The sequence below is a fragment of the Schistocerca nitens genome, chromosome 7, assembly GCF_023898315.1.
Source record: "Schistocerca nitens isolate TAMUIC-IGC-003100 chromosome 7, iqSchNite1.1, whole genome shotgun sequence".
Taxonomy (NCBI): Eukaryota; Metazoa; Arthropoda; class Insecta; order Orthoptera; family Acrididae; genus Schistocerca; species Schistocerca nitens.
The window spans coordinates 7,977,519-8,265,876 of NC_064620.1; positions in this window are offsets into that span (position 1 = coordinate 7,977,519).

Consider the following 288,358-nt stretch of genomic DNA (forward strand, 5'->3'; position numbering starts at 1 on the left):
AACTCGGTCAGGCTGAACGCCTGAGGCACACTGTCCAGCGAGTGCAGCAAGGTGAAGCTTCCCTGCTATTTTGGGGTAGCATTATGTGGGGCCGACGTACGCCGCTGGTGGTCATGGAAGGCATCGTAACGGCTGTAGGATACGTGAATGCCATCCTCCGACTGATAGTGCAATCATATCGGCAGCATACTGGCGAGGCATTCGTCTGCATAAACGACAGTTCGCTCTCCCATCGTGCACCCCTAGTGAATGTCTCTCTTCAGGATAATGACATCGCTCGGCTAGAGTGGCCAACATGTTCTCCAGACATGAAACCTATGGGACATGCCTGGGACGGACTGAAAAGGTCTGTTCATGGACGACGTGACCCACCAACAACTCTGAGGGATCTACGCCGAATCGCCGCTGAGGAGTGGGACAATTTGGACCAACAGTACCTTGATGAACTTGTGGATAGTCAACCACGACGAATACAGGCAAGCATCAATGCCAGAGGACGTGCTACTGGATTTTAGAGGTACCGGTATGTACAGCAATCTGGACCACGAGCTCTGATGGTCTCTCTGTATTGTGGTACAACATGCAATGTGTGGTTTCATGAACACTAACAAGGGCGGAAATGATGTTTATGTTGATCTCTATTGCAATTTTCTGTAGAGGTTCCGGAACTCTCGGAACCGAGGTCATGCAAAACTTTTTTTGGAATTACAAAAAAATGTTGTAGTGGAGCATGTTGTAAATAAACAAACAAGCAAAAAGGACTAGAGAAGCTGCTGACTTCATAACAATGTTCGATTCAAAAATGTGTGCAAACGTTATTTCTTCTCTTACATAATCGACAAAGTCCCACCAACCTTCGGGCTTAACATATTAATATCTAATAACTCGATTTGTTTGACTGTATCATCGAACCATAGTTTAAGAATTATAGACTAGAAACGGGTACAATTTTACGAACATCACAACGTAGTTGTAAATGCTAGTATTTAACGCTTTTGTAGTTCTGCTTGCCGTATTAGCACTATATAATTCCTTTATTTAATTCTGTAATAAGGGTAATTGCTTTGACATGAAAAGAGAAGCTGAAAATAGACAGACGTGATAACAGACTGCTTATAAAAGTGTGCTGCAATATTCGTCTCTTAGAAGTAGCTGCACTATGTTGCAAACACGTCATCCTTACAAGGGAATCTCCCCATTGCACCCCCTTAGATTTAGTTATAAGCTGGCACAGTGGATAGGCCTTGAAAAACTGAACACAGATCAATCGACAAAACAGGAAGAAGTTGTGTGGAAATATGAAAAAAGTAAGCAAAATATACAAACTGAGTAGACCATGCGAAACATATGCAACATCAAAGAGAGTATCATCTCAGGAGCACCGTGGTCCCGTGGTTAGCGCGAGGAACTGCGGGACGAGAGGTCCTTGGTTCAAGTTTTCCCTCGAGTGAAAAGTTTACTTTCTTTATTTTCGCAAAGTTATGATCAGTCCGTTCGTTTATTGACGTCTCTGTTGATTGTAATAAGTTTAGTGTCTGTATTTTGCGACCGCACCGCAAAACCGTGCGATTAGTAGACGAAAGCACGTGCCTCTCCAATGGGAACCGAAAACATTTGATCGTAAGGTCATAGGTCAACCGATTCCTCCACAGGAAATCACGTCTGATATATTCTATAAGGCACTGGAGACGCCATGTGCGTCACGTGACAGGAATATGTTGTCGACCCACCTAACTTGTACACTTGGCGAATGGGTAAAGAGATTCTTCTACCTTGCGATTTAGGTTTTCTTGTGGATACATTCTACGGCGCAGTTACCTGGCATCGGACGGACGGACGGACAGATAACAATTGTCTGAAAATAAAAAATTAAACTTTTCACTCGAGGGAAGACTTGAACCAAGGGCATTTCGTTCCGCGACTGTTCACGCTAACCACGGGACCACGGCCATCCTGAGCTCACACTGTCTTTTATGTTGCCTATCTCCCGCATGGACTACTCAGTTTGTATATTTTGCTTATTTTTTTCATAGTTCCACACTACTTCTCCCTGTTTTCTCGATTGATCTGTGTTCAGTATTTCAAGGCCTATCCACTGTGCCAGCTTATAACTAAATCTGAGGGGGGTGCGATGGGGAGGTTCCCTTGTTAGTATCCCGTGTGTGTAGTCGTCAACATATAACCGTCTCACACACACACCTGCTCGGAATGGCGCTGTGGCGGGGGAAGCCTGAGCGCTGAGCGATCTCAGCTGCGCTCGCAGAGAGCGGGCGCGCTCCAGGAGCGCCAATGTCGGCCGGGCCCGGTGCAGATGAGCTGGCAGCGGACTCTGAGCGTGCGCGGCTGTGCATTAGCCATCCGCCGTGGCCCACGCGCCGGCTTTGTGACGGCCCTACACGGTGGACACTGTGTAGCCGCAGCCGCCGCAGCCGGCGGCGCCGCCTGCAACATTGAAGCGACTGGCCGCCTGCTGGTCGGCCGGCCATCGACAAGTGCGTCGCAACTGCGATGCGGCAGCTGCACCGGCGCCGCCGAAAGGCCGCCGGGATGCAGCAGTAGGGGGAACTTCAGTGCGTGACACAGCGATACATCTCCAGGGAAAAGAATTCCTGTATTTTTCTGCACTGATACCGCTTAGTGTGAGACCAGAAAAAGGAGGTTATATACCGATTTACAGTCTCACTGGTCGCCGTAAGCGGCATCTAAACTACGAGAGCCACCTAAATTTGTTACCAATTTTATGTCCTGACGATGGAAACTCCACATTGAAACCACCTCATATTTAGTGGTAAGTTGGCCCAGATGATATCCCGTCAAAAACTGAACACAAACAAATCGTGCAAACCGGAAGAAGGTGTGCTGAAGGGCAAAAACAAAAAAGCAAAATACACTCCTGGAAATGGAAAAAAGAACACATTGACACCGGTGTGTCAGACCCACCATACTTGCTCCGGACACTGCGAGAGGGCTGTACAAGCAATGATCACACGCACGGCACAGCCGACACACCAGGAACCGCGGTGTTGGCCGTCGAATGGCGCTAGCTGCGCAGCATTTGTGCACCGCCGCCGTCAGTGTCAGCCAGTTTGCCGTGGCATACGGAGCTCCATCGCCGTCTTTAACACTGTTAGCATGACGCGACAGCGTGGACGTGAACCGTATGTGCAGTTGACGGACTTTGAGCGAGGGCGTATAGTGGGCATGCGGGAGGCCGGGTGGACGTACCGCCGAATTGCTCAACACGTGGGGCGTGAGGTCGCCACAGTACATCGATGTTGTCGCCAGTGGTCAGCGGAAGGTGCACGTGCCCGTCGACCTGGGACCGAACCGCAGCGACGCACGGATGCACGCCAAGACCGTAGGATCCTACACAGTGCCGTAGGGGACCGCACCGCCACTTCCCAGCAAATTAGGGACACTGTTGCTCCTGGGGTATCGGCGAGGACCATTCGCAACCGTCTCCATGAAGCTGGGCTACGGTCCCGCACACCGTTAGGCCGTCTTCCGCTCACGCCCCAACATCGTGCAGCCCGCCTCCAGTGGTGTCGCGACAGGCGTGAATGGAGGGACGAATGGAGACGTGTCGTCTTCAGCGATGAGAGTCGCTTCTGCCTTGGTGCCAATGATGGTCGTATGCGTGTTTGGCGCCGTGCAGGTGAGCGCCACAATCAGGACTGCATACGACCGAGGCACACAGGGCCAACACCCGGCATCATGGTGTGGGGAGCGATCTCCTACACTGGCCGTACACCACTGGTGATCGTCGAGGGGACACTGAATAGTGCACGGTACATCCAAACCGTCATCGAACCCATCGTTCTACCATTCCTAGACCGGCAAGGGAACTTGCTGTTCCAACAGGACAATGCACGTCCGCATGTATCCCGTGCCACCCAACGTGCTCTAGAAGGTGTAAGTCAACTACCCTGGCCAGCAAGATCTCCGGATGTGTCCCCCATTGAGCATGTTTGGGACTGGATGAAGCGTCGTCTCACGCGGTCTGCACGTCCAGCACGAACGCTGGTCCAACTGAGGCGCCAGGTGGAAATGGCATGGCAAGCCGTTCCACAGGACTACATCCAGCATCTCTACGATCGTCTCCATGGGAGAATAGCAGCCTGCATTGCTGCGAAAGGTGGATATACACTGTACTTGTGCATGCTGTGTTGCCTGTGTCTATGTGCCTGTGGTTCTGTCAGTGTGATCATGTGATGTATCTGACCCCAGGAATGTGTCAATAAAGTTTCCCCTTCCTGGGACAATGAATTCACGATGTTCTTATTTCAATTTCCAGGAGTGTAGAAACAGGGAACGCTTTACACTAACAAATGCGACATCGAACGCAGTGAAAGAGGTACGGCGTCGTTGTTACGTGATTGTGGTGGTGGACTACAAAGCAGACGACCTGTGTTTAAATATCCATTGTGCAATTTATTTTAATTTTATTTTTCGTTTTCACAAAATTATGTACTGTCAGTCTGTTCATCGAAATGTTTGCTCTTTCTGTTGTAAGACGTGTATATTTCTATTGTCTATTGTCAACCCACAATTTATGAAAGATGTTTATATTTGGTTAATAGGATTAAGTAGGAATAATTGATAGTCATGAAACATCCTGGCAGATTAAAACTGTGTGCTAGGCCGAGACTCGAACTCGGGACCTTTGCCTTTCGCGGGAAAGTGCTCTACCAACTGAGCTACCCAAGCACGACTCACCCCACGTCCCCACAGCTTCACTTCTGCCAGTACCTCAGCAACTTGTATTTTCGTAGTCCTGAGTTTCCCGGAACATTTTTGTAATTCCTCTTTTCAACGATCAGCTGAAGTATTTCTTCTGTTACCCATCGTTTCTAAGCAGGTAACTTCTTTGTAACTACGTTTTCCTTTCCAATTTCTGTGATGGCCTTTTTTAGAGATGTCATTCCTCTTCAACTGTACTGCCTACTGAGTTCTTCCTTATTGCTGTATCTATACCCTTAGAGAACTTCACGTCTATCTCGCATTCCTCAGTACTTCCGTATCCCACATCTTTGCACCTTGGTTATTCCTGACTAGTGTCATGAACTTCAGCCTTCTCTTCATCACTACTATACTATGATCTGAGTCTATATCTGCTCCTGGCTACACCTTACAATCCAGTATCTGATTTCGGAATCTCTGTCTGACCAGGATGTAATCTAAATGAAATCTTTCCGTATCAGCCGCGCGCATCTCGTGGTCGTGCGGTAGCGTTCTCGCTTCCCACGCCCGGGTTCGCGGGTTCGATTCCCGGCGGGGTCAGGGATTTTCTCTGCCTCGTGATGGCTGGGTGTTGTGTGCTGTCCTTAGGTTAGTTAGGTTTAAGTAATTCTAAGTTCTAGGGGACTGATGACCATAGATGTTAGGTCCCATAGTGCTCAGAGCCATTTGAACAATTTTTTCCGTATCAGCCGGCCTTTTCGAACTATACCTCATTCTCTTGTGATTGTTGAGCAGAGTATTCGCTATTACTAGCTGGAATTTGTTACAGAACTCAAATAGTCTTACTTCTCTCTCATTCCTTGTCCCAAGCCCTTATTCTCGTGTAATCTTTTCTTCTACTTCTTCTCCTACAACTGCATTCCAGTCCCCCATGACTTTTAGAATTTCGTCTCCCTTTACGTACCGTATTACCCTTTCAGTATCCTCATATACTTTCTCTGTGACTTCATCTTCAGCTTGTATTGTCGGTATCCATACCTGAACTATCATTGGCGGTGTCGGTTTGCTGTCTATTCTAATAAGAACAGCCCTATCACTGAACTGTTCACAGTAATAGTTTCTCTGCTCTACCTTCTTATTCATAACGAATCCTGCTCCCGTTATACCATTTTCTGCTGCTGTTGATACTACACTATACTCATCTGGCCAGAATTCCTTGTCTTCTTTCTATTTCACTTCACTGACACTCACTATATCTCGACTGAGCTTTTGCATTCCCCTTTTCACATTTTCTAGCTTCTTTACCACATTCAAACTTCTGATATTCCAAGCATCAACTCGTAGAACGTTATCCTTTCGTTGATTATTCAATCTTTTTCTCGTTGTCACCTCCCCCTTGGCAGTACAATCCCAAGGGATCTTTTGCCAACAGAGAGATCATCATGACATTTTTTCAGTTACAGGCCACATGTACTGTGGATACACAATATATGTCTTTAATGCAGTAGTTTCTTCTGCCGTTGATCATTGCTGATGCTTCCGCCTTTAGGGCAGTTTCTGTTCCCAAGGGGAAGAGAGTACACTGAACTTTTGTCTGCCCCTCCGCCCTCTTTGACATGGTCGTTGGCAGAATGAGAGTCACTTCCTACGTCGGAAGGCTTTTGTAGCCGATACTGATGGCTGTTAATCAAATTTTAAGCTGTGGTGGGGGATCTAACCGACATCAAGGATGTTTTGATTATTAATCAAGGAAGCTATCTCTAGACCACGGGTGAATCGGCCAATATTATTTCTAATAAATACTCTTCATGCCGTTGCTAATATATGGAACGTTAATTGCCCTACTGGGCTGTCGACCGTTATTATTTACTATCTTAAATCATTTCACTTGAGTTGTTGTGGCCTAGTCTATTCTTGTGTTAACCCTTTCTTTTGGTACTTCACGTGTGCGACTGCACTAATTATCAGCTAAAAAAACATAAAGTAATATACATACAAGCATAATAGCAAGAGAGGAATCAGTGATTTTTTTTTCGGAATACCTTGTTGTAGATAACTTCCCTCTAATTGGTGTCATATTCCTTCGGAAACAATATCTATGTTCGAAGTTTTATCATTTCTTATGGGCGCACAAGGTCAAATTTCCACAGTTAGCGGTTAGTGAGGGTGGTTGGAGTGTTACCAGTTGTGGGTGGCAAGAGTTGAATGATAGTCGAAAGAAACAGACCTGTTGCAGGGTAAATACAGTAACAAACAGGATAGCCCACAAGTGTGGAACCACCCTTCTAAAACAAAGAGAAGTTGTGGCTTAAAAATCACTTACATTGAAAGGAGGCTGAGTGTTATCACTGTAGCCACCATTTTAGATGCCACCATTTTTAAAGTAGCTCGTAAATTTTAGGCGGAAAGGGAGTTGTGTAACATGGTTCAAATGACTCTGAGCACTATGGGACTTAACTTCGGAGGTCATCAGTCCCCTAGACTCAGAACTATTCAAACCTAACTACCCTAAGGACGTCACACACATCCATGCCCGAGGCAGGACTCGAACCTGCGACCGTAGTGGTCGCGCTGTTCCAGACTGAAGCGCCTAGAACCGCTCGGCCACATCGGTCGGTTGTGTGACATGTCAGACACATAGAGAATTACAAAAACAATGACACCTCGCACTTTAACACGGCTTTATAAATAATGTAGTACGTAACTCTGGAAGTTCCATAAGGCATGCCGCGGATGACGCTGTTGTACTCGTATGCAGAGATATAGCAATGATAGAAAATTGTAGCAAAATGCAAGAAGATCTGACGCTTGGTGCAAGAGACTGTCAGTTTGTTCTCAGTATAAAAAAATGTAACTTATTGACGATAAATTGGTAGAAAGACATTTTACTCTATTATTATGTAATCGCAGGACTATCACTGGAAGCATTCGCATCCATAAACTGTCGAGGAGCAAAGCGTACTGAGCGAGTTAGTGTGAAGCGGCCACAGGAAAGTAACCGCAGCCAAGGAAAATGTCAGAATGAGAACACTTGTAAATATAGTCCATCCACAAAGAAGGTAGGTTACAAAACCATCGTGTGTCCAGTAATTGTATGCTGTTCGTCAGTGTAGCATCCGTGTCGTATAGCACTGATACAGGATATAGAGAAGATCCCGGCAAGAGGAGCGCCTTTCGTTACAGGTTCATTTAGTAAGCGCGAAAGCGTCTCGGAGATGTTCAGTTAACTCCAGTGCGAGACGCGGCACAAGAGGTGTTCCGCTTCAACATATGACTTACTGTTAAAGATCCGACATTGTACGTACCTAGAAGAATCAAAGAATATATTGCATCTTACGAAAAGACCATGAGGGTAACATTGGAGGCGTCTGAGCTCACACGATCGCAGGCAGTCGTTCTTCCCGTGAAACATTCGCTGCTGAAACAAGAACAAGGGGGAAGTGGCTGTGGTACACATCGGGGAATGACTTACGGAGTACGGATGGAGATGAAGATTCATTCTCGAGTTGTGACTAACATTTCTTCCATACGTGTGACGTGAGATGAGCCTGCATTAAAACAATTCGAACGTATTCAGTTCGTTCTGCTAACAGGAGAGAGGAGTGAAAGTGCAATTGCAGCGGATTTCAGCCAATGCGAAGCAGTCAGACAATGTATAACCGACAGTGGTGAAATTTCTCGCAGATTTCCGTAAAAATAACTCAGTCAGAGACAAATCGGAAGTCGAGCAGTCGAATAGCAAAACGCATTTTGTACAGAGCAGACCAAGGTACAAACAGTACAAGAACTCAATATTCTACACCAAACCAGTACTTTAGATGCGCCACCTATGTTCGATGGATCCATCTAGAGCGGGTTGACTTCTGGCCAGCGCCTGTGATTGTGTTCACACAAAAATTATCCTCATTCATGAACAGTACGTAACAGAGGAAACGCCTATTTTCACCCAGCTCGCATGTCACCATTTTACAAACTCAGGCCGATGATATGAGTAGTCATCGGTGCGATGTAACGCATACATCCTGTACATGGCCATTTTTGTGTGGCCAAGACTGTTATTATTTATGAGCGTCTGATCGTTGTTTAGTAATGGATGGTGAGGAGCAGCAGTTGATGTTTCATCCGCAATCGTTTTAGATCAAGTTTCCTTTTGTCTGCGACAGAGCCCGTTTTACAGAAATTCACGAGATGCTGCACCAATGCACAGTGGGTGGTGGCTAGTCATTCTCGATGGCGTTGGATGAAACACTGTGCTGTAACACGGTGCTCCTCTCTGCTGGTACCAAGATGATCTCAGTGCGTTCCGTTTGTGTTGACGGCAACAGTTTTCGCATCACCATTAACGAAGAGATATTAGTCGTAACTCTAGAAAGATTAAAGTCTGCTCTCATTAAAGGCATCACTGCTTTTTTCGTGTAATTCTCGTCTTGTTTGGTATGTCGCATGACCCTGATTCCATGGGAAAATTACAAGTTGTACGCAACATGGCGGCTTTCAAAAGTGGCGACATATTGGTAACACAGACTAAAAGGTTTTTTCTCCTCTCCTCGTCCATACTCTATGAGTTTGAATTTCTTTTTTCCCACCGTTTTTGTTCTAGAAGGGCGTTTAGACACCTATGGAGCGTCATGTACAGAGAGGTAAAGGTAGATTCTGACACAGACACAACATGTCGTCAGTAATCAGCTCTGATGCATAGTCAAAGCACAAGATAGCCAGAAGTAAATGATCTAAACTACCTGACCTGTAGCGAAACTAAAATACCCTGAGTGGCCTATCTCCTGCGCCTCCTCACTGACTACTGAAGGCTATGCTCTGAGCTGCGTTTGGACTTTGAGTCTACCAGTTAAGCACTCATGTAACGAAATGAGTACCGGCATCTGACGTTAGATTCTCTTCGCGAGAAACTAGTATACAACAAAAAAGTTATAAAGTTGTAGGGGTATACACATCGAAGAAGCAATTACGGAAATAAGAGAAAAGTTCAAGAGTGGAATTAAAATTCAAGGTGAAACGATGTCAATGATTCGTTGATGAATTGCTATCATCAGTTAAAGTGAAGTAGAATCGCAGGATGTGGTGAACAGACTAATGAGTACAGAATAAGGATTGAGAGTAAATCGAAGAAAGACGCAAGTAATGAGAAGTAGCAGGATTGAGAGTAGCGTGAAGCGTAATGTCATGTTTGGTGTCCATGAAGTATTTGAAGCAAAGGAAGTCTGCTAACTTGGCAGCAAAATAACCCATGGCCGTCGGAGCAAGGAGGACTTCAAAAACAAACCAGCACTGGCAAAAATGGTGTTCCTTAACAAAAGAAGACAACTAGTTCCGAACATAGACAATTTGAGTAAGGAATTTCTGTGAATGTACGTTTGGAGCACAGCACTGTATGGTAGTGAAACATGGACTCTGGGAAAACCAGGGAGTCGAAGCACATGAGATGTGGTGTTACAGAAGAATAATTAAAATTACTTGAACCCATAAGGTAAGGAATGAGGAGGTTCTCCGGAGAATTGTCGAGGAAAGGAATTTACGAAAATCGCTGACAAGAAGACGGGACAGGATGATAGAACATCTGTTACGACTTGGCGAAATAGCTTCTACGGTACTAGGCGGAGTTGTAGAGCGTAAAAACTGTAGGGGAAAACTGAGATCGGAAAACACCAACAAAAAATTGAGGACGTAGGGTGCAAGTGCTATTCTGAGGTGAAGAAGTCTGCAGGTTGCCGCAGGACAGGAATTTGTGGCAGGCCGCATCAAAAAAAAAGAGGGGGAGGGGGAGAGGAGATATGGCGTGGCTGACGCCTGCGGTTGTACAGTTCCCCATACACCAAGTCTAATTGTGCGAATTTGTGCAACTTAAGCAATTACGTACAGCAGAAACGTCTGGCTTAACTGACGGTACCGAGCCGGTGCATTTTACAAGTAACTGTAAATCACGCAATTCCACTAGCTTTCTTCTCCGAACGGTCTCCATACTATAGCATATTTCACGTGAGGAAGTCCACCGCTGCCACACTCGGTAGTAAAAACAATTACTAAATTCAGTATTTGTAGACAACAGTGTACTAGGCGTATATGTCCTGAAAAGCACATGGCCCTTCTAGTTTCAAAGCAGGTTAGGTTCAAAATGGTTCAAATGGCTCTGAGCACTATGGGACTTAACATCTGTGGTCATCAGTCCCCTAGAACTTAGAACTACTTAAACCTAATTAACGTAAGGACATCACAAACATCCATGCCCGAGGCAGGATTCGAACCTGCGACCGTAGCAGTCGCGCGGTTCCAGACTGAGCGCCGAGAACCGCTAGACCACCGCGGCCGGCAGGTTAGGTGAATGCTGCTTCCAAATCACACCTTCATAATTTCAGAACCTGGTAAACCTTATGTACAAGTATATATGGAATGTGTAAACTCCATGTGTGCGTCTTGTGTTTATTCTGATTGTTTTGTGATCACCACAAAAGCGTAAAGCATTAATTTCTAGATATACGAATACGTTTGATTCTGTTAAATATGGACAAAGTGCAGGAAGCGTTTCCTGAGCGGGAAAGGAGCAAAAAAGGTATTCGGAAATATAGCGGGAAACGCGTTCCAAGGAAGATAACGCAACTGAAGGTAGAGATAAAGGATCTTTGACAGCGTAGAACACATGAGAACACAGCAGACCACTGTTCATGTTCTGCCTGTACTTCTCTTTCAGCTCCACACTGAATAGGTCGGTAATGTTATTCGCCAGCAGGAGGAGTGGGGGGCGGGGGCGGGGGGGGGGGGGGCGCTTCCACACATCGATATCGATGCGAGCAGCATCCGCTTCTCTACTGCTGCCTCTTTTGTGGACGCGAGCCGTGTAGTGCAGCGCTAAGTGACAATGGCTCGTTACAACATCATACACTTTACATGCCGACAGTCAAATGGCACTGGACAGGCAGCAGCAAGGCTGTTCCAGGAAAAGTATCCCCGAGGGCAGTAATTCCACCATTAGCTGTGTGTTGCAGTGTTCTGTCGGTTGCGTGACACAGACTCGGTAATGTAAATGAGTAACCATGACAGACGAATGCACTTGTGGCGTACATAGGCCTCGGAGGAACTTGTTTTGAAGACTGCAGAACTGGGTCGGTCAGGCGTGCGAAACCGCATGCGAGACTGATGTGTCCGGTGAACCTCGACATTTCACTTCGTGTCGCGGGTTATCATTTTTCGGTCGGCACAGCTCTCTTTAGTTCGGCATAATCGCGCTTTTCCCCTTCCTAATTTCTTCGTTGTACGAAGGACTTACAGAGGTCCGGTGGTTGTTTACTCAATAAAAGGAATGCTCAATAAGGAACGGGACACAATACGATTGAAACTTCTCAGTATTTATAAGTCAATCGCACAATTGAGGTTTACTACAAAATTTTCCATGAAACAACTTTACAATACCATGCAGAAACAAATTTAAATATTTAACTGACAAAGAAAGAGCAAAATATTACGACGATCGATAGACGAGATCCATTTTTTTAACTTTAAATGCGAACATTTTAGGTTAGGCTTTACCGTGACTGTTATTGACATTAAATGAAACAAGAAGTTTACTGTTACCAGTCACCGATTTATTTATTTCCTCCATCATCGAGTGGATTTACATTATTTAGTATGACATTTGTGTGTGGGTAGCGTCACGATTTTTGGAGGAACTTGTGGCACTGCCTCCAGTGGTCACAGGTTCCTATTCGCTGTCGTAACACATCACACGTATACTGTCACATTTGTAAACAAATATTCATTGTTCTGTATTCAAGATGAGATTTGTGATAAACTTACATTCCCTCGAGCACATAAGGAAATTGGTGGTATGAATAGCAGGCTTTCTGAAGTCACATCCATCATTCTACTGTCATTTGTAACAGTTTGTAGTGGAGCTGAACTAAGAGTATAGAGACTTTATATATTCCTGCAGAGAACACTGCTTAACTCAAGGAGCATGCGTGGAACATTTTTCGATTTAAATCCCGTTACTGTTGAACGTAGAATGAATTTTTCACATTGCATTTCAAGTGGAACTGGCTGCGCACTGCACACAGAAAGACATTGCAAGGTGAGAAGCAACTTGTTCCTGATTTAATGGCGACGCATTTAAGAAGAAAAGCGCGTTGTAGAAGGGACAAATTTTGACAAACACAGTTACATTCCCTGAGATCACCGGCGTTAAGGAAAAATCGAGGTCTGAATAATTCGTTCTGGCCTTGAAAGAATTAAAAGCACATTTTCCTTGGGGCTTTTAGGACACTGACAATCTTACATCTGTTTTCGAGCTCGTTTGCCATTTCATTGGAATGCTGTAACTGATTCAGCTGCAATGTAATTCCCGTTGTAAAGACAAATCCTTTTACATTAAAAATGTGCCGTACGTCTACAATGTTTTCCTTGGCTAGAGTGGTTGCTCTACGCCAGGCAAAAGGCGGTGCCACACAATATCTAAAGGCATCCCACGACTGTTCTCACCTCAGCGTAAATCACGATTACGTGACAATCTGAATGCGAAAAATCTGTAAAATTGTCTGTTTCTGTTCATATGCCGACAGTTTACAGTAAACATAAAGTACATTACATCTCAACACATCAAAAACAGTTAAACACTAATGAAAAATTCTTTTGCTTCTGATCTACGTTCTTGAGAAATATGAAATATGAAACGAGGTCATATGCTGTGAGACTGCATTGTCATCTGAATACGACGCACACACAGCTTCCCCCTCTTTCTCCTCCTACTCCTGATCAGACGGCGTGGAAGTGTGCAGCAGTCTGAGCAGTGAGCCAGGGTGTGGCCCACTAGGCGAATTGTTGGCTGACCCTGCCGTAGGAAACGACCCCCTAGTCAGCATCGGGCTTGTGGCCTGCTAGCGCGGGATAAGCCAGACGACTGTGCGGAATACTCTCCCCATCTGCCTCTGTCTCTATATTACAACGTGTTCAGGCCTTACTGCCTATGGATTGCCTCTACGGCGATGGTTTGGTCACTGGTTAGTCGCACAGGCCATGACGGTGCTGGTGTGTCTGCCATCTGTCATATTCACAGATAATTGTAACTCTACAAGGGCCAATATCGTAAGCGTTCACAACACCCACCTGTGGGCTACACAGAACTCCCATGTTATGGTGGCAGTGAATAATCAGCGTTTTTTCAGCCTCACTAACTCTCATTATGTAGTTGGGAATTATTGGCGGTCACCTGGCAGGGTCAGTGATCCTTCTGTAAGACACACACGTGAGATACCTGCACTTCCTGTGTGTTAGCCTACCTCCCTCTCTGCGAGGCATGTGTTTGTTGATGACTACTATATGAAGAGTAGTATGATGAAGCTGCATCTCAGTTTCACACTTTCCTGTGGAGGTATCTTGACAGCATGTATTTTGGATTGGATAAGATGGTTCAGTCACATGGCCTGTCCAGCCATCACACTCAATCTTTGAGATTCCTACCTGTGGGGTCAGTAGAAGGAATTTTGTATGCGGAGCCCACCATTGACACACAGATACTGTATAATGTCGCCTGTGACGCCATTCGGTTGCAAGATGACAAATCTGAATGTGCACTTCAGTCACTGCTGCTTTGTGTTTGCACATGCTTAGAGTCCTATGAGGGCTCCCTCGTTCACATTGTCTGACAGTGTTCCCATCACAGTGTGTTGTGCACTGCATTGTACTGTACAAGTATAAGGGATTAATAAATACCCTTTGGCAAAGGCACTGTGGTTTAGTAACGAAATTCGGAGGATTCTGAGGAAGCAGATGGTGTCGCACTCTCGGTTCAAAATGGAACGCACAACTGACGACAAGCGAAGGTTAGCAGAGTTTCGTGCGCCTGTGAAAAGATCTACGTTCGAAGCGTACAACTACTACCATCGTCACATCTTAGTACAAGATCTGGCAGAGAACCCGAGGAAATTCTGGTTTTATGTAAAATCGCTAAGCGGGTCTAAGGCTTCCATTCAGTCCCTGGTTCACCAGTCTGGTGTGGTAGTTGAAGATAGCAAAATGAAAGCCGAAGTTTTAAATTTCACGTTCAAGAAATGGTTCACTGCCGGCCGGAGTGACCGAGCGGTTCTAGGTGCTACAGTCTGGAACCGCGCGAACGCAACTATCGCAGGTTCGAATCCTGCCTCGGGCATGGATGTGTGTGATGTCCTTACGTTAGTTATGTTTAAATAGTTCTAAGTTCTAGGGGACTGATGACCTCAGAAGTTAACTCCCATAGTGCTCAGAGCCATTTGAATCGTTCACAAAAGAGAATCGTGCAAACACACTGTCAGTTGACCATCGAAGTGACTCCCGTATAGACGACATAGTATTAAGGATCCCTGGTGTAGACAAATAACTGAAAGATCTGGAAGCAAATAAATCACCAGGTCCGGATGGAATCCCGGTTCGATTTTACAAAGAGTACTCTACGGCGCTGTCCCCTTACTAGGTTGCATTTATCGAGAACCTCTCGCCCAGCACGAAGTCCCAAAGGGAAAAGGTTCCGATGACTTCAGTATATAAGAAGGGTGAAAGAACAGACCTGCAAAATTACAGACCAATATCCCTAACTACTGTTTGAATCCTTGAACATGTTCTCAGTTCGAATATAATAAACTTTCTTCAGACCTAGAATCTTATCTAAACGTATCAGCACGGTCTTAGAAGATATCGATCGTGCGAAATTCAGCTTGCACTTTTCTCACGTGGTTTACTGAGAACTCTGGATGAAGGGCAACAGACTGATTCTATATTTCTAGATTTTCGGAAAGCATTGGACACGGTGCCCCATTGCAGGCTGTTAACGAAGGTATGAGCATATGGAATAAATTCACAGATGTATGAGTGGCTGGAAGACGTCTCATGTAATACAACCAGTAGGTTGTCGTCGACAGCAGGTGTTCATCTTGAGTACAGCTCGGGTATTTGGGATCCGTGCCGCGTCGGATTGAAAGAAGACATCGAAGTAATTCAGAGGTGAATTGCTAGAGTTGTTAGCGGTAGGTTTGAACAAGAGGTGTTGCGGAGGTGCTTCGAGAACACGAATGAGAATCCCTGGAGGGAAGGCGACGTTCTTTTCATCAACATCTACATGAATACTCTGCAAATCACATTGAAGTGCCTGGCAGAGGGTTCATCGAACCACCTTCACAATTCTCTATTATTCCAAACTCGTATAGCGCGCGGAAAGAGTGAACCACTATATCTTTCCGTACGAGCTCTGATTTCCCTTATTTTATCGTGGTGATCGTTCCGCCCTTTGTAGGTCGGCGTCAGCAAAATATTTTCGCATTCGGAGGAGAAAGTTGGTGATTGGAATTTCGTGAGAAGATTCCGTCGCAACGAAAAACGCCTTTCTTTTAATGATTTCCAGCCCAAATCCTGTATCATTTCTGTGACACTGTCTCCCATATTTCGCGATAATAGAAAACGTGCTGCCTTTCTTTGACGTTTTTCGATGCACTCCGTCAGTCCTAGCTGGTAAGGATCCCACACCGCGCAGCAGTATTCTAAAAGAGGACGGACAAGCGTAGTGTAGGCAGTCTCCTTAGTAGGTCTGTTACATTTTCTAAGTGCCTTCCAATAAAACGCAGCCTTTGGTTAGCCTTCCCCACAGCATTTTCTGTGTGTTCTTTCCAATTTAAGTTGTTCGAGAAACACTATTGAGAAAATCTGAGGAGCCGGCATTTGAAGCTGACTGCCGAAAGATTCTACTGCCGCCATCATACATTGCGCATAAGGAATACCAAGACAAGATACGAGAAATTAGGGCTCATACGGGGGCGTTACAGCCAGTCGTTTCTCTCGCTCTATTTGCAAGTGTAACACTAAACAAAATGACTAGTAGTGATACGGGCTACCCTCCTCCAGGCAACGTACAGTGACTTGCGAAGTTTGTATGTAGATATGTCGACGCTTCTGGCCATACGTCCGGTTTTTTTCCCCCCTCTCAGGTATCATTTTCGGCAGTTTGTCACGAGTCATCGAAATCACTCTGCACATTTTCACTAAAGAGCTTATGAGGATTTTTGGTTCAAATGGTTCAAATGGCTCTGAGCACTGTGGGACTTAAAATCTGAGGCCATCAGTCCCCTAGAACTTAGAACTACTTAAACCTAACTAACCTAAGGACATCACACACATCCCTGCCCGAGGCAGGATTCGTACCTGCGACCCATAGCGGTCGCGCAGTTCCAGACTGTAGCACCAAGAACCGCTCGACCACCCCGGCCGGCTGATTTTTGGTAATCATAATAGAGAGGTCACCCCAATTTATTCAAAGTCTCCCGATAGGTAAAAGTTCCTGATGAAATGTCCGGCTTCCATCCGGATGCCGGCGTCGAAATTGCGCTGTGTTTCGACGAATCTCACTCTCACCATCTTCTGGCAAAAACCTCGCTAGCAGATGATGACATTCACCGAAACGTCGGGGAATTTCCAGACAGCCACCCGGATAGAAGCTGAGAATATTTCATCAGCAGTACACACCTAGCATTTGTAGACTTAGAGAAAGCTTTTGACAACGTTAACTGGAATACTCCCTTTCAAATTCTGAAGGTGGCAGGGGTAAAATACAGGGAGCGAAAGGCTATTTACAATTTGTACAGAAACCAGATGGCGGTTATAAGAGTCGAGGGACATGAAAGGGAAGCAGTGGTTGGGAAAGGAGTGAGACAGGGTTGTAGCCTCTCCCCGATGTTATTCAATCTGTATATTGAGCAAGCAGTGAAGGAAACAAAAGAAAAATTCGGAGTAGGTATTAAAATTCATGGAGAAGAAGTAAAAACTTTGAGGTTCGCCGATGACATTGTAATTCTGTCAGAGACAGCAAAGGACTTGGAAGAGCAGTTGAACGGAATGGACAGTGTCTTGAAAGGAGGATATAACATGAACATCAACAAAAGCAAAACGAGGATAATGGAATGTAGTCAAATTAAATCGGGTGATGCTGAGGGAATTAGATTAGGAAATGAGAAACTTAAAGTAGTAAAGGAGCTTTGCTATTTATGGAGTAAAATAACTGATGATGGTCGAAGTAGAGAGGATATAAAATGTAGACTGGCAATGGCAAGGAAATCGTTTCTGAAGAAGAGAAATTTGTTAACATCAAATATAGATTTAAGTGTCAGGAAGTCGTTTCTGAAAGTATTTGTATGGAGTGTAGCCATGTATGGAAGTGAAACGTGGACGATAACCAGTTTGGACAAGAAGAGAATAGAAGCTTTCGAAATGTGGTGCTACAGAAGAATGCTGAAGATAAGGTGGGTAGATCACGTAACTAATGAGGAGGTGTTGAATAGGATTGGGGAGAAGAGAAGTTTGTGGCACAACTTGACTAGAAGAAGGGATCGGTTGGTAGGACATGTTTTGAGACATCAAGGGATCACAAATTTAGCATTGGAGGGCAACGTGGAGGGTAAAAATCGTAGAGGGAGACCAAGAGATCAATACACTAAGCAGATTCAGAAGGATGTAGGTTGCAGTAGGTACTGGGAGATGAAGAAGCTTGCACAGGATAGAGTAGCATGGAGAGCTGCATCAAACCAGTCTCAGGACTGAAGACCACAACAACAACAACAACAACACACCTACAACAAATTCCTTTTAATGAACCACCTTCTGTAATGAATCCACTCTGACTCTAATGATGGCTGGTGGAGGAAAAGTTGAAATCTATTACAAGGTGTGTGGCCACATTTTCATACTAATGATCCCCAAGCATTCAAAACGAAAGTAGGAGCGTTTGTTTCAGATCCACGCTGGGTGACTATCCGTTCTATGTATTGTGGCGTTTCTGAAGTTAGCAGTCGTGGTCAGTGCACTACGAAGTGCCAGCAGACACAGCCAGTCAGCAGTGCAGCCCTGCCCTGCCGGAGACTCGCGGCCACCCCGCGCGGCCGGTGGTGGAGGTGTTTGATTCAGTGATGGTGGGCGCCGCTCGACAATGGCGCGGCCGCGCACAATGGCCGCCGCGGCGCGGCGCGTCCTGGGAACGTGGCGCCGCGATGCCTGCCTGCTGCCGTGCCCCCCCCCCCCCCCCCATGCCGACCTGCATTCCCCAGGCTGGCGGCGCTTCCTGTCTGGCCAGGAGCAGGAGACCAGCAGGGCGTCCGGCGCTCGATTGTCGGCATTCCCAGAATAGACAGACAATGCGGGCAGGCGACTACTGTACCTCCACTACAGTACGGCCTCAGCGAACTCTGTATTGACGTTCATACCTCATCTCTATTGAAGTGTCTGTCAAGGAAGTTGCCACGTTAAGCCACGGATGAAATCCTTTCTTGACATAAAATAAAAATTGATATAAACGAACAGGAGTTTAGGTTTGGTGTGGAACGGTAGCGTGCGTTTCACGTTAAAAATTATTTGAGCATTTTACTGAAGTGATAAATTACGACCTCTGAAGTATTACGTCGATTGGTAGGATAAGAGCACCTAATGATCTGGTTTATTCGCGGAAGGTGATGATAATTATGTATGAAATCTGTGAACGAACATTCTCAGTTGGTAGCCTCCGTTGGCGTAACATACTCCGCTCTTCAAAACTTAATGTCGGGATAAACAAAGTAACATATTGTATTGTATGTTAACCGGGGACCTAGAAACGACGGAGAGGCTCCGTCCCCGCCGCAGCCGCAGTGGTCCACAACCCCACGGCGACTACCGCAGTCCACTTCACCCCTCCGTCGCCCCACATCGAACCCAGGGTTATTGTGCGGTTCGGCCCCCGGTGGACCCCCCAGGGAACGTCTCACAGCAGCCGAATGTAACCCCTATGTTTGCGTGGTAGAGTAATGGTGGTGTACGCATACGTGGAGAACTTGTTTGCGCAGCAATCGCCGACATAGTGTAACTGCGGCGGAATTAGGGGGACCAGCCCGCATTCGCGGAGGCAGATGGAAAACCGCCTAAAAACCATCCACAGACTGGCCGGTTCACCGGACTTCGACACAAACCCGCCGGGCGGATTCGTGCCGGGGACCAGGCGCTCCTTCCCGCCCGTAAAGCCGTGCGTTAGACCGCACGGCCAAACGGGCGGGCTAAAGTAACATCAGGTATTAACTATTCGGCAGAAATGAATGAAAGTGTGGCAGCATGTTGCCAGAGGTTTCTCACTCGTGAGAGCTGGACGTCATATGGCGTGATGTAAGCACGACAGTAGCGCCAACTAGAGCTTTCCGCGCTTCACTGGGAAGTTGCGTGAACGTGAAAAGCCAGTGAGTGTCAATCTCTGCACAGTTAAATTACAGTGTGGTGGTATTCATCATTACAGCAAATGGTTCAAATGGCTCTAAGCACTATAGGACTTAACATCAGAGGTCATAAATCCCCTAGACTTAGAAACTACTTAAACCTAACAAACCTAAGGAAATCACACACATCCATGCCCGAGGCAGGATTCGAACGTGCGACCGTAGCAGCAGCGCGGTTCCGCTTAGAATCGCACGGCCACAGCGGCCGACCCATCATTACAGCGTGGCCTGGGGACAATAAGTGAATGATTTTACCCGGAGGAACGTCATCGGGAAACTTGAAGAAGGACGAAGTGTGACAAGTGAAGTCCAGAAGTTAGGTTTTGTTCCCAGCATTGTTTAACGTGCATGCGCCGCGTCCCGGATCACAGGCATAGCTGTCCGAAGCGGAGGACGTATCACGGTGAACTGCAGCAGGATATGACCGCTACATTGTGCAAGAGTCAAGAAGGGACCCACGTCGAAAAGTGGGTGCAATTACAATCACTTATAAGAGACATGTAATTTCATCCTCCACGGTGACATGACGACTCTCTGGCTCTGGCCAGTTTTCCCAGTGGCCACAGTACCCACACTGTGATCCGTTGACACCAGCACATCGGCAAAACTGCGATTGCGATGTTGCCATAGTAGTGAGAGCACATTCAAGCTCAGTAATTCTGGACATACCCTTACATTCCGAGGGGTGGTAACACATAATGCACCCAGGATCATTGTAAAACACGATCATTTTGGTGGTCCAGGCGTTGTGGCGTCGGGAGACATAAAGTTGCATGGAAGTACTGACCTCCAAATCGTTCGACATGGTACACTGATCTGCCAACGTTACTGTGACAATGTACTCGTTCCCCATGTGAGTATCTTCAGAGGTCCAGTCAACTCTGACGTCATTAGCTGTGGATGACAATGCAGTACCGCTTCTACATCTACATCTACATCCATACTCCGCAAGCCACCCGACGGTGTGTGGCGGAGGGTACCTTGAGTACCTGTATCGGTTCTCCCTTCTATTCCAGTCTCGTATTGTTCGTGGAAAGAAGGATTGTCGGTATGCTTCTGTGTGGGCTCTTCGAAGTGTGCAAGTGGAAGGGCTCTTGGAACGAGAGGATATACGGCAAATGGATTGACCTGACCATTCACCCAACTTAAATTTCATCGATCACTTGTGCGATGCGTAGTGGAGGCTTACACAGTGTGTCAACATGCACCAACGACCACTTCTCAGTTAATAACAGTTGGTGGAGGAATGGATAGCCTTGCTACAGGAACATCTTACCAAACTTGTGCCCAGCACGGGGGCGCGTTGCTCGGAGTGCTTTGCCGACCGTGGCGGCCACCTTTCGTAATGTGCATGGGACCATCATGAAACGCGGTGATTTCACTTCAGCCATTATCTGTAGGTTCGTCTCGTTGCGTATTACTTTCAGTTACTCTATATTCAGTACTGTATTGTACCGTAATGGACTATAGGAGTTCTCGCTACGTATGATCCAAGTTTCATCGAGCAATATTGCCTGGCAGCGACTCATGATAAGGAAGCTACTTTCGCTGGTAATATTTTGCATCAAGTGTATTATTATTGAACAGTTATCAAAAGGATACAGCGACACTTCTAGCACGAAAGATAAATTTGAAAAAGCACACGGCAATGATAAACTTCAGCGTGAAAGTGGAATTTATGTAACTTATAATAGTAGGGTAGTAACTGTAGCTGAAATCAGAGATTGGAATAGAACGAGCTAGTAATTGAGGAAAGGTTGCAAATGCTGCTCTGAGATAATGAGGTTGGCAAAGGGGATGAATTTGTGGCGGACCGCAGCAAACTAGTCAGAAGCGTGATGGCCAAAAAGAAAGAGCGTATTAGGGACTAGATATTGTTTGCAAACGCGTTGCTTGCAAAAAATCAATAAACGAAGTAAAATGCTATTGTCCCCTCACAGCAACATCTTTCCACATAAATTATGAGTAATTTTAATATGCATAAAGGACCACATTTTAGTGTCAGGTAATAAGACCATTTTTATTTTACAACGATGTTTGTCCTCTCTGTTAACCGTCCTCCAGCCATAACCGTTCGACAGAAATTAACAAGGCGAGGTAAGAAATTATTAATTATCACTCAAGCTCCGTACTATACATTTCTCAGAGGAACGGCAATTCACAGAATCTCACCCTTGAATTTGCCTTAACAGTTCACAGAATCCACGGAAAACCAAAATGAAGATGGCCGAACAGCGATGTGAACCGCCGTTCTCCCCAATGCGCATCCATTGTCGTACTGTTGCATCCCGTCGCTCGTTTGCAAAATACTGCACTAGGAGCACCAAGCTGTGTGGCTAGCAGAGTGGAGCCTGAGACAAGACAAAAGGAAGTACAGGGTTTTTCAAGTACGACGCATTCGTTGGCTTCGACATAGCGCGCGCACACACACACACACACACACACACAAAGGGTCACCAGCAGTCAGAGCCTGCCTGCCCGATATTGGTTCTCAAGCATCGCCAACACACCTCTTGCGTCGTACATGAAACACCCTGTATATTTAAAATTCTGATACTTTCTGGCGAAGAAAAGTGTAGCAAGTAAAAGTGTCTGGCAATATCTCCGGTAACGATGTCTTCAGGGCAGCTCAGAGAAAAAAGACGTTGATTGTGATTCACAGGAGAATACAACAATCAAGAGAATAGCATATTTAAGCTCATACTGAGAATTCAGCCGAGGGCTACATGACCCTCCTGTAGGGAACTGAAAGTAATAGTAATTCAAGTAGTAGATTAATTAGTAGAACTAAGACTATAATGTACACTGAAACGTGATAGATAACGTAGGAAGAATTAGAGAGTAACATCCACATCCATGTTCTGTGTGTGTCATGCTGCTTTGCAGAACATTTAATCGTAATAATAATAATTGTTATTCATATTATTATTATTAAATTAGACCAACTTCCGTCAACAGCCAGGTCAAATAATAAGGGTTACCACAGAGAGCAGAACTCCTAAAACACGTTAAACCACATGATGTACAACGATCACATTGCTCTACGTGCCTCATTAGAAACATACATGATCCAATTCCTACGAGCAGTAGAAATGATTTCTGAAAAACATAAGCATGTCGTTTGGCCAGGAAAAATATTGGAGAATGACTATAAGGAAGAATAAGATCGCTGCTACCCAGTTAAAAAGTAAATATTAGAAACGTAATTGACTAATAAGTCCTTACGCTTTTTCCGAGGAACACATAAAATAACGCATCACCTCTGCAGCATTTCACAAACTGGAAATCTAAACAGTATGGAAAATGCATATCAGCGGCAACGGTACGTGTGCTAGCACACTTACGGTCTCATTAACTGAAAAAAAAAAAAAAAAAAAAAACAGATCTGAAGGAAATCGAGTACAAACCACAGAGAACTATCGCAAAGTACGCCATCCGACATCCTAAACCAGAAAGATGTAGCTGATACTAGAATTACAAAAAACTGCAGCTGAAACGTGTGAATGAGCTCAACCAGGGTCCTGCAAGTTGGTAAGTGGTGGACAACGCATTGAGGAGTGCAGGCTTCCGTACGCAGACTGATTTTTTACAACGTTACAAGACCAGGTTATTACGCCGAGGAACTACCAGAAGTATATCCTGAAGAAGCACAAAATAGGTAATAGTTTACCGAAATGTGTGTATTAGAATGAAACGCATTACATCTGGATTTAAATTCCTGATACCCACAGAGTATTCGAGTAGGTGTCGACATTCACCAGAAGTCCAGAGAGCAATATCAGATAATGAGAAACTTTTCTCCGTACGATCCTCTTAGTACCATGTAAAATGACAGATCCAAGATTTGTTACGTTCACAGCACAATAACGCATAAAACAACCTGATGCAATTCAGCTGATACAACAATCAGCTGTAAAACCGAGCAAGTAACCTTCCGCACAATGTACCAATCATGAGTTTGTGAAGATGCTCAAATCCTAGGTTCTGGCAGATAAAAACCATGTGCTAACAGAAGCTAGTGCATCTCGTTGCATTGGTAATGCCAGGCAGTAGCGTCATTCCAAAAACATTACAAAGAGCCTGCATGATCTAAAACTGCGCCTTTACGTAATAAAATGTACAGCCGACGACGAGAAAAAAATATAATGCGCTATCAACGTGAGTTGTTGAAGGAATCCTGGAACTATGGCGTACAGCCAACGTTCTGTGACAAAAGTGTTATAAAAGGTACTCTGGTGGAAAGTGAGAACAAAGAACTTATTCCAGGCCTCTTGAGTCACGAGAGAGGTCTTGCCGTCGTCTTAATTTAAAGCAACAGTGAGCGAATAACCTGGTTTCATACGCGTCAGTGGGAGTACTAACGAATATGGAACAGCACACCCGCGTACTGTCTGCTCCGTCGAAAGCTTCGAGTATCTATGGAAATTCAGCGAAACGCAGGGACTAGGACTAATTAATAGAAATGCGTGGCGAGCACTGAAAGAGTGCTCTGTCCCGCGCGTATGTAAACGGCTCCGTTAAATGCTGAATGAGGAATTTCTAAACGCGTTCTTAATGCCCTCGTAGACGAGAAGTGGAATGTTGTTATGAAGTTTTTAGGTCGTGGAGAGGACAGACGTATAATCACGGGAATCACTTCCACCCCCTACTATTCCGAGTACGTTACAAATGCACGATTTCTTCAGATTTCCAATTGTAATTTGGGATCTTCCGTTAAGAATAAATTTGCATGAATGAATTCTGAACATTTTGCAGTGCTCTCGCTGTTCCTTCCTTGCCGGCCCGCTACAGCACGAAAATACGAAGCTACTATCTTTTTTGTTTATTTCCAGCTTTTTATTCGTGGCCTGCCATCTACAGGCTTAGTCAAGTTGTTTTTATCACTCTTGCAATTTGCCGTTTGAATAATTTAAAAGATATTAGTAATTTACTGTTAACATAAAACAGACTAAACAACATTTCCAGTTACAAAGTAAGTTATTAATCCACATTTAAATTAATAATGTCGAAAGAGTTAGTAGTTGAGAAAGGGATTACAGTTAAAAGCGTAACATTATTTAATTTTAACTATTAAATAAGTAGTTTTTATTATATAATAATGAAGAATGGATTTCCTGGAGAGCCTAGAGACACCAGAGTTTATCGAGGAGTCGATATTGGATCAGGTCACTTCCTACTGGTATCAATAACTCACGTTTACGCAAAATGGAGAAAACCGAAGAAATCAGTTAAGGATAGAAAGAAAGAACGTTCGTAAAGTTTACCTATTAGAAGATAACAGCAAAAGAGAACTCTTACCAAAAGTGGATGACCAAATCCATTAGCAAATTTAGAAACGGTAGAAGACTTGGAAGAAGATTACAGAAAAACAACCGTATCGAACATAGCCAATGAACTCCTGGTGAAGAAAAGCAAAACAGGAAACGTAGAAGGGTAAGAATTTTGACGCCAGATATGGAAATAGAAATCAAAGAAACCAAGAAGCTTTCAAGACCTTTATAAATAATCCCCTAATGAAAAGTATAATGAATATAAAGAGAAGAGAAACAATGCGAAATACGTAACTCTGAAACAGTACGCTTATTAGCAGCATAGAGCATGATTTACATGGCAAACAAACTATCGCTTCTAAAGTAATGAAATTGCTCAGCACACAAGAAAGTGATCGTATACGTGTTAATAATATACTTTAATTCAGACGTTACCTAAACTGAATGACACAAAGTCGTGGACGGTACTGATATGGAAATGTGACGGAAGCTGTAAGAGTTAGAGAATACAGGAAAGCCACCGCTTTAGATGACATTAATACGGAGCTGCGAAAATATGGAGGGTTATTCCTACATTTAACGCTTCTTCACATATTTAATCAACGTTCGAGAAACAACAAGGTACCAAAAGTCTGGCTGATAGCTAAAGTAATATCTATCTTTAAAAAGGGCGATAAAAATAAATGTAGTAACTTTCGAGGAATAATCCTCCTGGATTCTGCCTATAAATTATATAGCAAAACCCTGAATGTAAGACTTAAAAATATCATGTAAAATCTAATACATATAGAACAATCCTTGGGTAACACAAGAAATATTGAATTTAATTGATGAAAGGAGAAAATATAAAAATGCAGTCAATGAAGCAGGCAAAAGGGAATACAAACGTCTCAAAAATGAGATCGACAGGAAGTGCAAAATGGCGAAGCAGGCATGGCTAGAGGACAAATGTAAGGATGTAGAGGCTTTTCTCACTAGGGGTAAGATAGATACTGCCTACAGGAAAATTAAAGAGACCTTTGGAGATAAGAGAACCACTTGTATGAACATCAAGAGCTCAGATGGAAACCCAGTTCTAAGCAAAGAAGGGAAAGCAGAAAGGTGGAAAGAGTATATAGAGGCTGTATACAAGGGCGATGTACTTGAGGACCATATTATGGAAATGGAAGAGGATGTAGATGATGATCAAATGGGAGATACGATACTGCGTGAAGAGTTTGACAGAGCACTGAAAGACCTGAGTCGAAACAAGGCCCCCGGTGTAGACAACATTCCATTGGAACTATTGATGGCCTTGGGAGAGCCAGTCATGACAAAACTCTACCATCTGGTGAGCAGATGTATGAGACAGGTGAAATACCCTCAGACTTCAAGAAGAATATAATAATTCCAATCCCAAAGAAAGCAGGTGTTGACAGATGTGAAAATTACCGAACTATCAGTTTAATAAGCCACAGCTGCAAAATACTAACACGAATTCTTTACAGACGAATGGAAAAACTAGTAGAAGCCGGCCTCGGGGAAGATCAGATTGGATTCCGTAGAAATACTGGAACACGTGAGGCAATAGTGACCTTTCGACTTACCTTAGAAGAAAGATTAAGGAAAGGCAAACCTACGTTTCTAGCATTTGTAGACTTAGAGAAAGTTTTGACAATGTTGACTGGAATACTCTCTTTCAAATTCTGAAGGTGGCAGGAGTAAAATACAGGGAGCGAAAGGCTATTTACAATTTGTACAGAAACCAGAGGGCATTTATAAGAGTCGAGGGACATGAAAGGGAAGCAGTGGTTGGGAAGGGAGTGAGACAGGGTTGTAGCCTATCCCCGATGTTATTCAATCTGTATATTGAGCAAGCAGTAAAGGAAACAAAAGAAAAATTCGGAGTAGGTATTAAAATCCATGTAGAAGAAATAAAAACTTTGAGGTTCGCCGATGACATTGTAATTCTGTCAGAGACAGCAAAGGACTTGGAAGAGCAGTTGAACGGAATGGATGGTGTCTTGAAGGGAGGATATAAGATGAACATCAACAAAAGCAAAACGAGGATAATGGAATGTAGTCGAATTAAGTCGGGTGATGTTGAGGGTATTAGATTAGGAAATGAGACACTTAAAGTAGTAAAGGAGTTTTGCTATTTGGGGAGCAAAATAACCGATGAAGGTCGAAGTAGAGAGGATATAAAATGCAGACTGGCAATGACAAGGAAATCGTTTCTGAAGAAGAGAAATTTGTTAACATCGAGTATAGATTTAAGTGTCAGGAAGTCATTTCTGAAAGTATTTGTATGGAGTGTAGCCATGTATGGAAGTGAAACATGGACGGTAAATAGTTTGGACAAGAAGAGAATAGAAGCTTTCGAAATGTGGTGCTACAGAAGAATGCTGAAGATTAGATGGGTAGATCACATAACTGATGAGGAGGTACTGAATAGGATTGGGGAGGAGTTTGTGGCACAACTTGACCAGAAGAAGGGATCGGTTGGTGGGACATGTTCTGAGGCATCAAGGGATCACCAATTTAGTATTGGAGGGCATCGTGGAGGGTAAAAATCGTAGGGGGAGACCAAGAGATGAATACACTAAGCAGATTCAGAAGGATGTAGGTTGCAGTAGGTACTGGGAGATGAAGAAGCTTGCACAGTATAGAGTAGCATGGAGAGCTGCATCAAACCAGTCTCAGGACTGAAGACCACAACAACAACATAGAACAATCAGGTTTTAGAATGGAACGAGCTACTGTTGGCCATGTTTTTACCATGTAACAAGTTATATAAAAGAGACGAGAGTACAATAAGGATACCCATCTTGTTTTTGTGGATTTTGAGAAAGCCTTCGATAATGTGGATAGAGAAATGTTATGGAATATTATGGCTTAACGATGTTATCCATTTAATCTCATAAATGCTAGTAAGAGCCTATGGACAAACACCGAAATTGTAATAGATATGAGAAACATAACTACAAAGCCGATAAACACAAACAAAGGGCAACGATAAGGATGTTGTAATTATCCAGCACTCTTCAATATATACATATAGACGAAGTTAGCAGAAAATTTAAATTTTGAACGTAAATGGAGTTATTTTAAATAGCGACATTAGATTAAATGTAATTTTATATGCACATGACCTAACTTTGATCATAGAGAATGAAGATAACTTTCAGATACAGGTCTATAAGTTGCAGTAGATAGTCATAGATTACAACACAGCATTGTCGGAAGATAAAACAAAAGTGATGCCATTTCAGGGCAGACTAACATCATATCTAAAACAGTGGAGCAAGTAAAAGTGTTTAAATATCTAAGATGCGACATTACTTTCGAATATAACCATGACGTAGACCAAAACTTAAATAAATTTACTTCCATTTTTGGAATCATAGTAAAAAGATTGTCATATAAAGAAAGAAAAGAACCCAACGGAAGTTTTATAAAGCAACAGCAGTGCCAACCTTTACTTAAGGAAGTGAAGCAAGAGTAACAACAACACATCAAGAAAATACAATACAGGCTCAAGAAACGACATGTCTAAGATCGATAGAAGGATGTACAAGGGAATATGGAAAAAGAAATGAAGATATAAGGAATGATTTAGGAATATGTACTCCAAACGAAAAAAATTGAAGGAAAATCGGAGAAAATGAAAGGAACATGTAAGATTCGCAGTAAAGGTTTTCTATTACACACTGAATCGCCAAAGAAACTGGTAGAGGCATGATAATTCAAATATAGAGATATGTAAACAGCCAGAATAGGCAGCTGCCGTCGGCGAAGCCTGTATAAGACAACAAGTCTCTGACGCAGTTGTTAGATCGGTTACTGCTGCTACAATGGCAGGTTATCGAAATTCAACTTAGTTTGAACTTGGTGTTACAGTAGGCGCACGAGTGATAGGACACAGCATCTCCGAGGTAGCGACGAAGCAGAGATTTTCCCGTACGACCATTTCATGAGTACCGTGAATATCAAGCATCCAGTGAAACATCGAAACTCCGACATTGCTGCGACAGGAAAAAGGATTCTGCAGCAATGGGACCAACGATGACTGAAGAGAATTGTTCAGCGTAACGCCTAGGCAATATCTGTGGCAGAAGTGGGGTTCATAAAATACTGGCTGTGCCTTTTATATTTTCTGATATTCAACGGGTAAAACGAAAATGACTACAGCGATGAGTAAATTCTTAACAGAAACATCTCTACACTGTAATTCGACCAACAATCAAAGATATGAAAACCATTCTGCAAATTGCTGCAGATTTCAATGCGGAGCCGTCAGCTACTGTCAGCATGCGAACCATTCAATGGAACATCATCGATATGGGCTTTCGGAGCGAAAGGTCCACTCGTGTTCCCTTAATGACAGCACGAGACAGAGCTTTACACCTCGCCCAGGCCCGTCCACACCGACACCGCACTGTTGGTGACTGGAAACGTGTCGCCAGGTCGAAAGAGTCTCGTTTCAAATTGTATCGGAGGATGAACGTGTACGGGTACGGAGATAACCTCATGAATCCATGGACCCTGCTTATCAACAGGGGACTGTTTAAGCTGACAGACACCACACACGTCCGTAATTGCTACAGAGTGACTCCAGGAACACTCTCCTGAGTTTAAACACTTCCGCTGGCCACCAAATTCCCTAGGCGTGAACATTATTGAGCATATCTGGGATGCCTTGAAACGTGCTGCTCAGAAGAGATCTCCACCCCCTCATTCTCTTACTGGTTTATGGACAGCCCCGCAGGATTCATGGTGTCAGTTCCCTCCAGCCCTACTTAACACATTAGTCGAGTCCATTCCACGTCGTGCTGCGGCACTTCTGCGTGCTCGCGAGGGCCCTGCACGATATTAGCCAGGTGTACCGGTTTCTTTGGTTCTTCCGTATAAATGTCCTAGAAGAATGGAGGACCGCACAAGAGATGGAGTACCGTAACAGGCAATTTGTCTAATACGTGAGGAGGAAGAATAAGAAGAAATAAGTAGTTCTAATTCTTATAAAAATTATATTCATAGTGTCACTATATCCTTTTTCCTTTTGTATTTTGAGATTTTCTTTACCATCAACACACAAAGAATAAAAAATACTTTTGTGCTTGTTTAGTATACAATTATAACGAGGTTAGACTAGAGTGAAGTGGAAACAATAAAAAATAAAACATTAACATGTAAAGTCTTGTGACAAACTAACTAGTGCTATGGTTCTTAAATATATTTGTTGGTATGATAACGATAGGAAAAAAAGTTTCCACACAAAAGCAGTTTTATCGCATCTAGTAGGCTCCCAGCAATGCAGCGGTTAGGGGTCCCATCTCGTGTCTCGTTCTGCCGACGGCTACTAGGCTGTTTTCGCACATTGTAATGTCTCTCTTTATTTCGATACATTTAAACGTTCTTCATATCTTTGATTGTTGGTCGAGTTATAGTGCAGAGATGTTTCTGCGAACAATTTACTCATCGCTGTAGTCATTTTCGCTCTACCCGTTGACAATAGTCAATAAAAGGGGCATCCGCCATTTCATGAACACCAATTCTGCCATAGATATTGCCTAGGTGTTACCTGAATGTCAGAGCTTACTGAACTGATAGATTGAGAATTATTTCAAGACAAAAACTTAATTTATCTCGGCGATGAAGCTATGCAGAACGAATTCTACGCTGACTCAAGTTTTACTGTGAATAAATCATAGACATCATTGTTATCAAATATTCGTGTCAATTATTTACTTATCTCCCTCACTGAAATATTTGGGAAAAGAAAGAGATAATGTGGAAAAGAGATATAAATGTAAATTCCATGCGCTATTTTTCGATCCTATCTCGAAGACAGAATTTCGAAGTCATTACTCAGACTAAATTTTACTTTGATGATACAGAAAACTGCTATTAAAGTCTACAATAATGAGTATCCTTTCCCGTTCCAACTGCCGCCAAATAAGAGTAGTGTTGTTGCCCTTCTGAACACTAGCACTTGTAAACAAAGCACAGGTTTCGCTACTGCGGTGGAAGGTGAAACCTTATAATAGTGCCTGGTAAGCGCTATTACAAAATGTCGGCCGAGTTCTTGAATAGCTCCATTTATGTGCTGCTTCGCTGAAATTTCTCAGCAATGGTACATTATATTTCATATCCACTGCCTCCTCAGGCCGGCCAGTAAAACTGCACGACCAGGGAAGACAGAAAAAACGGAATTTTACTCATATGAGTGTTGTTGTTGTTGTGGTCTTCAGTCCTGAGACTGGTTTGATGCAGCTCTCCATGCTACTCTATCCTGTGCAAGCTTCTTCATCTCCCAGTACCTACTGCTACCTACATCCTTCTGAATCTGCTTAGTGTATTGATCTCTTGGTCTCCCTCTACGATTTTTACCCTCCACACTGCCCTCCAATGCAAAATTTGTGATCCCTTGATGCCTCAAAACATGTCCTACCAACCGATCCCTTCTTCTAGTCAAGTTGTGCCACAAAATCCTCTTCTCCCAAATTCTATTCAATACCTCCTTATTAGTTACGTGATCTACCCATCTAATCTTCAGCATTCTTCTGTAGCACCACATTTCGAAAGCTTCTATTCTCTTCTTGTCCAAACTATTTATCGTCCATGTTTCACTTCCATACATGGCTACACTCCATACAGATACTTTCAGAAACGACTTCCTGACACTTAAATCTATACTCGATGTTGACAAATTTGTCTTCTTCAGAAACGATTTCCTTGCCATTGCCAGTCTACATTTTATATCCTCTCTACTTCGACCATCATCAGTTATTTTGCTCCCCAAATAGCAAAACTCTACTACTTTAAGTGTCTCATTTCCTAATCTAATACCCTCAGCATCACCCGATTATCCTCGTTTTGCTTTTGTTGATGTTCATCTTATATCCTCCTTTCAAGACACTGTCCATTCCGTTCAACTGCTCTTCCAAGTATTTTGCTGTCTCTGACAGAATTACAATGTCATCGGCGAACCTCAAAGTTCTTATTTCTTCTCCATGATTTTTAATACCTACTCCGAATTTTTCTTTTGTTTCCTTTACTGCTTGCTCAATATACAGATTGAATAACATCGGGGAAAGGCTACAACCCTGTCTCACTCCCTTCCCAACCACTGCTTCCCTTTCATGCCCCTCGACTCTTATAACTGCCATCTGGTTTCTGTACAAATTGTAAATAGCCTTTCGCTCCCTGTATTTTACCCCTGCCACCTTCAGAATTTGAAAGAGAGTATTCCAGTTAACGTTGTCAAAAGCTTTCTCTAAGCCTACAAATGCTAGAAACGTAGGTTTGCCTTTTCTTAATCTTTCTTCTAAGATTAGTCGTAAGGTTAGTATTGCCTCACGTGTTCCAACATTTCTACGGAATCCAAACTGATCTTCCCCGAGGTCCGCTTCTACCAGTTTTTCCATTCGTCTGTAAAGAATTCGCGTTAGTATTTTGCAGCTGTGACTTATTAAACTGATAGTTCGGTAATTTTCACATCTGTCAACACCTGCTTTCTTTGGGATTGGAATTATTATATTCTTCTTGAAGTCTGTGGGTATTTCGCCTGTCTCATACGTCTTGCTCACCAGATGGTAGAGTTTTGTCATGACTGGCTCTCCCAAGGCCATCAGTAGTTCTAATGGAATGTTGTCTACTCCCGGGGCCTTGTTTCGACTCAGGTCTTTCAGTGCTCTGTCAAACTCTTCACGCAGTATCATATCTCCCATTTCATCTTCATTTACATCCTCTTCCATTTCCATAATATTGTCCTCAAGTACATCGCCCTTGTATAAACCCTCTATATACTCCTTCCACCTTTCTGCCTTCCCGTCTTTGCTTAGAACTGGGTTGCCATCTGAGCTCTTGATATTCATACAAGTGGTTCTCTTCTCTCCGAAGGTCTCTTTAATTTTCCTGTAGGCAGTATCTATCTTACCCCTAGTGAGACAAGCGCCTACATCCTTACATTTGTCCTCTAGCCATGCCTTTCGCCATTTTGCACTTCCTGTCGATCTCATTTTTGAGACGTTTGTATTCCTTTCTACCTGCTTCATTTACTGCATTTTTATATTTTCTCCTTTCATCAATTAAATTCAATATTTCTTCTGTTACCCAAGGATTTCTATTAGCCCTCGTCTTTTTACCTACTTGATCCTCTGCTGCCTTCACTACGTCATCCCTCAGAGCTACCCATTCTTCTTCTACTGTATTTCTTTCCCCCATTCCTGTCAATTGTTCCCTTATGTTCTCCCTGAAACTCTCTACAATCTCTGGTTCTTTCAGTTTATCCAGGTCCCATCTCCTTAAATTCCCACCTTTTTGCAGTTTCTTCAGTTTCAATCTGCAGTTCATAACCAATAGATTGTGGTTAGAATCCACATCTGCCCCTGGGAATGTCTTACAATTTAAAACCTGGTTTCTAAATCTCTGTCTTACCATTATATAATCTATCTGATACCTTTTAGTATCTCCAGGATTCTTCCAGGTATACAACCTTCTTTTATGATTCTTGAACCAAGTGTTAGCTATGATTAAGTTATGCTCTGTGCAAAATTCTACAAGGCGGCTTCCTCTTTCATTTCTTCCCCCCAATCCATATTCACCTACTATGTTTCCTTCTCTCCCTTTTCCTATGAGTGTACAGAATAGATTATGAAATACGTGTATCATTTGTGGGTGCACAGGGTGCGAAATGCAGCACACACCGCTGCCACCTCGGGCAATAAGGATGGTTCTAAAAGAGCTGGACGTCGAGTAATAATGGTGACAGATACGGGAGCGTCATTCTACGCTGCATCAGCCCTATACTATAGTTGATCCATCGAAGTGGCAGACGAGTGGCGGAGCTCCACGCTCTGGTCAACCCGTTTTCAGTGTGAAATCTTGAGGAACTTTTGGCCGGGGCAGCAATCGCAAATCTTCTGTATCCAGTTAGATAAGGGTCGTATTGTTGAAAGATAACATCGTACAGACCTCTAACATGGGGCACAGCCGAAACCTAATGCCTCAGATATGTAAAGGTCGCAGTCCATAATACGAAATCTATACGAAATCTACAGTGTACGGAATGGTATCCTTTACCATCACGACAGATGATTTGAAAACTGGCAGTTTTCCTAGGAGCCTCCATACAGGGATACGTCTATCGTGACGCTGTTAATATTCTGGCGTAACGACAAGCTCCGGAAGGAAGATGAAGAGCGCAAGAGAAGAGAAGGCGGTAAAAGGAAGCCGGCGAGTGCAGCGCTCATGAGGACCGCACAAGAGGAGAATATAAGCGCCGTTGCAGCCACTCACTATCAGCTCAGTATTGGGACAGTATTCGCAGAGTATTAGTGCAGAGAGTGCTACGATAGCAGTTAGTAGTGATCCACAAACTGTGTGTCAAACTCGCACGAACATTGTATATAGTAAAGGACTCGCATTTATGTTATACGTCGCCCATCGCTTGCGACACCACTGTTATTTCAAAGTTAAGTATTGTCAATCTGCTTTATTCAAATAAAACTGCTGATGTTATCTGCTTGAATTGTTGTATAGCATTCCGAGAACGCAGCATCCCTTAGGCTCCCTATACGAGACGAATGGGCAGGACCCCACAGTTTATACCTGCATGGCCTTGAGAATGGTCTTCCTTAATCCTGCAGTTCTACATATGCGTGGCAGTCGAGTGATTCAGAAACAAACAAGAAGCAAAATTCCGGAACAGTTTATCGTGCTCTCGACAAGACTCGATCCTTTGGCTGTCGAATCACAACATGTGCTGTTAGGCACGATCTAATCACAAACAACCAATATTTAGATGCGATTTTCTCAATGAGAAACCTTACGTTCCTGCGTAATCTTTCCTTATACAACGTGTAAGTGATAATTGCTTACGTCGTACCACAGTGGCGCAGCGGAAGCCGAGATGAAAAACTGTATACAAGGCAGTTGTTGTGTATGAAGCCGGGAAACAACCTCTAATTAGCCTGCAAAAGCCATGTAAGCTACTTTGCATGCGCGCCGCTCTAGATTTTGAATATCCTGTCGCCGCCTTACGCCACCCGCTTACTCGAATAGATTGTTTAAATTTTTTATTTCGTCATCATTAGTAGTTTTAACTTCCCATTGAGGGCAATGGAAGGAAACAGACTTTTGTAAGTGTTTTGTTAAAACCAATTACGTTCACAATTCGATCAATACGTAACCGTTACGAGCACAACAGCCTCGAAATAAAAACGCCATAGAAACACACTAATTTAACCGTAAACTAACGTCGTTGAAATTTACTGAATTTTGAGGTAAATTTTATTCACGAGTTAATTTTACAATTTATACGTGCAAGAACCATACGAGTTTAATGTTCAAGACGATTTTAGCAAGAGAACGAAATGCCCGTGAAACAGTTGAGTTTTTCAGTGTGTTTCAGGAATCGACCGTTTACTGAACGGCGTTTGTAGAAATGCGAGAAATTATAATACAAGCACTTTGGGAGGATCTTTCTCTTATCCATGCCCAAACTGCAGGACAACATGCTCCTGGAAATAAAAAGCTTTTGAGTCTGTCGTGACCACTTGACGTATTACAGTAAATATGTTCGTCATTGCGAAGAGGGGCCACCTCCAACTGTGGAATGGAATCACGACATTGAAAATTTCGGCCAGACAGGGATTCGGATCTGGATTTCCCGCTTTTCGTGGGCGGTCACCTTAACAGCTGGGCTCTCCCTGCACGCTTCACGACCATACCCAGACTACCATATGTCGTGATCCATGTGCTCAATCTGTACTCGTACACTTACTGTCGTTCCAGTACAAGGGAGAGATTTTATCGGAAGTCACCAGCCTGGTATCGGCGGATAAATACGATACGTCCCACAAACACAGGTACTTCAGTATCGTTTTCACGTATTGTCTCGGGATATTCGGTCGACTAATTTTTATCTTGACCCTAAAAAAAAGTCGTTCGAAGCTCCTGGCGATATCGTTTTTTTTTTCTTTTTTTTAAAAAAAAAACTTTATTGATACAGCAACATTATTATAAACAATCGAAAAGAAGGTATTGTGATACAAATTGTTCATAAACAACAAACATTGTATTTTACACATTAACCCACCACCTTATCTAATTAGTGGGTCCAGTTATTATACTTGAAAACAAGCAGCTTATACTACTTAATTAATGACACTTACTATGGACAGGGTTAATCCAACTACTTAACTAATCTGGTTATTCTAAATCTAGCTACTCTGCAGCGTTACAGGTGTGCCAGACGAAATACAAACCTACTAAAATGGCCTGGTCACTGAGCTAATCCCAGTGAGCGTGCCCCTGGCACTGGGCTGGCCTACTACTTTTGAAATCGCTACAGTCCCTACCTATGTTAGTGATGGCGATATCGTTTATTATACATAAAACATGCTTTTCAGTTACGTCGTTTTTTGCATAAAGACATAGAGAAAGTTCAACGAAGAGTGCCGCCTTTCGTCGTGGGATAGTTTAGTCGGCACGAGAGCGTTAGGGAATGCTTAACACTTCGGTGACCATGCACTTGGAGGAATATTGGGCCTGGGAAACCAGCTGTTTCTGCTGTTGCTTAAAGCATTTCTGGCACACATGTAATTGATGGATCTTAAAGAGTAATACATACTAAAAAGAGCCAACCTTCAAGATTTTTTTTTGTATTTACTTTAGTTCTTCGATAGATCACAATGACAGAAGGTATAATTATTTTTCTAAGTCGAAGACGAAAATGCCAGGCGAGTTACTGAGCAAATTTCTTCCTCTTGAGTTTCCAAAACTACTTGCTCACTCAACAAACGTGATGTATTTGTAGCAGAATCACAGAGAACTGCGGAACCTGACGAGTACGAGTAAAAAAATACGTCAGTGATCATATTGCCTCAGACATTAACGACAGAAGCTATTGCGTTCACTGTTTCTTTCGAAATAAATTTAGAAATAGGCAAAACAATGGAGCACCACTCAAGAGGCGTGTTGCGAGACTTCCGTACATGGTTGTTATATGAAATAAGTAAGGTTTTAAAGCGAGCGGTGGCTCGCGCACCAATAAAATCGCGGCCCTACTTCGGCGCGGTCTTTGTGCCTTTGTTTGGGCTTGGTCTTCAAAGTGTTAACAAACAGCAGTGGCAAACGCTACAACAGACGTGTTGTGTATCACGGAGCAGTTTACTGCGAAATTCCGAAGGAGTACTTTCCGGTAAGAGTCGGGCAACATTTTACTTCTTTCTACCTGGCTAAAATGACAAAGTACTAGTAGCTAGAGTTAATACGGACGTATACCGACAATCGTTTTTCCCATGCCCAATTGACGAATGGAAAACAGAAGGCGGGAACAGATGGTGGTACACGTTGGCTCTGAGCACTATGGGACTCAACGTCTAAGGTCATCAGTCCCTTAGAACTTAGAACTTAGAACTACTTAAACCTAACTAACCTAACGACATCACACACATCCATGCCCGAGGCAGGATTCGAACCTGCGACCGTAGCGGTCGAGCGGTTCCAGCCTGTAGCGCCTAGAGCCCCTCGGCCACTCCAGCCGGTGGTGGTACAGGAAGTACTCTCTGCCGTATACCGTAAGCTGGCTTGCGAAACATCGATGTAGACATAAACTGGCATATGTAACATCTTCTACTGAACTTCTCTTTCTGATGCTGAACTTAATTCCGTTACTTTTCGGCATTTTTTCAACCATGAATTCAACACTCTATGATCTCAAATTAGAGAGGAGTATGACAGAGATACAGAAATGAAATGAACAAAATATACAGATGCCTCAAAAGCAGAACTTGGCAAGAAACACGACTGAAATTTTTCGGTTCTTGGTTGTTCCTTTTTTATTGGATCGAAGTGAGAAATGAACAAGAGACTAAAATTCAGGCTGCAGAAAAATGTGATGCAGGCAACAGAAATGTGATATAGTAGAAATAAGAATGATTACTTTGGAAGTGAAATGAACTGCTATAAATTAGGAAATGAAATCCATGAAAGCCGAACAAAATGGAATGAACAAATTGACGCGATGAGTAGCAAATATTACTTCGATAAGTCGTAAGATCCACACCCAAGAGTGAAAGAAGTCAAGAAAGACCGATGATGATAAATATGGGTATCGTAAAAGACAAATGCCTAAAACTTGTAAGCAGAACAAGAAGAAGAGGAAAAGATTTCACTTCGTCGACGGGTATAAGGCCAGCACCGCTCTGCGTAATACCACGTGATGCTCTCGATGGTGTGCTTCAACTGTCCGCTTGCGTAATATATCTCCCCAAGACAGTTCAAAACGTCACGAGACCGGAATAATACAAAAATAGGAAAAAGTTAAGACGGTGCTGTTTAATGCATCAGGTGTTCTACAACGCACTGAAAGTTTTTTCAGCCATGAAAAACTGTCAGGAAGGTCCACGTGACATCGGGTTGAATTTCGGTTAAAATGTCAAAGTGTTGACCGTTCATACGAATTTTTTAACTTTATCGTTTCGTGGTCATATTGATAATACCAAGTCTCACCATTCGTGACGATTTTCTCCAGAAACTGATGGTACGTATTTTGCGTTTCAGTTAAGTTGCGGCGGACATCCGTGTGTCGATGTTTTTGTTCGGGAGTCAAGCGTGCGGGACAAACTCTGCACACACTATCCTCTTATTCAAGACATTCTGGAGAACGTCTTGACCACTTGAGTTACGAGGCATTACTCCACTTTAGTTTATAACACAACAACATTGATGCACTCCTGTCGCAGATTCACTACTTAATATTGCGCTGATGTCGCTTATACGCCAGGAGTAAAATCAGTCTCGGCACTTTTTGGCCGGGCAGCGTGTTACCCTGCCGATTTGTCCCTTGACTATATTACGGTTGGTGGATAGTTTTCCAAACTGTTATATTATTTACGGAATTAGCTCATGAATTTTACAGGCCTAGACATAGCCGCGAATAAAAACAGTGAACAAAGTAGTGCGGAATCTTCTATGATTCCAAAAAACCCGTCAGGCTATCGATTTTGGACCAGACTGACCATCTTCAGATCTGTTTAAATAGAGTGTAATATAATAAAGGCAAAGTTACATCGTCGAGAGAAACAGGCAAAATTAGTTATGTTTCATCAAACAGAACTAATAATACAGTACGAACTGCTGTAAACAATACCACCGTTCACATTACGAGTCTGCCGGCACTATGGACTAGTTTGCCCTATACTAATACTTCTGTTCGACAATGTCTAGCTAATTTCGTTTGAATCTGTTACGATAAAACTTTCAATTTATTACATTAGAATATGCTTTAAACAGAACTGAAGATTACTACTATGGGCCGAAATCGACAGTCTGACGCCAGTTTCTACGAACTCACACTGGAATTAAAGAAACAAATTCTTCAGGTTGAAACCTCAATAAACTCGTAACTACCACATTGGCAAAATATAATTTTATAACAAATCTCACAAATCACTTTTTTGCACACGTGTCCAGCCACTGGGGAGAGACACGAGTACAGGTAGAGTTATTCATAAAATCGATTTTTAAATATTTACTAGTCTTTCACTTTATTTGCTATCTCCTTTCGGTATATTTCGAAGTCTTTGTTAGCTCTGTAACTGGATGTATGATATTTCTTCCTACAGAAGAACTTTCATCTTTTAGTTTAAAATATGTATGTGAAATAGCTTATTGCAGACACTTTATCTTTAGCACGGAGCGTTTATTTTTCACCTTTTTGAAACAGCATAATTTCTACTTTCAAATATTTCCGAACCTTAGGTACCACATGACACACACACGGAACAAACACTTGCTGCCAACTTCCCAGCTTCTAACAAAGAGCAACAAAAGTAATAAGTCTTTCACACAACAAATGATTTTTATCCAACAAATGAGTTGCTTATTGATAATGTTTTCTGAATTGAGTTTCAAAGTCTATGATTGACAATTTTAGTGTAATAATTGAAAAGTTATAAAATTAATGTTATTTTTACTCGATTCTTGTCTGAATATGTGTTCTGTGCATACTCGTAAGTGTAGAAAACTATTTTATGAATGTCACAAAACGATGCGAAATCGCAGATTACAATTTTCGAGTTATTGTATCGTATAGTAAATTCACGCAGTATATCAGCTTGTTCAGTATGTAGCAAAAGAGGTGCACTGACGACAAGGTCATGAACAGCATCCTTGAAGTTTAAGTCTCCAACCTCTGTTTCCCTCTTATATCAAAAGGTAGATTTGGCATTTGCACCACGTCCTTACCTGGATACCTGCCAAACAAAGCCATCTGCGAATTGTTTCTAGTAGCCACGCTATGTGCAAGCGCTAGTCGAACCTGCACAGTGGTAACAGACGGCTCTGGCTCTGCTCCTGCGGTAACTTCGCAGCCGCTGCTCCTTTCCTCCCGCCGTGTTCTCTCCCTCGCTGGCCGCCGCCCTGCATATTCCCAAAGCTTCCATTCCTCACGTCCTCCGACGCCTTCTTATTCATCTCTTTCCGACGCACTCCCCACGCCCTTCACTTTGAGCCTACCCTCTGCTCCACGTAATCCGTGCCTCCTCCGACACTCGCCGTCTGCAGCCAACGTCTGCGAAAGGCGAGGCAGGGCAGGGCAAGGCAAGGCGCGCGGCAGGCAAGTTTAAAAGCGGGCGCTGGAGGCAGCGGCGGAAAAATTATGGCAACTTCTAGACGTCGCAGATTCTGTTTCGAGAGGGCGGCGGGGGAACTGGATGCAATAATTCTCGCCAGCCGGCTGTGGCCAGAGCATGGAAGCGTCGGTGGGGAGCCTGTAGTAGCTGAAGACACTTCCCCACCTGCCGCGCCGAGAGGAAGGTGGCTATACGTGTGTGTGTGGTAGTGCGTGGACATAAATCACAGCCTCTTTTCCCGTAAAGGGTGGCGAGCCAGTAATGCCGTTCGGCTACGACTAATGGGAGCTCTCCTTCGTTCCCACAAAAAAGGGACATGATTCAACCTGTTGTTCTGACAGCATCGGAACAAATTCAGGTGCTTCAGAAAAGATGCACGGGGTACATTGCCTGTCAATCGTCATATAGTAACATTTTATGATCTTTCCGACTTCGAGTCATGCACACTGAAACGCCAAAGACAATGGCATAGAAAGCACTCAAATACAGATATATGTAAACAGGCAGAACACGGCACTGCGGTTGGCAACGCCTATTTACGACAACAAGTGTCTGGCCCAGCTGTTAGATCGGTTACTGCTGCTACAATGGCAGGTTGTTCTTGCAGCGGTGTACCGTAGGTCTCTAGAAGAGCGTAGCGTTCCAAAGGATTGGAAAAGGGCACACGTCATCGCCGTTTTCAAGAGGGGACGTCGAACAGATGTGCAGAACTATAGACTTATATCTCTAACGTCGATCAGTTGTAGAATTTTGGAACACGTATTATGTTCGAGTATAATGACTTTTCTGGAGACTAGAAATCTACTCTGTAGGAATCAGCATGGGTTTCGAAAAAGGCGATCGTGCGAAAAAACCCAGCTCGCGCAATTCGTCCACGAGACTCAGAGGGCCATAGACACAGGTTCCCAGGTAGATGCCGTGCTTCTTGACTTCCGCAAGGCATTCGATACAGTTCCCCACAGACGTTTAATGAAAAAAGTAAGAGCATATGGACTATCAGACCAATTGTGTGATTGGATTGAAGAGTTCCTAGATAACAGAACGCAGCATGTCATTCTTAATGGAGAGAAGTCTTCCGAAGTACGTGTGATTTCAGGTGTGCCGCAGGGGAGTGTCGTAGAACCGTTGCTATTCACAATATAGATAAATGACCTAGTGGATAACATCGGAAGTTCACTGAAGATTTTTGCGGATGATGCTGTGGTGTATCGAGAGGTTGTGACAATGGAAAATTGTACTGAAATGCAGGAGGGTCTGCAACGAATTGACGCATGATGCAGGGAATGGCAATTGAATCTCAATGTAGACAAGTGTAATGTGCTGCGAATACATAGAAAGAAAGACCCCTTATCATTTAGCTACAATATAGCAGGTCAGCAACTGGAAGCAGTTAATTTCATAAATTATCTGGGAGTAGGCATTAGAAGCGATTTAAAATGGAATGATCACATAAAGTTGATCGTCGGTAAAGCAGGTGCCAGACTGAGATTCACTGGAAGAATCCAAAGGAAATGGAATCCGAAAATAAAGGAAGTAGGTTACAGTACACTTGTTCGCCCACTGCTTGAATATTGCTCAGCGGTTTGGGATCCGTACCAGATAGGATTGATAGAAGAGATATAGAAGATCCAACGGAGAGCAGCGCGCTTTGTTACAGGATCATTTAGTAATCGCGAAAGCGTTACTGAGATGATATATAAACTCCAGTGGAAGACTTTGCAAGAGAGTCGCTCAGTAGGTCGGAACGGGCTTTTGTTGAAGTTTCGAGAACATACCTTCACCGAGGAGTCAAGCAGTATATTGCTCCCTCCTACGTATATCTCGCGAAGAGACCGCGAGAATAAAATCAGTGAGATTACAGCCCACACAGAGGCATACCGACAATCTTTCTTTCCACGAACAATACGAGACTGGAATAGAAGGGAGAACCGATAGAGGTACTCAAAGTGCCCTCCGCCACAGACCGTCGGGTGGCTTACGGAGTATGGATGTAGGTGTAGATATAAGTGAGTTTGAACGAGGTGTTATAGTCGGCACACGAGCGATGGGGCACAGCATCTCCGAGATAGCGATGAAGTGGGGATTTTCCCGTACGAATATTTCACGTGTGTGGCGTGACTATTAGGAATCCGGTAAAACGTCATATCTCCGACAAAGCTGCGGCCGTAGAAATATACTGCGAGAACAGGACCAACGACCACTGAAGAGAATCGTTCAGCGTGATGGAAATGCAACCCTTCCGCAAATCGCTGCAGATCTCAATGCTTGGCCATTAACAAGTATCAGCATGAGAATCATTCAACGACACATCATCGATTTGGGCTTTCGGAGCCGAAGGCCAGTTCGTGTACCCTTGATGACTGCGTGAGACAAAGCTTTATGCCTCACATGTGTCCGTCAACGCCGACGTTGGACTGTTGATGACTGGAAACATGTTGCCTCGTCGGTCGTGTCTCGTTTCAAATTGTATCGAGCGGATGGACGTGTACCGGTATGGAGAAAACCTGATGAGACCTGTACGTCAGCAGGGGATTGTTTAAGCTGGTAGAGGCTTTGGAATGGTGTGTACAGTTGAAGTGATACGGGGCTCCTGATACGTGTGACTGACAGGTGAAACGTATGTAAGCATCCTCTCGTGTCCATTGTGCATTCCGACGGAGTTGGGCAATTCCAGCAGGACAGTGCGACACCACACACGTCCAAAATTGCTACAGAGTGCCTCCAGGAACACTCTTCTGAGTTTAAACACTTTCGCTGGCCACCAAATTCCCTAGGCGTGAACATTCTTGAGCATATGTGGGATGCCTTGAAACGAGCAGTTCAGAAGAGATCTCCACCCCCCGCCACCAATACTCTCACGGATTTATGGAGAGCCTTGCAGGATTCATGGCGTCAGCTCCCTCCAGCACTACTTCAGACATCAGTCGAGTCCACACCTCGTCGTGTTGCGGCAGTTCTGCGTGCTCGCGGGATCCCTACACGATATTAGGCAGGTGTACCAGTTTCTTTGGCTCTTTATTGTAAGAACGATAGTGCTCCATGCAGTATATTAAATTAGAATTGAAACTATATGGTCAAGTTTGAAACAGGTATGAGGGTAGTGTTCTACATATTGCACCTCTCTTGGGTGAGAATAATTTGTTGGTGATCAACCAGAGGTGTGAAAAATATTTAATATTCACTTCCTGTCAATCGTTAGCTAATTAGTTAAAATGTTTGTTGGCACAGATAAATGTGTAGGACCCCAAAAGTTGGTGATGCGACATAACTTAATCGGATGTACCTACAGGAAAGGAGGAAAGATGAAATTTAATCAGGTATTACATCAGTACAGAGTAAAGTCTTTTGAAGTAGTGTAATGAACATACTTGTACCCTACTTTAGCTTCGTAGTCAGTCAGTTCAGTCACTCCTGCTATTTGTCTTTCAAGTAAGCGCAGTTTACAGACAGTCAGAAAAACTCGTTAGTGAAACCACCTCCATTCCCGAGGCAGGATTCGAACCTGCGACCGTAGCGGTCACGCGGTTCCAGACTGAAGCGCCTAGAACCGATCGTCCACACCGGCCGGCTTAGGTCAGTGGTCACACTCATCAGAACCAGATCTCGTTCTTGTATGTTTTTGCAATTTTTGATGTACTTAACACATCTTCTAACAGTGCCTCAATTTCTGCCCACTCCGTTCTGTCTGAACAAGATGGAAGAGACTCTGCCAGCCACTTATTAGTAAAGGTCTTTTTCGGTCCGGTTTTCACAGAAATGTTTTCTGTACAGAAAGCTGCAGTTGACAACCGAAAGATCTACGAAATACAGTAAGCGCTGACTAAATACTACTCTGATTAGAATCCAGTGAAAGAGAATGAATCCGATCTTTATTTAGGCCTTGTAATGGTACTTGAATTACGTAACCATTACGACACCTCACCTCAACCTCTCGATACCAGCAAAATTGTACTGTGTTTCTGTAAAATAGTTACCATATTTCTGTGACAACATTCAGATTTGATTTCATTAATGTAGAGGTACTTTGATACATCGATATGTTTATATTGGAATGATATTATTCTTATGTGTATTCTTTCTTTTGTCACTATGATCTTTGACGTACTTGTAACTCTGATTTTTGGGCGCGTAAGCGGTTATTAGAGAGTCAAGTCTTGGTCGTCGTGTTAAAAAGACGCAAATTGTTGTCAGTTTATGAAATGTGAACTTTAACAGTGAGGAAGACATTTTCATGTATGTTTTATATTGTGAAGTGATGTTGCAACAAAAGTAATAAAAAAGAAGTGTAACTTAAATTCGGAGTGCTGATTACTTTTTTACATCACCATTGTCCTAACTTGCAAAAGTTCAATCTTCAAGAATGGTTTATGAAACACATCTATAAAACTTTTGAATATCGCAGAATAACACCTAGGCATCTTTGCATCGGAGCTTGCAATCATCACCACCTAGATTTTCGACGATTGAGCCATGAGTTCACAACGAGACCATCGTGGGAAACACGAAAAGATGAGTGCCTAGTTTATCCATTATTTCAAGAAATGACTTTATTAACTGTGCTCTAATGACACCTGCCACATTATATAGCTTTGTTGTTGCCCAAAAATGCAATATTTAGCAGCGTGAGCAACACTACAATCATAATAAATTTTTGACCTTTGTTGTGGTAGGGTTGTTAGAGCCTGCACATAACAATGCTAACGTACATTAAAATGTACAAGAAGGAGTTATACAGCAAGTATCAAGTCGTGTCCGTTGGACACTAAAGTTGTGCAGTAAACACTTAACACACACAACCATCTTAGTACGAATTTTACTTAAAAGACATCATACTTAAGCACCTGATTACCAGTAATTGACGATAATACAACATTATATTCTCCTTTCCAAACAATCATTCCCAGCAGGTCGCCGCAGCAGCTTAATTTAACTTACTGCTTTGGCAACGAATTTCCTTTACATGTGCCGCGACCTCTCGACGGTGGCGAGTGGCAGCATAAACAAGAGGAATACGTAGACCGTGCACAGTATTTCGAGGTAGGTCGGAAGCCAGGCAAGGCTCAGTCCGCTGGAAATAAGTTCGAAATGAACCCTCACGAACGCGTGGGAGAGGGTGAGAAGTACAGTGCAGTCACCAAAGATCCCTGGATTCACTCTCGCGGATTCTTACATGAAGACAGTGGTGAATGAAATCCCAGAAGGAATTGGAGATGAACTGGCTGGTAGACACGCAGTCGTGTGTTTCATTGTATGTAGTGATATTTGAGAGAATACTGCAAAACTTCACTCGCCATTGAATCCATCCCTCGAAAGTGTAAGTCGTCGCTTTTAAATAGTTGCTACGAGGTTAACGTTTTGGTGTAAAGTGTAAGAGATATCAGTAAAAAACTAAATATCCCATATCTCAGTTTAGGTACAATTTTATTCTTAGAACTTGTAGACATTCTGTTGGTGGTTAATATTAATTTCCCTACGTCACGTTCTTCGCAGCTCTCCCAGTACTACTCTTCGAACGGTGTATCACTATGCAACCAGCTAACATCAACAGCAGCAAAACTTTTTTCACCGATAGTATCGAAGCAATGACACTCGCAAACAGAAAACTAGGTAATCTGTCATATATAACTGGGAAATGAAATATAGAACATATGATAACGTCTCGGTCACATTATTAGAGGAGTATTACTGTGACATACTAAACTGCTGGGACATCAGCATAGCCTCATCATAAAAGTAGTTCCTTGAGTTGCCTGTTCTTAAATGGGTACGTTGAAGCCAATACTACATCTGAAATGAGATGTGATACACTACTGTCTACGACCGATTTCAGGTCATGCAGTGAAAACGTATATATTTTTCACGTCATAGGAGATAGTAATTCATTCATGACATTTTTCTGTAATGTATACAAAAAATAAACAGAGAAAGTGTGTGTATGCACAGTAACTGGCTGGGTGTACACGGAAAGATTATGCACAACATACAATAGTACTAACATTGTCTTGAACGACTGACGTTCATTCTGTTTCACATGTAATGAAACCTCAGCAAAGCTACAATGTGTAAAATGTGTCAAATAACACAGAAGTGAAAATGGTGATAAATTTATATCAATTTCTGGAATATATTCTCATTTACAATCAAGAAACAACGTTGTATTTAATTTTGTCTACTTGGGATACCAAAGTCGTATATTTGTTAAAATCTGAATTCGCCAAAACCAGCCGAGAAGGCAAACTTCTAAACGTCTATTTGTGTCGTATGTATTACCAGTATCACTGCAGTTTAATATTCGGCAAAAAATTGAATTATAAAAAACAGATACACGTTACATTGAATGAAGTTTTAAAACCACAGCACACTGGAAATATGTTAATAATTATCGACAAATAATTGTGTTTACGAAATTACTATTGTCACGACAAAAATAAACACAGAAAGAAAATGGACTAGCAGCCATGACTAGAGAATGACGCTAAATAGTACAAGAAAAACAGACATCTCATTGATATGAAGAGAAGGCATAATGAAATATTGGCGCAGATAAAGTAATATATCTGTACAACTGTGTTTGAGAACAGAAGTGAGAGGGGAGAGACAAATTATTAATTTCACTGGAGGTATACGCGAGAGTAAAAAATGGTAAAAAAGTTGTGAAATAATCAGAAAATTGTTGCAATTGGGTGAGATGATTATTATGCTGAGAAGCAGTGAAAGAATCCATTGATAAGGAGACTACATTTTAGCAGGAATGTTATTGTTCTAAACCCAGTTACAGAGAAGAGCGTAATAAGATTGTAAGCTTTCTTTTTCATTCGGTTGCATCTGTGTCACCTTTAATTCCACGAGCTCTAGGGCACCTGGTGGTGAAATAATCGTTCCTATAACCAGCAGCGAAATATGTTTCTTAACATCTCAGACACTCTAATTATACCTCCCGACAGACTAATCTGTGAAATATCGCGGCTAAAAGCGCGTCACTGTGGACTCTGAATGCTTTGTTCCCCTCTGAAAGTACGTTTCAGAAAGAAATGAGGAAATTCTGGATATTCTCTTGAGAAATTTGGCTCTAATGGGAAGTGACGGCGCCTCTAACGTCTTAACGGTTGAGTCGCCCACGCCTTGGCGCTATAATTCTTGCGGAAATGTTTTCCCACTTTTCATCTCCTCGCCACCTGCGCCGGCCCCCGCACTGTTTCGAAACTTTCTTCCTGTTCAACAAAAGCCGATTATCTTAAACAGCTTGTCGGGCGCTAGCGATTTTGGCGACGGCTTGGTAAATACCAGGTGCACACAGTAAACTGAAAATAGAATAATGCGGTCGTTCCATTCCGTCTTCAGAGAACTCTACTTTGCAAACAATAGAAATACTCTGACTGGCACGAAAAACGCAACACTCAATAAATGATGTGTAAACATTGTGTAATTATCCATTTAATCAAAGTGAAGCACTTCAACCAGTTCTTTGAGACGGGGTATGTTGTTGGCATTGCTTAGTGAGCACAAACAATGAGGTGTTGATTTTTTATTGCATTAGGCACAATTGTTTTTTCCAGCACAATCTGGAAAACACATCACTGAATGTGAGCGAATAATGTTTTACCGCTATTTTAGTGCTTACTGTCGTACCGTGAATTATTCCCCTTTGTAGGATCTTTCTGTGATAGCCGTAACCAGCTTTCTGGAGTAAACATGCCGTGAAGACCTGAACAAGCTGTGGAACCTGTTGCTTTGATGTAAGATGGACACAGCATGCATTACGTTACGGAACTGTTGAGGACTGCACCTTCAACGGTTTTCAGAACCATACGAAGGTTAGATGGGTAGATCACATAACTAATGAGGAGGTTTTGAATAGAGTTGGGGAGAAGAGGAGCTTGTGGCACAACTTGACAAGAAGAAGGGACCGGTTGGTAGGACATGTTCTGAGGCATCAAGGGATCACAAATTTAGCACTGGAGGGCAGCGTGGAGGGTAAAAATTATAGAGGGAGACCAAGAGATCAGTACACTAAGCAGATTCAGAAGGATGTAGGTTGCAGTAAGTACTGGGAGATGAAGAAGCTTGCACAGGATAGAGTAGCATGGAGAGCTGCATCAAACCAGTCTCAGGACTGAAGACAACAACAACAACAACAACAACGAAGGTACAGGGAAACTGGAGGCTTTGCAAAAAGAGCAGGAACACGCCCGAGAAGAGTAACCGTCGCACTCTACTGAACCATGAAATAGACCCCACCAGGTTCGAGGGTTCAGCGTTAATTAGAGACCCGTTTGAAGAAGACTCGAAGAAGTCAATCTCTAGTCCAGAAGACCTGCTACACATCCAACTACGTTTCGCAAGGGAACATCATAGCTGGACAGTGCAACAATGGGATCAACTGTTGTTCACCGATGAGTCGTGATTTGGCCTATGGTCACCAGACGAAAGAGAGAGGGTATGGAGAAGGCCAGGGAAAGGTATTCCCCTTGCACATTCTCATCCAGGACGCCTTTTCAGGGTGGTTCTGTGACGTTGTGGGGAGGAATCAATACAGCTGAATGAACGGATTTGGTCTGCGTGGAGCATGGGAGCCTTACCGCACATCGGTATGTGGAGGAAATCCTTCTGGAGCATGTTGTGCCTTTCATTCCATTTATTGATGATGATTTTATACTAATGCACGACAATGTATCCAACATGTTGCGAGAATTGTGCAATGAAACAGGGAGAATTGTGGAATGAAAGAGGGATTGATGCTATGCGTTGGCCTGCTTGTGCTGATTTGAATCCTATTGAGCCCGTTTGGGAGCGGCTGGGGAGAAGCGCACATCAGCACTACCTAGAGACCCTACAGCACCTACAGAACGCCATCCTGGAAGAATGATTCATCAACATGACATTACTGCATTAACCAGGAGCATGCTTGGAAGGTTGAATGGTGTCATTGGTGCAAGAGGTGGCAATACACGCTTTTGAAGTGTGTAGTGTGTCTCATCAAAATAGATGTGCCTTACCTTTATGACAACGGCTCCTGTCACAGATCATTCAAGAGTACTAGTCTTGAATGAACCATGACAGGAGCCCGAGCAACAGGGTTGGAGGTACTAGGCCGGCTAGTATTAGCCGAAATCTGGATTTGCTATAATAAATCCAGAAAAGAAAGGAGTGATTGCTGCTATCCATTATCTTGAATGTACAAGTTTTATTGCTTTGTTGTTGTGAGTCCCAGTCCGTGCAGGCTGGTCACGTGATTACAGGGCGCGACGCAGGTGGATGCCGAGGGAAGAGACCACGGCCCAGTCTAGGTGGGACTGTAGCAGTTAGTTTCACGTTCCATGGATCGTTTGCAAGATAAATCGAAGTGGTGTGGAAAGAGTCGTTTCACATTCACATCCCAAATTATTTTGTAAATATGCCTTCATTCTGAACAGCGATAAGCTCTCTTTTGTATTTATTATTATTAAATATACAGATGTAATTCCTAACCGCCACCTTTCACACATTACAATAATATACATTATTGTACAGAATGGAAGGTGTTGTCAAGGGGAAACTTTTTCAGTTTGTTTTCAAATATTACTTTGTTCTTAGTCAGACATTTTCTATAACAGGGTAAGTTACCAAAAATTTTAGTTGTATAATTGTGCGCCGCGCTTGCTACTAGAGACAACCTTAATGAAGAGTAATGACTGCCATTTCTCCTTCTAGTATTGTAATGACGTACATAATTGTTCCTTTTGAACTGCAGTGGATTATTTACAACAAATTTCATGACTGAAATATTTTCTGTGAAGCAGTAGTCAGAATGCCCAACTCCTTAAAGACAAGTCTACAAGGTGGTCGTGGATGGCCATAACATATTTTTCTTGGCAGCCAATTTTTGAGCAATGAAGACTTTCTTTCTTCAAGATGAGTGACACCACAACATTGCTCCATATAACATTATTGAATGAAAATATGCGAAATATATCAGTGTAGTAATTTGTGTCTCCCCAGTAATTGCAGTGATTCGAAGTGCAAATATGGCTGAACTAAGTTGTTTTAGGAGTTCCAAAATGTACTTCTTCCAGTTTCAATTCTCATCAATATGTACACCTAAGAATTTTGAAGTTTCAACACCTTTCATCATTTCCTCGCCGTGTGTTATGAGTGAAGGGATCAACGACGGATAACGTGCGAGTGCGCGCCAAAAACAAAAAAATAGTTAAAATTAACATTGGGATAGAATATCCACGGTGCAAGAAAGATACCAGTATTGAAAGTAAAATGGTGGCACCAGTTTCGTTCAATAAAGTGTCGAACATGATCGATCAGTGTTGTACAATCGATACATTACTTGTTAACAGTTCGTGCCGCCAAACAAAGTGAAAATAATCATCCGAAACTTAAAACTAATGACTCTGAGTCTACTATTTCTTTCATTTTTGTATAAATCATCAGCGAACAGGAAGCAAAGTGCTCAACGAGTTCTCGCTGCCATGTAGTAGGTAGAACACAGCATATTATTAGCATGCTCCGGATGACAATTTTTTCAATGTGGAAAAGCATATCATGACAGTCTTTGAATATAAAAACTGAGTAATTCAGTGCTAAAAAATAAATATTGCTTTTGACAGACTCTTTCATTAACATTTCCTTTTGATGTCATATTTCATCACATATCAATATACCAGTTACGCAAATGAAAAGGAAAATTGATGTAAATTTTACTTTACATTTAGATCTTTTCTGCATCAAATGATAAAGGTACAGACTATTACGTCATACTCCAAAGGATATGAACTGCATTTGCCGGACGCGTATGCCTGAAAAACCATCGTCAACCCCATCAAAGATCGTCCGTATGTAATAGAGCATCAGTTTCTATTGCATGTAAACCAGAATATTGGCCATGCTTCAGGAAGAACTGCATAAAATTCTGCCTTCATTGATTTCTAATGTAGTCTCACATTATGCATGCTTCTCAAATGGTTAAAAAGATGTACAAACGGGAGTCCTTCTGTTATACTGATGTTTCGCGTTTATGGCCTTAAAAGGAATGACTGTATGGATAATTTGCTACTTACTTTAAACTCATGGGAGTTAACGTACTCGTGACAACCAGAGAAACACGTCACAAGTCACACATCCATTAGTTGATCCTTTACAGTCAATTGATTTAATGGAACCAGATATAGATGATGATGATGATGATGATGACTGGTTTGTGGGGCGCTCAACTGGGCGCTCAGCAGCGCCCGTACAGAGTCCCGACTTTTTATACAGTCCAACTTCTTTACACAGCCTAATATAGCCACTGTCACGAATGATGATGATGATGAAATGATGAGAATACAAAACACCCAGTCCCTGGGCAGAGAAAATCCCCAACCCGGTCGGGAATCTAGCCCGGAACCGCGTGATCCAGAGGTTGCAAGGTAGCCACCAGACCACGAGCTGCGGACAAACCAGATACAAATCTGGTGTAGGGTCATACACCATTACATTTTGTCTAATGCTCTTTGTGTATGCATACTTACTTCGTGCAAAGGGTGCTCCTGCCATATTTCTCTTACTAAATCACAGTGAGTTGCTGCAGACCCATGCTTCCATAAAGTCATTCCTAGAGCATCACGATGTTTGACACTGACAGATGGCTTTTATAGCTTCTTTCCTATGTGATATTTCTAAATACTTCAACCTGAATGGCAAAATATCTCTATTTCATCTCCTGCACCTTTCATACATTTTAAGTCGAGAATATGATCGGTTGCTGCAAGTAGAACTTGTTACATACTGGTTTGTTCTATTATAAACTATCACAGTCCACTGTAAACTATGTGCGAAGCAAATTATGTGTAAAAAAGCATGTACACCAGCTTACCTTTTCTTTCCAAATTTTAATAATAATTCTATTCCAAGGATTCCACTATCGCTGAAATCGTTTCAGGCGCGCACGAGTTTGCATTGTCCTTGCGTTCGCCAACGAATAAAGAAAATCTTGATAGAGGAATCCATACGCATTCTTGGCTCGGGTATCTATAATCACAGTACATGTGCGCTGCGCAAATAACCGTTGGCACGTAATTCATACTCGATGAACCTGCAGTTTGCAATCCCGTGAGGGTCTTTTATCTGCCAAGAAAACACCAGTGAAACTTTTTTTCTACATAAAATTTATTACGAACAAAAATAGTTATATTCAATGTATGTTGCATCTATGTTGAGCGGTGAGAGTGGAATGCCTTCGTTTCGGAGCTCCGATAGTAAGTCCTTTACTTTTGAAAATTGGCAGCGAAGAACAGATATTGGGCTGTTAAAATTCTTCATCCAAATTACAAGTGTGAGAAAATTCTCCACTGGACTGTATCTCGTTTATCTGGCGACATCGGGTAGAGTATCTAAGGAGAGATTCTAGGAAGACAATCGCCTACATCAACTATTAGTGAATCGTTCAGTAACTATGTTGTCCGACTGCGCTGGTTCTGCTTCCTGTAGCGTTGCATGTTGTCTGAGTCAAGCTTCCATTCCTCGACATATACCATGAAGTTCGAGCTTACAGTATGCTGCACGACACGACCTTTGGGATATTTGATTTTAGTTCAGTGAATGGGTTCTGTACCCTCGTTCTAAGCAGGCGCACTTCGTGGTCCTTTGGTGTCACACAGGATTTTAACCTGAGCCGTAGGTCGTCTGTAATTGTAAGCTAGGCAAATTGTGACGGAGCTCCTAGACTGCCGACCGCTACAAGTGGAACCCAAGAAAAGACATTCCTTTCCCCGTAGCCTCTGGAGCTTCGTACTAGGTACTACTCACTGGCAATAATCAAGTAGTCAGTTGTTACACTGAATAAACAGGGCTAACGTTGCAAACGTTTCAGTCGTAACACCGAAATGATCCAAAATTAGCCTCGATGATTGTACTATATTAAGCACCAAATACTTAAATTTACTTCAACTGGAAATATTTTGCACTGAAATCGGGAGAAAGAAAGCACTAATATTAATTTTCAGGTAACACAAGTTAGCAAAGAAAGCTGTTTTTCTAGAAATAGGATGTACTGTCCAAACTTTTTCAGAACTTCAATACTGCGCCCAAACGACAAAACAAACTTCCACTGTGTCTTTCAGCTGATATTCTTCCATATAGCGTCATTGTGAATTAATCGGTGTGAAGGTTGTTGCTGGTTTCTTTACAGCGTGTGCTACTGTATCCACAAGTTTCTAAATGGCTGAGTTCAAGGAGAGGCTTTCAGACAGTCGTTCTTCCCGCGAACCATACGCGACTGGAACAGGAAAGGGAGGTAATGACAGTGGCACGTTAAGTGCCCTCCGCCACACACCGTTGGGTGGCTTGCGGAGTATGAATGTAGATGTAGATGTAGATGTAGAGAAAACGATGTGGATTCAGATTTTTTGTAAGATCCGCAAAACTGAAGATGAACCCCACATGCAAAGGGAGGTTTTTGGTGATCATTCTGGGAGCCAAACGAGAAAATTTGAGTGGTATGGATTGTGTGGAGGAAAATAAACGCATGTGTTGATCATCATCATGGATAACTCCTGAAGTGACCACTGAAGTGCTTCAAGGGTATCAAAGAAGGCAGGCAATCTATGATGTCTGTGAAATAATGGAAATCTCATAGGAGATCGTAAACACATCCTGGCGAACTCAACATGAGACGAATTGAACCGAAGTTCCTCCCTCGTCTTTTGAACGACCAGCAATGACATCGGGGTCTAGCGTGTACTGAACTACAAACAACAGTTATAGATGATCCAGATTTCCTGTTCAGGTTCATAAGTGCCGATGAGTGCAGAGCTACGACTCTGTGAGGTGACTGACTTGGGGGGGGGGGGGATGTGAAGACCGCAGTTTCTGTAGTAAAAATCGCAGCACAGTGGCAGTCGAGAATCTGGCGTTTTTACATCTAAGATGGGTGTGTGTCATCCGTCTTGACAGTAGCAGAATCGTCCTGGTTTCAGCACTGACCGACAGATGGCGGTACTTTAGAATGAGTACGGTCAGCTTGCCGTCCAGCCCTCAACGGCCTGCACGCTGGCTCATGGAGGGCTTTCTCCGGGCCGCTTTTAGCATAGACCTAAAGTGAATGTATGATGTAGAAATAAATAAAAACTGGTCCCAATGCGGCACAAAGGAGCTTGTAGGCTCATTTTAAAGCAAAAAATTAGCCGGTTGTGCTCTTACAAACGCGCCTCCAGTCGCCCTGGTAGGTTTTGAATTATAATAAATTGAATATTTTAATAACTAAGTAAAATTGTAAATTGGACATCGTGGAGACGCTTTGACAAAATTTTACGAACGAGGTGTCAAATGAAAGCTCTGAATGAGTAGTATTAAGATATCTATTTAACTTTTTTTACATGTTTTAAAAATTCAAATGAGGAGCCAGAATGCTGTTTTCGTGATTAAAAATGCAGCATTTTGATAAATCAAAAATAGGAGCTATAAAGATAGTGGCAGTATGGAAAAGTAGACATAAGGAAATAGCTAATACAATAATAATAATATCAGTTATTATTCATTAAAAGTATTTATATAATGAAAAGTTCTATATGAAGAACACATAAATTTTAATAATATGAGAATAAGATGCCGTACAGAAATTCTGATGATGAATCTGAATTCATTGGAAAATTTCCGTCTGAATAGAAGTGTTACATGCATTTTTTGGTATCTATATTAAGTGTAAAAGTGAATTTTATGTGCAAACAAACTTGATTTGACTTCAGAGTGTTCAAACCGAGGGCTTTTAATGGCGGCTATCTTTCTGTAGTAGGGGTGCAGTCTTTCAGTTGACTTGAAAGGGGTAGCACGTGTGACGCAAAAATCCGTCCACGAATTAGACTTGGAATATTTTCGGCCCGCGAAGTCGTCTCGAACTTTAACTCTGAACAAACCGCCGTGGGTGATTGTGATTTCAGCTTGCGGTTGGACTTCGGACTGTGTTTGGTTTATCATTATTTTCGAGAAGTATTCTCCGCTCGGCACTTTGTTCATCTTGGTGTTTCAGCTATTTTAAAACAAACATTAAGTGAATAATTGCTGAATGATTGTGATTAATATTTGAATGGCGCTGTTGAACTAACTCGGTAAATATCTTAGGTAAAATCAAGAACACTTAACAGTATTTCAGTCAAATCTGTCCTCAACAAGTTAAAATAAACTCTAAGTAGTTAAAACTGTGTTGTGTTCACTAAAATTTATTCCTGCCTGCTAACATTTGTTTTTATAAACTTCACTGTAATTTAAAATTACTGGGGATAGTGCAGCGGATGTGGTTGGCACCCCTCAGACCTAACGTAGCCAATTTAGTTAATAAGTCCAACCACATTTTACGGAACTCCAAGGGGATGCATGCTATGCAGGTACTTGGGTGATAATGGTGTTTTTTTTTTTTTTTCTTGTCGTGGAGAAGCACGTGGGGGCTCGAGCCATCTAGTTTTACTAGATAACTGACTTTGAACTAAAATTATTGTGATCACCCATTCCAACCAGTGTGTTTCTCCCGATCTCGCGCATAGAGAGAAACCGCAGCACGTCGCAAATGGTTTTCTCGACCCAGCGAATCTCGCAAATGGGTATTTCTCGTCCTTAGTAGCTCGAAACTCTGAAACAAAACAGCAGTAATTATCATCCTTTCCAAGTCCAAAAAGAGCACTAAGTTCACAGGAACATCAAGTGAGTGAAAACTATTCTTTTTATTTATAGAATAGTCCTTAGGAAATTTCCTCCTGATGGTCAGACACTCACATGGATTTTTCACAGCTTGGAGACTGAAGGACGATGCTAGACGCAAACGGCCTGACAGGTGGTTGCTGCACACGCCTCTCTCATTTTAAGGGACTTCATGGCAAAAAACTACAACTGTCCCTTTTACACCCCACTCTCATGATTTGCCCGTTGCTGTTTTTTGCCTTCCATAAAATGAAATTGAAGTCGGAAGGGTGAAGTGTGAGAAACTTTAAAGGTGATTGCGGAAATTAAGATGGAAGTTCTCTGATTTTAGTGGGGATATTCTCGGGAATTTCGGGCAGCGCCTCGTAGAGATAGGAAGTAACTGTTGCGATAACTAGAAAGTGATGGTAGGATTGTCTTGAGGTAGAGAGAGAGCAGTTGTCAAAGAGAAGCGACACTAATACATGCTAGCATGGTGCCTTGCCTGTTGCAGCAGAGTGCGGGCAGGTGGTTCATCTTCCTTTGGTGTAACTTAGGTAGTTTACGCCTTGCGAACGGCCTATATTTTGAATTATATTAGAGGTTCTTACTATTCCGAATCCGAGAGCCCTAAGCTCCAACATGACGAGGTATGTTGTGTTTACTTACAGTTGGTAAGTCGGTTCTACTCCACAATCTCAGGATGCTGATGTCAAGAACCGACCATTGCATATATACGTGTAAAGAGTTCGGCCAAGTGAGCTTACAGCTCCTGATTATGTCTCCAGCGTTCGAAGATGAAAAGTTAGGCAGAAGAAATATACCTTGGACTACACAATGAAAAACCTCAACTAGGGCCTCATTACTATGAAAAACGGTAAAATGACTCCCGTGGGTGATATGTACACTTTGGCCCCTGTACCAAAGTATGGATCATGCAGCTCTTCAACCATTGCCGGGAACATATGATGCGGAGAAAGGCGAAGATAGTGGCGCTGCTGAAGTATGGGAAGCAAGCAGACTAGCCAAAGAAATACCGACCTGTACCAAATTCTTGTCACCTATACAAACTGAATGAGAAACTCATTCTGAACCGAGTGACACACTCTATCGATCTGAAATGTATTCCTCAACAAGCCGATTTTAGACCTGGCAAATCATGCACCAGCCAAATTCTATATCTGACATAATATAAAGAAGAAGGTTACGAAAGTAAAAGGATGACAGGGCTAGAATTGGTTGACCTGCAGTCAACCATAAGCTGGTCTTCCAGAAAGTCTATAATGAACTGAGGGATTATCATTTTGTCAAGATCATTGAGTCCTTCCTACAAAATAGACAATTTTAAGTCATTCTAGATGGAAATGAGAGCGATGAAGACACCAAAGACAAGGACTGGACCAAGGAAGCGTTCTGGCCGTCCCCATTTCTAGCCTACACACTAACGACTGTCCTCCACCTACATCTACATCTACATGGATACTCTGAAAATCACACTTAAGCATCTGGCAGAGTTAATCGAAAAACCTGATCATACTAAACATTTGCTATATGCAGATGACTTGGCAATCACAGCTCAGGGGAGAACTTTCGAGGAGGTAGCGCAGAACCTGGAGAAAGCACTCAGAGACTTGTCAGGACATCATCGAAATAACTCCCTTAAACCGAATCCTACGAAAACTCAGGTAAGCGCTTTTCACCTTAGATTATGGCAGGGAAAGCGAGGCCTAATGTTTTCTGGAATAATACTACATCGAAACACACAGATAAACCAAATTATTTGTTGGGTGTGACGTTTGACAGATCTCTGGATACACAAACAACGGTGAAACGATCCGTCAGGAGGTGGCCTCCAGAAATCATGTTTTGTGTGAACTCGTAAACAGCAAATGTGGGGTAAAACATACTATCATGAGAGCCATCACACAAGCACGATGCTTCACTGCAGCCGAATATGCCTGCCCTGGTCTGGAACTGACAACCCACTCGAGGAAAGTCGACATCAGCCCTAATGACACATGTCGCATAACAACAGCGTGCATGAAACCCACGCTGCTACTAGAACTTACAGAGCTGCAGGTCTATCGAGTCCCATCTACCGAAGAACGTCTCACAAACTCTCAGAGAGGCTCAGACAAACCATCGACGATCGACATCTAGTGTTTGGCTCTGAGTGCAAACCTGGACCCCTGAGATTCCGTAAAAGATTCTTAAACACGGCCTTTGAAGTACCACCATTTGATTGTCAACCGACACAGATAGTGCTTGGTGGTTCCACAACGAACTCGGCAACAAGGGGGACCCTGAGACGCGTAACAACAGGGCAGGCTTCAGAGAAAAAAGCACGAGTAGGTGGTGGCGTGGATGACGAGAAGTGTGACTGTAGTGCTGTGCAAGACATGGAAACCTTCCCAGCCTATCCAAAGCGTCCCTACAGATGCAAACTCGACGATTTGTGGCTGGGCAAGGAAGAAGTACTGGACGTTGCCCAATACGGGGCTGAAGGGATATAATTGGCTTCCGGACACAAAAAGTTGGTAAATTAACGTTAAAAATTACTCGCTGACGTAAAAAATTTGCGACGTTTTCATTGTGTGTATAACGTGGCGCAGTATACAGGGTGAGTCACCTAACGTTACCGCTGGATATATTTCGTAAACCACATCAAATACTGACGAACCGATTCCACAGACCGAACGTGAGGAGGGGGCCAATGTAATTGTTTAATACAAACCATACAAAAATGCACGGAAGTATGTTTTTTAACAGAAGCCTACGTTTTTTAAATGGAACCACGTTAGTTTTGTTAGCACATCTGAACATATAAACAAATACGTAATCAGTGCCGTTTGTTGCATTGTAAAATGTTAATTACATCCGGAGATATTGTAACCTACAGTTGACGCTTGAAACCTCCGACGTTCAGTTGCGTGTTGTAACAAACACGGGCCACGGTCGGCGAGCAGCATCTACAGGGACATGTTTACGACGACGACTGTGTTTAAGAGTGTGGCTGTAGTGCACTGTGTTGGTTTGGTCTAGCTGTCGCAGTGTCCGCATGTAGCGCTTGCTGCTATTGTTATTCTGCATTCGCACGCAGACCAACTGTAGTACACCGTGTTACCAGATGTCTGCGATAGTGTAGTGTTGTAGAAACCTGTGACAATGGTGTATTCGAACTCTGAAAAGGCGGAGATGATACTCATCTATGGCGAGTGTCGACGAAATGCAGCTGAAGCCTGCAGGGTGTATGCAGAACGGTACCCGGACAGAGAGCATCCAACGTGCCGCACATTGCAAAACATCTACCGCCAACTGTATGCAACAGGTATGGTCGTAGCACGCAAACGGGTCCGTAACAGGCCCGTCACAGGAGAAGCGGGTGCAGTTGGGGTGTTAGCTGCTGTTGCCATGAACCCACACATGAGTACACGGGACATTGCGAGAGCCGGTGGACTGACAAGGGGAGGCCGCCAATTGTGAAATTCAGATTCGATTCATAATGAGCATAATAAAAGCTCATGGCCAGAGGTGTAATGTGGCAAAGCACCAAGATGCACTTCTCAGCCGTTGTCGAGAAAATCGACAGTTAAAAGAAACCGTTGTGGTGAAATCCTCTCTACGATTAATAGTTTTCTACAGCGTCGTGGCGGAGCGGTAAGCGCTCGGGTTCGTAATCCGAAGGTCGCCTGATCGAATCTCGTGCCATGCAATTTTTTTGTTATTAGTTTTTTGTAATTCAAATATATATATAAACTATTAATGAATTGCTTATGCATGTTAGTGAAGGCGGATCGCTCTGCAATTGTACCGCCTCCATTTTTCCGTTTGTTTAACAGGGTGTACCAAAGCTCTCCCGTCCGCACTGATTTTCGACGATGATATAAGTTGCGCTAGGGACCGCATCTACCTTCCTTCGAAGTTAGTAGGCAACTACGCTGTTATGCGGCGGCTCGTTTCGGCCCATTCAACATCTGTCCTTCAAGTGTAACGAGCGAGTAACGGAGTTTATATTTCATACCTGCCACAGCGAATTTGTGTTCGTGGGGTCTCTATTCTAATTCGAACGTTTGACTTACGCTATACGTATTCGTTTCGGAATGTCGTTTCTACGTCTTCCGTTAACTATACGTAGTTAACATTATGAAGACAATTAATAACATTTGCGAAATACAACTTTGTTTGCGGAAAACATAATGATGTTTGAAGTCGTCAGTTTTTCCACGACAAACGACTTTCAATAACTTATTATATGCATAATTGTTGCAACTGATTGCCCGAAATATATATATATATATATATATATATATATATATATATATATATATATATATATATATATATATATGTGTGTGTGTGTGTGTGTGTATATGTATACACATTTGAATTACAAAAAACAAATACTAAAAAAAAAAGTTGCATGGTGCGACATTCGATCCGGCGACCTTCGAATTACAAACCCGAGCGCTTACCGCTGCGCCACGACGCTGTGGAAAATTTTTAATCGTAGAGAGTATTTCACCGCAACGGTTTCTTTCAATTGTCGATTTTCTTGATAACGGCTGAGAAGTGCATCTTGGTGCTTTGCCACATTACACCTCTGGCCATGAGCTTTTATTATGCGCAGTATGAATCGAATCTGAATTTCACAATTGGCGGCCTCCCCTTGTGAGTCAAAGTAGTGTCATTCGCATACTGCATCGTCACCGCTTTCACCCGTTTCATGTGTCGCCACATCAGCAATTACACGGTAATGACTTTAATCATCGAGTGCAATTCTGTCAATGGGCATTAACAGAGAATGCGTTGCAGTTCTACCTGTTTACCGATGAAGCAGGTTTCACAAACCACGGGGCAGTGAATCTCCGGAACATGCATTACCGGTCCGTGGACAATCCCCGCTGGCTCAGACAGGTAGAGCGACAGCGACCGTGGACTGTAAATGTATGGTGCGGAATCATTGGCGACCACCTCATTGGTCCTCACTTCATTGCAGTGGCCCAAACAGCTGCAACATACATCGCGTTTCTACAGAATGATCTGCCAACGTTGCTCGAAAATGTCCCTCTGGAAACGCGTCGACGTATGTGGTATCAGCATGATGGTGCACCTGCACATTCCGCAATTAACACTAGGCTGACCCTTGACAGGATGTTCGACGGGCGTTTCAAAGGACGTGGAGGACGCATAAATTGGCCAGCCCGTTCTCCTGATCTTACACCTCTGGACTTCTTTCTGTGGGGTACGTTAAAGGAGAATGTGTGCCGTGATGTGCCTACAACCCCAGAGGATATGAAACAACGTATTGTGGCAGCCTGCGGCGACATTACACCAGATGTACTGCGGCGTGAACGACATTCATTACGCCAGAGATTGCAATTGTATGCAGCAAATGATGGCCACCACATTGAACATCTATTGGCCTGGCATGTCGGGACACACTCTATTCCACTCCGTAACTGAAAACGGAAACCACGTGTGTACGTGTACCTCACCCCTCATGGTAATGTACATGTGCGTTAGTGAAAAAGACCAATAAAAAGGTGTTAGCATGTGGACGTAATGTGCTGTTCGGGTCTCTTCTGTACCTAAGGTCCATCACCGTTCCCTTTGTATCCCTACGTAATTCGGTGCTCTCCGATACACACAATCGAACAGCGGAGGAATGGTACTCAAGCGTCAACTTTAGGTTACAATATCTCCGGATGTAATTAACACTTTACAATGCAACAAACGGCACAGATTACGTATTTGTTTATATGTTCAGATGTGCTAACAAAACTAACGGGGTTCCATTTAAAAAAACGTAGGTTTGTGTTAAAAAACATACTTCCGTGCATTTTTTTATGGTTTGTCTTAATCAATAACACTAGCCCCTCTCCTCACGTTCGGTCTGTGGAATCGATTCGTCAGTATTTGATGTGGTTTACGAAATATATCCAGTGGTCCTAGCTGCCTCTTCCTGTATCAAGACTCAGTCTCTGTAAGAAAATAGCACTCTGTCGTGGTTGGCAGAAGTTTCTGCCGACATCATAACAGACATAACTAAAAAAAATTATAACTTTTACAAGTGAGTTCTGAGAGGTATGTGTAGATCTGAAGCTCCCATAGCCTTGCATACACCTCATAAGATGGGCTTGCTATGTCGATGAAAAATTAATAATCAGTTGAACAGAATTAACGTTGTTTTCAGATTGTGAGGTGAACAATAAAAGTGAAATAAGGGTCTAGAAATATAATTAAATTATATCAAGTGATGCTGAGAGAAAAAGATTACGAAATGAAATACTAAAAGTAATATGTAAGTTTTACTATTTGGGCTGCGAAATAAATGATATAAAATGCACACTGAAAACAGCAGGAAAAAATTTTCTGGAAGAAAGGAATTCGTTAGCATCTAATATATAAGTTTGTTAGGAAGTCTTTTCTAAAGGTATTTATCAGGAGTGTAGTATCGTACAAAATTGCAACGAGGACGATACACAGGAGAGACAGGAAGAGAATAGAAGCTTTTGAAGTGTGACGCTATAGAAGAGTACTAGCGTTAGACGAGCAGATCGAATAACTAATGAGGATCAAATGGATGTAACTGAAAGGAATATAAATTTATGGCGCAACCTGACTGAAATAAGGTCACATCCTGATGCATTAAGGAATAGTTCAAAAAAAAATGGCTCTGAGCACTATGGGACTCAACTGCTGAGGTCATTAGTCCCCTAGAACTTAGAACTAGTTAAACCTAACTAACCTAAGGACATCACAAACATCCATGCCCGAGGCAGGATTCGAACCTGCGACCGTAGCGGTCTTGCGGTTCCAGACTGCAGCGCCTTTAACCGCACGGCCACTTCGGCCGGCGAATAGTTCATTTGGTAATGAAGGGAAGTATAAGGAGTAAAAATGCAGAAGACTGAAGCGTGAATACAGTTAGCAGGTTCAAATGGATGTAGGTTGTTTGTAGTAAATATTCAGAGCTGAAGAATCTCCCAAAAAATAGACTAGAGTGGAGAACTGCCACAACAGATACTCGAACTGCAACCCACAACAACAACAACAACAACAACAACTACTACTACTACTACTACTACTAAAAAAGCAAGGTAATAAGTTACATCATAATTCAGAAAGGATTTTTATATTATTACGAGTCATGGCAATGTACAACTGTCTACATAATGGTTCCTCCGCCATGTAACTGGTTTTTTCTTTAATTGCCTTAATTCTCCAACAACCACATGTGGGACTTTAACGTGATGATACTTGTATACTCAAACCATGAATATGATGTCCTTGGCATTTGACGCATAGGAATGGCCGAGCGCGTTAACGCGCCGTTTCCAGTACTGGGGAGCCGAGCATCCTCCGGATCGAATCCACATCACGAATTAACGACGAGCGTTGGCCACCCTGGATGGGGTTTTCAGGCGGTTTCCCACATTAAAATAGGTATATACCAGCCTGGTACCAACATCCCGTCCCAAACAGCGCTACGAAAACATTCCTAAAACATTCTCACACTTGAACATGAGATTTACTCTAGACGCCGCCAGATCGGGTACACAAATTCCGCCCAGTGGATTTGGCTGGCGTTAGGAAGGGCTTCCGGCCACCAGGTGTCTCTGACATTGCCAAAACCCATATAACAGTGCCGAGCCCGAGAGGGGCATGGAAGAAGGCAAGGAGGGAAAAGAAGAAATTCTTCACATGTAACACGACAGGAAATGTAACTAATTTCTACAGGACAATAATGAATCCTTTCAGAATTAGTACAAAGCCGAAATTGGAACAGTTTGTCCACAATTAATTACAAACCAATCAAATGGCTGAAATAACTGAATAACTCACTGCAAAAGTTAGTCACCCAATGCGCACGCACAGATGAATCGTTAAGCCTTCAGAGCTGGCGCAGTGGTCGAGTCAAGTGCTCAATCGCGAGCGCACTGCCTCTATGTGAGCATTAGGTACCAGTGATCAGAAGGCATTTATGTCTCAGTCGGACATTGTACGTAATCGTGGGTAAGTGTAAGGACGTGACAGAGTGGCAAAATGTGGCAATCGTGCTTGACTGTGTCCATGACCATACGGTGTGCCAAGTTGCTGGATTTGTTGATTCTTCGTGGCGCACTGTTCAGTGTGTGTACAAGGTGTGGGGTAGCGCACGTGGCCACGAAAACCGACGTCAGAATTGTGGTCGGGAGAAGAGCCTCACTGACCGGAAACGGAGACTTGTTTCACAGCTTGTGAATCAAAATCGCTTCCAAACCCGACAGGAATTGCTGCGGGCAGCGAATGAAGGTCCAGTTCAACCTGGTAACGAGAGAACATTGCGACAGGAACTGCATACAATGAACGTTTGGAATCGGTAGCACAGCAAGAAGCCGCTGATCACTCTGGTACATAAAGGTGACAACAGCAAAGTTCATCGGGTTGGAATAACACGTGCCTGGTTTTCTGAAAATTTCCCCCATCCTATTACATCCCAGGTGGCCTGAAAAACCACTTGACTTCATAAAAAATTTGTTAGACACCTGACTCACCGAAATTTAGTGGGCCTGCGTGATCAAATACGGAGCGATTGGCTTAATCTGGATGCGACCTGACTGCACAATCTATTGGACACACTTCCTAACCGAATTCAGGCTGTTATCAAAACCAGGGCGCAAGTACATCGTATTAAAAGATACTGCTGATGATTTCTCTAGGGTGACTAACTTTTTTTTTCTGGTGAGCTGATAATCATTTAAGCAGTTAAGTGACTACTGAATAACATTATTTAGTTTTCGTCTCCATCTCATCTCGGGAGCATGAAGAAGATCATTATGAAAATATACTTATCAATAGGCCGGGCGATGTGGCCGAGCCGTTCTAGGCACTACAGTCTGGAACCGCGCAACCACTACGGTCGCAGGTTCCAATCCTGCCTCGGGCATGGATGTGTGTGATATCCTTAGGTTAGTTAGGTTTAAGTAGTTCTAAGTTCAAGGGGACTGATGAGCTCACAAGTTAAGTCCCATAGTGCTCAGAGCCATTTGAACCATTTTTTAAACGTCGCCGCCCTTGGGACATACTACAGAAGGAGTGAAGGTGTAACAGGTCAGGCAGGAGTTAGTTCATACAGTCAGGTGTCAAAGGCAAACAGATTAATGGCGTCGTGCTGCCGTCCTCCCTGGGCAGGTGCGGCGGGGATTCCCCGCCGAGACCCGGGCCAGTGTTTATATTTTCGCAGGCGGCGGCGCTACACGGCCCCAGGGCCGCCATGACACGCCCGTGTCCCTAATGCCGCCGCCAAACACGCCGCCGGACACGGCCGCCGGGCTTACGGGATTACCACCGCCCCACGCGTGTGGGGGCGGCACCGGCACGGGGGTGGGAGCGGCGGCGCCACCCCCAGAGGTGCGCGGCGCGCGAGTCGCTGCCCCATTAGCGGCCTGGCGGCTGCGTGTCCGACACGCCGCGAACACGCCGCGGGCCGTCTGAGATACCAAGCACGCGTGCTTGTACCTGCCGGCGTATCACATTGTTAGCCTCGTGGCTTCATCACCTACGATTCTGCACTGTGCGTACAGGAGGAGCATGACTGCTGCCGACATCTGGTTCCTTTCTTCAGCAGCAAGCGTTGAGCAAGTCTTGTATTTTCATCTTAAATAAGCGAACGTCAAGAACATAACATTCGCTTCTGGTTACTGTTATCATTAGCACCATCGTAGTGTCGGATGGAAGAGTTCGTGAAATAGACACTGCTGGCCATTATACTGAGGTGACAAAAGTCAGGAGATGTAGATATGCACATGTACGGAAGGTGATCGTATCGAGTACAAATGGTATAAAGAGACAGTGCACTGGCGGAGATGTCAGTTGCACTCAAGTGATTCTTGCGAGAAGGTTTCCGACGTGACTGTGCCGGCACGACAGGAATTAACACACTTTGAACGCGGAACGGTAGTCGCATGGGACATTACATTTCGAGAATCGTTGGGGACACAGAGCACTGCGTGATAAACAGTGGCCGGCAGGTGTGGCCGTGCGGTTCTAGGCGCTTCAGTCTGGAACAGCGCGACCACTACGGTCGCAGGTTCCAATCCTGCCTCGGGCATGGATGTGTGTGATATCCTTAGGTTAGTTAGGTTTAAGTAGTTCTAAGTTCAAGGGGACTGATGAGCTCACAAGTTAAGTCCCATAGTGCTCAGAGCCATTTGAACCATTTTTTAAACGTCGCCGCCCTTCGGACATACTACAGAAGGAGTGAAGGTGTAACAGGTCAGGCAGGAGTTAGTTCATACAGTCAGGTGTCAAAGGCAAACAGATTAATGGCGTCGTGCTGCCGTCCTCCCTGGGCAGGTGCGGCGGGGATTCCCCGCCGAGACCCGGGCCAGTGTTTATATTTTCGCAGGCGGCGGCGCTACACGGCCCCAGGGCCGCCATGACACGCCCGTGTCCCTAATGCCGCCGCCAAACACGCCGCCGGACACGGCCGCCGGGCTTACGGGATTACCACCGCCCCACGCGTGTGGGGGCGGCACCGGCACGGGGGTGGGAGCGGCGGCGCCACCCCCAGAGGTGCGCGGCGCGCGAGTCGCTGCCCCATTAGCGGCCTGGCGGCTGCGTGTCCGACACGCCGCGAACACGCCGCGGGCCGTCTGAGATACCAAGCACGCGTGCTTGTACCTGCCGGCGTATCACATTGTTAGCCTCGTGGCTTCATCACCTACGATTCTGCACTGTGCGTACAGGAGGAGCATGACTGCTGCCGACATCTGGTTCCTTTCTTCAGCAGCAAGCGTTGAGCAAGTCTTGTATTTTCATCTTAAATAAGCGAACGTCAAGAACATAACATTCGCTTCTGGTTACTGTTATCATTAGCACCATCGTAGTGTCGGATGGAAGAGTTCGTGAAATAGACACTGCTGGCCATTATACTGAGGTGACAAAAGTCAGGAGATGTAGATATGCACATGTACGGAAGGTGATCGTATCGAGTACAAATGGTATAAAGAGACAGTGCACTGGCGGAGATGTCAGTTGCACTCAAGTGATTCTTGCGAGAAGGTTTCCGACGTGACTGTGCCGGCACGACAGGAATTAACACACTTTGAACGCGGAACGGTAGTCGCATGGGACATTACATTTCGAGAATCGTTGGGGACACAGAGCACTGCGTGATAAACAGTGGCCGGCAGGTGTGGCCGTGCGGTTCTAGGCGCTTCAGTCTGGAACAGCGTGACCGCTACGGTCGCAGGTTCGAATCCTGCCTCGGGCATGGATGTGTGTCATGTCCTTAGGTTAGTTAGGTTTAATTAGTTCTAAGTTCTAGGGGACTGATGACCTCAGAAGTTAGGTCCCATAGTGCTCAGAGCCATTTGTACCATTTGATAAACAGCGTCAAGAGTGTGCCGGAAATACCAAATTTCAGGCTTTGCCTCTCTTCATGGAGAAAGCAGCGGCCGACAGCCTTCAGTTGACAACCGAGAGCATGGGCGTTTGCGTAGAGTTGTCAGTGAGAACACAAAAGCACTACTGCATGAAATAATGGCAGGATTCAGTGTGGGACGTTCGACGAACGTATCCGTGAATTTTGGTGTTAATGGGCTATGGCAATTGACGACCGACGTCCGCAGCTCGTGGTCGTGCGGTAGCGTTCTCGCTTCCCACGCCCGGGTTCCCGGGTTCGATTCCCGGCGGGGTCAGGAATTTTCTCTGCCTCGTGAGGACTGGGTGTTGTGTGATGTCCTTAGGTTAGTTAGGTTTAAGTGGTTCTAAGTTCTAGGGGACTGATGACCATAGCTGTTAAGTCCCATAGTGCATAGAGCCATTTGAACCATTTAATGACCGACGCGAATCCCAATGCTAAGAGCACAACATCGTCTGCAGCGGCACTCTCGGACTCGTGACCCTGTCTGTTGGCTACCAGACGACTGGAAAACCGTGGCCTGTTCAGATGAATCCAGATTTCGGTTCGTAAGAGCTGATTGTAGCTTTCCAGTGTGGCGTATACCTCACGAAGCCATGACCTAAGATGTCAACAAGAGACTGTGCAAGCTGATGGTGGCTGCAAAATTTTTTGGGCTGTGTTTAAATAGAATACACTGGGTCCTCTGGTCGAACCGAACCGATCATTGACTGGAAACTGCTATGTTCGGCTACTTCGAGACCATTTGCAGCCGTGCATCGACTTCATGTTCCCAAACAACGATGGTAAAGAAGTCACAACGATGACAGTGCTCCACATTACCGGTCCACAAGCATTCTCGATTGGTTTCTGTGGAATGATTTGGCCACCCATATCACCTGACATGAATCCCATGTAACATTTGTGGGACATAGTCGAGAGGATAGTTAGTGCATAAAATCCTGCCCCGTAACACTTTCGCAGTTATGCACAGCTATAGACGCAGCATCGCTCATTGTTTCTGCAGGGACATCGAGTGGCTTGCTGTGCGAAAGGAGTTCTGACACGATATTAGCAGATACACCACGACTTTTGTCACTTCGGCGTAGGTCGTTCATTCGGTAGTGCGATACCGTAAAGCCACCTCTTGTACAGATAATTGGGAGATCGCTGCGTTTAGAGCAAGGCAAGTATCCGGACGGACTGTGCGCCGACGTGTGGAACACAAACAACTGTCGGCACCTTGTTAATATGGCGGCTTCTCTTGGCGTGGTAGCAGGTAGAAGTGCGCAGACAGTGGCGCGCGCCCAACGACGTCTCTGGATCCAGTAGCGGCTTCGTGTCCTCATTTCAGACGAATCCAGGCTCTGGCTACAGCATCACGTTGGATCTATGCGTGATAGCTGATTAAGAGAAGAACAAACGTTGCCGAATTGTATTCTTCGTCGTCATATGTCGCAAGGCACCTGGTTTGACGGTACGAGATGTCATTGAGAACACGACAGCATCACCTTTGGCATAGAGCTGAAGTAATATAGACTGACGTAATTTATCACCAAAGCTCAGGTGCACTGGATGCCCAGCCACGTCGCAGCCATTGTTGCTGCCAGAATTGCAGCTCTGTGTACTAAACTTCCAACGTGTCCGCATCCCAGTCATCTGTAAAATTAATCATATATTCTTCTTACGCACAATAAGTAAAATTTCATTGTTTACTGAGCTTTCAGATGTAGCAATTTTAGTGGCCAAGTGTGTAAAAGAGTGTTCAGATCGTGTCCAACAGTGATGGTCAGAATTAGTGTGTCCAGGGACATAGAACTGGTCTAGAGTGTGAAACGTAATCCTATATGCTTCCAGAATTGTCGATCTTTTTTTTACCATGTGTCCTAGCTGCTAGGGGCAACGTACGCTTCAGCCACACAGCCGGCTGTGTTTGAGTTTTCTGATGTGTACCTACCGATCCTGCGCCTCTAATGCAAGGCATCATTTCATCTGCTGTGTTGTGTCGTTACAGGCAAACAATATCCGTATGTGAAGCTGGTTTTTCGGATTACATTTTACTTTTGGGGCAAATAGTCTTTCCCAGTGGCTGAGACGTTAACTGCTGTGCATGATAATTAAAAATCAGCGTCCCATAGGAGAGCGTGCGATGGTTTACATAGATTCTGTTCGTAGGCTTTTCTAACAACAGTTATTTTAGTTACTAGTTTTTGTACTACGGGAGGTTTTGACACACTCACAGGACCTGTCTGCGCACTGCGTCTCCATTAATTTAAAAGGCGACGTGCTGCTGAGGGGTTGTGAAACAACCTGCGGTTTCCTCTTGTGACGTACATGGGTAGAGACAGCAGGGACTCGCCTGCTCCTCTTCAGTCCGTAGACAGACTGCACCCTATCTACTTCTCTACAATTATTCTCTACCATCAGATTGACAAATGTAATGCATTGCGAATACATAGAAAGAAGGATCCTTTATTGTATTACTATATGATAGCATAACAAACACTGGTAGCAGTTACTTCTGTAAAATATCTGGGAGTATGCGTACACAACGATTTGAAGTGGAATGATCATATAAAATTAATTGTTGGTAAGGCGGGTGCCAGGTTGAGATTCATTCGGAGAGTCCCTAGAAAATGTAGTCCATCAACAAGGGAGGTGGCTTACAAAACACTCGTTCGACATATACATTAGTGTTGCTCATCAGTGTGGGATCCGTACCAGGTCGGGTTGACAGAGGAGATAGAGAAGATCCAAAGAAGAGCGGCGCGTTTCGTCACAGGGTTATTTGGTAACCGTGATAGCGTTACGGAGATGTTTAATAAACTCAAGTGGCAGACTCTGCAAGAGAGGCGCTCTGCATCGCGGTGTAGCTTGCTCGCCAGGTTTCGAGAGGGTGCGTTTCTGGATGAGGTATCGAATAAATTTCTTCCCCCTGCTTATACCTCCCGAGGAGATCACGAATGTAAAATTAGAGAGATTCGAGCGATCACGGAGGATTTTCCGGCAGTCGTTCTTCCCGCGAACCATTCGCGACTGGAATAGGAAAGGGAGGTAATGACAGTGGCACGTAAAGTGCCCTCCGCCACACACCGTTGGGTGGCTTGCGGAGTATAAATGTAGATGTAGATAGATATAGAATTAGATGTTTGAAGTCCTCTAAAATATTAAAGTACTGTCACTGCGCTTGTGGGTGATGCGTACGTAGAGTCCGGAGCTTGCCTACGTAGCCTCAGTCAGGGGGACGACGCATGAACACCACAGCTTCTACATTCGGTGGTAACTGGAAACTGCACACGACTCGGCTCATTGAATAGAATCCTACGTCGTAGCTCAGAGCTCCGGTATTTAACGAGACATCTACCAATCGCTTCCTAGACACGCGATGCCCATGAGTTGGCAGCTGCGGCCCCTGGCGTACCTAGGTATTCTTCGTACTGCCAACCCCTACAGTTGCTGCGTTGCGAGTGTTTCCAGCGCGGCCTCTCGGTTGTGGTGTGGTACTCTCTGGAGTCGTCAGTACGGCCACCACACTTTCCATGATTTCGGACACCCCCTGTTTGTCCAGAAAATACTTGGGGTATATTCGTAGCGCACAAATTTATACTTTTCAGAAACAATTACGTAGCAATTGCCAGTCTGCATTTTACGCTCTTTTTACTTCGGCAATTTTCAGTTGTTTTACTGCCTAGACAGCCGGACTCATTTACTAAATTTAGTGTTTCATTTCTCAATCAAACGCCATCAAAATCGCTTGCTTTAATACGATTACGTCCCAACTTGTTCAGACCTACTCAACTGTGAAAAGAAGTGATAGTTGTCATAGTTCGCGTGTACCACTGAGTGTGTGTCCGTCATATGCAAAAGTCACCTTTGGGAAAAGATGAGACATGAAAGTGACCCTGCCCTGTTGGAAGGAACCATTAAAGCATTCACCCAAAGTGATTCAGGGAATCCATGGCAAACTTTTATCTGTAGTCGTTTATATGAATGGACTTCACATTCGGGATAGCTGTCCCCATAACTGTTATGGTTTTGCGATATTTTAAATAGGGAAATCATAAGATATTGCTCGTCCCCCACACTTATTTCTGTAATCATGGCAGTTTTTGTTGAGATGTAGCTTGGTATTGCTTTAGGGGGCGAAATAGGCTAATTGCTAAATAATTAGATAATGTGTTCGTTTGAAAATAGAATAAAATCCTGGGCGTTAGTAAAGAAATATTTATCTCCATGGCTAGAGAGAGATTAGAAATCTGCTTCGTTCGAAAAGGAGTCCGCAGCTTTAGCCATTGCCTTATGTCAATGAGCTGCAGATTAGGGGGAGCATTAAGATAAGGATGTTTCTGTAGGATCTTGCCCACTTGTCTCGTATAGGGTGCGTAAGGGACGCTGCGTTCTCGGAATGCTGTACAACAATTCAAGCAAATGACATTAGTAGATTTATTTCTATAAAGCAGATTGACAATACTTCACTTTAATGTGCAAAGGTATCGCAAGCGATGGGTGACAGGCAATGTAAATCAGTCCCATGATGTGTGCAATATTGAGGCAAGTCTGTCACACAGTTTGTTGATCACTACTAACCGTTCTCGTAGCACTCTCTGCTAGGCCGTACTAATATTCCGAGAATACTTTCCACCGATGTCCGGCCGACAGTGGCAGCAGCGGCGCTTACATTCACTCCTTGCAGAGGTCGAACCTGACGCGCCGGGATATTGGCTGGCGTTTCGTCACCGTCCTCTCTTGTCTTGCGTCCTTCCCCTTCGTTCCGGCGCTTGTGGTTAGGCCAGAACAGTTTTTAATATGCAACGGTGGGCCCTTTGGTTGAGAAGAGAGATATTTAGAATGAAAAGCACCTCACCGAAATACTGAACAATCAGAGTTTTCTTTCCAATCCTCATCTTAATGACGACTATAAGATCATTTCCTGAAGATACGAATTCCTGTGTGCAATATGCTACGCGCATATTGAGCTTTGGGGAATGATCGATCATACATGTCTACCGGTCCGTTATGTTTGTGGGCTTGAAGCTCATTGAAATTCTCTATAACCGCCTGGGAAAAAGTGCATTGAATTAGGTGCAGGTCCCACGCAGGTGTGAACAACTTGCGTGGATTGTTAGGGAATAAGTGGTTTCGCAACTCCTTTATCTAACCAACTGCAGCCCATGCCACAACGAATAACAGAATAATCAGCAGTTGCATTAATTTGACATGTTCTTTAGTCGAAGGTCGATAGTAATAATAATAATAATAATAATAACTTCGTGTGGTTCAGTAGCGGGGAGCAAGTCCTTCAACTGGACGAGCATACACTGTCGATTTCTCATCGCGACGGAGTCTCTGAACAGAAAACAGGAGAAACACTGACCCTCTCTTTTGTCCGTTTTCAGGATCGGAGGCAGCTTGTTGGTCAACTATCACGACAGTGGGCTTCGTGGTAAGTGCCAGGTTGGCGAGAGTTCCACAGAGTTTTCATACACATGCTGGTAAAAGTCTATGATACGAAGTGTGAAGTTGGAGTAAAACGTAAACTTCATAGATTACGTAAACTCGAGATGAATCGCCGGGCCGTGGTCTGCAGCTACAAGTCAAGACGCCACCGGTTCCAAACTAGCTAACGAGCTTACATGCTTTACTGGCGCTTCTCGTTGTTCGGATCTATTCCTATCTTGACTCTTCGGGCCCCATAGACAGCTTAGTTCTTTCAAAATATCAGGAGATATTCATGTTGAGACATATCCTAGATTAACCATTAAACCCCCAAGCCATACTCGGTTCTTTAAGGACTCAGCACCTCCTACCCCATGTGTAAAACAGCTTCGAGTGTCTGCTTAGCCTAGAAACGAATTAATATGTAAAACATTCGTCGTTAAGGGCGTAAAGCCTTTACGAATGGAGATGCCACACTCCACTTAAGTTAGTTTCACATTATCGACCCATACATTAATGAAACAGTAAAAATCAAAATTGTTAAACCAAAAAGACGGACCATGCGCCGTACGATGGTATGGCACCACGATATAATTTTGTATGTGCATGCAGAGGTGCATATGTGGCAACTGTCTGCAAAATGTAGTGCGAATAAAGTTAGTACTAAATAAGTACTAACTGAATACGTCATGCCTTATGCTGAAGATTTGCTTCGTATACAGTGAAAATGTAGTAAGCGATAAACTTTCAACCTTTCATTACCTTGTGAATGGTGTCAGCCAGAAAAAATTTCAGAAAGACTAGAAATTATGTGCAAAGTGTGTTGAAAATCCTCGCATTCTCAAACACTCTATTTATAAAGCCTGTGTAATTTGCGCGCCATGAGCTACACTGTTCTTAGACATATACACAGTATCTAACTGTAATACAACAAGCGGGGTGCCGCAGTGGTTAGCACACTGGTGTCACATTCGAGAGGACGACGGTTCAAACCCGCGTCTGGCCATCCTGATTTAACTAGTCTTTAATTTCCCCAAATGCCGAGATGGATCCTTTGAAACGTCACGGCCAATTTCCTTCCCATTTTCACTGCAACATGAAAGATTGCTTAGTAAATGTAAATCCACAGTACACAGGACATATCAGTTACAGTTTCAAATTTGAATTCTTCACTGTGTTACGGTATGTAATGGCACTTACTGTTCTATCACGGCTCTAAAGATTATCCTTCATTAACCATAATGACAGTTCACTGATTCATTTGCGCTTTTAAGTATAACAGAGTACGATGCTGTAGAAGGTACGTGGAATGGAATCTCTTTTTCTAAGATTCCACACGTTGTAAGATGTGGTTAGCAGGTTGTGGCACACCAAATAATACTGAACCGTAAATTTACTTTCAAAATCGTTTCTTAAAGAATTTACTTTCTTTACTAGTGATTCATCAAGAACATTAATACGTTTAATCACACCAGGTGAGCGTGGAAGTAGCTGCCAGAAAGTAACTGATGGAAAATGCAATTACTTTTAATAAATGTGAATTTTATTCCTAAAAGCTTTTTCAAAAACAGATTTAAAATTAAAAGGGAAAAAACACCATCGAAATATCAAATTATAATTTTATTTAGAGGCAGAAAGAATAATATTAACAGTATGAACCTTCAGGCTGAGAAGCTTGCCTGCTCCCTTTCAACACGGTCGTAGTCATGACCGCTCACAACAACCTCTGAAAGAGTACGCTGGTGCAAATTTGCAACACACCAGAATACTTTAAACTAAAAAGAAAATTAACAACTCACACAAACAAGTAAAGTATGCACCTCGTAAGAGGGATGGAAATGCTACAACACTCAAATTATTTGCCACCGAAAACGCAATTTTTTAAGGACTCTTACCGTGGAAGGGTGGCAACCTTATAACCTAAAATGACTATTTAAATGAAGCTCATAAAATGCAGACTTACATAAAATGTACAACATGCTCTACATTACACATATACCACCTCGCCAGATGACAGGCAAGATAGAAACATATTTCAAGAATTCTGCCTTTAAGCAATAATTTCGTTAACACCGAATACGGCAAACACGACAGAGGCAGCTATTAACGTACGTCACACCGACAGATAGACAGACAGACACTAACTGCCTAACAAATGCGGACGAGAGACAAACGAGCAAGCTGGGGACAAGAGACTGACCAAGAAAACAAGTAGACTTTAACAAGTAATTGAAACAACATATCTCCAATCACTTAACTTCTAATAAACTGCGATTTCTGGCAAAGACCTGGCGCAGTACCCCCAACGCTCTCCCGAACCGTCCGCTGCCAGCCGCTTCAACGGACGTAGAAAGGCGCGCGGATCTCCCGTCTCACGGCGTCGCAACTCGCCCCGGTCAGCGCCATGTCGTGGTTTCGCTCCTGTTGCTCTCGTGTGAACCGCGAAGCCACTACCCCTTTCTACATGGCGCTGTCCACTGGACTCACTTGGGGACCTCACATGCACCGACGCTCAAGGCGGACAAGTCATCTCGTGTCTCAGTGCGCGACCGACCAACCGACCGATCCAACCGCCAATGACCGTTGCTCGAGCAACTCGAGCAGACTGGCGGTCTAACGCGCAGATGTAGCAACTCAGCCCCGACCGGGCGACCACTAGCTGAGTTCTGTTACTGGCGGAGTGGCAAGACTCTCATCTTCTGGCTGTAAAGTTTGATCCAAACGACAGACATACTAGCACTTCGACGACAGACAGACACCAACTGCCGCACAAATACAAAGACAGACCAGCAACTGGTGACGCGAGATTCACCTAGCCTCACTCCGACTGACCGACTGACTGACACAGACAGACCCCCTGCCGAGCTAATAGCGCCCCGTAAATACACGTGAGCAGGCAAGCTTCTCCCGTTTTCCACCAGAGTGAGACACCAAAGCTGCTATTGCCTCAGCGGCGCCACCGCCAGAAACGGAAGGCGACTGCGTTACACTACGCGCTGCGGCGCGCTCTTCAAAACAGCAATTTTTCCATGGCTCAAATACGTTTATGACTCATTTTATTTCGTTCTAACCAATATTGTCTCCTGCATGAAATGAGCCACTTTCTAAAAAATTCTATGTAAGATACTGCAAACTTCGGAAATTTTGTTACTGCTGCTGTCAGTCACAGACCGTATTCACATTTCATTCACTTGCAGCCAAAGTGGAGCTCCTTTAAGAAAAGTCGGCTATTGCTGGTCTCTATCGGACTCACTTCGAATGTCACATTTTTATACACTGGGCGGCAAAAGTCCTGGGATAGCAACATGTGCAAATACAGAAAGCGATAGTATCGCGTACACGAGGTATAAAAGGACAGTGTGTTGGTGAAGCTGTCATTTGTACTCGTGTGATTCATGTGAAAAGATTTCCGACTGGATTGTGCCTGCTCGGTGGGAATTAACAGACTTTACACGCGGAATGGTAGACGCATGGGGCATTCCATTTCAGGTGCCGTTGGGAATGAAATACTCAAAGATCCAAAGTGTCAAGGGAGTGCCGAAAATAACATATTTCAGGCATTACCTCTCACCACGGACAACACAGTGGCCGATGGCATTCACTTAACGACGCAGAGTAGTGACGCTTGCGTAGAGTATTCTGCTAACAGACAAGCAACACTGTGTGAAATAACCAGAGAAATAAGTATCGGACGTACGACAAACTTGTGCTGTAGGAGAGTGCGCCGAAATTTGGCGTTAATGTGCTACGACTGCAGACGACCGACGCGAATGCTTTTGCTAACAGCACTACATTGAATGGAGCGTTTCTCCTGAGCTCTTGGCCATATCGGTGACCCCTAGAGGACCGTAACATCGTGGTGCGGTCAGATAGACGCGATTTCATTTGGTAAGAGCCGATGGTAGGGTTTTAGTGTGGCGCAAACCCCACGAAGTCATGGACCCAAGTTCTACATCTACATCTACATACATACTCCGCAATCTACCATACGGTGCGTGGCGGAGGGTATCTCGTACTACAACTAGCATCTTCTCTCCCTGTTCCACTCCCAAACAGAACGAGGGAAAATGACTGCCTATATGCCTCTAAACGAGCCCTAATCTCTCTTATCTTATCTTTGTGGTCTTTCTGCGAAATGTAAGTTGTCGGCAGTAAAACTGTACTGCAGTCAGCCTCAAATGCTGGTTCTCTAAATCTCCTCAGTAGCGATTCACGAAAAGAACGCCTCCTTTCCTCTAGAGACTCCCACCCGAGCTCCTGAAGCATTTCCGTAACACTCGCGTGATGATCAAACCTACCAGTAACAAATCTAGCAGCCCGCCTCTGAATTGCTTCTATGTCCTCCCACAATCCGACCCGATAGGGAACCCAAACGACCGAGCAGTACTCAGGAATAGGTCACACCAGCGTTCTATAAGCGGTCTCCTTTACAGATGAACCACTTCTTCCCAAGATTCTACCAATGAACCGAAGACGACCATCCTCCTTCCCCATAACTGCCATTACATGCTTGTCCCACTTCATATCTCTGTGCAATGTTACGCCCAAATATTTAATCGACGCAACTGTGTCAAGCGCTACACTACTAATGGAGTATTCAAACATTACAGGATTCTTTCTCCTATTCATCTGCATTAATTTACATTTATCTATATTCAGAGTTAGATGCCATTCTTTACACCAATCACAGATCCTGTCCAAGTCATCTTCTATCCTCCTGCAGTCACTCAACGACGACACCTTCCCGTACACCACAGCATCATCACCGAGCAGCCGCACATTGCTATCCACCCTATCCAAAAGATCATTTATGTAGATAGAAAACAACAGCGGACCTACCACACTTCCATGGGGCACTCCAGATGATACCCTCACCTCCAATGAACACTCACCATCGAGGACAACGTACTGTGCAAACTGGTGCCGGATTCACAAGTCTGGACCGTGTTTACATGGAGTGGACTGGCTCCTCTGGTCCAACCGAACCTATCATTGACTGAAGATGGTTGTGATGGAATTTCTGTGGATGACAGTGCGCCGTGTCACCGGACCACAGTTATTCCCGATTCTTTTGAAGAACATTCTGACAGTTCGAGCATATTATTTGCCCAATCAGATCACCCGACTTGACTCACACAGAACATTTATGCGACACAAGCGAGAGATGAGTTCGTGCACAAAAGCTTGCATCGCGAACACTTTCGCAGTTATGGATAGCTATAAGGGCAGCACGGCTCAGTATTTCTGCAGGGAACTTCCAAAGGGAGCCGATGCGACCTCTAGTTGCTGCGTGCGCCGGGCAAAGTAGGTTCGACACGTTATTAGGAGGTATTCCATGACTTTTGTCACCTCAGTCTACAGTACTATGAAATAAACTAATAAAATGTCTGTGTTAAATACGATGAAGTTCTGGTTTAAAGAGCCCTTCTCACAATAAAAGATTTGTGAAAAAGTTGCCGTCTCCCAGTTAGTTATGTTTAGTTCCCTCCTTATGGACCCCGTGCATCGTGGTACCACACGTTTCACTCGGCTGTATAACTTACGGCTCGCAGAGTACTGTTACAACCCGAAAAACTTATACTCCAGTCTAGTGTCTCATATCCTGAAATATGATATGAGAGACAAAACTGGTAAAGGCAATGGTTAATTATGTAGCACACATATAAGGAAAAGCAATTTTTAAAAAACAGCAATAATTTGGGAAAATATAAGGCAGTTGTTACAACAGTAGTTCGCCAAAGCTAAAAGCGCAAGAACAGCAGCGCAGCTGTTCGATTTTCAGTAAATGGAGACACAGATGAAAACCGTATGTTTTAAATTTGGCCTAGTGACCGTTCTCAACAACTTGACCAACATAATTTATCATTCCAAACTAGAACTAATATTGTACACAATTCTTTTTCCTGTATCCGTTGTGGATGGTGAATTGCTGCTGTGATTTGAATTGATAACTGATCATTCATTCTCGTACATAAGTTATTATTCTGTTATTCGTGTAAAATCTATGTCACTCTGTTTGTTTACTCATAATTGTTTTGCTCTAGACTAGTCATATAGTCATGGATCTAAGAAGAAAAACTCTGTCGCATAGAGCAGTAACGCATTTGCTCTTTAATTACGTAGTAAATATTTCACTCTATTTCTTCATCTTTTGTGTGACACTTTGATCGATATTACATATATATCGTCAATATATGAACATACCTGCAGCTTGCAATGTTCACTTACATCTCTTATCTACATTTCTTAATGTTTGTTATATAATGCAATATAACACGAAGATTGTGATGTGACAAAGTGTGACCTCCAGGACTTTCATATTGCTGATAGCATGGTGTCCTGAAAAGTAATGCCTCCCAATTATTTATTGTGTTCTCAATAACAGTTATATTACGTGTCATGCGTATTACTCGCTCAGCTTTTTCCACTCCTCTGACGCAATTTGGAACCGTTTGCCACTAGAGGGGTCCGAATTGTAGCGTGTAACATGGCGGTGTGTAACATAACTACATCGCTGAGCTAGAAACAGCGTGCTGTAATCGAGGTTCGAATTCGAAGAGTTCGTCCACACATGGAGCACACTCTCGTCCAGCATGGGAATGCCAGACCACACACGGAGCACACTCTCGTCCAGCATGGGAATGCCAGACCACACACGGAGCACACTCTCGTCCAGCATGGGAATGCCAGACCACACACGGAGCACACTCTCGTCCAGCATGGGAATGCCAGACCACACACGGAGCACACTCTCGTCCAGCATGGGAATGCCAGACCACACACGGAGCACACTCTCGTCCAGCATGGGAATGCCAGACCACACACGGAGCACACTCTCGTCCAGCATGGGAATGCCAGACCACACACGGAGCACACTCTCGTCCAGCATGGGAATGCCAGACCACACACGGAGCACACTCTCGCCCAGCATGGGAATGCCAGACCACACACGGAGCACACTCTCGTCCAGCATGGGAATGCCAGACCACACACGGAGCACACTCTCGTCCAGCATGGGAATGCCAGACCACACACGGAGCACACTCTCGTCCAGCATGGGAATGCCAGACCACACACGGAGCACACTCTCGTCCAGCATGGGAATGCCAGACCACACACGAGTGCTACGACATCTGCAACAATCCGACACCTTGGGTTCAGTCACATCGATTACCCTCCACACAGTCTCGACTTAGCCCCAGCAGATTTTCATGTCTTCCCAGAATTTGAAAAACACCTTCGAGGACTTCACTCCTGATAGTGGTGTAGCGGTGCAAGCAGAGGCGAGGTTGCAGCTCCGTCAACAATGTTACACATTGTACAGTGACGGAATCAGCAGTGTGGCGTCTTGCAGGGAGTGTTCATCGCCAGGGTGACTATATTGAGAAATAAACATATACACGCTGTAAATAAAGATGCAAAATGTTAATAACATTTGTTTTATTTGAAAAGGTTTAAGAGTTTTCACATAAACAATTCGGAGGCATTACATTTCAGCAAGCTCTCGTATTTATATGGGTTTACTTTCTGTGAGTAAGTGTGAAATCAAGCGCAGGAGAATTCTGTGTTTGTGTGTGTATGACCAGCAAAATGTATTTCGTTACCCAGTAGCTAAATTTTCCTTGTTTCTACCAGCAGCACGACCTTAGCATCCAGCTCCACACGGTCCAGGAAATGATAACACCGAAACACCTACAGCTGATGACGAGACTGCAGTGGTATGAAAAAATTAGTCGCATCAAAACTTTAAAAATCGACTGGTCGCTTATTATATCCCACATAAATCGCCAATACTGTTCTCTCTGTAAGAATTTAATGCAAAAGTTCGTTCTGTAGTGTAAGTTATTTTTTTTTAAATAGCAGAAAGTACTTGCTGTTACGTTTAATAAATTCATAAATGTCAGAAGAAGATGGTTCAAAATGGTTCAAATGGCTCTGAGCACTATGGGACTTAACTACTGTGGTCATCAGTCCCCTCAGAAGAAGACACAGGTGACTTACAAACAAGGGCCACTAAATGATGGATGTAATAAAGAACGAATCCTGGTTGTGTTCTGGCCAGCTGTCTGGAATGGTCAATCCGTAAAGCGACACATGCCGGGAGAGCTGTTCGTCACTCGTTACCACATTTCACTTGCCTCGCCACTGTCACGAAATGTTTCGTCTCGCAGATGAGGCAGTGCGGGCAGGCAGGGAGAAGAGACAACAGCGGCTGGAGACCCTGTCCCGGCTGGAATTTGCAATCGGGAGCGTGCGAGGCAGTCGCTCCATCGTCTGCGCTCTCTTCGGTTGCAAGACTCCTCCGAGGCGTCTACACGATTTCACACTCAGCGCCGTGGGCCAAGGGTGGAGGAGGCGACGGGGGGAGGGGGGACGCTGCACCCCGGGGAGAGGGCGGGATCACCCACCCCCGCCCCCACTGCATTACCCCGCCTCCAGGCGGCGATTAAGCGCGCTGCTGACGCTGACAGCGAGGTGTTCTCCTCGCACTGGCCGAGATACTGCCGGAGTGCGCCATAAACCTGCTAGCTGTCCTGACCTACATTGCAAGTCACGTAGTCTCCACATAACCGGCTGGATGAACATGACGTTAATATGTGGAGAGACGAGTCACTGGTAACATTTCGTTCCCTTACAAACTCAGATCCTCATGCGGCTAACAGCTGACTGAATGTTTCATTTGTACTGTTTCGTCAGAAGAGTACAGCTGTGCACATACAGATTAGACAAGTACCTCTTAAAATGAGTTGATTCCTTTCGTCACAGTCCTGTGGTAGCTCTGTGCATCCGAAAGGTATTATTTCGGTATCACTTGCGGACTTTGTACCGACTCCAGAATGAGATTTTCACTCTGCAGTGGAGTGTGCGCTGTTATGAAATTTTCCTGGCAGATTATAAGTGTGTGCCGGACCGAGACTCGAACTCGGGACCTTTGCCTTTGGCGGGAAATTTCTCTACCACCAGAGCTACCCAAGCACGACTCACGCCCCGTCCTCACAGCTTTACTTCTGCCAGTACCTCGTCTCCTACCTTCCAAACTGCACAGAAGCTCTCCTGCGAAGAGACGAGGTACTGGCAACATCGAAGATGTGAGGATGGGTCGTGAGTCGTGCTTGGGTATCTCAGCTGGTAGAGCACTTGCCCGAGCAATGCAAAGGTCCCGAGTTCGAGTCTCGGTGCGGAACACAGTTTCAATCTTCCAGGAAAGTTTGTGCAGACTGTTGTTCGACGTACTTGGAATCGCAACAGCGGCACTACAATACACATTGTTCCGCTATGTTTGTAGTCAGTAACATGCACTTACACAAAACGAACTGCAGCGTTCACTTATCATCTCAAGATGATATTGGCGTTCTTCCTTTGTCAGACTTAGTGAGAAAATTTTGCGCAGAGAGTAATGCTCCTTGACTGGGAAGAAATCTTTGGGTACTCACATCTACAGAAATGACCAAAGAATTAATTCACAGAATTACAAACTAGTACCTTTAACTCCAAACGGTTACAGAATCGTAGGCCATACTGTAAATTCAACCGTTTTAACACGCATGGATGGAAAGAATCCGCGCCTGCTCTGGATAAATCACTTGTGTACAGATCGTTTCTTCCACTCAAGATGTCTTGCCAGTAGAAGATGTACGTAAACAGGTAGAACTCGCACTAAAATACAGCTGTGAAGTGCGAAGTTGGAATCAAATTTTCTCAAGAAAAATGTAGTTTCAAGAGTGAAGTTTCACTAGAAGTATACTTCATTCTACTATAATTCGTGCAATCAGTACTGCTTATCGTGTTCCTACATTTCTTCAAAACCCAAAATGGTCCTCCCCCAGCTTGGCATCTACAATTCCTTCTCTCTAGAACCATCTTTCAATGGAACTACGTGGCCCATGATGTGTTCACTTGAAATCTGTTGTCAGTAAAATTCTTCTGGGCTGTTGACAGCATTGTCAATATACAAAATTGTCCGACGTTTCGGGAACTTTTGCAAATGGCACAGCTTGTGGAACTTATAGAGATGACAGTTACCTGAACTTCGCTTTTACGTGCTCTGCTGTTGGAAATTAAGAACGACCACAGATGTGTCATTTATTTCAAAGTCATGATGACTAAAAGTGTGGTACCTAATAAAATGAAACTACGTTTTGAGTCAAATCATGATACTTCGGTAAACAAGCCTCGAGAATATTTTTCCGTCGCTTTAAAAGAAAAGGCAGAACAGAAAGAACCTTTCACTAAACCAACTAAGATTGCTACAAAGGCTCTTCATTCATTTTACAAAGTTTCCATCTGTGTAGCAAAGAGGAAGAAACCTCACACCACAGCGGACAACCTCATTTCACCGGCTGCTCCGGACACACACATTATTATCTGTCATAAAAGGTGAGTCAGCTACGAAGCAACGAGCAAGTGTGCCCTAGCAAAACATCGTGAATAGTCGACATGGCCGATGAGAGTAAGGATCATTTGGTTGGAAACTCAAAGTTAATGGTGAGTTCGCTATTCTGATGGATGAAACTGCAGACAAATAACAATCATGATCTCCTAATTTGTTATGTTATGCACAACAAATTTCATGGAAATATTTTTTTCGATAGGGAAATAACTCTTGCAACAAAAGAAACAGATTTATGTAAAAGAAAACATCATCATCGACCCTGCTCTTTCAAAGGAACCGTCCCGGCATTTCCCTGAAGCGAATTAGGGAAATTAGGGAAAACTTAAACCTGGATGGACGGACGCGCGTCTGAACCATCGTCCTCCAAAATTCTACAAGCATGTGTACAGATGAAGCAGGTCCTACCTAGTGTGGCTGGCTGTTATCCCGGGGTTACAAGATGCGATCCGTAAACACGTTCCTAATGCTGTTTGGACACACAGTTTTTTTCACCTGAAAGCGTTGCTATCAAAAAGCATAAGTCCCTGTCCTTTATGCGGTTCTTCAGTCAGTGTTCGAACAGATCTAATATGTGAAAAGAGTCTCAGGCACTATGTTCGCGTTAAGCGAGCTGTGAACCTAAAAAAATTTCAAAACCTCTGTTCTAAGGAACCTTAGGGGGAAATTTTATGTTCAGTGCATGAAGGCATGTTTTCTTCCGTAACGACGTGTTGTGTATTAACGAATACTTAGTACGTTTGCTGTATACTAATTTTCGTGCCACCCATATATACACACACGTCACACAGATGATGGCCCCAATATACTTTGTCGAAAGTCCATCGTCACGTACTACTTAAAGAAACTTTCTCTATAAGAGCTGCTCTCTGTAACTCTTAAATAATATGTTTACCATGATATAAAACGTTACTACAGTTATATTAACTTGTTACAGTTCGTAGACATACCTGTTATTTACTTTAGTAAATTAAGATATAGGCTGTTTGGGAAATCAATGAGATCTTTGCTTAGTGGGTAGTCTTTCATTTAAAACTAAAACAGTCGATATAACGGACATGTTTAAAGCTCCAACTGACGTCGAGTTTATGCTGCACAGTTGTTGGTGTGATATATCTAGTCCGTCCACAAAGTTCCGAGACTCATTTTATTCTTAGCATACAACAGACGCCAGCGCAGTAACTTCGGTGGCAGCTTGAACAGACAATTCCAAAGCATTCTACTGGTAAGTTGTGAGCAGGCAGCGGTAAGTAGTTGGCGTGCAACCGTAGCGCCTCAGCGTTGTGTTACAAGAGACACTGCAGCAACATCTCTAAAATAAGTGTCGAAGACATTCTCCAGAATGTTTTGATGAAGAGAAAATGAACTTTCTCCAGCACATCCTGATTCCCGAGCAAATACAGCGACGCTTGGACAGTTTCCTCGACTTGACTGAAATGCAAAACGCGTACAAATCTTTTCCGGAAAAAGTCATCCCGGGTGAGGAGATCTGATGTTATCAGTAGGAACAAGTCACATGAAGGGTCAACGCTACGGCGATATAAAGCTACTTTTGAGCGAATGCGACTCTCGGTTGAACAATATCCCACACAATTTGGGGTGGGGGGGGGTGGGGGGGAAGGGAGGGAGACCATGTAGAACACCTAAAGTATTAGAACTACCAACTTAATCTTTCTCTGCCTTTGTTAATGTAGTCTCGAACAAGGTAGCCCGAAACTTGTAATGGCAATCAACTAGTTATCAGCATTTGTGGCCGGTTACATACTCTATCAAAAGTCGTTAAGTACTGACTAACGTTGACGTAATGTTGCTGGTTGACATTTACGGCCTCACTTTGACCTCATGACATCATCTAAAACTCAAAGTAGGTTGTCGTTGCCATTATATTTACGTCCCATATATGTTTCCTTAATTATAAAAAAAAATGGTTCAAATGGATCTAAGCACTGTGGGACTTAACATATGAGGTCATCAGTCCCCTAGAACTTAAAACTACTTAAACCTAACTAACCTAAGGACATCACACACATCCATGCCCGAGGCAGGATTCGAACCTGCGACCGTAGCATTAGCGCGGTTCCGGACTGAAGCGCCTAGAAGCGCTCAGCCACAGCGGTCGGCCCATAATTATATATCTGAAGGGAACTACATACACCGTGTTAGCATTTAATAACGAAATAACAGCCTATGTGCCATTCTGTCGCAGTTTTGTCTATCCTGATTTATTTACGGTAAAACTATATTTCATGTTGGCTTCCGTACCGTATACTGTCACCCGTTTCTAGCAGCTGGTGATAAAAGTTGCATATCAGTTCATTCCATTACGACACTAGTGTTCGACCCCACTGCTTTCATGTGGACGGCAGACAAAGAGTTGCTTCATCTTAGTCCCTTCAGTGTTACATTCCGCTTCTTAATGTGTCCTTCCAAACGTTTGAGCGTGCACTCTCTTTTAAAAAACATTGGTATTTACATATGAATTATTCACTGATATTCTCATACGTGCCTTGTAGCACACGAAATTCATGAATTTGTGTCGAAATAACACGCAAGCGTTTTACTGTTTGCACCTGAAAACGAATCCCCATGATTTGGAATATCGCAGAACGCCAGTTAAATGAAAGTTTACTTAACTATTGATAATTTCTTTGCAAGGAGGAGGACTTAAAGAATGGTATTTTTGTTGTTATTATTGCTATTTGTTTTTTTATTCGTTCTGAGGAAGGTACGTAGTGTAGTTGGTTTCATTGCTACCACAGTGGGAAAGAGAGATACGATATCCATTCGAGTTCTGGTTGTGAGAGAATTTCACCTAACTGAACAATATCGTCACTGATTGGAAAATAAACGGCTACAGCATCCTGGACGCGTTCGGCCATGTTGAAGCAAACCATTACTCATATCTGGTTTTTTTGTTATTTTGGACAAACGCTATTATATAAATCGGCTGCCGATTGTGTATTGTTCATTTTGAGCCTGTCGATACTGTCAGCAGGAAACAGCGTTGAAATTATACGCGGAGCCGCACGCTTGTAACAGATTCCAGCACAACCATACACTGTCATAGCCATAGCCGATATTTATGACGTCACCCGGAGAACCGTCCGTTAATTACGTAATTGTCTGGTGACGTCAACACAACCCAAACTGGGTTCATACACATCCGCAGACCGCGGACAGGACGGGCAGTACAAATATAATACAAGTTTTAAGAGTAGGTCTACTTGTACAATGTACAACTCTTTTTCCGCACAAAAATTGAGGGAGCAAATCCAAAGACGTATTGGGACCTTGTATTAAAATTTCATGGTAGATACTGTTACATAATGTCCGTGTGCCAAGAATGTTTCGTAATCCGTAATTTTTGTGTACATTACCCTTACTATGTGGAAAAGTTAAATCATTATACCTGCGATTAATAAGAACTTGTTATACAAGAAGGTCTTATGTTTTTTTGTACCAAGTGAATGTTGAACGCTCTAAAATAGAACTTTCCCGAACTGCCATTGCAAGATGGTCTTTCTCTCTCTTTAGTTTTTTCTATTTTTTTACTTAAAAAATGCAGGCAGTTTTCGAAATACCATCAATTCTCGTTTGAAACAGTGCACTTTATGTAAATTTTTTCCACTGTATTGATTACAACACTGAGTCCAGCACGTCTGCAATACTTCTTAATAGGACCACTACTACTCTTGGGAAATGTGACTGTATATATTGGAAAATATCTTCAATGCTGTAGATCACATTATAATGTAAAATAATGAATACACAGAGTTGTGACCGAAGTGAAACAAAAACATTTTAATCATATTTCCAAGCAGCCAAATAGTAGGAAACTCTTATGTAAGTCATTGTGCATTCAATTAATCATAGTGCAGCAGTTCACATGCAAGTCCATGCAACTGAAAATGGTTCACTTATCAAGTGCAGAAGTATGACACTGAAATTTTTCTATAGACGATGCTAGCCGTCAGTGTAGAGCTGGTGCAACCGCGTCTGCAGTGCCATCTGCTTCCTGTTACGGCTGACGATGTATGTCAACACACAGTAGCGCAAGTTCCATACATCGGTGTGTGTTTCAAAACCGTAAACATGTCTAGTTTTGTGCCTACTAACTGCAATTTGCGGACAGTATTGGTTTTCTGTTATCATTTGAAGAAAACTCCTGCAGAATGGCGTCGAATGCTTGTCGAAGCTTTCGGCGAACATGCTCTTGGGAAAACAGTGTACCGAGTGGTTCAAAAAATTCAAAAGTGGTGATTTTGACGTGAGAAACGACGTGCGTGGGAAACCACAGAAAAAGATCGAAGGCAACAAATTGAAGGCCTTACTGGATAAAGATGATAAACTCAACAGGAACTCGAGGAACAATTGAATGTCACACAGAAAGCCATTTGCCTTCGGTTGAAAGCTATGGGAAAGGTGCAGGATGTGGGAAAATGGGATCCGTGTGAACTGAATGAATGCAAATCGAAAGACCACTTGTGAAATTCTGCTCCCCAGTTACAAAATAAAGTCGTTTCTCCATCGAATAATGACAGGTGATGAAAAGTGAATGTATTTTGAGAATCCTAAGAGATGTAAATCATGGGTGAATCGAGGTAAACCGTCGATATCCACTGGAAAACCAAACCGATTTGGAAAGAAGACAATGCTCTGTGTTTGGTGGGATCAGAAGGGAGTTTTCTATTATGAGCTGCTAAAACCTGGTGAAACCGTTAACACTGATCGATACCAACAGCAAATGATCCATTTAAATCAAGCTATACGTAAAAAACAACCGGTATATGGAAAAAGGCAACACAAAGTCATATTGTTCCATGATAACGCCCAGACAGATACAGCGAAACCGTCAGGGAAACGATCGAGGCGTTCCGTTGGGAAATACTAGGGCATGCGGCTTATTCTCTATACATGGCTTCGTCCGGTTATCATCTATTTGCATCGCTGGAACACACTCTCGCTGAACAACGCTTCAATTCGTATGAAAATATACGAAAATGGCTCGCTGACTGGTTCGCTTCAAAAGAAGAGCTGTTTTTTTGGCGTGGCATTCATAGCCTGCCGGAGAGGTGGGAGAAATGTATAAATAGCAGTGGAGATTATTTTGAATGAAATATTGTTTATCAGTTTCAAAAAACAGACGGGTAATTGTTGTTGTTGTTGTGGCCTTCAGTCCTGAGACTGGTTTGATGCAGCTCTCCATGCTACTCTATCCTGTGCAAGCTTCTTCATCTACTAGTACTTACTGCAACCTACGTCCTTCTGAATCTGCTTAGTGCATTCATCTCCTGGTCTGCCTCTATGATTTTTACCCTCCACACTGCCCTCCAATGCTAAATTTGTGATCCCTTCATGCCTCAGAACATGTCCTACCAACCGGTCCCTTCTTGTAGTCAAGTTGTGCCACAAACTCCTCTTCTGCCCAATTCTATTCAATACCTCCTCATAAGTTATGTGATCTACCCATCTAATCTTAAACATTCTTCTGTAGCACCACATTTCGAAAGCTTCTATTCTCTTCTTGTCCAAACTATTTATCGTCCATGTTTCACTTCCATACAGGGCTACACTCCACACAAATACTTTCAGAAGCGACTTCCTGACACTTAAATCTATACTCGACGTTAACAAATTTCTCTTCTTCAGAAACGCTTTTCTTGCCATTGCCAGTCTACCTTTTGTATCCTCTCTACTTCGACCTTCATCAGTTATTTTGCTCTACTACTTTAAGTGTCTCATTTCCTAATCTAATTCCCTCAGCATCACCAGACTTAATTCGACTACATTCTATTATCCTCGTCTTGCTTTTGTTGATGTTCATCTTATATCCTCCTTTCAAGACACTGTACATTCCATTCAACTGCTCTTCCAAGTCCTTTTCTGTTTCTTCTCCATGGATTTTAATACCTACTCCGAATTTTTCTTTTGTTTGTAATTACTGCAGCCAAATTCCGAATAATGAAATATTATTTATCAGTTTCAAGCAACAGACGTGTAATTATTGCAACCAAATTCCCGTTTCATACTTCTACACCCGGTAAGAGATTAATCTTCTCAATCAGTGTTTAAAAATAAACAGTAGTTCAAATGACCATTCAAGTCTGAATGAATACTTAATTAATCATTAATAGACTAAGCTAGAAAGTTCATCATGAGGTAAAGGCCATCTAGGAAGTTCGTCACATAGAGATTAAGTTCACTTCAAGGCTCCATTAGTAGAAGAGTCCACCGAGGAATCAATGTCGAGAGCGATGCTTCATGCTTGTACACTACTCGGTTTCTCTCTTAACGTACAGCAGTTGAGAGTGTCCAGGACTGCTCCGCAACTGAAACTGGCTGGTTAGGTGCAGTGCGACTAATTAAACACTCGTTGCACCTACGATGACTTGTTCCAGTCCCTTAGAGTCAGAATCTGGTGACTGTAGCACCGCCAGTGGCAATGTAAGCACTGTGGGAAGCAAGTTTACGCAGCGACTTCCGCAGGCCAGCCGGCCAACATCTTATTACTTACCGGTGGTGGACGTCAGCCGGTGTTATTGCTTACTGGTGCCTATGGGTGTGGCAAGCAGTTAGCCTCGGCTGTGTTGCAGTGTAGCTGAAGTCCTAAGATACTGTAAATATACTGTGCAACATAATTACAGGGTTTCGTTTTCGAAAACCCACAATTGTCACCCGTTTCTACGCGTAAGTTGGAAATTTAGCTCAAAGGTGCCTACGCCCTTCTTGTGTAACAGCACCAGAGGATGGTGCCCTGCGACATCATCCTCGGTCTTAGCGACGCTCCGAACGGCAAAGTGTCGGCATGTGTGAAATAAAAAAGGCCACACCTCGGGACTTATAAGGTGCGTTAATGACGTCACACTGGCACCACAATCATGCCCAGCGCCATAATAGATGTGTCACAAGATGGAAAGATCACCACATTCGTACTACCCGCATTTCACCCTTTCTTTTGACACGTCTCTGTGACGCAAGTGCCCAGCATTGAAATCGTGTCATTTTCACATGGGTGGCCGAGGGAAAAATTTCAGCAAAACCGCCGCTCAGAAGCTACGCGGAAAGACCTCGAAGGGTAGTGTGAAAGACCTCAACGGAACCACCCTTTCCCTTGGTACGAAGATTGTCACGCATTTCGCTGTTGAGAACGACTGTTCCAATGCGATGAGCGCCAGGGCGACATTCTTGACAACCTTCTCTCTGTAAGGCTGCAACCACACTGATGGTGGTATAACCCCTCTGCAGAGCGCGATCATAAGATTTGTTCTGGTGTACAGAGCGAAACCGCAAGGAACCATTCACAACTTTCGACGAAATTTGAATGTGATCTGAAGCAGCAAAGCATGTCTCTGTTTCTTCTTCACACCTTTTTCTCACTTTTCTGTGGCGTGGTCATGGGGGAACGGGAATTGCAAAATAGACACATGCGTGAATAAAATGTCAAGGGTTCCTCTAAGACCCCCAGCTCGACAACACCCCCAGTCCCACCGGCGCAACATTGTCGCCCATATTAAAAACACACAGACTCGCACACCCACACGCCTAAGTACCTCTTCGTTGTTGCTGTAGCACCTGAGGACAGGCACTCTGGTTCTAAGGGGTGTCGAGGGGGTTGCCTGCTTTACTGGACCCTGGTGGTTCCATCCTGTTTTCTAGAGCAAAACTGGCAGTCGCTCTACACTCCTAAGGGGCCAGATCACCCTCAATGGGGTTGTAGCCCCACGATGTCCTTGCAGAAGGGCTGAATCGTCTGAGGAGTGACAGTAGCGCTGAACGCGTCCAGAACATCGTCCTGTCGCTCACCGCACTGCGAACTGTCGTTTCCGATCGTGCAATGTTTGGGAATCAACGCATCAAGAGAAGGAGTGGTTTCTTTGACGGGCTTTATGTCACCTCAGGAGGCCTTTTCATATCCATCCTGAGCGGCGATTGGTCTGAAATGTTTTTCTCGGCCTCCCGCAAGAAAACAGTGTGATTTTAACGTTAGGCGTCGCGTTTCTGATCTCCATCGTAGATGCGTCAAAAGAGGGGATGAAATGTGAGTAAGTGGGGATATGACATGTCCACGATGGAACTGCGGTGAAATTTGGTGTAAATGTCAGATCGTTAAACTGTCTGACACCTCACCTCTCGACTCCACTTGGTGTCTGAGGCGTCGCCGAGACCGAGGGTGAGGTCGCAGGGCGCCACGCTTTCGCACCATTACAGAAGAAATATGTGGGAACCTTTGAGACAAATTTCAAACTTTTGCATCCGCATGGGAGACAGTTACGGGTTTTCTAGAAAGTGCCCCTTCAACTGTGTTGCACAGTATAGCATCATCGCAGGGCGATGAGTTTCCGCTATAGCAAGCAGAAATCTACTAATACAGTATTGTGGGCCCCCGTTTAGATGACAACCGAGCTGTTTAATTTGACATCCTGTATCGAACAGTCGAGTACCGCAAACATCTCTGAAAAAAATACAGAGAATCAACAGTTATATTGAAAGGGTACAGTACCTCCCGACATTGAAAATAGGTACAACATTCTTCGTTATTCTTGTCAGAACAACATATTTTTTGTAATAATAACTCAATTTCACTTAATACACCGAAGCCGGATACCAGTGTAGGAAAGAATGAAAATTTATTTATTTAATTGATCACATGTGCACTCCCACAAAATAAATCCCTACATCCAATTTGGTGAGATCAGCGAAATGAATGAATGTATGGTCGTCTGTTAACCGCAGATAGTGAATGTGCAATATATGATCATCTCTGAGACGGTCCTCTGGTCACCTTTGGTGGAACCAAAGAGATGAAATTTACCTGAGCTTTGAGCGCCTGAAATGTGGCTGACCAATGCGGTAGCAAGGTGCCCCCCACTTCGGCAGAGATGCGAGATGACCTGAAGAACGGCCATGTTTCAGCACTCTGGCGCTGGATCTTGTGTTGGTAAGACCTGTCTTAGGTTTCCTCCGTAAAGACAAAAGAGTGGAGAAAATGGTATGCATGTGAAATACTTAAGAGTAGTTTGGAATAATTATTTCTCTATTTCAGGAACTTTTGGGGGGAGAATTAAATGACAGGCAGGTAATATTAAGGAGATCGTAGTAATCTTCGGAAGTGACCAACGGTCACAGTGAAACCACGTGTAGCGATAAGTTGAAATACTTGCGAGTGCTAGTACTAACTTGAAATACTTCCGAGTACTAAAGTTAAGCTGAATTACTGGCGTCTGTACTATAAGTTGGAAATATTTAAGAAATGGCGTGTGCAGGACTTGAAATTAGAGACGAGTACTTCCATGTGGTGAGTACTGTGTGAGTCTCAATCTGTGTGTGAGACAAAGGATAAAGAGAAGTACACGTCCCTGGTATCAGTTGAGGACCCGCGTGTGTGACGAATATGTTCTTAATATTACTTTGCGTGTTATGTTTCGGTGTGACGCTGGATTCAAATTCTAATACTCTGACAGTGAAGCAAGGTGAGTCAGCCGTCTATCCAGCAACGCCACTTGGCTTGCATTGCACAGTAAGACGTGCGTATATCCTGCAGAGTTCGTAGTAGGAAAGAAAAGTTGCGAAGTCGGGCAGTGTCGTGTGAAACTGGGCTGAGTACTGATTGAAGTGGGGAAGCTGAAAGTGATGTGATTCTAACGTTGTGACTATTGTATGTGTTGTATTGTACATAGCCAGTGTGATGTATTTCTTGTAATATAAGTATGTGTGGTTTGCATGGGATAGTAGCAAGATAGGTTCAGAGGCAGTGGGTTATGCATGTTCCTTTTTGTACCGCTCGGTCTGGAGTAAATTTTCGTGATGATGGGTGTGAGATTCGAAGTGTGAGATATAGCAAAAGATCCACCATCCTATCCAGAAAGTGCACTGTAGCGTTAGATAATTACGAGACCATAAGATAGAGAATCACCAATGTAAAGCCATGCCCACTGGGCGGAGTTTCACATGTGTAATTATTGTATAAAAATGTAATAATAGAATAATAGGAATAAAGATAAAGATAGTGAAAAGAAAAAGATTGGTGGCCTTTTCCTTCGAATTGAATGTTGTCATGATACCCAGAATTTATAATGTGTGCGCCATTCATATTCAGTGCGATGGCCACATGTTGATCAAAGCCGTTAAATAAGAAAGAATATGTGGTATTGCCAGTGCGTAGTGAACAGTCAGAGTTGTGTAAATTACTAATAGTCGGATGTGCGTTATCAGTTTCCGTTGCGTAATGTTCAAACATGAGAATAATTTGTAGCTTAATTGTGAGTACTGGAGCTCATAATCAGTCATAGATGTTTTGCGGTAAATAAGAATGAATCCACTCGCTTGGCAGACCACTCATCTTGCAGGCCTGACTGCTTGATTCCACAGTATGTGCAAGGCATGTGGGTGCCGCTCAATATCACCCTCCCTTCCTTACATAGTCGTAGTCATGCAACTATGCTTTGTTAGAGGTAGTTTTATAATCATAGACGTTCTCTTTCTAGGTTTCCAAAATACAAGTATTTTCAATATTTAATTTGAATGTGGAGTTAAGACTCTTTTCCGCGTGGCTGTGGAACTCGCTGTACGTTGTGTGTATTACCTTCAGCCGATACAGCTGAAATGGTTCAAATGGCTCTGAGCACTGTGGAACTGAACATCTGAGGTCATCAGTCCCCTAGACTTAGAACTACTGAAACCTAACTAACCTAAGGACATCACACGCATCCATGCCCGAGGCAGGATTCGAACCTGCGACCGTAGCAGCAGTGCGGTTCCGGACTGAAGCGTCTAGTACCGCTCGGCCACAGCGGCCGGCACAGTTGAAATGCGGCAGCCTGTAGGCATACCTCATTCTTTTTCTCACAGCACACTTAATTAGTTGATGTGATAGGTCTAATTAACAGATAAATTCCGACGTATATACAAAGGTGGTATTATTTATGGAAGTGAGTGATGATTGTAAGGGATTTCCTTTCATTTCCCTTAATTCTAGAGTGCATATTGAATTCATTCTTCTGGCAGTTAGCGGGGAGTGAAAGCATGGCCTGTGCATGCTGGGGCCTAAAAATAGGTCGTCGGAGACACGGTGGTCAGCTGCCCATTGTCGCATTCACTGTTGCAGAGGGCGGCGTGCGTCTTTGACAAGATTACCCAAATTCAGGAAAAAAAATGGTTATTTGCTGAGGTCAGTGAACTCGCCCAGGCCTCGTCTCAGTGGCGAATATGAATACGGAGTTTTCTCCAAAGGAACAGTGCACGCATGCTAATGTGGTCTCCTACGATAACACTGCACTTTTCTTAAGTGGCCACGGGCGCCTCCTCAGGCAAGTATTTTGCTTCGTGTCGACGAATCGCCGGCGCCATGATTGTCAACACTAAGGAGGCCAAGTTAGAGAAAATTTTGGGGAGGCGGCCTTTGATACGACCGAAATCGCAATCTGTGGGATCTGTGATCTGCCATAGGGCGGAATTGGCAAGATTTTGAAATGGAGAGCCTGGATAGGTCGGGGATCCTCAGTCTTCCAAAAAGTGACGCTGAACCTTCCAGAATAAAAGTGTTCCGAGTTATTCCAGAATAAAAGTGTTCCGAGTTATTCGATTGGAGAAATAAAGTCCGTGATCTCATATTGGTTAAAATGATCATTTTGCCGAGCACATGAAGGAGCAGGGGAGCAAAGTATCAAGATTTATTCATCCGGAGACATAGAAAGGACCCTTCCTCATCGCGTGGAGAAGAAAGCTGACTCCTTCCGCTGCCCGTATCAGAGGGAGGAATAGACTTGGAGGGGAACAGTCGATTCACAGGCAGCACGACAGCACCATGCCAGCATTCATCTGCTTGCCACGCCTTGTCTCTGACAAGCTATGTAAGGTTCATAGTTAAACGGCCTAAGAGTTCGTAGAGAATGATAGATGCGTGGTTTCCAATTAATCAGTCATTGTGTGGTTACCTCCCGCCTATAATTACAGTCCTTGGGTTTCTATTTCTCTTTACTCATTAACCTTCCAATGCAATCGTCATCACCAATCAATTTAGCAGTCAGTCAATACGATTTCTTGTATATTCAGTCTGTTCTGTCACAACCTCCACAGTCCTTTCCTTCCGAAGATACCCAATTATCACACGTTCACATGTATATGCAATAATTTCCCAGTAAGGTGTATATGACTCATTTTTGTTCTCAACAGTCATTGAATTTTGAAACCGATAAATGTATGTGACTTGTAAGCCATGTTTCACTACTCTAGCTGGTAGTTTCCATGTCTACTTAGTAATTACTAATGTTAAGTCAAGGCATACAGTTACGGTTACATTCATCCAGATGTATGTTGTCTCTGGTTTCCATAAGGCAAGTTCTGGGATGCTGCTCTTGAGAGCGACTCTTCCAAGGTTATACCCTGTCTTTCTCCAATCCGAGATCGTGCTATAAACCTAATGATCTCTTTGTGTATAAGAAATTTAACATAATCTTTTTTTTCTTTTGAAGCAGCCTGTGAACCAGTGTCGGAGTAGTAATGAACTGTTTCTTAAATGAAAGAAAGGTAAACCTTTATGTGAATATCGCCATAGAAAGGAGTTCACAGTCGTCTGAAAATAGAATGATGTAAAAGAATTGGCTTGAAACATTTTTATCTGCTGAATGATGTATTTAACAGTAAACAATGAAACGTCCCCTTTGAATAATTTTACATAAGACTGTGCTTAACCTGACACACAATATTTTGTTAGCGCAACGCAATCTGACTTTCAATAATCCCTACAAAAGAATGGCCCTGACTAACATTAAACTATACCTTTCACAAATGACTTACCTCACAAAAATCTTCGCTACTCAAGCTACTGCAATACAGCGAACGCCACTACTGCCAGCTAAATAAAAGATTCAAACTATGGAAGGCACTAACTACTGATAGGGATAGTTAGCAAATGAAAGATATTAATAGAGAACAAACAATGTATTTACCTTGATATCATCATATATAAATATAGCAGTTCATGACAAATTTCAAAACTCCGCCATCTCTCTCCCCACATCCACCACTGCTGGCGGCTCACCTCCAACTGCGCAACGCTACGTGCTGTTCACAGCCAGCTGCCTAACACTACAATGGCGAGTATTACAACAATGCAAAGCAGCCACAGGCTGCACACAGCACAGCCAGTGATTTTCATACAGTGGTGGCGTTACCAATAAAAAAACCTAAACAGCCTACTTACATAGCCCCCATGCTCCCCACAAAAAATTTTACAAATTGGTTGGTGCAGTGGCCAATACATATTTGTTAAAATTTTTCATAATCGTAATTACAATAACAAAGAAATCAAATTCACACACTTATTGATACAATGTTGGTCAAAAGCTAAAATTTTCTCACAGTCCCTAAAGACAGTCCTGATCATTCATCACATTGCAGTGTTTTTCTCAAAGTCTGAGCAGTAAAAGAAAATGCACACGGAAGTAGTGGATTTCCATGCAGTCTTGAAGAAGTAGCGTTGTCCTTCCAATGGAAAGACAGTGCTGACTCGTGACATGCTGACAGGTAATGGGCCACAACAGAGCAAACCCACAGCGGAGTCAGTCGAAGTTTTGAAGAGTATTGGTGGGTAGGTCATCACAGAGCAGACCCACTGTAGTCCTGGTAGACATTACGGTATTGGTGGGCCACCAGAGGTGCAGACCCACTGCAGTCCTTGTAGAAATAATGGTATTGATGGATCATCAAAGATGCAGACCCACTGTAGTCCTTGTAGAGGTAATGGTACTGGTGGGTCATCAAAGATGCAGACCCACTGTAGTCCTTGTAGAGATGGCCAGCAGCCATCTGTTGTGACTGTGCAGGTGCACAATCACCATTGAAGAGTCTTGCGGATAATATAGCAAGTCCATAACCACCACTTGTGCACTCACAGAGTTTTTGGAATTGTCCTTAGAACCAGCAATGCTGTTATCCAGTCCCTTGCTGAATTATTAACACACGTGCAAACACTAACAGTCCCTACTTCTCACATATTGTCCATATACTATGACCAACAGAAACGTGTGCAGTGAAATGGAACTTACAAGTTACTTAATTTGATGACCTGGTGTCAATTACAATTTTATAACATAAGAATACAATTACAAAGGTACAAAATACATCATTAAAGAACATAACAATACAGATAACATTTGTAGTACAGGCTTTACAAAAGAATCAAAATAACATATACGTCAGTGTTACAGGAATTATGACATGAGTACATACATAAAAGATCAGAATAAATTTTGAAACATCAACTTCACACATGAGCATTAAAACAAAACAGAACAGATATATGTCTTAACATATTTACAAGTTAAATAACATATTATTAATACCAATTATATTTGAGGATAACAATATTCCTGATCATAGTGAATAGTATTAGAAAAAAAATTCTATGAAACTACACAGAGACAGGAAGAAAACAAATACACAAGGGTTCACAAACACATAGGGGGATAACACAATGGAAAGGACAGGGTTCGTTTTCAGTGTAACTTTTGGCACTGCAGTCCAACCCAAAACTTCATTCCATAGATCTTTCGTCTTATTTCAACCTTTGCTTCCACCAAAAAAAATCGTATCCAAGCATGCTTTCTGTATTTATTTCACATATTTCTTACCTCATTATTTATTTCCAGGAAAATCCTACCTATACCTGCTTTCTGTACTTTTTTCGTATGACTTCTCAATGCATTTCTTCCAATTCATCGCAACGCAGTCTCTTATATAGTCTACCCTCTCTTAAGCTAACTTAAATCTACTGAGCTCAGATACTAAACTAAGGAACGAGGCAATGCAGCAGCACAAATCAAGTAACACAAACATCAATGACAAAAATTTCAAGCTGGCAAAGCAAGCTACAGTAAATCTAAATTACGAAGCAATTCACAATACAACTAATATGAGACAATGCGCAGCAAACAAGAAAAATAAATCTGGCTTAGCAGAGTAACACAAATTCAAATTCAACAACACTATGCCTGGCAAACAGCAGCAGAAAATGAAATACCTAAACATGACATAGCTCAAGCAGAAAAAATAGTACACTAAAGATAACAATGCAGACAAGGGAAATGTATATTCACATCTTAATGTCTATGTAATTAAAGTGGTGCACCACAAAAACTAATTCTACAAAAGATTACTAAGTACTAGAAAAGAAAATTATGTATGCAGTTCCTGTGAAGGTAAATGTCTTTTTGTGCTCCCTCATTTTTTTTTTTGAAAAAATTATTATTTACTCGATCTGTAGACAGAAAATATTTACATTAATACATCTATAAAATTTTATTTTTACCAATGCTGCAGTGCAGCTAGAAACTAGATATTAAATGAAATAAGCAATTACGCAAACCAAAGCATAAAAATATCATTCAATAGTCATGTGACATTTCGTAAGTTAGTAGAAATTCTCTCAATTCTCGTAGATAGACACTTGTCCTAATCAGGTGTGCAGATGTAAGAATATTTCCAAGTTATTATTAGCGTGTCGTATTTACGATGCTTTCTACAAAGGAATGTCAATAGCGAGGATAATGGCCTCCCCTTTCTTTTTCTACCTGTGCCGCTGGAAAGGGCTCGCAATAATGGCTTTTTCTCCAGGCGCCTGGCACACCTGGCCGCTCAGCTGGGTGCCCACGACGCATTACGTGCAGGTGGTCACTGAACTTTCTTACCGAAATATTTACGACACCAGTTTCCGCTACAGTGACAGTCTCATATAAAAATATTTCACAGGTCAAGAATTTGGGTTACAAATCTGTAGAAACAAAATCTTATGAATATAACAGTGTCCAAAAAATTTTCGCCGGCATTGTGATACATTCACGCATTTACACACATTTCATAATTCTAAAATACGATTCTTGGTTTCCAACATCCTTTTCCACAAAGCAGAGTCCCTAATTCATTACTCCTTACCTTATTACACATATACATATTCGTCGACACTTCTTCAATATTTCCTCATAACAGACATGTAGCATAATCAAATTCCTCATATAGCATCAGCTTCTTGACCATAAACATACCTCAGCAGCATAATACACATCGTCGTCGTAAAAATAACATCATAACACCTCAGTCAACTCTCAAAATCGTCGTAGCTTCCTCCAATAATTTCAAAACCTAAAAAAAATTCTCTGCTCATGTCAAAAGTGTCATCTACCTCAAATGTACTTTAAAATCATGCTCCCTTACCAAATACATCATTCAAAGCTCTCATAGTATCACAATGGTTCCGAAAAAATATATGAACATTGCACAAAGTACAGACAAAATACAATTTCATAAGTGTGAAGTTATCCAACTGTGTAATTACGTAAACATCTGTCACTAATGCAGTAAAAAAAAATGTTTATCTCTCAGTTAAATGTTCAGATAGCTGTGTAATTTGTGTGTTAGAGAAATATGGTACCGATGTGTAAAGTTGTATAAGCAAATACCATATTAGCTAGGGCTCCTTGTGCGTTCCAAACACATGGTACACAAAGTAGGCGTGTACCCCCCTGAGGATTAATGTAATTATACCCTCAGGTGTTACAGATTACAGCAATGGAATGAAATGTATCACGGAAAACCTTTGTATCATTGTACTTCAAATATCTTTAAAAACAAATGATTTAAGTACAAAATTAATCACTCAAATATGTGTCCTGTAGCGCTAAACGTGCGTCTTGCTGTAAGATAATCTCTGTGGAAGTGTCGTAGTTATCGTCCTCCGAAAGCTAAGTTCTGCAGAAGTCAATGTACTTACCTCATGATAAACAAAAGTGAAATGCTTTGCGTATAGATATCTTTAGTTATTACGCTTATTGCTGTGAAGAAGAAAGTACTGTGCTGTAACGTATTCTTGTGCTACAGAAAAGGCTGTCTCATTGTAGCTATACCACAAAAGTTACTACTAAAACATGTTTTACTTTCCAGAATAATTCAGAAAAACTGTACAGATATAAAACAGAAACACTGAAAAAGCAACATTGTAAATTGTCACTCATTAGTAGCGTCATGATAAAATCGTGTAGCTGTCACATAAACTAACCACTGTGTCATCTGGTATCTCACAGAAAGTACTTTAAATCCAGAATGTATTTTCAAGTAAACCAAAATGTTGCATTAAAATCTCATTACAGTACCAGTATATGTTCTAAGTATGTAAGCCTGATAGTCGCTACGTAATCGTGAAACTAACAAGCAAGAATGTACACACACAATAACACTGTGTCGTCTGTTCACAATAACAATGCATTCGTAATTTCTGTTGAAATAAGTTCTCTTGGTTCTTGACCGGATATTTAACTTCAAACATTGTTGCATGGTAACAGTTTCTAAGTCTGACAAAGCCTACTAGCAATGTAAAGTGAAAAATTTTATGGTAAAGACTAAGTTAAAAAGCAGATTATCTCTCAATAAGCGGTTTTATATGTGAAGTGTGGTGAAATCCTTTACTCTTCATAGTACTCAGAGTTTGAACTTGAATGCAATTGTCATGCGGTGTACGTCGGTAAAGAATACTGGAATTTTTCTCAAGGTTAGCGTCTATGTTATTTTTCTCTGAGCCAGCCGGCGCATGCGGCTACCTGCGGTGCGAGTCATTGTCTGTCTCTTTGTTGGCGCGCGCCGTTATTGGGATTAGGAGACCGAACTTCTACAAATTCACCTTGACGAGAAGCCCCTGTTTGAAGCTCGCCAGTTCTGATGCAATTCAGGTCTGTCGTTACGATCATATCGTCTGTCGTCATGTCGGTAGATGCCATAGTTTCTTTCTTGTCGGTCACGTGGTGGAGAATTTCTCCCTGAATCGAAACTGCGCGCTGGACCGTTGCGTCTAAAGTTATTCCCCTGATAATATTTATTTTGGTTCCCATATTGTCTGTTTCTCTGATTGTCTCTGTGATAGTCATTACCGCGGAGAGGTGATCTTTCCCTGTAATTATTACTACTCTGCCAACGGTAGTCATACGGGTGGTGTCTGTTTTGGTCACGATATGTGTTGTGAGAATAGCCGTGTCGCGTCCAGTTATTATTTCTTTCATCGCGGAATTGCGACGGATGTGATCCGTAATTGTTGTGCTCGTGCGTTCCGCGATTGTCAGTGTCAATTTCCAGTTCTTGTAACAGTCCCTGAAAAGGCTCAATGTCTTCTTTGCAACGTCCTGCTAAAATAATATGTCGTAAATGTTCAGGTAATTTGATTAAGCAAATGCGGATGAGTTCTGAGGGGCTGTATGGGTTTGACAGGTACTGATTCTTGTGCAACATGTCTTCAAAATATTTCACAAGACTGGAGAATTCAGATTGTTCGAAATGTTTCATCATTATGATGCCATGTTTTACTCGGTCTTGTGTGGCTAGAGACCAATATGCTGAGAGGAAGGCATGGTAAAATTCTCCTTCACTGTGGCAATCGTGAATGACCGATCGCATTCTTACAGCTGGTTCATTCTCTAAGTAGCCACACATAAATTCTAATCTGTGTTCTAACGACCAGTTGGGAGGAAAACAATGAGAGAATTGATGGAGCCACGCTTGTGGATGAATGTCGTTGCCAGAATTCTTAAACGTTTTGAATTTACGTGTAGCAATGAACAGCTTATAGTCAAAATCATCGTGTCGGCGAGTCGCATATCGGTCATTGTTACGTCGTGTCGGCCGTTCCATCTTAAAATTCGGTGTACATTGCCAGTTTCTTTCATAACTTCCGAAATGCCCTGTGTTATTATTTTGCGGCTTTTCCGTATTTCTAAGTCCCTCTTCACGTATTGGGGCGCGAGTGTCCTCTGAAATACGTAATTCTTGTATTACCTGTGTCAGCTGATCTTGTACTTCCCGGATTTCTCTTTGGTGTTGCGTATTAATTTGATTCAGATTTTGTTTCAGTTTCCTAATTTGTTCGCACTCTTCTGTGTCATTAAAGACTACCGGTTTTGTGTCGTTCAGATTATCATCTACCTTCGTAGATAAGTTAGTGAACTGATCCGAAAGTTCGGCTACTTTCTCCGATAGTGAACACATTTTCTCAGTGTGTTTTTCTGAACCAAGTTTCAGAGTGTCCATTTGTGTTGAAATCGTATCTACTGTGTCCTTTAAGTTTTCTTGAGTTTTTGAAGGTTGCGTAACCGAATCGGTAGATGCAACTGAGTCAATTTTAGCCGACAAGGTCTCATGATTTTCATGAACAATGGTTTGCAGTTCTTTTATGGCTGCTTCGTGATTCTGTAATGCATTTTCATGCCGCGAAAAAATAGGTTGAAAATGCTCACAAATTTGTGTTTTTACGTCATTACAGACTTTTTGACATTTCGATTCGATGTTATGTAACTCAATAGTTAAATCTTCACGTGTTTGTTCAAGCGTGGTGTGAAGATTTGTTCCATTGCGTCTAACTGTTGCTGTATTTTTCTCTGGTGTTGTTCCATTGTGTCCAACTTTTGAAGATTTTGTTCCATTGTGTCTAACTTTTGTAGCTTTTGTCCCATTTGTTGCATTAATTGTAATAACAATGCACTGGTGTCTGAAACATGTTCCTCAGTACTTTTAGGCAGTGAAATTGCACTGGCAACATTCACATTTTGACAAGCAGAAAATGTGTCTTGACTCATTTGAGAAAACGGTGAGAACCCAAAACCTGAGTCTACAGTATTTGCAATATTGTGCTCTGTCATTCCCGATTCCTGAGGCGAGCTGTTGCCGACCGATCGATCGATAATGCTTCCCTCTTCACTAATTGTTTCACTGTCCACGCCATTGTTTGCCGCCCGCTCCATTTCCCTATGCACAATTACCAAATTACTACTTTGAACATTAGTTAATTCATTACTCTGCGGCGCTAACACACTGCTTTCGTCTTCACTGTCATTTCTCAGTTTACTTTGGAGCCTAGTATTACGTTTTTCACACGCCATTATTGTCACAATATTTCACACGATAACACAGAAAAGCACAATTTGAAGAGCAAAAATAAGAGAACACATTAACATAGCACTGAAAATAATATCTAGTTAATTGCAGCTGCGAAATACTTGGTGCAAATCTACATGCATGCCACAACTGTTTTACTGTACAACAATGAAAGACTGCAACTACAAAGGAGATTCTCTCTACAATTACGCGCTAGCAATAAACAATAGTTACACTAATTACACAAACTACAAGAAAAAAATCAGAAGATTCCAGTGAGGTATCCTAGGCTAAGGGTCGACATATGAAACGTCCCCTTTGAATAATTTTACATAAGACTGTGCTTAACCTGACACACAATATTTTGTTAGCGCAACGCAATCTGACTTTCAATAATCCCTACAAAAGAATGGCCCTGACTAACATTAAACTATACCTTTCACAAATGACTTACCTCACAAAAATCTTCGCTACTCAAGCTACTGCAATACAGCGAACGCCACTACTGCCAGCTAAATAAAAGATTCAAACTATGGAAGGCACTAACTACTGATAGGGATAGTTAGCAAATGAAAGATATTAATAGAGAACAAACAATGTATTTACCTTGATATCATCATATATAAATATAGCAGTTCATGACAAATTTCAAAACTCCGCCATCTCTCTCCCCACATCCACCACTGCTGGCGGCTCACCTCCAACTGCGCAACGCTACGCGCTGTTCACAGCCAGCTGCCTAACACTACAATGGCGAGTATTACAACAATGCAAAGCAGCCACAGGCTGCACACAGCACAGCCAGTGATTTTCATACAGAGGTGGCGTTACCAATAAAAAAACCTAAACAGCCTACTTACAACAATTTCTGAGTAGGTGTTTGTCAAGTTGATTGGATAGATCAAATTAGTCATTATCTACCCAGCCGTGCAGCTACTGTGACATTTTTATAAATTCTAGAGGCAAGGACGGTGAGGTATCTGAAAATGCATTTTTGCTTCAGATCTGTCGGTATCTCGTTGCTTCATTTGCAGATGTAAAACAGGTGCAGTCTACCGCTTTCACTAAGGAGCCTCAGCCGACGTGTCACTACGCAAGTGCTTACCTTAACGGCCCAGTTCTTCTCCATTCATTACTGTAACTCGTTACACTCATAGTATTAAATTTTCTTTTAATTTGTCATTGTAACTGATTAAGTGATATCGTGGTTTTGGGAGTAGGTATTAAAATCCATGGGGAAGAAATAAAAACTTTGAGGTTCGCCGATGACATTGTAATTCTATCAGAGACAGCAAAGGACTTGGAAGAGCAGTTTAACGGAATGGACAGTGTCTTGAAAGGAGGATATAAGATGATCGTCAACAAAAGCAAAACGAGGATAATGGAAGGTATTCGAATTAAGTCGGGTGATGCTGAGGGAATTAGATTAGGAAATGAGACACTTAAAGGAGTAAAGGAGTTTTACTATTTGGGGAGCAAATAACTGATGATGGTCGAAGTAGAGAAGATACAAAATGTAGACTGGCAATGGCAGGGAACGCATTTCTGAAGAAGAGAAATTTGTTAACATCGGGTATAGATTTATGTGTCAGGAAGTCATTTCTGAAAGTATTTGTATGGAACGTAGCCATGTATAACTGAAACATGGACGATAAATAGTTTGGACAAGAAGAGATTAGAAGCTTTCGAAATGTGGTGCTAGATGGGTAGAACACATAACTAATGATGAAGTATTGAATAGAATTGGGGAGAAGAGGAGTTTGTGGCACATCTTGACAAAAAGATGGGACCGGTTAGTAGGACATGTTCTGAGGCATCAAGGGATCACAAATTTAGCATTGGAGGGCAGCGTGGAGGGTAAAAATCGTAGAGGGAGACCAAGAGATGAATACACTAAGCAGATTCAGAAGGATGTAGGTTGCAGTAAGTACTGGGAGATGAAGAAGCTTGCACAGGACAGGGTAGCATGGAGAGCTGCATCAAACCAGTCTCAGGACTGAAGGCCACAACAACAACAACAACATCATGGACCTAGCTTGACCCCAGTTACATAGGACTTTAATGTGAAAGTTCTGGAAACATTTACTGACTAGGACGACAGGGCAGTATTTCGTTTTGAAGTTGGTAACCAGACAGGTGCCCACTAATGGCGTAAGGTGAAGGTTGCATGGGTGTGAAAGGACCGGGTGAAGTCAAAGTTGAACATCATTCGCATGAAGATTTTTATCAACTCTTGTCAGCAGAATGACTACCAATTAGGCCAACGGCACCTTGAAATATTAAAACAAAACTAATAAATTTGAAAATTATGTAAATACAATTACTGATAATTGATGAACAAGTTTTCAGATATTTCAATGAGATCAGCTAACGAAAGGTTATAACATTAATTCAGGTACTTGCTCTCGACTTTCCAAAAGCATTCATGGGAACAAACTTTAAATTTAGAACAAGTGTTTTTCTCTTTCCAGAAAATATACATATCTTGTGTACCAGTGGTTGCTGTTGTTGAAATATACAGCAAATTTTAGTAACAGATGCAAAATAATAGTTCATCAATTGAAGTTACATAACAATATCTTCAAAGGTTCTAAAAAAACAGTCTTCATTTGGATAGACCAAAACATCTATAGAATGTGTTTGACTAAAATAAAACAAATAATACCGGTTTACCTAAAAACTAGTTCATTAAAAAGAAACCAAAACAAATAAAGCTGCTTAGTATGCATCCGCCACACGTTGGACAATGTGGTCCTTAAGAATGGACCAGAAATTGCTTACGGCAGACCCGATACGCTGCTCACTACATTCCCCGTTTTTTAGGCAACCAGCTCGGACACTCCCCAGGGCACAAACATACAACATAGCCTGGTGAATATAGAAGTAATTTGTAAGTGAAACGAGTAAAACTTCAGTCATCAGATTACACGCTGGCAACGTAAACTAAACATTTGTGAAAAGTCGCTAAAAGATAATAAGGTAAGTGGCCAATAAAACTGAACTGGTGTTAATCACGGCCTCCTAATTCATCCAGAAAAGGGAACTAGGAAAAGCTAGACCAATGGGGATTTTACACACATCATTCACTGGCAGAACAGAAATATATTTTACACGGTTCCAATCACATTGCACACAATGAAGCTTTTATTTTTTATTTAATTAAAGGGCCAAGCAATGAGGACTCTATTTTAAATTCAATGTCAGTTTAAATAATTTACAGAAAATTTAAAGTTAGCGATAACGTAAGATGACTCAATATTCTTTAAGGCAAGGCACGCCCTACATAAGGCACAGAACGTAATAAGGCTGCAGGCGTAATAAAGGCAGACGTAAATCTAAACAGTAGTACCAGAACAGAACAGCCTTAATTATTAAATGTTGAGAATAAAACACGATTTAAAGGTGACTGATTAGAAACATCTAAAACAATGAAAAAAATTGAACACCAATATCTAGACAAGATAACTTCGAACTCAGAAAAACACATTCGTTGAGCATTTAACACATTTTCCAATTGCACAAGAATAATTAAATTACAATATATTAAGGCGTATGTTGGAGTCCACACACACGTCAAAATTTGCGTAAGGTGAAGGCAACAAGCTAAAGGACAAAAATTCAGATTTATTCCAAGTACAACTTGAACAGGCACATTAAGTAGTGAAGCTGCTGTTGGAGCAAACAGCGCGAAAGACGTATGCACTCCAAATGACATAAACAGCCGGCTAAGCATGCCGACGGAGAGTAAGTGGGGCCCGATTCTAGGTAACACGAACCAGCGATGGAGCGCGAGAGATTATCAACGACGGTTCCTTGCAGCACAAATAATTTTAATTAGACAGGATTCCAACAGACAGCAATGCATCAGATAAATAACTCCTAGGACAGCATTAATTAATCTGAGCTCTTACCAAAAATTCAGCTGACTCTTAATAAATTAACCAAAAGTCTTAAGAAACCAACTACAAATATTTTTAAAAAATAATTTCAGCAATAAGATAATAATGTCAGAAAATATTTTGTTTTTCGCAAACCATTGAAGCAGCTGCAAGGACTCCCGCATGCCATTCAAAGATCATCAGTACACACATTAGTCCTCAGCGGTTCGGAGAAAACAGATGCGTCCTCGAAAAGACTAAAATTTATCTGAGCCACGTAAATGGAACAGACGAACCATATAATTTCTTAGACAGCATAGGCCTTCACCATTAGCTTTGAAGAAACCAGAACAAGAAAAGCAGCCGGCCGAAATGGCCGTGCGGTTGTAGGCGCTGCAGTCTGGAACCGCGAGACCGCTACGGTCGCAGGTTCGAATTCTGCCTCGGGCATGGATGTGTGTGATGTCCTTAGGTTAGTTAGGTTTAAGTAGTTCTAAGTTCTAGGGGACTAATAACCTGAGAAGTTGTGTCCCATAGTGCTCAGAGCCATTTTTGAACCAACATTCAAAATAAGCTTCCTTCTGGGACACGGCACTTTACACTGGGTAAAGGTTCACAAGTACCACGGATATATAAGGTTAACACATAAAACAAATTAAAATGACACATCAGCCAATGAACCACTTTAGAATGTCTCCGAGATATGGCATTCACATGGCCCTTCAAATACAATGGAGACACGGACATCCACATCCAACAAACAGAAGGAATGCTAACCAAAATGACACCGAGCGAGGTGGCGCAGTGGTTAAACACTGGACTCGCATTCGGGAGGACGACGGTTCAATCCCGCGTCCGGCCATCCTGATTTAGGTCTTCCGTGATTTCCCTAAATCGCTCCAGGCAAATGCCGGGATGGTTCCTTTCAAAGGGCACGGCCGACTTCCTTTCCAGTCCTTTCCTAATCCGATGAGACCGATGACCTCGCTGTCTGGTCTCCTTCCCCAAAACATCCCAACCCAAAATGACAGTGAAACCTGCTCGGCGCCCTTTTGAAAAACCACAGCACAAGCCACGTCGGTACTCGATACCTTACACGGGGAACATGACTCCAAAATTGGTCGCCCGCCAATAGCTGACACCACGGCGAAGAGGATCCACGGGACACTCGTTAGAGCTTCGTTCCCTCAGGTCTTACTGCCCACCCACCCACCCGGCCTCTAAACTCGGAGCCGCCACACTAGATGGCGCTGAGCTGCAACGGCAACATGTTACTCAAAACATCATATGAATAGTGATATCGATACATAGCGAGAAACACGCCACCGAGGAGGTTAGAATAAGCGGAGGTGCGCTTGCGTCACAAAAGTGAAGCCACCGACGCCATATTGATGTGTCCATAACGTTTGCTGTCTTGCACTTTTTCATACTGTATTGCAGTGATACTTTGTGCTGTATCAAAATACATACTCAGAAATGAATTCCTATTAGAGGTATCACAGCTAAGTGGACCCCTGGGGTCAACAGCAGGGTGCCTCTGGCTCCAGTCGATGACTGTCCTCTGCATAAGTAGTGCCACCTTCCCTTATTCTAACCTCCTTCGCCGCCACGTCTCAGCAAACCCCTCGTTTACACCTGATAGTAAGGAAGATCAGCAGCCAACCGAGACAGCTTCAAATCACGCCACGGGACGTAAACGGTAAATACTTAACGGTCGCGCGGGACCGCAAACTTAGATGGAAGTAAGATGCAAACGGTTAGCTGATGAACCTCACCTAAATAAACAAAAGTTTGGCTTGGAAGTATAACGCACCGAAATGAAAGCAACAAAATTTGACCCGGTGAGGCGCATAAGCTTGCGGGCTCCATAGAAATAAAGAAAGCGACTTGGCGATTTAGTACGCAAGGTAATAGGCAAGACAAAAATTTTTGGACGTTGCAGTTATTGACATTAAACACAAATGAAATTTACAGAACTCCAATAATTTAAAACACACAATCAGATCATAACTGTATTACAATACCAAATGGAAACTATTATGACATTTCCTGGCAGATTAAAACTGTGTGCTGGACCGAGACTCGAACTCGGGACCTTTGCCTTTCGCGGGCGAGTGCTCTACCAGCACCTGCCCGCGAAAGGCAAAGGTCCTGATTTTGAGTCTCGGTTCGGCAAACAGTTTTAATCTGCCAGGAAGTTTTGTGTGAGCTGTCACTCCACTGCGAAGTGAAAATTTCATTGTTGAAGCTATTATGTTTGGATACAAGCAACACGCTCCTCAAACCGCCTGGCCAGACACAGGAGCAGGGAACAAAAATAACAGGAGGCTGAATAGTATCTAATACAGAAACAGCAGGGCACATACACGGGCAGGAAGCGAAACAGTGACAATTACCACACTTACAGCGGGTGAGGAACATCAGTCTTTCCCAGTGCCGCATGGTCTCGGCACCGACCCAACGAACTAAAAGTGGCGCACCGAGTAAAGAAAGCCGCTGTGTGACGACAGACATTGGGAAAAATTGGATCCGCCAGGAGATATGTGGATGAGGACGACCCACCGCTCGCCTCCACACCTGATCGGCCAAAGAAATAACGTGTCCACCCGTTTCTAACGCACGTCCCGCGTGTCTGTAAGACGCTCAGCCGGCCCAGCTTGGAAGCCACACGGACAATAGAACAAACAGCCGGCCCGTTGCCCCACACACCTGTTCTGTCCGCGTGTATGTGTGTATTGAACCGGGTACCTAGTGTAAGTAGGCTGTTTAGGTTTTTTTATTGGTAACGCCACGTAGCGCTCTGTGTGAGAATCACTCGCTGTGCTGTGTGCAGTCTGTGGCTGGTTTGCATTGTTGTCTGCCATTGTAGTGTTGGGCAGCGGCAGCTGGATGTGAACAGCACGTAGCGTTGCGCAGTTTGAGGTGAGCCGCCAGCAGTGGTGGATGTGGGGAGAGAGATGGCGGAGTTTTGTAATTTGTCATGAACTGCTATATATATTATGACTATTAAGGTAAATACATTGTTTGTTCTCTATTAAAATCTTTCATTTGCTAACTATGCCTATCAGTAGTTAGTGCCTTCCGTAGTTTGAATCTTTTATTTAGCTGGCAGTAGTGGCGCTCGCTGTATTGCAGTAGTTCGAGTAACCAAGATTTTTGTGAGGTAAGCGATTTGTGAAATGCATAGGTTAATGTTAGTCAGGGCCATTCTTTTGTAGGGATTTTTGAAAGTCAGATTGCGTTACGCTAAAAATGTAGTGTGTTAGTTTGAGCACAGTCTTGTATAATTGTTCAAAGGGGACGTTTCATATGTCGACCCTTAGCCGAGTATACCACACTGGAATCTTCTGATTTTTTCTTCTAGTTTGTGTAATTAGTGTAGCTTTTGTTTATTGCTAGCGCGTAATTGTAGAGAGAATTTCCTTTGTAGTTGTAGTTTTTCATTCTTGTACAGTGAAACAGTTGTGGCATGCATGTAGATTTGCACCAAGTATTTCGCAGCTGCACTTGGAATTAACGAGATATCATTTTCAATGCTATGTTAATGTGTTTTCTTATTTTGCTCTTCAAATTGTGCTTTTCTGTGTTGTCGTGTGAAATATTGTGACAATAATGGCGTGTGAAAAACGTAACACTAGGCTCCAAAGTAAACTGAGAAATAATGGTGACGACGAGCGTAGCTTATCAGCACCACTGTGTAATGAAGTAACAGACATTCAAAGTAGTAATTTGGTAATAGTGCATAGGGAAATGGAGCGGGCAGCAAATAATGGTGTAGACACTGAAACAAATAGTGAACAGGGAAGCATTATCGATCGATCGGTCGTCAACAGCTCGCCTCAGGAATCCGAAATGACAGAACACAATATTGCAAATACTGTAGACTCAGGTTTTGGGTCCACACCGTTTTCTCAAAAAGTCAAGACACATTTCCTGCTCGTCAAAATGTAAATGTTGCCGGTGCAAATGCACTGCCGAAAAGCATAGAGGAACAGATTCCAGACACTAATACATTATTATTGCAATTAATGCAGCAAATGAAACAAAATCAGAGACAAACACAGCAACAGTTAGACACAATGGAAAAAATCTTCAAAAGTTAGACACAATGGAATAAAATCTTCAAAAGTTAGACACAATGGAACAACACCAGAGACAAACACGGCAACAGCTTCAAAGGTTAGACTCATTGGAACAAACTCTTGAACAAATACGTGAAGATTTAACTACTGAGTTACATAACATTGAATCGAAATGTCAAAAAGCCTGTAATGACGTAAAAACACAAATTACACAAATTTGTGAGCATTTTCAACCTATTTTTTCGCGGCATGAAAATGCATTACAGAATCACGAAGCAGCCATAAAAGAACTGCAAACTATTGTTCATGAAAATCACGACACCTTGCAAGCTAAAATTGAGTCAGTTGCATCTACCGATTCGGTTACGCAACTTGCAAAAACTCAGGAAAACTTAAAGGACACAGTAGATACGATTTCAACACAAATGGACGCTCTGAAACTTGGTTCAGAAAAACACACAGAGGAAATAATTTCACTATCGGATAAAGTAGCCGAACTTTCAGATCAGTTCACTAACTTATCTACGAAGGTAGATGATAATCTGAATGACACAAAACCAATAGTCTTTAATGACACAGAAGAGTGCGAACAAATTAGGAAATTCAAACAAAATCAGAATCAAATTAATACGCAACACCAAAGAGAAATCCGGGAAGTACAATATCAGCTGACACAGGTAATACAAGAATTACGTATTTCAGAGGACATTCGCGCTCCAATACGGGAAGAGGGACATAGAAATACGGAACAGCCACAAAATAATAACACGGGGTATTTCGGAAATTATGCAAGAAATTGGCAAGGTGCACCGAATTTTGAGATGGAACCGCCGACACGACGTAACAATGACCGATATGCTACTCGCCGACACGATGATTTTGACTATAAGCTGTTCATTACTACACGTAAATTCAAAACATTTAAGAATTCTGGCAACGACATTCATCCACAAGCATGGCTCCATCAATTCTCTCATTGTTTTCCTCCCAACTGGTCGTTAGAACACAGATTAGAATTTATGTGTGGCTACTTAGAGAATGAACCAGCTGTAAAAATGCAATCGGTCATTCAGGATTGTCACAGTGAAGTAGAATTTTATCATTCCTTCCTCTCAGCGTATTCGTCTCAAGCTACACAAGACCGAGTAAAACATAGCATCATAATAATGAAACGTTTCGAACAATCTGAATTCTCCAGTCTTGTGAAATATTTTGAAGACATGTTGCACAAGAATCAGTACCTGTCAAACCCATACAGCCCCTCAGAACTCATCCGCATTTGCTTAATCAAATTACCTGAACATTTACGACATATTATTTTTGCAGGACGATGCAAAGATAACATTGAGGCTTTTCAGGGACTGTTACAAGAATTGGAAATTGACACTGACAATCGCGGGACGTGAAAACAGGAATACAACAATTACAGGTCACATCCGTCACAATTCCGCGATGACAGAAATAATAACTGGACACGACAAGGCTATTCTTACAACGCAAATCGTGAACAAAACAGACGCCACCCATATGACAGCCACTGGCAGAGTAATAGTTACAGAGAAAGATCGCATTTCCGTAGTAATGAATATAACAGAGACATTCATAGAAACAGACAATATGGCAACCAGAACCATTATTATCACGGGAGACAGTATAACTTCAGACGCAACGGTCCACCGTGCAGTGATAATTCAGGGAGAAATTCTCCACCACTTAACCGACAAGAAAGAAACCACAGAAACTACCGACATGACGACAGACGATACAATCGTAACGACAGACCTGAATTGCATCAGAATTGGCGGGATTCAAACACGGCAGGGCCCTCTCGACAAGGTGAATTTGTAGAAGTTAGGTCACCTAATCCTAATAACGACGCGCGCCAACAAAGAAACAGACAATGACTCGCACCGGCAGGCAGCCACGTGCGCCGGCTCGGCTTGAGGAAAATAACATAGACGCTAACCTTGAGAAAAATTCCAGTATTCCTTACCGACGTATACCGTATGATAATTGCGTTCAAGTTGAAAGGGTAAAAGATTGCACCACATTTCACATGTAAAACCGTTTATTGAGAGACAATCTGCTTTTTAACTTTGTCTTTGCCATAAAACTTTTCACTTCACGTTACTAGTACTCTTTGTCACACTTAGAAACTGTTAACATGCAACAATGTTTGAAGTTAACTATCCAGTCAAGAACCAAGAGAACTTATTTAAACAGAAATTACGAATGCATTGTTATAGTGAGCAAACGACACAGTGTTGTTATTTGTACATTCTTGCTTGTTAGTTGCACGATTACGAAACGACTATCAGGCTTACATACTTAGAACTACTACTGGTACTGCCAATGAGATTTTAATGCAACATTTTGGTTTATTTGAAAATACATTCTGGATTTAAAGTACTTTCTGTCAGATACCAGATGACACAGTGGTCAGTTTATGTGACAGCTACACGATTTTATCACGATGCTACTAATGAGTGACAATTTACAATGTTGCTTTTGCGGTGTATCTGTTTTATATCTGCACAGTTTTTCTGAATTCTTCTGGAAAGTAAAACATGTTTTAGTAGTAACTTTTGTGGTATAGCTACAATGAGACTGCCTTTTCTGTAGCACAACAATACGTTACAGCACAGTACTTTCTTCATCACGGCAGTAAGCGTAATAACTAAGATATCTATACGCAAAGCATTTCACTTTTGTTTATCATGAGGTAAGTACATTGGCTTCTGCAGAACTTAGCTTTCGGAGGACAATAACTACGACACTTCCACAGAGTTTATCTTACAGTAAGACGCACATTTAGCACTACAGGACACGTATTTGAGTGATTAATTTTGTACTTAAATCATTTATTTTTTAAAATATTTGAAGTATAATGATACAAAGGTTTTCCGTGATACATTTCATTCCATTGCTGTAATCTGTAACACCTGAGGGTATAATTACATTAATCCTCAGGGGGGTACACGCTTACTTTGTGTACCATGTGTGTGGCAAACACAAGGAGCCCTAGCTAATATGGTATTTGCTTATACAACTTTACACATCGGTACCATATTTCTCTAACACAGAATTACACAGCTATCTCATCATTTAACTGAGAGAGACATATATTTATTTTACTACATCAGTGACAGATGTTTACGTAATTACACAGTTGGATAACTTCACACTTATGAAATTGTATTTTGTCTGTACTTTGTGCAATGTTCATATTTTTTCGGAACCGTTGTGATACTATGAGAGCTTTGAATGATGTATTTGGTATTGGATCATGATTTTTAAAGTACATTTGAGGTAGATGACACTATTGAAATGAGCAGAGAATTTTTTTTAGATTTGAAATTATTGGAGGAAGCTACAACGATTTTGAGATTTGGCTGAGGTATTATGATGTTATGACGACGATGTGTATTATGCTGTTGAGGTATGTTTATGATCAATAAGCTGATGCTATATGAGGAATTTGATTATGCTATGTATTTATTATGATGAAATATTGAAGTGTCGCTGCAAGATTGACGTGTCGACGAATATGTACATGTGTAACAAGGTAAGGAATAAGGAGTAGTGGTTAGGGACTCTGATTTATGAAAAGGATGTTGGAAACCAAGAATCGTATGAGTTATGAAATGTGTGTAAATGCGTGAATGTACCACAATGCCGACGAAAATTTTTTGGACACTGTTATATTTACAAGATTTTGTTTCTACAGATTTGTAACGCAAATATTTCGACCTGTGAAATTTTATTTGTATCCAACTGTCATTGTAGCGGAAACTGATGTCTTAAATATTTCGGTAGGTCACTGTAAGCACCCAGCTGCGCGAAAATCGCCTGGAAAAAAGCCATTTGTGTGTGCCTTTCAGAGGCACAGGTAAAAGAAAGAAAGGGGCCATTATCCTCGCTATTGACATTCCTTTGTAGAAAGCATCGCAAATACGACACGCTCAAACTTGAAAACATATGATTATACTGTGGAGCTCTTAATTTATGATATTTACTAAAATTCCTAATGAAACGATGAGAAAAATTTCACGGCTATTGTCTTGCTAGTTGAGAGAAATGCCATATGGCTTGCTTTATGTATTTATTTATTCATTTTGTTTAGTATCTAGTTTCTAGCTGCACTGCAGCATTGGTTAAAATAAAATTTTATAGATGTACTAATATAATTATTTTATGTCTACAGATCCAGTAAATAATAATTTAGTGACATACTTCCAAAAAAATGAGGGAGCACAAAAAGACATTTCCCTTCACAGGAACTGCATACATAATTTTCTATTCAAGTACTTGGTAATTTTTTGTAGAATTAGTTTTGTGGTGCACCACTTTAATTACATAGACATTAAGATGTGAATATACATTTCCCTTATCTGCATTGTTGTCTTTAGTGTAATATTTTTTCTGCTTGAGCTTTGTCATGTTTAGATATAAGTTATTGCATTTGCTGCTGCTGTTTGCCAGGCATAATGTTACTGAATTTGACTTTGTATTACTCTGTTAAGCCAGTTTTACTACAGATTTATTTTTCTTGTTTGCTGCGCATTGCCTTATATTAGTTGTAATATTGCATTTGCTGCTGCTGCTTGCTTTGCCAATTTCCATTTTATTTTGTCATTGCTGTTTGTGTTAATTGTTTTGTGCTGCTGCATTGCCTCGTTCCTTAGTTTAGCATCTGAGCTCAGTAGATTTAAGTTAGCTTAAGATGGGGTAGGCTATATGAGAGAATGAGTTGTGATGAATTGGAAGAAATGCATTGAGAAGCTATAAGAAAATGGTTTGGCCAAAAAAGTATTTTTAATGAGGATATGAGCAAAAAAGTAGGGTTTAGGGACAACAGGTTTAGGTAGGATTTTCTTGGAAATAAATGATGAGGTAAGATAATGGAAAATAAATAATGAGGTAAGAAATATGTGAACATATAAATACAGAAAGCATGCTTGGATAGGATTTTTTTGGTGGAAACAAATGTTGAAATAAGACGAAAGATCTATGGAATGAAGTTTTAGGCTGGACTGCAGTACCAAATGTTACACTGAAAACAAACCCTGCCCTTTCCTCTTGTGTTATTCTGCTATGTGTTTGTGTACTCTTGTATATTTGTGTTTTTCCTGTCTTAATGTGTTTAGCTGATATGAGTTATGTTGTGGAATTTTTCTAATAATATGTTATTTTCTTTGTAAAGATGTTTAGACATTATTTATTCTGTTTTGTTTTAATGCTCATGTGTGAAGTTGTTGTTTCAAAAGTTATTCTGATCTTTTATGTATGAACTTATGTCATAATTCCTGTAACACTGATGTACATGTTTATTCCTATTCTTTTGTAAAGCCTGTTTCTTACAAATGTTATGTGTATTGTTATGTTCTTTAATGATGTATTTTGTACCTTTGTTATTGTATTCTTATGTTATCAAATTGTAATTGACACCAGTTCATCACATTAAGTAACTTGTAAGTTACATTTCACTGCACACGTTTCTGTTGGTCATAGTATATGGACAATATGTGAGAAGTAGGGAATGATAGTGTTTGCACGTGTGTTAATAATTCAGCAAGGGACTGATTAACAGCATTGCTGGTTCTAAGGACAATTCCAAAAACTTTGTCAGTGCACAAGTGGTGGTTTATGGACTTGCTATATTCTCCGCAAGACTCCTCGATGGTGATTGTGCACCTGTACAGTCACAACAGATAGCTGCTGGCCGTCTCTGCAAGGATTGCAGTGGGTCTGCACCTCTGGTGGCCCACCAATACCATAATCTCTTCTAGGACTACAGTGGGTCTGCTCTGTGATGACCTACCTACCAATATTCTTCAAAACTCCGACTGACTCTGCTGTGGGTTTGCTCTGTTGTGGCGCATTACCTGTCTGCATGTCAAGAGTCAGCACTGTCTTTCCGTTGGAAGGACAACACTATTTCTTCAAGACTGCATGGAAATCCATTACTTCCGTGTGCATTCTCTTTTACTGCTCAGACTTTGAGAAAAAAAAAAAACACTGCAATTTTACTCTGATGAATGATCAGGACTGTCTTTATGGACTGTGAGAAAATTTTAGCTTTTGACCAACATTGTATCAATAAGTGTGTGCATTTGATATCTTTGTTATTGTAATTATGAAAAATTTTATCAAATCAATATTGGCCACTGCCCAAAACAATTTGTAAAATTTTTTGTGGGGTGCATGGGGGCTATGTAAGTAGGCTGTTTAGGTTTTTTTATTGGTAACGCCACGTAGCGCTCTGTGTGAGAATCACTCGCTGTGCTGTGTGCAGTCTGTGGCTGGTTTGCATTGTTGTCTGCCATTGTAGTGTTGGGCAGCGGCAGCTGGATGTGAACAGCACGTAGCGTTGCGCAGTTTGAGGTGAGCCGCCAGCAGTGTAGGATGTGGGGAGAGAGATGGCGGAGTTTTGTAATTTGTCATGAACTGCTATATATATTATGACTATTAAGGTAAATACATTGTTTGTTCTCTATTAAAATCTTTCATTTGCTAACTATGCCTATCAGTAGTTAGTGCCTTCCGTAGTTTGAATCTTTTATTTAGCTGGCAGTAGTGGCGCTCGCTGTATTGCAGTAGTTCGAGTAACCAAGATTTTTGTGAGGTAAGCGATTTGTGAAATGCATAGGTTAATGTTAGTCAGGGCCATTGTTGTGTAGGGATTTCTGAAAGTCAGATTGCGTTGCGCTAAAAAAAATTGTGTGTCAGTTTAAACACAGTCCTGTATAATTGTTCAAAAGGGGACGTTTCACTAGAAACGACGGAGAGGCTTCGTCCCGCCGTATCCCTCAGTGGTGCACAACCCCACAACAGGCCACAGCAGTCCACCCACCCCACCGCCGCCCCACACTGAACCCAGGGTTATTTTAGGTTCGGCCTCCAGTGGACAAAACCTGCCGCACCCCGCCTCCACCCCCCCCCCCCCCCCCGCCCCTCCAGGAACGTCTCATACCAGACGAGTGTAACCGCAAATGTTTGCATGGTAGAGTAATTATGGTGGCCGTGTACGTGGAGACAGTGTGTAACACCCCCTGCTTCCCGGGATTTGCGAAATTACAAGTTGACAATGACCCTGAATTATGAATTTTGACCCGCGTCGGTATAAGGCATCCGAATCCGAAGTAAATAATGGTTATTCCGCGGGAAACAGGAGACGTTATAACTTGATCGTTATTTCATTCAATAACGATCGGCAAATGAAATAATGGAAATAATTTGGAAATAAATTTTGCCAGTGGAATTTTTGCCGAAATAAATGATTAAGTTGTAAAAGCAATTAAGAAATCGGTCTCCAGCTCAACTGATGAGCGACAGTATTGTTAAGTACGTGAATAATTGTGTCAAAAATAAAGTTTACCTGTTTGTAGCGCAGCAGGTGGAACGGGAACTTCTATGTAAGTGCTGTGTCAGGCTCAGTAGTCATATAACATAATGTCATAACAATCTAACTGCACTCAAACATTAATGGTTAACTGTCAATAAGTATTTTGATAATTATTTTGTTCATAATTTGTCAGCTAAGTGCAATGCTGACAACACAGATAATTATCTATCGAGATTTTGAATAATGGACTGTCATTCTGTCTTTAAAATTACGTACTTTGCAGAGTTTAATCTACTGATGATGAAATATATTGCCAATAATTGATTAACTGTGTTTTGACTGATAATAATTCATTAATTGGGGATTGTCAGGTGGTATAAGCTTTATACTTTCATCAAATATCATTGAATTAACTTCAGCTGAATATGCATTGAAATAAATCTTAATTATCAAATTTATTACTTCAGTCTATTATTAAGCTACTATGGTTGTCGTAAGCTTATGAAGTGCAACAGTTAACTACGATAACCAGTCTGAAATTTACTCTTCACCGTCAACGCAAATAATTTGATATTTAACATATTTTCTCTTGATAATGGCGTGACACACTCGGTTCAATAAGGTAAGGATTGGAAGGAACCTACTTGGTGTTATTGTCGGGTGGAATGTAACTGCGACACTTCCATTATAAAGTGCTTGTTATTAACTGTTGAACTTCAGAGAAAAGCACAGTCACCGGTAAGCCTTCTACAATTTTATCCTACGAAAATTGAAAATTACGTACATCTTACTTCCCTCGTTGTCGGTGGATCGACGGAAGTCCACGGCGGCGACACAATCTGGCAGCGGGCTTTTACCGTTGCGACTTGGGCCCACAGTGCGCTTCACATTGAAGCCCTCGTTTCTTCAGCACTATGCCCATTAATCCATAATAACTTGCCCGGCCATGCTTCCAGATATACTGACCATTACTTTCCGCCGTACTTAGATCCACACGCTAGCCGTTAGATGTAACACAGCTAGGACTAGCAGCACTCGACTGTACGTCTTACTCCGAGCACGGCGTCACTGCTACTACTGCCCGCTGGCGCGCTCCCGCGCCCAGAGGCGCGACAAAACAATCTCTCTCACTTTAACGTTAACTAAATATACCCTGACTTGCCAGTGTTACATATTACATAATTTAAACATATTATTTACAATACATATTTACACTAGGCAATACATCGTACACAAACAGTTTCATGTGTTAAGTAAGCGAAAAAATTCATAGCAAGGACTGCGTTGTAGCGTCACAAGTGTTTGCGCAGCAATCGCCGACATAGTGTAACTGGGGCGGAATAAGGGGTACCAGCCCGCATTCACCGAGGCAGATGGAAAACCACCTTAAAATCCTTCCACAGGCTGTCCGGCACACCGGACCTCGGCACTAACCAGACCGCGCAGCTAGCCGGCCGGGCTCTGCGCTGACCATGCTGCTTCACTCATCGCCTCTCCCAGAAAACCCTCTCAGTGGCACTCGCGGTAAACGTGTCATGCCCCCTTCATACCAATGACTGTGTTCCATGTGACGTGGTGCGGACTGTCCATCGCGCAACGTTTCCACACATTCACAGTTACAATGCAAACAGCTCGTTGGAGGACCAATGTTAAATGAACGTTTCTTGCTTCTGTTATCGTCTAATTCACCAGTGTCAGCTATCAGTTACATCATAAGAGTTACGTTGATTCCCCTGGATTTTGGGAAAATTCAAAGTTTCTAGGGGGAACATGGTGATTTACATAGTGACCTTATTAAGGTCTTTCTTATCGTTATTAAAAATATGTGCACACATCAAAAAAAGTTTTGGATCACCTAGGTTCCAAGAGTTCCGGAAACTGTACATAAAATTGGAATAGAGATCAACATAAACATTATTTCCGCCCTTTTTATTGCTCACGAAAACCACATAGTGCAAGGGTTACCACCATACAGCGAGACCTTCAGAGGTGGTGGTCCAAATTGCACTATACACCGGCACCTCCAACACCCAGTAGCACGTCCTCTTGCATTGATGCATGCCTCTATTCTTCGTGGCATACTACCCACAAGCTCATCAAGGTACTGTTGGTCCAGATTGTCCCACTCCTAAGCGCGCGATTATTCGGTGTAGATCCCTCAGAGTGGTTGGTGGGTCACGTCGTCCATAAACGCCCCTTTTGAATCTGTCCGAGTCTTGTTCGATAGGGTTCATGTCTGGAGAACATGCTGGCCATTCTAGTCGAGCGATGTAGATATCTTAAAGGAAGTCATTCACAAGATGTGCACGAAAGGGGTGCGAATTGTCATCTGCGAAGACGAATGTCTCGCCAATATGCTCCGATATGGTTGCGTCATCAGGTATCGTACAGCCGTTAAGGCGCCTTCCACGACCATCAGCGGCGTACATCGGCCCCACATAATGCCACCCCAGAACAGCAGGGAACCTCCACATTGCTGCACTAGCTGGACAGTGTGTCTCAGGCGTTCAGCGTGACCGTGTTGCCTCCAATCACGTCTGCAACGACTGTGTGGTTGAAGGCGTATGCACCCTCATCGGTGAGGAGAACGTGATGCCACGCTGCATGGTGCCGTGGTTGCAAAGGTGGACCTCGCTATGGACGTCGGGGGCGAAGTTGCCAATCATGCAGCCTATTGCGCACAGTTTCAGTCGCAACACGACGTCCTGTGGCTGCACGAAAAGCATTATTCAACATGGTGGCGTTGCTGTCAGGGTTCCTCCGAGCCATAATCCGTAGGTAGCGGTCATCCACTGCAGTAGTAGCCCCTGGTCGGCCTGAGCGAGGCATGTCATCGACAGTTCCTGTCTCTCTGTATCTCCTCCATTTCCGAATAACATCGTTTTGGTTCACTCCGACACGCCCGGACACTTCCCTTGTTGAGAGACCTTCCTGGCACAAAGTAACAATGCGGACGCGTTTGAACCGCGGTATTGACCGTCTAGGCATGATTGAACTAGAGACAACACGAGCCGTGTACCTCCTTCCTGGTGGAATGACTGGAACTGATCGGCTGTCGGACCCCCTCCGTCTAATAGGTGCTGCTCATGTATGGTTTTTTACATCTTTGGGCGGGTTTAGTGACGTCTCTGAACAGTCAAAGAGACTGTGTCTGTGATACAATATCCACAGTCAATGTCTGTCTTCAGGAGTTCTGGGAACCGGGATTATGCAAAATTTTGTTTGATGTGTGTACTTGGCGGTCATCATTGAATGGTTTGCGGACTGCGAGGTGCGGTCTTCGCCTCCCCGCCTCGGGGAAGCAGCCCTCCTTGCCTTTACGCGGGGAATTCGGCAGTGAGTGCGCAGTAATCCGACTGATAGCCGCACTTCAGTCTCGGAGGGGCCAGAATGATGCCCGTGCCGGAAGGACCTAATGGCCCAGTGCCGTCCTGCGGACCCGGGGACAGATGCCCCTGGACCGCTGCCTCCTCCACTCCTCCCTCCCCTGGGAACTCCACTCCGACTTTTTTTTCTTTCGGGGCCTTAGTAGCCTGCGTTGCTGTTCTCGGCTAGGGAAAGGTCTTTACAATGCGCTATAATTCATTTTCATTAGATAGCATATGACACTAAGGCGTTACGGCATGCAAACCTGAAACGTATTAATTTCAAGGAACTTCAATAGATGTCCCTAGTGTAGGTTAAAATTTTGTTACAGTTACTTTCGTTTTCATTTTTTCCTCGTCTGAAATTTTACGCGTCTTTCTTTTTCTTCGTATTTTGGGCCAGCAGCATAATGTACGTCTGATAGCGACATGATTATTAGAACAGAAGTACCAAATAACTGCTTATAAAAACAAATCTTTGTATTACGACAGTCTGTTTCGGCACTTCTCACCATTGTCAAGTATATGTAGACTATGTGACGTCCATATTACGTACTGAACTGTTTTATATTTTGAATATATTACATTTACCACCTTATTAAAACAGTGACAGTTGTAAGACAGTTCACTAACGACGTAATGTGGACGTCACATCATTCTAGACTTACTTCATAATAGCGATAAATGCCGAAACAGTTTGTCGTAAGTAAAGATATGTTATTATAAGCAACTATTTTGGTGGATCTTAGAAATACGATGGCAAGTCAAAAACTATGTACACTTTTCATTCTACCGTTTATTAACGTGAAGCTAGGGGTATGCAATGCACTTCATTTTTCTACGTAATCTCCATTTGGAATTTATTTTAAATTTCGTTAAAGAATGAATAATAAATTTTCTCTTTTTGCTTTTAAGTTAATTTTCTTTCGTGCGAACTTTGTTGTAGAACCACTCTCTTATTTTCGTGTGGTAATAAAAAATTTTACTTTCTTAAGAATTACGTACATTTAAAGAAAAAATATTACGTGCACTCATATTAACTGGATAATAATATTTAGTTGAAAATTGAGTCCTTTAGATCGTTCGGCCTTGGCATACACTTTCCTGATGCAGTGGGTTTTTTTTTAAATATTTTTACTGAATTTTATCCCGGCAATAGCCATAGAACACAAGATTATCTCTATCAGCAGAAAATGTTTTAATTATTGCCAAGCCGACATTTATCACTGATCAAACCTACTTCACTACGCATTTGAGTTATTTTAAAGAACCAAACTGTTTAAATTTCAATGTTAACTAACATTAACTATCCGCCTACGAATGCACAAACGTATAATTAATTCAAATGTTATCAGCCACAGGATCACTGAAAATAAAGAACAATTCCTTAATTCACTATTGATTTTTATGCATTTGTTCCCGATTTACGGGTTTGATAATTTTTTAAATGTGCCGCCTCTTCAGATCTGCGATTGTTGGTCGCGGCACAGCCCAGCAACACCGCTAAAAATGCTGAAAAATTCTTAAAGAAATTTTATAGATGACGTGGGCAAGCTAATTTACATAAATAATTCACACCTTTGATAAATACTGATATATTTAGCTCAAACAACAATTCAACTCACATTAATTCGTAACACATCGTCTAATGGCGGCTAAGTCCAGACAGAGACAAAAGACTTCTACACATTCGTTAAAAGATTCTTCACAGCGTCCAACCTCAATCGCGTCTCATCAGAGAAGACCAAAGAATACATAATGTTTAGTCCTTATATAGCATTTCCCGACTATTAACATTTCTTTGTAAATTATTCTCTTCTGGCAAATTTTTATATCTCTGATACCGCAAATACTGACACATTTTACATTCACATATTAAATACAGAAAAATTCCTATCCTAAATACAGAGAAATATTACAATAAAACATAATAAAAATGACAAACGTATTTTATACCACATTCAGTAATATTTTTGTTGAATAATTACGATGTATATACAACTTGCCCAGAGCGGCGTATATGGTACAAATAAACTGTGAAAATGCCAGGGAACGTTACATTGCCCCCTGGCAGCATTTGGCAAAGAGTTTTTACACTTTGACACAATGGTGCCAGTAACGTTCTTTACACTTCTGTATGTTTTACGGAATGGCTCTTTTATTTAGTCCCAGGGTTATATAAGTTCATGGCTCCCCCATTTGGGCGTAGGCAAACAGGAAACCTGGGCAAAACTGTGCCGGAGCCCAGCCATCAATAGTCAATATTGTCTTTTTAACAGTTATTCATTTGAATTAAATTAGCAGTTTGTCACAAACGGGGTTACACAATTACACAATATCACAGTCACATACAGTTCAATGGAAGGTTTTTTGTGTGTGATACTATTATTCTTGTGATGCACTACAAGGTCACTTGTCCTAGGATATATCACTCACGGACGTACATAGTAAATGTTCAATGTTTATCGAAATGAAGTCATTAACATGTTATTCAGTTTATGTGAACATTTCAAAAAAGTCAATAATGTTGTATTTGGTGAGCGGTGCGGAGTGATTGTTGGGCGGCGCTCGACGCGGCGCGCTGACTCCGTGTAGGTCACCGCCCCCGGCGTTGACAGCTACGGCGCGGAGGGGCGTGGCTGTCTGGTCTGCTACGGGCTGCTGTGGCCGCTGCATAGCTGATGTAGCCGGATGCGCGTTGGATATCAGCTCGCCCGTGCGACGTCTTCTTGCGGTGCTCCAGGAAACATGCAACAAGTTCACAAACAGTGTACTATCCTTATAGGCATTTTTTCTGCTGTGGGAAAGAATGCACACAGTTAGTGGTAGTTATTACTCAGTAGGCCTTCACTAGTCTGGTTTGCACAATGTTTCGTTGTCACAGTAACACTTTTATGGGCACACAATATTCTTCACCATGTCATGACTTGTCATTAGTCACACGCAAGTTTTCACCTTAGGACAAAATCAAAATGTATTTCTGTAGTCAATGCGCTTTCCTAGCGTCCCTTGACACACAAAGAGTTAAAGTTTGACACTAACTTGATCACCGTCCGTTATCGGTTCATTGTTCGTGTCGTGCTAGTTGCTTGTCCACTTGCACACACGGTGATGATACAGTTTTGTATTACTTATACACAACTACTCCGTGACGTATTGCTGCAGGTTTAACAGTCACTGTCTGTCTCTGCCGCACAATACTGCACTTTTGTTAAAGTTCCTTTATTTCTATTTACAATGTCCGCTGCTCAATTTTGTTTGTAACAGCACATTCGTAACTCTTTACCAAGGTGTGAGATTTGCGTACATGGTAACAATTACTCAAAATTCGTATTAGTTTGCCCATAGTCATCTATATTCGTGTTCGATTAGATTTTATTTGTGCATTCCAGCCGGATTCAGGCATATTGTTCAATAACTCCTTTGTACTCATGTCACACTTTACTATTAACGTCCTACGTAACTACAGTGTAGTCTCTGTAGGCAAAAATTTACTTGGACTGTATCTGGCTAGCTCCTTTTAACTGATTGAATATGCACATGCTTCAATTGAAGCTTCTTTGTGCGTAACTTTGCGTTACATTAATTTACAACAAGGTTGCCTCCCGTGGTGCCCTCGGGTCACTACTGGGTGCATTATTTTCTCTGATAATATTGGTGAGATAATAAAGTTCTCAGGGCCTCATATTACTGATATTATTCTGGGTTCGGATCTGTCAATCTGACAGCTACACATATATACATACATACACATAATAGAAAAGATTGTGCCAAGAAATATTTCAAATTTGACACACATATTGGAAATTATGTAGTACACTAACTAATCCTTACTAAAATGTTCTTCTTGACTGAACTTTGTCACAGCTTAACACTACAAATAATTGCACTAATCAGATTATCTGTGCAAACATTGAGAGCATGGTTTAGATAACACAAATTAAAAGAGTACATAACATAAATATCCATACACATGAGAAAGTCAATCATATTCTTATAACTAAACACTTCTACACTAGTACACACACTATTAATGTTCATTAATTACAAAAGAACGGTGTCCACATAGGACTATTAGTCTTTTATTGTAGGAATGCTTTTACATCCTTACGCGGATACAGTCCCCGTACTCTCCGTGAGTGGGGATCTGCTGAGAGATAGCTACTATTTCCTTCTTGGACTAAGGAATGGAGTATGAGGCTCGACAGTAAGTTTTGTGAGGATATACCTCGATCTTGTACTGATATCCCTTAACAATTCCTGGTCGTTCTGAAAATACCTCTGCATAATTAAATAATAACTGTACCAAATCCTGCTGTTGCATAGAATTCAAATTTTCGGACTATGACACTTTGTTCACTAATGCGTCCATATTCGCTTTTGATTGATCAACTTGTACGTCAGGATAATAGAGATTCTGTCCTAGACAATGATTGTCTAAATGTAGTATCGACTGATTCCTACATTTTATATTAATAGCATTACATTTAGGTACAGGTACCTCTCCGGATCTGAGCATGGACAATTCTATTCTCCTACCAGCATTCATCAAACTTAATTTTCCCCGAGAAAGGTCGATTATTGCGTCCCTTTCTCTCAAAAAATCTACCCCCAAAATGCAGGCTACTTTTAAACCCTTTACTACCAGGAATGAGCTCGCTATGGCTTCTTCCCCTATATACATCTCTACCTGCACTTGGAGTTTAATTATTTGTCGCTGTGCACTTATGGCTCCAGTGACTTTACAATTATTCACGGGAAAAGTCAGCATACGCCTTTCCTTCCCCAGTACTTTGAATAAGTCCATACTCATAACACTGACAGTAGCACCTGTATCTATGACTGCTTGCACATCAATATTGTTAATTTTGATCTCTATTATCGCTTGTACTTTGTCTTTGTGTTCCTTTATGCACGTGGATGGTTCAGTTATTAGTTCGTCTCCCATCTGTACCCCGTCATTATACCTAAGGATACAGATTTTGTTCGGCGTTTTGTTCTGTGTCGGGCTGCTCTCACTCCAAACCTTACCCGACGATGGAGAGCGTATCTCGGCTGCATCTAGTTTGTTGAATTATTGCTAGTGGATGGGCGTGGCTGCTCTGTGTCACTGACCTCCACTATGTGCACGTTGTGTTGCGTCGGCCGCCACGGTTGCGCAATTGGCGCATTTTGTGGTGGCGGTCGGTTATTGTCATATCTATCACTGTTTTGCCGGTCCGGACTGGGCCTCTGGTTCTGTGGCCAAGTTCGGTTTGCATCATTATAAGTATTAGTGTTGTACGGCCCCCTGGCATTTTTCCATCTATGATTGCTTGGTGGGCCTGTTTCACACCGGTCATCGAACCTCCTCTTTCGGTCATTATTCACCGGCGGACTATTGCCATTCCGGTCTCTACCTCTATTTCCGTTTTGTGCATACTCTTGTCTCCTATTATTACCTCCGCCGTTTCCATTACTTGGTGGAGGCGTGTTATTTCTACCATTTCTATAACCGTTTCCGTTATTTCTAGCCTGTTCAGAGGCTGCCTTAACGTCCTCCTGAATTAGGTCAATTGAGTCCAGAACAGACAAGAAATGTTCCATATCATTTTCAGGCACGTGTATAAGCTTTTCCTTTACATGTATCGGCAAGTGTGATTTCAAAAGTCTGATCAAATCCCGAGATGAAATCTGTTCGTCCCAGTAACGGGTCTTGTTAATGTATTTCTCAAAATATTTTCGCAAATTGCCTAGTCGTGGAGAATACGGCTCTGGATTATATACTTCCTTCCGTAATCTCTCCTGAATACATGTTGACCAATATTTGGCCAAGAATGCCTTTTCGAATTGCTCATATGTATCACAACTGTCAGCTGCTTCGGTTGCCCATAATGCAGCATCTCCTTGTATGTATGACATAACAAACTGTATTTTCTGGGTATGACTCCAAACGCTAGGCAAAATGTTTCTAAATCCCTTGATAAACACTACAGGGTGAACAGATTTCTTCTCCGTTGTAAAGATCTGAAACTGTCGGTTCCTAATCAGACTTTCTTCAATCACTACTTTGGAATGACATTTATTTGTTCCGCTTACATTGGTTGCCTGTTCTGTCTCGCAGTCGCAATTTTTTACTGCAGTATCTATATGCCTATCATTGTTGGACCTGGTTGGCGTGACATACGCCTGTGCCTCGTCCTGCCGCAAGCCAAGCTCCATTTCGGCAAGACGGCGGTCCACACTCCGCCGCCACAGCGGAATGTCCTTTTGCACTATCTTCTTAAGATTTTGCACATCCGCAGCTGAGTCCACCTCTCTGGCCTCAATTGCAGCGTGCACTTTCTCATCTAATTCCTTTGTGAATTTACGTTCTACTTTGTGCACTTGTTCGATCACTTTGTCCTCAATTACTTGAGTTGTGTCGAGTTCTAGTTGTTCGACCCTATTAGTCAGAACACTGATTTCCTCTACGATATTGGCGTTAGCCACTTGAATACTGTCTACTCTTTCGCTTAATTCATGTACTGTTTTGGGTATGGTTTCATATTTTTGTTTCAAACTAACTATATCACTTTGCATAACTTCTAAAGTTCGCATCAACTGTAAGTCCCTCTCATGCAGGCGTCGGTCACGCTCTGCTTGTTTAGCATCACGTTCTTTATCGCGTTCTGCTTGTTTGCATGCAAATTCCGCTACCAATCTCTGGTCACGCTCTGCTTGCATATGTACAAATTCAGCTTGGAAATTGAGCATGCGCTCGAACATAACTCTTAATGATTGCACTTCTGACATCACACCACTCTCTGGTCCGTGTCCAGTGCTTGCAGATTGCACAGAATTTCCGCTATCAACTGAATCACTGGGTGGCAGTGGCAACATTTCTTGCCCTTCTGCCCCCAGATTCTCACATTGTACTTCCTGAACTACGTCACTAACATTACTTTGTGTCCCACTTTCTAACTCGGTATCACTACTTACTAACTGTTGCTCATTATCCATGTTGATATCTTTCTGACTACGCAATCTAACCATAGTAAACAAAGGAAATAAAATCTGAACTAAATATCCTAACACTCAGGTTTCACTGACATAATCACACAAGAAATGGACATTAACTAATACACACTTACTATATACTACAATGACTAACTACCTAAATGTCCTGTTATTTTAAAACAAAGTACTAACAAGAAGCACACCATTAATGATCCGAGAACACTGCACTGAGGCTACTTTACTACCCACAGGACAACTACACTGTAGCTTTACCTTTTGGTGATCTATCTTGGGTGCAGCTGCCCCCTGATATTGTGGTAGGTAATTAATTTTTCGAAATAATGAGCTCTCTTCTTCAGCTTGCCTCTGGATACATAGTGTTCTCATGCAAAAAATCATACACAGGTATTACCACACAATATTGGTTATGAAATACATACAATACATAGAAAAATTATTAAATGTTCTGCAACAAAGTTCGACTATATTAATTCCCTAGTTATCTCACGGGTATTTAGTGGCCACTGCATATTCGAGCCCCACGTTGGGCGCCAATTTAACGAAATCGTCGAAATATTTGGAATTGATTTTAAATTTCGTTAAAGAATGAATAATAAATTTTCTCTTTTTGCTTTTAAGTTAATTTTCTTTCGTGCGAACTTTGTTGTAGAACCACTCTCTTATTTTCGTGTGGTAATAAAAAATTTTACTTTCTTAAGAATTACGTACATTTAAAGAAAAAATATTACGTGCACTCATATTAACTGGATAATAATATTTAGTTGAAAATTGAGTCCTTTAGATCGTTCGGCCTTGGCATACACTTTCCTGATGCAGTGGGTTTTTTTTTAAATATTTTTACTGAATTTTATCCCGGCAATAGCCATAGAACACAAGATTATCTCTATCAGCAGAAAATGTTTTAATTATTGCCAAGCCGACATTTATCACTGATCAAACCTACTTCACTACGCATTTGAGTTATTTTAAAGAACCAAACTGTTTAAATTTCAATGTTAACTAACATTAACTATCCGCCTACGAATGCACAAACGTATAATTAATTCAAATGTTATCAGCCACAGGATCACTGAAAATAAAGAACAATTCCTTAATTCACTATTGATTTTTATGCATTTGTTCCCGATTTACGGGTTTGATAATTTTTTTTAAATGTGCCGCCTCTTCAGATCTGCGATTGTTGGTCGCGGCACAGCCCAGCAACACCGCTAAAAATGCTGAAAAATTCTTAAAGAAATTTTATAGATGACGTGGGCAAGCTAATTTACATAAATAATTCACACCTTTGATAAATACTGATATATTTAGCTCAAACAACAATTCAACTCACATTAATTCGTAACACATCGTCTAATGGCGGCTAAGTCCAGACAGAGACAAAAGACTTCTACACATTCGTTAAAAGATTCTTCACAGCGTCCAACCTCAATCGCGTCTCATCAGAGAAGACCAAAGAATACATAATGTTTCGTCCTTATATAGCATTTCCCGACTATTAACATTTCTTTGTAAATTATTCTCTTCTGGCAAATTTTTATATCTCTGATACCGCAAATACTGACACATTTTACATTCACATATTAAATACAGAAAAATTCCTATCCTAAATACAGAGAAATATTACAATAAAACATAATAAAAATGACAACCGTATTTTATACCACATTCAGTAATATTTTTGTTGAATAATTACGATGTATATACAACTTGCCCAGAGCGGCGTATATGGTACAAATAAACTGTGAAAATGCCAGGGAACGTTACAACTTGGCCCAACAGTCATGAGCTTGCGTATTTCTTCCAAATAAAAGATTTTCGGTTGGTCGTGAAACCACTTTTGCACTGTATTTCGCACGTTCGTATCTGAGGCAAATCGGCAACCACGCAAAGTATCCTTCAGTGGCCCAAGGAAAGTGAAAGTCACTTGGAGCAAGGTCTGCGCTGTAGGGAGGGTCCATTACCTCCAATTTCATCTTGTTGATGGTTTCAGTAGTGTGACAGGCCGTGCGTGGCCCTCCCAAAACAACACCTTCTTCGACTGCAAACCTCAGCGATTGGTGGGAATTGCTGGCTTCAGCTTCTTTTCCAACAATTCACACAACTCCGCACGGTTGATAGTCGTTCCCTTTTCCACTAACTCTGCCAGTATGGGCACCTGCCAGTCCCAAAGCGTGGTTAACATACCCTTCCCTGCGGATAGTCCCGTCTTGAATTTTTTCCTCGTGGCGATCCAGTGTGTTTTCACTGCATACTCTGGTGCTTTGACTCAGGTTCGTAGTGATGCAGCCGCGTTTCATCTCCGGTGACAATCCTGCTCAAAAATGCATCTCCTTCGTTGTTGAAGCTAGTGAGTAAGCGTCGACAGACGCTAACACGGGTGAGCTTATGGCCGTCGGTAAGCTTTCTTGGTACCTACCGTGCACAAACCTTATGGAAACCGAACCTGTCGTGGATGATGTGATGGGCGGAGCTATGGCTGATGTTAAGAGCGGATGCTACCTTATCAATAGTGATTCGCCTATTCGCCAGAACCATCTCTCGATCTTGCTGAATGTTGTCATCTGTAGTGCAAATTGATTGCCGTTCCAGTCCCTCTCCATTCGTTACACTTGTTCGACCACTCGATCCACGAAATCACAGTTTTACATGATAATGCACTTCTCCCATATTTCGATGATAATCTGCGATGAATGTCTGTCCTTTTGACGCCCTCCAACCAGAGGAATCGGATCACGACCCGTTGTTCCTCTGTGGTGCACACTTTTAATGGAGCTGCCATGCTATAACTGCAACAGAAGGAAGAGCAATGGCGGAAACAAAATCAAACTGTCACAGCATTACCACACCAGTATATAAGTACATGTGCGAGGACAGAAGACATCGTGCGCAATGTAACAAATGTTATGGCAAAAGTGTAGATAATTTTTGACTTGCCCTCGTAATTACATACGTGTTTCGAATGGAAGTATTTCACGTTTATTCATTGTGACTATTTTTTTGTGTATACCGTTTGCTACAGACTGCAAGTTGTTCGCGTGAACTCTTCACAGCAGACAACGGAAGACGATACCCCGTCAGTCACAGGATTGCCAGAATTCTGCAACATAATATTAGATGATTTGTCATTGTAATAAGATGGCACTACAAACGATGACAAATTCCCACGAAGGATACATTAACTCTCTTCATTTTATTATGGTTGTACTGATTTGAAAGAGTACAGAACTTTCCTACTTTATTTTTTCCCAAGCATTAAGGCATAACCCGTAGCACCTTAAATATCAAGGGCTTCCCTTAAGTAATGGTGTGATCCAGTCAGTGGCAGACATTTAATTTACTTCTTGCTACACTAATTAGTTTGTATTCATTAAAAATTTTTGGTCAAATTTTACATGTGTAGTTACATTGGAGCGCTATCAGTAGCAACATCCCAAGATACAGAAGTCACTGTATACGAAGTTTCGGTTTGAGGTCATTATTCGACAATTATTTAGTTAAAATCCACAAAATGGTAGCTAAAGAGGAGCAGCCGTTGAATAGTTTGAAGGTGGTTACTTCGTTTAAAGATCCTCCACCACTCAAAGTGAGTGCGGACCAAATGCATTTCAATGGCTCCACCGAGTGCCTATAGACGCTTCCCTGGACGGTTGTTGATATGCAGACCCTGATAGTCGTCTATTTTCCCGAAAGCGAGATATCAGAACTGCGAGCACACCTCGTGTCTCTCACTCTGCGACTACGCATCGTCCGCATCAGATCAGGTCTTGGTGCAGACGGGTCATCCTCTATAGGGCAAGGAAGATGGACCATTAGAACAATAGGCGTTTGGATTGGGCGTCCGTCTTGGTCAGTTTTACGATGCAAATATGATTAGCTATTGGTGGCGAGCCGAGGATCTCAAGCATTAAGCCATGTTATATTGATTATTAATTTCACTTATCGCTCCGTGGTGTTATTAGTAATTCATCGTCGTTGTAGCTGCAGCGTACTCTCTAGTCCTAGTAATCAAACCAGGTAAAGACACTCTGCTGGAACGTCAATCCTCCATAAAAGCTCAAATCCTTACTTCACCTTCTTGCTCTCTCTAAATTTAACCAATACTTCGGCGATGGGTGTATCTTAAATTGTTGAACTAAGATTCCTTTTAACTATTCCAATAAATCAGTATGACACAATAACCACAGTCGCCTGCGTCCTAACACAAAGGTAATTGTATCGTCATTAACTCGAGCAGTGCCTATACAAGAAACTCTTAATTAAGATTTGTCAATTTAAATAAATAACATAATCTTCAAAATGGTTCAAATGGCTCTGAGCACTATGGGACTCAACATCTGAGGTCATCAGTCCCCTAGAACTTAGAACTACTTAAACCGAACTAACCTAAGGACATCACACACATCCATGCCCGAGGCAGGATTCGAACCTGCGACCGTAGCAGTTGCGCGGTTCCTGACTGAGCGCCTAGAACCGCTAGACCACCGCGGCCGGCAACATAATCTTCCTTTGCCATTTCACTTACGTAGGTGCGAACGAAAACTCCGTTAGTTACAGTTATTTATTACATCATGAGGTCCCATACTCCGAGGAGCGTAGGGAACGATGCGGGAGATGCGCACCGCTGACTAGGCAAGGTCATAGCGGAGGTGGTTTGCCATTGCCTTCCTCCGACCGTAATGGGGATGAATGACGATGATGAAGACGACACAACAACACCCGCTCATCTCGAGGCAGGGAAAATGCCTGACCCCGCCGGGAATCGAACCCGGGACCCCGTGCGCGGGAAGCGAGTACGCTATCGCTAGACCACGAGCGGCGGACTTTATTACATCAGCGTCATCTTATAATTACTTACAATGTTCACATTATCAGTTTCGGCAATGTATTGAAATACTTGAGGTGTGATTAATCGACTAACAGCTTCGTCATTCAGTACAGGGTGTAACAAAAATATACGGCACAAATCGAAGGACACATTCCTCACAAGTAGACGAAGAAATTACGTTATATGAACATGGGTCTGGATACCCTCTTTTTCCTTGTTACAAGTCATTTTCTCAAAATCATTAATCATGGGAAACACTCAAGAACAGAACGTTAGAATCATTGGGAACATGCACTCTTGCTGACATTTGGTTACGTTTTGCACGGCCAGTGTTTTGTTTTATTTGTTCCTGTTGCCGTGCCACTTAAGTCGTCGCTTGTTTACGGGTAACATCAAGTGTTCAGGCGACCGGTACGACCGCTGCAGGCGCACGGCGTACTGGGTTGTCTTAACCACAGACTTGGCTCGTGTAATCGCAGTGTACACAAATGCAGAGACGGCAGATGCTAATTTGGTGTGATGTCCTTAGGTTAGTTAGGTTTAAGTAGTTCTAAGTTCTAGGCGAGTGATGACCTCAGATGTTAAGTCCCATAGTGCTCAGAGCCATTTGCTAATTTGGTGTTTGGATTGACAGACAGCAATGCCGCTCGCGCCCAACGTTTGCACCGGGAGAGGTTTCCAGGACGAATGCACTCCGACAGGAAAACGTTTCAAGCCATTGCTCGTGGACTTAGGGAATATGGGGCGTTTAAGCCTAATACTCATGGCAAGGGGAGGCCCAGGAGGACGAGGACACAGCAGCGGGAGGCGGAAATCTTTGATGCAGTTGATGAGGACCCTAGAGTCAGTACAAGACAAGTAGCCGCAACAGTGAATGTTGACCACATGACTGACTGACGAGTGTTACTCGACGACCAGCTGTATCCATACCATTTACAGCGAACTCTTGTGCAAAAGCTTTATTCAACAATGTGTCAGCCTTAATTTTAGTGCAACAATGAGGTTCGCGGATGAGACGTCGTTTCGGCGAGATCGGATTGTAAATTTTCACAGTATGGGCAGACGTCAATCCTCGCGCATCTGTTAAAGCATGTCATCAACAAACATTTTCTCTCAATGTTTGGGCCAGCATTGTTGGTGACTGTTTGGTGGGGCCTTACTTTCTTCCACCAAGGCTTAGCGGACAAAGTTATCATAAATTCATAGAGAACGTTCTACCTCATTTGTTAGGAGATGCGCCTTTAGCTGTGCGATAGCACATGTAATTCATGCGCAATGGAGCACCTCCTCATTTTAGTGTTAATGTCCGTCGGATTCTAAGTAACAGATTCGGTGGCAGATGGATCTATAAGGATGGGAAAACTGCCTGGCCTGCACGATCTGCGGACCTAAGAACACTGGACTTCTTTTTCGGAGGCATTTGAAAGCTCTAGTGTGTGGAACCCCAGTACAAGATGTTCAGAGTCTTCGCGCCCGCGTTATAGAAGGCAGTGAAACCATACGCAATACTCCAGGGATACATCACCGCATCCGAGATTCACTATGGCGGCCAGTCGACGCAAGTATCGACGCCCACGGAGGGCATATCGAATATCTCCTTTGAGAAAGAGTTGAATGTGGCATGGTGGCGCTTTCTGTTCGTGTTTCCCAAGATTATTGAATTGGGGAAACTGCAATGTAACACGGAAACAAAACGTTTCCAGTCCCATATTCATATAGCATAATTTATTCGTTTATGTGTGAGGAATGCGTCCGGCAGTGTGTGCCGTGCATTTTTGTTACACCCCGTATACATTCAGTTACGCACCCCAAACATCATAAATTGGTACAAAGTATGTCAGTGAACTATACGTCATCGTGTCACATAGTAAACTGAACTAGCTTACTTTCCAAGATCCTTATTCTGTTTTAAACTTATTATGGTACCGTTTTTGTTTATTAGCATTATGACATTGCGTAATGGGCTCAATAGGTAACCGCTATGGTCGCAGGTTCGAAACCTGCCTCAGGCATCGATGTATGTGAGGTCTTTAGGTTAGTTAGGTTTAAGTAGTTCTATGTTCTAGGGGACTGATGACCTCAGAAGTCAAGTCCCATAGTGCTCAGAGCCATTTGAACCATTTTTTTGACTGTTGTGTTCAACGGCTTCTGCCTTTCACTTTACGTTCAGAATTACAAGTCTAGACCGCACTTTCACAGCTGCGTATTGGTACTGACAGCTCTGTCACGCATTGCTTTCACCCAAACTTCTATGACTTCTATGACGCGAAAAGAATAGAATTGATCCCTCGACAATACAGTTTCCGAATTTAGAGTATACATGTGTCGAGAAGCAGCTCAGATATTCTTGTGTCTTGATTGCTTTGAACTGCCTCCATCGAGTTGTTTTACTGGTGTGAGTGCTTGCTTAAAGTTGGGAAAAGTGTTTGGCCTACAGGACACTGTAACTACGTGTGAGGGGATACAGACTACAGACCGCCATAAGCAGATTTCACCATTTTCTACAATTTTCCTTATTGTTGTTGCTGCAGATGAGATTGTGCTTTGTGCAACATTCGTAAATATTTGAAGTTCTGCACATTTAAGTGATGTATTCTACAGACTGATTTTAATTAAAGTTAAACTTTCAACCCGGTGTAGAAATAACACCACTGGTCACAATGACATCAAATTCCAACGGAATATTATCGGAGAAGGGGGAAAACGTATGGCAGAGGATAAATAAATAGTTACGAAACGTAGCAATAGCTGGCACGTAAACATCATAAAGTAGTAGTGGTCGAGTACAAATGACAAATGAACCATACAACAATGCCTCAGGTGTACGTTCGACGTTAAACAAACAGTACTACCCAGTGCGCATGAGTGTAGAGGTGTGACAGTGTTAGTTACGTAAGCCCATCAACCACGGCAAGATCATATAACATTGGACGGGAAAAATCGGTTTTTAATTGTCCTGAGGCCGAAAACCGCATAAAAAGCAGCAGTCAAAATCAAATCGAATTATTAATTTGCGTTACTGGAGCAAAACATGTTCTATATGCTGTCCACCACTTCTGCACCAAGTTGAAATCGCGAAACATCGTGTTCCACAACTGATCGAAGTGTTTCCGGACTCACGTTAAGAACGTGTTGCGCAGTACGTACCTTCAATGCAGCTACGTTTGCAGTCGGAACACTCCACACAACACCTCTCAGACAGCCCCACAGCCAGAAGTCAGTCACACGGATGAAGATCAGGTGATCGGGATGGCCAGACTGTAGCGAAATGGCTGATGATAATTCTAGCATTTCCGAAATGGCGCTTTAGCAGCTGCTTAACTGGATTTGCAATGTGCGGAGGTGCGCCATCTTCCATAAAAATAATCCCATCCACACATCCACGCTGTTGGAGAGCTGGAATGACGTGGTTGCGCAAAAGACACTCACAGCGCTTACCAGTGACGTTACAGATAATAGGACAGGATGCACTTCTCTCTTCGAAATAATATGGCCCTATGATAAATGATGCCGTAAACCCGCTCCATACACTGACCGTTTCAGGATGAAGTGGTACTGGCTCATTTGCGTCTGGATTTTCCGTTACCCATGTTCGACAATTCTGGGTACTGACATATCCTGTCAGATGGAAGTGGGCTTCGTCTGCCCACAAAATCTTCCACGGCCGATCATTGTCCACTTCCATGCAAGCAAAAATTCTACAAAAACGTCTCTCTTGCTTGGAGGTCGACAGGAAGCAACTCGTGCACATGGGTAATTTTGGATGAATAACAAAGAAGGATTTTTGTAGGATTTTACGCACCATGCTGACGCATATGTCCAGTGCTGGGCAATTCTCCGTGCACTACACGTTTGCACACCACCACTCGTCTCCCCCTGCTTTGCTGTGGCCACTGCTTCCACTGACGTCAAATCAATTCGTTTCCTCCCTCTACCAGGTTGCTCAACAAAAGAACCCGTCTTTTCGAATTTCCGAATCATTTTCTCCAGACCTACGGCAGTCACCGGGCCAGCGCTTTTTTCCAAAGCCTTCAGTGTCACGAACTCGTGCAGAGCGACGTGTGCACTGTCATAATTCTTGAAATACAACTTTACAAGCAAAGCGCGATCCTGCATTGAGACAGTCACGGCGAACGTCGCAGACGCGGAAGTAGGAAAAGCCGTGTATCCGGCGTGTTTATACCAACTTCAATGGGTGGTGTTTTCATTTAGGTATTCTGACACATACAGCGCCATCTATTGATCAATTTTCACACTATTTTTTTTTCTTCTACCATACGTTTTCCCCCTTCTCCGATAATATTCCGTTGCAATTTGGTGACATTCTGACCAGTGATGTTATTTCTACAGCGTTTTGAAAGTTTAACTTAATTATAATCAGCCTGCATAATAAAGCTATTTGGAATGTTTTGTTAATTCCTTAGTTGCGGGTTTTTATGGCAAGTAAAATTCTATACTTTAAAAACATAGTTATGCAGGGCACTACCGGAGGAATGGTCAATATTCAGGCACACAACAGGAACGGATCATTGGTAGCAAAAAAATGTACTGGGCTCTGAAGTCCATACCTTAAGAGACAGGAGCACGTCCTCGTCGTCTGTCCTGTGGAACAAATCTCTTCTACTGCAAGCTCTTTCATTTCTATATTTTGGGAGTGTTAGTGCTGTGTTGGCAGAAGAGCCAACACCGTGTTGCTAGAGGAGGCCGAAATGCACGCGTTTAATTACACGCAGACTGGCGTGAGGTCTGGAACAATTAAAGGAGTTGAGTCTAATAAGAAAAGAACATAGTTCTTGGAATACTTAACTTTAATCCATATTTGGTGTACAGCGCTCTTGACGGTACATATTTTATAATTTCAATATTAACTGAATACGGCGCCTTGCTAGGTCGTAGCAAATGACGTAGCTGAAGGCTATGCTAACTATCGTCTCGGCAAATGAGAACGTGATTGTCAGTGAACCATTCCTAGCAACGTCGCTGTACAACTGGGGCGAGTGCTAGTAAGTCTCTCTAGACCTGCCGTGTGGCGGCGCTCGGTCTGCGATCACTGACAGTGGCGACACGCGGGTCCGACGTATACTAATGGACCGCGGCCGATTTAAAGGCTACCACCTAGCAAGTGTGGTGTCTGGCGGTGACACCACAGTTAGTACGGAGCAAAATAAGATAAAACTGTCTGGTAAAAATGGGCTCCAAACTGCGTAGTTATGAACACTTGCTCAGTAGAAGAGACGTGATTCACAGCAGCGGAAATGTGGAAAACAAAGAGCCTGAAGTAGAAGAAATTTGTTACACAGTATCGAACATGAAGAAGTGCTGATAGCTCTTAAGGCACCGACGTGCGTTTTAGAGCCCATGATTAATAGACTTTTTCGCTCGGAACGAGCGTTCGTGTCATATCCTTGAATATGTCCATTCCTCCTGAGAAACTCTGTCTAATGTGTGCACACAAAAATCACACTTCGTCGGTCGTGCACCGTCTTGTGCCTTGGATCAGGAGGTCTTTTTACATGGAACAAGTGCTATTCACAAATTAGCTGAATCTCGTAAATATCCTAACAGTTTGAACTATCTTGAAAATAGAAATTTGTGTTAGTTTGCCACAGCTTGAATTTCAAACTTGTAACTGATTTTTGATAATACTTCTGCGCAGTTTGATTTCACTTAGTAATTACTATTGTCTAGTAGAATAGTAATGTAACAGGAGACGAAATGCAGTTTTGTCAAGATTTTCTCGACTACAACGCTTATAAATTTCGATAGAAATGTTGTTAAAAAGTACGTAACCATGTTATTCCCTGGAACCTTTGTGAAAATCTGTATCCTCTGGAGTAATTATTGTAACTGCTGCACACAGAATGTTAATGCAATTACTTAAAAATTGTATACGAAAGTATTGCTACAGGACAGGCTAGAGGCTAAAGTTTGAAAAGGATAAAATAACAGATGAATAACAGCGTAATACAACAAAAAGTGAAATACTAAATTGTATGCGCCTCACACTTGAGGGAACACCGACGTGAACAGTGAGGTAATACGGAAGGGTATTCGTGAAATGTAGAGCAGAGGACTTCTAAGTGAATAGCAGAAGTCTGGCAGTTAAAAATTTAATTCAGTAAGATATATCCGTAGGAAATAAAGAGTAAAAACATCGAGAAATGTTATACACTTTTAGAATTTGAAAAAAATTAGAAATTTGTGACAGTGCGGTACTAGTGGTATAACATTGAGGCATATGAAAACACCTCCTGGAAGGCTTATACAGTATTCATAATCTAAGCTGAGCCACAGATAAATAAAATGGGGTCTAGCGGTCGTCATGGCTACTGCACATAATAATGGGGTAATCAAGAGATCTTTACGTGATTGACTCTGATGAGAATGGGCGCCACGGTTTCCATGGAGATACAGATTGATGGTAGACGTTGGTGTAGCGTGCTGACCACAGATCTCAAAAATATTGTGTTGCACTTGTCATGGCGACTTAGTCAATATTGGTGGCAGCGAAACACTTTCGTTTTGCTGGTATTGGCAAAGATGGACACCATGATATTCATGGCAATGTGCATCGACGGTTGTTGGATGAAGATCTCTTCAGCGAACACAGTAATTTTCGTAGGTTGTTGATGACCGTCGAGAGCAGTTAATGCTCGTCATCCATACCTACGTTACACAGGAGATGGACAGATTATGGAAACGTCAAAATAAATGCATTACCACGAGTAATACGGTATAGGGAACTCACTGGCATTCAAAACAGTTCCCAGTTTTCTCGGAATAGATAAATACAGGTCCTGTTTTGTTTGCAAGGGAATCTAGCAGCTATCATTCTTCCTACAAAGTGGTCGGAAGCTCAGGCGACGATTATGGACGTGGGAAACGGTCACGCACCCTTCTCTTGGACCACAAAGACTCAATAATATTCAGATCTGGTGATTATGGTGGCCAGGGGAAATTCTACAATTCATCCTCGCACTCACAAAACTAGTCTTTGACGACATGAGGTGTGTAGACAGAACTCATTTCGTCTTGGAACACAGCATTGTGAAACAAACATTTTAGCATCGGATGGACCTGGTCAGCCAAGATGGTGATACAATCCTTGCAATAACGCGTCCTTGCAGAGGAACCATGCGGCCTATGGACTACCACAATATGGCCACCTAAATTACAACAGAATCCCCTTAATATTGCACTCTTTGGACGTAACCTCGGCTGGGAATGGGAACTAATATGAAACAAGACTCACCCGACTAAATAACTTTCTTCAGTTGCTGCACTATGCAGCTTTTATGGCTACGGCACCACGTTTCCATCCGCATCACTGATGAATGATTTTGAAATTCCAGCTCGCCCTGACTCTGGAGCTACTTCTGTGTTTTTTTGGTGCTGACAGGATTCTAGAGTTCGACATTCAGTTCTGCAGTAATTATTGCAGATGTTGTTCCCCTATTTTTCGCCACAGTCCACTTCAATGACCGTCTGCCACGTCACCCACCACACACTTTCGTTTGCGTTGTGACTTAGCGGATGATGTTCCTCCACTTACCCTCTAGACGGTATTAAATTTCTACGTGCTGCCTCCTGAATCACCAAACACTTCGGCTCTTTTGTGACCATACCAGCAATTAATATTTTGCCCACGTTAGAATTCACTTAGCTCCGACATAACTCAATCACAACTACCTCTTCAAATTTTGTGACTTCCGTGGAATACTTGCCTTGTATCTTCAAAATTATTCAGCACCTCCCAGACACTGACCCATTGGTCTAACATATCATATGCGATGCCTTCTCTTGTAAACGTTCTGCATACGCTGATAGTCTATCTGGTTTACGTTCTACTCTCATGGGCAATATTCTAGATCACCTTTGTGGATTGATTGCACCTTCCCGATGTCCTAGAATTAAATCCAAGTTTTCCACGTGCTTTACCTATGAGTGAGAATATGTAATCATTCCGACTCATATCCCAATAAATTGTTACAAACAGGTTTTCCACGGGCCCACTGGTATCAGTTGTGACTCACTGATACATTTATAATAGGATTTTAAGTTTTTTTCTTCTTTTGTGATGTGCAAAATTTTACCTTTCTGAACATTTAAGGCAACTTGCCAAAGTTTACACAACTTTGAAACCTTATCAAGATCTACATCATTGTGTTGTTTCTTCAGACACTGCTTCCTTACAAAGAACTCCATCATCTATGACAAGTCTGACTTTATTTTGATTAATGTCTGGCTAGTCATAGGATTCCTACACACTTCTCTGGAGCACCCCAAGTTACTTCTCTGTCCAAATAACAAGCTGCGTCCTTCTCCCAGTGAGTCCTTGAACTAGCCACAAATTTCGTCTGATAGCCCATATGACTGTATTTTCGTTGCCAATGAATCTGCAGTAATAATCTCGTTGTTGTAGCAAGCAACATGTGGCTACATATTTTAATTAGAAGAAATGTAACTGAGTGCTTTAACGGACCTTTTGCACTCGAGCACAGACGATATTTAATTTACCGAAATTAGATTATATGTATCGATTTTTTTATGACAAGAGAAAGCAAAACAAGGGAATTAACACCGCTCTCTTGTCGCAGTCAGTAGGCATCGACACACTCTTATGTCATTCGTTGTCCTAGAACGACGTAATATTTTGTGTGGCTCCACAGTTAGCCATATTGATATTTATTTGCAGAAAAGGGGCGCAGAATTAATAAGTCGCTCTCATTTGTACATTATGTGCAATTATTTACCTATAATTTTACGTAAGTGTTATTCATATCGTAATGTATATGTTGAAATGAATATATGTTTTATTTAATCGTATGCTTTTCTCTGTTTTAGTAGTTTTAGTCACTCCATTGTCATGATTGAAGCTGAGGTCAGATATCAGACTTTGTCTACAAAAAATATATACTGAGCCCTGTCTACGTTCCGTACATCTTCGGACGTACGAAGCTCGATAAATTCACGGCGTAAATTGTAATATCTCAGTTACTCATCCAGACAAACAATAATAATTATTATTACAAATTATTATTATTATATTATTGTTTTATTCTTATTTGTTAAAGTGCCCACCTTTTGCCTCACTATAAGGTCATATTGATGTCAATATAGAAAAACATAAATGATAAGCAGCGATGAGTGAATGGAAATAAAAAGATGTCACCCCCGGGGGAAGATGGACCTTAAGTCAAAGTCTACCCTGGTCGCACAACAAATTGCTGGGAGCCCCTGCAGAAATATTGTGCCATGCTGCCTCTACAGCCATCAATATCTGCGATAGTGTTGCCGGTGCAGGATTTTATGCACGAGCTAACCTCTCGATTATGTCCCATAAATGTTCGATGGGATTTCTGTCGAGCGATTTTTGTGGCCAAACCATTCTCTCGAACTGTCCAGATTTGTTCTTCAAACCAACTGTAACCAATTGTGGCCCGGTGGCATGGCGCATCGTTGTTTGGGAACGACGTCCATGAATGGCTACAGATGGTCTTCAGCTAGCCGAAAACAACCTTTTCTAGTCAATAATCGGTTCATGTGGACTGGATGACCCAAACACAGCCCACACAATCAAGCAACCGCCACCAGCTTACACAGTGCCTCGTTGACAACTTGGGTCAATGGTTTCACGGTATCTGCGCCATACTCGAACCCTACCACCTGCTATTCCCATCTGAAACTGGAACTCATCTGACCAGGACACGGTTTTCCAGTCGTGTAGGTTCCAACCGATATGGTCACGACTTCAGGAGAGGTGTTGCAGTGGATGTCGTGCTGTTAGTAAAGGCAATCTCTTCGATCGTCTACTGCCGTAGCCCATAAATACATTTCGTGGAATTGTCCTAGAGTTTGCGATGGTCGCAAGTCCCAAATTGATTTCTACGGTTATTTCAACCAGACTTACTTGTCTGTTAGCACGGACGACTCTACGCAAACGCCGCGACTCTCCGTCGTTAAATGAGGACCTTGGGCCTCTGCATTGTCCATCGTGACAGGTAATGCCCGAAATTTGGTATTTTTGTCAAATTCTTGACACTGTGAATCTCGTAATGTTGAATTCCCAACAATTTCCGAAATGGAATGTCGCATGTGCCTGACTGCAACTACCATTCCGTGTTCGAAGTCTGTTAAATCCCGTCGCGCAGCCATAATCAGCTTTGCACGAGAATCGCCTGAGTCTCCGCCAAACCACTGTCCTTTTATACCTCGTATACGCGACACTACGGCCATCTGTACATGTGCACATCGCTTTCCCATGGCTCTTGCACCAAAGTGTATATCTGGTCTGACATCGAAGATTTGAATCATGGTCTCATTAATTACACTAATCACGAAGGTGTCCAATAAAATGTAGTGAATATAGGTGTTTACCAAATTGTAATATTTTTAAACTAACCTACCATATCAATATGCACTGAAAATGCGTTAAGTAGATAACTATTTTGCTTGCGATAGTGCGGAATATATCTTATACATTAGGACGCCGAGAACCGAAAAAATTTTGGAACCACTGGAATAGCTTGTACGTTGATATCCACATTAACTCTTGCTCCCGTACCTTTCACTCTCATGTCGAGTTTAGCTCTTTCGTGCATCTCGTAACAGTGGTTTTTGCCAGACCGAAGCCATGTCTGTACTTTATTATAGCTTTTCGTGTCTCTGAAACATCCACTTGCTTCAACCAACCTGTTCTTCTTCGTCTACGTTATTACCTGGTTTCTGCCGTGTTCCTCAAGTTTCACTGACAGCTGTTTCCTTTTACAGCGGAGTTTATACAGCAGGCATTTTCTCGCTACTTGTTGCTCAGACTCTCTCGGTTCGCGTTACTTCCACACTGTCACTTAGACATGCTTCTCTCATTAATTGCGCTGCAATATTAAAGTTCTTTATAGTTCTACAAAGGGTAACAGTGAAATTGAAAAACGCCTCGTAGGGGGCAATTGTAGTTTATTAACAAACGTTAAAACAAACTTTAAGCCACATCTACGAAGTTTGATTCGAAGTGAAATTCCTGCTCAGTATAAAAGAGGTGTAGTGCCTGGATGTTCGATATGTTTGAAAGATACTGTCTTGGCCCGCATCTCGTGGTCGTGCGGTAGCGTTCTCGCTTCCCACACCCGGGTTCCCGGGTTCGATTCCCGGCGGGGTCAGAGATTTTCTCTGCCTCGTGATGGCTGGGTGTTGTGTGCTGTCCTTAGGTTAGTTAGGTTTAAGTAGTTCTAAGTTCTAGGGGACTGATGACCATAGATGTTAAGTCCCATAGTGCTCAGAGCCATTTGAACCAAAGATACTGTTTTACAACCGTGTGATCAGCTTCATGTGTGCGAAAAGCTATTTGTAGTGATGTATGGGGCATACACGGTGTTTCATAAGGAATACACAGTAGGCCTAAATAAATATGTTAGGAAGTGGTCTTACAGACTAATCACAATAAAATAGTCCACATGAAATGTGTCTAATGTTTAATGGTTACAGAGATACAGCTGTTTCAGTGTGGTCCAACGAATATGCGAAATGATATTAAGCAAAAGCAATATTTTTCTTCATAAATTCCACGAAAAAGAGAAGGCAGCAGAGGATCAAATAGGTTAAGCAGACAAGGGCTAGTAGAAACCTTTGAATAACGTAACACATATTGAATTTAGCTGATGAAAGGAGAAAATTTAAAAATGCACCAAATGAAGCAAGCGAAAGACGATGCAAGTTTATCAGAAATGAGATTGAAAGGAAGTTCAAAATGGCTAAGCAGGCATGGCTAGGGGACAAACGTAAGTACTTAGAAGCATATTCCACAAGGGAAAAGATAGATACCGCCTTCAGGAAAATTAAACAGACCTCTCGGGAAAAGAGAAGCAGCTGTATCAATATCAACAACTCAGATGGAAAACTAGTCTTAAGCAATGAAGGGAAAGCTGAAAGGTCGAAGGAGTGTATAGACGGACTACAGAAGAGCAGTAACAGAAAGGGAAGTGGATGTACATGAAGCTGAGAAGGGAGATGTATTACTGCTAGAAGAATTTGACAGAGCTCTGAAAGATCTAAGTCCAAACAAGGCCCCAGTGGTAAACGATATTCCGCCGCAACTGTTGATAGCCTTGTGAGAGCCAGCCATGACAAGATGCTTCCGTCTGGCGTGCAAGATGCTTCAGACAGGCGATATACCCTCAACGAAAGCAGTTGCTGACAAGTGTGAAAATTACCGAACTATCAGTTTATCGAGTCATGTTTGCAGAATACTAACACGAATTCTTTCGAGAAGAATGGAAAAACTGACAGAAGCCAACCTCTGGAAAGATCAGTTCGGATTCCGGAAAAAGGTAGAAACATGCGAGGCAGTACTTATCCTACGACTTATCTTAGAAGACTGCAGCGGTCTCTGAAATTGTGAAGGTGAAAGGGGTAAAATACAGAGAGCGAGCGAAAGGCTGTTTACAACTTTCACAGAAGCCAGACGGCAGTTATAGGAGGCGAGGGGCATGAAAGGGAAGCAGTGGTTGAGAAGAGAGTGAGATACGTTGCAGCCTGTCACCGAAGTTATTCAGTCTGCACATTGAAAAAGTAGCAAAGGAAACCAAGGAAAAAATAGGGTTGGAAGAGAAATAAAAACTCTGAGGTTTGCCAATAACATTGTAATTCAGTCAGAGACAGCAAACGACTTAGAAGATTAGTTGAATGCAATGGACAGTGTCTTGAAAGGAGGATATAATATGAACATCAACAAGAGCAAAAAAGGATAATGGAATGTAGTCGAACTAAATCACGTGACACTGAGGGAATTAGATTAGGAAATGAGACACTTAAGCTATTTGGACAGCAAAACAACTAACGGGCGCTGAAGTAGAGAGGATATAAAATGTATAATGGCAATGGCCAAGAAAAGCATTTCTGAAGAAAAGAAATTCGTTATCATCGAATGTAGATTTAAGTTGGTTTTTTTTTTTTAATCTTATGGGACTTAACTGCTAAGGTGATCAGTCCCTAAGCCTACACACTGCTTAACCTAAATTATCCTAAGGACAAACACACACACACATGCTCGAAGGAGGACTCGAACCTCCGCCGGGACCTGCCACACAGTCCATGACTGCAGCGCCCAGACCGCTCGGCTAATCCCGTGCGGCGTAGATTTAAGTGTTACAAAGTCTTTTCCTGGTGGCATTTGGAGTGAAGCCACGTATGGAAGTGAAACATGGACGCTAAACAGTTTAGAGGAAAAGAGAATACAAGATTCGAAATGTGATGCTAAATAAGAATGTTGAGCATTAGGTGAGTCGATCAGGAGACGAGGAATTTGTGGCACAATTGGACCAAAAGAAGGGATCAGTTGATAGCACATGTTCTGAGACATCAAGGGATCACCAATTTAGTATTGCAGGGAAGTGTGGGGGGTAAAAATTGTAGAGGGAGATAAAGAGATGATTACAATAAGCAGATTCAGAAGGATGTAGTTTGCAGTAGCTATTCGGAGGCGATGAGGCTCGCATAGGACGGAGCAGCATGGAGAGCTGCATCAAACCAGTCTTCGGACTGATGACCACAACAACAAATTCCACCTTCGATTTCAGTGTACTTTCGAATTCAATTGACAAAGCCACGTGTCGTTATTTCATCAACACCGACAAAAAACTAAAGGGGAAATGTGTAGGAGCCGCGTAACGCTGGCAGAACGTACCCAGTCTTGTTGCCGAAGGAAGCTCGTTTCATATGGACTGCTGCCCCGTGCAAGACGAAACGGTAACACACCAAAAACATTCAAATGACCGTCATAACACGCAACAGGTTTACAGAGAAGCGTTCTTGAAAATGTGTCTCCACAATAGCATATCGGATTATCTTTGTGAAATACCAGTGTTATTGAGACTGTCACGAGTGAAGGCGGCTTCATTAGTATACAGCATTAACAACATTACTTAGTAATTTTCAGGTGTCTACATTTCCCACTTAAAGGTGCTGAATCCGCTGTAAGTGATAAGAATAGAAGCGGAACATACGTAGTTTCCGCTACATTCTTATATATTCAATACTGATACGTGAATGTGTGCTTGTTGAAGGACTACGATGTAACAGCTCAGTAAGTCTTTTGCGTCATGCACACTCTGTTTACTTTCGTGTCCAGATGAGATATGATTGCTGGGCACTGCATTATAATCACGCTGTTTAGTAAAAATATCGTTAAACACTTAGATCTGCTACTCTGCGGGTAGGGAATTGTCTACCGTATTGTCTAAACGCAGCAGAAACGTTTACGTTACAAAATACGGTCACAAATATCATATCGGCATATCCATCACAACACTTTACCATGCTTAATACGGCGTAGAAATCTGCTCGGATTCAAAACGTGTTCCAGTCGTCTCGGAATGGATATGTACGAGTCTTGTATGGTTTTCTTCCTGCATTGTGGCGAACTGAGGTAACGACTAATGGAAGTGGACAGGGACACACATCCTAAGGCCAGATAATACAGAGACCTGTTGACTTTTGTGGCCAGGGCCGATGTGACACTGCAGCCTCGCGGTCAGAAAACCAGGCCCGGACGATGCGAGCTATGGGAACAGGGGCCCTGTCGCCTCGAACGCATTATCTTTCCTTCTTTTTTTTGGTCACGTCTTCTGACTGGTTTGATGCGACTCGCCACGAATTCGTCTCCTGTGCTAACCTCATCACCTCAGAGTAGCACCTGCAACGTACGTGAATTATTTGCTGGATATGTTCCAATCTCTGTCTTCCTCTACAGTTTTTGCCCTCTACAGCTCCCGCTACTGGAAATTTGGAAATTTGTGGTAACTTCCTATGGGACCAAACTGGGGAGGTCATCGGTCCCTAGGCTTACACACTACTTAACCTAACTAACTTAAGCTAAGGACAACACAGACACCAATGCCCGAGGAATGACTCGAACCTCCGAAGGGGAAGCAGCGCGAACCGTGGCAAGGTGCCCTAGACCCCACGGCTACCGCGCACAGCGTTCCTCTAGTACCATGGAAGTCATTTCTTCATATCTTAATAGATGTCCTATCATCCTGTCCCTAATCCTTATCAGTGTTTTCAACATATTCCTTTCGATACTGCGTAGAACCTCCTCATTGCTTACCTTATCAGTCCTCCTAATTATCAACAATCGTCTGTAGCACCGCAACTCAAATGCTCACAGTTGGTTAACAAACTTTCAACCATACTATGGACCTAATCAGCCACAATGGCCACACTATCCTCAGCAGTAACGCGTCCTTGCAGAGAACCATGGGGCCCATGGATTACCACGACATGGCTATCCACGCCATGAGCCGCTCTTGGGACATACACTCTGTCAGAAGTCGGAAACCGTGTGAAGCAAGACTCATCCGGCCAAATAACATTCTTCCATTGGTCCCTAGCCCACGTTTTGTGGATTCGGCACCGTGTTTCTTTGTTACGGGCATTTGTTTCACTGGTATTCCAGCTGGCCCTGAAATTCCCTGTTCATGGACCTCCCTTCGTGTTGTTTTCTTTTTTTTTTTTGTTGACAGGCTTTGCGAGTGTGACATTCAGTGCTGCAGTGACTTTTGCCGATGTGGTCATCTTATTTTTCGTCACAGTCCTCTTCAATGAGCGTAACTCTTATCAATCAACACACACTTCCGCACACGTTGTGAAACCGTGTTAGACGTTTTTCCACTTTCGATTCCCATCTTTTCTATGATTCCTGCAGTCCGTGTTTATCTACCATACATTTCTGTGCTTTACTTGGTCTAAAAATCTTCGATACGGTTCCTCCTCAAACGCGGGGAACTTCGGCTACCTTCGTTACGGAGCATCCGTCATACGACCACCAACAATTTGTCCACGTCCGCATTCACCTTTTTTTTTGGAGTAACCAGTCTCCTGACTGGGTTGACGTCGCCCGCCAAGGATTCCTCTCCTGTGGCAGCATCCTCGCCTCATAGTATCACCTGCAACCTACGTCCACAATTATTTCCTGGATGCATTCCGTTTTCCTCTACAGTTGTTACCCTCTACAGTTCCCTCTAATACCGTGGAAGTTTTTTCACGATTCCTTAACTGACGTCCTACTGTCGCACACCTTCCTCTTGTTAGTGTTTCCCGTATATTCCTTTCCTCGCCGATTCTGCGAACAACCTCCTCCTTCCTTTCCTAATTTTCAAGGTCCTTCCGTAACAGCACATCTCAAATGCTTCGATTCTCATTTTTTCTGTTTCACCGCAGTCCACGTTTAAGGGGAAGTTTACTATATTTCGTTCAAAAAATCGATTTTTTTAAATTACATTTTTGGATCCATAGAAGTGTTTAGAATCCACCCCTGAAACGGATTTTCCGAGTACGGAACGGAAATGTTTGTTATTCGCGGTTGAACAAAAAAAAAAAAAAAACCTGCCTGAAATCGGCCTTTTTCACGCACGCGTGTTTTTCTTTCGGAGGACGAGTTATTGTACCGGTGCTAGGGAGGAAACACATAATATTGAAATGAAAGTTTGAACGCGTGTCTTTGGAAGTTAGTCCTCACGCATTTGCATTCTGGTGCGAAGACTGTGGAGATTGCGACTTTCCTGGCAGTGGGCAGCTTCAACGAAGGGCATTCAGCAATTCTGAAGATCATGGCAGCGATGGACGACACCCTGCGACTCTTTTCGACGCAGTTCGCCAAGCATTCGGACGACCACCGGATTCAAGCGGCCGAAAACCGCTTGTCAACGGCCGTACGAGCGGCTCTGGAGCAGCGCAGGATGGCCCAGATCGAGCAGAACGCCCTCTGTGAGGAAGAGGAAAGACTAGTTTCTGGATCTGGAATAGCAGACTGAACGTATGTTGCATGATATTGCATTTATATGTAGTTAAAACTTCAAATGCGTTTTTCTCGAAATGACTTTTTTTTATCGCGCAGTATGGTAACTTCAAATCTACTTAACCGATTGGCATGATTCTTTGTTTCCGACGAAGCTAACTAAATTGTCTAGGAGTTCTACCACTTTTATTCCGATTCATCAACTATAAACATTTTTACTCGATGAAAAAAAAACCTATGTTTTTTTTCAAATGGCCGCCATTTTCTTTCCTATGGTCCAAATAACTGAAGCGAGGTACAACTCATAAAGAATCTTATATACTTCTCTAACGTCAACTCAGTTTTGATTTCAGACGAGCCGGCTGATCTGTGACATACCACGCGTGGAGGTCTACATCGAAATTTTGTGTCGTTCCGACGGCACTTCCGCCTTATCTCTTCGACATTTCCGGTCGAAAAAAATTCCAGTTTGTAGAGGAAATATCAATAAATATTTTGACCAAATTTGACTTTAATATCTATAACACATCCCGAGAAAAAATTCTCAGAGAACATGCTTTGTTCGGGCCAAAGGTAGTAAACCTCCCCTTAACTACCATATAATGCTGTGTTCCAAACGTACGTTCTCAGTAATTCCTTCCTCGAAGTAAGGTCTATATTTGATACTAATAGACATCTCTTGGTCAGGAATGCCATATTCACCAGTGCTAGTCTGCCTTTGATGTCCTCCTTGCTCCGAGCGTCATTGGTTTGTTCGCTGTGTAGGTAGCAGACTTCCTTAACCTACTTCGTGATCAGCAATCCTGAAGCGAAGTTTCTCGCTGTTCTCATTTCTGCTACTTCTCATCACTTTCATCTTTCTTCGATTTACTCTCAGTCTATATTCCGTACTCATTAAACTGTTCACTCCACTCAGCGGATCCTATAATTCTTGTTCACTTCACTGATAGCAATGTCATCAGAGAATGTTACCACAGATTTCCTTTCACCTTGAGTTTTGATTCCACTCTTGAACCTTCCTTTTATTTCCGTAACTGCTCCTTCGATCTACAGACTGAATAGTAGGGGCGAAAGTCTACATCCCTGCGTTACACCCTTTTTAGTCCGAGCTCTTCATTTTCAGCCTCCCACTCTTATTGTCTCCTCTTGTTTCTTGTACATGTTGTGTATAACCTGTCTTCCCCTGTAGCTTATCCCTATTTTCCATAGAATTTCTAACATCTTGCACCGTTTGACACTCTCGAACGCTTTTTCCAGGACGACAGATTACATGGACTTGATTTCTCTTCAGTCTTGCCCCTATTACAAACCGTCACGTCGGAATTGCACCTCTGGTGGCTAACTTTCTTAAAGCCAAACTGATTCTCATCTAACTTACTTAGCTCCAAAATAATGCTCTCACTACACAGAAGACAGTTCTGATCACGAGTGACACTTGCAAAATGTTGAGCACACTGCACAGGTGCCGCTAGTAGTCAAATGTAACAGTGCAGTCGCTGTGTTTATATATTATTATCCAAACTTGTGTTTCTGAAATCAAATAAATTTCGGCAGATGTTTAGTGCAATATTTTGTTGTAATGAGTCTGTACTATCCCCTACTGAAGTATTTACTGTTCCTCCCCAAATACCATGTATACAGTGACTACGATGCAGCTTAGGGGATCAAATTTAATATCACCAACTTTACCACACTATAAAACTGATACCTGTAAAATACTTGCCACCCGTAACCTAACCTGCCTTTCCATCCCTTTGTATGTATGCTGCATATTAACCGGGAACCTAGAAACGACGGAGGGGCTCCGTCCCCGCCGCAGCCGCAGTGTTCCACAACCCCTCGACGACTACCGCAGTCCACTTCAGCCCTCCACCGCCCCACACCGAATCCAGGGTTATTGTGCAGTTGGGTCTCCGGTGGAACCCCCCAGGGAACGTCTAACACCAGACGAGTGTAACCCCTATGTTTGGGTGGCAGAGTAATGGTGGTGTATGCGTGCGTGGAGGACTTGATAGAGCAGCAGTCGCCGACGTAGTGTAGCTGCGGCGGAATAAGGGGAACCAGCCCGCATTCGCCGAGGCAGATGGAAAACCGCCTAAAAATCATCCACAGATTGGCCGGCTCACCGGACCTCGACACAAGTCCGCCGGGCGGATTCGTGCCGGGGACCAGGCGCAGGCGCTCCCTCCCACCACGGAAAACCTTGCATTAGACTGCTCGGCTAACCTGGAGGGCTTCCATCCCTTTAATTTAAAAAGATACAGTCTGATATAACCTAGAAGTTGGACGTGGACTCCTAGCGAGTCCTGACATCGTTGAGATTTGAAGGACAGGTAGAAGACAGTCTGAAAATTCCACGGGCCCGACCAACTTTCGATCTCGCGACCCTTAGTTTCCAGCCACACGCTTTACCACTAGACCGCCAAGTGCAACAGAGAAGCAGCTGACTGTTATAGGGCGACAGAAGTCCGCAGACTAAAGTGTTCCGGACTCTGTAAGCGGAAATTACATCGATGTCAATGACGATACGTCGTCCTCACCATCACGACACCCACCTTGATATACAATATGCGTCATACTTGTGTGTAGACTGTAATATCTCGTTATCCAGCACCCAACAGCGTGCTTCACTATCTTCTCTTTTCGTAATTTCTTGATGTGCCGCTGGCTGTGGGTAAAGCATTGAGAACCAATCGGAAAAAGACTGATGTACAAGGAGCATTATCGTCTCATTTAGACCTGTGAAATTCCTTCAATTGACAGTCACTAGCTTTCTTGAATAGGGTAATCATGAACTTCTTTCAGGGCTTTAGGCTTAAGGCTCACCGAAAACATTTTATACAACACTTCAGTAACGAGAAACTTCGTGGTTAACAGTAGCATAGTTGAAGAAATACATGACATAATTGAAAGAACAAAGATGAACGTATGCCTTGGTTTTCTCCCGACTGAAAGAATAGCATCTCACAGTCCTTGCTTACCCACGCATCAGTGTATATGTTGAATATAAAACTCGATGTATTAAAGTCAGCCCAACTGATTCACATTACCATAATGAATCTTTCTGAGTTCAAATGGCTCTGAGCACTAAGGGACTTAACATCTATGGTCATCAGTCAATGAATCTTTCTCTCTGCATCTAATGTATGACATTCTGGAATATCCTTTAGAGGTTAAAACCCTCAGACGTACACGGGCGCCATACATTTTATTGTTTAATATTTGTTTGTTACTAACAGAAAAGAAAAATTAAATAAGAAACGACAGTAACATAATACATTATTTGGAATACAAGTTCCACATATATCTTCATTTATATAAAATAGGGAAGTCTTCTGCGGTAGAAGGCTCAGAAAAATGATACGAAAAATAAAACTTTTGATGCAATAAATAAAATTATTCCTCGTGGTAATTCAGTTGAGACAAAGCCGGTGCCGGCCGGAGTGGCCGTGCGGTTCTAGGCGCTACAGTCTGGAGTCGAGTGACCGCTACGGTCGCACGTTCGAATCCTGCCTCGTTCATGGATGTGTGTGATGTCCTTAGGTTAGTTACGTTTAATTAGTTCTAAGTTCTAGGCGACTGATGACCTCAGAAGTTAAGTCGCATTGTACTCAGAGCCATTTGAACGATTTTGAACAAAGCCGGTATCTTGTTTTATCGTGTAAGAAAGCTTGAGAAACTCACACTGAAAGTTCCTTTTGCTCAGCTGGAAAAGAAACATAAATCTGATTTCGGTGCATAATGTAACGCGTTTCATGCCGTATTACGGTAGACGCAAGTCATTAATGACGATTTCGTAAAATAAGACCTTCTGATGAAAGGAAGAGCGACAATTGTACGTCCCACCGACACCGGGTAATGACTGACGATGTTTTAGCTCAGTGGATCAAGGACAATCTGTAGAAAGGAAGTGATGAAGTATTCGCCAAAAGTGAACTGTGCATCTCAAGGAAAACCTGAATCTAGACGGTTGGGGTGAAATTTGAATCCTCATCTTGTGCAGTGACATTTCAGTGTGCGTTCCACTAGAACCGGTGCGTCTCATAAGAAGAAACACTGAGAAATAACGTAAAAATTCGAGAGAAAATGATACGCACTCTCAGCAAGCAATAAAATAAGGGAATATGCTTGTTTTGAGTTACCACTGCCGTCCGGAGCTAGCCAACAGTTGGAGATAAGCCAGCAAGGGATGTTTCAACTGTGTTCTTTGGTGGAGGGGCAGTAAAAAGAAAACAATAAATTTAATACCCATACAGCGTTTATGAGTCTTGAACTATTCGCGGGCGCTGACCCTTGGAGCGACAGAATTCGGTACCAAAATTATCTTCTTTAATTATCGGTAGCAGATGGAAAAGTCAGACATGCCAAATCTAGACTGTATGGAGAATTTCGAACAGTTCCCGGCGAACTTTAAGTCTGCGTGCTTTCTTTTGACTTGAGAATAAGGGGGTACCAGTCCTCCGACGACCAAGCAAAGCAACAATGTGTCCTACACGATACTTGAAAACTGACAGGGTGCAGAAAGGAAACACGTGGCCTTATAAGTGTCTGCATAAGTCTATTATATCAAGATCGCCCTACGGCTACGTTATTCACACTACCGGTTTCGCAAATTCATTGTCATCTACATATGTGATATGTTGTTGTTGTTGTTGTCGTCAGCCCCGAAATTGGTTTGATACAGCTCTCCATGCTACCCTATCCTGTGCAAGTCTCTTCATCTCCGAATAACTACTGCAACCTACATCCTCTGAATCTGCTTAGTGTATTCATCTCTTGGTCTCCCTCTACGATTTTTACCCTCCACGCTGCCCTCTAGTACTAAATTGGTGATGGCTTGACGCCTTAGAAAGTGTCCTACCAACCGATCGCTTCTTCTAGTCAAGTTGTGCCACAAATTTCTTTTCTCTCAATTATATTCAGTACTTCCTCATTAGTTACGTACTCTATACATCTAATCTTCACAATTTTTCTGCAGCACGACATTTCGAAAGCTTCTATTCTCTTCTTGTCGAAACTATTTATCGCCATGTTTCACTTCTATTCATGGCTACACTCAATACAAATACTTTCAGAAAAGACTTCCTGACACTTAAATCTATACTTGATGGTAACAAATCTCTCTTCTCCATAAATGCTGTCCTTGTCATTGCCAGGCTACACTTTATATCCTTCTTACTTCGACAGGCATCAGTTATTTTATTCCCAAATAGCAAAACCCATTTACTACTTAAAGTAAATAATTTCCTAATCCAATTCCCTCAACATCACCTGGTTTAATTCGACTACATTTCACTATCCTCGTTTTGCTTTTGTTGATGTTCATCTTATATCCTCCTTTCAAGACACAATTCCGTTCAGATGCTCCCCCAGTTATCTTGCTGTCTCTGACAGGATTACAATGTCGTCGGCAAACCTCAAAGTTTTTATTTCTGCAGCGCGGGGGAGCCACGCGGTCTGGGGCGCCATGCCACAGTTCGCGCGGCTCGCCCCGTCGGAGGTTCGCCTCCTCCCTCGGGCATGTCAGCGTAAGTTAGTTTAACTTAGATTAAGTAGTGTGTAAGCCGAGGGACCGATGACCTTGTAACCCCCCCTCACCTTTCGACCTTAATGGCAGTGAAAAATTAAACCGCGTGTACCTAATGGAAATTTGGGAAAAGCAATCGTCACCGACGTTAATCTGTCGGTAAAGAGGGAGGAAAGGGTTACATCTAAATGAAAGGAAAAATGCAAATGAAACTGGTGGAAATTAATTTTGAAAAGGGGTAAAGTTAATAAAGAAAGTAAATGTGCGGCCGTTACGTTAACAATTAACTAGCGGTAATTAGATATTTGAGATTTGGGGGAAATCACGGTCGCCAGTCCTAAGGACAATTACTATAGTAACTGAAAAAGAAAGGTTATTACACATATAATTAGCACTAGAAGCGTGGCAACTGAAGGTTGACACGTGTAGTGTGAAAACTGAAAGTTTGTCAGAAGTAATAAATTTCGCTACACTCTGACTTAATTTAGCAAAAGAATTAATAAAACCGGAAAATCGAAAGTTAATTTAGTGACTGAAGTTAATAGTGATCTTTCTTTCTGAAGCACATCGAAATCCAGTAAACTACGGTTAGTCTTGGACTACCTCAACAATCATTTCAAAAGCAACTTGACTCTACGCGATTTAGAAACAAGAGATTTAACTTTGAACTTGAATTATATGATTCTGAACAATTAACAATAGTAAAATTTAGTACGTACCAAGCTGAGCTGCAGTCACAGGAAAGCTAAAATATGCTAACAAAACTCGCACTCTTAATTTGTGCTCGTGTAATTTCAAAGTTCAGTTAAAGTATTCATAGCTGGCTACAATTAGCCAGCTATGAATACTTTAACTGAACTTTGAAATTAAAGCAGTGAAATCTAATTATATTATTTTATTGCTGGTGTTTGAATTTCAACGACACTCGGGTTCATTTCGGAAAAGGAAGGGACCCTGCTTGGCAATGCACTTGGGACAATGAGCAACAAAGGTTCATGCTAAGTTGATGTAATTTTGCGAGGCAAATGGAACAATTTGAAAAGCTGAGGTCTGCCATACAGTTCTGAAACTTTACGTGCTTTTAGTCTTCCTTGTTGGTTGATTGAAGGTTTGAAGCCGTCGATCGAGGAGGTGGCGACAGTCACTCATTGTCGGCCGTCGCTGTTGCAGAAGCTGGATGTTGGCGCGCCTTCTTCTCAACACGGTCACCAGACGAAACGGGCTCTTGATGTGCGGCAGCTAATGCTTCCCGTCCGCGACACCATGTCAGAAACTATCATCGCAAGTCGAGCGCAATTACATGCTGCCAAACCCCGAAAGCGCGGCAACTCGCGGGAGCTACACACAACACACCTGCTCCACTCGCTACTCCAGCCAGACTCTCTCTGCCCGCGCTCCACGCGGCAGAGTTAACACTACCAAAGATCCTACACACTTTGATTCTTCACACGACCTATCGATGTAATCGTTCGATAGCAATTTTCCCTAGGCAAGACCCAGCGTAAAAATACAAATAATATTTACGAAACAAACCAATTACACATCGACATAAATGCATAAATATATATATATATATATATATACAAATAGTAAAACAATTACAATATGTAAAGACACAGAAATGTCATATATTCAGGTAACAAAAATAAGGAAAACAAATTTATAGTACAATAGATGGAAATAGGAGGATATGCATTTCCGGCGTTACACGTGCCCCACATTGTCTGAGGATGTTCGTGTAACCTAAACACTCAGAAAATGTCCCAAAAAAGAAACAGCGGAAATGCATATGCTCAAAACATCATCAAAATTTAGCATTCGTCTAATTAACCGTAAACCAATTTTTAGACGATAATAATTGAGTGGAGACACTCCTAATCTTATTCCACTCTGTCATCTTGCACAAAATAAAACAGGTTGACATCATATTAAATTCATAGAAAACATAGAAAATGGTTTAGCTATTCTAAAAATCAAAATTCCTAGCAGTATCAAGAAATGGAATACTATTTACAAAATTAATCAGATTACATGGTCATAGAAAACAGGTATATCAAAATACGCAAATTAATAATTAATTACATAGAATACGTATTTTATATAAACTTTTCATAATTAATATTCTCGTCATGAGTGTGCACTTAACGCTAAACAAGAAAATAATATACAGCAGATTGACAAAAACATAAATATTGACAACAGAATTCTTTCATATCAGCTGTCTGGGAAGAAAAACAACTCCGCCTTCCGTACTCGCAAGTACAAAGAATGCCGACAGCGGCACAAGAGCCGACAGCGGCACAAGAGCCGACAGCGGCTCCACCTTGCCAGTATTGTTGCGCCCGCCTGTGCCGCACGCTTGATCTCACTCGCCTGTGTAACGGCATTTCCAGAACGTCCGTTTCACTGAATTCTTTATGAAAACTCACTCCCGAGTAATCTCAAGGAGTCCCTTAATACTATCACAGTGGATAACTCAACACTGTCCATCATCACACTCATGTACTAGCCTGAAACTTAAAACAGCGTCTAAGTACATCGGCAACGACTAGTAAAACACATATTTATGAAATCTTACAGGTAGTTACAAAATCATATTTACATTACTTAATCTACTGTGACTCAGCTGGAAACTTAAACTAGCAGCTTGGATTTTTCAACGGATAAATAATCACTCTCTGTTAAATAATTTAGTACAAGTTAATTACTTATTAATTACAACTTCTTTAATGTCCTCTTGGTCAGGCAAAAGCATGACAATCTAGCAAATCATTTAAATCTTACACTCTATATTCACATACTGTGCAAATTACCCATTCTGTGGTATTAATCAATTCTAGGTTGGTACAATTTCAAGTCTACAATATTCCGTATACCTAATCGTTTTCCAGAGCTTGGATACTCAAAGCAATAAGCATTTGTGTGAGGTATACCAATGACTTTATATGGTCCATTATAAACAAACTTAAATTTAGAGATTTCATTGTCTATCTCGCTCGATTTCTCATGAGCTTTTACATGTACTAAGTCTTCGATTGCAAACTTAGCAAAACGCGCTTTAGCGTCATGACGACGTATGCGAGCATCGGCTTTTAGCTTCATTACTTCTCGCAAACGATCTTTTTTCACACCAATACTAATGTCAATCCGTGGAGGGAATTTGATTATCTCTTCCACTAAACTTTTACTTCTGTCATCCAACAAGATTTCCTCTGGAGAAAATCCCGTAGATTCATGTCTCAAGGTGTTCATAATTCTCTCAAATACTGCTACATATTTGCCCCATGCCCTATGGTTGTGATGGCAATAGGTACGGCAAAGTCGGCCTAGCTCGCGCATATACCTCTTAGCGGGATTTCCAGGCGGACAGTAAGCTGAAATATGGATCACTTTGACCCCATTACTTTCCATGCTTTCATTCCACAACTTAGAAGTAAATTGTGCCCCATTGTCTGATAGAATCGCCTTGGGCTTACCAATATGAACAAAATAATCGTTCACAAGCTTGCTATAGACCGCTTTGGCTGTAGCTTTCCTAATCGGGTATAGTTTGATCAACTTGGAAAAAGCTTCTAGCACTACTAAAATGTAGGCAAAGTTTCCTAATGACTTGGGCAAAGGTCCGTACAAGTCCACGCACAGTAATTCAAAGGTGTCGTTAGGCTTTATACTTTGCATGGGACCACGACTCGTACAGTTGGTAACCTTCACCTTCTGACATAAATCGCAAGTTTTCACTCTGTCAGTAACGCGTTTTAACATGTTGTTAAAATGCACTACTTCACTCAGCTTTTCCGTACATTTCTTCGGTCCACAGTGACCATACGCCAAATGGTAGTAGTCTATTATTTCCGTGACGAATTTGGTGGGCCAGCATACCCGCCAAATATTACTATCTTCACCCTTACGTATGTACAAGATATGATCGTATATCTTGTAATACTTCCTTAATTTCTCTCCTTCTGGACTCCTTTCGTCATATCGGGTTTTCACCATATTTAAACAACCATCCTCGTTCTGATGACGACGTAGATTCTTACAGATGTTCACTGTTAATTTGCGTCCCTCAACTTCTTTAAAATAGTATAATTTGACCACTCCATCTGACTCCTCTTTCAATACATCTTTATTAGACTCGGGCAACCGCGACAGCGCATCCGCACGCAATTGTCGGTCCCTTTTACGTAACAGATGTCATAGTTAAATTGCTGTAAATACAGCGACCACCTAGTCAGTCTTTCTTGAAGTAGTTTACAATCCTTCAGATAAGTGAGCGCCTTATGGTCCGTATGAATAATCACCTTACGGTCCCATAGGTAACCCTTGAACTTATTAAATCCCCACACGATAGCGAGACACTCTTTCTCAGAAATCGTGTAGTTTCGCTCACTTTTTGATAAAGTTCGACTCGCGAACGCTATCGTCCGGTGTTCCTTATCCTCTCCTTTACCAACTTCTTGGAACAGTTCTACCCCCACCCCGTAATTCGACGAATCCGTTCCCAGATGGAAGGGTAGCGATAAATTAGGATGAAATAGTATGTTAGATCTTAACAACTCGTCTTTTAATCTCTCAAAAGCGATCTGACACCCGTCAGTCCACACAAACGGAAAATTTTTGCGTAAGAGGTTATTCAAATTTTCATCATTAAACACTTGTCCTTTTACAAATTTACGGTAAAATCCTGTGAGCCCTAGAAAACTTTTTAACTGTTTCCTAGACTTGGGTGGAGGACAATTCCTTATTGCCTCTAGTTTCTCTGGGTCCTACGTAATACCAGCAGTGGTAATTACATGCCCTAAAAATTTCAGTTCCTGCTTCACAAATTCGCATTTCTTTAGCTTTAGAGTCATTCCGCCACGGCGCAATGCTCTAAAAACTTCATCTAACAGGTCACAATGGTCATGCCAAGTGGCATTGACCAACAATAGGTCGTCAACATATACAGTTAATCTTGAACTCAAAGCCGATCCTAGCACTTTATCTAGGGCCCTGATGAATACGGACACAGATATATTAAGTCCAAACGGCAGTACTCTATACTGATAACACCTGCCCGCAAACAAGAAGGCGGTGTATGGCCTAGATTCTTCTTCGAGTTCTATTTGCCAGTAACTAGCCGTCAAATCGAGGCTAGTCATGAACTTAACGTCATGAAAACGTTGCAAAATCTCCTCCATACTCTCTGGTCTGTCTGTTTCACGTTGAACGACCCTATTCAACGTGCGTGCGTCAATCACAATACGCACACTACCATCCCGTTTTGCTACAATGACCAAACCGTTATTGTATGGACTCGTACTTCTTTCAGTCACTCCCCATTCGATCATCTTATCTATCTCCCGTTGCACTGCTTCCTTTTTGGACAGCGGTATAGCATACGGTCTCACGAAGAATGGTTCGTGCGGAATTACATGCAACTTGCATTTATACCCTTCCACAAGTCCCGGTTTGTCTGAAAACACACTCTTATTCCTCATTATCACTTCATACAGGCCTCGTCTTTGTTCGTGTGTTACGTTTGATACACCGTCTACAATACTTTCCAATGCAGTTTCTACACCATTGTCAATGCCGAGATTCCTCACATTACAGTAGTTCAAATTCATACCTACATCAATATCATTCGGCCAGTTAACGATGTGTATAGGCTGGTATTGCCTATGCACACCGTCTCCTGCCTCGTCAAAGCTAACTACTATTGTTTTATCTTGTGACGTACATGTCAAAGTTTTGCTTTCGCAATTAATTACTGCACGGTACTTTAATAGCCAATCTAACCCGATAATTACTTCCGTAGTTAAGTCTGGCACGACGACAAACTCTTGTTCAAATCGTGCCCCACATATCTCGAAGTGGATAAAAATCTGTTTTGTGACCGGTTTACTGGCCTTCCCAGTAGCACCGATAATTTTCACTCCTGTTACTGGCATAACTACGATACCAGGTCTGTCTTTCAGTAACTCAAATATTTTCCCAGATACAGCACTCAATTCTGCACCGGTGTCAATCAACACGTTTAGTTGTAGGTCGTTCATATTAACAGACACTACTATCTGTCTACACTTGTCCTCGACTGTTTCTTTATTTTCCCACAATAAATCCTCGTCTATATCCAGGTCATTCCAGAAAAAAGCATCCGGCTTTGATCGCAAATCCGGCTTATCTGGCGGCCTTTTCAGCCTCTGTTCACATACAGTTTTAATTTCAACACGTTTGTCCTGAGGCTTAGTCTGTAGCTTCGCCTCCAATACCGAAACCTTTTCCTCTAACTCGTCAACTAGTGAGAGTTGCTTTGCTATCAATTCACTAATTGTCACCTTCGTTGATTCCACTTTGGTCAGATTGATCTCATGTGCCAATCTGCCTGGAGGAATGTGCCCAGTAGTATCTGCAATTACTTCCTCTGGATCTGCGCAACCCACACTGCTATCGTCCGACCGTATAACGTCAGCTCTAACATCATACACGCTGTAATCTGCGTGCTTTTCTACCAATCGTGTCCGGCTATCACTAAAATTCTCGTACTCTTTCTCCTTAATACTCTCGCAATGTTTAAACTGGAGGTTTGCGTCGGATGGGTCGGTTACTTCTACCACTAGAACTTTCGGTAAAGTCTGCCGGTTAGGGCCAGAACTTTCCGTTACTACTTCAACATCCAACTCCTGCTGGACGAAACACGACGAATCTTGCTCATGATCCCCATTAACATCAACTATTTCTAGTAAAGTCTGCCGGTTAGGGAAAGAACTTTCTATCACTTCACAAATACTATCTTCCTGTGGGACGAGACGCGACAAATCCTGCCCGCGCTCCCCATAAACACTTCTCCCATACAGGCCCCTATAATCTCTCAGTTCGTCGTATAAGCGACCGAACTGCCTTAACCAGACCTCATCCCTCTCTGCATCCCCTCGCTCAATGACGGACGTGTTATCCAACATCTGATCTTTTCTCAACAATTGCGAATCATTCTTAAACTCAATCTCCAGTTCTGCTGTGGGTGTTACAGCTGCCACTTTATAATCGATTTCCGGAACACTACTTAAATTGTTCTCACTGACAGTGAATGCATTTTCTACTGCCGTGTCTACAGCTGATCTACTACTTGTGTGCGCTCTCCTTTCTCTTAACACTGGCACACTCTCCCGCCGTTGATTATTCCATACGGAATTCTCATAACGACTACACCTCGGTTTTCTACAGTTATTGGGCCGCCAAAATTTCTCCACGCCCGGTCGGCCCCTCACCGGCGCGGCTAATGGTTTCCCTGTCTCGTCCCAGCAGATACGCTCCCCGGATGCTGCTGAGGCGGCTGATCACACACTCTGGCGTTATTACTATTCTGCGAAGCCCGTATCACGCTAGTATGATACTGGTTTCCGTCATTCCTGTTATTATTTGCATTGTATCGATTGTCATTAAGGCCCGAACCACTATTGTTATTGCTGCCAAGATTGCGGTATGCATTATTCCCATAGTTATGATTGTTGTGGTTGCTGTGGTATCCGTTGTTGTTACCACGGCCTCTACCAGTATCGCGATTATTGCGCCAATTGTCCTCGTCCTCAACTCTTTCCAGGAAATCATTGATTGTCCTGTAATTGCTTCCTACGTAGCGTTTTGTATCATCTGGAAGCTTCTTGTAGAGTTCCCAAACTATTTCGGTTTCCGTGCGGCGATCACGCAAATATTCCAACTTGCGGATCCAGCCCTCACAAAACTCCTTCATCGAGCCGCGCGAATTCGCATCGAAAGGCCTCGATACGACAAATTCGCGCCAGACACTTTGCTGTTTTTGCTCTGACCAGTATTCAGCCAGAAACAAATTTTTGAACTCGTCAAAAGTCAGGTTCGTAATATTGAGCTTTAAGCCCCAAGCTTTAAGCCCCAACGCTTGGCATCACCAGTCAACACATCAATAACCGCATTAATTTTTCTATCATTAGTCCATGATCTGGGTAAAACTCTTTCACAATTTTTAATGAAATCCGTCGCGTGTATACCGCCTTTTTTCAAGGGGTCGAACCGCTCCTCTTTCGTCAACAATTCCGAACTATGTGCACAGATTGGCACATAGCTCTGTTTTTCGTCAAGTTTCTTTTCTAATTCCGACACTCTCGTAATCACTTGGCAAGTGGTTGTCGCAAGCGTTTCCACTTCCCTCTTTTTCTCTTCGCAGGTATTAGCCTGCTTCGTCACTTTGGTATCTACTTCGGATACTAAAGCCTTTAAAGTTTCCACATTCTGTTGATCCTCTTTTCTCACTAATTGAATTTGTTCCGTCACCTTATTCTCGATGATCGGAGCAACTGCGTCTCCTACACTTTTCTCGATTCGGCTAATTTCGGAATCAAAACGAGTACTTATGCTCGCAATTTCCGCCTGAACGCCTATCATTTCCTGTTTAAGATTACCGATTTCGGTATTAATCACAACAATATCTTCTTTGATTTTATCAACTTTTGTGTTAACAACTCCAACATTGTTGTTAACAACATTAATAGCTTTGTTCTGATCGTCTAGCTTTCGTTCAATTTTTTCAGCCTGAGCTTCTTGCTTGGCAGCCTGAGCTTCTTGCTTGGCAGCCTGATCGTCTTGCTTGGCAGACAGAGCTTTAATTTCTGCCGATTGACTCTTGATTTCGTTAATCAAAACATTCAATAAATCAGTTAAATTCCTGGAAACTACCGGTTTTACTTCCGTAGCGGCTTCCTCTTTACTTGTCCCCCCGTATTCGTCATCAAGGGATTCAGATTTGATTTTCACTTCCGATTCCGAAACATTTTCTAAAGTCTGGAATTCCATTTCTGGTCTTTGTTGCGTTTCGGCGGTCGCGTCTTTCATGCTAGCCGCCTGCCGCGGAACAATGGGTACCGCGGTGCGCGTTTACCACTGTCCGACCGAAGGTTCCGTATATAAGTCTACCAAATTTTGGTAATTGTTGCCTTCACTCATTTTAATAATTTTAAATATAAATGCAAAATCTCAAATCTAATTAGGATTCCTCACACTAATATTCTCGCTGACGTAACGATCATTTCGTAACCAGTACTTTGTTACGAGATTTGCACAATGCAAAATTCGTGTCCAGAACAACCTCAAATTTGAAGATTGTCCTGTCACCAGGTCGCCACGTGTAACCTCCCCCTCACTTATCGACCTTAATGACAGTGAAAAATTAAACCGCGTGTACCTAATGGAAATTTGGGAAAAGCAATCGTCACCGACGTTAATCTGTCGGTAAAGAGGGAGGAAAGGGTTACATCTAAATGAAAGGAAAAATGCAAATGAAACTGGTGAAAATTAATTTTGAAAAGGGGCAAAGTTAATAAAGAAAGTAAATGTGCGGCCGTTACGTTAACAATTAACTAGCGGTAATTAGATATTTGAGATTTGGGGGAAATCACGGTCGCCAGTCCTAAGGACAATTACTATAGTAACTGAAAAAGAAAGGTTATTACACACATAATTAGCACTAGAAGCGTGGCAACTGAAGGTTGACACGTGTAGTGTGAAAACTGAAAGTTTGTCAGAAGTAATAAATTTCGCTACACTCTGACTTAATTTAGCAAAAGAATTAATAAAATCGGAAAACTGTAAGTTAATTTAGTGACTGAAATTAATAGTGAATTTTGTTTCTGAAGTACTACGAAATTCAATAATAAGGTTAGTCTTGGGCTACCTCAACAATCGTTTCAATAGCTACTTGAATCTACGCAATTTAGAAATAAGAGATTTAACTTCGATCTTGAATTAAATGATTCTGAACAATTAACAATAGTAAAATTTAGTGCGTACCAATCTGAGCTGCAGTCACAGGAAAGCTAAAATATGCTAACAAAACTCGCACTCTTAATTTGTGCTCGTGTAATCTAAATATTGTAGCCAGCTATGAATACTTTAACTGAACTTTGAAATTAAAGCAGTGAAATCTAATTATATTATTTTATTGCTGGTGTTTGAATTTCAACGACACTCGGGTTCATTTCGGAAAAGGAAGGGACCCTGCTTGGCAATGCAATTGGGACAATGAGCAACAAAGGTTCATGCTAAGTTGATGTAATTTTGCGAGGCAAATGGAACAATTTGAAAAGCTGAGGTCTGCCATACAGTTCTGAAACTTTACGTGCTTTTAGTCTTCCTTGTTGGTTGATTGAAGGTTTGAAGCCGTCGATCGAGGAGGTGGCGACAGTCACTCATTGTCGGCCGTCGCTGTTGCAGAAGCTGGATGTTGGCGCGCCTTCTTCTCAACACGGTCACCAGACGAAACGGGCTCTTGATGTGCGGCAGCTAATGCTTCCCGTCCGCGACACCATGTCAGAAACTAACATAGCAAGTCGAGCGCAATTACATGCTGCTAAACCCCGAAAGCGCGGCAACTCGCGGGAGCTACACACAACACACCTGCTCCACTCGCTACTCCAGCCAGACTCTCTCTGCCCGCGCTCCACGCGGCAGAGTTAACACTACCAAAGATCCTACACACTTTGATTCTTCACACGACCTATCGATGTAATCGTTCGATAGCAATTTTCCCTAGGCAAGACCCAGCGTAAAAATACAAATAATATTTACGAAACAAACCAATTATACATCGACATAAATGCATAAATATATATATATACAAATAGTAAAACAATTACAATATGTAAAGACACAGAAATGTCATATATTCAGGTAACAAAAATAAGGAAAACAAATTTATAGTACAATAGATGGAAATAGTAGGATATGCATTTCCGGCGTTACAACCTCAGGAGTTTGGCCCCATAGGAACTTAACAACAAATTTCCAAAATTTTTTATTTCGTCTCCGTGGATTTTAATTCCTACTCCAAGTTTTATATTGTTTCCTTTACTTCTTGCTCAGTATACACATTAGATAAAATCGGATATAGGCTACAGCCCTGTTTACATCTACATCTACATCCATATATCCATATTCCGAAAGCCAACTGACAGACTGTACCTGACGGAGGGTACCTTGAGTACCTCTGTCGGTTCTCCCTTCTATTCCAGTCTCGTATTGTTCGTGGAAAGAAAGATAGTCGGTATGCCTCTGTGTGGGCTCTAATATCTCTGATTTTATCGTCATGGTCTCTTCGCGATATATACGTAGGAGGGAGCAATATACTGCTTGACTCCTCGGTGAGCGCGACTGCTACGGTCGCAGGTTCGAATCCTGCCCCGGCATGGATGTGTGTGGTGCCCTTAGGTTAGTTAGGTTTCAGTAGTTCTAAGTTCTAGGGGACTGATGACCATAGATGTTAAGTCCCATAGTGCTCAGAGCCATTTGAACCATTTGACTCCTCGGTGAAGGTATGTTCTCGAAACTTCAACAAAAGCCCGTTCCGACCTACTGAGCGTCTCTCCTGCAGAGTCTTCCACTGGAGTTTATCTGTCATCTCAGTAAGGCTTTCGCGATTACTATATGATCCTGTAACGAAGCGCGCTGCTCTCTGTTGGATCTTCTATATCTCTTCTATCAACCTTATCTGGCACGAATCTCATACTGGTGAGCAATATTCAAGCAGTGGGCGAACATGTGTATTGTAACCTACTTCCTCTGTTTTCGGATTGCATTTCCTTAGGATTCTTCCAATGAATATCAGTCTGGCATCTGCTTTACCGACGATCAGCTTTATATGATCATTCATTTTAAATCACTCCTAATGCCTACTCCCAGATAATTTACGGAATTAACTGCTTCCAGTTGCTGACCGGTTACACTGTAGCTAAACGATAAGGGATCTTTCTTTCTGTGTATTCGCAGCACATTACACATGTCTACATTGAGATTCAATTGTCATTCCCTAAACCATGCGTCAATTCGCAGCACACCCTCCTGCATTTCAGTACAATTTTCCATTGTTACAACCTCTCCATATACCACAGCATCATCCGCAAAAAGCCTCAGTGAACTTCCGATGTTATCCACAAGGTCATTTATGTACACTCCTGGAAATTGAAATAAGAACACCGTGAATCCATTGTCCCAGGAAGGGGAAACTTTATTGACAGATTCCTTGGGTCAGATACATCACATGATCACACTGACAGAACCACAGGCACATAGACACAGGCAACAGAGCATGCACAATGTCGGCACTAGTACAGTGTATATCCACCTTTCGCAGCAATGCAGGCTGCTATTCTCCCATGGAGACGATCGTAGAGATGCTGGATGTAGTCCTGTGGAACGGCTTGCCATGCCATTTCCACCTGGCGCCTCAGTTGGACCAGCGTTCGTGCTGGACGTGCAGACCGCGTGAGACGACGCTTCATCCAGTCCCAAACATGCTCAATGGGGGACAGATACGGAGATCTTGCTGGCCAGGGTAGTTGACTTACAGCTTCTAGAGCACGTTGGGTGGCACGGGATACATGCGGACGTGCATTGTCCTGTTGGAACAGCAAGTTCCCTTGCCGGTCTAGGAATGGTAGAACGATGGGTTCGATGACGGTTTGGATGTACCGTGCACTATTCAGTGTCCCCTCGACGATCACCAGTGGTGTACGGCCAGTGTAGGAGATCGCTCCCCACACCATGATGCCGGGTGTTGGCCCTGTGTGCCTCGGTCGTATGCAGTCCTGATTGTGGCGCTCACCTGCACGGCGCCAAACACGCATACGACCATCATTGGCACCAAGGCAGAAGCGACTCTCATCGCTGAAGACGACACGTCTCCATTCGTCCCTCCATTCACGCCTGTCGCGACACCACTGGAGGCGGGCTGCACGATGTTGGGGCGTGAGCGGAAGACGGCCTAACGGTGTGCGGGACCGTAGCCCAGCTTCATGGAGACGGTTGCGAATGGTCCTCGCCGATACCCCAGGAGCAACAGTGTCCCTAATTTGCTGGGAAGTGGCGGTGCGGTCCCCTACGGCACTGCGTAGGATCCTACGGTCTTGGCGTGCATCCGTGCGTCGCTGCGGTCCGGTCCAAGGTCGACGGGCACGTGCTCCTTCCGCCGACCACTGGCGACAACATCGATGTACTGTGGAGACCTCACGCCCCACGTGTTGAGCAATTCGGCGGTACGTCCACCCGGCCTCCCGCATGCCCACTATACGCCCTCGCTCAAAGTCCGTCAACTGCACATACGGTTCACGTCGACGCTGTCGCGGCATGCTACCAGTGTTAAAGACTGCGATGGAGCTCCGTATGCCACGGCAAACTGGCTTACACTGACGGCGGCGGTGCACAAATGCTGCGCAGCTAGCGCCATTCGACGGCCAACACCGCGGTTCCTGGTGTGTCCGCTGTGCCGTGCGTGTGATCATTGCTTGTACAGCCCTCTCGCAGTGTCCGGAGCAAGTATGGTGGGTCTGACACACCGGTGTCAATGTGTTCTTTTTTCCATTTCCAGGAGTGTATATTGTTAATAGCAACGGTCCTACGACACTCCCCTGCGGCACACCTGAAATCACTCTTACATCGGAAGACTTCTCTCCATTGAGAATGACATGCTGCGTTCTGTTACCTAGGAACTCTTCAATCCAATCACACAATTGGTCTGATAGTCCATATTGTCTTACTTTGTTCATTAAACGTCTGTGGGGAGCTGTATCGATCGCCTTGCGAAAGTCAAGAAACACGGCATCTACCTGGGAACCCGCGTCTATGGCGCTCTGAATCTCGTGGACGAATACCGCGAGTTGGGTTTCACACGATCGTCTTTTTCGAAACCCATGCTTATTCCTACAGAGTAGATTTCTAGTCTCCAGATAAGTGATTATACTCGAACATAATACATGTTCCAAAATTCTACAACTGATCGACGTTAGAGATATAGGTCTATAGTTCTGCACATCTGTTCGACGTCCCTTCTTGAAAACGGGGATGACCTGTGTCCATTTCGAATCCTTTGGAACGCTACGCTCTTCTAGAGACCTACGGTACACCGCTGCAAGACATCTGACACCATTCTCAAACACTGCTTTCCTATCGTGCCCCACGACTCTTATAGCTGCCATCTGGTTCCTGTAAAAATTGTAAATAGCCTTTCGCTCCCTGTATTTTACCCCTGATACCTTCAGAATTTGAAAGAGAGTGTTCCAGTCAACACTGCCAAAACCTTTCTCTAAGTCTGCAAATGATAGAAACATAGGTTTGCCTTTCGTTCACCTCTATTCTAAGACAAGTAGTAGGCTCAGTGTTCAAACATTTCTACCAAATCGAAAGTGGTCTTTTCCATAGTCAGCTTCTACTAGTTTTTCCATTCGTCTCTAAAGAATTCGTGTTAATATTTTGCATCCGTGACTTATTAAACTGATAGTTCGGTAATTTTCGCAATTGTCAACAACTGCTTTCTTTGGGATTGGAATCATTACATTCTTCTTGAAGTCTGATGGTATTTCTCTTGTCTCATACATATTTTGTCAGGGATGGCTCTCCCAAGGCTATCAGTAGTTCTAATGGAATGTTATCTACTCCCAAGGCCTTTTTCAACTCAGATCAGTGCTCTATCAAACTCTTCCCGCAGTATCATATCTCCCATTTCGTCTTCATCTACGTCCTCTTCCATTTCTATAATATTGCCCTCCAGTACATCGCCCTTGTATAGACCCTCTATTTACTGCTTCCACCTCTCTGCTTTCCCTTCTTTGCATAGAACTGTATTTCCATCTGAGCTCTTGATATTCATGCAACTCGTTCTCTTTTCTCCAAAGGTCTCTTTAATTTTCCTGTAGGCAGTATCTATCTTACCCCTAGTGATGTATGCGTCTAAATCCTTACATATGTCCTCTAGCGATGCCAGCTTAGACTTTTTGCACTCCCTGTCGATCTCATTTTTGAGACGTTTGTATTCCTTTTTGCCTACCTTCACTTACTGCATTTTTATATTTTCTCCTTTCATCAGTTAAATTCAACATCTCATCTGTTAACCAAGAATTTCTACTAGCCCTCGTCTTTTTACCAACTTGTTCCTCTGCTGCCTTCAATATTTCATCTCTAAAAGCTACCCACTCTTCTTCTACTGTATTTCTTTCCCCCGTTCTTGTCAATCTTTCCCTAATATTCTCTCTGAAACTCCCTACAACCTCCGGTCTTTCAGTTTATCCAGGTCCCATCTCCTTAAATTCGTACCTTTTTGCAGTTTCTGCAGTTTTAGTCTACAGTTAATAACCAATAAGTTGTGGTCAGGTCCACATCTGCCCCAGGAAATATTTTACAACTTAAAATTTGTTTCCTAAATCTCTGTCTTACCATTATATAATCATTCTGAAACTTTCCAGTGTCTCCAGGCCTCTTCGACGTATACAGCCTTCTTTCAGGATTTAGTTATGCTATGTGAAAATTCTACCAGGCGGCTTTGTCTTTCATTCCTTACCCCCCATTCCATATTCAGCTACCACTTTTCCTTCTCTTCCCTTTCCTACCATCAAATTCCAGTCCCCATGACTATTAAATTTTCATCTCCCCTCACTATCTGAATGATTTGTTTTATCTCATCATACATTTCTGCAATCTCTTCATCATCTGCAGAGCTACTTGGCATATAGACTTCTACTACTGTGGTAGGCGTTGGCTTAGTGTCTATCTTGGCGACAACAATGCGTCCACTATGCTGTTCGTAGTAGCTTACCCGCACTTCTATTTTTATTCATTATTAAACCTACTCCTGCATTACCGCTATTTGACTTTTTTATTTGTAACCCTGTATTCACCTGACCAAAAGTCTTGTTCCTCCTGTCACCGAACTTCACTAATTCCCGCTATATCTAACTTTAACCTATCCATTGCCCTTTTTAAATTTTCTAACCTACCTGTGCGATTAAGGGATCTGACATTCCATGCTCCGACCTGTAGAACGCCAGTTTTCTTTCTCCTGCTAACGACGTGCTCGTGGGAAGTTCCCGCCCGGAGATCCGAATGGGGGACTATTTTACCTCCGGAATATTTTATCGCCATCATCATTTAGCCATACAGTAAAACTACAAGCCCTCAGGAAAAATTTCGGCTGTAGTTTCCCCTTGCTTTCCGCCGTTCGCAGCACCAGCTCGGCAAGGCCGTTTTGGTTAGTGTTACAAGGCGAGATCAGTCAATCATCCAGACTGTTGCCCCTGCAACTACTGAAAAGGCTTCTGCCCCTCTTCAGGATCCACATGTTTGTCTGGCCTGTCAAGGTATATTCGTCCGTTTTATTTGCACCTGTGGTACGGCTATCTGTATGGTGGTGGTGGTGGTGGTGGTGGTTAGTGTTCAACGTCCCGTCGACAACGAGGTCATTAGAGACGGAGCGCAAGCTCGGGTTAGGGAAGGATTGGGAAGGAAATCGGCCGTGCCCTTTCAAAGGAACCATCCCGGCATTTGCCTGAAACGATTTAGGGAAATCACGGAAAACCTAAATCAGGATGGCCGGTGACGGGATTGAACCGTCGTCCTCCCGAATGCGAGTCCAGCGTGCTAACCACTGCGCCACCTCGCTCGGTGGCTATCTGTATGGCTGAGGCACGCAAGCCTCCCCACCGACGACAAGTCCATAGTTCAAGGGGGAACGGGGGGGGGGGGGGGGGGGGGAAGGAAGATGTGATATACAATCCACAAATAGTTGCTTCACAGTACATGAACTCAGGATATATGCCGACTGAACTTCATGAAGTTGTGTAAAATTTCATTGATTTGTATTGCACCATTTCATGTAGTTCATAATGCATTTATATAAGGTGATGAAACAATTTGTAGATTAATTATCAAATCTGAAGATGAAAATAAATCTCGTAAACCGGTTTTATGAATGTTGTACTAATTAGGCAAAGTTAACGTAGTAAATTACTATATGCGCCCTACGTTCTTGTGAAACACCGATTATGCTTGACCATTACCTCCTCATGATGCGACCATCATCCTGAATAAATCTGTAACATTCTGCATGTTCATGTCAGTGGTTGGTATCACAAGTCTTCTAAATGTCTCTCTCTGTCACACAGCTGAGACGTCCCCTCCTCGCCGTCTTATTGGAATAATGACACACAGTGACATAAGCGCTATTAACGGCCGGCATTCTCTTATTAATTTTCTTCGTGGTGGCACACGTTGCTCGTCGGTTACACCACTGGTTGACCGTGTGTGCGCCGGCCGGTGTGGCCGTGCGGTTAAAGGCGCTTCAGTCTGGAACCGCGTGACCGCTACGGTCGCAGGTTCGAATCCTGCCTCGGGCATGGATGTGTGTGATGTCCTTAGGTTAGTTAGGTTTAATTAGTTCTAAGTTCTAGGCGACTGATGACCTCAGAAGTTAAGTCGCATAGTGCTCAGAGCCATTTGAACCATTTGAACCGTGTGTGCAACAGGTGACGTTTCAACTCAGTAGGTCGAGACCCGTACACGAGTGATCGCGCTAGGTCAAATGACAAGGACGGGAGCCCCAGTCAATTAAATTACGATTTACATCCCTACAGAATATTCATCCCCTCTTTACAATTTTCACTCAAGTGTGTTTCAGTTTTAATATAAATTTTATTTTGTTATAATCTGACCTGAAAATTAACTCCTCAAAGAAAATCCGAAGAATAAAGAGACCGTCATACCAGATTCCTTACATACTTCAAACTGTGTGCAGGACACTAATTTGCAATACAATCATCAAGACGACAATAGTTAGAATCCACTGAAAATCTGTAAAAAAAATGGCTCTGAGCACTATAGGTCTTAACATCTGAGGTCATCAGTCACCTAGAACTTACAACTACTTAAACCTAACTAAACTAAGGACTTTACACACATCCATACCCGAGGCAGGATTCGAACCTGCGACCGCAGCGGTCACGCGGTTCCAGACTGAAGCGCCCAGAACCGCTCGGCCATGGCTCCCGGCTCTGAAAACTTAACGGCATCTTCTTAAAAGAAGTGCTTGGACCTAAGAAGAATGGGCAATCTCTGAGGAAAGAAGGCAAGATCTGCTTTCCGTATTGCAGCTAGTAGAACTTGGCTGCTGCCTTTCTCACCAGTTGGCAGGACACACATTTTTTGAAGTCGAGAGCTTACTGAGAAGGAAATATCACCAACTCGACTTCGTATTTTAAGGAGAAAATAGCATATGTGCAAGGTATCAGACCCAGCATAGATCCCAAGCGAGAATTCTGGCCATTATTCTGATAGTACGCAGTTATGACCTGATGAAAGAACAAATTTTAAATACGTGTAACTCGATCCATCCCACTGCGCCCGCTTAATGTCAGAGCGCGAAGTAATTTACATTGTAATAGGTAAGAGGTCTGTATTTAGGTCGGTGAACCAACAAGCGATAGTACGACACTCTCAGGAGCGGCACTGGATGACGGCCAAACTGCAACGTTTGGAAGTCGAAGAACTAGAGCTATTCGACTAACCTTTATACAAGACAAACGAAAGCGTATGACGCTTATTTTGTGCAGTTTCATAGGACTAATAACAGAGAACTCTACGAAGGTAGACATTCTGGATATAGAGCACAACAGTGGACTGACATTTGTTGCACACTCACTATAGGATGACGATGACGAAATGAGGCTGTCCTTTCACTACAGTTGCATTCGTCGAAAAGCGTCATTGATACAACGCGGCAGGGATGTGAAAACAAGGAGGTAAGTGACGCAGAAGCTTGCGTTGAAGATGTGATATTGTGGCATACCACATCTCCCATGTCCGTAACAGAAGAGCATACGAAATAAGCTGTAGCCGTTTGGGAAAGTGGAAAGAATGGGAATGCATGTTTCGGAATAGCCACTAGGAACTTTAAATTACTGAAAAAAGAGGGATCTGTGCATCTTAATTTGATACCTAGAAAACCAGGGTACTTTTCAACAAAAGATTTCCAAGGCAAGATAAATCTGTCTAGATAATTTATTATAATTCCAACTTTGCACCACAATGTTTACTTGGTATCGGGTTATTAATTTTGGTCGGTAATGATCATCCTCAGGCCTGAGTAGAAACTTGCTGCATTACACATATCACGCCATTATATGTGATGATGGGGTGAAAATCATCAGCCATTTCGGCTTCGTAAAACAAATAAAATTATAGTATGTAAAGAGCACCATCGAAACGTCCGTACTGTACATGAAAAAAGAATTATACTCAGAAATAAATTTGATAACGCATCCAGGAAAAGTATGATTATCCAGGATACTAATATAGAGCAGTTGTTCCCACAATGAAGGTGGACTAAACAAGTTTAAAGCAGTTGCTGGGTAGATGTACTCATCCAAGCAGAAGCGTGGTACTTTGTCACAAAAAATAACCATGCTAAAACATCTAAAAGCATACTTATTGCACGTGAAGTATTTGTCGCAATCATCAGAGCTATTATGGAAACGGTCGGTAGACAGAATGCGTGCAGTATGGATCAGAGCGGTTTTAATTTTGAAATGCCGTCCGGTCGACCTCTTGCCAAAAAGGAACGAAAGACGTAGACACAGTGGTGCAGTCCAAGGGTAACACGACGCAGATCTGTACAATAATGTCAAAAGTATCTGCAGATGGGCACTTGCTGTCACGATTGTAGTTTTAAAAGACTCATCCGGATGCTATGGGCCGCGGGTCAAGGTCTGTTTCCTGCGGACACTGTTGTACAGTCGCCTCAGCTTCTGGAAAACTTAACAAGTATCATTTATTGATGTGGCGTCAGAAGGTGTTTCCTACAGTTATATAAGATGACAACAGACCAAGCTGTAGTTGTGAGCCGGCCGGGATGGCCAAGCGGTTCTAGGCACTACAGTCTGGAACCGCGCGACCGCTACGGTCGCAGGTTCGAATCCTGCCCCGGCCATGGGAGTGTGTGATGTCCTTAGGTTAGTTAGGTTTAAGTAGTTCTAAGTTCTAGGGGACTGATGACCGCAGAAGTTAAGTCCCATAGTGCTCAGAGCCATTTGAACCATTTTGTAATTGTGGATTCATTTTCCGGGCGCATAAGCTTGTCAGTGCATGAAGAGAACGGAGGAGAAGATACTGCAGTTTCTGTACTGACGATCCTACCAGGTGGAACAAGATTCTGTCAACCGCTGGATGTACACTGACGGAAAAAGTTCCAACGCCAAAAAATAAAGTGAAGAGATGAAATTTCGATAGTACATTAAGTGATTAACAGTTCAAAACCACAGGTTAATGAAAATGAAACGATCGTATGGCATTTATTGGCCGGGATATCCCTTTCTGGGTTCGGCCGCCGGACTGCAAGTCTTTTTAATTGATGCCACTCCGGCGACTTGCGTGTCAATGATGATGAAAATGATGATGAAGGGCACAAAACACCCAGTCCCCTGCCGGGAATCGAACCTGGGCCCCCATGCGTGGTAGGCGGTAACGCTACCACTGCACTACGGAGGCGGACCATAGGTCAATGAAACCATGAGATAAACCATTGCAACGTGAAATGGTGATACATTAATAACCGGTGTACCGCCAGTCTGTTGAACGTAGGTTTGCAAACATGCGTGCATTGTGTTGTATAGGTGTTGGGTGTTTGTGGGAGGGAGTTCCATGCATGTTGCATTTGGTCAGTGCTGGGACGGTGTTTGGATGATGCTGGATTTGTCGTCCTATGATGTCCCATATGTGCTCGATTGGAGACAGATCTGGTGATAGAAAAGGCCAAGACAACTTGTCAACACTCTGTACAGCTTGTTGGGCTACAACAGCGATATGCGGGCGAGCGTTATCCTCTTGGAAAACACCACGCTGAGTGCTCTTCATGAATGACAGCACGACAGGTCGAATGACCAGACTGACGTATAATTTGGCCATCGGGCTGCGTTGAATAAAGTCACCAGACGCACGAACAATTTTGCAGTCGGGTTGCGTTGCTCGTGCATTCCTCATACGAAATCGCATCGCAAAGCGTAATTCCAGACGTGAGTCCAGAGTGTGTAGTACGCAGACATGTTGGTTGCAGGCCCTCAACTGGCTATCTCTGGCACCGAGGTGGAACCACCTTTCATCGGAAAACACAACAGACCTTCACGCTGACCTCCAGTGAGCTCTGTCTTGACAAAGCTGAAGTCGCAAATGGCAGTGGTTTGGGGGTCAGTGGGATGCACGTAGAGGACAGGAGCTGTCCTTGAAGTAACCGGTCTATGACAGTTCGTTGCGTCACTGTTGTGCCAACAGGCACTCAGATTGCTGCTGCAGGTGCAGTACGCTGCGCCAGAGCCATAGGCTGAATATAATTGTCTTCCCTCTCGGTACCGCAACGAGACCGTCTCGAGACCGGTCTCCTTCCGACTCTACATTCTCGTGATTGCCGCAGCCAGTAATCACGTGCAGTGGCTACTTTCTGGACAAGTCTTTCTGCAGCTTCGCAGGTGGAACATCCAGCTCCTCAAAGCCCTATTATACGACCTCCTTCAAACTCAGTGAGGTGAAAATAATGGCGTCTTCGTTAGCTTTCAGGAATTCTTGACTAACATCAACTGATTACAATATACTACATCTACTCAAAGATGACTATTTGTCACGACCTATGCAGCGTGTGTTTAAAGCATACCTGTTTTGCGTCCTCACAGTTGCGCTCCTACCTCAACTCTTAGGCGACTGGTGTGAAATTTCAATAGACATAACTTTTCAGACGTTGAAAACCGCCTACCAACTTTCGTTTATGTCGAAAAATTCCTTCTTGGTAATGCGATATTGTTTTTAGTCAGTGTACTTGGCTTCCACGTATCCGTCTGTTTTGTCTGCAGGCATAACAACTAGATGCGACTTCTGGAACAGTCACGGTGGTAGTGTCAACGTTGGATGTTCTGGGTTGTACAGAATGGCACGGACAATAGTGACGACGTAGCGCTGGCTCCGAGTACGTTCGTGATAGATGAAAAGCGGGTGCATTCGGCACCTGTCCCATGAAGCTCATTCGCTGCGAACTGGCCAGCATACAGCCCTTCTCTTGTGGTTCTTGAACAGAGTATTCACTACTACTGGCTGAAATGTATTGCATAACTCCAACTGATTTTCTCCTTTGTTATTCCTACCATCAAGCCAACATTATCCTGTAACCCTTCCTTCTACTCGTTCCCCTACAGTCGCATTCCAACCATTAATGGCTATTAGACTTTCATGTGGTTTCACGTACTGAATTACGCGTTCAATATCCTCATACACTCTCTCTATCTCTTCATCTACAGCTTGCGATGTCGGCACGTATGCTGCTTTATCGTTGTTGAGGTTGGTTTCTCTTTCGACTCTGTTAAGAACGACATTGTCCCAGAACTGTTCACAGTAACACTCTCTGCTCTAGCTTCCTGTTCATAACGAATCCTATTCCAGTTACGCCAATTTCTGCTGCTGTTGATATTAGCCCACACTCATCGGGCCAGAAATCCTTTTCTTCTTTCCTTTTCACTTCAATGACACCCACTATACCTAAATTGAGCCTTAGCATTTCCCTTGTAACATTTTCTAGCTTTCCTACCATGTTCTTAACTTCTGAAATTTCACGCTACACCGTTATCCTTTTGTTGATTATTCAAAATTTTTTCCTCAAGATCATCTTTGGCCTGACAATTCCTTCCTGGATATCGGAATGGGGCACTACTCCGGTATCTTTTACAAACGGAGAGATCTTCATGACACTTTCTCTGTTATGGGCCACATGTCCTACGAATACACAGTAAGTGTCTTACTTCAGTGGTGGCCATTGTCTTCTGCATTCTCATGTCGTCCATTATTGCTGGTTCTTCCGCTTCCAGGGGCAGCTTCCCACTCCAATGGCAAGAGAGTACTGTGAAATTCTGCTCGCTCCTGAATGAGAGTGACCTCTTACCGCGGGAGTCTTCAGCCGCCATTACTGGCTATTTTATTCTAAATTTTTTGCCGTGGCAGACTTCAAAACTGGACCCGAGGACGTTTTGGTTACTATTCAAAGACGCTACCCCTAGACCGCGGGTTCAAATGGCTCTGAGTGGTTAGCACACTGGACTCGCATTCGGGAGGACGACGGTTCAATCCCGCGTCCGGCCATCCTGATTTAGGTTTTCCGTGATTTCCCTAGATCACTTCAGGCAAATGCTGGCATGGTTCCTTTGAAAGGGCACGGCCGATTTCCTTCCCCATCCTTCCATAATCCGAGCTTGTGCTCCGTCTCTAATGACCTCGTTGTCGACGGGACGTTAAACACTAATCTCCTCCTCCTCCTCCTCCTCAAATGGCTCTGAGCACTATGGGACAACATCTGAGGTCATCAGTCCCCTAGAACTTAGAACTACTTAAACCTTACTAAGCTAAAGACGACACAGACATCCACGCCCGAGGCAGGATTCGAACCTGCGACCGTAGCAGCAGTGCGGTTCCGGACTGAAGCTGCTAGAACCGCTCGGCCACAAACGGCCAGCAGACCGCGGGTGCAGACGACGATATATCTGTCCTTTTGAGCAGGATGTGATGTGAGCGATGTCGAGGAGACTGTGTTATAGATGCATCATGTTTCTGACTTGAGAGACCATGTCGAGAAAATGTTATGACTTGTGAGCATATCTTAATAAACACGCCAGAACCTCCGCTGTAATGTGTTTAATCCTCTTTTCCTACAGCCACGCCACATTCTGAGTGGTGAAACAAAGTGTAACTATTGCTTTCCTTTTTTTTTTACAGCATACTCCACGAGACGACACGTTAATTAATGAACATACTTACGATGATTCAGCGTCATGAGACGTACACAGCTCGCACAACAGCACTCGGAACACTGTCAGTTTAGATATAGGCACCCTGTACAAGCAAAAGTAAATAGTAATGACACACACATTGTGACTAGGCTACTTGAGGGAGCTATCCACCATTTTACGCCCTAGTTTTTTTAGTTTTTTTATTTATTGCTCCGTGGGACCAAATTAAGGAGAAGTCTCCATGGTCATGGAACGAGTCAGTACATGAAATTATAACACGATAGTAGAAAGAGATAAAATGAAATATAAGAAACATATTCAAGCGACATTTCGTAAGTTTAAATAAAGAAAATCAACAATGTAACACTGGAATTTGCTTAATTTTTCAGCTCTTCCAGGAGCTCCTCGACAGAACAGAAGGAGTGAGCCAGGAGGAAACTCTTCAGTTTAGACTTAAAAGTGTTTGGGCTACTGCTAAGATTTTTGAGTTCTTGTGGTAGCTTATTGAAAATGGATGCAGCAGAATACTGCACTCCTTCTTGCACAAGAGTCAAGGAAGTGCATTCCACATGCAGATTTGATTTCTGCCTAGTATTAACTGAGTGAAAGCTGCTAACTCTTGGGAATAAGTTAATATTGCTAACAACAAACGACATTAAAAACTATATATACTGTGAGGGCAAGAGGTTCTCGAACTTACACAACACATAGTACGAACAGCCCGTTTTTGAGCCAAAAATACCTTTTTTGAATCAGAAGAATTACCCCAAAACATAATGGTTCAAATGGCTCTGAGCACTATGGGACTTAACATCTATGGTCATCAGTCCCCTAGAACTTAGAACTACTTAAACCTAACTAACCTAAGGACAGCACACAACACCCAGCCATCACGAAGCAGAGAAAATCCCTGACCCCGCCGGGAATCGAACCCGGGAACCCGGGCGTGGGAAGCGAGAACGCTACCGCACGACCACGAGATGCGGGCTCCAAAACATAATACCATATGACATAAATCGTATGAAAATATGCGAAGTAGACTACTTTTCGTGTTGAACTGTCACTTATTTCAGATACTGTTCTAATGGTAAATAAAGCAGCATTTAGTTTCTGAACAAGATCCTGATCATGGGCTTTCCACAACAGCTTACTATATATCCGAACGCCTAGGAACTTGAACTGAACCGTCTCGCTTATAATATACCCATTCTGTCTGATGAAAATATCGGTTCTTGTTGAATTGCGAGTTGGAAACTGTAAAAACTGAGTCTTACTGTGATTTATCAGAAAATTATTTTCCACAAGCCACGAACTTATTTCATGAACTACATTATTTGACACTGTTTCAATATTACACACAGGATCCTTCACTACCAAGCTGGTGTCATCTGCAAACAGAAATATTTTTGAATCACCTGTAATAGTAGGAGGCATATCATTTATATAAATAAGAAACAGCAGTGGCCCCAGCACCGACCCTTGGGGAACGCCCCTCTTAACAGTGGCCAATTGGGACTGAACATCACTACCACTCTCAATATTGCGGAGAATTACCTTCTGCTTTCTGTTCTTAAAGTAAGAGGCGAACCAATTGTAAGCTACTCCCCTTACTCCATAATGGTCAACATAGTCAAAAGCCTTCGTTAAGTCAAAGAAAACACCTGGCATTCGCAACCTTTTATTTAATCCGTCCAAAGCCTCTCAGAGAAAAGAGAATATAGCATTTTCAGTTGTTAAGCCATTTCTAAAACCAAACTGTACATTTGACAGCAAATTATATGAATTTAAGCGCTCCAGTAACCTTGTATATACAACCCTCTCGATAACTTTAGCAAACACCGATGGCATAGAACTAGGTGTGGCTCCTCGCGCCGGACTCTGACTGCCTCGGCTTGGCCGCACGCCGTGTTGACAGGCCGGCGACCCCGCGCCGGCAAACTCGGCTGCTCGGGAAATATTTGCCTTCCCGGCCAAGGCGGGCGCGCCGCAGTACTTTCGCGTATTGATTATCGGCCTGCGGTGACGCGGCGAGACGCGACGACGCCGCTTTCCGGCCGCTTTGTCTACAGCCGGCGACCTCGGCGCAAACAACAAAAGCGCAGCGCAACCGCGCACTCGTTACGGAAGAGCGGGCGGCGCCGCCCACGGCCGGAATAGCAAGCGGCCGCAGCCCGGGGCGGCGCGGCCTATCACAGCACCAGCCAGTCAACGTCCGTCTCCCTCAGTGCCGTTTCAGCTCGCATTTCCCGTACCAAAGACCCTATCGCGGGCCAACGTACAGGGTGTTACAAAAAGGTACGGCCAAACTTTCAGGAAATATTCTTCACACACAAATAAACAAAAGATGTTATGTGGACATGTGTTCGGAAACGCTTAATTTCCATATTAGAGCTAATTTTAGTTTCGTCAGTATGTACTGTACTTCCTCGATTCACCGCCAGTTGGCCCAATTGAAGGAAGGTAGTGTTGACTTCGGTACTTGTGTTGACATGCGACTCATTGATCTAGAGTACTAGCATCGAGCACATCAGTACGTAGCATCAACAGGTTAGTGTTCATCACGAACGTAGTTTTGCAGTCAGTGCAATGTTTACAAATGCGGAGTTGGCAGATGCCCATTTGATGTATGGATTAGCACGGGGCAATAGCCGTGGCGCGGTACGTTTGTATCGAGACAGATTTCCAGAACGAAGGTGTCCCGACAGGAAGACGTTCGAAGCAATTGATCGGCGTCATAGGGAGCACGGAACATTCCAGCCTATGACTCGTGACTGGGGAAGACCTAGAACGACGAGGACACCTGCAATGGACGATGCAATTCATCGTGCAATTGACGATAACCCTAATGTCAGAGTCAGAGAAGTTGCTGCTGTACAAGGTAACGTCGACCACGTCACTGTATGGAGAGTGCTACGGGAGAACCAGTTGTTTCCGTACCATGTACAGCGTGTGCAGGCACTATCAGCAGCTGATTGGCCTCCACGGGTACACTTCTGCGAATGGTTCATCCAACAATGTGTCAATCCTCATTTCAGTGCAAATGTTCTCTTTACGGAAGAGGCTTCATTCCAACGTGATCAAATTGTGCCGGCAAGGGTGGCCGAGCGGTTCTAGGCACTACAGTCTGGAACCGCAAGACCGCTACGGTCGCAGGTTCGAATCCTGCCTCGGGCATGGGTGTGTGTGATGTCCTTAGGTTAGTTAGGTTTAAGTAGTTCTAAGTTCTAGGGGACTGATGACCTCATAAGTTAAGCCCCATAGTGGTCAGAGCCATTTGAACCATTTGATCAAATTGTAAATTTTCACAATCAACATGTGTGGGCTGACGAGAATCCGCACGCAATTGTGCAATCACGTCATCAACACAGACTTTCTGTGAGCGTTTGGGCAGGCATTGTGGGTGATGTCTTTATTGGGCCCCATGTTCTTCCACCTACGCTCAATGGAGCACGCTATCATGATTTCATACGGGATACTCTACCTGTGCTGCTAGAACATGTGCCTTTACAAGTACGACACAACATGTGGTTCATGCACGATGGAGCTCCTGCACATTTCAGTCGAAGTGTTCGTACGCTTCTCAAACAACAGATTCGGTGACTGATGGATTGGTAGAGGCGGAGCAATTCCATGGCATCCACGCTCTCCGGACGTCAACCCTCTTGACTTTCATTTATGGGGGCATTTTAAAGCTCTTCTTTACGCAACCCCGATACCAAATGTAGAGACTCTTCGTGCTCGTATTGTGGACGGCTGTGATACAATACGCCATTCTCCAGGGCTGCATCAGCGCATCAGGGATTCCATGCGACGGAGGGTGGATGCATATATCCTCGCTAACGGAGGACATTCTGAACACTTCCTGTAACAAAGAGTTTGAAGTCACGCTGGTACGTTCTGTTGCTGTGTGTTTCCATTCCATGATTAATGTGATTTGAAGAGAAGTAATAAAATGAGCTCTAACATGGAAAGTAAGCGTTTCCGGACAAATGTCCACATAACATATTTTCTTTCTTTGTGTGTGAGGAATGTTTCCTGAAAGTTTGGCCGTATCTTTTTGTAACACCCTGTATACACGGCGAATAGTGACCTGTGGACAAAAAGGTTCTGCCCAAAAAATTTATCGTAAATATTGATACGAATTGTTTAGATTATTTAAGGAGAGCAACTGTGCCTCAAGTAAACAGTGTACCACTAATATTCTGTAACCGTTTCAAGGTATCCGACTAACTTTCTCTCTAAGGGACAGCATGCACATGGGTCAGTGTGATGTGTGGCTAATATTTTCGTCTTTCCTGTCACATATTGCAACAAATGTGTCACGATTGCTATGACATTTTTATGATTAAGAATTTTCTTAATAAGCCCATGTGATCCTTGACAATACATACCTAGTAATCGACATCAGAGAGGCTTGCCGCTCGTGTTACCTGTGGCCGCGGCGGACGTGAAGCAATGTCGGTGAGTGCACGTCCTCACGAGGCAAATTCCCCCTCAGATTTAATGGTAAGATGGCTCAGTGGAGAGCCCGTGAGAAACTGAACACAGACCTACCACGAAAACAGGCTAAAGGTGTACTGAACTGTGAAATAAAAAAAGTATACCCAAAACAGTGTACGGTCGAAGGACGAGAACTACAACACAGAGTAGCCCATAATAGCAAAGACGTCCCCGTCTGTCACCATGCGTTTTAAGTGTTGCAACGAAACGCCCTCTTTTATTAAAATGTTAAATTCTAAAGCTTTCCACTATTCTATTACCTCCAAATACATGACGGAAAAAAATAGCAGCACTAAAAAATTGTTAATGAAGTGTAATGAAATTTCGGGAGTGCATTTGTCTGGATAACATACTTAAATGATTAACACTGAAAGATGACATTTTGAAGTAAGCGCGAGATAAACCAATGCAAATGTGAAATTCTGGTATGTTAACAACTGGTGTAAACACTATAATGTTGAATGCAAGCATGCAAACGTGCAGGTATTGTGTTGTACAGGTTCCGGATGCCACTTTCGGAGAATAAAGTTTCGTACGTGTTGCGCTTGGTGAAGCAATACAGGGGCTGTTAAGGCTGGTTGTGAATGACGCTGCAGTTGTCATCCGATGATGTCCCCTGTGCGCTCGACTGGAGACTGGTCTGGTAGTGTAGCAGTCCAAGGCAACTTGTAGATACTCTGTAGAGCATCTTGGGTTACAACAGCGGTATGTGGGATAGCGTCATCGACTTACAAAACTTCCACTGGAATACTGTTGATGAATGCCAGCACAGCAGCTGGAGTCGCCAGATTCACGTACAGATTTGCAATCAGGGTGCGAGGTGTCGCTGACCGCTGTCGACGACTAGGTTCGATTCTCACTCATGGCGTCAATTTTTGCCAGCACGGTAGCTCAGGGTGTTCGGTCAGAGGATTATCTGCCCTCTGTAATAAAGAAACTGAGTCAACGGCTCAACACTGAACTTGAACGGGTGTCATGGGACATCCGCACCGAAAAAGAGCAACGTAAAATATCGAACAGAAAAAACAAAAAAAAGAAAAACAGTTCTAGGCGCTTTAGTCCGGAACCGCGCTGTTTCTACGGTCGCATGTTCGAGTCCTGCCTCGGGCATGGATGTGTGTGATGTCCTTAGGTTTAAGTAGTTCTAAGTCTAGGGGACTGATGACCTCAGATGTTAAGTCCCATAGTGCTTAGAGCCATTTGAACCATTTTTTTCGAGGTATCATGCAACCGTACATCTTGGTGACCACCGCTGCCAGCAATTACGGACAGTGGTCACATTCCTGCCAAGTCCGTCTGCAATATCGCAGAAAGAACATTCAGCTTCTCGTAGTCCTATTGGACGATCTAATTCGAGCTCAGTGAATGTTGATAATGCCGTTTTTGTCGTCTCGAAGGCATTCTTGACCAACATCAACTAAACACGTCCAAACTCAAAGGTAACTAACACTGACAACCGTTACAGCCTGTATGTAAAGCAAATTAGATTGGCATCTTCATTGTGGTGCCATTAGTTCCAGTCCTATGCGGCGGTCGCTATATTTTAGTAGCCATCACCCTTCATTTTGTGTCATCAGTTTTCTGACTGGTTTGACGCGACCCGCCAGGAATTCCTCTGCTGCGCCCACCTCTCAATCTCACAGTAGTGACTGCAACCCACGTCCTCAATTAGTTGCTGCGTGTATTCCAGTCAGTCTGCGTTTTCCTATACGTTTTACACTTCTACAGCTCCCTCCAGAACCGTGCAAGTTATTCCCTGATGTCTTAACAGCTGTCGTAGTGTCCTGTCCCTTCTTTTTGTTAGTCTTTCCAATATAGTCTTTTCCTTCCCGATTCTCCGGAGAACCTCGTCATTCCTTACCTTACCTGTGCACCTAATTCGTATCATTATTCTGTAATACCACATCTCAAATTGTTCGATTGTCTTCTTTCCTCGTTTTATCACAATCCATATTTCACTACGATACAATGCTGTGCTCCAAACATACGAGGGCAGTTCAATAAGTAATGCAACACATTTTTTTTCTGAAACAGGGGTTGTTTTATTCAGCATTGAAATACACCAGGTTATTCCTCAATCTTTTAGCTACACAACACTATTTTTCAGCGTAATCTCCATTCAATGCTACGGCCTTACGCCACCTTGCAATGAGGGCCTGTATGCCTGCACGGTACCATTCCACTGGTCGATGTTGGAGCCAACGTCGTACTGCATCAATAACTTCTTCATCATCCGCGTAGTGCGTCCCACGGATTGCGTCCTTCATTGGGCCAAACATATGGAAATCCGACGGTGCGAGATCGGGGCTGTAGGGTGCATGAGGAAGAACAGTCCACTGAAATTTTGTGAGCTCCTCTCGGGTGCGAAGACTTGTGTGAGGGATTGCGTTGTCATGAAGAAGTTCGTTCAGATTTTTGTGCCTACGAACACGCTGAAGTCATTTCTTCAATTTCTGAAGAGTAGCACAATACACTTCAGAGTTGATCGTTTGACCATGTGGAAGGATATCGAACAGAATAACCCCTTCAGCGTCCCAGAAGACTGTAACCATGACTTTACCGGCTGAGGGTATGGCTTTAAACTTTTTCTTGGTAGGGGAGTGGGTGTGGCGCCACTCCATTGATTGCCGTTTTGTTTCAGGTTCGAAGTGATGAACCCATGTTTCATCGCCTGTAACAATCTTTGACAAGAAATTGTCACCCTCAGCCACATGACGAGCAAGCAATTCCGCACAGATGGTTCTCCTTTGCTCTTTATGGTGTTCGGTTAGACAACGAGGGACCCAGCGGGAACAAACCTTTGAATATCCCAACTGGTGAACAATTGTGACAGCACTACCAACAGAGATGTCAAGTTGAGCACTGAGTTGTTTGATGGTGATCCGTCGATCATCTCGAACGAGTGTGTTCGCACGCTCCGCCATTGCAGGAGTCACAGCTGTGCACGGCCGGCCCGCACGCGGGAGATCAGACAGTCTTGCTTGACCTTGCGGCGATGATGACACACGCTTTGCCCAACGACTCACCGTGCTTTTGTCCACTGCCAGATCACCGTAGACATTCTGCAAGCGCTTATGAATATCTGAGATGCCCTGGTTTTCCGCCACAAGAAACTCGATCACTGCCCGTTGTTTGCAACGCACATCCGTTACAGACGCCATTTTAACAGCTCCGTACAGCGCTGCCACCTGTCGGAAGTCAATGAAACTATACGAGACGAAGCGGGAATGTTTGAAAATATTCCACAAGAAATTTCCGGTTTTTTCAACCAAAATTGGCCGAGAAAAAAAATGTGTTGCAATACTTATTGAACTGCCCTCGTACATTTTCAGAAATTACCTTCTCAAATGGAGAGCTTTGTTTGATAATGGTAGGCTACGGTTGGCTACAAATGACCTTTTTGCCAGCGCTAGTGTGCCTTTGGTGTCCTGCTTGCTCCGACCGTCATGGCTTCTTTTGCTGGCTAGTTAGCAGAATTCATCTACTTCGTGATCGCCAAGCCAAATGTTAAATTTCTCGCTGTTCTCATTTCTACTACCTCTCATTTCTTTCGTCTTTCTTCGATTTACTTTGTCTATACTTTGTATTCATTAGATAGCTTATTTCAGTCAACACATTCTGTAGTTCTTCTTCACCTTCACTCATGATAGCAATGTCATCAGCGAATCTTATCATTGATGTCTTTTCACCCTAAATTTTCATTCTACCCTTTTGACGTTTTTTTAGTTCCGCAATTGCAATTGCTTCTTATCTATGTAAATTGAACAGTAGGGGCGGAAGACTGTATCCCTGTCTTACACCATTTTTAATCCCAGCACGTTATTCTTTGTCTACCATTGATATTATTCCCTCTTATTTCTTGTTCACATTGTGTATTACACATCCTTTCCTATGGCTAACTCCCATTTCTCTGAGAATTTCGAGCATCTTTCACCATGTTACATCGTAAAACGCTTTGTCCAGGACGACAAGTGCTATGAATGTGCCATCAGAAACGCCTCTCTGGTGCCTTTACGATTCCCGCAGACAAACTGATAGTCAACCAACACATCCTCAGTTTTCTTTTTCGTTCTGTATATAACTCTTTTCAGTTACATGGATACATGAGCTGTTAAGCTGATTGTGCGATAATTTTCGCACTTGTCGGACCTTGTAGCCTACGGAATTTCGTGGATTAAATTTTTCCGAAAGTCAGATGGTATATCGCCAGACTCGTACATTCTACACACCAACGCGAATGGTCGTTTTGTTGCCATTTCTCCCAATGATTTTGGAAATTCTTAACGATCGTAAGTCTTCCTAAGGTATTTTAAATTCTGATTCCAACACTGAATCCACTATCTATATATGGACTCCTATTTCTTATCCTAACGCGTCATCAAACAACTCTTCCCCCTGGTTGAGGTATTCATCGTCTAGATGTAGAAACACGCCTACCAGCTTTGGTTTATGTCGCACAAGTTCTTCCTCGTGTTGATATTTTTTATCCGTCAGTGTATTTGTAGCGTTGGTAGCGCTGAGGTCATCGGTTAGTCTCTATAAGTTACAGTCACCGTGTTGTTCTACAATTTCTAGTTCGCCAGTTGAGGCAACGTTATCCAAACGAAGTGTGTTAAGCTGTTTGATGTGTATGTCATTTACGTTCTTTAGTTCCTGCGTTAACACTTGCTTTAAAGAATTTTCTGAAACCTTGAAAATGCCTTTGACGACTCATAACGAAAGGGTATCAGTGACTGTGAAGTTGCTGTTACTGTAAATTTAAATGTTTCTCATAATGTGCTTTGCTTTAGTATTGATTATAAGCACTCAGTTTTGTTGTTACGTCGGTGAATCATTGTACCTTAATACACTACTGGCCATTAAAATTGCTACACCAAGAAGAAATGCAGATGATAAACGTATATTCGTTGGACAAATATATGATAGTAGAACTGACATGTGATTACACTTTCACGCAATTTGGGTGCATAGATCCTGAGAAATCAGTACCCAGAACAACCACCTCTGGCCGTAATAACGGCCTTGATACGCTTGGGAATTGAGTCAAACAGAGCTTGGACGGCGTGTACAGGTACAGCTGCCCATGCAGCTTCACACGATACCCCAGTTCATCAAGAGTAGTGACTGGCGTATTGTGACGAGCCAGTTGCTCGGCCACCATTGACCAGACGTTTTCAGTTGGTGAGAGATCTGGAGAACGTGCTGACCAGGGCAGCAGTCGAACATTTTCTGTATCCAGAAAGGCCCGTACAGGACCTGCAACACGCGGTCGTGCATTATCCTGCTGAAATGTAGGGTTTCGCAGGAATCGAATGAAGGGTAGAGCGCCGGCCAGAGTGGCCGTGCGGTTCTAGGCGCTACAGTCTGGAACCGAGCGACCGCTACGGTCGCAGGTTCGAATCCTGCCTCGGGCATGGATGTGTGTGATGTCCTTAGGTTAGTTAGGTTTAATTATTTCTAAGTTCTAGGCGACTGATGACCTCAGAAGTTAAGTCGCATAGTGGTCAGAGCCATTTTTGAAGGGTAGAGCCACGGGTCGTAACACATCTGAAATGTAACGTCCACTGTTCAAAGTGCCGTCAGTGCGAACAAGAGGTGACCGAGACGTGTAACCAATGGCACCTCATACCATCAAGCCGGGTGATACGCCAGTATGGCGATGACGAATACACACTTCCAATGTGCGTTCACCGCGATGTCGCCAAACATGGATGCGACCATGATGATGCTGTAAACAGAATCTGAATTAATCCGAAAATATGACTGTTTGCCATTCGTGCACCCAGATTCGTCGTTGAGTACACCATCACAGGCGCTCCTGTCTGTGATGCAGCGTCAAGGGTAACCGCAGTCATGGTCTCCGACCTGATAGTCCATGCTGCTGCAAACGTCGTCGAACTGTTCGTGCAGATGGTCGTTCTCTTGCAAACGTCCCCATCTGTTGACTCAGGGATCGAGACGTGGCTGCACGACGCGTTACAGCCACGCGGATAAAATGCCAGTCATCTCGACTGCTAGTGATACGAGGCCGTTGGGATCCAGCACGGCGTTCCGTGTTACCCTCCTGAACCCACCGATTCCATATTCTGCTAACAGTCATTGGATCTCGACCAACGCGAGCAACAATGTCGCGATACGATAAACCGCAATCGCGATAGGCTACAATCCGACCTTTATCAAAGTCGGTAACGTGAGGGAGCTCATTTCTCCTCCTTACATGAGGCATCACAACAACGTTTCACCAGGCAACGCCGGTCAACTGCAGTAGGTTGGAAACTTTCCTCATGTCAGCACGTTGTAGTTGTCGCCACCGGCACTAACCTTGTGTGAATGCTCTGAAAAGCTAATCATTTGCATATGACAGCATCTTCTTCCTTTCGGTTAAATTTCGCGTCTGTAGCACGTCATCTTCGTGGTGTAGCAATTTTAATGGCCAGTAGTGTAGTATATGCCAGCCTTAGTTTTGATATTTGCTGTTTTACATAAAAAGTGCATTAGGGATTAAAAGCATATATTTTACAATCGTTTTTAGGACTAAAGATTAAATATTTGTTGTACTAAGTCCAAATTTGACGAAATATATCAGAAGGTAAAACTGTTGTGAGCAGCCATACGGAAATTACTCTTACGGTGAAGTGTTATGTTCAGTTTCTGTTAACAAGTGATGAATCGAAATGTGTCCAGTAAAAGCAGCAGTATCGATCAGTGGGACAATTCTACCCCAGTAATTGAAATTTCAATATGAACACGTGTTTTGAAACGCCCCAGACAGCGCTGGGGTACATCACTGTCAACCGCCATGTTGTCTGACAACCAGCAATCATTGTCTGGGATTCCATTTCCTTTCGTTTGAGGACCCCATTGCTTGTCATGTGCGCTATCCTTGCAGCACTGCGGTACGCCGATGATATTGTATGCCCTGTTTTGTAGCCCCACATGACAAGCCATTCTGAGCTTCCGTTTCAGCAAGATAATCCCCGCCCACACATGACGAGAGTTTCAATTGACTGTCTTCGCGCTTGCCAAACCCTATTTTGGCCAGGAAGGTCGCCGGATCTCTCACCGACTGAGAATGCTAGAATCATCACGGGTAGGGCCCGCCAACCAATCACGGGGTTTTGATGATCTAACGCGCCAGATGGACAGAATTTGGTACGATATCCCTTAGAAGGACACAGAAGAAGCATTTCGATCAGTGCCAAGCCGAGTGACTGGTTGCATAATTAGTGTTTCCATAATGTGGGGTTCAACAGCCGTGAAGTATGTTATAATTTTTAACCTTCAATAGTTAATTTGTCTCCTGAGATGTCTGTGTGTTTGACATAAGATGTGACTGTCAGTATTCTAAGACAAATGGATAATTTCGATATTATTCAGCTTCAAAGGAATACGAGATGGTTTTAACTAATCTGTTGTACCCTACATCCTGGAGATGGTTAATAGCCGATACCGATAGATGAGTAATGTGACAAAGAAACAGCTGATGGTTAATATGCATTTCATAAAATGCTTGCATAAGCACCAGAGGTGGACGAACGCGTTAACGAGGTGCTCGGTTTTTGAAGCTCTCTCCCCTGAATAAATCATAGAACTCTTCTGAAAGTGTAATCATTTGCTTGTCTGCCCGTGCATGTAGTAGCTACTGATTTCCGCCCATTTCGGAATACACTTTAGTGCTGCCTCTCTTTACCCCATTTTTATTAGGTGTATTCATCCTTTTTCTGATTGTAAGAGCACTTAATATCTTGTAACAAAATTTAAATATTATTTCAAAACTTTCCTAATTTTTTCTCGGTTACTATCCCACAACACGATGAAGGCCACGTAGTTTACCGCTTACTAAATGTTCCTTGTTCAGATAGCAAAGCTTGATCAACAAACTTGCGTTTGAATCTATTTCGTTGCTACTTACTGTATCCACCACCCACGTTCGGATACTACTCAGGTATACTATTGAAGCTGTTTTATAAATTAGAGTTCGATTCTTTAATGGATAGGGGTAGGATGGGTACTGATTTCCTTGAATCTGACGAAATAGTTCACGTGTGGTGTCGACCGGATGTCAGACTCCAGCGAGCACAATGCTTCGGCAAACGACCACGTCGCCGTCGTCAGGTGCACGGACGAACTTTATGCCTCGGACCTGGTGCCGGGCGTATGCCTCCTCCCTAGAGATGGGCAAACTCGTTCATCCTTGGGAACTAGTTCACTGCTGATCGTTATTTTTTGGGAACCGTTCATTTTTACTCGTTCACCGTTCATTTGTGCTTGGTATATGGTTCTTATGAAAAACTGAAAACTACTAATGTAGGTGACTGAAGGATGGAGGGCACCAAGAGGGTACACTTGCCTCCCCCCTGGAGTATAGAGATTTTATTCATTACAGAATTCTTACACACATTTAGAAGTAATTTCTGTGATTCTGCAGAACCTCTCGTTTAGCCAACTGTAGCGTTGTGTGGATGATCGAAGGGAAATAATACACGGTGGCGCACGGAAAACCGGCCCCGAGTACAGACTGCTCGCCAATTACAGACGGTGTGTTGCCCGTTACGAGCAGATACAACAAACAGACAAACATGTAATAATTAGGCAGTGAAGAAATAACAAGCCAATGCAAGCAACAATGGCGAAACAATCGATGACGATGAGTACAGAGGTGGAGAAGAGAACATGAAAATCTCAAGCGGCGCGAATGGGTTATAGCACATGTAGTCTTGTAAACCTGTTGGTGGCTCTTTCCCATCTTAATAGACCACAAGTGTCTTGTATAAAATTCTTCGTTTCGACTTCCACTACATAGCTATGCTACGTTGTAAACAATAATCGTTTACACCCTATATATACTTCACGTTGTCTCTGAGTTCCTAGGCGAAGTAGATTTTATGGAAGCATAAAGTAAAATGTGGTTTTCTCATCATACTTGCGTCACACGCTTACTAAAAATTAGGTTTTTATGTTGCATTATTAAAGCTAATGTAGCAATAATAATAAAGTTCGCAGTAATAAAGTTTTTGGTTTCAAAGCTCCTTCTGAACAAATGTTTTTGAGATAATAAGTAAATACTATTTTATGGCAATCTATTTCTTTTCAAATGGAGAGACACCGCTTTTGCTAATGAGCCAAAATGACCCACAACGCACTTTTTTTTTTTTCAAAGAAACCAATTTAGCAGGTAATGCAAATTGGAAACAACCAAACATAAAAATAATTAGAGCCTTCCTAAATGTAATCTTTTTTATGTGAAAAATACACGAAAATCGTTTTATATGAATTTTCTTTTTTTCTTAATTTTTATTAATTTTAATTAATTTCTTAATTTTTATTAAGCAAATTATTGAAAGTTAATTGCTAAGTCAAGTCGACGAAACCAAAAAATATATGAATAACAAAAAAAAAAAAACTTGCCTTGTTATAAGTATGTCTTTAGCTGTTCATCGATATAATGAAGTGAGCTGATATGCCCTTTGTTACCTGAAAAGACGTACCTATTAGATACAACGTGATTTTTATGTAATTTACGTAACTATAAAATACTTTTTGATTACCGGTCGTGGACGCTGAATAGCCAGACCCAAGTGGAAGAACAGTTTGGAACACATGTAAAATGGGCGAGCCCAGTGAACGAAACGAACAACTGGATACTGAACTAACTAGGAGCAGTCGGCAGTGGAACTGAGACAGGTGGTCATGCGAAGAACGACGAGTGCGGCCGAGGGAGACCGAGACTGAGACGAGCACCCCACCGAGGCTGGAAAGAGAACTGCCGAAGTGACCGCCGCGACCGAAGTGAAGTAGTGAACTATGAATCGATCGTTCCTTGTTCCCGGGAACGAGAAGTAGACCCCCGCGACCGAAGTGAACTATGAACCGATCGTTCCTTGGAATTCGTTCCTCGGTCCTTTCGTTCATCTTGGTGAACCGTTCCTTTGCACCCGTTCGTTCGCGAACTACCCATCTCTAATACCGACCCCCTCCTCCCTGCCCGGTGTTCTGTACTCCCAAGGCGCAGGAGTACGTCCAGGCCCTCCTCCCCAACTCCTCCCGCAGCCAAGTTGTTCCGTTTGCGGTTGGCGCACATAGACGCGTGCGGACGGCATCTCTGCTACGGCTCTGCCTGTCCCTGGAGTCATTTCGTTTTTGGGGATTCTCCCTCCTCTTCTTAATCAGACTCAGTGTTGGTCCACAGGCCTTAGTAAGGGTGTGTAGCCAGTATCACAACTTATCAGCACCTTCCTTGCGCGAATCTCGATACATTCTTTAGTTAAACAGTCGCTGAAGTTAGACATCTGTGTCGCAACCTTAGTATGGTCGTAATACATTCCATTTAAATACGATAGGTAGTATTAGACAATTCCCTCTCTGAAATACTGCTGCAGTGTACTATGCCGTTGGTGTTCCCGGCTACGATTTACAACAGTACGCACAGTATGGCCTGTGAAAGTCGTGCCACCTAGTTCGAGGTCCCCCTCTGATAAAGAGAGCCTCAACCAAGAACTTCAACATCCGAGGAGGGTGTTCCGGAAAACTGGCTACACACAGTGGCAAATCAGGAGAACTCTACGTCCTACACCAACTGTGCAACCGGCGGAAAAAGGAGGGAACCTCTGGAGGATGCGCCCTCTTCACTCATTTCATTTGTGGCGGCTGATCCGGGAAGACTGGACTAATTCTTCGCAAACACTGAGTGAAACCTATCTTCTGATGACCAGCTAAAACACAGACACCACTTGTCAGTGTGAAGAGCGCCTCGGACTACGTAAATTCTGGCTCTAGTTCCCTGGAAATGTGGCACGACTGACATAGGCCAATCTGTGCGTCCTAAGAGCATTCAAAAGCCAACATCGCATAAATATTGCTTTATTTAAAACAACTGGTTTCGACGGACCTTACTGTCAATTTCAGACCTTAAAAACATATTTCTTGCGAAACTGTCGATTTTAAGTTGGACCTCATACCAAGTGAACATAACAAGAAGATTTTTTAAGACCTAAAGATGACACCATAATCTATCGAAATCGTCTGTTTTAAACAAATAAATATTTATGCAATATTGGCTTGTGAACAGATCGCGCCTTCTGGTGCGTACTGTCGAAGAATATCACCGGCACGGCATACTGTGGGGGCCTAGCAAGTCGACATTCACGTAACATTACCTGTCGTAATTACATAGAATGGATTACGACCTTAGGAAGGTTCTCACGCAGACGTTTATCTTCTGGATCTGTGTAATGAAAGGATCTTTCGAGATTTGAGTAAGGAAGCAGCTGATAAACGGTGGTAGTGGCTACAGCCTTAGGAAGGCCTATAAACCCGCAGTTAATCTCACCAAGAAGAGGAAGCAGAAATTCCACAGCGAACTGACCTCATGGGTAGGCAGGGCGACAGCGGAGTTGCCGGCAATACGGATCCCTGGGCGCGAACCACGGATGGAAGGACTTGGTGGTGGAAAGGGAAGCGAAGGGGAGGGGGAATATGAGTTGCTGGATGCACTCCCGTACAGAGGGCCAGGTAGGAATCATCAGGACACCACAACACACAGCAAAAAATACCTGACACACTACATACATGGATAAAGAGATGGAGAACTGAGCCTAATTCTGACGAAATCTGAAACAAATCACTAAATCAAAGGCGATATATGACAGAAATTGCACTCTCCTTATCGGACAAATACCTCACCGTACCAGACGAAATTGAATGTCTTGGTGTTCATCTCGACAAACACCTGAACTACAAAGGCCATCCGCGGGGTAGCCGCGCGGTCTACGACGTCTTGTCACGGTCCGCGCAGCTCCCCCCGTCGGAGGTTCGAGTCCTCCCTCGGACATGGATGTGTGTGTATCGTCCTTAGCGTAAGTTAGTTTCAGTAAGATTAAGTAGTGTGTAAGCTTAGGGACCGATGACCTCAGTAGTTTGGCCCCGTAAGACCTTACCACAAATTTCTAAAGTTTTTACAAAGTCTAGATAAGGCGTGAATAGAAAAACAACAAAAAGGCAAAACCTGATAAGAGTCTAGGAAACATTCGACGGATGCATCAACAGAGAACTATGCACGCACTAAATTTCCATCTGGCCAGTTATGGAATATGCGACTGTTCCCCTTGCAGGAAAGAGCAAATCAACTTCAGAAAAATTATACGAGACAGAGCGACGACTTAACAGAAGCATCCTAATATTACACTACAGAACACGCAACAACGAGATTACGAAACAGCAAACATACCACCACTCCAATCAAGACTTGTCCAATCAACAGCCAAATGTTGAAAATAAATGTTAACCAACAGTTCTAATCTGACAAAACTTCTAACGGCATTAGCAGGACACACGAACACCTAAAAAACCCAAATAAAAATAAGGACACATCATGTACAGTCATATTATTACCAAACGTATCGCATATAAGACTGCTGTAGAAAGAAAATCAGCATCAAACTTTTATGAAACCGAGCACATGTGAGACTGCTAAAAAGTGAAAATTAGTTCTAAAATGATAGGTACAAGAATAGAAGAAAGCGAAATAGGAATAAGGCTACAGCCAGAAAACGATAATCGAAAGATTCCTCAAATGCATTTAAGAATAGATATGAGAGAATCATGTAAACAGATGGAAAAGAAACAAATGGAACTATAGTCAGCGGTAGTTAGAATTAAGTAGACGTAAGTTAGAATAAGGCATATGAACAATAAATATAAACAAAGAAATAAAGTATACAGAAATGCGTTGCCAAACAGAGACTCAAAATCTCTCAGTGGGTCGCCCAGTCTCCTAAAGACTGGGAATGAAAATGACAAAAAAAAAAAAAAGAAAACGAAGCATTCGGTCCATCAGCGTGGTCGTCTGCCGAAATGCGAGGTGTATTCGGAAAGTAAGGTCCGATTAGGCACGAAATGGAAACCACTGTGAAAATCCGATGGAACTTTCAACAGGTGTGGTGGGCAGTGTCTTTAGTGGGCCTATCAGTAGCTTCATGTCGCTCTTTTCAGCTCAGAGCGCAAAGTGATTACGAAGAAATGCCTAAAACAACAGTGCCTCCCGCCAAGTTTATGGAGCTGGTCAGAGATTTCGCCTGAAGCTATGCAGCCCACATAACATAAATATCATGCCTTTCTATCTTCAAGACAATTTTTAGCCGCATTCTGCAGGGGCAATGAAGACGCTCCTGCAGCTTTTGCGATGGGAAGTGTTTGATCACCCACAATACACCCCTTAGTTGGCTCCCTCCGTTGTTCATCTCTGCTCACACGAACCGCTGGCTACGAAGACAACATTTTGGCACAAACAACGAAAGGCAGACCAGCGTAGAGAATTGGCTGAAAGCACAGGCGGCTGCTTTCTGTGACTGGAAAGTTTGTACAACGCCACGACAAATGTCTTTGTTGGAGCGGCGACTATTTAGAGAGGTAGCTAGAAGGTGTGGCTAACTTTTGCGAATATTTTTGATTTTCACTTTGGCTTCATTTCGCGACCGATCGGACCTTACTTTCCGAACAGCCCTCGTGGTTTTCCGTTTGGTCACTGATTCCTGGCTGGCCAACCTTGAAATATTTAATCATGAATGACGCTGGGAGGAGTAACTTACTAGAATTTACTGATTGTATCAGTGTCGTTAGCTTCTGCACGAATTATAGATGCGCTCTGGAATACGATTACAGTTACATAACCAGTGGTTATACAACCAGTGGTTGGTTATATAATCAGTCATTACATAACCCGTGGTTGTACACAACTGGCCATTAAAATTGCTACACTACGAAGATGACGTGCTACAGACGCGAAATTTAACCGACAGGAAGACGATGCTGTCATATGCAAATGATTAGCTTTTCAGAGCATTCACATAAGGCTAGCGCCGGTCGCGCCACCTACAACGTGCTAACACGACGAAAGTTTCCAACCGATTTCTCATACACAAATAGCACTTGACCGGCGTTGCCTGGCGAACCGTTGATGTGATGCCTGGTGTAAGGAGGAGAAATGCTTACCATCACGTTTCCGACTTTGATAAAGGTAGCCTATCGCGATTGCGCTTTATCGTATCGCGACACTGCTGCTCGCTTTGGTCGAGATCCAACGACTGTTAGCAGAATATGGAATCGGTGGGTTGAGGAGGGTAATAAGGAACGCCGTGCTGGATCCCAACGGCCTCGTATCACTAGCAGTCCAGATGACAGGCATCTTATCAGCATGGCTGTAACGGATCGTGCAGCCACGTCTCGATCCCTGAGTCAACAGATGGGGACGTTTGCAAGACAACGACCACGTGCACGAACAGTTCGACGACGTTTGCAGCAGCATGGACTATCAGCTCGGAGACCATGGCTGTGGTTAACCTTTGACGCTGCATCACAGCCAGCAACGCCTTCGATGGTGTACTCAACGACGAACCTGTGTGCACGAATGGCAAACAGTCATTTTTTCGGATGAATCCAGGTTCTGTTTACAGCATCATGATGGTAGCATCCGTGTTTGGCGAAATCTCGGTGAACGCACATTGGAACCGTGTATTCGTCGTGGCCATACTGGCCTATCAACCGGCGTGATGTTATGGGGTGCCATTGGTTACACGTCTCGGTCACCTCTCGCTCACATTGACGGTACTTTGAACAGTGGACGTTACATTTCAGATGTGTTACGACCCGTCGCTATACCCTTCATTCGATCCCTGCAAAACCCTACATTTCAGCAGGATAATGCACGACCGCGTGTTGCGGGTCCTCTACGGGCCTTTCTGGATACAGAAAATGTTCGACTGCTGTCCTGGCCAGCACATTCTCCAGATGTCTCACCAATTCGAAATGTCTAGTTAATGATGGCCGAGCAACTCGCTCATCACAATACGCCAGTCACTACTTTTGATGAACTGTGGTATCGTGTTGAAGCTGCATGGGCAGCTGTACCTGTACAAGCCATCCAAGCTCTGTTTGGCTCAATGCCCAGGCGTATCAAGGCCGTTATTACGGCCAGAGGTGGTTGTTCTGGGTACTGATTTCTCAGGATCTATGCACCCAAATTGCGTGAAAATATAATCACATTTCAGTTCTAAAAAAATGGTTCAAATGGCTCTGAGCACTATGGGACTTAACATCTGTGGTCATCAGTCCCCTAGAACTTAGAACTACTTAAACCTAACTAACCTAAGGACAACTCACACATCTATGCCCGAGACAGGATTCGAACCTGCGACCGTAGCAGTCGCCCGGTTCCGGACTGGGCGCCTAGAACCGCTAGACCACCGCGGCCGGCTTTTCAGTTCTAGAATAATATATTTGTCCAATGAATACCCGTTTATCATTTGCATTTCTTCTTGGATGTAGCAATTTTAATGGGCAGTAGTGTATTTCACGCTAATTCCCGTATAGCATCATCGGGTAGGTGTTGTTGATTCGTTCCTTAAGAAAGCAGAAAGAAGAAGCTTACGCAAAACTAAGCGCCGTCGGGCGAGCGTTGCGTCGCGGCGGCCGCGGCTGTGTGCGAGGCACGGCGAGGTACGACCCCGCCTGCCTGCAGCGCAACCCCAGCCCGGCCACAATTTAATGCGAAGGCCCGCCTGCGGCTGCGGTTGCGGCGGCGGCGGAGGCGGCGGCGGCGGGGGCGGCATCGCACCGCTGCGTTCCCGCCCCGCGCCTCCACCTCGGGCAAGCGGTGCGGCCAACCAGCGGGTAGTGCAGTCGGGCGGCTCCAGCAATAATGCACAGGGGCAGGGCAGCACCAGCGCCACTGTGCACTCCAGCTGTCTCGCTGTCTGCCTCTCTTAATGCGTAAGGCATCTCCGCACGTGAAAGACGAGAAGGGGAAGCAAGCCAGGCCCGGGATCAGCCGCCGAAGTCTTCCCGAGCCGCGACCCAGGTCCAAGTGGCAAGTGGTTGCGCCTTAGCTTGTGGACCAGTAATTTTTGAGGGAATTAAGCAACGTGTGGGGTTACCAATATGCGCAGGATATGAGGGTCAGTTACTAAGCATTAGCTGATCTACAGTAAAATATATATATATATATATATATATATATATATATATATATATATATATATATATACACTCCTGGAAATTGAAATAAGAACACCGTGAATTCATTGTCCCAGGAAGGGGAAACTTTATTGACACATTCCTGGGGTCAGATACATCACATGATCACACTGACAGAACCACAGGCACATAGACACAGGCAACAGAGCATGCACAATGTCGGCACTAGTACAGTGTATATCCACCTTTCGCAGCAATGCAGGCTGCTATTCTCCCATGGAGACGATCGTAGAGATGCTGGATGTAGTCCTGTGGAACGGCTTGCCATGCCATTTCCACCTGGCGCCTCAGTTGGACCAGCGTTCGTGCTGGACGTGCAGACCGCGTGAGACGACGCTTCATCCAGTCCCAAACATGCTCAATGGGGGACAGATACGGAGATCTTGCTGGCCAGGGTAGTTGACTTACACCTTCTAGAGCACGTTGGGTGGCACGGGATACATGCGGACGTGCATTGTCCTGTTGGAACAGCAAGTTCCCTTGCCGGTCTAGGAATGGTAGAACGATGGGTTCGATGACGGTGTGGATGTACCGTGCACTATTCAGTGTCCCCTCGACGATCACCAGTGGTGTACGGCCAGTGTAGGAGATCGCTCCCCACACCATGATGCCGGGTGTTGGCCCTGTGTGCCTCGGTCGTATGCAGTCCTGATTGTGGCGCTCACCTGCACGGCGCCAAACACGCATACGACCATCATTGGCACCAAGGCAGAAGCGACTCTCATCGCTGAAGACGACACGTCTCCATTCGTCCCTCGATTCACGCCTGTCGCGACACCACTGGAGGCGGGCTGCACGATGTTGGGGCGTGAGCGGAAGACGGCCTAACGGTGTGCGGGACCGTAGCCCAGCTTCATGGAGACGGTTGCGAATGGTCCTCGCCGATACCCCAGGAGCAACAGTGTCCCTAATTATTGGGAAGTGGCGGTGCGGTCCCCTACGGCACTGCGTAGGATCCTACGGTCTTGGCGTGCATCCGTGCGTCGCTGCGGTCCGGTCCCAGGTCGACGGGCACGTGCACCTTCCGCCGACCACTGGCGACAACATCGATGTACTGTGGAGACCTCACGCCCCACGTGTTGAGCAATTCGGCGGTACGTCCACCCGGCCTCCCGCATGCCCACTATACGCCCTCGCTCAAAGTCCGTCAACTGCACATACGGTTCACGTCCACGCTGTCGCGGCATGCTACCAGTGTTAAAGACTGCGATGGAGCTCCGTATGCCACGGCAAACTGGCTGACACTGACGGCGGCGGTGCACAAATGCTGCGCAGCTAGCGCCATTCGACGGCCAACACCGCGGTTCCTGGTGTGTCCGCTGTGCCGTGCGTGTGATCATTGCTTGTACAGCCCTCTCGCAGTGTCCGGAGCAAGTATGGTGGGTCTGACACACCGGTGTCATAAATTTTTTACAGCACATGTCTGCAGGGCAGGTACGCAGTGAATTCCACGTTCCACGCTCCACTGAATAGTAGCGTGATGAAAATCAAAAACAAAATGACTGAGTTTATTGAGAAATTGGATCAGGTGTAAATGCAGATATTTCTATTGCTGTCTTAGGATGGTTTATTGAACAACGTCAGTTGCAGACTAGTAATTATGGCTGTTACAAGTCATATGTTATAAGTCTAAATAATACGAGGACTATTCGAAAAGTAAGATTCGATCGGGCGCGAAATGGAAACCACAGTGACAATGCGACGAAGCTTTACACAGATGTGTTGAACACTGTCTCTAGTATGGCCACTGATGGCGTCATGTCGGCCTTTTCAGTCCTGAGCATACAGTGAGCTCCTAGAGATGCCTAGAAAATAGATCTCCCGCCAAGTACGAGGGCCTGGCGTGAGATTTCTCCTGATGTCAAGCAGCCCACATAGTTGCGTGATGCAAATGGTTCAAAGATAAAATGACTGAGTCACATAAAAATGTTTGTGTGGGGTTTCTTTAGCCATCTTTTGTCATGTGACGTTAAGAAGAATAAATCAATTGTTATTTAGACCACAGCTCCTCCCAGTGTTCTGATTTACATTACCTTTGCCATTTTATTAAAGTCTTGGTTGCAATTGAATGAAACCGGAGGCTTGCAAATTTACGAGACCTGGGTCATGGCTCGGAAAGGCTGCGGCGCCTGAGCGCATGCCAGACTCTCATGCGTTTCCTGCTCATTGACAGTTTTCAGTTGCACTCTGCAAGGGCAATTAAAATGCACCTGCAGCCTTTCCGATCGGAAGTGTTTGATTATCCCCAATAGAGCCAGTAACTGGCTCCACCCGAGTTTCATCTCGGCTCATATGAACCGCTGGCTATGAAGACAACATTTTTGCACAGACAACGAGCTGCGGACAAGTGTACAGAATTGCCGGGAAGCACAGGCGGTTGCCCTCTATGATGAGGGCATTAGAAATTTGGTACACTGCTACGACAAATGTCTAAGTCGCACTGTGACTATGTAGAGAAGTAGCTAGAGGGTGCAGCTAACTATTGCAAATAAAACATTTTTGATTTTCACAGTGGTTTACACTTCGCGATCGATCGGACATTATTTTCCGAACAGCCCTCGTACATAAGTATGGCAAAAGCAAGCCATTGATGCTTATCTTCCCCTGGGCAGCAGGCCAGGTGTTGAAGTGTAGACACGCTGACGCAAAAAGGATAATCTATACTGACAGATGTAATTCACTTAGACATGCAGTTATGACCGTGCAGAAAAACGCTCGAAAATTTGCAAGCTTCCGGTTTCATTCAATTGCAACCAATACTTTAATAAAATGGCGAAGTTAATGTAAATCAGAACACTGGGAGGAGCTGTGGTCTAAATAACAATTGATTTATTCTTCTTAACATCACATGACAAAAGATGGCTAAAGAAACGCCACACAAACATTTTTATCTGACCAATGCTTGGAAGAATATGTAGTCCAAAGATAAACAAGTGATCAGCTGGGGATCTACAAACCATACTAACCGGAACTAACCACTTTATCTGATTTCATAAATGTGAATCTGTGGTATGGCGCAAAAACTACTCTACTATCAAGCATGTACGTTCTACTATTCCATAAGCCCGCATCTCGTGGTCGTGCGGTAGCGTTCGCTCTTCCTACGCCCGGTTTCCCGGGTTCGATTCCCGGAGGGGTCACGGATTTTCTCTGCCTCGTGATGGCTGGGTGTTGTGTGCTGTCCTTAGGTTAGTTAGGTTTAAGTAGTTCTAAGTTCTAGGGGACTTATGACCACAGCAGTTGAGTCCCATAGTGCTCAGAGCCATTTGAACCATTTTTGAACCTATTCCATAAAGGAAAATACGGTTCCGAAGAACAGCGTGCTGAAAAGCATATACTGGAGCCCTACATTGTAGCACCGAATACTTTTCCCTTCTGCAGGTGAGGGCGGCGCAGCAAGACGCGCTCGCCCACTGCAGTGACGGACTTCGACAATCTGTAATTAAGGTGGAGCGCCCGGAAGTGTGCAAGTATGCAGCCTCGCGTTCGGCTGATTTGGAACGCAGATACTTCCCTATGAGCCTCTGAAGCCCCGGTGGATTCCAGTGCGCAGGTGGACCCACTTGCTGGTCTGCCAAACCAGTTTGACTCCACGACATGACTATCCGTGATGGAATATGTGAAACGTGTAGAAGGTAAACTCAAAACAAATAAGTTCTCCCACGCATAACTTGTGTGCGCGATGCAAGAAGCAGTACCTCTGATCGTTCAGATGGTGATGTGCACAGGCTCTAAGTGGCGCACTAGCAAAGGACACGAGTCTCCCCATCTAGGTAAAGACCTGCCTTTCTTTACTAATGAAATGCCAGTACAAGAGTGATCTTCTCTTCGTCTAGAGGTTTTCATCGCAGCTTGGTGGCATAGCACATTTGCATGCATATACTACACCCACTTTAGCACAAGCCAATCACGAGCTGGAGCTCGGTATTCGGAGCTGGGAGACACCCTCCTGCTCTGCATAGGAACGTATGACCAACCAGCAACTTTAAAAGTTAATTAGGAAAAAAGGCAAAAGGATTCAGCTTCATGCCCCCACCCACGTTTACGCCATGTCTCTGCTAAAATCATGGCTAGGGTGAAACGACAGCCCTCCATAAACAGATCGTTATCTCCCCTGTTGAGTCCATTTCGAACTTTCTAAAGAACGGCCATAAACTCGCTAAAAGCCTCGTGCGTTCACAGATATGTTTTATTGCAGAGTTGGGACACCTGGGCGCCACTGCCCTGCCCCACAGAATTCGCAGAACCTCTCAGCCGTTCCATCCGCTCTCTACCTACAAAGAGCCCACACTCTGCTTTATTGCCAGCCATCACATCTTACAATGCGTGGCTCATTGCTGTGGCGACTCCATGGCGTTAGTCAGCCTACCTGGACATGACGAACCGGTGCCACCCAATGTGTCTGCACGATAAGACCGTGGAGACTTGGCTGTCGGCAAACGCTTTCACCCAGGTTCAGCACAAAAAAGCCCCCTTGGCTCTCTGTTGCCCTATGCTTTTACTGCTGTCGATTAACTTGGCACCCTCTTCCTTCAAACACAGGTAAAGCCTACGACTATACCTCCAATGGAGCACACAAGCTAGTGCATTAACTACTGCCAAACATCTCATCATATGAATGAAGTCATATCGTATCAAATATAGCAACCAAGTAATAAAGATCACCTTCTCTACGAACTTTAAGCGGCATGACACAACATCAAAAGTGAGAGTGCCCCACAATCTCTCAAATTTATGACATGTTTATGGGAAGACAAATGCAGGGAAGAAACAAGCAACATATATTTGCATATCAAGGTACCACATATAAAAACATCTGCTCTTATACCTGTTAAACCCAGTATATAGTAAGTTCCTACTAGATAATCCATTCAGCTATTTTATTCATGGTATGCAATTAATATGATCGATTCTTAAATTATAGATTTTTGTGTTCAGTCTTGCATGCAGCAGTCTAAATGACCAAAACGCAGAAATATGTGAAGTGTTACAAAATGTAACCACATCCAAAATCAGTACTACTATAATAACAAAAATATGAAAAGTGATGGTTCACATCTGTTCGTCGAAACATAAGTCAGTTTCTATCGAGGAGCCATTACTGCACTGACTATACTTTTAGCCTCTGTATTGGGTGCATCTAGAACTGGCATTGTTCATGCTTATTATAGTATGAACATTGCCAGGTCTAAATGCACACAATATGAAGGCTAAAAGTATAGTCAGTGCAGTTTCATGGGTCCCCGACAAAAGTTTACTTATGTTTAGACGAGCAGATATGTAACTTCGGTTGTTGTATGTTTGCTCTAAATATTGTATTCACACTGAAACTAACATAAGGGCCAAAATTAAGTCTTCCATTTACTACAAAAATATATTCTTACGGAACTGTGCTAAATATAGGTAAACGGTTTATTACAAATAGCAGAGTATCTAATGAATTTTTATAGAGAAACCTCAACATGTGCTCTGACGTAATCAGTTTCAGGAATTTCAACCACAGGTAGTGTTTCAAGAAGATGATGCACCGCCATATGGGGGTTTTTCGTTCTCCATTTCTTGCATGGACCTATCCTGACTGGCCGGTAGAGGAAGTCCAACATCATGACCACAACGTTCACCAGACATAACCCACCACGAATTTTTCTTTATGGATACATTGAGGATAGTGATCAGTTCACCTATCACAAAAGTGCGAACTCTGATGGCACGAGCAGGTGATGCTGTAGAGATAGTGACAGGAAAGATGCTGTCAAAGGTATGGAGAAGAATTTAGCGTCGTCTCAAGGCCCACGGGTAACAAATGCAGCACATGTAGTACTGCGTCCATAAAAAACTCTTGCATTAGCATACAGTATACTTCCTTAGAAATATGTTTCTGTGATCACGGAAAGACTTTATGCTCCCCCCTGTATTTTGTGATTACTTTGATGTTGAACAAAAAACACTTCAGACATTCACGACAGCACCGCAGTGGGTTCCAGCATACCTCAAAATGGCTCTGAGCACTATGGGACTTAACATCTATGGTCATCAGTCCCCTAGAACTTAGAACTACTTAAACCTAACTAACCTAAGGACATCACACAACACCCAGTCATCACGAGGCAGAGAAAATCCCTGACCCCGTCGGGAATCGAACCCGGCAACCCGGGCGTGGGAAGCGAGAACGCTACCGCACGACCACGAGCTGCGGACAACCAGCATACCTAGATTTACTTCTGGGCGAGGCCAAATAAATACTAAAACATACGCAAACTATTGGAACACTTTATTAAAACTTGAACAATCTGAAATACTTAACTTGGAAACAATCCATGTCCATATGGAAGACAAAATGTATTTGTTACAGTCGCTATACTCGATACTTGACACAGTACAGAATGACTGTCTTAACTCACTGTACGGTTGACTATAAACTTCGGTACAGCTCCGACTTTTGATACAATTCTCGCTGCTGGAACTGAAGAAAGACGACGCTGTCGTCCTAAGCTATGACTGCAGATGCTGCGCTCTGACGAAAGTACTCTTCCAACAGCGGTGGCACTTCGAACTCCTTGGTGGCGTCTACGCTGGCGTCTCAGGCTCTACAACGTATACTTTTACTAACAGCCGAAGAATTGCAGTCATCCGTTGCAGAAGTGCCCTGTTCTCGTGGCACAGAAAACGGAAATCACAAGTAATAGTTACACAATTAATACAAATTACACATGGATCCGTATTCAATTGTAACCTCTAGATTTCGAGAAAATACTTTGATATGCTTAGTTTGCATTCTAAAAAATGTGACTGTGGCATATGCGCCTTCACAAAAAATACTGATGCAATTGATGTCACATACTCCCGCTACAAAAAAAGAAACCAAAACAAGTTTGGATTCGAACAAGGAGCAAAAAAATTCAAAAGTGTACTCATAACCACTACGCCACTGACTCCGTGGGTTTAATACGGCAAGCGTGAAGTGATGAAGTTCAAATAGTTCAAATGGCTCTAAACACTATGGGACTTAACATCTGAGGTCATCAGTGCCCTAGCCTTAGAACTACTTAAACCAAACTAACCTAAGGACATCACACACATCCATGCCCAAGGCAGGATTCGAACCTGCCACCGTGGCAGCAGCGCGGTTCCGGAGTGAAGCGCCTAGAACAGCTCGACACAGCGGCCGGTAGTGACGAAATATCATTAAAACTTTGTTATTTTCTCAGAAAATGTTGACGAAGACAAAATAAGTACCTCCTTCCACAAAACGCAGTTTCGACTGCGCCAAAGAGCGACTCATGAAACGTTCCCCTAGTAAGATGCAGTTTCTGGAAAATGTCGAACTAACTCCACACCCGCGCATGGAACAGGGAGTTCTTGCAATTTTTTCACATCAGAAACGTAGTTCAGGTAATACGTATTGATCTCAAATCTTGAGAAATAAGTGTAGTATCGAAATTAGTCACCATGGCCCCCGCCCCTAAGGACTGTTATGACGATATTAGGTGTGTTAAAGAAAGCTTAAACCCTGTTGATGGTTCAAATGGCTCTGAGCACTATGGGACTTAACATCTGTGGTCATCAGTCCCCTAGAACTTAGAACTACTTAAACCTAGCTAACCTAAGGACATCACACACATCCATACCCGAGGCAGGATTCGAACCTGCGACCGTAGCGGTCACGCGGTTCCTGACTGAAGCGCCTAGAACCGCACGGCCACACCGGCCGGCGAAACCCTGTTGATTCCATAGATTCAGACGCATTTCATTTCCTGTGATTTGTGGAGTCTTTTCTCTCTCTCTCTCTCTCTCTCTCTCTCTCTCTCTCTCTCTCTCTCTCACTGTCTTTCTGGAACTCTACTCCTCAGCTTTTCGAAGAAACTGAAGGGTGCTAATTGAAGATTGCATCACACCGACACTCGGATGATGGTAGTATCAGGTCGCAGACACTCTCCGCTTCGACCTAGGGCTACGAAAGTGTTTAAAACGACTCAAAGAGATCTTTAATTACACTTACACTGTGTGATAAAAAGTATCCCGACACCTCTTTGTAAATGACTTACAAGTTCGTGCGCCCTCCATCGGTAATGCGGGAATTCGATATCACGTTGGCCCACCCTTAGCCTTGATGACAGCTTCCACTCTCGTAGGTATACGTTCAAAAGGCCCTAAAAGATTTGTTAGGGAGTGGCAGCTCATTCTTCACGGAGTGCTGCACTGAGGAGAGGTATCGATGTCGGTCGGTGAGGCCTGGCACGAAGTCGGCGTTCCAGAACATCCCAAAGGTGTTCTATAGGATTCAGCTCAGGACTCTGTGCGACCAGTCCACTACAGGGATGTTATTGCCATGTAACCACTCCGCCACAGGCCATGCATTATGAACAGGTGCTCGATCGTGTTGAAAGATGCAGTCGGCATCCCCCAATTGCTCTTCAACAGTGGGAAGCAAGAAGTTGCTTAAAACATCAATGTAGGCCTGGGCTGTGAGAGTGCCACGCAAAACAACAAGGGATGGAAGTCCCCTCCATGAAAAACAAGACCACACAATAACACCACTGCCTCCGAATTTTACTGTTGGCACTACACACGCTGGCAGATGATGTTCACCGGGCATTCGCCATACCCACCCCCTGCTATCGAATCGCCACATTGTGTGCCGTGATTCGTCATTCCACACAATGTTTTTTCACTGCTCAATCGTCCAATGTTTACGCTCCTTACACCAATCGAGGCATCGTTTGTCATTTACCGGCGTGATGCCTGGCTTATGAGCAGCCGTTCGACCATGAAATCCAAGTTTTCTCACCTCCCGCCTAACACTCCTGATGCAGTTTGGAATTCCTGTGTGATGGTCTGGATAGATATCTGCCTTTTACACATTACGACTCTCTTCGACTGTCGGCGGTCTATGTCAATCAACAGACGAGGTCGGCCTGTACGCTTTTTGCTGTACGTATCCCTTCACGTTTGCATTTCATTATCACAATGCACCTAATATGAAAAACGCATGTTTTGGGGGTGTCCGGATACTTTTGATCACATAGTGTATTTCGCGCTACTTAGCTGTGTGGTGATAATTTCAAATCGTGAATACTTACAGAAGACATGGTACAGGTTTCGTTTAGAAATGTTGGTTATTTCATCAACCTCATTTCATTCTGATTATTTTGCTTAAAAATGTTCTTTTTCAAGTTTCTCGATAGTGATGTAAAGAGTGAGGTGTGTGCACATCAGTTTGTGCTTCAGAAATTGCCTTATTTGTTTGGCCATCAACATCTTAATTGAGCAAGAGTAGGTAAGCAATTGAGTGAGCGGATTTAACGTAGCAGTTTGTTTTAACAGTCAAACTTTGAAAATTCTCATATGAATGTCGTGACAGCCTAGAGAGATCATTAGTAAGAAACAACCGGGAAATTAACCACGATCAAAATGCTCTACTGCGAGGTACTGGGTAGAAATTCCGTCCTACGCTCTTCTCGTTATTTAGGTCCCTCTCTCTCTGAAACTGCCTGGAAATTTAAAAGCTCCATCATTAGGGGCTGCATCTTCAGCAGTTGATAATCTTTACGAGTAGACGATACTTGTCATCCCTTTGGTTCACTTCTGGTGAATTAGTTTTTTAGTTTGCAGTTCGCTAAAGATATTTTTGATAGCTACTGAATTGTAGAGCCGCCTTACTTACGATGCTCGAGCTGCAGTTTATGCGTCTGTATATTATTCATAACTATCACATCTATTACACGAACGAGAATAAAATTCAATGACTTGCACCATTTCTGCTCCGAGTCGTGGTGGCAGCCGGCGCAGCCGCCATCCTATCTGCGTTTTCTTGTCGTAAAGATGAAACACTCTTAATGACCCCCTTGATGACTGACACAGAGGTAGCAAATTCATGTTTTTTAGTCCAGAAATCTCTTTGAAACAGAAACTGCCGCCCACCTCGCCAGTCGAGTTAAACTTATCTCTCTTTGCCGTCGTTGCGGCGTAAAGGGAGCAATGTCTTACCTAGAGGTAACTTGATTGCCCTTCAAGCAGAAAACTTTTTTAGCTTTCTGTTATAGTTTCGCTCGAGACAAGATTTTTACCTGTTCTGTGAAAGAGCTACTGGAAGGCAGATCGACAGTCAGTAAAGAGATATTAAGACAATTACTCCACCACAAATTTACTAGCTGTCTTGACTGTGTACACCGTAGATGTAAAAGAGAAAAATTTCCATAACTGCAAACTTGTTAATTCCTGCTTTTCCTGCCTCTGTTAATCATATTGATTTAATTGTGCTACTGAATGATTTGTTCAGTTGATTTCGTTATATGTCTAACGTGCTGCTACGTTTGCGTCCGTTCCCGGTAGTCCTGTAATGCTACTTCAGCCTGAGACAGAGAGAGAGAGAGTAGGAGGAGGAGATGAACAGAGAGTGGAGTGTGGTGGTGGTGGGCGGAGAGGGGAGCTGGAAGAGCTGGAAGAGACTGGAGAAGAAGGAGATGGACTAACAGGAGATTGCGATGAACACTTACCCAAGCGGCGCCAGGTGCACAGCTTTTTGGTAAATACACTCCTGGAAATTGAAATAAGAACACCGTGAATTCATTGTCCCAGGAAGGGGAAACTTTATTGACACATTCCTGGGGTCAGATACATCACATGATCACACTGACAGAACCACAGGCACATAGACACAGGCAACAGAGCATGCACAATGTCGGCACTAGTACAGTGTATATCCACCTTTCGCAGCAATTCAGGCTGCTATTCTCCCATGGAGACGATCGTAGAGATGCTGGATGTAGTCCTGTGGAACGGCTTGCCCTGCCATTTCCACCTGGCGCCTCAGTTAGACCAGCGTTCGTGCTGGACGTGCAGACCGCGTGAGACGACGCTTCATCCAGTCCCAAACATGCTCAATGGGGGACAGATCCGGAGATCTTGCTGGCCAGGGTAGTTGACTTACACCTTCTAGAGCACGTTGGGTGGCACGGGATACATGCGGATGTGCATTGTCCTGTTGGAACAGCAAGTTCCCTTGCCGGTCTAGGAATGGTAGAACGATGGGTTCGATGACGGTTTGGATGTACCGTGCACTATTCAGTGTCCCCTCGACGATCACCAGTGGTGTACGGCCAGTGTAGGAGATCGCTCCCCACACCATGATGCCGGGTGTTGGCCCTGTGTGCCTCGGTCGTATGCAGTCCTGATTGTGGCGCTCACCTGCACGGCGCCAAACACGCATACGACCATCATTGGCACCAAGGCAGAAGCGACTCTCATCGCTGAAGACGACACGTCTCCATTCGTCCCTCGATTCACGCCTGTCGCGACACCACTGGAGGCGGGCTGCACGATGTTGGGGCGTGAGCGGAAGACGGCCTAACGGTGTGCGGGACCGTAGCCCAGCTTCATGGAGACGGTTGCGAATGGTCCTCGCCGATACCCCAGGAGCAACAGTGTCCCTAATTTGCTGGGAAGTGGCGGTGCGGTCCCCTACGGCACTGCGTAGGATCCTACGGTCTTGGCGTGCTTCCGTGCGTCGCTGCGGTCCGGTCCCAGGTCGACGGGCACGTGCACCTTCCGCCGACCACTGGCGACAACATCGATGTACTGTGGAGACCTCACGCCCCACGTGTTGAGCAATTCGGCGGTACGTCCACCCGGCCTCCCGCATGCCCACTATACGCCCTCGCTCAAAGTCCGTCAACTGCACATACGGTTCACGTCCACGCTGTCGCGGCATGCTACCAGTGTTAAAGACTGCGATGGAGCTCCGTATGCCACGGCAAACTGGCTGACACTGACGGCGGCGGTGCACAAATGCTGCGCAGCTAGCGCCATTCGACGGCCAACACCGCGGTTCCTGGTGTGTCCGCTGTGCCGTGCGTGTGATCATTGCTTGTACAGCCCTCTCGCAGTGTCCGGAGCAAGTATGGTGGGTCTGATACACCGGTGTCAATGTGTTCTTTTTTCCATTTCCAGGAGTGTAATTTTCCTTGCAAAATTAAAATTTTCACGATTATTGTTGTTCCCTTCTCGAAATTCTGCATAAGTATCCAAATTTTCTACAGAAAACTCTAGAACAGTAGCATACTATCAAGAACCTTGAAAATGTTCACTTGGGGTAAGTTTGGTGCCAGCTTCACCAGACTGTTGTCGCAGATTGGTCCGGCCGTAGTAAACCACCCAGTGATCCTACGAGCTGTGCACCAGTATTTTGAGGAATCGTTAGCGCTAGGATTTCAGCCGGAACAAGTCCCGCCCACTCACCCCCAGTTTTCGCGGTCTTTGTTCGGCGCCTGGGCACCGTTTCAGTTGACCCACATGGTTTACCGGGTTCGGCTGCACTTGGAGTGAATGTTAAATTTAATATCTTGCTAGATCTTAAATTTTACCAGATAGTTAAAAGACACGTTACAAAAAACGTGCACAATTGGTCTCAGCTGTGCGAGGTACCCACAGCAAACATAAGAGAAAACAATTTAGCACTGAATTCTTTAAACACGAGAACGCAGTATTCAGATGAATAACCTATGAAGAAACGTACTTTTATGTGAGAAAAAGGACCCACAGCTACAACAGGAAAAACCTACCACTAAAGAATAATTTGCTTGGAGAAGGATGAACCACACTTAACTTTCAGAACTCAGACAGTAGATGTGAAACAAGCACCAATGTTCACTATACTTCCAGATGGCATCAAAATTACTTTGTTCTTGCTAGATCGATCCAAGCTATTTTTGCGTGTTATTCACTGAATAGTTTTGCTGAAAAGTTTTAGGGGTGGAAGAAGAAGCAAGAAGGACGTTTTACTGCCGTGAAACATTGCAGCATTTATTTCCTCCATAACTGCTCTCTGACAAACATACACATCATCATTATTGTTTTTAAAAGATGGTTTGAAAGACATTTACGAAATTAATAAATCTTTTGGTTAAAAACAGACAGGACAAAGAATAACGACAGGTTATTTTCCTGAGACGTTTGCAACAACATATAGGACACTAATCACACAGAAACAGCCACAATTCTTTATAATCTCGTTTATAATGCGCAGGTATGGCATTCGAAGAATTTACAAGTTAAAATGCACCCATTACCCATGCAAATACTAACGAAATATGGCATATAAGCAAATATCTTACTGCTTTCTTTAGGCATTTCTACTTTATGGCTTTCTTATATTCTTTAATTTTCGTGAGGTACTATGGGGACCAACATAAACAAAACGACTTTCACTTATTTCTATATAACGTTGATTTTAGACAACAGAGTTGTCGACTGCATCCGTGGCTTTACTACCGACATATCAGATTCAAGACCATTGTTTTCGCACTTGATGTTTGCTCTGCTGTTTCCCTCAAATAAACGTATTATAATAAGTGAATTAGTTAATGAAAATTTGTTCTTATTGCTCTTAAATAACATCACGTACATTTTGTTTTCTATTACTGGCGATGCTTTCAATTCTCTATAAATACTTTTGTTTCTTTAATAATGCACATTCGTATTATATTACTATCCAGAAAAACTTAAATTTCTTATCATTACTGAATCTCATCACAGAGTAACATGTGTTGGACTGTGCCGACAGCAACTTTGATGTAGCTTCCAGTTTGTGGAAATGGCGGCTGTCTAGGGGAGGGCCTTACCCTATGGATAGGCGTGGAGGAGGGCGAATGGGCGGGACTTGTTCCTGGTGAAATCCTAGCGCTAAGGGCACGCAGTATTTTGCCTGGCTGCCGGGACGCGTGCTAAGGTGAGTTGACGGGGGACCGACTGACCCTGGCGGCCAGCGCGGACGCCTGCCACTCTGCCACGCCGCGGGCCCCGCCCCCACCCCCGCCCCCAGCGTCGTGTTTGTTTTATTCATGCGGGCGCCCGCTGGCTGGCTGGCTGGGTGCTCGCCCCGCCGGGCGCCACGAGACGCGGCCGGAGACGCCTTATTTGCCACACAATCGGCGCGGAGCGCAGCGTCCGAACCGTGCCAATCCCCAGTCTCAATTTCCGCCGCCTTGACTTTCATGAGGTATCTCGACCGGCGCTGGCGCGTCCTCCTCCTCCTCCGCTGACCGGCGCTGGCGCCTCCTCCTCCTCCGCTCTTGTTCTCGGAAGAGGTCCGTTTGTCCGGAATAGGGAAATTGAACGCCGCGGCACGCGGCAACAATTTGCGATCTGAAGAGCTACACAGAATTCAAGTGTTCGTTTTCGACCAAGAAGTGAGAGCCATCTGCGGCGCCGCATCTACATGTGGTTCAATGTGTTCCCGTACAGATATGAAAGATTCAAGCTCAAAGAGGTCACCAGTAGGTAACCACACGTACGAGGGGTCTTCTTCGTTCTTCTTTCGCTTACGCCATAGTCCCGCAGCGCTCGCAGGGTCGGCGTGCTTACAACGGATTTGGCAAGGTTAGTTTTAGGGGTGGCTGGACGCCCTCCCTGCCGCCACCCCCTACCCCCAGGGATGAAATCAGTGTACCCCAGCAGCCTGCATCAAGTGTAAATCGTGAAATAGTGCGAACTGTTTCAGATGTCTGCGACGCGTGTAACTGAAGCGGAACTTGGGGACCAGCCCAGTATTCACCTAGCGGGATGTGGAAAACCGCCTAAAAAGCACATCCAGGCTGACCGTGCCGTTAATCCAGCGGGCGGATTCGATCCGGGGCTGGCGCGCCTACCCGAGTCCAGGAAGCAGCGCGTTCGCGATCGCGGCTACCCTGGCGGCTAACCACACGTACGAGGAGTATTATCAACAAATTTAGACATCAGAACACTTCCATGCCGAAGTAACATGCTTTCCACAAAAATGGGTTTTCGAGAAATATAACGCAACTGGAAATAATTCCAAGGCTAAGCATGAGAAGCAACGATGGAAGAACACATTTTATGTCCCTTTTAGGGAAAAAATAACTTATCAAAGACAAATTTCCGAGCTGAAACATAGGCTAGATGAGTAGGATGACGCTATAGACCATTTTCCTTTCCAGAGGTAAAGTTACTGTCCTAAACTTTATGTGATGGTAGAGCGAGTGGTGGTACTGTCGTGGAAGGTGTGCGTAACAACGTTCCAAAAACCCATGCATTAAAGTGAAGTCACCGCCGGTCAAGAGGGGAACCACAGATTTACAATTTTACGGTAAGCGTATAAAGTGGTCCCAAAATGTAAAATCATTTGAAACAATATAAGTGTTTCAGCTGCCCCTATCTGTGACTTTTATACAAGCTACAACGACTCCAAACACCAAGTGTGATATTTTCATATTCTCTCGATCGCTATGCGCAAAATGTTCCTCCCAGATCGGAAAGGAACAAGACAGTTTTGTAGGAAATTTAATGTAGTTAAATTTTGTACTTGTAGTTTTCGCTGGAGGGGGGGGGGGGGAGGGCACGGTTTCCGAGTTATTCAATGAAAACGGATTTGAAGGTCACTTTTGTACGGTTTTCTTGAATAATTCGAAAACTGCGATGTCTAGCGAAAACTTACACCTGTATAAAATATGATTACATTTCCTACAGAGAGGTCCTGTTCATTTTTCATTGTAGGACTAGTAGTTTCCGCATAGTGACCGAGAGAATATGAAAGTCTTGCACGTGGTACCTGAAGGCGTTGCAGGTTGCTTAAAACCCATAGGTGGAGACAGCTGAACCACTCTGCATTATGACCCCCAAAATGTACGACAATTCAAACAATGCAAAATACCTTTAGTTAGGAGGTGACACAACTCTTTCCTCATTTATTAAATAAGGTGAAGCAAAAACCAAAATAGAAAACTCACGTGAGACCTACCCCACTCCCCTCCCCCACTCTCTCGCGTTAAAACAATGACTGTGCATAACACTTACATACAGTTTATGATGTTAACAATTACACCAATCACTTCACGTCGGCACCAGCGTAACATGTGACAGGACCACAGTTTAAAATAAAAGAGTCCGGCAAAGTGTACAAAATTCAAATGAATCTGAGAAGCAACTGACACTTCTGAATGTTTTTCTGTTAACTCACAGTGACGGCCATCCAACGGGAAACACGACATGACTCTGTTAATGACAAGTGACCACAGTTTGCAGTTTGCACACTCGCCGTGAGTGCTGGAACGCCAGCGTCAGTAATCCAGTGCAGCTATCCTTGCCACTGTGCAACATTCCAACTAGCCAAACACTGCGCGTAAGACAAGAGAAACGAAGCAGGATAAAGTCCCGAGATCATATGCTGGGTGTAGGATCCGTTAAAGAACACCAGTTTGCGGCTGGTCGGCACATACAGCAAGAAGTGACCCTGCAGTCCAAATGGCTTCGGCCGTGTTCACCTGCTGGCCGCCACAAAGGAACAGAGAACACATGAGAAGGTAGCAGCAGCTAAGCGGCCGCGGAGTGCCTTCTCGACATTTGTGACCGACGTGGACACTTCTGCCTCGAAGCGCGCTGGCCGCGATGGAGCGGTTGGACAGGCGTTGCATCTGCTCCATCAGTGACGCAGATGAATCTCATACTTCTACGAGAAACGGGATTGATATTTCTGGATTCACTGAGGCTCATGTGCACGGTACTGGATGCAATGCTACCTCAGTTGTCAAACACTCATGATCTGAAGACGAAATCTCTGAAGGATATTAAGCATTTTAACATTTCTGTCATAAACTGGGTTGGAGGGCATGCCAGTCTACTGTAGATTTATGAGGCATCCTTTATTCCGCAGTAAGAGGATGCTTTAGATGACGTTTAGTTTGGCTTCAGTTGCAGTTGCAGTTGAAAATGGGAGCAAGACTAAAGAAAAATCAAGGCACGTTCATGGGATTCGTAGACCTGAAGAATCCTTTCGACAATGTAAAATGGTGCAAAATGTTCGAAAATCAGATAGAAGTAGGTATAAGCTGTGGGGAGATTGTGTAATATACAGTACGTACAAGAGCCAAGAAGGAATAATAAGAGTGGACGACCAAGAACGAAATGCCCGCATTAAAAAGGGTGTAAGACAGGAATGTAGTCCTCCGCCCCTACTATTCAGTCAGTATACCGAGGAGGCAATGATGGAAATAAAAGAAAGATGCAGGAGTGGGATTAAAATTCAAGGTAGAAGGATATCAGTGATACAATTCGCTGATGACAAGCGAAGAAGGCTTGCATTATCTGCAGAATGGAATGAACCGCCTTATTAGTACTTAATACGAACTGAGAGTAAGTCGGAGAAAGAGGAAAGTAATGATAAGTAGCTGAAATGAAAACAGCGAGCAACTTAACATCAGGATTTGTGATCACGAAGTAAGGAATTCCGCTACCCAGGCAGTAAAATAACCAATGACGAACGGAGCAAGGAAGACATCAGAAGAAGACTAGCCCTGGCAAAAGGACATTCCCGGCCAAGAAAAGTCTACTAATATCCAACACAGGCCTTAATGTGAGGAAGAAACGTCTGAGAACGTACGTCTGGAGCACAGCATTGTACGGTAGTGAATCACGGACTCTGAGAAAACCGGAACAGAGGAGAATCGAAGCAATTGAGATGTGGTGCTACAGACGAATGTTAAAAATAAGGTGCACTGATAAGGTAAGGAATGGGAGGTCCTGCACAGAACCGGAGAGAAAAGGAATATGTGGAAAACAATGACAAGGAGATAGGACAGGATGATAGGCCATCTGTAAAGATATCAGCGAATGACTTCCATGGCACTAGAGGGAGCTGTAGAGGGCAAAATCTGTAGACTACGACAGCAGTTGGAATACCTCCAGCAAATAACTGAGGATGTAGGTTGCAAGCGCTACTCTGAGATGAAGAGGTTGGTACAGAAGAGGGTCGCATCAAACAAGTCACATGACTGATGACTAAAAAGAAAAAAAGAAGAGTACACCGATCACCGTGGCGACGTTAGACTGGATGCGGTGGGACAGAGGGATGGGGTTCCTGTTCCTGGGGATGTATGAAAACTTCACCCAATGAAATTTGCGTCCAACAAGATATCGGTGAAATTCGCAACTACCAACTCACTAAGTCACAGCCTACTTGCACCCCAAGTCCAGGCTCCTCCCTCCCTCCGCCGCAGTGGGTTTCTGCGCGGTCCTGACCAAGCATTGTGCATGCCGCCGCGCGAATGATCAACGGAAACAAAATGTCCTACTGCTGGAGATAGCCAAGAGCACCACCAATTGTCTACATAGCGCTTTGCGGTTTTTCGTCTTACATTCGCGTATGGCGCTGGTTCTACGTTTTGTAACGTTTATATCCCACATTTCCTTCTTTTATGATGCGTTGCTACATACATACCTGGAAGACTAATTTGCAGTTCACACTTAAGTGCCTGACAGGTTCCTCGAGCCATTTCTCTCACGTTCACGTTACGGTCGCAGGTTCTAATCCTGCCTCGGGCATGGATGTGTGTGATGTCCTTAGGTTAGTTAGGTTTAAGTAGTTCTAAGTTCTAGGGGACTGATGACCACAGATGTTAAGTCCCATAGTGCTCAGAGCCATTTGAACCATTTCTCTCGTTCCAGTCCCGAACAGCACGTGGGAAAGACAAACAATTAAATACACTCCTGGAAATTGAAATAAGAACACCGTGAATTCATTGTCCCAGGAAGGGGAAACTTTATTGACACATTCCTGGGGTCAGATACATCACATGATCACACTGACAGAACCACAGGCACATAGACACAGGCAACAGAGCATGCACAATGTCGGCACTAGTACAGTGTATATCCACCTTTCGCAGCAATTCAGGCTGCTATTCTCCCATGGAGACGATCGTAGAGATGCTGGATGTAGTCCTGTGGAACGGCTTGCCATGCCATTTCCACCTGGCGCCTCAGTTGGACCAGCGTTCGTGCTGGACGTGCAGACCGCGTGAGACGACGCTTCATCCAGTCCCAAACATGCTCAATGGGGGACAGATCCGGAGATCTTGCTGGCCAGGGTAGTTGACTTACACCTTCTAGAGCACGTTGGATGGCACGGGATACATGCGGACGTGCATTGTCCTGTTGGAACAGCAAGTTCCCTTGCCGGTCTAGGAATGGTAGAACGATGGGTTCGATGACGGTTTGGATGTACCGTGCACTATTCAGTGTCCCCTCGACGATCACCAGTGGTGTACGGCCAGTGTAGGAGATCGCTCCCCACACCATGATGCCGGGTGTTGGCCCTGTGTGCCTCGGTCGTATGCAGTCCTGATTGTGGCGCTCACCTGCACGGCGCCAAACACGCATACGACCATCATTGGCACCAAGGCAGAAGCGACTCTCATCGCTGAAGACGACACGTCTCCATTCGTCCCTCCATTCACGCCTGTCGCGACACCACTGGAGGCGGGCTGCACGATGTTGGGGCGTGAGCGGAAGACGGCCTAACGGTGTGCGGGACCGTAGCCCAGCTTCATGGAGACGGTTGCGAATGGTCCTCGCCGATACCCCAGGAGCAACAGTGTCCCTAATTTGCTGGGAAGTGGCGGTGCGGTCCCCTACAGCACTGCGTAGGATCCTACGGTCTTGGCGTGCATCCGTGCGTCGCTGCGGTCCGGTCCCACGTCGACGGGCACGTGCACCTTCCGCCGACCATTGGCGACAACATCGATGTACTGTGGAGACCTCACGCCCCACGTGTTGAGCAATTCGGCGGTACGTCCACCCGGCCTCCCGCATGCCCACTATACGCCCTCGCTCAAAGTCCGTCAACTGCACATACGGTTCACGTCCACGCTGTCGCGGCATGCTACCAGTGTTAAAGACTGCGATGGAGCTCCGTATGCCACGGCAAACTGGCTGACACTGACGGCGGCGGTGCACAAATGCTGCGCAGCTAGCGCCATTCGACGGCCAACACCGCGGTTCCTGGTGTGTCCGCTGTGCCGTGCGTGTGATCATTGCTTGTACAGCCCTCTCGCAGTGTCCGGAGCAAGTATGGTGAGTCTGACACACCGGTGTCAATGTGTTCTTTTTTCCATTTCCAGGAGTGTATTTCCCCGTGACCTCTGATTTCTCTTATTTTCTTACTAATATCATTTCTTCCTCTGTAGGTGGGAGTCAACAAAACCTTTTCGCAACCGGAGAAGAAAGTTGAAGGCTGAATATTCGTAAAAAAAAATCTGCCGCAAAGAAGAAAGCCTTTATTTTAATTATTGCCACCCAACTCGAGTATCACATTCCGACATTCTCTCCACTATTTTGCGATAGTAGGAAACGAGCTACCCCTCCATTTCCTCCTTCAGCGCTTTCTGGTAAGGATCCCATACCGTAGAGCAGTAGTCTATTAGAGGACGGATAAGCGGAGTGTAGGCAGTCTGTTTAGAGTATTTGCTGCATCTTCTAAGTGTTCTGGCGATAAATCGCAGTCTTTTGTTCACCTTTCCCACAACATTATCTATGTGATCATTCCATTTTAAGTTGTTCGTAGTTCTTATCCCTGGACACTCAATTCAGTTGACAGCTTTCGATTTGTGTGGTTTATCGTGTAACCGAAACTTAACGGCTTCCTTTTAGTATTCATGTTGACGACCTCAAACTTTCATTATTTAGGGTCAAAGTTGTCATTCTTAGCGTCATGGAGATATCTAATGTAAATCATGTTGCATTTGGTCGTGATAATCTGATGACTGTACTAGACGGTAGAATGAAAAGTTACAGGTGTTTCACAGAAGCATTATACTGAATCCGTGCAGACTGTTTGTCAATAGGTCGTTTTCTTGGAGATAATCCATGAATCTCGGACACAGTACATGTTCCAAAATCATATTTGAAATCGACATCAGTTATATAGATCTGTAATTCATTGGATTGTTCGTATCTCGTTTCTAGAGGAACGATGTGACCTGTGCAGTTTTCCAATCATTTGCCGCGCGAGCGGTTGTATATGATTGCTAAATATGGAGCCAATAGATCACCGCAGTTTGAACACTTTCGTTTATTAAGTGATATGAGCTGTGATGCTACACTGAGGGCATCTAACTGTAAGTTAGTCATGCTGGCAGCAGTTGTTGATTCTAATTCTGGACTATTAACTTCGTCTACTTTGCTGAAGGAACGTCGGGAAACCACATTGAATAACTCCCCTTCAGTGGCACTGTCATCGGTAACATTGCCATGCACATTCTGCCCTAATACGAGAAATCGTTGTGCTTTGTCACCTTAAAACTTTTTTTTTACGTAAATTACAGTGTTATCTGAGTTGTCCTTCCCCCATGAACCATGGACCTTGCCGTTGGTGGGGAGGCTTGCGTGCCTCAGCGATACAGATGGCAGTACCGTAGGTGCAACCACAACGAAGGGGTATCTGTTGAGAGGCCAGACAAACATGTGGTTCCTGAAGAGGGGCAGCAGCCTTTTCAGCAGTTGCAGGGGCAACAGTCTGGATGATTGACTGATCTGGCCTTGTAACATTAACCAAAACGGCCTTGCTGTGCTGGTACTGCGAATGGCTGAAAGCAAGGGGAAACTACAGCCGTAATTTTTCCGGAGGACATGCAGCTTTACTGTATGATTAAATGATGATGGCGTCCTCTAGGGTAAAATATTCCGGAGGTAAAATAGTCCCCCATTCGGATCTCCAGGCGGGGACTACTCAAGAGGACGTCGTTATCAGGAGAAAGAAAACTGGCATTCTACGGATCGGAGCGTGGAATGTCAGATCCCTTAATCGGGCAGGTAGGTTAGAAAATTTAAAAAGGGAAATGGATAGGTTAAAGTTAGATATAGTGGGAGTTAGTGAAGTTCGGTGGCAGGAGGAACAAGACTTTTGATCAGGTGATTACAGGGTTATAAATACAAAATCAAATAGGGGTAATGCAGGAGTAGGTTTAATAATGAATAAAAAAATAGGAGTGCGGGTTAGCTACTACAAACAGCATAGTGAACGCATTATTGTGGCCAAGATAGACACAAAGCCCATGCCTACTACAGTAGTACAAGTTTATATGCCAACTAGCTCTGCAGATGATGAAGAAATTGATGAAATGTATGACGAGATAAAAGAAATTATTCAGGTAGTGAAGGGAGACGAAAATTTAATAGTCATGGGTGACTGGAATTCGTCAGTAGGAAAAGGGAGAGAAGGAAACATAGTAGGTGAATATGGATTGGGGGGAAGATATGAAAGAGGAAGCCGCCTTGTAGAATTTTGCACAGAGCATAACTTAATCATAGCTAACACTTGGTTCAAGAATCATAAAAGAAGGTTGTATACCTGGAAGAATCCCGGAGATACTAATAGGTATCAGATAGATTATATAATGGTAAGACAGAGACTTAGGAACCAGGTTTTAAATTGTAACACATTTCCAGGGGCAGATGTGGAGTCTGACCACAATCTATTGGTTATGAACTGCAGATTGAAACTGAAGAAACTGCAAAAAGGTGGGAATTTAAGGAGATGGGACCTGGATAAACTGAAAGAACCAGAGGTTGTACAGAGTTACAGGGAGAGCATAAGGGAACAATTGACAGGAATGGGGGAAAGAAATACAATAGTAGAGGAATGGGTAGCTTTGAGGGATGAAGTAGTGAAGGCAGCAGAGGTACAAATAGGTAAAAAGACGAGGGCTAGTAGAAATCCTTGGGTAACAGAAGAAATATTGAATATAATTGATGAAAGGAGAAAATATAAAAATGCAGTAAATGAAGCAGACAAAAAGGAATACAAACGTCTCAAAAATGAGATCGACAGGAAGTGCAAAATGGCTAAGCAGGGATGGCTAGACGACAAATGTAAGGATGTCGAGGCTTGTCTCACTAGGGGTAAGATAGATACTGCCTACAGGAAAATTAAAGAGACCTTTGGAGAGAAGAAAACCACTTGTATGAATATCAAGAGCTCAGATGGCAACCCAGTTCTAAGCAAAGAAGGGAAGGCAGAAAAGTGGAAGGAGTATATAGAGTGTTTATACAAGGGCGATGTACTTGAGGACAATATTATGAAAACGGAAGACAATGTAGATGAAGATGAAATGGGAGATAAAATACTGCGTGAAGAGTTTGACACAGCACTGAAAGACCTGAGGCGAAACAAGGCCCCGGGAGTAGACAACATTCCATTAGAACTACTGATGGCCTTGGGAGAGCCAGTCATGACAAAACTCTACCATCTGGTGAGCAAGATGTATGAGACAGGCGAATTACCCACAGACTTCAAGAAGAATATAATAATTCCAATACCAAAGAAAGCAGGTGTTGACAGATGTGAAAATTACCGAACTATCAGTTTAATAAGTCACAGCTGCAAAACACTAACGCGAATTCTTTACAGATGAATGGAAAAACTGGTAGAAGCGGACCTCGGGGAAGATCAGTTTGGATTCCGTAGAAATGTTGGAACACGTGAGGCAATACTAACCTTACGACTTATCTTAGAAGAAAGATTAAGAATAGGCAAACCTACGTTCCTAGCATTTGTAGACTTAGAGTAAGCTTTTGGCACCGTTAACTGGAATACTCTCTTTCAAATTCTGAAGGTGGCAGGGGTAAAATACAGGGAGCGAAAGGCTATTTACAATTTGTACAGAAACCAGATGGCAGTTATAAGAGTCGAGGGGCATGAAAGGGAAGCAGTGGTTGGGAAGGGAGTGACACAGGATTGTAGCCTCTCCCAGATGTTATTCAATCTGTATATTGAGCAAGCAGTAAAGGAAACAAAAGAAAATTTCGGAGTAGGTATTAAAATCCATGGAGAAGAAATAAAAACTTTGAGGTTCGCCGATGACATTGTAATTCTGTCAGAGACAGCAAAGGACTTGGAAGAGCAGTTGAACGGAATGGACAGTGTCTTGAAAGGAGGATATAAGATGAACATCAACAAAAGCAAAACGAGGATAATGGAATGTAGTCAAATTAAATCGGGTGATGTTGAGGGGATTAGATTAGGAAATGAGACACTTAAAGTAGTAAAGGAGTTTTGCTATTTGGGGAGCAAAATAACTGATGATGGTCGAAGTAGAGAAGATATAAAATGTAGACTGGCAACGGCAAGGAAAGCGTTTGTGAAGAAGAGAAATTTGTTAACATCGAGTATAGATTTAAGTGTCAGAAAATTGTTTCTGAAAGTATTTGTATGGAGTGTAGCCATGTATGGAAGTGAAACATGGACGATAACCAGTTTGGACAAGAAGAGAATACAAGCTTTCGAAATGTGGTGCTACAGAAGAATGCTGAAGATAATGTGGGTAGATCACGTAACTAATGCGGAGGTATTGAATAAGATTGGGGAGAAGAGAAGTTTGTGGCACAACTTGACTAGAAGGGATCGGTTGGTAGGACATGTTTTGAGGCATCAAGTGATCACAAAATAAGCATTGGAGGGCAGCGTGGAGGGTAAAAATCGTAGAGGGAGACCAAGAGATCAATACACTAAGCAGATTCAGAAGGATGTAGGTTGCAGTAGGTACTGGGAGATGAAGAAGCTTGCACAGGATAGAGTAGCATGGAGAGCTGCATCAAACCAGTCTCAGGACTGAAGACCACAGCAACAACAACATCTGAGTTGTGATGAATACTCTGGTCGCCTAAAGTGTACCTTACTTAATACACAATTTACTGGTGTTGAAGTAGCTTCCATTTTGCAGTAACAACAATGGTATGCAGAATTATGCAGGAGTATTGCTACTACGTAATTCTCGTACCACTACAAAGAGAACTGCTGTAGATACGAGGGCTATCCACAAATTACATTACGTTTTGGAATTAAAAATAAATAAAGTTATGGGAATTTTTTTATTATATACAGATGAAAGCCACACTTAAATACTACTTTTCTACATAGTTGCCATTTAAATTAAGGCACTTATCGTAGCGATGGACGAGCTTGGAAATTAATTGGTCGTAAAATTCGGCTGCCTGCGCCTTCAACCACATGGTTAATCAGTAACCCTGTAGAAATACGATTTTTGTGCATTTCCTGGAAAGAGGCACTACAATAAACTCTCAAAGGTATTGCCAAACTCTGCACAACCTCAGAAGAGCAATACAAAACAAGCGCAGGGGAAAGTTGGGCTCAAAGATCTTGCTCATTCACGACAACGCCTGGGCCCAAACGGAAAATGCCACTCGTGAAGTTCTCGAATCTTTTAAGTGGGAGTTGTTTCCTCATCCGCCGTACAGTCCCGACCTGGCACCCAGCGACTTCCACTTACTTCCAGCAATGAAGAAGTGGTGGGCTATGCAGCGTTTTGATGACGACGCACGGCTCTTTCCAGGAAATGCACAAAAATTGTATTTCTAAGTGGTTGAAGGCGCAGGCGGCCGAATTTTAAGACGAATGAATTTCCAAGATCGTCCATCGCTACGATCAGTGTCTTAATTTAAATGGCAACTATGTAGAAAAGTAGTACTTAAGTGTGGCTTTCATCTGTATATAATAAAAAAAATTTCCAATACTGTAAGGTTGTTACTTTAATTTGCTATGAAAGCGGTACTGATAGACAATAAAAGCGGGTTAAAAGCTGTGAGCTGTCTGGGGAAGTTAACCGTGCATTACTGCGCAACTGTTTCACCAGGTATCTAGTCTAGGTTTATCAAATTCCCAAACAAACTAACATTAATTATAATCTTTTAATAGTCATACAACAACCGGTAATATATATATAAAAAAGAGAATTTAAATAAAAAGAAAGAAATCAGTTTATATTTGGAAATTTATTTTAAGATTGATCATTGAAATTTCAGCATATTAAACTCGATTCATAACTAAGCTGGTGCCTTATTTAGGATTGTGAAAATGTGAGATTGTAATCTTACGGAACACATCAAATATGGAGCCAAGATTGGGAGACTGCATACAACACTGCATTCATAAAATAACACACGAAGAACGTTGAAACATATGCAAGAGGAAATTAACCACAACCAACCGATTCAATTTTCACCCAAAGAAATTACGTTCATAGCACAATCCTGTCCGTCATGTAATTACCACACACTGGTATACTAAAGTCATACTAACTCTCTGTGAAATCTTCCCAAAAAGAATAGCTGAGGGCTACTTTGATGATTACACCACATGCTTTACGTGGTCAACTTGGTTTACACAAAGCGTATAACTCCACAATAATTTTGATAATTAAAATAAATTAGATCGAAAAGCAATTTACAAAAGAAAAACCTCGAACTGGTTACTAACGTCTTACTATTAACCTGATGGGTCAAACAGTTATATAAGCACGTGGTACTGGTCTCGCAAAGTACACCCCACGTGGGTTGAACATAAAGAAAAGTTGCTATATTGAAAAATATTGTCAAGACGAGACGTTATAATCACACAAGCATTCGCATTTAAGATTGATCTTAGTTACAGTTACTGATCAACACGTCGTTCCACTTTACTCACAAAGTAGTGACAAAGCAACTACCGGAAAATAATCTGAACTTCACACGAGAATTGCACTGCGCTGCAATTTGAGATAACATTAGATATTTTAGAGCTAAACCTGAAATAAAGGTGATTAAATTTTCAGTTAGGCTGAACTTAAGAAATCCATTGTCCTACGGACTTAGCAGACACGCGCTTAGCCGGAGATCTTACCACTTCAGACGCTCGCCACGGACAGACTGCCCTGCGCTCCTACCGAGCGTGCTTCCTGAGGGTGGCTCACAAATACAAACGGAAGTGGCCAGAGGGGCAGCTTCCTATACCAACATGACAAAGGACGGACGGGACCATACTAAGGATAGAAACCTCTTTGCTTTTAGAAAGCGTAGCTACCTGTTCCGACGTTGGTCCTACTGTTCTCTAGCAGACAGCCTTGTCTGCTACCCTCAAGCATGCAACTAGAAATACATTTGCTCATTCATCCTCTCACACAGAGGGGAAGGGGGATGACAGTATCTTATCATATACAGTATATAAAAGAAAGCGGATGTAGGTTCCGTATGAGACTGTGTGAGATGAATTACATATAAACTGTGTTTTAAAGTGTAGTAGTGTGACAGATCGTTCTTGTTTATGTGTAAAAGTAACACGTTCCACTACTCAGTCTCCTCCCAGATAGTCAGAAACGCCACAGTAAATTTAGAAGAGGAATTTATGCCGAAAATGACAACAGATTTAAGAAATTAAACATGAAAGGAAACCAACAGAGACCTTTCAATACTCTATTTATTTTTAATTCCAAAACGTAATGTACTTTGTGGATAGCACTCGTATTAGTCAGTGGTGTTGAGAAAGAGCTGAAATCACTAAAAGGTTCAGCACCCGATGGCATTCCTATCAGATTCTGTACCAGTCTCACTTTGCCCCCTTTTAACCATAACCTATCATAGACCCCGTGAACAAAAAAAAGGTGCTCTGCGGTTGGGAGAAACCACAGGTCACACCCATCTACAATATTGTTGTTGTTGTGGTCTTCAGTCCTGAGACTGGTTTGATGCAGCTCTCCATGCTACTCTAACCTTCCTTGCCATTGCCAGTCTACATTTTATATCCTCTCTACTTCGACCATCATCAGTTATTTTACTCCCTAAATAGCAAAACTCCTTTACTACTTTAAGTGTCTCATTTCCTAATCTAATTCCCTCAGCATCACCCGATTTCATTTGACTACATTCCATTATCCTCGTTTTGTTTTTGTTGATGTTCATCTTATATCCTCCTTTCAAGACACTGTCCATTCCGTTCAACTGCTCTTCCAAGTCCTTTGCTGTCTCTGACAGAATTACAATGTCATCGGCGAACCTCAAAGTTTTTACTTCTTCTCCATGAATTTTAATACCTACTCCAAATTTTTCTTTTGTTTCCTTTACTGCTTGCTCAATATACAGATTGAATAACATCGGGGAGAGGCTACAACCCTGTCTCACTCTTTTCCCAACCACTGCTTCCCTTTCATGCCCCTCGACTCTTATAACTGCCATCTGGTTTCTGTACAAATTGTAAATAGCCTTCCGCTCCCTGTATTTTACCCCTGCCACCTTCAGAATTTGAAAGAGAGTATTCCAGTTAACGTTGTCAAAAGCTTTCTCTAAGTCTACAAATGCTAGAAACGTAGGTTTGCCTTTTCTTAATCTAGCTTCTAAGATAAGTCGTAAGGTTAGTATTGCCTCACGTGTTCCAACATTTCTACGGAATCCAAACTGATCCTCCCCGAGGTTCGCTTCTACCAGTTTTTCCATTCGTCTGTAAAGAATTCGCGTTAGTATTTTGCAGCCGTGACTTATTAAACTGATAGTTCGGTAATTTTCACATCTGTCAACACCTGCTTTCTTTGGTATTGGAATTATTATATTCTTCTTGAAGTCTGTGGGTATTTCGCCTGTCTCATACATCTTGCTCACCAGATGGTAGAGTTTTGTCAGGACTGGCTCTCCCAAGGCCGTCAGTAGTTCTAATGAAATGTTGTCTACTCCCGGGGCCTTGTTTCGACTCAGGTCTTTCAGTGCTCTGTCAAACTCTTCACGCAGTATCTTATCTCCCATTTCATCTTCATCTACATCCTCTTCCATTTCCGTAATACTGTCCTCAAGTACATCGCCCTTGTATAAACCCTCTATATACTCCTTCCACCTTTCTGCCTTCCCCTCTTTGCTTAGAACTGGGTTGCCATCCGAGCTCTTGATATTCATACAAGTGGTTCTCTTCTCTCCAAAGGTCTCTTTAATTTTCCTGTAGGCAGCATCTATCTTACCCCTAGTGGGACAAGCCTCTACATCCTTACATTTGTCCTCTAGCCATCCCTGCTTAGCCATTTTGCACTTCCTGTCGATCTCATTTTTGAGACGTTTGTATTCCCTTTTGCCTGATTCATTTACTGCATTTTTATATTTTCTCCTTTCATCAATTAAATTCAATATTTCTTCTGTTACCCAAGGATTTCTATTAGCCCTCGTCTTTTTACCTACTTGATCCTCTGCTGCCTTCACTACTTCATCCCTCAGAGCTACCCATTCTTCTTCTACTGTATTTCTTTCCCCCATTCCTGTCAATTGTTCCCTTATGCTCTCCCTGAAACTCTCTACAACCTTCGGTTCTTTCAGTTTATCCAGGTCCCATCTCCTTAAATTCCCACCTTTTTGCAGTTTCTTCAGTTTCAATCTGCAGTTCATAACCAATAGATTGTGGTCAGAATCCACATCTGCCCCTGGAAATGTCTTACAATTTAAAACCTGGTTCCTAAATCTCTGTCTTACCATTATATAATCTATCTGATACCTATTAGTATCTCCGGGATTCTTCCAGGTATACAACCTTCTTTTATGATTCTTGAACCAAGTGTTAGCTATGATTAAGTTATGCTCTGTGCAAAATTCTACAAGGCGGCTTCCTCTTTCATTTCTTCCCCCCAATCCATATTCACCTACTATGTTTCCTTCTCTCCCTTTTCCTACTGACGAATTCCAGTCACCCATGACTATTAAATTTTCGTCTCCCTTCACTACCTGAATAATTTCTTTTATCTCGTCATACATTTCATCAATTTCTTCATCGTCTGCAGAGCTAGTTGGCATATAAACTTGTACTACTGTAGTAGGCATGGGCTTTGTGTCTATCTTGGCCACAATAATGCGTTCACTATGTTGTTTGTAGTAGCTAACCCGCACTCCTATTTTTTTATTCATTATTAAACCTACTCCTGCATTACCCCTATTTGATTTTGTATTTATAGCCCTGTAACCACCAGACCAAAAGTCTTGTTCCTCCTGCCACCGAACTTCACTAATTCCCACTATATCTAACTTTAACCTATCCATTTCCCTTTTTAAATTTTCTAACCTACCTGCCCGATTAAGGGATCTGACATTCCACGCTCCGATCCGTAGAATGCCAGTTTTCTTTCTCCTGATAACGACGTCCTCTTGAGTAGTCCCCGCCCGGAGATCCGAATGGGGGACTATTTTACCTCCGGAATATTTTATCCAAGAGGACGCCATCATCATTTAATCATACAGTAAAGCTGCATGTCCTCGGGAAAAATTACGGCTGTAGTTTCCCCTTGGTTTCAGCCGTTCGCAGTACCAGCACAGCAAGGCCGTTTTGGTTAATGTTACAAGGCCAGATCAGTCAATCATCCAGACTGTTGCCCCTGCAACTACTGAAAAGGCTGCTGCCCCTCTTCAGGAACCAAATGTTTGTCTGGCCTCTCAACAGATACCCCTCCGTTGTGGTTGCACCTACAGTACGGCCATCTGTATCGCTGAGGCACGCTAGCCTCCCCACCAACGGCAAGGTCCATGGTTCATAATAAGCGTATCACAAATCAACGACAAAACTGACTTTCAGTATCCTTGAGATTCGTTTCTTGTAGAATTTACAACATACGCTGACATCAAACGTAATGAGGTATCGCCTTCAAGCTAAAAAGCATGGATTCCGAAACCATCGACCACGTGAAACCCAACTCGCATTTTTTCATATGACATCCTGAAAGGCATCAATCAAGGCAGTCTGGTTTATGTCGTATTCCTCGATTCCCGAAAACATTTGACTCAGTACCACATCTACGCTTACTATCAAAATTACGGTCGTGTGGTGTATGAAGCGAAATTTGAGACTGGATTGATAGTATTTTGGTAGAGAGGACGCAGCAAGCTATTTTGGATGGGGAGTTATTGACAGATGTTGAAGTAACTTCGAGTGTGAGCCAGGGAAGTGTGTTGGGACCCCGATTAATATTGTATCTTGCACATAGTGTTTTAATAACATCAGATTCTTCGCAGATGATGTAGTTGCCTACAACGTTGAAATACACAAAAAAAACCTGCATAAGTATTCATTTAAATCTTGAAACGATTTCAAAGTGGCGATAATATTGACAACTGTTTTTAAATGTTCGGAAATGTGAAACTGTGCGCTTCACAAAAAGAAAAAGATTGGTATCCTATGACAACAATATCAGTGAACCGCAGTTGGAATTGCACAAGTTATATAAATACGTGGGTTAACAATTTATAGCGTATAATATGAAAGGATCGTACAGCCTTAATGGTAGGTAATCAGGTGACAGACTTCGGTTCACTGGTAGGATAGAAGGAAAAAGCTGTCAGGCTACAAAGGAGACTGCTTGCAAAGTACTCGTGCGATCCATCCTAGAATATTGCTCAAGTGTATGGAACCCGTGACAAGTAGGATTAACAGGGAATATTTAACGAAAAAGATAAAAGCAGTGTTATTGTAAAAATTTAGGCATTACGGTACGTAAAAAATAAATGAAAAAACAGTCTAGAACGCGATGGTACCACGATGCCCAGACAACCCTAGGGAGGAAGGGCTGGTGGATCGTAAGCCACACTACGGGCCACTGAATGGAACGATATTTCGTATCCGGCACGATAAGGGCAACATGGCACAATAGTAGGTTGTAAAAATCCTTGGTCCTGGGTGAACGCGTATCAGGGAGGCTGGCATGTGTGTAACTATAATCGACGAAAAAGGCTGAAAGTGAGACAAATGAGGCGCGATGTGGCCGACAGACACTGGTGGTGACGTAGACGGAGGCAGGACATCACTCTAAGCTGCACGTTAGGGATGTGCCCTGTCCGGTCCATTGTCTCTTCATGGTAGTCATACGGACGGTGATGAGTCCAAAGGGCATCGTCCGCAGGTGCATCGCCAGTATTTAGGCGAGGAGCCTTCTGATCTGCGGTGAGTAGGGTGAGTGGTCCTATAGACCGTGACCGTCGAACCCCGGGCTGCTTTGTGGATGGGAATGATGATGCCCTCAACAAAGGTGGGTGCGACTGCTTGGCCGTCGTCAATCGTTTTGCCATGATCTCCCGGCGGGCTCGGTGACAGTCTGTAAACCGCCGATGCCGGGCGATCTGTTGACTGCACCCTTTCCGATTGTGACGTCTACTTCGTCTTGTGTGACCGCCACTGTTATAGTATCCCGCTCTGTGTGGTTGAGAGTGCGCGTCATGTAATGCAAGATGGAGATGTCCGATTCGGACTGGCAATTTCTTCCCTGCAAGTACGTCGGTAGTGTTCGACGAACGCGTTAACGATGTCTGTCTACTCACCTGTGGATCATGAGATAAGACCAAAGCGTCGATGAGCTGTCGACGTTATCGTGGTTCGTCGGACACTATATGACGCAACGATGGAATTTCCAATCCCTCCTGACCATGACACCGCATCCGAGTCACCATTTCCTGCAGTTTGCGGCGTGTCAGCTCAATTACCCTCGCCTAGTTCTTTGCGTTCCATACGGCTTTGTGAGGTTTGCAATGAACGTACAGTTCCCGAAGGATCGAGTAGTGGAAGTTAACGGTGTAGCGATGCCACTCGGCCACGCATCTCATCAGAGTGGTCCACACTGCCTGCTTGGCGCACTCCATCCAGCACATCGGTGTCGCGCGGCTGCTGGGAAGGCATCACTCGCAAGCTACTCGTGCCTCGTCGACTTGCCCGTGACAGACCGTCTCATGCAGATGAGAAGCATTCAGTTTCCACGGCGCATGGCTGCGTCACACCGATTGGGGCGAAAGGAGGACCGTGCAGACATATGCGTAATGTGCGGAGAAATCCAGTGGCCAGCGTTCGGCACCCCTTATCGCAGATTTGTGGTTCCATGAGACATATATATCATGACAGACAGCTTGCAGAATGACTAGAAGGACGCTATCGCCAGAACGGTAGCCATATTCTACTTCTCAGGTATCGTGGAGTAGGAGGTCCCGCAGCACTTTAAGTAGTTATTGGCACATAGGGTAGTGGGGAACCTGATCTTTTAAGTGCAGAACGCAGTTAAAATCATGTTCCAGCAGGCAGTGTTCATGTCGCTCTAAAAATTGGAGGGAGGGGTGGAGTGATGGCCTCGGATTAAAAGTGGGCCTGTTCATGTCGCTGGTCGGCGCCCGATGGCACATAGACTTTAATGAAACGTGTCCCAAGAGCAGTGAGTGTCATGACCTGAGCTGATGGAAAAAGGTGACATCGGTCCCCGGAATCCCTTCGCAGACGTAGATGGGCTCCTCACAGCCCATGGGATCACCTGAGGGGACGTGGTCGGTATGGTCGTTAATATCTGCAAGACTGGCCAAGTGAACTTCCTGCACGAGGGCAAAGTCAATATTAGAAGCTCAGAACATCTCCTGTATAAGGTTGATTTTCACCTTTACACGGATTTCGATGCTGATTACTGTTATCGGATAGGCCTGGCAACGGACCACTGGAGGTTGTTTCACTGTGGCGTCAGTGGGAGGACTTGGGGGTCGTAGAGGGACGTCTTCCCTCTGGCACCAGGGGGTTCAGGGGAGAGCGTGAGCAGCGGCGTCAGGCCGACAACGTGGGGTCCCATAGCAGGTCCTGCTCCTCGAGTTCCTCCTCTTGCCATGCCGTGGAGGCGGGCACAGGTATGTCGTCAATTTTGTTCTCAGAAGATGAAGAAGCGGTTCGTGATGTGGTTTCAACGTGCTGTTTCCATTAAATAGTTCGGGGTCCTCACCGTACTTCAGGGAGACGCGGTGGAGGCTCACTGGTGATTTCACTCTCACATCGTTTCCTTCAACGGTTTCTGTTCCTTGAGCGTCATTCGAGCCGACGGTGGCCTCGTCTTCGACCCGCAAAGTCTCCTCTTGGCCTTCTCTTGCGGCATTTCGGAGAACTTGTTTCCTTAAGCGACGGCAGGGAGTCGTGTCGCTCTGGCAAGAAGGACACTTGGTTCATATGGATCTGAGCACTATGGGACTTAACATCTGAGGTCATCAGTCCCCTAGACCTTAGAACTACTTAAACCTAAGTAAACTAAGGACATCACACATGCATGTCCGAGGAAGGATTCGAACCTGCGACCGTAGCAGTCGCACGGTTCCGAACTGAACCGCCTAGAACCGCTCGGCTACCGCGGCCGGCGAAGGACACTGTAGGGACGACTCCATCTTGTGGCCGGCACTGTGCGGGCGGGGGTCAACGGCTGGCTGCGGCGACAGATCGTCCGGGGCAGCCCCCAGTGGGGTGTGACCTGGTTCAATTGTGGCGTCCGGGCGTCCTTGTGTGGTGACAGGAGACGCGAGACCAGCGGCGTAGGTCATCGGTAGCGCTGTAATTTGCAATCCCAGAGGCCCGTCGGCGGGTGGAAGTGGTGCAAAGGCATTCGGATTGACGTTGGCCTTCTTTTCCGCACCCGGTACACGTCCGAGGCTGGCCGTCACACGTAATGATTGCACAGCATCTACTGATCTGAAGATAGGGCAGGACGTGGCCTCGGAGATCAATGGTGACCCGTCGGACGCCGTTTAGGAGAGGATATGTCTGAAACTGCGTCCATTTCCCAGCGGTATGCATGTGGAATGCGTTGTAAGGTCAGAGTACTGCGACGAATTCCTCTGCTGAAAATTCGAGTGCCAATTAGAAATTGCGTATCACACGCATGCCTAAGCCTGCATGGACGACGGTCACCGCCCCGACTTTGCCTCCAGCACGACAGACGTGAAGCCCCTATCTCACGCAGGATGCGTTCGCACGTCTCGTCGTGCTGTTCACGATCGACAAGTGGATTCCTACGAAGTCGGTCGCCGGGATCCTACTTCATCTCACAGAAAACTCTCCACCTCGAGAGCTGTGGGTCGGGCAAAGTCGTTGCGCAAAGTAAGTCTGAGAGTACATTTACGGTATCGGTTCACAATGTCATGGTAGACACTAAGCCGTTACGTAAGCAACGGCCATGAGAATGTAAACAAAGCGAGCTCACTCTGCGCACGCGGAAACACAAGCTTGTCCGCTCTGGTTGTTGTTGTTGTTGTGGTCTTGAGACCTGAGACTGGTTTGATGCAGCTCTCCATGCTACTCTATCCTGTGCAAGCTTCTTCATCTCCCAATACCTACTGCAACCTACATCCTTCTGAATCTGCTTAGGGTATTCACCTCTTGGTCTCCCTCTACGATTTTTACCCTCCACGCTGCCCTCCAATACTAAATTGGTGATCCCTTGATGCCTCAAAACATGTCCTACCAATCGATCCCTTCTTCTAGTCAAGTTGTGCCACAAACTCCTCTTCTCCCCAATCCTATTCAATACCTCCTCATTAGTTATGTGATTTACCCATCTAATCTTCAGCATTCTTCTGTAGCACCACATTTCGAAAGCTTCTATTCTCTTCTTGTCCAAACTATTTATCGTCCATGTTTCACATCCATACATGGCTACACTCTATACAAATGCTTTCAGAAATGACTTCCTGACACTTAAATTATACTCGATGTTAACAAATTTCTCTTCTTCAGAAACGCTTTCCTTGCCATTGCCAGTCTACATTTTATATCCTCTCTACTTCGACCATCATCAGTTATTTTGCTCCCCAAATAGCAAAACTCCTTTACTACTTTAAGTGTATCATTTCCTAATCTAATACCCTCAGCATCTCCCGACTTAATTCGACTACATTCCATTATCCTCGTTTTGCTTTTGTTGATGTTCATTTTATATCCTCCTCTCAAGACGCTATCCGTTCCACTCTGATACCTGCTAAAGGTGGACTGGCCTTGTAACACGGGTTGATAATATCACTTTGGAAACGGCCCCTGTGAAGCTTAGAAATAAGAAGAGAGGTACTGGCAGAAGTGGAACTGTGAAGGCATGTCGAGAGTCTGTAAGTGATTTTCCCGACAGAGACAAGATGGTGGCTTCAAATCGCGCGCTGGCACACACCTTTAATCTTCCAGGATTTTCCACCACTGCTAGCGCTACGAAATACTTTTCACCGAGCAGTGTACTGTTGCCTGACGAGTATAAAAGATTTAAATTTCCCCGCGATATCCTTTTATCCAGAAGCATTAGAGCAGCAGTAAACGTAAGGAGTCTTGGTGAGTGGGCGGAAGCTACTGGCAGAACTGGACCTGCGAGGACGGATCACGAATCTTGCGGGCATGGCGTTTTTGGTAAGTACGATTCCCGAAAGAGGCATGGATGTGGATAAGAGCACCGACTCGCTTCTAAACGTATTCATTGGCACTAACATGGTTGTTTGAACACATGACTTGTAATTATTGTCTGTAATTATTGCCAGCAGGAACTACCGAACTGGTAGTGCCCCAATAAAGAAGTAACATACACCTACCGTGCCAATCCATGTTGTTAGAAAAGGTTCTTAAGAGAACCATTCCCAGAAAAAAATTATCGAAGTGTCAAATATACGTGATATCCAGTGTGACTATTATTACAAAACGTCCGCTTTTTGTTCTTCTGATAAATCGAATACAAAACGCCTTACATCAGTAGTGGCATATGTTGAGTTCAAAGTCGATACACTTGTATGAAACTAAGTCATATTTCTTGATGAACATCTGTGTGACTTTGGAGAGGGAGGGGGGGGGGGCAGTTAGCGAATACTAGCACAATAAATAAACTGCTTGACAAAAAAAATTAAGCATACAGCAAAGCAGGATGAAATGAAACGAAACTTCGCAGGATGAGAGCGTATGTGATGAAGTTTACAATACCGAGTCAATTTAACAAAATACTTAGAAGTATAAATCGCTGGGTGGCGTTGCACCTTCTCGACCAAGATGCATACACTGATTCGGCTGGGAAGGATGTCACGAAGGCGTTGTATCCTCTACTCAGGGCAGCTGGACCACAGATGATGCAATTGGTCGTTGATCTCTTTGATGCTGGCCTTGAGACGCAGAGTACGTCAGAGCTGGTCTCATATTTCAAACACGTACCCGACTCATACGATTATAGTTGCTGGTGACTTTAATTTACCCTCGATATGTAGGCGAAAATACATGTTTAATACCGGAGGTACGCATAGAACATCAAATTGTGCTAGACGCATTCTCTGAAAATTATTTCGAGCAGTTAGTTCATGAGCCCTCACGAATAGTAGACGTCTTATCAACAGACAATCGTGAGTTAATAATGAGCATCAAAACGGATACAGGGGTTAGTGAACACAGGGTTGTCGTAGCGAGATTGAATATTGTAACCCACAAATCATTCAAAACTAAACGAAAAATATACCTATTCAGAAAGGCAGTTAAAAATTCACTTCACGCCTTCCTGAGTCACAATCTCCACTCCTTCCAAATTAATAATATAAGTGAAGACCAGATGTGGCTTGAATTCAAAGAAATAGTATCGGTAGAAATTGAGAGATTTATACCAAATAATAAACCACGGAGCTGATCCTCCTTGGTCCACAAAACGGGTCAGAACACTGTTTCAGAAATAAGGAAACAAACAAGCCAGATTTAAACAGACGCAACATCTCCAAGATTGGCGATCTTTTACAGAAGCTCGAAATTTAGCGCGGACTTCAATGCGAGACGCTTATAACAGTTTCCATAACGAAACTTTGTCTCGAAACCCGACAGAAAATCCAAAGAGATTCTGGTCGTATGCGATGTTAGCTGCAAGAAACAATCAATGCCTTCTCTGCGCGATAGCAATGGAGATACTATTGAAGACAGTGCTGTCAAAGCAGAGTTACTAAACATAGCCTTCCAAAATGCCTTCACAAAAGAAGACGAGGTAAATAATCGAAAATTCGAATCAAGAACAGCTGCCAACATGAATGCCGCAGAAGTAAATATCCTGGTAGTAGGAAGCAACCTCAATCAATTAACAAAAGCAAGTCTTCTGGTCCAGACTGTATACCAATTAGGTTCCTTTCAGAGTATGCTGATGCATTAGCTCCATACTTAACCGTTCGTTCGACGAAAGATCCGTACCCAAAAACTGTAAAGTTGCACAGGTCACACCAATATTCAAGAAAGGTAGTAGGAGTAATCCACTTAATTACAGGCCCATATCATTAACGTCGATATCCAGCAGTAGGATTCTGGAACATATATTGTGTTCTAACATTATGAATTACCTCGAAGAAAACTGTCTATTGACACATAGTCAACATGCATTTAGAAAACATCGTTCTTGTGAAACACAACTAGTTCTTTATTCGCATGAAGTGTTGAGTGCTATTGACAAGGGATTTCAGATCGATTTCGTATTTCTGGATTTCCGGAAGGCTTTTAACACGGTACCACACAAGCGGCTTGTAGTTAAAATGCGTGCTTATGGAATATCGTCTCAGTTATGTGGCTGGATTTGCGATTTCCTGTCAGAGAGGTCACAGTTCGTAGTAACTGACGGAAAGCCATCGAATAAAACAGAAGTGATTTCTGGCGTTCCCCAAGGTAGTGTTCTAGGCCCTTTGCTGTTCCTAGTCTATATAAAGGAGTTGGGAGAGCAGCTGTCTTATGTTCTTTGCAGATGACGCTTTTTAAAAATGGTTCAAATGGCTCTGAGCACCATGGGACTTTAACATCTGAGGTCATCAGTCCCCCTAGACTTAGAACTACTTAAACCTAACCAACCTAAGGACACCACACACATCGATGCCCGAGGCAAGATTCGAACCCGCGACCGTAGTAGTCGCGCGGCTCCGGACTGAAGCGCTTAGAACCGCTCGGCCACAGCGGCTGGCATGACGGTGTCGTTTATCGACTAATAAAGTCATCAGAAGATCAAAACAAATTGCAAAGCGATCTAGAAAAGATATCTGAATGATGCGAAAATTGGCAATTGACCCTAAATAACAAAACGTGTGAGGTCATCCACATGAGTGCTAAAAGGAATTCGTTAAACTTCGGTTACACGATAAACCTAAAGGCCGTAAATTCAACTAAATACCTAGGAATTACAATTACGAACAACTTAAATTTAAAGGAACACATAGAAAATGTTGTGTGGAAGGCTAACCAAAGACTGAGTTTTATTGGCAGGGCACTTAAAAAATGTAACATATCTACTAAGGAGACTGCTACACTACGCTTGTCCGTCCTCTTTTAGAATACTGCTGCGCGTTGTGGGATCTTTACCAGATAGGACTGACGGATCGAAAAAGTTCAATGAAGGGTAGCACGTTCTGTATTATCCCAAAATATGGGAGATAGTGTCACTGAAAGGATACAGGATTTATGCTGGACATCATTAAGAGAAAATCGTATTTCGTTTCGACGGAACCTTCTCAGGAAATTCCAATCACCAACTTTCTCCTCCGAATGCGAAAATATTTTGTTGACACCGACCTACATAGGGAGAAACGATCACCACGATAAAATAAGTGAAATCAGAGCTCGTAACGAAAGATATAGGTGTTCGTTCTTTCCGCGCGCTATACGAGATTGGAATAACAGAGAATTGTGATGGTAGTTCGATGGACCCTCTGCCAGGCACTTAAATGTGATTTGCAGAGTATCCATGTAGATGTAGATGTAGATGTAGATATCAAGTAGATAACTGGTCATCTTCTTGGACATGGGAGCACCTAAACATCACTCAATAGGGGATGAAAAATTGCAAGAAGATATGTCGTTACATTAAAAAAATATTGAAACTGATATTTCGCTTCTCGGTTAGATATAAGGAAACATTTGTTAGTTGATGAATGTTGCTATGGCAATAATCCAAAAGAAAGAAAAAGGCATGATTAACGAAAACGTTTGACTCCAGCTACCGGAATCGCTTTTTGGTCAGAAGTACATTCGCAAAAGACCATGCTTATATGGCTTTAATTATCTTGGAAAGTTTAGAAGGTGTTGTAGTTGTGAACACCAGAACAAGACGATTAAATTTTAAAAAAAAGAAAGAAAGAAAGAAAGAAAACTCTGCAAGCCATACAGACCACGCTAGCGAAGCAGCGGGTGCTAAACTTATTCACCTGCGAAGCCCCGGTGATGCGTTTTGTTCACCGTAACCAACACTGTCTACTGCGTGGATCTTCGTAAGTGCAAGCTCTGCGCGTCGAGTGGTGACTTTCCGGGACTGCTATTTTACGGCACGGAGAAGAGATAACCATAATTAAGTGATTAATTCTTGGATATGGCTCAGTAATCATTGACTCAATCGACTATTTGTTAGGTGACTTCGTATTAGATACAATAGTGCTGTGTTAATTCATTTGCCCTGTGAATCACACTGGCTGGTGAAACTTAAACTGGATTGTTGTTCATGTGAGCAGAACTCATCAAGTGAGCTCACCCACGGTTTAGTTCATTACCAACGACTTTTCTTTCTATATAATTATAGTGCAGGGTGATTAAGCTGAACTCTTCAATACAAATATTTCTGGAACCGTTTACGATACCGTAATTTTTTCTACATCAAAAGCATTTTCGTTCACATTCTTCGAATAACTGTTATCGTTGGACTTTATCTGATGGGACACCCTTCTGCAAACAAGTCAACTATCATCTTCGTGTTCTTTCTGCATCTCCGTAAAATAGTAGTATATCCAGCTTCTTTTAGTTTGTAGAATACGTTTCTTTTCCTGACACGTGGTCGACGCAGACGGATTGAAGTCACACCTCCTGGGGTAATATACCGCGAGCCTGTAACACTCTGCTTCCTCCATATCCAGCCCGCGGTTTGCTATTTCGGGTATCAAATGGCTCTGAGCACTACGGGACTTAACATCTGAGGTCATCAGTCCCCTAGAACTTAGAACTACTTAGACCTAACTAACCTAAGGACATCACACACATTCATGCCCGAGGCAGGATTCGAAACTGCGACCGTAGCGATCGCACGGTTCCAGACTGAAGCGCCTAGAACCGCTCGGCCACGCCGGCCGGCTTTTGGGTATCAAATAACGAATTTCCACATAAGGTAGCAAGCTACTAATCGTATTTTGAAGAATGGAAAGCCGTTGATATTACCACCGATCGATTTGAAAAAGAGAAGTTCATACCAATATCTGCGTCATTCATAGAGCTATTAAGGAAGGCTGCATGTCTTTTAGTAAGGGCACTCTCACAATTCATCTTGGTGAAAATAGAAGTATGGTGTGTTAAACAGTTCTGGAATTGTTTGAGGTGATCCATTTTTCTGAGTAATCCTGTATGTTACATATGTTGCAGAGATTAGGCTAATCAATAATAGAATTCTTACTATGACAAAAGTGCCTCTTGAATCTTGTATAAACTTAAGTTCAACACCTAGTTGCATATGATGCGAGAAATATACCAAATAATAAAAAAATAAATTTGCAAAGAGGTGTCTGTTGTTATTAAGCCTACCACTAGCCTACAGCAGCACATAATAAGTGGACACAGTGTTGTACCAACGACACGGCCGCTACTTCAGTTGCCTACTCCCCCAAAAACAAATGTAAAATATACCTGTTCAAAGAAGCTAGTAAAAATTCGCTTTATGACTTCTTAAGAGGCAGTCTGCGTTTTTTCCGTACTAACTATGAAACGATAGACCAAATGTGACTTGAAAGCAAGTGCGTAGCAGCGTAGCATAGACAGCAGTCGAAAGACTTATATATATATATATATATATATAAATATATATATATATATATATATATATATATATATATATATATATATATATATATATATATATGAATGAAGGGATCAACAACGAACTTCAACGGATGCCATATGACGTCTGATACGACCAAATACAGAGAACAATAACGAGCAAAATGCAGAAAAAATGTTGTAACGTATTTGCCTTCCAAACAGGGGGCTCAGGTCCTCTTCCTGGCCATGTTGGGAATTCTCTCCGGTCTTGGACAGGGTGTCATATTGTCATCTCTCCCTCACTGACACGCAAGTCACCCAGTGTGGCGTCACCTGAAATAAGACTTGCAGCTCGCCGGCCGAACTTTCCTGGATGGGGCCTCCTGGCCATCAATGCCCCAAGATATTTTCATTTCATTTCCAAAACTACTAGACTAATCTTCATATGCGTTTCACATGTACCTTTGGCATAACTTTGGGCAACATATACGCCTTATTTAATGAAAACCTAAATATAAAAGAAAAAAAGAGATCGTAATTTAAAAGTGTTAGTGTGACAAATGCGAAAGTAGCTCAGTGTGTTACTTTTTCAGAACTGAATAACTGAAGCGATTTCGATGGAATCTGATATAGAGGTAGCCTCGACGCTAAGGAAGAACATAGGCTACTTCAGAAAGTACAAAAAAAAAGGGAAAAAACGATCCCTAAGGGGGTGAAGTAGAGAGTGGAGATATTTTTCTACGTCACTGAACTTAAATCATGTTAAATAATTAGTTAACTCATTGCATAGAGTACACGTTGTGTAATGTACAGCTACTTTAATAGCACACTGCATAGATGCAAGCTCCTGTTCAAGCACTGCTCGGCAGAAACGTTGCCACAACATCGTGCAATGCGACAGCTTGGAAGAAGGGACTGCGGGGCACACACCACGAGCTACGCTTGCCCGAACGAACGACTCATGAGGGCAGCTGACACTATTGCACATAAAATGGCTTACATATTCACCAACATTCATTATAACAAAACAGATTATATGCAAGAGCAGCTGTGGGTAACAGCTAGTACCAAATGTATCATAAGAGACATAACTGATCCGCGCTGTTATACAAAACAGGAGAGATCATTGTTGCTAAGCAACCAAAAAAGCATACCAAATTTAAAAGACCGAAAAATCCCGAAGACTGACGAAGTTTTGAACTGTCCCGAAATTTTGTTTGTGCTTCAATGCGAGATGCGTTTAAACTCAGTCTCGAAATCCGTCCGAAAATTCAAATAAATTCTGGTTGTATGTAAAGGAAATCAGTGGCAAGGCACTAATAGTATCTACACTGCGCAACACCAGCTTAAATGTTACTGATGACAGTGACACAAAGACCGAGCTACTAAATACAGTGTTCCGGAATTCCTTCACCGTAGAAGACAAAGGAAAAATTCCCGAATTCGAGTCAAAAACAGCTGCCAACTTGATTTAGTGGACGTAGTGAAGCACCTCAAATGACATAAAGGCAAATCTTGTGGCCTACACTGCATAACAATTAGCTTCCTTTCATAGTGCGCCGATATAATTCCAAGCGACCAGGTGCAACCATTCGCTCAATGATAGATCCACACCTAAAGACTGGAAACTTCAACAAGTTACTCCAACACACGAGAATGGAAATGAGAGTAGTCTGCTGAATCAAAGATTCATTTCACTGACGTATATTTGCAATAGGATTCTGGAATATATACTGAGTTCGGATACAACAAATTAAAAAAAAAACATCTACTGATACATATCCATCAAGGAATTAGAAAATGTCGCTAGTGGTCAATGCAACTAGCACTTTATTCACATGATGTAATGAGTGATGTCAACAGAGGATCTCTAACTAAATCCGTATTTCCAGATTCCCACATTTGTACGGTTCCTCAAAAGTGTCTTCTAATCAAATTGCTTGCCTATGGAGCATCGTCTCACTTGTACTATTGGATTCGTGATTTATTCTCAGAAAGGTCACTTCGTAGTAACTGACGGAAAGTAATCGACTAAAACAGAAGTGAAACCTGGCATTCGCCAAGGAAGTGTTATAGGTCTTCTGCTGTTCTCGATCTATATATACAATTTAGGAGGCAATCTGAGAAAGTCTCACGAATGTGATATGCGGGTTGGGTTGACAATCATTAAAACAAAAGTGTTTTCCGTTGCAGTTAGATCTCTTCACGAAATTTCAGTCACCAAATTTCTCCTCCGAATGTGGAAATGTTGTTTTGACATCCACCTAAATGCGAATAAATTATCATCGCAGTAATATAAGGGAAATCAGAGCACACACGGAGAGATTTAAGTGTTCGTGTTTCCCACGAGCTGTTTGAGAGCAGCTCTACAGAGAAGAAATGCGGTTCGTTGAACCCCCTGTGAGGCACTTGAGTGTGAATTGCAGAGTAATCATTTAGAACTAGATGTAGATGTAGATGGCTTTCATCATGTTGATGCACTGCTGTAATATATTGTCTATGCTGTTGCCGTTATAATTCCTTAAAAAGTGCGTAAAACGAAATTCGTCATTTTATTGAATGTAGGGAGAGGGAGGAATGTAAAAGATATTCACTTATTGTACAAGGGATATTTAATAAGTAGTACAACAATTTTTTTTCTGAATATCAGGTTGGTTTTACTCAGGGCAGCAACACACAATGTTATTCTCCACTATTTAGGCTACAAAACCCTATTTTCAACATCATATCGGTTCAATGCGCCGGGCTTACGCCACCTTACTGGAGGGTCCGTATGGCCGCATGGTACCACTCTACCGGTAAACATCAGACGTCCTGCTGCATCAATAATCTCACCATCACCCATGTACTGCTTCCCGCGGCGCACATCCTTCATTGCGCCAAGCAGATGGAAGCCAGGTCGGAAGTTGCGAGATCCGAGCTGTAGGGTAGATGACGAATAAGAGTCCTGGTAAGTTATACGAAATCCTCTCTGGTGCAACAGGCTTGGGTAAGGCCTTGCGTTGTCACGGAAAAGAAGAAGTTCATTTGCATTTTTGTGGCGTCGAACATGCTGGTGTAGCACAATACACTACAGAGTTGTTGATCGTTGAACCATGAGCGAGGACATCAATGTAACAGCCCCTTCAGAGTCCCAGAAGGCCGAGGGTGCGGCTTTGAACATTTTTTTCGGAGTGTATGTGGCCCCACTCCATGGACGGCCGTTTTGTTTCTCGTTCGGAGTGATAAACCCTTTTCATGGTCGACAAATTGTTGTCATGATCAGCTTTGTAAAGCGCAAGCAGTTTCGTACAGGTCTACCTTCGTTCATCTTTATGGTCTTCTGCTAGGTGGCGGGGAACCCAGCGGGTATACAGGGTGTTACAAAAAGGTACGGCCAAACATTCAGCAAACATTCCTCACACACAAATAAAGAAAAGATGTTATGTGGACATGTGTCCGGAATCGCTTATTTTCCATGCCAGAGCTCATTTTAGTTTCGTCAGTATGTACTGTACTTCCTCGATTCACCGCCAGTTAGCCCAATTGAAGGAAGATAATGTTGACTTCGGTGCTTGTGTTGACATGCGACTCATTGCTCTACAGTACTAGCATCAAGCACATCAGTACGTAGCATCAACAGGTTAGTGTTCATCATGAACGTGGTTTTGCAGTCAGTGCAATGTTTACAAATGCGGGGTTGGCAGATGCCCATTTGATGCATGGATTAGCACGGTGCAATATCCGTGGCGCGGCACGTTTGTATCGAGACAGATTTCCAGAATGAAGGTGTCCCGACAGGAAGACGTTCGAAGCAATTGGTCGGCGTCTTAGGGAGAACGGAACATTCCAGCCTATGACTCGCCACTGGGGAAGACCTAGAACGACGAGGACACCTGCAATGGACGAGGCAATTCTTCGTGCACTTGATGATAACCCTAATGTCAGCGTCAGAGAAGTTGCTGCTGTACAAGGTAACGTTGACCACGTCACTGTAGCCGGCCGGAATGGGCAGGCGGTTCTAGGCGCTACAGTCTTGAACCGCAAGACCGCTGCGGTCGCACGTTCGAATCCTGCCTTGGGCATGGATGTGTGTGATGTCCTTAGGTTAGTTAGCTTTAAGTAGTTCTAAGTTCTAGGGGACTGATGACCTCAGCATCTAAGTCCCATAGTGCTCGGAGCCATTTGAACCACGGCACTGTATGGAGAGTGCTAAGGGAGAACCAGTTGTTTCCGTACCATGTACAGCGTGTGGAGGCACTATCAGCAGCTGATTGGCCTCGACGGGTACACGTCTGCGAATGGTTCCTCCAACAATGTGTCAATCCTCATTTCAGTGCAAATCTCTTTACGGATCAGGCTTCATTCCAGCGTGATCAAATTGTAAATTTTCACAATCAACATGTGTGGGCTGACGAGAATCCGCACGCAGTTGTGCAATCACGTCATCAACACAGCTTTTCTGTGAACGTTCGGGCAGGCATTGTTGGTGATATCTTGATTGGGCCCCATGTTCTTCCACCTACGCTCAATGGAGCACGTTATCATGATTTCATACGGGATACTCCTTTACAAGTATGACACAACATGTGGTTCATGCACGATGGAGCTGCTGCACATTTCAGTCGAAGTGTTCGTACGCTTCTCAACAACAGATTCGGTGACCGATGGATTGGTAGAGGCGGGCCAATTCCGTGGCCTCCACGCTCTCCTGACCTCAGCCCTCTTGACTTTCATTTATGGGGGCATTTGAAAGCTCTTGTCTACGCAACCCCGGTACCAAATGTAGAGACTCTTCGTGCTCGTATTGTGGACGGCTGTGATACAATACGCCATTCTCCAGGGCTGCATCAGCGCATCAGGGACTCCATGCGACGGAGGGTGGATGCATGTATGCTCGCTAACGGAGGACATTTTAAACATTTCCTGTAACAAAGAGTTTGAAGTCACGCTGGTACTTTCTGTTGCTGTGTGTTTCCATTCCATGATTAATGTGATTTGAAGAGAAGTAATAAAATGAGCTCTAACATGGAAAGTAAGCGTTTCCGGACAAATGTCCACATAACATATTTTCTTTCTTTGTGTGTGAGGGATGTTTCCTGAAAGCTTGGTCGTACCTTTTTGTAACACCCTGTATACCTCTGCGTACCATAACAGGTCGACGACTGTGTCAGCACAACCAACAGAGACGTCCAGTTGACAGGCGAGGTGTTTGATTGCGATCCGTCGATCACCTCGAATGAGAGTGTCCGCACGTTCGAACACTGTACGCGACCGACCGGCCCGTGGGAGACCGGACAGGTTTGCGCCATCTTGTTGCGGCAATAACAGATGCCTCGCCCAACGACTCACCGTGCTTTTGTTCGCTTCCAGGTCTCCGTAAACATTCTGCAAGCGCCTACGAATACCTTAGATGCTCAGGTTTTCCGCCAAAAGAAACCCGACAGCTTGGTACCCATCTCCGTTACAGACGCCAATCGACGTGTAGCGCCGCCGCCTATCGGAGCTTTATGAAACTATAGCTTCTGAAGCGGGAACATTTCACCACGTCCTATAAGAAATTCAGCAGTTTTTTCAATCGGAATTGGCGTAGGAAAAATATTTGTGACGTCCGTAGTAATTTAAGATGGGATTCTGTCGGCACACGTCGGCGAATCAGGATGGAGCTGGTATTGTGAAGTAGTGCTGCTCCCTCGAAGTCCGGTGCCATTTGCGATGGGTCAGTACACTGTGCGCCATTCGCGCGTGTGTATTTACTGCCTCGCGTGATGGGGCAACCTCGCGAGCGTTGTCCGCCCGTATGCTGTCTGCAGCAGGCTGCAGAGACGCCTGTAGCCTGTAATCATTGACGAGGTTCACGTTGGTGGGGCATTTCGCTACCTCTTTGGCCTGTCATGTCTTACTACCGGAGGGAACCCTTTCCTATCCACTCCAAACTATGCATTTCCCGAATTCATTCTGGTGTTACGCCACCACTGATTTAGAACGTTGTCCGAGGCGAATATGACGCACGCCCTGTTTCTGTAGTGTTACAAATGGTTCAAATGGCTCTGAGCACTATGGGACTCAACATCTGTGGTCATAAGTCCCCTAGAACTTAGAACTACTTAAACCTAACTAACCTAAGAACATCACACACATCCATGCCCGAGGCAGGATTCGAACCTGCGACCGTAGCAGTCGCGCGGTTCCTGACTGAGCGCCTAGAACCGCTAGACCACCGCGGCCGGCTGTAGTGTTACAGTTCACAACATCTTTCTTATGTAGAGCAGTCCGCACTTACCGCTGGCCTCGTACGCTATGTGATCAAAAGTATCCGGACACCCCCAAATGGTTCAAATGGCTCTAAGCACTATGGGACTCAACTGCTGAGGTCATTAGTCCCCTAGAACTTAGAACTAGTTAAACCTAACTAACCTAAGGACATCACAAACATCCATGCCCGAGGCAGGATTCGAACCTGCGACCGTAGCGGTCTTGCGGTTCCAGACTGTAGCGCCTTTAACCGCACGGACACCCCCAAATATATACGGTTTTCATATTAGGTGCATTGTGGTACCACTTACTGCCAGGTACTCCATATTAGCGATCGCAGTAGTTATTAGACATCGTGAAAGAACAGAATGGGGTGCTCCGCGAAGTTCACGAACTTCAAGGGTGTTCGGATGATTCCGTGTCACTTGTGTCGTATCTCTGTACGCGAGATGTCCACACTCTTAAACATCCCTAGGTCCACTGTTTCCGATGTGGTAGTGAAGTGCAAAAGTGAAAGGATACGCACAGCATAATGGCGTACAGGCCGACCTCGTTTGTTCACCGACAGTTGAAGAGGGTGGTAATGTGTAATAGGCAGACATCTGTCCAGACCATCACACAGGAATTCCAAACTGCATCAAGATTCAGTACTATGACAGTTCGGCGGCTGCTCATAAACCACACATCACGCCGGTAAATGGCAATCGACGTCTTGCTTGGTGTTAGGAGATTAAACATTGGACGACTGAACAGTGGAAAAACTTTGTGTGGAGTGACGAACCACGGTACACAATATGGCGATCCGATGGCAGGGTGTGGGTATGGCAAATTCCCGGTGAACGTCATCTGCCAGCGTGTGTAGTGCCAACAGTAAAATTTGGAGGCGGTAGTGTTATGGTGTGGTCGTGTTTTTCATGGAGGGGGTTTGCACCCCTTGTTGTTATGCGTGGCAGTATCACAGCACAGGCCTACATTGATGTTTGAAGCATCTTGTTGCTTCCCGCTGTTGAAGAGCAATTCGAGGATGGCGACTGCACCTTTCAACACGATCGAGCACCTTTTCATAATACACTGTCTATGGCGGAGTGGTTAGATGACAGTAACATCCCTGTGATGTACTGGCCTGCACAGAGTCCTGACTTGAATCGTGTAGCACACCCTTGGGATGTTCTGGAACGCCGACTTCGTGCCAGGCCTCACCGATCGACATCGATCGATACCTCTCCTCAGTGCAGCACTCCGTGAAGAATGGGGTGCCATTCCCCAAGATATCTTTCAGTACCTGATTGAACATATGATGCGAGAGTGGAAGCCGTCATCAAGAATAAGGGTGGGCCAACACGATTCTGAATTCCAGCATTACCAATGGAGGGCGCCACGAACTTGTAAGTCATTTTCAGCCAGATGTCCGGATACTTTTGATCACATAGTGTATACTGCCGGCGGGTGCTGTGCTCTGATAGAATAATTTAATGAGCATTTGGCGAATAAATTCACCTATGCAGTCGGTTATTCCCGACGCGTGACGTGGATAAGCAAGTGTGTTTGTTCCACAGTCTCATTCTCGTCGCTGTTGTACTATGTGGAAAAGATTTGATGATGATTTCGTCGTTCCAGCCTATTAGTTTCGAAGCTGATACGCTGATTAAACAGTTACAGCTCAAAATTGTCTACATCGCATATTCGGTGAGCCCTATTCAGAACTCGAGGTTCTAGCAATTGAAAGCCACTGGAGTACCATTGGGGATGTAGACACAACTCTCCACTAGGTGCGCTGCGCCAGCGCTAGAAATATTGACCAACAACAGCCGATACACAGTATATTCCCGTTTTCATTCAGATATTCACTGCTCTTATATAACTGGCGATGCAGCGCATCTCGTTGAGATTTTTTTTCTGATACAATGTCGTGCATTTTCGATATTTGAATAACTTGATGGTGGACATGCACTGAAATGATCACAGAGTGCACAAGAGAATGATGAAATAAACAAAATACGCTTTTAAAAAAAATGAGAATCCGAATACCGCAATATTCTTTTAACACTGAAAAAAAAACTACTTACGTCGCATTATTGTGATGCCTAGAAACACTCATTATATCTCACCTACTTAATAAGTAGTTCGTCTTAAGTGAATATCACTTAAATTTCTTTGCAGCATAATCTGATTTTTACGGCTGCGCAGGTGAGCAGTCAGTGCGTTGACTACTATTATGGAGGACCTGGGTTCGATCCCGGTACTACAAGGGATTTTTCTCTGCTGGGAGGACTGGTACGTGTTACACTGTAATTGACTTTTCTGTCGTTCTATAAGTTTTTCAATTACCTTTCCCTGCTTCCTGTTTAACTTCCTCGAAGGAATACATTACAGACATAGTTAATCTGAGAAAATACTTCCTTAGAGTTAAAGCTATATTTGAAATTAGACGTTAACTTTTATTTCAGTAAATCATTTTTTACTATTGAAAGACTGTATTTTACATCCTCTTCACTTCGGTCAAAATAAAAATCCATTACTCTTGTTTTAATTTTGTTGATGTTCATCTTTTTAATACACCATCCACTCCTTTCAACTGATCTTACAAATCCTCCGTAGTCTCTAATAGAATTACTACCTAATAGCAAATCCTTCAGTTTTGAAATTTATATCAACTACTACACTTCTCCTTCATTTAATATAATGCATGTTCAACGTACAGAATACATAATTACAAAGAGTGTATTCCACTCAACATTGTCAAAAGCTTTCCGTAAATCTACAAATGTATGCTGGCCTTTCTTCAATCATAGGGTCAGTACTGCCTCGAGTGTTCCTACATTTCTCCAGAACCCAGACTGATCTTCCCCCAGGTGCCCTCTAATAGTCTTCCCATTGTAGCTGAATTCGTTAGCCATGCAGTAACTCGATCGTAGTGCTAAGAATTTTTTTGCATTTTTTACTGACAATAGCGGGGTAGAAATTGCTCGATGGGGACAATCTCTGATATCCTTTGTTTTACAGAGCGAACTAGTTATGTGGATGAGCTACTGGACCTAGATTGCAGAGTACTGCGTTCCTGATCCCTGTCCGTTCATCCACATTTAGTTACGCCTAATCAGTTAAGTCAAAAGATGAGTGGCCCCTTGAAAATGACATGAATGATTTTCGTCCCTATCCTCCCTAAGCCATGCTTGTGCTCCGTTTTTAACTACCTCATAGTCAAAGGGAAATTACATAGTAACATCTTTCCACATTCCATAGTTTCGTTCTGTCTACCTTTTTTTCCGACATGTTCTTTGACGCTTCAGCGGGTTTGGCGTAAATCGGATGAGATGAGGTGTTACAATAATTAGTGATTTTGACAAACCCGACCGAAAAAATCCCCTTGTAGACACAGAGAGGAGCGGTGGACACGAAACGCTTAGCTACGGCACCAGAAGTCCTTTCCTGTATTACCTCACATTCTTCTTAGTGTTACAACACTCCCTTCATAGCGGCTGACTTCCGGTGCAATTAATTCGACGCATACACTGTATGACAGCAACATTATGTTTGTGGAAGAATTTTCATTCCACTGCTTGAACGGATGACTAAATTAAAAATTATGAAAAGGATGATTTTTCCTATGACCTTTAGACTTTTCCTATTGCAAATAATGAAATTATAAAATAGCGGAAAAGAGGAGTGTGTAGATGTTGGAGTAGGAAATGACTGCAAATTTTATCTGGGTCAGCGCTTACCACTAGAGATACGCATTGCGTCGCCTGTGTTCTGCAACTCTTCTAGAAAAAGCTTGAAGCTTGGCAAACTTCATTTCTGCGCAGCACGGAAAATGTTGTAGAGTTATTTGAATATTATTTATGGAAGTTCTCGTTCCTGAGAAATTACAAGACTGTAAGTTAATTAAAATATATTACGAGCTTCTGCGCTGAAAAGTAAACCTTTTAATGGGAGATTTAGCTCTATACAACGTCGTAACAAACGGACGCTTTTCATCCAACCTCCTGCAATTTTCACATTTTTTCTCGTTAAAGTGTTTTATTGAAATTGCAGTATCGTTTACTTGTAGAAAGATATCTTCAATTTTGTAATTCACACAAAATTTTTGTTCAATTCGCAAACGAATGAGTGAACGTCTATGGCTGTAGTGTAAATTGTATGTCGTGTGAAGCAGATTTCTAAGCACAAGAGGGTGACATACGGAACTAAAGCTGTCTATTTCTGTTATTGACACATGTCTGTATCCATAATTAAGTGATAGGCATGTCTGATTGCATGACAGAGTAACCGATTTCGATTCCTGGCACGGACAAGAATTATCCCTCGTGGAGAGGACAGGAGTGTCTTGGTCTCGTACGGACAACTCAAAATCTGCTTGCAGGACGATTATCAGCACCGTATCGAGGGCAATCATTAGTAGCTATACGACCTGCCTGATGCTTATCGGACATTAGCAAGTCAACAGGTGGACTTAGTTTTAATGTTTCGCGGAAACTATTGACCTGTGGCTGTTTATGTTACTATCCATCACTAAATAAAATCCGCCTGTTGCAGAGAAATTAATACCGAATACTTTCAATAGATGAGGCATCGGAATACGTCTCTCTCCATTCTCACGGCGTCGCAAACTGTTCGGTTGCCTTAATAACAGGTGAGACCGAGTCTAACCAACGTGGACCTGCATGGTACTTCTTCCTAAGATTGTGAGTCTTCGAGACGTGGAGAACTACTATGTTTAGTTACCAACCTGCTTAGTGGCAGCCATGCAGCATTCACATTGGGGAAAGTCAATAGACAGTCAGGGACGACATGCATTAAGTTGTCCTCACTCATACCACACCGCGTGCCAAAGCGGTCCTCAGTAATGCATACGTTCACGAGAAACAGATGAGGTGGCCGTTTTAAATAAAATACTTGTTGAAACTTCCGGCAGTCATATTGCTTAAAATACTGTTCAATATTCGGCGAAAGCCATCAGCCTGAATTTCGATGCTAAGACACTGTAATAACTAGTGATCTCCTTAGTAACTCTCCTTGCTCTCTCACTAGATGCGAAAATACATAATTCATAAATTAATATGCAAGGGTTATAAAATTATCACTTAACATAATTTCTGAATACTGCAGAATGTTCCATTGTACCTTCGTATTAGAATTTGATGTCATAAGCCTCCCAATATATGCATGCGACTAATCGATACTTTCAAGTCGTGGACGTAAATATCTTGCTTTAAACCTACGCGACTCTGATATTATAATTTCTCTTGAGCTTATGACGTTGTTATTTGTTAGTATGACCAACAAGTGAAATAAATTAAGAACTTTGTGTAATATATGAGTTTATTTTTTACTTCTCGATATACCATATGCTAACACAGACATCACCAGAAAGAAAATACTGCGGAAATCAGTGATGGCTACGTAATAAATGTGTCATAATAAATCTGACACGGTAGGACGTTAACACCTAGACAACACGTGTGGTACAAATTGTTTCTGCTTGTGACGCCACAGAGCGAGTGTTATCGTTGATGTACGTCATACTGCCCACGCAACATTTAAATGATTTATATTTCATACGTTAGGCTGAAGGTTAAATGTTTTTGTATCGTAGTGATTCTTAACACGTTTCCCTCCGTGAGTGCTGGTTCTATAATTAGGAAAATCGTGTGTAAGATACCGACTGAACAGGGTTACATTGAAGAAGTCAGTGCTACAAACATAAACGTCTAAATTTATCATGACATCGCCGAAAACAAAGTTTTATGCTGATTCAACGATAGTATCCTATGTTCTAAATAAGAATCTGCGATCAGATTTTATCTACATAGAATGTAAGAAAAGTAACTGATGTTTTGATATCGATGTTTCAGTTAATTCTTACTGATTACATTATCATCTTGTTTGAGAAGAAATGCCTGATTCGAAAAAAAAAAACTAAGAAATGTTTGAAACCCGTAAGCGGCGTGTTACCTTATTAGGTTTGGTGGGATTACTTAAGAAAAACTGTACCCGCATAAGCAAAACTATTATCTCATTTTGAATCACTGGTGGTCCCAACTATCAATGAATATTAGTAGCTACCAGTAATTCCTATCAGCAAACGCGGAATGTCCTAGAGCAGCAGAACATAATGATGAATGTCAGTAATAACCGACATAGTGTCTGAAATGAAAAGGGAACTGACCGAATAAATGTACGCAACTGATAACATTAGGAATCGAGAATTACATGGTAATCTAATGTCGTATTCGATATTGTTTCGTTTAACATATGAAAATTTAGGATACAGAAACAAAGAACATTTCGTCAGAATCAGTTGATCGGGTATCGATCGAGCATTTGTTACCGGCTTTCGCATGTTGTGAACGGTGAGTACCGTAGAGTCGTACCAGGCCAGGAGGCTTTCGAGTTCTAATCTGGCGCCACTGATCGGACTGGGGCTCATACATAACTGGCTCAATCGTCCGCCGTGTTTTCCTCAACTCCAAGGATTCGATGTTTCCCTTGTGGGTGGTTATCCTATTCACGCAATTTTACATGTTTTACAAATAATTGATATTGCAGATGTGAAGTGTATGGAGTAGTAATGCCCATATATAGAGATACTTAGAATAGCTTTTCACATAACAGAAAAATTTTAATGTAATATTGGACGGCTATATAAACGTAGTATCGGAACTTGCATGGTATTTTGTAAATATGAAATGCAAAGAGTTAAGAATTCGGTACCATTGTCTTCAAATAAAGGTGTTATACGGTAACAACCTGCCTTTATACATTAGTATTTTCCTGTATACGGGCTCTGGTAAAAGTGATGTTTATTTTTTAAATATAAGCACTTTAAGAAATCCGGTAGAAAAGCAGAGTTGCATGTTGGACTGAAACGAATTTTTATTAATAGTTTCAGCTATCATTTAACCACTATACATTTTTTGTACTTCGTGATTGATTTATTGCCTGTTGAGTTGTGGTAAAAACTGTACCCCTTGAAGGTTATGTTACTTCTGCAGGTTCCCTCACAATGATCAATCCACGGTAAAAGTATCTTAATTATCACCCGTCCTACAGTATCTCTATAATAAATGACGTTAAGTATCATTCAGTTTGTGTATGTATGTTTATGACAACGACATATAAATGCATTACTAATATTCCTCTCCACTTTGTCAGTTGCGAAAATTTCTCAGTAATCGAAAAACTTTGAGACAAACTACTTCAGTATAAACTTTCGACTAGTAGAAGAAATGAAATTGCGTAGGAGTGGTTTCATCTTCATAACTACTTTTATCGACGTATATTTACAATCTATTGGTTATGACCTGTAGCATGGAGAGCTGCATCAAACCAGTCTCAGGACTGAAGACCACAACAACAACAACATATTTACAGTACACAATTGAGCGCCATATCTTGGTTCTCAGTTATCTCTCCGGTAGATATTGCTACATCGTCTTCTTCTTTCGGGATGACATGGAAATCTAAACATGCGAAAACTACTTTTGCAATAGTTAGTGCAGTTCACAGCTGATCTGACACCCTATTTACGACGAATTCTTCAATACATTTGATTAGAAATCTTCACTCACATCATGACGGGTATGTAAACAAGTAGATGTCCCATACTTGGTGGAAAACTTGGCAGATAGTTCGGCTCGAGCTGTATGGAGTCTTAGATCGGACGGTAGCGCGTGGTTCGGGTTCGGTGTGCGTGACGACGAAGATACGCTCATAGGACCAAACGATATTCACGCACGTTAACGAGGACGCTGGTCATTTTGGAGAGCGGTACACCATGTAAAATTGGTATCGGAAGATCGAGAGACTCTTCACTGCTGATACAAATTATGACGGTGATATTACATGTACGTACCATTCGTGCGTACGGCATCGGCGTAGTAAGTGGATAGCCGTGGAGACGCCACACATCGACAGAAAGGAGTCATCAAGCTTGAACTTACCTATAGCCACGCCGTTAATAAAGTTGCCCAGTTTGGTTGGTATACGAACGAAGATTGTCCATCGCGTCTAGAAGGAATGGTGTATCACGGGCAACCACGTTACATGGCGTAATCTCAGTGGTCGTTAAAAGAGCCTAAGCGACAGTGATCAGAGGTGCGTGACACACTCCCAAAATGACAGTCACTTTCAAACTGTACAGAAAATGCTCTGCCTAACGAAGAGAGGAGGAAACGTGCTAGGAGATGGCATTTCCTGATGTAGGTGCAAAACAATGTAGGAATTACTGTAAGTAAAAACCAACACTTTGTTAGCGAACTCTTTTTCGGTCTAGGAAACAAATCAGGTTGTAAACATCTTTAACTACAAAGCACTGTAGATGCCTTTTCAATAAAACGTCAAGCTTCTGATGTGAAAAGCATGCAGTTTCTCGTACGTGTAACGATGGAACAGAAATACCCTTAGGAATTTTAAAGCAGCTACGGACAACATGGTGACATAAATGGAGTTTTTAAAAGAAGTGTTTCCACTTAATAACGCTCACTCGGCCGAAATTGCAGTAGTCGGCTGTACAAATTAATAATTTTAACGTCAAAAGGCGACCATGGTGTCATCTGCAAAATTTTACGTTAGTGTGAACAGTGCTACGACAGTTAACTTGTTTGTGTTTTCAGCTAGGACTCTAATGCTGCACAAGTTTAGAAGCTTTTCGTCTGAAGCTTATGCGGAGAATTTGCCTAACAGTTTGTTGCCAAGCGACGAAGCAGTCTTACAGCTATTCACAAACAAATTCCGTCACAGAGTTTCGCTTCCCACTTCTGGCTACCGTATTCCAATACACCACTTCCACGTACTGTATTCTGGAATATCACCACAGGGTTTCGTTTACAACTTCGAATTACTGTATTTCACTATCCCACTACTACGTGACGTATTCCGGATTTCTGCTGCTAATCGTTGCTCTACGGAGGAGGTTTTTCGTTCTTCGGAACACGCGTATTGAAAGCTATGTTATTAACACTGCTTCATGGTGGCGAAGTATGGCTACTCAGCACGTCTCCGGAAGCTTTGTAAAAAAAAACTGTTGTGGTCCTCTCCACTGACAAGACGCCGTAATCCATTGGGTGGTTTATACATAGTAAATTTCTGAAATGCAGCACAGACTTTGGAATGTTTTTGTATGCTAACAGATCACACGAATACTTAAACTGAATATTTAAACTGCAGACGTTTCATTATAAAAGTGCCTTAAAGAAAAAGAATTGCTCAGAAGAGAACTATTCAATACCCACATTTTGTCGATTTGTTGCCGTCAGCACCTGCGGGCTGTTAAAGTGATGGACGGGTACAGCCACAAAGAGGGGAGGCCAGAGCGGTTTTCAGACGGAGAGCCGGACGACAGCAGTTCAAAAGGAACTACTACTGACGTGGGAGTACGGAAACGTTTGGGTGGGCCTCGAGGATGGAATAAAGACGTATTACCAAAAAAAAAAGGGGGGAATCAAAATTTGTCGTACAAACTGTCGAACATGTCAGTAAAATCAATAAGGTAAACTTAAAACGAAGGCATGTGGGTCTATTCCATCATTCAATCATTTTCGTACAAATCAACAAGAAAGGAGCGATGCACTCAACCATGGCTCACCACCATATTGCAGGTAAAACAGACCACATTATTCGCATACCATTGAGGACACTCCTTCAAATTTAGAAGATAAATCGTGACATCCTTATTATATAAGAAAACTGTGGAATTCAGTGGTCGTTTTGCAATCACATTACAGGATAGAAAAACAGAACTGTTGCGAAATTAAATGGTAACAATTGAAATTTAACACACGTAGACACTGATTGTGCAGTTTTGTTGTACTGGTAACAGTAATGAATGTACACTTTCATTTTCAGATACATCGGGATCGCATATTAGAAAACCTTATTTAGCTAAGGCTCAATGCAATTTTTATTCTTCTGTTATATTTTTCGCTCCTGATGCAGTAAACAAAGAAAGAAACAGTGGTATAGCACTATTGGCTAACATTATCCAGCCGTCTAATCGAAAGGCGTTTTTCTACGCGCTCAATGGCTCCCTTTCACTGTGATGTTTGAGAGTTCTGTTTTGAGTGTAGGTGTACTGTGGTGTCATTTTTGTGTTGTGTGATTATGATTGAAGTGATAGGGTGAAATCCTGTCAAACGCATTTCAAATAACACCAACGTGACCACCACAACCTTATCCAGCAGGCGAGACACTAATGAGAGGTTTGGAATTTAATTCAGGGCATTGGCATAAAAGCTGGTCAAGAACTCGATTCCACCACCTCCGTTTGTCAGCTAATACCAGTAGTGAAAATATCTTCCATCAGGATTCGACTGACACCGCAGGTGGGTGTCCATCCGAATCATAGTATTCAACATTTCCGCATACAAAAACTTATCCTTTGGTTTTGTGACTTCATTGCTATTTTATGTTCTTTTCTTTAATTGGTTATAAATTATTTTAGTATTAATTTTAGTAATTTTAAATCCTTCTAACTTGCAGCTGTTTGGGTACATCGTCACTAGGGGGCGAACAGCACCATTTATCAGTGAAATGAAAGTCGGTCCGATATTTTCCATTAATAATTACTGCTTGTTAATTTTCTCAGTTTAGGCTTATTTGAGGCTGTACGATGACGTACATGTTCTTCAGTACTCTGACATATGTTAAATGAGTGACCTGTTTCTCAAAGACTGGTAGCACAGATTTCGCTGTAATCAAATGTAAAGCTTCGATATAGCTATTAAACTTTATCTCAAAGATTGAAAGAACATTTCATAAATAATATCCAGGCAGCAACTAAGTGCCGTTTATTTTCCTACCCATTATGCTGTGTTGATGTTATACCGATATTACAGTTGTTGACTACCTTGCCATTCACATCCCATATCTTGTCTATTTTTGCGAACTGTTTCAGACATACACCCTCTAGCTCTTACTGTACCTTAATTACATAAACTGAGCCCTTACACCAGTAATTTCGCGTATTAGTTTTCTAAATAGTTCAACGTGGTGTAGGGACAAGATTAGTTGCGCCTCAAAATTGACTTTCTACATCTACATCTACATTTATACTCCGCGAGCCACCAAACGGTGTGTGGCGGAGGGCACTTTACGTGTCACTGTCATTACCTCCCTTTCCTGTTCCAGTCGCGTATGGTTCGCGGGAAGAACGACTGTCTGAAAGCCTCCGTGCGCGCTCTAATCTCTCTAATTTTACATTCGTGATCTCCTCGGGAGGTATAAGTAGGGGGAAGCAATATATTCGATACCTCATCCAGAAACGCACCCTCTCGAAACTTGGCGACCAAGCTACACCGCGATGCAGAGCGCCTCTCTTGCCAAGTCTGCCACTTGAGTTTATTAAACATCTCCGTAACGCTATCACGGTTACCAAATAACCCTGTGACGAAACGCGCCGCTCTTCTTTGGATCTTCTCTATCTCCTCCGTCAACCCGATCTGGTACGGATCCCACACTGATGAGCAATACTCAAGTATAGGTCGAACGAGTGTTTTTTAAGCCACCCCCTTTGTTGATGGACTACATTTTCTAAGCACTCTCCCAATGAATCTCAACCTGGTACCCGCCTTGCCAACAATTAATTTTATATGATCATTTCACTTCAAATCGTTCCGTACGCATACTCCCAGATATTTTACAGAAGTAACTGCTACCAGTGTTTGTTCCGCTATCATATAATCATACAATAAAGGATACTTCTTTCTATGTATTCGCAATACATTACATTTGTCTATGTTAAGGGACAGTTGCCACTCCCTGCACCAAGTGTCTATCCGCTGCAGATCTTCCTGTATTTCGCTACAATTTTCTAATGCTGCAACTTCTCTGTATACTACAGCATCATCCGCGAAAAGCCGCATGGAACATCCGACACTATCTACTAGGTCATTTATATATATTGTGAAAAGCAATGGTCCCATAACACTCCCCAGTGGCACGCCAGAGGTTACTTTAACGTCTGTAGACGTCTCCCCATTGATAACAACATGCTGTGTTCTGTTTGCTAAAACCTCTTCAATACAGCCACACAGCTGGTCTGATATTCCGTAGGCTCTTACTTTGTTTATCAGGCGACAGTGCGGAACTGTATCGAACGCCTTCCGGAAGTCAAGAAAAATAGCATCTACCTGGGAGCCTGTATCTAATATTTTCTGGGTCTCATGAACAAATAACGCGAGTTGGGTCTCACACGATCGCTGTTTCCGGAATCCATGTTGATTCCTACATAGTAGATTCTGGGTTTCCAAAAACGACATGATACTCGAGCAAAAAACATGTTCTAAAATTCTACAACGGATGGACGTCAGAGATATAGGTCTATAGTTTTGCGCATCTGCTCGACGACCCTTCTTGAATAGTGGGACTACCTGTGCTCTTTTTCAATCATTTGGAATCTTCCGTTCCCCTAGAGACTTGCGGTACACGGCTGTTAGAAGGGGGGCAAGTTCTTTCGCGTACTCTGTGTAGAGTCGAATTGGTATCCCGTCAGGTCCAGTGGACTTTCCTCTGTGAGTGATTCCAGTTGCTTTTCTATTCCTTGGACACTTATTTCGATGTCAGCCATTTTTTCGTTTGTGCGAGGATTTAGAGAAGGAACTGCAGCGCGGTCTTCCTCTGTGAAACAGCTTTGGAAAAAGGTGTTTAGTATTTCAGCTTTACGCGTGTCATCCTCTGTTTCAATGCCATCATCATCCCGGAGTGTCTGGATATGCTGTTTCGAGCCACTTACTGATTTAACGTAAGACCAGAACTTCCTAGGATTTTCTGTCAAGTCGGTACATAGAATTTACTTTCGAATTCACTGAACGCTTCACGCATAGCCCTCCTTACGCTAACTTTGGCATCGTTTAGCTTCTGTTTGTCTGAGAGGTTTTGGCTGCGTTTAAACTTGGAGTGAAGCTCTCTTTGCTTTCGCAGTAGTTTCCTAACTTTGTTGTTGTACCACGGTGGTTTTTTTTTTACTCGGCACGTACCTGTCTAAAACGCATTTTACGATTGCCTTGAATTTTTCCATAAACACTCAACATTGTCAGTGTCGGAACAGAAATTTTCGTTTTGATCTGTTAGGTAGTCTGAAATCTGCTTTCTATTACTCTTGCTAAACAGATAAACCTTCCTCCCTTTTTTTATATTCCTATTAACTTCCATATTCAGGGATGCTGCAACGGCCTTATGATCACTGATTCCCTGTTCTGCACATATAGAGTCGAAAAGTTCGGGTCTGTTTGTTATCAGTAGGTCCAAGATGTTATCTCCACGAGTCGGTTCTCTGTTTAATTGCTCGAGGTAATTTTCGGATAGTGCACTCAGTATAATGTCACTCGATGCTCTGTCCCTACCACCCGTCCTAAACATCTGAGTGTCCCAGTCTATATCTGGTAAATTGAAATCTCCACCTAAGACTATAACATGCTGAGAAAATGTATGTGAAATGTATTCCAAATTTTCTCTCAGTTGTTCTGCCACTAATGCTGCTGAGTCGGGAGGTCGGTAAAAGGAGCCAATTATTAACCTAGCTCGGTTGTTGAGTGTAACCTCCACCCATAATAATTCACAGGAACTATCCACTTCTACTTCACTACAGGATAAACTACTACTAACAGCGACGAACACTCCACCACCGGTTGCATGCAATCTATCCTTTCTACACACCGTCTGTACCTTTGTAAAAATTTCGGCAGAATTTATCTCTGGCTTCAGCCAGCTTTCTGTACCTATAACGATTTCAGCTTCGGTGCTTTCTATCAGCGCTTGAAGTTCCGGTACTTTACCAACGCAGCTTCGACAGTTGACAATTACAATACCGTTTGCTGCTTGGTCCCCGCATGTCCTGACTTTGCCCCGCACCCGTTGAGGCTGTTGCCCTTTCTGTACTTGCCCAAGGCCATCTAACCTAAAAAACCGCCCAGCCCACGCCACACAACCCCTGCTACCCGTGTAGCCACTTGTTGCGTGTAGTGGACTCCTGACCTATCCAGCGGAACCCGAAACCCCACCACCCTATGGCGCAAGTCGAGGAATCTGCAGCCCACACGGTCGCAGAACCGTCTCAGCCTCTGATTCAGACCCTCCACTCGGCTCTGTACCAAAGGTCCGCAGTCAGTCCTGTCGACGATGCTGCAGATGGTGAGCTCTGCTTTCATCCCGCTAGCGAGACTGGCAGTCTTCACCAAATCAGATAGCCGCCGGAAGCCAGACAGGATTTCCTCCGATCCATAGCGACACACATCATTGGTGCCGACTTGAGCGACCACCTGCAGATGGGTGCACCCTGTACCCTTCATGGCATCCGGAAGGACCCTTTCCACATCTGGAATGACTCCCCCCGGTATGCACACGGAGTGCACATTGGTTTTCTTCCCCTCTCTTGCTGCCATTTCCCTAAGGGGCCCCATTACGCGCCTGACGTTGGAGCTCCCAACTACCAGTAAGCCCACCCTCTGCGACCGCCCGGATCTTGCAGACTGAGGGTCAACCTCTGGAACAGGACAAGCAGCAATGTCAGGCCGAAGATCAGTATCAGCCTGAGACAGAGCCTGAAACCGGTTCGTCAGACAAACTGGAGAGGCCTTCCGTTCAGCCCTCCGGAATGTCTTTCGCCCCCTGCCACACCTTGAGACGACCTCCCACTCTACCACAGGTGAGGGATCAGCCTCAATGTGGGCAGTATCCCGGGCAACCACAGTCGTAGTCCGATCGGGGGATGCGTGGGACGAGCTGGCCGTCCCCGACAAACCCCCATCCGGACCCCCACAGTGATGCCCATTGGCAACAGCCTCAAGCTGTGTGACCGAAGCCAACACTGCCTGAAGCTGGGAGCGAAGGGATGCCAACTCAGCTTGCATCCGAACACAGCAGTTGCAGTCCCTATCCATGCTAAAAACTGTTGTGCAAAGAATGTCTGAACTAATCTACAGAGAGCGCAAACAAATCGACAAAATTTAAACGGTTATTAAAATACAAGATTGCCTAGTAAATGCAGTAATGCTGCTACTTCCGCACTGCTGACACACTGCTAGTCGGCGGAAGGAGACTACGCGATTTTACACTGTTCAGGTACTAAAACGCGATGCTACAACTCTCAAATACTATAATACGCCCGAAATTTATGAATTAAACAATGCAAGTACCAAAAACACGCAAGGAAATTAAGAATTAAACTATGTAACAAATGAGTGAGCTAGGAGTATACGACTTGCTGCTGCAGCTGCTTATCCAACGGCGGCAGGGAGCACTTTCTGTTCTATTAAATTACGTCGCAGATTGTATTGTGCTTTAGGTAATTAATTGCTCCACATACTGTGCTGTTTTGGTGTCCCTGAGATACATCACTCGCATGTAATACTGCATCTGGTATTACTGGGACTGTATAATTAATTGTATGTCGGTACACATTACCTCATGATATTTACATTTCAGTATCTGATTGTCTCTCACTCAGCTACAACTCTTATAATGACAAAGTACTATACAGAATACAAACGGATGTAACGGATGTCAACAGTATTTAAATATTGAATAAGGGTTCCTTTTACAGAATTTTAATGTCGTCATAAATGAAAACTAGCGGCTGTGTGATTCGTTGCCAAACTGGTTCACTCAGTTGATAGTAACCACAGCTTCATTCCCTGATATACGACTATGGAGCAACAACATTTATTTCATGCGTACCGAAAGAGTAAATTATCCTGCTGTGTTCCAGATGTTTCTGGTCAGTAGCAAATCAAGTTAGAAACAATGATTCGAAGAAATAGTTCTGTGCACAGGTTTTGTTAGAGAAGAAATTACGTGTCAAGTTCAAAACAGGTTCCGTAAGTAAAGTTTGTATGGAACAGAGCTTTTTCTTTGCATTTCATCGTATTCAGAAGGCTCTAGGTAGCGGTGTGCTAACTATCTTAATTTTCGACTCCTGTCGCTACAGCTACGAGCATGTCTGCGGTATACCAGACCAGTTCTAGGATTGGGTTAAAGTCTTCATAGCCGAACACGTTGTTTACAAACAGAAGACGTTGCCAGAAACTAATCGTCTCGTGGTCCTCGATGAAATGCAAAATGATCAGTGATATAACTGCAGTGTTTCGCAACATCCGTAATTCCCAGAGGTTGCCCACAGACAACTCTGATGTGTAAAGCGAACACAAATGTTTCAGCATGTTAAGCAAAGTGAGAACGCAGGAGAATCATTTCATAACAATATACCCCCTGGCTATTTGCTTCTCTGCGCGCTAAAGACCTTTGGCAGAGAAACAGGCAAACATGCACAAATATGTACATTCGTATTTATAGAGGTCCGCTTACGGACTTCCGTTTTACATTTCTTGTTTGCAGTTCGCCTCAGGGCTCCATAAATAACAACCTGGAAGAATAAAGTAAAACTGGGGTTCACAGAATCCCACAATAACTGGTGTACGAATTTTGTACACGTCGAATTTCTCAACCTAAACACATTGTATCACTGTCTCTTAAGTAATCATTTTCCTGAAAGTCCTTCAGCCAATATAGACAAAATTGCTTTTTTATTGACGCTCTTTTACTGACTGTAAACAGTGAGTCTCCAAAAAATTACATCAACTGAGTTATATCAGTCTTTTCTTATCCATTACCTATAATTGCCCCATATTATAGTTTGCCATTTACAGTCACAAAATGGATTGTATATAAAACATTTCTAAAATGTTAAAGATAGACAAAAGGACAGATACAAGAAATTAAAACATAAATTTAAAAAAGGATAAAATGTTTTGTGAAATTATTTGTCTAAAAGTAATAAATAAAACTTATTAGAAAAACGTATTACTGACTCCTGAATGGTGTTCGACATCATGTACAGCAGATGTAACTTTCATACTTTAGTGACGTGAGTATAGCAATCAGTGTAATTACACCAGATAAATATCCTCTAGCAACTACTCTTTAAAATTCCAAGATTCTACAATAGAAACTGAACTTTCTTAGTCTGCAGCATCATTCAAAGGTGGATCTAATTTTTCTGTTTCATTTATTGCTTTCAGAGAAATAATTTCACAAAACATCTGATCGTTTCCTTTCATGTTTTTTATTTTTAAGTTTTTTTTTCAGAAAGCACTGTATATATCATGTATCAATATGGGACGGTATTCTGTTACTATCAAGAGTACATAGATCGAGAGAAAGCAAAGAACTTTCCATACGTACTGTGACGAGGTATTTCTTTACATTTCATTTACACAGCTAGCAGCAGATGTTCGTTAAGTATTTCAGTTTTCCCTAGAATCAATGCTTTTTTTTCACGAAACAGGACCTCACGCCGCTCAGTTTGATACCACATTTGTATATTTTTCACTCTTCGTTCGACTATGAAAATTCGGACAAAAAGCAGCTGTGTGATTTCTAGAGAGTCGTATTTTCGCGCCTCTCGAACTTTTAATCGGAGAGGAATATCAAACTTCAGAAAGCTGTATGAAATCAAAAGCAGAGAGAAAAGGGACATGACAGCAAAAAGGAGAGCCTCTTCGCTACTAGACAGTAAAACATAAAGTTGGTTGCCCACTTTACTATATCCATTTTCTGCAAACGATTTAGAGAAGATCAGCAGTCAGATTCCATATCGCTTACCAAAATAATAAGTCTTCGTCACTCAAAACCTGAGTTTACGTATATTCTTCACTTTATTGGAAAACTAGAACTTCAGTCTCTTGCAAAAGCGTTGTTTCGATGTCGGATCTGAATATTTTGCGCTCTATTCTCTACTGTTAATGACATGCATGTTTCATGCTTTGATATCCGTGACAAACTTGGCCACTGAACTGTTAAGCAGGATCTTGAGCGTCACCACAGAATTCTGAATTCATGCTGCAGTCGCCTTACAGATGTCTCATTGTCTCGGTAGCGTAGGATTACATACTCGCTCTTTTGGCAGACATCAGCGAATTGTAATATTTTCAACCTGCATACAAGCGCCCCTATGTTCTCAATATACATTTAAAAGTCAGAACATTTTGGCCACACTCTATCGCGTTCCGGGCACGTCATGCGGAAAGCAAAATATGTAAGCGAAACAAAAACGAATGGGAAAACACTGTGTGGACGATGCGGGTGACAAAAAAGGGGAAACCTCTCACACAAGCTGCTCTGACAAAAGAAAGATTGTGGAGGTCCGGCGCCTCGTAACGAGTATCTCCGCTTGCTACTCACGTGATCATCTATGCAAGGTGGTTGAAGCATGGTGAAAGCAAGAGTAGGCGACAGGATGTTGGACGTCCCTGCCTCATCACAAGAGGTGCAGGTGCACATTCTTGAACAGGAGGCGACCTCCTCATGTTGATCCAGCGACACCGTCAATTACGATCGTCGTGAGCACTGGGTCATCGAGACTGTGCATAAATGAAAACGTGTTTCCGGGTCGGAAGATAATGTTTCTGATTACATCACGTCGATATTCATGCCCGAAAGCCCTTATCCAAGCGAGCAGCTGCCAAAAACACCACGGTTGCTGGTCTGTGAGTGTTGCTTCAATGTTGTGAGGGGCATTGACTTGGGATTTCATGCGATAGGCGGTAGTGATGGAAGGCACCATAACAGATGTGGAATGTGAACGTCATTGCGAACCAAGTGCAAGCGTCCGTGGTTGATGCCTTCCCTCGTGGTGAAGGCATCTTTCAGCAGCATAACTGTCCCCATCACAAGGCCAGAATCGTGTTACGATGGTTGGAGGAGCGTGACAGAGAAATAACGTGGTGTATCGGCCACCAAATCTGCCTCATCTGAATCCGATGTAACACATCTTGGACCATATCGGGCGCCAGCACGGTGCCCAGAAAGTGCAGACCCGTAATTTACTAGAACTACGTGAGGTTAGCGTAGGCTTCTGTGCCAAATTGGACACTGAACTCATCTGGATCGAATGAAAAGATGAATAAACACTGGGGTTAACGTCCCGTCGACGACATTGTCATTGGAGATGGAGCACAAATTCTGATTTGGGGATGGTGAGGAGGAAGTGAATGTTCCTCTCAGCAGCAGAGGGGTCCGGATATGAAACTTCCTGGCAGATTTAAACTGTGTGTTGGACTGCGACTTGAACCTGGGAAATTACGGAGTACTCATGTAAATCTTGACGTAGATGAATCTCGAGGCTCAACATACAGCACAGTTTCTTAACTTTTCCAGCGTGTTAGCTGCAACAGAAATACACTGCCCAATCACAGAAATGTTCCCTCCTGTCAAAGGCCAGAGTAACCACCTTTTGCAACGCCAGACGTAGATGAAGAAAAGTCAGTGAGGTTCTGAAAGATACCGACAGAGATGTGCAGCCATGTACGAGGTGCATTCAAGTTCTAAGGCCTCCGATTTTTTTTCTAATTAACTGCTCACCCGAAATCGATGAAACTGGCGTTACTTCTCGACGTAATCGCCCTGCAGACGTACACATTTTTCACAACGCTGACGCCATGATTCCATGGCAGCGGCGAAGGCTTCTTTAGGAGTCTGTTTTGACCATTGGAAAATCGCTGAGGCAATAGCAGCACGGCTGGTGAATGTGCGGCCACGGAGAGTGTCTTTCATTGTTGGAAAAAGCCAAAAGTCACTAGGAGCCAGGTCAGGTGAGTAGGGAGCATAAGGAATCACTTCAAAGTTGTTATCACGAAGAAACTGTTGCGTAACGTTAGCTCGATGTGCGGGTGCGTTGTCTTGGTGAAACAGCACACGCGCAGCCCTTCCCAGAAGTTTTTGTTGCAGTGCAGGAAGGAATTTGTTCTTCAAAACATTTTCGTAGGATGCACCTGTTACCGTAGTGTCCTTTGGAACGCAATGGGTAAGGATTACGCCCTCGCTGTCCCAGAACATGGACACCATCATTTTTTCAGCACTGTCGGTTACCCGAAATTTTTTTAGCGGCGGTGAATCTGTGCGCTTCCATTGAGCTGACTGGCGCTTTGTTTCTGGATTGAAAAATGGCATCCACGTCTCATCCATTGTCACAACCGACGAAAAGAAAGTCCCATTCGTGCTGTCGTTGCGCGTCAACATTGCTTGGCAACATGCCACACGGTCAGCCATGTGGTCGTCCGTCAGCATTCGTGGCACCCACCTGGATGGCACTTTTCGCATTTTCAGGTCGTCATGCAGGATTGTGTGCACAGAACCCACAGAAATGCCAACCCTGGAGACGATCGGTTCAACAGTCATTCGGCGATCCCCCAAAACAATTTTCTCCACTTTCTCGATCATGTCGTCAGAGCGGCTTGTGCGAGCCCAAGGTTGTTTCGGTTTGTTGTCACACGATGCCCTGCCTTCATTAAACTGTCGCACCCACGAACGCACTTTCGACACATCCATAACTCCATCACCACATGTCTCCTTCAACTGTCGATGAATTTCAATTGGTTTCACACCACGCAAATTCAGAAAACGAATGATTGCACGCTGTTCAAGAAAGGAAAACGTCGCCATTTTAAGTATTTAAAACAGTTCTCATTCTCGCCGCTGGTAGTAAAATTCCATCTGCCGTACGGTGCTGCCATCTGTGGAACGTATTGACAATGAACGCGGCCTCATTTTAAAACAATGTGCATGTTTCTATCTCTTTCCAGTCCGGAGAAAAAAAATCCGAGGCCTTAGAACTTGAGTGCACCTCGTAGAGCCCAGCCCCGTTAGCACCTCCACCAGGTTTCTCAGTTGAGGATCTGCGACGCGAACAGCCGAATCAAGTGGTTGAACAGATTTAGGATTGCGTTTAAATCTGGGGAGACTGGTGACCAGGAGAGTACTGTAGACTCATCCTAGTGCTCTTAGAACGACGCACGTGCACTGCGAAGTGTGTGACAGGCTCCATTGCCCTACTGGTATATGTCAACGTGCCGAGGAAGGGGTGTACGTCGTCCCCAAGTTCCTACTTGTGTTAATCCAATGTGCCTTTCAGAACGACGAGATCACGCAGGAATACCACGAAAACATTTCACATGCCGTACTGATGTGTCTTAAAAGGAGGATATAAGATGAACATCAACAAAAGCAAAACGAGCATGATGGAATGTAGTCGAATAAAGTCGGGTGATGCTGAGGGAATTCGATTAGGAAATGAGACACTTAAAGTAGTAAAGAAGTTTTGTTATTTTGGGAGCAAAATAACTGATGATGGTCGAAGTAGAGAGGATATAAAATGTAGACTGGTAATGGCAAGGAAAGCGTTTCTGAAGAAGAGAAATTTGTTAACATCGAGTACAGATTTAAGTGTCAGGAAGTCGTTTCTGGAAGTATTTGTATGGAGTGTAGCCATGTATGGAAGTGGAACATGGACGATAAATAGTTTAGACAAGAAGAGAATTGAAGCTTTCGTAATGTGGTGCTACAGAAGAAAGCTGAAGATTAGATGGGTAGATCACATAACTAATGAGGAGGTATTGAATAGAATTGGGGAGGAGTTCGTGGCATAACTTGACTAGCAGAAGGGATCGGATGGTAGGACATGTTCTGAGGCATTAAGGGATCACCAATTTAGTACTGGAGGGCAGCGTGGAGGGTAAAAATCGTAGAGGGAGACCAAGAGATGAATACACTAAGTAGATTCAGAAGGATGTAGGTTGCAGTAGGTACTGGGAGATGAAGAAGTTTGCACTGGATAGAGTAGCATGGAGAGCTGCATCAAACAAGTCTCAGGACTGAAGACTACAACAACAACAACAACTGATCCCTCCTGGTTGGAGAGTGTTTGGTTTCAGACGTTCCACACCATACACGCCAAAGGCCAGCTGTCTGATGGAGAAGAGAACTTGAGTCATCCGAAGAGGCCAACCGTCGGCACTCACTGGACGCCCAGTTGCGTTACTGGTGTTCAAATCCCAGCTGATGAACTGCGGTCAGCGTGGCTGCACGAACGAGGCGCCTGCTGCGAGGCTGGCTCGCAGCAGCGTCCACTCAGCGGTCGTCGAGGAGAGAAGCTGTTGGTAGCCGCAGGTGCGTTTGAGCAGTCAGTTGATCAAAAGCTGTTTGTCTGTTCGCCCGTGCACATCTCCACCCTTGTCATCTTTGGTCCGTGGTGCACCACAGCTACCTCGGTGCCGGTTTTGGGTAGCACCATTTTGCCATATGCGTTGGGTCTATATTCTATTTTAATCACGGTCGCAGAACAGTAGTTTACAAACTTAGCCGTTTCAGAAATGCCTCCACCCGTAGCGTGAAAGCCCATGATCATGCCCTTTTGGGCGTCAGATAAATCGCTCAGTTTCCCCATTGTCTCTCTCTCTCTCTCTCTCTCTCTCTCTCTCTCTCTTTCTCTCTCTCCCCCTCCCACCCTCCCTCTCCCCCTCCCCCCCCCCCCCCCGGACATGCTTTACATAACCCCGTCACTGCTGGTGCTGCCGCATGCCGGCTGTGAGTGCTTATTCTAGGTTGACGTCGTGATCACTTTAACGTGACTGGACCGTGTATATGTGGGTCTTTTATGGTAAAACATTTGAGCGGAAGGAAAGCAAGCCACCCTGTATTACACAGTGGGTTTCTGCCAGAATTCTCGTAGCCAAACGAAGAGAGGCGGAATGGACAAATGCGGTATCAAAGAGATTAGTGTAATGTGTATTTATTTGCTTTAATGTAACTATGGAAATTAATAAAAATTTTATTAGTGGTTTAAAGGTAAATTGCATTCAAGAACAGCTTCTGTAGGCTTTGTAAATAAAATATCAGAAAAATTCATGTCTTCCAGGCCTAGTTGTTCAGCGCATAAAAAGCTACATATGTGTGATATTCAATTTTCAAAAAGGTTTGTTTCGAGTCTGGTGCCACATTCAGGACATTTCGAGAACAGGAGACGCTAGAAAAGCAAATAAGGCTACAATGAGACCATAATTTTTGAAAAAAATTCACGAAAAAATATTTTGAAAAAAACATAAATTTGTGAAACATTTTGCGAAATGATTTGTCTAAAAGTAAGAAATGAAGTAGATTACAGAAACAATTCACTCGCCTTTGAATGCCGATCGAAATCACCTACTGCAAATGACATGCGTCAAATCATTCTCTAATTTATTTTTATTTCTTACTTTTAAACAAATGATTTCACAAAACATTTGACCGTAATTTTTTTCAAAAAAAATTTTTTTCCTTGGAACGGTAATAACATCCTTAAATAATAATCTAGATTAACAGTCAATTTTTAATTCGAAGCTGAAATCGAACATCATTTTCCGAGTGTCAAATACAACAAACACGACTATTTTCAAAATCAATTCATCCGGATGATACAGTGTCTCGCAGTAATACTTCAAACGTTCACCCGCTTTGGATAAGGCTTTCAAGAGCTAGTGGTGTCCTTTGCGGTAAACGAAGGAGTACTACCCCCGAGTGCAAACAATCACTTAGCGTTCAGAACGAATCTTTCACTTTGCAATGGAGTGTGAGCTCTTTTGAAACTTCCTGGTGGATTAAAACTGTGTGCCTTACCGGGACTCGAGCATGGAACCCAACCTTTCGATAGTAATGCGCTTACCGACTGCGTATTCAGGCACGACTCAAGACTCTCTGCTAGCAAAGGTAAAACTGTGTGGGTGGGTCGCGAGTCGTGCACACGGTCTGAAGATAGTGAAGGAAATCGCAGTGACTTTACTGGCACGGACTTCAAGTGAAAAAAAGTAAATAAATAAAAATTAAAAAAGTTAAATATGGACCTGCTTCTCACGAAAATCAGTCAAACGTATATTCAGATAAACGTGACTTCCGTCACACACCTGCCATGGTGGGTACTGACATCCACAATGTTAAATATACTTATACGCTTTCACTAATTCAACAGGTTGTGGACTATTGTAGGTAAAAACGAAAGGAGCGAGTACAGGACAATGAAACAAGCAAATAATCCTAATAAACATGCGACCCGAAACCAGTGGTTTGCCAGATGCGACGTGTTATGACTTATTACGTTATGCCTTGTAACAAAATCCCGAGGATCCGAATTAAAAATATGCTCACATTACAAGTGGTCCATATGGTCATTGTTCACTTGAAAGCAGGCCTCAGGACGTCACCTCATCCATACCCGTATAGTTCTGAAATCTTAGGTATGTTCCGAATGCATTGACAACCACCTAGAAGACGTTTCTGTAGTTCTTCGACGCTATCACGAGAGCTGTAAAACAAAAAAGCTTTTAAATATACCTAGATAAATTCCAACAGGTTGAAGGCCTAGAGACCACGGCCGTGTCGAGCCACAAACGACGAATTTACCATGGAACATTGATCTGTGTATTCCCAAACAGTCACATGAAAGTGTACTGTGGCAACATTATGAATTTGGCAGATGCCCATCCTTCATAAAGAAAATCGACCAAATCAGACATTAACATTATTGTATCGTGTTGTACATGTACATACGCCGTGTCGGAGAGACCAGTTGTTTCCTGATCTACGTTCATTAGGGTTTCATTGCTCTTGGCTCAGCCTTTCCGTTTGCACCTATAATAGTCAAATAGACCACTATAGAACGGGACTGTTGCGCCGAAATTTCCCAAACGTGTGCATGCGATCAATAAATTTGCTTAGATAAAGGAGTGGATAGCCGAGATGGAAACAACGTCTTTAATCTATATGCACAGCTATGGTATCTCTTGTGAAGACATTAATACCAATGCACTTACCTCGCCACATTTTTCGGTGTGGTATAAAAAGGGCAGCATCAGAAAGAAGTACGCGTCGAAATTCAGTTTTTGAAATACAATATCATTACCAAAAATTAAAGTTTTCATGAATACGTTTCATTCGTTCATTTCGTCAACTCACTACCAGACTGTCACTTTAGAATCTAACCTTTGCCTAGACTACGCCCAAAACGGTATGTCACTACAACCTACACTCGATAAAAGTAATGTAAAGAGAGTTATATATCGCCGGGACTTCCTCGGCGTATGACGACATATGATTCAAAAGTTTTATAACAGGGATCAAAGCAAATTTCTGGTATCGGTGGGTTGTTCTACAGACATCACTTCGCTTTACCAGCAAACCTAACCTACGCCTCGCGCTGGTCAGTTGTTGTTGTTGTTGTTGTTGTCCAGAGAATGGTTTGATGCAGCTCTATATGCTACTCTACCCTGTGGAAGTCCCTTCATCTCCGAGTAACTACTGCAACCTACATCCTTCTGAATCTGGTTAGTGTATTCACCTCTTACTCTCTCCAGTACTAAGTTGGTGATCCCTTGATGCCTCAGAACGTGTACTACTAGCAGATATATTTTTCTAGACAAGTTGTACCACAAATTTCTCTTCTCCCCAATTCTATTAAGCACCTCCTCATTAGTTACGTTACCTGCTCACCTAATCTTCAGAATTCTTTTGTAGCACCACGTTTCGAAAGCTGCTATTCTCTTCTAAACTATTTATCGCCCATCCTTCATTTCCATACATAACTACACTACATACAAGTACTTTCAAAAAGTACTTCCTTACACTTAAATCTATACTTAATGTTAAGAAACTTCTCTTCTTCAGAAACGCTTTCCTTGTCATTGCCAGTCTACATTTTATATCTTCCCCACTTCGAACATCATCAGTTATTTTGCTTCCCACATAGCAAAACTCATCTACTACTTTAAGTGTCTCATTTCCTAATCTAATCCCCTCAGCATCACCTGATTTAATTCGACTACACTCCATTATCCTTACATTCTAATATCATCTTATTGTTGATGTTCATCTTATATCCTCCTTTCAAGACACCGTCCATTCCGTCAACTGATCTTCCAAGTTCTTTGCTTTCTCTGACCGAATTACAGTGTGGTCGGCAAACCTCAAAGTTTATTTCTTCTCCATGGATTTTGATTCCTTCTCCAAATTTTTATTTTGTTTCCTTTACTGCTTGCTCAATATACAGATTGAATAATATCAGGGATAGGCTATAACCTAACCCTGTCTCATTTCCTTCTCAATCATTGCTTACCTTTCGTTCCCCTCGACTCTTACAACTGCCATCTGGTTTCTGTACAAATTGTAAATAGCGCTTCAATCCCTGTATTTTATCCCTGCCACTTTCAGAATTTTAAATACAGTATTTCACTCAACATTGTCAAAAGCTTTCTCTAACTCTACAAATGATAGAAACGAAGGTTTGGCTTTCTTTCACCTATCTTCTAAGATAAGCCGTAGGGTCAGTATTGCCTCAAGTGTTCCAATATTTCTACGGAATCCAAACTGATCTTCCCCGAGGTCGGCTTCTATCAGTTTTTCCATTCGTCTGTAAAGAATTCGTGTTAGTATTTTGCAGCCGTGACTTATTAAACTAATAGTTCGGTAATTTTCACATCTGTCGACACCTGCTTTCTTTGGAATTGGAATTATTATATTCTTCTTGAAGTCTGAGTGCATTTCGCCTGTCTCATACATCTTGCTCACCAAATGGAAGAGTTTTGTCACGGCTGGCTTTCCTAAGGCTATCAGTAGCTCTAACGGAAAGTTGTCTACTCCCGGTGCCTTGTTTCACATGTCTCTTTCAGTGCCCTGTCATATTCTTCGCCGCACTGGGTAGCCGCGCGGTCTGGGGAGCCTTGTCACGGTCCGTGCGGTCCCCCCATCACAGGTTCGAGTCCTCCCTCGGACATGGGTGTGTGTGTTGTCCATAGCGTAAGTTAGTTTAAGTTAGATAAAGTAGTTCGTAGGCGTAGGGACCGATGACCTAAGCAGTATGGTCCCATAAGACCTTACCACAAATTTTCAAAGATTTTCAAATACTTCACGCAATATGATATCTCCCATTTCACCTCCATCTACGTCTTCTGCTATTTCCATAATATTTCCCTTGTATAGAACCTCTATATACTCCTTCCACCTTTCTGCTTTCCCTTCATTGCTTAACACTAGTTTTCCATCTGAGCTCTTGATATTAATACAGGTGCTTCTCTTTTATCCTAAATTCTCTTTAATTTCCTGTAGACGGTATCTATTTTACACCTAGTGATATATGCTTCTACATCCTTACATTTGTCCTCTAGCCATTCCTGCTTAGCCATTTTGCACTTCCTGTCAATCTCACTTTTGAGACATTTGCATTCCTTTTCGCCTGCTTCATTTACTAAATTTTTAAATTTCATCAAGTCACGAAGATCTAAAATTCAAATAACATTATAGAAGGAAAACGTTGCAAGTGTTTTATTCTGTGCCAGACAGAACACATATAATGTCACCTACCATAGAATCATTACAACGTGGATCGAAGCTAATGTCTGGTATCGATAGGTTCAGTCTTGTTACAGTGTGAACAACACCGTCACATAATCAGTAATTATGCTTGTAGTGCTGACAGGAATATCGTGTCTAAACCACGAATCTGTGGCAATAAGTTGCCTGACCATTTATATAGTGCTTCCAGATGTCCCATCATTTCGGTAATCCTATCAGGGTGCACTGTCTCAGAAGATGAAGTTTCTCAGTACAGGAAATTTCCTTTGTCCCCGAAGCAAGTCGTCACTACAGGAGCAATCGTGAAAGCTGCCTAATAATGCAGATCACTATTTGTTTCCCTGAACGACTATTATTAATATTATTATTATTTGCCTAGGGTTTATTCAAGTATAATGCCAACAACCTGTTACAAAAACAAAGACATTCACAAAGAAATAGCAGAAAAGGAAGAATTTAGTCAACAATTTAAGATTACGTTATAATATGCACAGAGGCATATAACGTACACATACGGATCTTTATGACACCAGATGTATCTGGAAGAGAAAGAAAAGAGAGAATTCAACAGAACTTAAGGAATATGATTATCAAGGCGCTAATGCAATGAACGATAGTAAAATACAATTTGGAAACGCACGTTACTTTAACGTGTAAATTCCAAAGGGCTTTATATATTTGGTCATCCTCGTGAAAAAGTACGATATGTGGCGCTCTTCTTGAAATTGACATCTTCATTTTCATATCTTATCTCTTTCTATGAGCTTCAAAAATTGCAATAAAAACCAAGTGATTCACATTTTCTTCTTCCTTTTCCTTTCATCTTACACAGTGGGATTATACGAGGGGCACTCAATAATTACTGCAAAACATTTTTTCCCGACCAATTTTGGTTTGAAAGATGCGGAATTTGTTGTGGGACGTCGCGGAACATTTATGCTACAGTACGTACGGTTTCGTAGTTGACGGCCCTGTACGTTTTCTTCAAAATACCGTCTATATCGGAGGTGCGTTCCAAGCAGAGACGTTGGCGGTAAACGAGAGCATAGCAGATATTGACTGAGACCAGCCACTGAACAAAAGCACGGTGAGTCGTTGGACGAGGAGTCTGTGGTAATCGTAACAACATCGCGCAAACGTGTCCGATCTTCCGCGTGCCGGCATGCAGCACACAGCTGTGACCTCTGGAATGTTGGAACGTGCCGACACTCTCATTCATAATAATAATTATGGCGTGTGAGTAGCGCCTCCCGTCGGGTAAACCGCTCGCCTGATGCAAGTCTTTCGATTTGACGCCACTTCGGCGACTTGCGCGTCGATGGAGATGAAATGATAATGATTAGGACAACACAACACCCAGTCCCTGAGCGGAAAAAATCTCCGATCCAACCGGGAATCGAACCCGGGCTCTTAGGATTGACAGTCTGTCGCGCTGACCACGCAGCTACCGGGGGCGGACTCATTCGAGGTGCTCATTGTCTGTTGTTGTGACCCATTTGTCCACCAGTTGGTGTACTCAAAGGTTTGTGCTCGCTGACTTCCTCGCCTATTAATAGAAGACCATGAAGAGCAACGGAGGACCGTATGTGCAGAGCTGGCTGCGCGTCAATCACTCCGAACCGGAAACAAAATGGCGTTCCATGGAGTGCCGTCTGACCACCTCCCCTCCGAAGGGAAAGTTAAGACCAACTCCCTCAGCCGGTAAGGCTACGGCGACAGTCTTCTGGGACTCTGTCGGCGTCATTCTGTTTGATATCCCTCATGACGCAACGATCAACTGTGAAGTGTATCGTTCTACGTTCAGAAAACTGAAGAAACGACTGCAGCGTGTTCGTCACCACAGAAATGCAAACGAACTTCTCCTCCTCCATGACAACTCAAGGCCTCAGATGAGTCTGCGCGCCCGAGAGGAGCTCACGAAACTTCGCTGGGCTGTTGTTGCTCATCCACCCTACAGCACCTTCCGACCTCCATCTGTTTGGCCCAATGAAGGACGCACTGTACGGGCAGCACTACGTGAGTGATGGGGGCGGCGACACGTGGGCTCCGACGCCGAGCAGTACAGTGGTACAATAAATTTCCTTTACTTTACGTCTATTGCAAAAAAAGTTTTGTCATCAGACTACCGGTTTCGGTCTGATGACAAAAAGATTTGCGACCGTAGACGTAAAGTAAAGGAAATTTACTCTATATTCGGGTCACTGTTTTCTTCACGATCATGTAGCAGCTTGTGAAAAGAGTGGTACCCTGCATGCATAGAGGCCCCCCTGTAAGGTGGCCTAATGCCGCCAAATTGAATGGAGATTATGTTGAAAAATAGGGTTTCTTACCCATAAGGGTGGCGAGAAATATGCTGTATATGAATAACGAATGGAAGCAACCTGTTTTCAGACGAAAGTGTTGCAGTACATACTGAACCCCCTTGTATTTTGCGCTTAGCCAGTGTAAGTGGGTAGGAGCTGGACCGTGGTTGGTACGCGTTGTTACCAGGATAGTTATAGAGTCGTTGATCACTTGAAATTTTCGAAACAATTTAAAATTTTAATTACTTTTTGAATGGCAGTTTGTGACGATCCGAAAAATGTCATTTCTCTGTTCAGTGCTTGTCGGCATGGAGTTGAACTGAACTGAAGCCCATGGAATGGATTTTCGAGTATAACTTTTTTCTGTAGTGCTCCTCGTGAAATTTCCACAATTTTCAAAACCATTTTACCGTACCACTTCGAATTTCTATGCACCGAAGTAAAATTTAATAAGCCTGATACGATGATTATGTTGTGAAACCTCCAATGACTCAATTATGAAAGTATCTCGAATCGCTTTCGTTTCCACAGCAAAAATAGAATCATGCGGAAAAATCGAAATTTCCTGTAATATTTCTGCCTGCGGGTGGAGGGGGGGGGGGGGGGACGGATGCACTGAGGGGGGAAGGAACGCACATGCGACTCCTGAAATATTTTGATATCAGGAGCCAACAGCACATACTTGAACAACCGCACCTAAAGACTGTAAGAGGAGGTCTGCATTTGGTAACTGAATACAATCTCAGATGAGGGTTTGTGTCTATCCCATTGAACTGAACGGTAAACCGAGTAAGATGGTACAGGGGTAAGGCGATTGACTCGTTACGGCGGTTCAAATCCATTTCTCAAGATCACTTAAGGAAAATTCCTGAACGGATCCTGTTCAAATGGGTGAGATAGATCGCCGCATCATTCCTCACGTTAGGCTTGAGCACCGAGTCTTTAGACTTTGTTGTCGGGTGGTCTGAGGATTTCTTTTTTCACTAGTACTCAACTCGTCTCAGCTTCCAACCCAGACACTGCTTTGATTTTTTATTGAAAATTATTAGTAATGGGGGCAGAAGACTTCTCGTATTAAGAGTCACCCTCGTTCTACCGACGGACGTGTCAAAGATTGCATATATAGAGAAGAGCAGAACGGGAGCGTTTTTTGTCCTCGGTGCCAGAGACAATCTCTGACAAGAGGAATAATCAACAATGACCAACGACGTTAGTACGCTGTGAACATGGAATTTAGTACGTTAAGAGATACATAATGTGCGAAAATTTCCTAGGCTCCACCATGTCCGTTATCGAGTTGATAGTGGACAGGGGATGCTATGGCAGTATTGTGCGACAAGTTGTACTTTGTGTTGGACGAAAACGTGCGCGGATAACACAACCAGTCAAGGTGACCTTTTTCGAAAAGCGGTAAATCCGGGTTCGAGTGCCGGTTCGGAACAAATTTTCATTTGTTATTGAATCCGAACGAATTGCGAACAATTGTGGTCCGGTAACATGGCGCATTGTCATCGATAAAAATTGCATCGTTGTTTGGCAATATGAAGTTCATGAATGGCTGCAAACGGCGGGCACGTAGTCGAGCATAACCATTTCCAGTCAATAATAAGTTGAGTTGGACCAAAGGACCAAGATTATTCCACGTGAACACTTCCCACACCACTATGGAGCCACCACCAACTTGCACAGCGGCCTGTTGGTAAATTGGGTCCGTGGCCTCGTGGGATCTGCACCACACTAGAACCCTACTAACAGCTCTTACCAACTAAAGTCAGCACTTATCTGACGACGCCACGGTTTTTGTGTCGTTTAGGATGCAATCGATATGGTCTCCAGCGCTGCAAGCGATGTCGTGGTCTTAGATAAGATACCCGCGTCAGTCATCTGCTGCCATAGTCCATTATCGCCAACATTCGCCACAGTGTCCTGCAGGATACGTCCGTCGTGTGTCCCACATTGACCTTTGCCGTAATGTCAGGCAGTGTTGCTTGTCTGTTAGCACTGACTCTCGGTCATTAAATGAAGGTTCTCTGCCACTGCGTGCTCCGTCGTGAGAGGTACTGCCTGAAGTCTGGCATTGTCGGCACACTCGAGACACTGTGGATCTCGGAATATTGAATTCCGTAACGATTTCCTAAATGAAATGTTCAATGCGTCTAGCTTCAACTACCATTCCGACTTCAAAGTCTTAATTTCCTTCGTGCGACCATAATCACGTCTAAAAATTTTTCACATGAATCACGTAATTGAAAATGACAGCTCCGCCAATACACTGCCTTGCTATACCTTGTGTACGCGACACTATCCCTAACCCATGTGTTTTGTTACCTCAGTGTAGTGTAGCCTACCTATTATTTTCTGTTGGCTTTATTTGTGTGATGGACGAAACAATGTGATCGTTCACTTCTGTAGGAAGTTCATGATGTGTCTTAAAGTTAGCAGCGATAGAAAGAAATGTATAAGATACCGCATTTTCGACGTATAAATCAGATATAATTTGATGCTACACTCCTGGAAATTGAAATAAGAACACCGTGAATTCATTGTCCCAGGAAGGGGAAACTTTATTGACACATTCCTGGGGTCAGATACATCACATGATCACACTGACAGAACCACAGGCACATAGACACAGGCAACAGAGCATGCACAATGTCGGCACTAGTACAGTGTATATCCACCTTTCGCAGCAATGCAGGCTGCTATTCTCCCATGGAGACGATCGTAGAGATGCTGGATGTAGTCCTGTGGAACGGCTTGCCATGCCATTTCCACCTGGCGCCTCAGTTGGACCAGCGTTCGTGCTGGACGTGCAGACCGCGTGAGACGACGCTTCATTCAGTCCAAAACATGCTCAATGGGGGACAGATCCGGAGATCTTGCTGGCCAGGGTAGTTGACTTACACCCTCTAGAGCACGTTGGGTGGCACGGGATACATGCGGACGTGCATTGTCCTGTTGGAACAGCAAGTTCCCTTGCCGGTCTAGGAATGGTAGAACGATGGGTTCGATAACGGTTTGGATGTACCGTGCACTATTCAGTGTCCCCTCGACGATCACCAGTGGTGTACGGCCAGTGTAGGAGATCGCTCCCCACACCATGATGCCGGGTGTTGGCCCTGTGTGCCTCAGTCGTATGCAGTCCTGATTGTGGCGCTCACCTGCACGGCGCCAAACACGCATACGACCATCATTGGCACCAAGGCAGAAGCGACTCTCATCGCTGAAGACGACACGTCTCCATTCGTCCCTCCATTCACGCCTGTCGCGACACCACTGGAGGCGGGCTGCACGATGTTGGGGCGTGAGCGGAAGACGGCCTAACGGTGTGAGGGACCGTAGCCCAGCTTCATGGAGACGGTTGCGAATGGTCCTCGCCGATACCCCAGGAGCAACAGTGTCCCTAATTTGCTGGGAAGTGGCGGTGCGGTCCCCTACGGCACTGCGTAGGATCCTACGGTCTTGGCGTGCATCCGTGCGTCGCTGCGGTCCGGTCCCAGGTCGACGGGCACGTGCACCTTCCGCCGACCACTGGCGACAACATCGATGTACTGTGGAGACCTCACGCCCCACGTGTTGAGCAATTCGGCGGTACGTCCACCCGGCCTCCCGCATGCCCACTATACGCCCTCGCTCAAAGTCCGTCAACTGCACATACGGTTCACGTCCACGCTGTCGCGGCATGCTACCAGTGTTAAAGACTGCGATGGAGCTCCGTATGCCACGGCAAACTGGCTGACACTGACGGCGGCGGTGCACAAATGCTGCGCAGCTAGCGCCATTCGACGGCCAACACCGCGGTTCCTGGTGTGTCCGCTGTGCCGTGCGTGTGATCATTGCTTGTACAGCCCTCTCGCAGTGTCCGGAGCAAGTATGGTGGGTCTGACACACCGGTGTCAATGTGTTCTTTTTTCCATTTCCAGGAGTGTATAACCGAAAAAAGGAGTTTGGCACCAATGCGATTCGAACACCGGCGAGTCTGCATTTCGTTATTCCCTGCAGTGTCTCGTCGAAACGCATTGTGGAAATAAACAATGACTAGTAAGAGTAAACTTGTTGTTTCATTATGTGTATTCAGAAACACTTTGTTTGATATTGAAAAAGCATGTTGTTATTCTCTTTACTGGCAAAAGGTGCTGCATTAGCCCCACATTCAGATCTCAGGGAGGAAACTGCCAATAGGAAGGTTGAAACACGTATGTATTCATTGCCAGCGATGGCGAGGCGTGACAGAATCTCTGACCAGAGAGTTATTTATCGTTGCTAGTCTGCGCTTGACCGCGCGAGAGTTCAGTAGTGTGTGGCGAGGCGGCAGACGGAGCAGACAGCTGGATAGTAGTAGGCAGTCTGGTACAGTTGTGTGTGGCGAGTCGGCATGCGTCCGCGGTGTGCTCTGCCCACCAGTCTGGTCAGGAATGTGGTGGACGATATGTATATTATTGTAGAAGGTAATGAAGCAGCATTGCGCTCAGCTAATAACGTATGTTAATTGTAATTAATTTGTTCAAAAAATGCCCCAATAATAATTTTTTTATAAAGTAAATCTTTTAAAGAAAAGTAATCATTTCAATTCAAAGAATTTTTCCACTCTTTTGAAGAAAAAGCATTCATTTCAATTTAAAGAATATTTTTCTATGCATTTCCTCCAAGAATCGGAATTAAATATGGGCCAGCATAGCACGGAGCTGTGCCGAAAAATAAGAGCAGATATAGACGCAGTTTTACTGAGGTAAGAATTTTGGTTTAATTATTTCACAGGGCCGTAGGTCAGCGCTGCTGTCCTTATAAAATTTGTCAGGTTTAATTGTTGCTGTTGAGATGTTACATCCAGTTCATGCTTCAGTATTTAATTAATATTATTGTGGGTTTAATGAGCAATCGTCTTAACGTTAATTTTGTGGGGACTTTACATTTGGGCCATTGTTATTCTTTAATTTCGCAAGGAGGTTACGCTTGGCTCATTTTTATTATTCAGTTTTGTGGGAAGACAACATTTCACTTAACATTGACTTTCATATTCTTGCTGGGAGGTTTCAATTTCACTATTATTGACTTTTAAAATTTTCACGGGGAGGTTACAAGGTAACCACGAGAAAAAGATTGAATAATCATAGAAAGGATAACTTTTTTGAATTGTAAGGTATAATGTTATAAGCCTGAATGCAATCGCAAAACCAGAAAATCCTAAAAGATAAATGCAAAGTTTCAGTATAGATATAGTGGGGGTCAGTAAGGTGAAATGGAGGGAAGAAAAGGATTTCTAGTCAGATTGATATAAGGTAATATCAAGAATAGCGGAAAATAGTGTAACAGAAATAAGATTGATCATGAATATGAAGGTAGAGCAGAGATACTGTTAACAGTTCAGTGATGGGATCTTTCTCAATGAGGGAAAACCATCAACCGACCTAATGTTACCAAGTTTTTTACCATCCTGCAGAAGTTTCTCTGGGAAATCCTTCTGTATCCTCCTTACATTCTCTATCTCTCCCCCATGAGATTTCCATATTTTGCAGCCCTGAAGAAAGACGCTCGTAGCCGTCGATTTGATTCAGACTAAGAGGTGGCGCGCCTGGATGCAATCATGATTTCGTGTGCAGACGCTAACATTTCTGCACGACGGAACTGACAATCTACCCTCACTTATTACGTGTTGTGGCGATTACTTTTGAAATAAACAATTTACTTACCTTTTTTCAATGTGTCTCGCTTTCAGTTGACCGTCCCTTGCATTACCAGGCCCTCGGAAAAACGTCATTCTCACAATCCCGAAGATAGCAACGCTGGGTAAGTATAAAAACTATTTTACAATTACTTTAACAACTCAAGAACAGCATACAGAAGAGTGGAAAAGAAACTGCAGGACATGTTAGATGCCCATGAGCTTGACATTAGGAGAGGCAATTCGGATTTTGCCCTTGATTATGGAAACAAGACTCAAGAAAAATGAACAGATGTTCATACTACGTCTCGGTCTATGAAAAGCGTTTGACAATGTAAAATGCTGCAAGATAGTTTCAGCAAAATAGTTATAAGCTACAGGGAAAGAAGAGTAATATACAATATGTACAAAAAACCAAGAGTGAATCGAAGATAAGAGCGCTCATACTAAAAAGGGTGTAAGACAGGGCTGCCGCCGTTCTCCCCCGCTGTTCAATCTCTGCATCGAAGAAGTAGTGACAGTTACAGAAGAAAGTTTCAGGACAGAAATAAAAATTAGGGGCGAAGGGATATCAATATTGAGATTTCCTGATGATACTGCTATCCACAGGGAAAGTGAAGAAGATTTACTGGAAGGGATAATCTAATGTACACACAATGTAGATTGCTTGGATTGAGGAGTAGCGAAATGATTTAGCAGCTAACGTAACATGGGAACTTGTGACAGTAATTGAGATGAAGTGAAAACTCTGCTACCTTGGGAGGAAAATAACAAATGATGTAGAAAACACGGCGGACATACAAAACAGACTAGTGCACGCAAAGAAGGCATTCCTGACCAGGAGAAATCTGTAACAAACATCGGCCTTACCTTCTGGAAGAAATTTTTGAGAATTTACGTTTGGAGCACGCCATTGTTGGATGTGACTCGCACACTTTAAGAAACCTGGAAAAGAAGAGAGTTGGATCTTTTGAGATGTGGCGCTATATAATCTGAAAATTATGTGGACTAATAAGAAGTAAGGGAATTATCTGCAGAATCTTTGAGGAAAGAAACGTATGGCGAACATTGAGGAGAAGAGGAGACAGGACGATAGGACATAATTTTCGAACAAAAGACTTCCACGATACTAGAGGGAACGGCAGAAAGTAAAAACTGCAGGAGGAGACGGAGATCAGAATACAGCCAACAAATTATTGTGCAAGGGCTGCTCTAGTGTGAATGGCACAGAAGGGGAAATTGTCTCTGGCAGCATCAAACCTGGCTGTCTGGGAGAAGGTTGCTTTCTCATCTTCTTACCGTGCTTCCAACAGTCGGGGTTTATGAGTGAAGACTGATCCTTCTGTTACCGAAGGGCAAATATTCCGATTTCTCGTGGACTATGAACGGAAGGTTGTCTCCCATTTCTCGCTGGAGGGTGAGCCATCATCAGCTACACACACACACACACACACACACACACACAGAAAGTAAGTTCCGATAGGTCGCGAAATGGAAATCACTGGGAAAATCCGGTAAAGCTTTGCACGGATGTGTTGGGCAGTGTCTCTAGTATGACCATGGATCGTGTCGCGTCGCTCTTTCCAGTTTTGAGTGCACAGTGAGCACGTAAAGATGTGTAGGGAATAGCGTCTCCCGCCAAGTATGAGGGCCTGGTTAGAGATTTCGCCTGTGTGATGCAGCCCACATAACACAACTGTCGAGCAGTTCCTTCTTCATGCCAGTTCTCGGCCAAACACTGCGGGGGCAATGAAGACGATCCTGCAGCGTTTCCGATGACAAGTGCTTGATCACCCACAATACAGTCCGTAATTGGCTCCCCCTGAGTCTCATCACTGCTCCAAGAACCGCTGGCTAAGAAGACACAATTTTTCCACAGACAACGAGCTGGAGACCAGTGCAGATAACTGGCCGAAAGCACTGGCGGCTACTTTCTATGACGAGGATATTGGAAAGCTGATACAACACTACAACTAAACTCGAAGTTGGAGCGGCGACTATGTAGAGAAGTAGGTGGAAGGCGTAACAAATAAAACGTTTCTGGTTTTCACTGTGGTTTCCAATGCCACACGTATGTGTGTGTGTTTGTGTGCGTGTGTGTGTGTGTGTGTGTGTGTGTGTGTGTGTGTTTGTACGAGAGTGTGTGTGTGTGTGTGTTTGTGTGTGTGTCTGCGTTTTGGCAAAAACTGCTCTAATACGGTAGTTTACAGCAGGATAATTATCGATGGCCGAGTGATGCAGCTCTTGTTTGAGAAGTACATTGAGGATGCTCCCGATCTCGACAAGTACCTCCGTAACGCTATTAATGCGTGACCTGTGGTAACCTTAGGGCCTCATCTGCCCTGACTGGTAGCGATGAAGAATTGCGCCTCATTATTACGTCAAGGGTCCACGGACACTAAGCTAGATGTGTGTTCAAGTCTTGATGATGCCCAGTCTACTGCTAGTGTTACAAGACACACAGTGTGGCCACTGTTCCTTGCCTACCTGTTGCTCCTGAATCGGGGAACTGCAATATTTGTTCGGTTCTTCCATACGTGTACCTGTTGCGTACATAAAGGAAAAACTCCATTCTTTTTCCGGGCATCAACTGGCGATCCCAGCGTTCCGGGCAGTATTGATGAATACCGCACCTACAGAGCTGCTGGGTTCACAGAAAATTCCGGCAGCAATATTCCGCATGTTTGTCGCAAGATGCAAGTCTATTATTCGTATACCGAGTATAATTAGTAATTCTTCGAACTACGTTTTCCTAAATCAAGAGGAAACCCTCAGAAATATTCTGCTTGATGTACTACGAAGAATTTGACAACGCTTCAATCGCCAACATTAGAGCGCCCGACACCCACACCAAATCTTAGTACACCGATAAATACGGCGTTATTATAGGATACTGAAAAATACGAAGCCACTATTTATTTGTGTTTGTTTGGTTATTTTGTGTATTTACTTTGTGGGATCCTTCAATAATTTCTTCCCTCGCCCACATATGATCGTAAATGGTCTATGTTCGTACAGATGTAACGCCAACTCCTGGTTACTTTTAAAATCTCACCTTTCTTCTAGCTAAGCTCCTTTGTGTTCACGTTATGATAAAATTAATCGCTCTCTGAGCTACACACCTCTCAGTAAGCAGCAAAAATTCTATCAAAATAACTTCGAGATACATTTACTAGTTTAGCCCACTTCCGTTTTGGGCTCAATCAATACACGATAGAATGCATACTGATACATACATCTTCAGCATAAGCTTTAACATTCTCACTTATCCTCGTGGGATAATGATGTTTTCAATGCCACTTTTCTTGACAGATGTCTCTCAAGCAATTTCACAAGTTATGTTTTTAAATGGCACTTAAACAACAAATGAGTTGTGCAGCCATCATTGTAAACAAACTGTGATAATACACCAATTCTTAGCTGGTGCCATCTCCTTGGAGTTCCCTTTCCCAGAACTCGCTATATCACAAAACATCTATGCTTCACAACTAAAATTCTTTTTATATATACCAATATAACTATTGTTATTACTGTTATTATTATTATTATTATTATTTCTTTACTTTCTCAGACGTTAAGTCTGGTTAAGAATGGAAAGTGACGCGGATCTTGATCAAGCGTCACTTTCTATTAACTGTACGGTATGTGTTATATTCCATTTAGGAACTTTCTGGTAATTGAATATGTATCAATAATTACGGATTTCTGTAGTTGTATATATATGTTTGGATGTAGCTGTATTGCATTGATGCACTGGTGGATATTATGTGGTATGACTCCTGTAGTGGATAGTATAATTGGTATGATGTCAACTTTATCTTGATGCCACATGTCTTTGACTTCCTCAGCCAGTTGGATGTATTTTTCAATTTTTTCTCCTGTTTTCTTTTGTATATTTGTTGTATTGGGTATGGATATTTCGATTAGTTGTGTTAATTTTTTCTTTTTATTGGTGAGTATAATGTCAGGTTTGTTATGTGGCGTTGTTTTATCTGTTATAATGGTTCTGTTCCAGTATAATTTGTATTCATCATTCTCCAGTACATTTTGTGGTGCATACTTGTATGTAGGAACTTGTTGTTTTAAAAGTTTATGTTGTACGGCAAGCTGTTGATGTATTATTTTTGTGACATTGTCATGTCTTCTGGGGTATTCTGTATTTGCTAGTATTGTACATCCGCTTGTGATGTGATCTACTGTTTCTATTTGTTGTTTACAAAGTCTGCATTTATCTGTTGTGGTATTGGGATCTTTAATAATATGCTTGCTGTAATACCTGGTGTTTATTGTTTGATCCTGTATTGCAATCATGAATCCTTCTGTCTCACTGTATATATTGCCTTTTCTTAGCCATGTGTTGGATGCGTCTTGATCGATGTGTGGCTGTGTTAGATGATACGGGTGCTTGCCATGAAGTGTTTTCTTTTTCCAATTTACTTTCTTCGTATCTGTTGATGTTATGTGATCTAAAGGGTTGTAGAAGTGGTTATGAAATTGCAGTGGTGTAGCCGATGTACACTCCTAGAAATGGAAAAAAGAACACATTGACACCGGTGTGTCAGACCCACCGTACTTGCTCCGGACACTGCGAGAGGGCTGTACAAGTAATGATCACACGCACGGCACAGCAGACACACCAGGAACCGCGGTGTTGGCCGTCGAATGGCGCTAGCTGCGCAGCATTTGTGCACCGCCGCCGTCAGTGTCAGCCAGTTTGCAGTGGCATACGGAGCTCCATCGCAGTCTTTAACACTGGTAGCATGCCGTGACAGCGTGGACGTGAACCGTATGTGCAGTTGACGGACTTTGAGCGAGGGCGTATAGTGGGCATGCGGGAGGCCGGGTGGACGTACCGCCGAATTGCTCAACACGTGGGGCGTGAGGTCTCCACAGTACATCGATGTTGTCGCCAGTGGTCGGCGGAAGGTGCACGTGCCCGTCGACCTGGGACCGGACCGCAGCGACGCACGGATGCACGCCAAGACCGAAGGATCCTACGCAGTGCCGAAGGGGACCGCACCGCCACTTCCCAGCAAATTAGGGACACTGTTGCTCCTGGGGTATCGGCGAGGACCATTCGCAACCGTCTCCATGAAGCTGGGCTACGGTCCCGCACACCGTTAGGCCGTCTTCCGCTCACGCCCCAACATCGTGCAGCCCGCGTCCAGTGGTGTCGCGACAGGCGTGAATGGAGGTACGAGTGGAGACGTGTCGTCTTCAGCGATGAGAGTCGCCTCTGCCTTGGTGCCAATGATGGTCGTATGCGTGTTTGGCGCCGTGCAGGTGAGCGCCACAATCAGGACTGCTAACGACCGAGGCACACAGGGCCAACACCCGGCATCATGGTGTGGGGAGCGATCTCCTACACTGGCCGTACACC